General features: G+C 39.7%; 2 protein-coding genes and 1 long non-coding RNA gene across 8 annotated transcripts; 1 reads left to right on the top strand and 2 right to left on the bottom strand.

The window, feature by feature from the left end:
- Positions 1-34,920: 34,920 nt before the first annotated feature.
- LOC106008132 (uncharacterized) lies at positions 34,921-53,815 on the bottom strand. The gene is made up of 4 exons (XR_001182644.3): positions 53,763-53,815; positions 53,080-53,108; positions 44,212-44,331; positions 34,921-43,844 (listed from the first exon to the last, which is right to left on the bottom strand). It is a non-coding gene; the product is annotated as an uncharacterized LOC106008132 (long non-coding RNA).
- A 70-nt stretch (positions 53,816-53,885) lies between these two features.
- Prkaa2 (protein kinase AMP-activated catalytic subunit alpha 2) lies at positions 53,886-106,318 on the top strand. Of its 5 annotated transcripts, none has more exons than XM_004869629.3 (9): positions 53,886-54,158; positions 74,838-74,979; positions 82,268-82,361; positions 82,908-83,052; positions 85,335-85,422; positions 87,464-87,688; positions 95,981-96,485; positions 98,104-98,230; positions 98,827-106,318. In XM_004869629.3, the coding sequence occupies exons 1-9, from the start codon at positions 54,065-54,067 to the stop codon at positions 99,063-99,065; spliced, it is 1,659 nt and encodes a 552-aa protein (XP_004869686.1). In that variant the 5' UTR covers positions 53,886-54,064; the 3' UTR covers positions 99,066-106,318. The 5 variants fall into 5 exon arrangements, with proteins under 5 accessions (XP_004869686.1, XP_021103886.1, XP_087070608.1 ...); XM_021248227.2 differs by having other exon boundaries at positions 53,983-54,158; positions 98,104-98,315; XM_087214482.1 differs by lacking the exon at positions 53,886-54,158 and adding an exon at positions 57,247-61,079.
- Positions 86,213-226,747, bottom strand: Fyb2 (FYN binding protein 2). 2 transcript variants are annotated; one of them, XM_087214481.1, is made up of 20 exons: positions 226,307-226,747; positions 194,421-195,165; positions 190,387-190,548; positions 188,806-188,836; positions 163,386-163,486; positions 150,490-150,524; positions 148,243-148,274; positions 147,276-147,378; positions 144,199-144,358; positions 133,642-133,750; positions 133,514-133,554; positions 131,570-131,639; positions 130,425-130,523; positions 129,889-129,917; positions 127,999-128,059; positions 118,008-118,094; positions 114,559-114,652; positions 111,456-111,612; positions 111,312-111,345; positions 86,213-110,888 (listed from the first exon to the last, which is right to left on the bottom strand). In XM_087214481.1, exons 1-20 carry the CDS (start codon positions 226,313-226,315, stop codon positions 110,867-110,869), a joined length of 2,181 nt encoding a protein of 726 aa, XP_087070607.1. In that variant the 5' UTR covers positions 226,316-226,747; the 3' UTR covers positions 86,213-110,866. The 2 variants fall into 2 exon arrangements, with proteins under 2 accessions (XP_087070607.1, XP_087070606.1); XM_087214480.1 differs by having other exon boundaries at positions 188,806-188,839; positions 226,307-226,746.
- Between the last annotated feature and the right edge of the window lie 6,147 nt (positions 226,748-232,894).

The raw sequence follows: 232,894 nt of genomic DNA, 5'->3' as shown, positions 1-232,894 counted from the left end.
CAGCTGAGAGATGTTAGCTGTTGCTCCCGAATACGGTACTGCAGAGATTTAATTAGCTGACCCATGTGAGCTTCTAGCACTGCACCTGGCACATAGAAAGTGCTCTGTTAGACTTAGCTGTGACCTTTATTTCCAATGCTGGATGCAGGAATCCCAAGCCCACCCTCCAAGCCCTCTGCTATCCCAGCTGACCTCCAGGGGTATGTGCACCCTGGCTGGTTGTTTTGGGCCTGGAGGTTCAAGCCACTGAATGCTCTTCTTTGGAAACTGTCATATTGTTTTTAATTGTGAGGGGTTTTTTTTTCCTTCCAGATAGGGAATGAGCACTTCTAGGACAAGGGCCTTCCATTGTCCCTAGCATGGAGCTGGGCATACAGTGGACAGTAACTGGACACTTCTTCCAAATGTCTTTCAGAAAAATGTAGTTTGTTGAAGCATGGTATGGATCGCATATTTTCTTACAGTGACTTGTTCCGGGTTCAGTAACCTTATATATCCAGCCCTCGGTTAACTGCTTACCCTTTCCTGAACAGTCTTCTCACACCCTACACTGCTGCTCTCCTACCCTGTGCCTAGTGCACACCCTTCCCGCCCCTCCCCTAGCTAGCAAAATGCTATTCCTGCTCCAGCATCCTCTGAAAGGTCACCTCCTGTCTGCCCTTTCTTGACCCCTGCACAGAATTAACTTCGGCCTCAACACTTTGTTTATAACACTCTCCTAATGCTTATCTCGGTCTGATTTGGTGTTCTAGTTAGCAAAAACTAGTCATCTGGGACTGGTTAACAAGAAGCAGGACCAGCAAACAAAGGCAACACTGCTGTCTCCTGGAAGCAAGGGTCACTTCATCTCCAGGCAGTTTTGGAGCATAAGCGTCCAGCTGCCAATCACACATAGCACCCTCCTTTTAGCTGGAGCAGGTACAAGGAACCAGATTTCTTAGATCACTTTCCATATTAACATAGCAGAAACAATGCAAGACTGATCTTGTAACTAATGATGCTAAAAGGAATCCAGGGTTCCAGTGACTTTTCCTTGGCCATGCAACCCTCTTTGTAATTATAATCATCCTTGAAGTTTCTAACCAAGTCTTTGGAATTCCAGCCAAGGTAACTGCAACCTTTTTGATCTTTTCTCTCCTTGGGCTCCAAAAGTCCTGAGCAACAATGTCTCTCACAGAGCCCTGCATGTTGCTCATCTATCACTATTGTAGACAGCTAAGTTAGTTGGATATGTTATAGGCATTTAGAAAGGGAGTCAATACAGAAGACAATTGAGGCCCATTTATTACAGGCCGGGATGCAAAAAGAGGAACTACTACACTCACATACTTCCCCTAGGGATGAATAGTACTGATTAATGTTCTAAATAGGCATCAAACACCTTGAGTGAGGACCAAAACCTCCCCAGCCCATTCCTTCCAGGAAGTCCTTGTTCGTTCCATTTGATCCCCATTTAATCAATATTACCTAAGTGACTAATGTTGTGATCTTATTGGCTGACCATTGAATGGTTACCTAAGCGACTATACTTTTCATCTTATTAGTTGACTACAGTTTTGTCCCACCTTGAACTCACCTCACCTGGTGGCTTTGCTCAATAAAACACCCTTGAGAAGCGGGGTTGGCAGGCCACCCACTTTCCAGAACCCCTTATGTCATTCTTAGACAGAAGCTATCTTTCTCTCAAATTTTTCCTACTCCTAACCTCTGTTGTTCCTAGAATTCATTCTTTCATTTTAGATAACACAAACTTGGTGTTTCGGACATCTAGGAAGTTGGGAGTTATAATATTTCCCTTACATTATTTGGAGGTCCTATATCATATGCCCTATATCATCGCCATGTCTTATTTTACTTTTTACAAGTGACCATAATTTGTCTCTCAAAGACTGTTAACTCTTGCAAGGACCCGAGTTTGAACTCCGGTACCAAAAAGAAAAAAGAAAAAAAAAGATTGTTAACTCTTGTTTGCAGGGGAAGCTTGACTTTGATACCTCAAGAAAGAATGTGAAATCCAAACCCAAAGAAACAGTAGCTAATGAATTTTAGACATGTCCCTCTGCTTCCTATCAGCTTTTCCTTACCTATGAGATGACTTTTTGTGTGTGTGTGTGCCAGGGATCGAACTCGGGTCCTTGTGCTTACGCAGCAGGCGGTGAAACCACTGAGCTAAATCCCCGGCCCTCTATGAGATGACTTTTAAAATAGTATCATAACTCACCCACGATTGTTGAGTTCTCTCAAAGTTGCTGGGGAAGATTAGCCAATATTTAGATTAGATACTAGAAACCTATTTTCCTTTAAATTTCTCCAGTTAAAACCAACTACTTCTTAAGAAAGATAAAAATCTATTATTCTCAAAGTAGATTGGGGGGTGGTGGTGGTAATGCATGTTTAAGGAAGAGTTCTATATTTCCATTTACAAGCTCCGAGGGCTATTTTTTCATAAATAAGATAGTGTTAATTGTTACATATAGATCTGTGCTAACAAATATTTTATTTGAATATATCTTCAAGGAACAGACTACTACAAATACTCTTACAGCTGGGTTGAATAAGTCAGAAAGTATGTGTCAGTATCACACTTAGATAATCAGAAATAAACAGCCTGACAAGATACATAAATTTGAAGGCCTCTTGGCATTAATTTTCTTTTTTCTTTTTCTTTTTTCATTCTTCTTTTCTTCTCCTGCTTGACTTAAAACCTTAAAGTTGAACACTCTTACCAACAAGTAAAACGCAATGAAACAGACTCAATAGTTTAGGATGGTGTCATTTCAAAGTAATGAAGTAATTAAAATTCCTGGTAAACACAGCTTACCAAAATTCATACATGAAAATGACATCCAGTTCACTGAGCTAGTCCAAGTAAAAACTTTTACATCAGCGGGGATAAATGCCTTTTAAGATTAACTTATTATGTGTAGCAACAACAGAACATCATTCTCAAATAACTGATACCTCCCAAGAGATTTAAATGGCCTTTATTTCTAAGAACTCTTCTTACTTAGTATTTTTTTTCTAACTCCTAACATCTAATAATTAATCATTTTTATTTTTTTAAAGGTGTGAGTTGACCCTGGAAATATTCAAGGAAAAATTAGTTGAATCTCTGCATAAAATTGTATACTGAAAAAGTCAGTGCCCAAATTTTTTAAGCTCTTGCAGTTAATTTAAGAAGACAAATGACATTTTGGCTAAGAAGCACCTGTTTATCCAGGTTCTTCAGAATGGTTACATTCCACCTGTGGTATTTACTAACTAAAGCTTGCTGGGTTGCTACTTTAAGATTATGAGTTAATCCTACCACCAAATGGAGAAGCCCACAGTAACCCTCCCTAGAAAAAGCCAGAAGGAGCAGGAATTTGGGGGTCGGAAAACCCTGGATCTGCTATTAGACCTGAGACAAGCTGAGTAACCTCTCTGAGTAACCTCAATTTCCTCAATCTTTAAATGGGGCTCACATTTTTCCTCGGTTCTGGAGAAGACTAAAAAATTGTAAAATAAAATAATATACCTAAAATACCTAGTATACGATAGGTTAGCTGAATGTTTAACATTTTAAGTGATCATTGAAGAGCTTCACTGTAGCACAGGGATGGAGCACTTGGTACCCTACATGTATGAGGCCCTGGTCAGTCCCCAGCACTGCAAAGCCAAAAAAAATAACCAAAGCATCAAACGAACACTATTTCTACAATATACCTAACTGAAATACAGGTATTCAAAAAGCATTGAAGAAGTATCAACTTCAAATAAATCATTTAATTTTATTTATCCTTTCCTAAATGCAATATCATCTTTAGTATCTCTATCCTTTCTATTTTTAAATTTCTTTTTAATGTATTTGTGGTGCTGGGATTGAGCCCAGGGCCTCTCACATGCTAGGTAAATGCTTTACCACTGAGCTACAGCCCCCATCCTATTCCTGTTTCTTTTAAATATTTAATTTCGTGAAGTTTCTGCAAGCAGTAAATCAAAGATGCTGACTTTGAAGATAATTTAGTTATAATTGTTTTTCTCAGGATTGTTTGTGAAGTCAAGAAAACTCACCTGCTTAAACTAACAATCTTGTACAAGTGAGAGAGTACCTTCATTTAAAAAGTACTTTCGCATCTTTTTTTTTTTTGTCTCAGCTCACTGAAATAGATGGAGTTGCTATCATTATTCCCATTTACAGATGAGAGAATGGAGGCAAGCCCATTTAAACTGGATGGAACTGGTTTTTCCTCTGCAGATAAAACAGCAATGATTCTAACATTAGCTCATGCACTGTAGAGTGTAGAAATGCTTCAGTTTACAAACAGCGTATACCCTTTACAGTTTATAACGTCACTTCCAGTCACTGGTCTCGTCTCCAACCAGGTAGCGCAGAGATTATTACACTCATTTTAGAAATATAGGGACTGAGTCTGGAAGACATGAGACGTGCGGGGGTGTCAGCTAGGAGCAGCCTTGTTCATTCTAAAGCAAGGTCCCTTTTCATGCCTCACCTCCCTCCACTACCACGGAGCTGCTCACAAGGTGCGCGTCCAGTGGCTTCGCAGAGCTGCTCAGAGGGACTCCAGAATCACCCTCACTGCACTACCAACCCCAGAGGGTTTTTTTTGTTTTGTCCTTTCTTGGAGATTGGAAGGGAGCAACATTGTTGCACCTTGTGTCTCTGAAACAACTTTGGGTTGCCAAGCACTTTGTTGCAAAGAGCTGTAAGAACACTAAACGAGAGCTAAATACAAAAGGAGGGCTGTAATACAAAACAGCAGTGTTACTAGGCACCTAGAAGCTGTGTAGTCAGGTCATCTTTACACCTTCCTACTGGAAGGCTGCAAAGCAGGCCGGCCAAGAGCTGATCTTATGATAACTCAAGTTTGTGTTGTGCATTAAAACGAAAAACCAGAATCTACAGTTGCTGGAGAAATTTCCAAGATGCTGCAGAGAATTTTTCTCTCTAGTGAAACTTCAACTCATAAGGAGACTGATACTGCCACCTAGTGTCACTGTAGAAAAGTCCTCTTGCTCCCAGAGTGAGGATTGTGATTGGGGGACAGGGATGTTGGAATGAGAATCAAAATTCTTATATCATGCATAAAATAATACCCAACACTTACTAGATTTTGGTGCTCTACATATTGGATATTCACTCAATAGGTCTTTATTGAGCTTCTACTACGTTTCAAATATTCTAGGAGCTAAGGGTAAAGCAGTAAGCAAAACATTTAAAAACAGTCCTCGTGGAGCCTTTAGGATTTAATATTCTGAACAGCCTGATGAGGAAAGTTTCCCCTTCTATGGCTGAGGTTACTGGAGCCTGGGAAGTTAAGTAACTGGCTGAAGATTACCCAGCTGCTAAGTTATGGGGCCTGGATTTGAACCCAGGTAATCTGATTCAGGACTTCAAGATTTTAATCATTAATCTATGCTGACAAACTTTGTCCTCTGTCTAAAGTACACAGGAGTAAGATTACTGATTTCAAAAGTGTATTTTTTTAGTTTTGTGTCTCTATACACACATTTATGTGTATTTATTCATTGAATTCATATGTATACACATACTAAATACATTTTCATTGCATTCATAGGTGTATATTTTATTCATTATATATGTGTGTGTGCATTTATTCCTCATTTAATCATTCGTCAACTTTTCATAGCACCTTTTCTATGCTAAGATTCATGCTAGGTACTAGAGATAATTAAGTAAAACTTATGATCTCTTTTTTCAATAACTCATTTTTGGTTTCTTTGTATTGTTTTGTTTTGTTTTGTTTTGTGTACTGGGGATCGAACTCAGGACCTTGCACTTGTGAGGCAGAAACAGTGCCACTGAGCTAAATCCCTGGCTCAGTTACTCATTTTTAGTAAGGGGAAAAATATATAAGCAAAAACCTGTAGTATTTTCATAGCACTTATTATATTTTCTCATAAAAGTTTAATTGTTTTCTTTAAAAGGACTATAATTTTCTTCAGATACAAACCAAAACATATGCTTAGTGTGGTACATCGTAAGGTTTCACAAAGTAGTGGTTGAGTACATGACTGGAAGAGATTTGTGAGTTTAATACAGGGTTTCAGGTGGAGCAGATAAATCAGAGTTGCATAATGAAGCTCAAAAAGGAGAAGGATATAGTGGTGCACACCTGTAATCTCAGCTACTTGGAAGTCTGAGACAGCAGAATTACAAGTTCAAGGCCAACCTGGGTAACTTAGTGAGACACTGTCTCAAAATAAAATAGGATGAGGAGAAATCACTCAGTGGTACACCACATGCTTAGCATGTGCCAGGACCTGGGTTCTCTCCCCAGTAACACACACACATACACATGCAAAATTGAGTACACAGAAACAAAAGTATAAAACCTCTACTTCACATCATACACAAACCTTAATTCCAGATGGATCATAGACAAACATGAGTGATAAAATAAACTTACTAGAATAAAGCAAAGGGAGAATATATTCATGACCTTGCAATAGGTAGAGATTTCTTATATAGGAACAAAAAGCACTGATGACAAGAAGAGATTAATAAATTGGAATTCATTAAAATTAATAACATAAAAATATACCAGAGAATCGCTTCTTAGCCCTTCGGCTAAGATCAAATGTAAAAATAGGCTAGAGCTTGCCAATATATGGTCTGTGAACCAAATGCAGTCTATGTCTTTGTATAGCCTGTAAGCTAAGAAAAGTTTTTACATTTCTATATGGTTGAAAAAACTAAAAGAAGACTATTTCATGATATGTGAAATGTATGTGACATTCAAATTGCAATGTCCATAAATAAAGGTAATTGGGCCATAGCTAAACTTACTCACTTAACAACTTAACAATGCTTTTCTCGCTGCCTTTGTGCCACAATGGCATAGTTGAGTAGTTGGAAGAGACCATCTGACCTAGAAGGAAGGCCTAAAATATTTACTCTTTGGCTCTTTATAGAAAAATGTCGCTAACCTGTAAAATGTATAATTAAGAAAATAAAAAGACAAGTTACAGATTGGGACAATATTACTCTACAGGGAAAACTTGTGTTTAGAATCTATAAAGAGCCCCTGTAAATCAAAAGGAAAAAGACAACCCCCAAACAGGCACTTGACAAAAGAGGATACCTAAATAGAATATGTTTTTGACACAGTGCTCATCATTAGTCTTAGGGAAATACCACTTACCACCAGAGTGAAAAGCCAGGCTTGGTAGCACACACCAATAACCCCAGCACTTAGAGGCTGAGGCAGGAGGACCATGACTTCAAGGTCAATTTAGGCTACACAGTGAATTTATTTTAATTAGTATTTGTTTGTGATATACAATGAATACATTCATTGTGGGGAGCTGGTACATATACATATCATATCTTAGCCCTTTTTACTTCCCCTTTCTTCTCCCTTCCTCCTTTCCCTCTCCCTGCATTCCTAGATCCCCTTCCCATCTGCAAAAGTCTACCTCCTGTTTCCTATAACCTATCTTTTAACTTTTTAAATTATTTATATTTTGGGTTTCTCTTATGTGATAAACCATGCAATATTTAAATTTCTCTGATTTATTTTGCTTAGATTATCATCTCGAAATATGCATCTATTTTCCTACAAAAGACTAAAATTTTTCCTTTTTATTGCTGTACTTCATAGTATGGATATGTACATATATCATAATAGTACTCCATTATGTATATATACCACATTTCTTTATTCATTTGTTAATGAGTAAATAGACTGCTTCCAAGATTTAGCTATTATGAGTTCTGCTATATGCATGTTATCACTTTTAACTGTTTAACTCTTTGAGAAAGATACCCAGAAAGAGTATAAGTGGGTTGACTGGAACACTCCCCAGTCAAAAGATATGTAGTGATTTTATGGCCAGCCTGATCTACATAACAATGCCCTGCCTCAAAACAAACAAATCACAATGAAATACTACTATATACCCACCAGAATAGTTCAGATTTAAAAGCTTGATGGTCTTGAAGTAGTAAGAACATGGACCAGATATAGTGAAAACTGGAAAAGCTACTTAGGAAGACTCTGGAGCAGTGTATACTAGAAACAAACATACCAGTGGCCCAACAGTGCCTCTCCCAGAATACACAAGTTCACTGAAAGACATATGCAAGAAGGCTCAGAGCACCTTTCTTCATGGTAGCTCATAAATGGAAACCACACAAACTACAATGACTGGATAAATCATGGTATATCATATAGTAGAATAATATACAGGAGTGAAAAGACTGAAGTACAGCTTCCCAGAAGAGGCTGGATAAATCACCCAGACATAATATTGAAAAAAAAAGTATTGAAACTTAAAAAAAAATGTATATATATTAGTCAGCTATCTGGCATTATGACAGAATTCCTGAGGTAAACAACTAAAAAGGCAGAAAGGTTTAATTTGGTTCTTCACAGTGTCAGAGATTTTGGTGCATGGCTGCTGGGTTCTGCTGCTTTCCGCTCTGCAGCAAAGCAGAACATCATAGCAGAGTATGGATGGCGAGGAGGCCTGCCCACCTCACAGAGACTGGGAACCAAAAAGAGAGAACAAGGGGCCAGAGCTCCAGGAGCCTCCTCAGGGGGCCCAGAGACCTATTTTTTTTCCACTGAGCCCCGCCTCACCTCCTAAAAATTCCACTGTCTTTCTAAAGTGTCACAGGCTGGCAACTAAACCTTCATCTCATGGTCATTTGTGTGATTTTTTGATACTCATAACAGCATACTATATTGTTTTATAAGAAGTTTAAAAATAAGCACTTAGTCTATAGTGATGTAGCTCAGAAGAGTAGTTGGTTTGGAGAAGGAAGCTACTAAATGGGAAGAAGTGTGAGGAGCCTTTTAGGTACTTGATGTCCATGGTGGTTACCTGGGTGCACACATATGTAAAGATTAATAGTGTATGACTAATATCTAAACTTAAAGCTTTTGCACCTATTGCATGTATGTTATACCACAGTAAAGACTTAAACTACAAAAAGAACAAAAAGTGTGAGTGAAAGTATGAATAAGGAAGGCAACTTAGCTATGTACAGTAAGGATAGGAAAGGGAACAAATAAAAGACTATTTCAATTTTCCAGATTATTAATATTGTTTACATTAATCTATTTGACATTTGGCCAACATAATGTTAATAATTATTCCAGAAATTTAATCTATTTAGTCATTACAACAGCAGCATAGATGTCAGCGTCCACTTGTTCTCAGGCCACCATCATGACTATGGCCATGTGAACCTCTCTACCTCAGATAATTCTGTCATCTGCCTCGCTGAATTCTGTGCATATACTGCCTCCAAAAAGCAACAACAAGAGTGACAACACACACGTATGCACACACACACACACACACACACTTCTAAAAGACAACACTTCAACTTACAGAACAAATAGATGAGGAATGTGGGAAAGTCCATAACAAAGACAAAAGAAAACTAAAGAGACTTTCTTGGGTATAATGTACTGAATGGTAACCCCCTACCCCAAAAAAGATATGTTTATGTCCTAATGGCCAGAGTCTTTGCCCATATATTTAAATTAAAGGTAAGGCCATCCTGGATTACCCAGTAGGGCCCCAAATCCAATGACAAGTGGCCTTATAAGAGACAGAAGAAGAGAAGACAGTGGCAAGGATTGAGGTAAGAAGGTCAGAAATGCAGAGGCAGCCACCTGTGGAAGAGGCAAGTAACAGGCTCTCCCCATTAGACATCAAAGGAATGTGGCCCTGCAGGTATTGGACTTTTGCCTCTGGAAGTATAAGAATATACTTCTGTTGCCCTAAAGCACCCCATTTGTTTCAGTTAAATTGTTACAGTAGCCCTAGGAAATAATACATTGAGTTAGTAAATATATGATCTTCCTAGGTCCAATAGAAACTTTTCCTTCTTATTTCCTTAAACTGTGAAGGATGGGAAAGTGAGGCACAGAATGACAGGGGCCAAGGCTCTCCCTGAATCCTGCTCTTTGGGAGCACTCCCTCCCCGGGCCTTGTGCACCTATGTCCACAATTGCTGAGGCCCTTGCTTCCTTTTGACCCACAGAATCTGACCCCATATATTTGACTAGTTTTTCCTGCCCCTACCTCCACATCAAACTCTACTACATACTAAGTCCGTCCCTTTACTGGCTTCTGTGTCCCTACTGCCTGGCACTCAGTGAATACTTGTTGAATAAATTAGAAAATGAATGAGTGCACGGGTGAATGAAGGACTAGAGGGTATGGCACCCACAAAGAGCTCATGGTACTTTTATATGGACTCAAACTCATGTCCCCATTTCTTGGTTGTTCCTTAGAGTAAGACAATATCAGTGGGGTTTTGTACCTTAGAGTAAAATAACGTCAGTGGGGTTTTGTCCCTAGCATCCAATGTCACTGCTCCACTATGCAGTCTGCTGCGCTGTCTGCCCTGAATGTCAAACTGCTGATTACATTCTGTTTCTCTAGCATGGATTGTGCCTCTCCCTTAGATGTTCTTTCTCCCTCTTCCTTTCCTCCAGCAATGTTCACTGGCCTTTATCACCCATCTCTAACTTCTGGGCAGTTTAGTGGGCTTTCCCATACTGAAAAAGTACCCAGGTTAATCTAATCCATATAAAAGTGAAAAGTTAAATCAACATCTTGTTTATTAGAACAACAAGGACACTTTCTTTAGTAATATTCTTTGAGCATTTAATACTATCTAGTACTTATTTGCATTATCTCATCTCTTTATGTCAACACTGCAAAATGAGAGTATTAGTTACCACTTATAACTGCTGTTATGCTTGTGTCTAGATGTCCTCCCCAAAGCCTCATGAAGACATAGGTGGGGCTTTTTCAGAGGTGGCTGGATCTAGAGTGTGTGATGCTGGGATTGATTCATGGTGCAATGCTAGGCTCAAGGGCACTAGGATTAAGGGTGTGAGTGCTACCTGCCCTAAGTAGCCTGGATAAGATATAAGGGACAGAAAGAACTGTGGTCTTCCCTTGCTTGCTTTGCTACCTTCTGCAGTGAGCTGTTTCTCCCCTGTCGTGCCTGTCTGCTGTGCTGCCCCACCTTGGAGCCAGCTGATTATGGACTGAAACCTCTACAAACTGTGAGCCAAATAAACCTTTCCTCCTTTAACTTTGAATATTGGGTATTTTGTCTTAGCAACAAGAAAGAAACTAAGATGTCTGCTTTTTATGTGCTAGCCCTGAGTATTGTGTATTTATTGTCTAATGCACACATTAGTTAATGATTCTATGACTTCACTGTGAGATACGTGCTATTATTATCCCTACCTGGGGATTAACAAAATAAAACTCAAAGAGATTAAGTAACTTTCTTGAGGTCATATAACTCTATCCATGGGTGGAGCAGGCCCCAAACACAGACAATTAGAGGTCCCAAGTCTGTACTTCCAACCAATAAGATGTAATAAGCCAGTAGACTATTATGCAGCCATTACAGGTTATGTTAACTCTGTTTTACAGTTGAAAGAATCAAGGAAAAATAAGCAACTTTATTCAGTGTCATATACCATACAGTGTATAGTACAGCCAATATTTGAGCCCAATTTAAACCACATATCTAAATACATATAGAATATATATAAATATAAATATTATATCTATATATATCTACTTGGTTGTTTTTAAACACATCTCAAATTTAGCTATCCAGAACTGCACCACTCCAAACTACTCTTTCCTGGGGAACTCCACCCAAGTTCTGTACCAACCATATCTCATGCCCTTCGTTGGAGGTACTCACCAGCTTCCACTGATTCCATCTCCAGTGGATCCAGAAGACCACCTCCACCTCCGACTTGACCTCAGTTAGCCTTCCTCCTAGTCCACTGCAATGCTTTCATTATTCTATATCTACACTTGACCAGTTTAGTTCTCCATACCCCAGCCAGATAAAGCAATTTTTTAAAATGGAAATTTGATTACATCACTTGCTTAAAACCCCTTCAAATCTTACTTTGGGACACTTGATAAGTCTGAAATCCTGATCACTTCCAAGAAGATGCAGAGCATTGAGCAGCGGCAAACCAGCCTCTCTGAGATTGGGAGATCAGACAATGGCATATAGCAATTTGGGGAAGAGAAGGAGGAAGGAGGTGGATCCCTGAGACCCAGGAAAGTTCTGAGGGGAGAACTGGAGCCCACAGGGAGAGTGAGGTGATAGACCTCAAGGCAGAGAAGAGGGAGATGGCAAACTGTGCATTCTCCCTGACTCCTTGCTCTCTGTGTAAAAGAAGAGCCTCAAGCCTAGAGGTGCAGTGATGGCAGGGGACCCTGGAAGGCTCCATGGAGAAATGCACCAGTGGAGTGGAGCAGTGGATGCTGTAAGTTGCAGCGGCAGGCTGGTGAGTGATCCAAGTTCAAGTGTCCCCAGGAGGGAGTGATTGGCTGCCATTTTGGTCTGGGCCCACCTGAACCTGGGACTCAAAGCAGCATTGAGTTGGTTTCATCTCAGGGTTCCCAGTGTTCAGGTAAAGTGCAGCCCTGGGAGATGCCCAGAATCATGGAACTGAGCTCAAACTGGCAAGAAACTCCCATAGTATTGTGGGCTGAACAACTCAAGTCACAGACCCACAAACAGAGACCAGGATTAGCCTGAGCTTCTGCAGAGCTGAATCAGCTCCCCACACTAATCATACTGCAGGCTTACTGGGATCATACAAAATGGATCTGGGCTCTGTCTGCCTCCTTTATCTACCAGCAAAAGCAGAGACATGCCCTGAAGTGGACACTACCACAGAACTGTAGACCCCAGAAGATAACCACAGGCTTGAAATCACACTTTAAAAAATTTCTTTCTTTTTTTAAATTGTATATTCTTGTCTTTTCAAGACACTAAATTGTATAAAAAATTAACAGACATGAAAAATCAAATAAGCACTAATACAACTGTAATGGGGGAAACTCAGTACCCCCCTGTTACAAACAGACAGGTCAACTAGACAAAAAATGAACAAAGAAATATTAGAACTGAAGCAAACCTTTGAACAAATAAACTTAGTAGATGTTTATAGAGTGTTCCATGCCATAACATCAAAATACAAATTTTTATCACTTCTTGGCCTTTTGGCTAAGATCAAGTGTAAAATACAAATTATTCTCAGTGGGATGTGGGATGTGCTTAAGTAAGTGCAAAGGAATTGAAATTATTCCATGCATATTATCAGAGCATAGTGCAATGAAATTGGAAATCAATAGCAAAAGAAACCACAAAAAACTGCATAAACACATGGAAATTTAATAATATCCTCCTCAACAACCAGTGGAGTCACAGATGAAATTAAAGAAGAAATTAGTTTCTACATTAAAATGATAATGCCAAGATGTACTGCATGTTATGGGACACAATGGAAGCAGTCCTAAAAGGGAAATTTATAGTGTTGAATTCCCATATTAGAAAAGCAAAGTGAGCTCAAATAAATAGCCTGATGTTGAATCCCAAGCTTCCAGAAAAGAAGGACAAGTCAAGCCCAAAGCGCAAATGAGGGAGGAATTATAAAGATCAGAGCAGAAATTAATGCAATTGAGACTAAGAAAATAATACAAAGAATTGATGAATCAAAGATTTGGTTCTTTGAAAAATTAAATAAAATTGACAAACCCTTAGCCACCTTTATATCAAAAAAGAAAAAGAAAAGAAAGAGAAGACTCAAATCCATTCAATTAGGAATGAAAAGGGTGAAATCACAACAGACTCTGCAGAAATCCAGAAGATCACAATACCTACTTTGAGAACCTGTATTCTAATAAGATGGAAAACACAGAAGAACTGGACAGATTCTTAGATGCATATGAATTACTAAAGCTGAATCATGAAGAGATAAAAATTCTAAATAAACCAATATCAGTCAATGAAATCGAAGATGTAATTAAAGTCCTATGGAAAAAGCTCAGGCCCTGGCCAATTCACCACTGATTTTAGAGAAGAACTAATGCCACTACTCCTCAGTCTCTTTAATGAAATGGAAAGGAAGGCAATACTCCCAAACTTATTCCTGGAAGCAAGCATTACCCTGATACCAAATCAGAGAGGAATCCAACCAAAAAAGAGAACTAGAAGCCAAAGTCCCTCATGAACATAGATGCAAAAATCCTCAATAAGATACTGGCAAACAGAATTAAGCAACTCATCAAGAAGATTTATACACCATGAGGAGGTAGGATTCATCCCAGGGATGCAGGGATAGTTCAACATATGCAAATCAATGAATGTAATACATCATATTAATATAGCTAAGGACAAAAACCATGTGATCCTCTCAGTAGATGCAGAAAATGCATTTGACAAAGTCCAACCTCCATTCATGATTAAAAACTCTACAGAAAATTGGAATAGATTGTCTTTCAGTCTGATAAAAGCCATCTATGACAAACCAACAGCTAACATCACACTAAAGGGACAAAAACTTAAAGCTTTCACTCTAAAATCAAGAACAAGATAAGGATGTCCACTGTCACCACTCTTACTCAATATAGTTCTGGAAACATTAGCCAGAGCAATTAGACAAGAGAAGGAAATGAAAGGAATAAGAGTAGGAAAGGAAGAAATTAAAGTATTATTTGTGGATGACATGATACTCTACATAGAAGACCTCAAAAACTCCACCAAAAGACTTCTCGATGTAATAGCCCGGTTCAGTAGGTTAGCTGAATAAAAAATCAGCACTCAAAAATCAATAGCATCGAGGCCGGGGATGTAGCTCAGTGGTTTCGCTGCCTGCTGTGCAAGCACAAGGACCAGAGTTTGATCCCTGATACCAAAAAAAAAAAAAAAAAAAAAAAAAATCAATAGCATTTCTGCACACAAAAACAAACTCACTGAGAGAGTAATTAGGGAAACAACACCTTTCACAATAGCATCCAAAAAAAGAAAAGAAAAAAAAAAAAAGAAAAACCTAGGAATCAATCTAATGAAGGAAGAAAAAAGTCCTTTACATTGAAAACTACAGTACTTTGAAAAAGGGGGTTGAAGAGGATATCAGAAAATTGAAAGATATCCCTTATTCTTAAGTAGGAAGAACCAATATAGTGAAAATGGCCATACTTCCAAAATTTTTATACAGATTTAATGCAATCCTGATCAAAATACCATAGTATATCTCACAGAATTAAAGAAAACATTCCTAAAATTCATTTGGAAACGGAAGAAACCTAGAATAGCAAAAACAAGGCAGGGGCATCACAATCCCTGACTTTAAATTATACTACAAAGCTACTGGGATTAAAAAAAAAAAAAAAAGCATGGTACTGGCATAAAACAGACCTGAGGATCAGTGGAATAGATTAGAAGATGCAGAAACAACTGCAGACATACTCAGCCACCTTATCTTTGATAAAGGAGCCAAATACCTTCACTGGAAGAAAGATAGCCTCTTTAATAAATGGTGCTGGAAAAACTGGCTTTCCACATGCCAAACATTTAAACTAGACCCATATCTTTCACTATGAACTAAAATCAAAATGGATCAAAGATCTAAATATTAAAACAGAAACACTAAATCTGCTGGAAGATAGAAGAGGTAGAATTCTTGAAGACATCAGTGTAGACAAAGACTTCATGATCAAAACCCCAATCACAGGGCCGGGGATTTGGCTGAGTGGCACAGCACCTGCCTCGAAAACCCAACATCCTGAGTTCGATCCCTGTTACAAAAAAAAAAAAAAAATCACACAGGAAATATCATGAATAATCAACAACTGGGATCTCATTGTATTAAAAAGCTTTTGCACAGTAAAAGAAACCACCAGCAGAGTGAAGAGACAACCCACAGTGTGGGAAAAAATTTCTGCCAACTATTCCTCAGAATATATAAAGAACTCAGTAAAGTCAGACCTCCCTCCCCAAATTTGGAGACCCAATTCAAAATTGGCATCTGAAATGAATAGACACTTCTCAGGTGAAGAAGTAAAATAAGCAAATAAATATATGAAATAATGTTCAACATCACTGGAGAGATGCAAATTAAAACAATGCTGAGATTCTATCTCACTCCAGAATGAATGGCCGTTATCAAGAAATCAACCAACAACAAATGCTAGTGGGGCTGTGGGGAAAAAGAAATCCTTCTCCACTGTTGGTAGGAGTAGTCTGGTGCAACTGATATAGGGCATGTGATGTAGGGATGATATAGGACCTCCAAATAATCCAAATAATATGAAGGAAATATTATAATTCTCAACCTGTTAGGTGACCGATATGGTGAGTTCGTGTTCTCTAAAACTAAAGAATGAATTCTAGGAACAACAGAGGTTAAGAGAAGGAATATTTTTTTGAAAGGGAGAGGTACAGCACCTGCCTGAGAGAGACAAGAGGGGACACCTGCAAAGTGGGTTCCCTGTGGACTCCACTTCTCAAGGAAGTTTTATAGCACAAAACCATTAGGCAAGGGAGGTTTAAGGTGGTACAAAACTATAGTCAACCAATAAGATTAGGAGTATAGTCACAGGTAATATTGATTAAATAGAGTTAAATGGGGAAGCAAGTCACAGTAACAGGGTACATGGAAGAAACAAATACTTTCTGGGAAGGAATGGGCTAGGGAGGTTTTGGTCCCCACCCAAGGTGATTGATGGTTATTTAGAACATCAATCACTGCTGTTAATCCCTAGCAGAAGTATGGGAGTGTTGTCATTTCTCTTGGTCTCAAGTCTGACCTTCAGCAAATGCACCTCCAACCACAGTTGTAATACCTTCTTATCTTCTGCACTGACTCCCTGTCTGACCACCTATAATATGTTTATTTATTTATTTATTTATTTATTTATTTTGGTACCAGGGATAGAACTTGGGTCCTTGCGCTTGTGAGGCAGGTGGCAGAACCACTGAGCTAAATCCCTAGCCCAATGTTAACTAATTTAGATGTTTCCAATACAACCACTGTGGAAACAAGTGTGGAGATTTCTCAAAAAACTAAAACTAGAGTTCCATTTGACCCAGTATTCCCCTTCTGGGTTTCCCCCTGAAAGAATTAATAGCATCATACCACAGTGATATATGCATATTCATGTTTATAGCAGCACGATTTGTAATAGCCAAATTTGGAAACAGCCCAAACTCTCATCAACAGATGAATGGATAAAGAAAAAATTTTTAATACAATGGAATACTATTTTGGCATAAAGAAGGATAAACTTGAGACATTTCTAGGCAAACGGATGTACCTTGAGACCATATTCTTAAGTGAAATAGATCAGAAACACATATTTAAATATCACGTTGTTTCTCTGGTGTGAGAAACTGAAAGTGTGAATAAGGATCAAAATGTATAATAGATATTGGGAAATATGAAGAAAATGTTCAAATGGCAAAGGGAACAAGGGAGGGGAGAGGAGGAAAGAAAGGAAAGGAAAAGCAAAAAAAAAAAGAATAGAAGGAAAAAATGGAAACAAAGCTTTGGCAAATAATGAGGGGAAGAGGAGTTGAAAGGAAAGGAGGGGATTGGGGAAAAAAGAATCAAGATACATTATGTAGGCCGGGGATTTAGCTCAGTGGCACTGTGCCTGCCTTGCAAGCACAAGGTCCTGAGTTCGATCCTCGGTACCAAAAAAAAAAAAAAAATTATGTAGAAGTACAAATTCCCTATGATGAATCAATTGAAAAAAATTTGAAATCCCTCATACAGTGGTGATTATCTAACACTGCAGCATATTTTCCGTCTTGGTTAGGCACTCAAAGTGTATTGGCCTTCTTTGTGTTCCTCACACACACTAAATTTCTTCCCAGTTTGAGGCCTTCCTATATGCTCCTTTTCTTACATTCCTCTCCCCCCCCATCTCCTATTACTCAACTTTCTCTTTCTTAAAAACAGATTTGTAATTCACAGAAGTGTAATCATAGACCACAAAATAGACTCATTTACAACATTTAATTCTGTGGATTTAGTAAACTCCCAGAGATGTGCTCCATCATTGCAATCAAGTTTAGAACATTTTCATCCTCCATAATCCATACGCTGTATGCATTAGGAGTCGTCACTCCCTATTTTCTTCTACCCTTCTAGTCCTAGGTAATCAATAATATACTTTCTCTCTCCATGGATTTGCCTATTCTGGACATTTCCTATAAATGGAGTCATATGTATGTGGCCTTTTGTGACTGCCTTTGTTATTTTGGATAATGTTTTTTCAGGTTCATCCAAGATATAGCACCTATCAGTACTCCAGTCCTTTTTTGCTATGTTATTCCTTTGAATGAATACAACATACATTTGCACATTCATATGATAACATTCAGGCTGTTTCTATTTCTTGGCTATTATGAATAATGCCACTATAAACATCTGTGCCACCAAAGGTACTTTCAGCCCCTACTCTGAGCACATTAAGAGTCCATTTTAGATCGAGGGTCAGTGGAATGCTGATCTGACTTAAGTTACATTTGAATGGTTTTAAAACTGAACTGGATGCCTCGCAAGCACAAGGTCCTAAGTTTGATCCCTGGTACAGGAAAAAATAAAATTAAAAAAATAAATAAACTGGAGGCAAAGGCTGAAGTAGACCCAGCTGTACTTTAGAGTTGACTGCAGTCATGCAAAAGAAAGGTGGCTGAGCGCTGAATTAAGGTGGCAGTGGTAGAGGCAGAGAAGGCAATGAGGGTGGTCAGTTATGGGTATATCTTGAATGTAGAGCCAATGGGATATGGTGACAAAATTGATGTGTGGTAGAAGAAAGAGAGAGACCTCAAAGGTGACTCCAAGTTCGCAGCCCGAAGAACCAGAAGGATAGAGGCACTGCCATCGCAGCAAAGGGAAAGATGAGAGAGAAGCAGGGCTGGGGCCGTGCCATTAGGAGCTCGGTTTTGGACCTGTTCCCATTGCTGGCAGTCAGTGAAAGCAGCATGGGGTCTGGAGACATGAAAATTATTTTTATCATTGTTTCACCTGAGTATATGACAACACCTCCATTTATCTATGCTTCAGCTTTCTCAACTTTACAGTGCGGGGTTGTGCAACATGGTAAATCCATAGCCCTAAAAGCCTTTAGGTTGCTTATCGGAATTGAAAACTGGCTTTCTCAGTTGACATAATTTCCTTGGAACTTTGCTGGGTTCCAGCAGTTCTTTTTCTTCTCCTGATATTCCATTGGAAAAGAAAAATAACTTGGTCTATGCATGCCTGACTCTCCATGGCCACTTTCGTACATTGTTTCTCTACCATGAATTTAACAATCTCTTTCAAACAGCAAGCAAAGAAATCTTACTATTGCTACATAATAATACTCAATATGCACAAAAGTGTAAATCATGTGGCCTCTTCTTGTCCCCTGCTCATTTCTCATACCACTGTGATCACATCTCTGGCACATGGCTTGGTAGCATTCTGTCACTATTGGCATCATTTCTGAGCTTGGAGATTGCATATTTTATGAAGATAGTGATTGTGTCATGTTTATTTTTGTAGTTCTCTAAGGATTTGACTCAGGGCCTTGTCAATAACAGACACCCAAAAATGTACAGGGAATCAATGATTGAGTCTATATGTCATCTACAATAAAATATACTTCCTAAAATCTAAAATACAATAAAATAAAATTTTCCAAAGGACCCTTCTGATACCCATGGGTAGGTTTTTCAGTCTTCTGAGTTTTTATATAATGTTCATTAAAGTCTTTTTAATTTTTTTTCCAGTACTGGGAACTGAACCCAGGGCCTTAGCACTGAGTTACCCCCCACCCCTTTTAATTTTAAAATTTTGAGTCAGGGTCTCCCTAAGTTGATAAATTACACTAGGCTGGGCTTGAACTTACAATTCTCCTGCCTCAGACTCCCAGAACGCTGGGATTACAGGTGTGCACTGTGGTACCCAGGCTTCTTTGATTTTATACACATCTTTAGAGTCATTAGAATTCCTTCTGGCACAGAGAAGGTAATTCTTATTTTTTTTAAAACAGTAGTAGAATGGAAAGACTATTGCAGTTAGAATCAGCAATTTAAATTCCAGGTTTGTCACTGAGCAGCTGTTTGATTTTGGGTAAGCTGCTACCTCTATCTGAGCCTCCACTCACAATTTGATAAGATGAGAATTATAAGCTTTATATACACTGTGTTGATGTGGGAATTCAATGAGATAATAAATGTGGAGACTGTAGACTGACATGATTAGTAAAAACACTTGTAAAAGTAGTGTCTGGGAAAACATACTATGATTACATTATTCTACTGTTAAAATAATGATCAAACTATAATAATGATCAAACCATATAATGGAATAATTTAGCAGATTCTTATTTTACTATTATGATTTGATAAGTATTTGACCTAAAGGTCATGCTCTTTAATTCCTTTTTATTTTATTTTTTTTTTTGGTACCGAGGATCGAACTTGGGACCTTGCACTTGCGAGGCTAGCTCTCTTTAATTCTTAAATAAGGAAACAGAAAAATATGTCCATAAAATGTCTGGCAATTTATGTAATCTTAGGAATGCTGCATGTAGATGCATAACTCTGATATCTCCAACATGGGGGCTGCAACAGAGCCCCCAGAGATGGGTCCTGGTGGTCATCCATACAGTTAATACCAAGAAGAACATCTAAATTGTTTGTGTGTTTTGGGATTTACATTTATAATGTATTCTTAAGATGCATATTGCCTCTTTATCATAATTAGTACTAAAAACATGAAGTATTGAGACAAATATCCAAAAAGATTAAGTTGAGAGAGTGTAGCAAATAGATTTATGTAGATGTAGATATAGATTCATTCCTCTATGGTCCAAGATGCTCTACATCATTTTATTAATGTAGGTCAAGATCTATTATTAAGAAGTGTTTCAAAACAAAGATAGGGTTACAATTTGTTTAAAAACTACAAATTATTATAGATAGCCAAATTAGGTAGAAATATTATAGGCAGTCAGACAGGGATAGGCCCTCAAGAGAATCAATACAAAAGATAAAAACTCATTACATCTGTGACCAGAGGTACATCTGTTAAAGGCCAGGCCTCAAGACAAAGATGGAATAACCAGGCTTACATACCTCCCCAAGGGATAAGTGGTATCACCTGGTCCAATAAAGTCTAGACAGACATCAGTCATCCTGGTGGGTGACCAAGACCCCTGGACCCATCCCTCCCTTAAAAAGTTCTTTGTCCTTTTGATGTACACTTGCTACATGACCTTCTTCCTCATTGGATCAGTATTACCTAAGCGGCTATATTTGTAATGTTATTGGTTGATCATAGTTTTGACCCACGTTGTACCCACCTTGTGATTTTGCTCTACAAAACTTCCTTTGAGGAGTGGGCTCATTGGCAACCCACTTTCGGGTCCCCTCCTACCTCTCAGGAGCTCTCTCTCCCAATAAACTTTTCCTACTCTTAACTCTCTTTTTCCTTAGAATTCATTCTTCAATTTTTGGGAAACACAAGCTCATGGTATCTAACATCTAGCAGGCTGGGAGTTACATCATTTCCCCCATATCATTAGGACTGATTATGATCTCTTCCCTTCTTTCTGCTTTAGACTTAAATACCTATATGCTGTACTTCACATAATCAAATTTAATGTTTATTTCCTGATTGTTTCAGAAGCAGTAGGACCCACAATGAACATTTTTCAGGACAATCTTTTCTTCCTAGGACTTATCACGGAACAAAGGTCCAATTAATATTCATTTGAATGGAAAAATCAATGAAACATAATTGTTAAGTAAATATAATAGTTATACTACATAAAAAAAGATGTGTAGAGAAGCATTTATGTACTTAAGTATACCTATGTACAATATTTATAAGTAGTTTTTAGATATTATTATTTATTTATTGGGATCTTGATATAGGCTCTCCATATGATGTAGGGGAAATAAATGTAACTCCCAATCTGCTAAATGTCAGATGTGGCAAGTTCATGTTTCCCAAAAATCAAAGAATGAAACATTAAATTTTTTATGTGAAGTACAGAATTGAATTCAAGTCTTGTGCTTGCAAGGAGGTGCGGAGCCACTGAGCTACATCCCCAGCTCTCTAATGAATCTAAGGGAAATAAGGTTAAGTAGGAAAGCCTGCTAGATTTAGCTCAGTGGTTCTGCTGCCTGCCTCCCAAGCTCAAGGATCAGAGTTCGATCCCCGGTACCAAAAAAAAAAAAAAGAGTGGGAAAGCATTATTAAGAGAGATAGCTCCTAAGAGACAGAGGGAACCTGAAAGTGGGTTGCCAATGAGCCCACTCCTCAAAGGAAGTTTTATAGAGTGAAATCACAAGGTGGGTACAACGTGGGTCAAAACTATGATCAACCAATAACATTACAAGTATAGCCACTTAGGTAATATTGATCCCCCGGGGAGGTATGTAGCCCTGGCCATCTTTATCATTCCACCTTTATCTTGAGGCCTGTCCTTCAACAGATGCACCTCCAGACACAATTGTAATGTGTTCTCATCCTTTGCACTGATTCTGAGGGCCTAGCCCTGTCTGACTGCCTATAATATTTCGATCCAACTTAGCTATCTATAATACTAATTCCTAAGGTTAAAATCATCCTGAGACGCAGGAGTTAGCTTGGTGCTCAAGTCGATCATTTGATTAAAGGAATTGTTTCAAATAGGACATTGAATAACTATTGCATGTGTTTCATCCCAGTCTTGGGCAACAAAGTTTAAAGCTCCTTGTGAGACATGTATGACACCAGGAATGCCAGAAGGAGAAGACTCTTCTCTTCTCAGCTGTGGCTGATGATAACAGTAAGAACAGCAAGCAGCAGCTTTGTCTTGAACTCAGAGGCAAGCGCATAGCCTCAGAAAAGGAAGAAAACTCCCAGGAACCCCTGGAAACAGGGACTTTTGTATTAAGGGCAGGCCCATAGTAACAAGAGCTACTCAAAGGCACTTAACTGTCCCCCAGCCTCTTACAAGAATGATAAACCTATGTATCCTTAAAAAATAATAAAAGATTTTTTTCTCCTTCACAATATTATTTAAATTCCATTTGTTCCTCTATTTACTCAGTTTGTTATTTTTAATAAACAAGGATATTAGCTGGGCATGATGGCACACACCTGTAATCCCAGCAGTCAGGAAGGTTGAAGCAGGAGGACTGCCTTGAGTTCCAGGCCAGCCTGGGCTACATTAGTGAGTTCACAGCCAGCCTGAACTAGAAAGTGAGACCTTGTCTCAAAAAACCCCCCCGAAAAACAAAAAACAAGAGTATTGTTTTATAGTTGAAGCTAAAACTATTTCATTTTATGCCATAGTCTGTGAATTGGGAGTGGAGGTGAAGGTAAATATTCCACGGTAATCACAGAAAAGTTCATATCTTCCTTTGATCATTTGTTCCAGGTCATTCTGCTAGGATAATCAGAGGTAATTGAAGTTCCAGGATTTGGTACACATACTTTCACATGGGTCAGGAAAAACATTAGGGTTAAAGTTCGAGGACATTTTTTTCATAGACATGTTTCTGAATTTTCAAGATGCCCTTCTTTCATTGTCTAAGTGATTCATTTGATTAATCTCAATATGGTTATAGTTAAGAGTTGGAGGCTTTCTGCTTCTAACAGGTGTGATCATGGGGAAGTTACTCTAGCTTCCTCTTCCTGAGTTTCCTGATGTCTGAAATGAGAACTGTATCTGCTTTGCAGTGTTACTGAGCACATTAAACAAAGTAGGTACACAAAGTGTTAATTAAAATGACTGATTTCTGTTAAGTATTTTACATTTCTGCGATATAATGGAGTACTCTGTAGAAATTACATTCTGTACTGGGGGATTAACTTTTCATGTTTGATAACTGATTGCAATGAAATGAAGGAGAAATTATAGTAGCATTCCAGACTGGGCAAACAGCTTCATCCAAACAGAAAGGGCTAAAGAAGAAAACAAGACTGAGAGCTCCTGTAGACCAATGAAAATCTGCACTTGAAAAGCTCAGGAAACTGTTGGAATTCGTCCTGACCTCTGGGTTAGGTGATTGTATCTATTTAGGAGGAAGGAGGAAGGGAGATAGAATCTACACTCCTCCCCTTCCTCATTCACCAGCTGCAAAACTGGTCTGAGTGCTCACCTTTGCCACAGACAGAAGACATGCCAGCAAAATTCCTTTAATGCAAAGAGCTGGAGAGACACCCCCCGACACACACCCGGTGCTGGGCATAGAACCCACAGTCTTGCTTGTTTGCACTTGTCAGGCAAGCGCTCTACCACCCAGCTAAACCCAAGCTGACACTCCCAGTCCTGTGCACTTTCCACTACACCACACTGTTTTGTTTTGCATGTGAAGGATTGTTTCACAAAAGAATTAGAGCCAAGAAAGAACGTATGACTACATACATCTACTCCTGTACGTCTTAATCTATAACTCTTTCACACGTAGTTTTCACCAAAAATATTTGGAAATATATGATGATAGTTTTTCATCATCACAATGGCTGAGAGTTGCTACATACCACCATGATTAGGACCCAGGAATGCTGCATAATGTAACATAATAAATTATCATGAATGTATGCAACAATGGTCCTGTAAGGGAAAAATACACACTGACCACGGTCAGTCCTGGGGTTTTACTGCTAAAGGCTTAAGTACATTATATCTTGTTATTCTCACAGTAAATAAGATAGTAAAATTTCCATTTTACAGAGTGAAAAATGAGGTCACTGAGGGGGAGGATTAGTATGTATATAAAATGTGTAAATCACCATTTTCTTTAAAACCATTTTAATTAATGCACAGAATATCTGGAACATAAAAAGGGAGAGAGGCTGGAGGTGTAACTCAGTGATACAAGTGTTAAAAGCTTGGTCCTCAATGTAAAAAGAATTAGGATGTGTCATGTACATGTACAAAGTACCCACCCTGAAAGTAGTTACTATGTTTTGCAAACATATACTAATTAAAAAAAAAAAGGCCAAACCTTGGTCCCAAACCCACAGCTACAGTGGGAGAAGTGAAAACTTCAAGAGATGGGACCTAGTGAGAGGTTTTAAGTCACTGGGATGATGGCTTTCAAGAGAACTGTGGGACCCCAATATCTTTGCTATGAGGTGAATAGCTCTTCCGCTCCATGCTGTCCCACCATGATGTTCTGCTTTGCCACAGGCCAAAAAGCAATAGACCAACCACATATGGACTGGAACTTCCAAAGCTGTGAGCCGAAACAAACATTTTCTCCTTGTAGGTTGATTATCTCAGGTATTTGTTATAGGAATGGAAAGCTGACTAACACAGTACAACATTGCTGGGCTCATGCTGAACCTGGAGGAGGAGGACAGGGTCTGTATTTCACATCAGCTCTTCCAGATGGAACCCAGGGAGTACCTGTGGGGCTAGAACATTATGACCGAATACAGAAGAATTTATTGACTTGAGAGAACACTTACAAAATACTAGATTTAATACTCTTCTAAGAAACCCAGGAGACAGTGAAAACTCACAGGTAGGGTGGCCAAAAAAGCCATGGCTTATGCTGAGCTGAGTTTCAATACTTTATTTTTTGTAGTGGATAGCAGAGGGGGAAAACAAAAAGAAGTAGACATATGTGAAGTTCCAAGGCCCACCAGAGGATTTTTATCCCAAAGATCACACAGTTTACCAACGACATCAGGAAAATGCCAGTGAAAGTGCCACCAGCATCACAAAAGGCTTAGCTGTGGCTCTTCTCTAAAAGGCCAGGGAAGCAGTGGGGAAAGGCAGGAGACATGGGCTCATGGACAGTAAGGCAGATGAGTCTCAAGATGGCGCTTGGCCAACAGAAACCAGGGGTTCACAATTATCACAATGATGGGCAAGGTTGGTGTGGTGTCCAGGAAGCCTTGACCCTCAGAGAAGCTGAAAGGCTCATTAGCACATTAAGCAAAATAGGTGGGCAGTCCAAGAAAGAACCACCTTCTATCTTTAATCAGAAGGAAGCAGGAAAGGATCAACCAGGGGCAAGAACAGTTGCCTCAATGCAAATTTATAATTCCTTGATCAGTTTCTGGCCCTGTTCCAGAGGCAGATTTGTGGTTTGTTTGTTTCACTGTGGGTCCATTTAGGGCTCAGAAACCACAGAGGGGCTGTGGTTCAATAATCTGTTCAGTAATCTGTTCAATATAAGGTATATGAAGTTGTTATGTAAGAGTTTTATGAGATACAAATACACTTAGGCTAAGGGAGAGTATTCAAGGAAGGACAAACAAGTGTAGGGCTTCGGACCTCATTGCTGAAGGGATTGCAGCCCAGTTGTGAGGAAAAACTCTCAGATTTTCCAGGTCAGAGCTGGTCCACTGTCACTGGGCAAGCAGGAAGCAACCCTCTGGGACCCAGGCAAGCCGCAGCAGTGGCTAAGCATGTGTGCGTGCACAGGGTGTGAGAGAAAGCTACTTTTCACAGGTCAGAGAGTGGAAAGTTAATGGGTCTGAGCTTGTCATTTTCTCTCTGTAAGGGCCAGAGTGCTCTCAGAAGAATCTGCCCCATACCATGATCTTACACTTATTCTGCCACACTGGTCAAGCACAAGCCACCTGACTTTCCAAGGTGTTTCTTCATCTGACTCTGCAACACAGCCAATCACAACTTGATGAATGGTGATGCCATGGTACTCGCATCCCATTTCCCATTAGCAATATGCTCACCATAGCACACAAGCACAGGGCCTGTTCAAACTATCACTAAATCATTACCTTCTGGGCATATATTCTGGGACCTTTCCTATTCCATATCAGTTTGGGTCTACTGAAAATATAGAAACCACACAGTAATATGAAGAATAAAGGATAATGAAGCTATAGTAGAAGAGTAAGTACAAGATATAAGGTACTCTAGGGATGGGGGAGAGTGCCCAAGACAGAGTTGTGAAGGATGTGAAGGGCCGGTCCTCTCCCAAAGGCTGGAGCTCAGATCTTGCTGGAGAAGACACAGTGGTATCCAGTGAATGCAGACATAATTACTGCTGTTGCCAGATGACAGCTGGTCCACTGTTTTTGAGCAAACAGAGATAAATTAAGGGGAAAGCAGACCTGCAGAGAGAGTTCAGATGCATGCAGGTGTGATGGCTGGAGAGCACAGTGTATTGCGAAGATCACACCACTGGCAAGAATGTAGCAGGCAATCCTCTGGCAGGGGGTAGGGACAAGCAGTGGAAGTAGGGTGCTGGTGTGGACAAGAGGCTTCAAAAGCACAAGGTCTGCATTGAAAGGGCTTTGGGATGATGACCAGTTTAGTTGGGGTCATGCATTCTGGGAACATGGCTCAAGAGAACACCATGGACCATACTGCTGACCAACACCACAATCACCAGAAGGAGTAGAAGACCTTGTGTCCTGCAATGTTCTCCTAGCACCCTCTACTGAGGGAACTTACCATGTTACTCACTGTAGAAGACAAACACTTAACTACTTCAGCTATTGTCATAGAGTAAGTAACGAAGTATGCATTTGGAGTTGAGAGGTGATAAATCCACGATTAGATAGATCTTTTGCAAATGTAAAGGGGCCAAGAGACAGAGGGGGAGGGAAAAGAGGAGATGGGAAAATAAAAAGAAGCATTAAGATGCATTATATACATGTACCAACTTCCCATGATGAATGTAATCATTATATACTGCAAACATGTACTAATAAACATTTAAAGATTAATAAAATACAAATCGATGACTAGCACAGGATCGAAAGAAGAGATGGTTTGTCACCAGGGAAAAAAACCCTAAAATACTTCAGAAAATATATTCAATTCCCAAGTTATTTCCAAAGAGACCTATGGCCACTGACTTGGGTGGCAGTACACTTGGGAAAGAGAAGTACCATTTTGAAAACCATTGGAACAAGGTCTGATATTTGACATTCATACTGTGACAGTTAATTTTATATGGCAACTTGGCCAGGCTATGGTGTGCGGGTATTTAGTTAAATATCAGCTTTTTTTTAACATGTGAATATAATTTAAATTAGTAGATTTTGAAGAGAGCACATTACCCTCCCTAATGTCAGTAGGTCTCATCCAATCATTTGAAGGATTTGAGAGAAAAAGATCCTTCAGAGGAAAAAGGAATACTACCTACTACCTCCAGAATGCCTTTGGGTGTCAGGTTCAATATCAACTTTTCCCTGGGTTATAGCCCAGTTTTCTTTGCAGAGTTTGGAAGTGGCAATTTCTACCATCACATGGGACAATCCCTTAAAAATTTCTCTCTCTCTCTCTCTCTCTCTCCCTCTCTCTCCCTCTTTGTATCTATTGGTATTGTTTCTCTGGAGAACCAAATACAGACATACAGACACCAAGAAACCCAGTAGTGGGCTATGATAATGCTCTGTAGAGCAAATGATAAAGTGGGCCAGGCAATAAGTAGATTCCTGGTCAAAGTCTGGCTTAAACATCAGTGTAGGGTTCTGTGCAACCACTCTGCGACTGTTTCCCTGAGCCTTGAATGTAGAATTGAGATTGATACATTTGGTATTTGGAGTAACCCTGGCCAGTGAGGGAAGAAATGTGACAATAAGCAAGGCAAAGTAGAAGCTTCAGAAACTGCCCCACCCCCAGCATCAGTATCAATACTAACAACATTATATCCCAAGAAGGATGGACCTTAAAAATGCAGGGAAGGTGGTCCCTGTCATGTTTCCACGTGCCCAGGCAGTCTGGCCTCTGCAGAAACCAGATGATGGAGCCTGGAGAATGACAACAGACCACTGCGAACTCAACCAAGTGATAGCTTCAACTGCAGCTTCCAAAACTTTCCTCCAAAAACAAAAGGCAAACGCATCTTGCAGCTTTCCGTAAGATGGAAGCAAATACCTGGTAGATCCCCTTGGACTCTGGAGACAACATATTCCACACCTAGGGATATTGCTCCTATACTGGGAGTCATGAAAGGGTGTCTGCTTTGTGTGAGACCTCGAAGAGGAATGGGCTCTGCCCCAGATTCATCCTGTGGTGCCAGCCTTTCTGCCAAGGAGGCCATATAGACTTGTAGAACCATGTTGTTGGAACACTCAGTGGAAAAGAAAAAAAAAACTCTGGTGTAGGGTTTGAGGCACACTATGGGGGAATCACAAGTACACAGGAAAGTCCACATACAGATGAAGTAGGTCAGAGACAGCCTTCACTGGGAACTGGACCCTGCTAAGCCTTGCTCTTGAACCTTCCAACCATCAAGACTGTGGGAGAGTAAATTTCAGTCCATAGCGTCTTGTTAGGGCAAGGTGAACGGACAAGTACAGCATGCTACGTTTTGGCCATCTGTATCCAATCAGGACATTTCATCTTTGCTCAGAGCTCCTAGGCTGGTTAAGACTTCATCAGACCTAGATTGTAGCTCATGCCCTTCCTTTGTTAGTAACTACAGCTATTCCTCACTTGACAAGGTATCTGGTTAATGATTGTTCAGATTTATGACCCCTCTTTTTTACAATTATGTACATCTTGTTTATGGATCCTCAATGTCTTTTTTGTACAGTACACTTTGTTTATATAGTACTGTAATTTTTGCTGTACTGTACAGTGGTTTTATGTTGTTATACATTACAGTACTACACCTAAGAGTTATGTAAATAAAAGCAAAGTCATCAAATTGGAGCTTCCTCTGACCATCTTTTTGTTCTGAATATTGCAGCATACATACTGTAGCGACCAGTCCATTTATCGACCTAGCTACAGGAACAGAACTCAGTCACTAAATAAAGAATGTATGTATGTGAAATATCCATGGTTTGTCCTTTTGTGTTTGTTTTGGGGATTTTTATGGTGTGTTTTTTTTCAGTTCCTTGACTGGGAAGCACACTCACTCACTATATATGTGTGTGTGTGTGTGTGTGTGTGTGTGTGTGTGTGTGTGTGTGTGTGTGTGTGTGTGTGTTCTAGGCCAGGCATGGTGGCACATGTCTGAAATCCCAGCACTTGGGAGGCTGAGGGAGGAGAACTGGCTTGAGTTCAAGGCCAGCCTGGGCTACATAGTGAGTTTAAGGCCAACCTAAACTACATAGGGAGATCTTGTCTCAAAAAAATATATATACATATGGTAATAAATATCCAAACCCTCCTTTCGCTTTCTTTGATAAATGGCAGCATCCTATATACACATTCTCCACTTTGCTTTTTATACACACTTAGCAGTATATTCTGAAGGTAACTTCATAGTAAAATATAGAAATCTTTATTCTTTTGTTTTAATCTGCTTGATGCTCTACTATATAAATGTGCCACATGTTGGTCTCACCCTTTACCGACAACATTGGTCTGTTTTCAGTGTTTTGCCATTAGCTTATTTATTTTAGTAAAGAATCATAAAAGTATAATTGCTAAGTCAAAGAGCAAATAAATATGTAATCTTGCTAGATATTAACTGTATTCATGCTTGTAAACCCATTTCCACTTTGTCATCTTCCTTCATGGAACCTCTATCCAGTGAAACAAGACAGACATTTGGAAATCCCCTCCAACTTTGTTGTTACTTCCTGCCACTACTTATAGAGACATAAAATAAAAATAATTTTATCTCTTAGGTATGTTTCAAATTGGGTTTGACTTTTAATCCTTAAAGTTACTGTTTAAATTCAAAACTTTGTGAGCTATTCTTAGACATGATCTCTAACACTTACTATTGGTATTTTGGTGCATAAGTGGGAGTGTGTAATAACACTTTGAATTGCTTGGAAAGCTGTGGAGTGCTTGCATTACTGAATAACTCCTAAACTTATAGCTAAAGACTGAAGAGGTACTTACTAGGTAAAGAGCATTCTAGGAAGAGGGAACAGCACATCCTAAGTTACTGTGACATGAATATGTATGTGGAATAGAAGAAACTGAAAAACAAAAAGCCAATGAATTGAAAGCACAAAGAGCAAAAGAAAAACTGGACTAGGAAGAAGCTAAATCATGCATGGTTTATAGGCAAGGTTAAAGATATTTTATTCTAAAATACATAGGATCCATTTAAAGATTTTAAGCAACAGGGTAACACAAGCAGATCTGAGAATAGGAAACATTATCCTGGTCATTGGGTGAACAAAAATTGGAGTAGTTCAGGCAGGAGATACTGATACAGATGGTCTCTGGCAGCAGTAGTGTGGCCAAGTAGAGAGATTGAAGGAGTATTTAAAAACAGATTTTATATTACATTAAATCAATTACAATAGTTAAACAACATCTAAAATAGGTAATAGTGATGAATAAATTAAAGAGGTGTTTGTCTTTACTGTGTTGCTGCTTGTGACTGCTGGACATCGGTTCCAGTCACTGAAATAGGGAACATGGAAAGAAGCTCAGGCTGGGCAGAGTGAGTCATGGTGTGGAAATAGTGAGTTGGTCTTTGGGGCATGCTAAGACTGAGCTGCATTTGAGATTACGAGATAAGTTAGCGAGCACCAAATGGAAATAAAAGTTAGAGGAGAGGTCTTGTTGATGATCTACATTTGTGAGTCACCCGTAAGTGGTGTGATTTGAATTCATCAGTGGAGACAGAAATGCCTAAGTGTGCAATAGTGAGAGTAGAGGCTTAGATCAAGGCTTTCAGACTCACAACATGAACAGCTAAGAAGAGGAGGAGCAGCGGGAAATAGGGAAATCGGAGCATGCAAGAGGAGTTAAAGGAAACCCGTGTAGAAAGGAAAAGATGCTCAGTTGTGTTGACTGCTACATGAGGTTGCATTAAAATGAAACCATGAAAAATGATCATTAGAGTGAGCAACAGAGAAGTCATTAGAAACTTCAATAAGGGCAGTTTCTGGGAAGTAATAGAGGTAGAAGTGAAATTAAAGTGAGTTAAGGACTGGGTAGAGAAGAGAATGTTGAGATAGCTTTCTCTTTAGAGAAAGTGGACTGGAAATACAGTACAGAGGTTTAGAAATTGGGAGGACATTGTGAGGTTAAGGGAGGTCTCTTATTTTTGTTTGCTTATTTGTTTATTTGTGGGTACTGAGAATTGAACCCAAGACATTTGCACTAAGCTACGTCCCCAGTCCTTTTCTTATTTTTAATTTTGAAACACCATCTCACTAAGTTGTCCTGGTTGGGCTCAAACTTTAACCCTTCTGCCTCACCATCCTGGAGTGCTGGGATTACATGTATGTTGCTATTGCAACTGGCAAGAGAAGTCTTTGAAAGGTGGGAGGATATTTTGAATGCAGATGGGAATAACTCAATAAAATGAGAGTGATGGTAGCCAAAAGGGGGAGGAAATAACAAGGAACCATGTCTCTGAGGTCAGCGGGAATTAGATCTATATGGAAGAGCTGGCTGCAATAAGAGAAATGACACCTCAGCAGAGGAAACAGGAGAGAAGATGAGGGTGGGTACAGATAAGTTTGTTGATCTAGTGATAAGATGATGAGGGAAACTGCCCAGCTGACAGATTATACTTTCTTAATTAAATTTGTCGAGAGACTGTCATTTGAATTTGACAGGGTGGGGATAAGGAAGTGTGGGCATAGAGATTCTGTGAAGCTGATACCTCAAATAGAAAGTAAGCTTATATGGGAAGCAGACTATGACGGCTGGGCAGTGTTGACAGCTCATTTTACTTGTCAACTTGGCAGCACAGTTGTTCTTAACATCCCGTGTTGTAAATTAATCCAAATTGTTCTCTGCTAGAGATTGGTCTGAATTAACCAGATAATGGTTTCAGTTCTCTACTTCACTCCTATCTTAGCCTGGATCTCCTACAGCAGAACCTGAAGCAGAGAGCTATGTGTTTTTATTTTATTAGGGAGTACACTCCCAGAGAAGAAGAATCCAGGACAAGCACGGTGAAGCAAGGAAAGAGGGAGGGCCAAAGCAACCATGTGTACATAAATTGCAGCAAAGTATGACTGATTGCTGGAATCACAAGACATCATTCCTGCTCAGCACAGTGCTCATGTCTGTAAGTTTGAGAGGACAGCCTGGACAACATAGTGAAACTCTCTCGAAAATAAAAGATAAAAAAGGGCCAGGGGGTTAGCTCAGTGCAAGGTTGTGGGTTCAGTTCCTCAGGATTGGAACTTGGTCTTTGGCTCCATGCTTTTGGAAGGTGGTAGAGACTTTGAAGATGGTGAACCTATGGCACGCGTGCTGCAGTGGGCTGCTTATATCACTGAAAGCTCTAAAAGGTTCGCCATCACTGCTCCTGGTTTTAAGTCACTGGGGCTGTGCCCTCACAAGGGATTGTGGGATGCTGATTACTGTTCTCTCTTTCCACTTCTCTGCCTCCATGAGATGAATGTGTACCCTCTGTTACATGCTCCTGCCACGAAGTACTGCACTGCCGCAGGCCCATAGCAATGGGCCCAATCAGTCATGGGTTGAAACTTCTGAAATTGAGTCAAAATGAGCCCTTCCTCTTTAAAAGTTGACTCATCCTCAGTATTTATTACAGTAAGTAACTAACTGAATAACACAAATAACACAAATACATCCAAAGAAGCATCTGATAGCATTTACAATTGGGAATATGGCTGACTTGACTTAACTAAAGTCAAGTAATACTTTAGAACTGCAGACAAAAATAAAACCAGCTAGTTTGTTTCTAAAGTCATTAACAGAAGCCTTCTAAATCAGAGACTTTAACATCAGAGATTTTAAGATGTCTTCTATCCTACAACAGGTAAATTTCTATAATTTAGCAGGAAAATTTCAGATTTGATTTGGGCAAACTTATGCAGGAAACAATTTAAAGATTATTATTATAATGAGGAAGAAGAGTCATATAAATTCTGAGTGCCGGCTTTTAAAAAAAATTAAAAATAAAAAAACTCACAAAGTACTCCTGTCCTGCCACCTAGTGCTGTCTAGTTTATCCAGGGAGATTTGGAAGGAGCTGCTTTGCCTGTTCCTTGATGGTGGCGCTACCATCATCCTACAACAGGACAACTCTAGTTCTGAAGGGTGGCCCCAGGCCTCACGGGATATGTATGTCTCTCCTTCCACTCCCCTACCCCAGCCATTGCCTTCACTAAATAACAATAACTAGCTCAGCTATTGTGAGGACTGATAACTCTCCCACACATTTTCCAATGTACCCCTTCACCCACTGCAAGAGCTGACTGACTCCCACAAGGAGTCAGGGCTTAGAGAAGCTAAAGTAACAAGGTCATGTTGCAGATAAGGAGTGTAATCCATAGATATTGATAGGGAAAAGTTTTAGATAACTTAGTAGATTGAATATTAAGGTAGTTGTAGAAGCAAAATAAGTAATGTGTTCCATTAAGATTTGCTTTTCCCTGTAACTTTTGTTGTTTAAGGTGATGGTTATCTGACTCTTTAACCAGTAACTTCATTAACCTAACAAAGTTGCAATGCCTGGGTGAATTTACAATGTATGTGTGCTTATCTTGTGTCTGTGACTTGTAAATAGGAACTGGAATTGTATTTACACATCAAAGGCCACTAGGGATGAGATAATGGCTAAAAAGAATATAAAAAGGAAATGCTGAACAAAGGGGCCCAGGAATACTGACCAGATCAGCTTCTGGTGGTCCCGCCTGCTTGAAAGAAGAACTTTTATTATTTTACCCGAATTCTGCATCTACGTGCTTTTCTTTCTGAGATTTCTGGAACAATATAAATCTTTTTCTAAAGCACCTTTTCTCTCTATTGTCTTTAAGTCACTTAATGTAGTTGTAATATAACATTTGTTGCTTTGCATACACAAAATCTATTTGCACATAGAAAATATTGTATTTCATAAAGTTCACTTTAAAGATCATTATGTCAACAAAGACAAGCAAGATGACAGATCAGAGAAAAGTCACACAATATAAAGATCACTAGGAGACTGAGAGAGAGACAGTATGAGGAAACTGACCAGGCTTACTCAGCCCAGAAATGAGAGTGGGGATTTGATGATGGGCTCCTAATCTATGAAGGGCTTTCACATAGAATGCTATGCATACAGTCCATAATGTACAGTACTAGTCTGGGATAATTGCATGGGATAATGTAATGTATAGTGCTTCAAAGTTTAGCAAGAACTTCATCCACATCATTTTATTTAAATAATCTTACAGCATTGAGTTGAATTAAAAATGTAAATGTCAGATGAATTTTGGTATATACATATATACAAGACTAGCAAAAACACAAATATCATTGATAAAAATCAAAGGATTACTGAAGACAAACATTTCTGATGAGTCATTTTAATTACATGGGAGAATGAGAATTCATATGGTCTGTGTTCTACCACCTAAAATCTAAGTAATTTAGGGAGTTGTTTAATTTGACTGAATGTATATGTAGGCATTATAAGACCTCAACAGTTGAACAAGCTAACAAAACATCAAAGTTCAAAGAGAAAGTATGTATGTATGAAAGCTACAGACTATCAATGAAAACAAATTTGTAGAAAACAGTGAAGTTAGGAACAGAGGATTATAGGGAATGCATGAAGCAATGGGGATAAGCAAGATGATATGAAAGACCGGAAATGAGATTTTTGGTAACTTATGAGAACAAAAGAATATGTAAGATATGACCCTCTAATTCATTACTCTTGAGGTCTTGTCCATCCCATTACTTATATATGTAGGCCTACATAACTAGAAATGGGTACTTGATATAACAGGCAAGAATGGCCATATAAATATGCATGAATATGTATTGTTATCTTATCTAATGAATTCTTAGATTAAGGTATCATCTCCTGAGATAGTGCTACTATATCTTCATCTTTAAAATTATTCATTCAACAAATAGAATATTTGATAGAGGGCTTATTATGCCCTGAGGATGCAATAGAGAATAAAAGAAATAGATTCTTGCCCTCATGGAGATTATAGTCTTGTATGAGTATTGTGGAAATGGGAGAGGAAGATGGGTAAACAACAAAGGAGTAAAAAAACCTGCAGTCTGCAAATGCTAATAAGTGTTATTAAACATTAAATATTAAATACTAAATATTAGACGGTAAAGTAGGGAAGAGAGGTGGGGACTGTTAGAGCATTAATGAAAAAATAACATTTGTTGCTCAGGATAAAAATGAAGTGAAAGAAGCAGAATTGAAATTGTGTTTAAATACATTGCCAATTTTTATGTAATAAATATATTTAATGGAATATTTACATAAAAGAGAATTAGAGAAAACACATCTAAATATTAAGGTGATTAACTTTTATTTGAGATGGGGGTCTCACTACATACCAAGCTGGCCTCAAATTCATTATAGCCCAGGCTGGGCTCGAATTTGCCATTTTCCTGCCTCAGCCTCCCAGAGTGATGGGATTACAGATGTGCACCTCCATTTCCAGCTACTAATTAACTTTTCTAAATGATGAAATTATAAATGATTTTTAAAACTGTTGCTTTATGCTTTGCTATTTTATTAGTTTTTCTACAATCAGCGTGTATTACTTCTAAAAATCAGAGACAACCACAATTTTTAAGTTATTTTTCTAAATATAAGCATACCTCAGAGACATTGGGGGTTTGATTCAAGACAAGAGCTGATGTGGGTTAGATCTAGAATATCCTCCAAGAGGCCCATGTGTTCAGAGACGGGGCTTGTGGAAGGTGGTTGGATCACGGGGCCACTATAGACATTCGTGGATTCATCCACTAATGAGTTCAGTGGCTGAATGTGCTGTTAGGAAGTGGGTCAGAAGGGTGGGCCACCAGGGGCATGACCTGGGGGATCTCACCCTCCCATCTCCTCCCCTCCCTCTCTGCTTACTAGTGACCATGACAGGAGCAGCTTCACCACTAAACCCTTTCACCATGCCCTTCCTGCCTTGGAGTCAGCAAACTGTGACTGAGTCCTCTGTAGATTGTGAGCCAAAATAAACCCGTTCTCCTTTAAGTTGTGGGTGTTGGGTATTTGTCCCAGCAATGAGAGTGTGACTAAGGCAATACTGACAAACAAGTCAAGTGATTTGTTTTTGGTTTCTATTAAGTCTTTCTCTTTTTGTTTTTTTGGTACCGAAGATTGAACTCGGGTCCTTGCGCTTGCTAGGCAGGCCGCAGAACCACGGAGCTAAATCTCTGGCATGTTTTTGGTTTCTCAATGCATATAAAAGTTATGATTACACTATGCTGTAGTCTATTAAGTGTGCAATAACATTATGTCTAAAAAACAATGTCCATACCTTAATTTAAAAATATTTTATTGCCAAGTGTGGTGGCACAAGCCTGTAATCCCAGCGACTTGAGAGGCTGAGGCAAGAGGATTGAAAATGCAGGGTCAGCCTGGATAATTTAGGGAGACCTCGTCTCAAAAGAAAAATTTTTAAAAGGACTTGGGTTGTAGCTCAGTGGCAGAGTACTTGCCTAATAGCTTTCTTTATCATTCTATTCCTTTATATAGTTTTGAAGCTCTGGAGCAAATTCCCTTGATTTCCCATCCCTCATCCACTTACTGTTTGGACCTCTCACAAAACAATTATCCTCTCTCTTTTTGTATTTAGTAGCTTCCCCTGTAGCAGATTAGTGCAGTGATTAAAAACTCAGGATCCAGAGCTATCAGCCTAGATTTGATCCTTGATACTCAGTATTTGTTGTGACTTTGGCAGTTTCCTAATCTTTCTGTACCTACTTTCTCATCCAGTTAAAAGGATGAGCATGTTAACCTCGTGTTGCTGTGACAAAATACTTGACCAAATCAATTTAAAGGAGGAAAGATTTATTTAGGTTAATGGTTTCAGGGGTTTTAGTCCATGGTCACTTGATTTCATTGCTTCTAGGCTTGTGCGAGGTAGAAACATAATGGAAGTATGTGGGAAAACAAAGCTGCTCACCTCATGGCAGCCAGGAAGCAGAGAGAAAGGGAAAGAGCCAGAGAGGTAGGGACCAGTGACCAGATACGGTGTCCAAGGTCACACTCCCATGACCCACTCCCCTCAACAAGACCCCACCTCCTGTTTCCATCACCTGACAACAATGTCATCAAAGTATGATCTCATCAATGGATTAATCTACTTGATCTAGTTGAAGCCCTCAGGATTTAATCACTTCCAAAAGCTGTACCTCGAAACACACGAGACTCCGAAAGACATTTTATGTCTGAACAATAATAAATGGGTATAATTCTCATCTCATAAATTATTGGGAAGACAAGTTCATGCATTTAGAGCAATCAGAACAATGCTTGGTATAGATTAGAGACCAGGTATTATACCTGTAAATTTAATTTTCCAAAAGACAAGAATGACATTTTCTGTTTCTCTGTATTATTAGTACAACTAAACACAGTGCTAGAAAATGTATCCTGCTCCTTTTAGGCCCTAATATGTGTGGAAAGTGGTGAGATTAGACATGAGAAGGGAGGAAAAAAAATGATTTTTGTGATCCACTCTATCATTCTTTGTGAGAGACAGGAGATAGAAAAGCTGAGGCTCTGAAAATCTAAACTGGCTCAAGATCTCCCAGCTGTTAACTAAAAACTAAATCCATGTCTGTTTGGCTCTCTTCATTGTACTTTGTGTTGGAAATAAACATGAATAAATGGATGAGTGAATTTGAGAAGGGCCTGGATTTGTCTTTGGAGCTTCTCCTGAGTTTATTTATTTATCACTGTATTCCCAGAACTTAAGACAGTGCCTACTTCACAAGAACAGCTTAATACATATTTATTGTTAAATGAATGAAGAAACACAGGAAGAAAAGGGCAAAGGAACAAATCAAGGAATGGATGGGTGAAATGACCTCTCAAAAGGGCATTTTTAGCCTTCATATTCAGTCTCATATACTCAGTATATGATGGAGTCACAATAAATGCTTCTATTCAGTACCTAGAGAGAGTGGAGGAAGTAATTCATTACCTATTTTCTGTAAGTGCAAATTCAAACCAACTGTTTCACAATCACCTGTGATTTTATTTTTATAAAAGGAAGAAGCAATAGGTTTCCAGCTGTGCAACCATAAGCTTCATTTGTTTGGCTACGGGTTCACTTGGAACAGGCAAAGGAATTCAAACATTTTTTTTCTTTTTTACTCAGGGAAGTTTAGGAAAATATTTTCATTCATATTTTAAGTGATTGTTACCCTTCCCTCAAACATTGAGACTCAAGCACTCCTAGAGGGACCATTACATATGCTTCCTTTGATTGAAATTAGTCCCCAACTTCCTTTTAATATAAGCACTGGAGAAGCACGATAAGTTTAATATAAAATGGATTTATTATTGGATATTAAAATGATAAAAACATATTAACACCTCTGGAGGGTACAGTGAAAAACTTTTGCAAAAATCAGCTGTAAAAATAATTTTCATTTAGCTGACAAATAGTAGGTGGTTGAGGAATGAGCCAATGTGTGTCTTTGTAAAAGGAAGTTTATGTCCCACAGGTGCTTATAAAGCATTTCTCACTTTGTAAAACTATGCTTGTTTCTAGTGCATATAAAAATACATTGGAAATGACATAACATCCTTTGGATTTCTGTAGTTATATTCTCTCCACTCACGTATACAAATCTTCAACATTATAATTAATTCTGGGACAGAGAGTTTGCTTTGAAATAGTCATATATCAAGAACGTTGCAAATACTGCATGAGGAGAACAGCAGATGAGTGTTAGTCTTTGATGGTTCTAAAATGCTAGGGATGGTGTTGAAACAGGAATCCCTCTCAGTGTTAGAACCAGAACCTTGCTATCAATGAGGAAATTACTATTGTCTGATACCATTATTCTTTTTGTTACCATATGTATCTGTGATGTGTAACCATACAACATTGGAGTCTTACAACATGGTTTCTTTCCCCTTTGTTTTCTGTAGTCATTGGTACATAGAAAAATCTGTCTAAAGCATTCAGTAAGCCTTAAATTCTATTTCATGAGGGTAAAACCCTTTTTTTCTCATGACATTTTTTGCATTGAATAAGAATAATGGCAAAAGATGTCATTGAAAAAAATGACTCATTGTACTTTGAAGCTTTATAGCATGAGGGGAATCATGACAGGTATATAGCTACACATTACACTGATGCATAGACCTATAGACATACTTGTAGGCTATTGCAAGACTCCAAACTGTTTCCCCTCATGCGTACACTTTGTTGCTAAATGATGACAGGGCAGTCATGTTAAGGACAGTATAAATAGAGCATGTTCCACAATCTATACATAATGCTAGATTCTTTCTGTTTTGAAAATTGATTTAAATATCCTGCTTTTTGTTTGTAATATTATGGCCTTTTATACAAGTGTACTTATAAAGTTGACTTTGATATTAGTCAATTTTTGTTACAGTGACAAACAACTTATATTATTATATATTATACTGTATATTATATTATTATGGCTTATATTATTAAAGATGGATATGCCAATTGCCCTGCCCCATCCTTATACATTTTATACATATACTGTATTGAAAGATCACACTGTACCCTATAAATATAAACATTATTATGTGTCAATTCAAAATAAAGAAATTTAAGCACTGTTATTTATTTATTTATTTTTAAAAAATTTTTGGTACTGGGGATCGAACTTGGGTCCTTGTGCTTGCGCAGCAGGCAGCAAAACTACTGAGCTAAATCCCAAGGCCCAGCACTGTCACATTTTTTAAAAGGTTTCTTTCCTGTTCATAGTGCTGTGAATGGACTGCAGCCTTGGTGAGCTCTGGGTGCTTTTTCATTCGAGAACTATCTGAGGAAAGCTCTTCCTTTGGCAGAGGTCAAAAGATCAAGAGGCCAAGCCAAATCATGCAAGCAATCAGAACCTCAGGAAGGGTTTAGGGTATGGCACATCTATTCACATTCCATCAACCAAAGAAAGGCACATGCCCAAGCCATTGTCAAGGTGGTAAAGAATTCCTAGGGGTGGGAAGGGGGTATGAGAATAAATACTAGCTGAATAATACTCATTTACATCCATAATGACTATAGGTTAAAAAGCTAATACACATCTGTGAATTACAAAAATAATTAAATACTAAAATATCAATGCAAATTTAAGTACAATTTTAATATTTTTTTGACAAGTACATACAAAGGGTGTGATTGGTTGGGAACCAGAGTGGAAGATTAGAAAAAGAAATCTAACACATAAATTACATTTAAGAAAGTATAGAACCAAAGCATATTCCTTTCTCTTGGAGAGTTCCTTCATACCTCATGCTGGCCTCTATCATTTTATTTGTCAGTATACTTTCTGATTATTTATGTCAGAAAAAAGAGCACTATTTTTTTATCATTGCATACCTGAGGCCTAGTAAAATTCCTGGCCTCAATGAATGTTAGTTGAATGACTATAAATGCATGCATAAATAATCCAGAATATGTTGCTCTTATTTTTTCGTTTCAGTGCTATAATTATTTATATTTTATAGAAATAAAACTACCTTATTTACTTTTCTCCTCTGTGTCTTCTTCCTTTTCTGTTTTTATTTTTTTATTCTATTTTATTTTATTTTGAGACAAGGTCTCACTTTAATTCAGGCTGGCCTTGAATTCACTATATAGCCCAGGCTGGCACTGAACTCACAGCAATCCTCCTGCCTCAGCCTCCCAGCAGCTGGGATTACAGGCATGTGCCACCTGCCCGGCATCTTGTCCCTTTTCTGAGAGTTTTCACTTTTTTGCTTCCCTTACTGAAGTTATTTTATTTTAAATAAATAAAGTCAAATACTCTTGTTTGATATATATTATTTTCCTGCAGAGAAGCTTTGAGTGCATGTGAGAAAGACAGGAAGGGAGGGAAGGAAGGAGGGAGGGAGGGAAAGATATGTAAAAAGACATGAGAAGAGAGATGAAAAGAAGGAAAGACAGATCTATACATTTAGGAAGCATAACTGGAGTGTTCACTACTGTAACTGGTGAAAATCAGTTCTTGAATAAGGTTCTTCCTGCATTTCTTTTGTGATTTACTTACTGGGAAAAGCTTCAAAGATGACATTCTGTATTGATGAGCCTGTCAGGAGAACAGTTACCTGAATAGCACTGTTAAAAAAAATTTCAAATAAGTTGTACAATGTGGTTCCTTCATAGGCAATAGCAAACAACAATTTAAAGGAATGAGAAAGCTGATGACAATCCAGAAAGAAAGAAGGAAAGAGAGAAAGAAAGAAAGAAAGAGAGAAAGAAAGAAAGAAGTAGAGTAGGATGTTAACTGGTTTCTATTACCCTTAAGCATATTTAATAAATACATCAATTTCTATAAAATTATTACTCAACTAACTTGGCTCCCTTGTGTATTTTTCATGATTTAAGCTTCACACTAAATAAGTACTTTACAATGAAGTTTATTCAAAACTGCATCTTGGGGGCCAGGGATGTAGCTCAGTGGCACCATGCCTGCCCGGCAAGCGCAAGGTCCTGAGTTCAATCCCCGGTACCACAAAAAAAACCAAAACCAAAAAACCAAAACAAACCAAAAACAAAACTGCACCTTAGCAAGTCATCCAAAATAATATGGAGATATCATCTCTACAATTCCCCTTGCTTCCTCCAACCACAGCTTTCCAACTCTGTAGGTGCTTCTAGATAGATTAAGTAGAAAATATTACCTTAATGTAGCTGCACAAAAAAAACCAGAAGTTGCTCCTTCCTTTTACATGTGCATATCATATTACTACAGGAGATGTAATTGTGCATGATTAAACTTTTGAGGACTCAAATGGATATGATTTCTTAGTCAAGTATTTGTTCAAGTGACCTTAGCTCTTTTTTCTTTTAGGCTAGAACATGATAACAATGTAGAGACTAAGTGAGTTATCCAAAAACTACATAGAAAAGCCAGGTTGTTTCATAAAATGTCAGATTTGTGATGAATACTTGGAAGATTTTAGGACGATAGACATATCATGGCAGAAACTGTAAAGTGATTACAAATAGTTAACATTTCAAAACTTCAAATTCTTCATTTAAAGCTGAAATTTATTTACAATACAAAAAGATCAAGTTATTTTTGTTTGAAAAATGACTCTATTTATAAGATTTCATCTGATACAAACTCAGCTAAGACTCACAATAAAAAGCTATAAAATTGAACTCCCAACAGCAGAGTGAGAACATACAATTTTTGTAGAGATTTACTTTTAATTTATATTTGACAAATGTTCCTAACAGATGGAAAAAGTAAGAGACTTTTCATAAAACCTTTGGCTTATTTCCATGAAAATGCTCCACTTATTGAACAGGAAATAAGGTGTAGAATATGCTTTTAACCAAACTAAGAATTCATTTCTCCAATTCATAAAAGCTATTCATTCTCTCTACTTCCAATCTAAATAGGTCCTCATCTGATACCTCTCAATAGACTTTATTTTTTAATGCAAGCCCAAGAAGAAATGTTCATGTCAGTCTCTTCCATTAAAGACAAGCAAAGAGCAATCTCTTCTTAAAGTTGTTGAATGCTAGGCAGTGACTAGGTTGGCAGTTACGTTGGTATAAAAAGAACCTGGCATGTTCTAGGTTTATCTGACACTATGACAACGTTTTCAGGGGAAACAATAGAGTTTGCTAGGATGAGGTTAAATTTTGTAGAATGAATTTTAGATGTGTGGTGCTAAGCAAGAGATTGTTGAATTATTCAGACTTTGAGCAGAGCAGGAAGGAAAATGGGTAAGTACAGTATCACAAATTGCAGGCTAGATTTAATTGGAAAGCTAACAGGCAAAGGAAGCGGCAAGTAGTCAATGGTACTATGGGTGTCTGTACAAGCAAGGCAGACAGCCTTTCTAGTAGTTCAGTACTTGAATTACTCTTGAACTCCAGTAATTCAGAGTTCAAGATGAGTTTGCATTCCAAGAACATAGTCCAATATTGCGACTTAGAGAGAGAACCATAGCTGGGCGCGGTGTTGCACAAATGTAATCCCACCACTCCACGAGGCTGAGGCAGAAGTGTTAACAAATTCAAGTCCAACATGGGCAGTTCAGCAACTCAGTGAAAGCCTGTCTCAAAATTTAAAAATCTAAAAAGAAGTGGGGTCCTAGGTTCAATAGAAAAAAAAAAGACACTTTACTGAAGACAGATGATGAATTCTACTAAAAAAAAACCAACTTGCTTATCTTCTAGCTTGTTTTCATTGAGCAATTACCACATGATTCAGCTTTTGCCCTGTGGGGATTATAAAGTTATCATTAGATTTTATAATTGGAGAGTAAAGAAAAGAACAGAAGTAAGTCTATAATCACACTCTGTTTTATGTCTATTTCCAAGAGAATTCCTGTCATATTCAGTGAAAAGAGACAGCAAAAATCAAGTAACTTCTTTCCTATATAAGTAGGTTGGTGAAAGAAATATAACAAGGTGCAATTTTATTCTACAACTGAAAAATAAGTAATTTGTTTTTAAATTACTCACGGTACAAGTCTTCTTGAGAAGGTAAAAGCTTTGAGGGCATCACTCATGGGATAATTCTTTTGGAGCCAGCATTAAAAAAATCTTGAGGCTTGAATTGTGTCCTGAAAAAATTAGCACTAACCTGGGCTACTCCATCACGCTTTGGTTGGATAGCTGCTTCTGCCAGCTTGCGGATTGTGTGCCTCCCTGCCACTGTGCCCATTTCCTGACAAACATGCTTCAGGTTCCACACTGGAAGGAGCTATAAAATAAAGGAACACACTCAGCTCTTCTCACTGTGATGATGATGAGCAGAAAACAAAATCCCTCCCTCCTCCTGGATTTGGAGGTTCCTGGTGACAGCAAAGGATGCAAGATGGATACATAGCCCTGAGGAAGACTGGGCAAAGGGAATGGGTGTGGGTCTTGGCTCCTCTAGAGAACAGAGAGTGTTCAACAATGTAAACCTCAAGGGAATCTCCATTCCTATAACATTTCCATTTGTGTCCAAAGCCAGCTTGGACTGAGGAAAGAGGAGTAAATCTTTAAAGTTATTTTATATTGAATTTAGTTTATGAAGGACAATATTGTCTTTCTCTACTTCATGTGAGTAAATTATTTCTGGATATAAACAATGATAGATTAAATAAGGGGACTACTTTTGTATAAAAGGTATGCTCTGTCTTCCCCCTGAACTTGACAGTGAAAATACTATTTTTCTTTTCCCTTATTCATTAATCAAACATTTAAAGAATGACGACAATGTATAGTCATTCTTAGTGGGCTAAGAGGTTGCTCTAAACAGTTACCAACAATAGTATAAATGCAGTAGCTTACTAATTATTTAACAAAATAAATCATATCAGATTCAAAGGTATCACTTTATGGCTCTTTCAGGTAGAAATATGCCAAGTATGTGGGAATATGATGAAAAGTAAAAGTATTCTTGTCTTTAGGCTTTCATAGTCACTCTAAATTAAGAAATGCCCCACAAAGGGATGGTGACACGGATGAGATACAGCAATAGTTCAGCATGCCATAGTGAAATATTAATTCCAATCAGGAATAGTTAGGAAATTCCTTCTGAAGGTGGACAAAGATAGACAAGATTACATGACATATGACTTTAAAAGATAAGGTTACTCCTTAAGTATTAAATAATACATTTTAAAAAACTTGTATTGAGTTCCTAAGTACTAGAAACCTGATCATAAAATGGTAAAAGCCATTCCCTTGAATATTTCAAGGAGGGGATGAATACACCAAAAATGGAAGACAAAAACAACACCAAAGAACAAATATAATGTCACAGCACCATACACACAGAGCTAGAACAGAAGTGGTATATAATTCTAGAGGAGAAAAAGGAAGAAGCTTTTGGCACTTGTCTGGGCCACGGTAGGTAAAGTAAGGTGAAGTTATGATCCCTGAACTGAGATTTCATTCATTTGTTCCTCATTCTTCTGATTCACCTGAGTTAGTGCCTGCCATGTTCACATTGCTAGGCCTTCAGGGACTGGCAGCAAAATGGTGGACCAGACAGGTAACAGTGAGCCAGTGGTAGATTTAATGAAATACAATGTGGACAATGTTACTGAAAACAGGAGCTCAACATATAAGGGAAGTTAAGGAAAGTCTTCATAGAAGGTGGCTTTTAAAAGATGTGGAGGTGTTTGCTAGGTGGATTTTGATTAGGAGTACCTTAGATGAAGGGAATTCAAGACAATGACAACATCAGGAGTAAAGGTACGGGCTTGACGTATACATAGAACTGAAAGAAGCTGGATGTGATCAGAGCTTTGGGCAAGAAAGGAGAAGCAAAAGATCAGGCTGGCAGGGACCAGATTGTAGAAGGCCTATAACCCAGGCTCAAGGAGTTTGTATATGTGCTGCTGAAGTGAACACTCACAGAGTTTAAATTTATTTGGTAGACTAATAACTTTTCAGCTGAATTCCATTACGTTTTTGAGTTCCAAGGATGTACCATAGAATGGTATGGAGCACAACAAAAGGGCAAATTTTAGGGCTCATGAATGCCAGGCTATCAAGCTTTAAACATTAATATTTAGGCAATGTAAAGTCTTTGAACACTTTTAGAGGAGGAAGTCATAGGCTAATAATTGTATTTTTGTATCATCGATTCATCCATGATGCCATGCGATAAATTTGCCCAAATTGCTCAATTTTTCTCTTAATTCATAACTAATACATATTACTCTTCATTCTTTCTCTTAAACATCTCTCAAATTCATCTTTTTCCCTCTTTCCCTCCTGGGAGCCGGTGGATCTGATCCTTGTCATCTTACCTTTGATGAAGTCCAAGAGCCTCTAACTTCTTGTTCTATACTCTGCAGTTAACCCTATTCATTTGTTCTTTCTGAGATAGCATCTCCCTGTATAGTCCAGGCTGGTCTTGAGCTCACTGTGTAGACCAGACTGGCTTCAAACTTGCTATCTGCCTGCCCCCTGCCTATTCAATGCATTCTTTTGGATTTCTCAAATGAATCTTAAACTTACCATGGTTAAAACAGAATTTTGTCTCTTATCTAGCCCCCAGCCCTACCTCAACTTATTTCTCAAAAAATCTTTTACATTTCAGACCATGGCACCCTTGTAAAAATCCTATAGTTGTAGGGGCCAAAATGTAAGTCTTTGATTCCTTTTTTCACTCTTCTTGCATCTTGCATCCAACTATTAACAATTCCTCTTGGGGCCAACTTCAAAATGTTTATGTCAAATCTTAATGTCTCTTGCTATTTTCACTGCTACCACTCTATGATAAGCTACTACTAGCACTCCTGTGGTCTAGTAAAAGTGTCTCCAAAGTAGTTTTTGTTTTTTTGTTTCCAACCTCCTATTTTTTGCCATATAGCTGTCTAGAAAGACCTTTAAGTCTAGGACTCAGATCAGAACATTGTCCTGTTAAAAAGAATCTCCAAAAGGATTTGATTACTTTTTTAAAAATCCAAAGTTTTATACAGAGCCAAATATGATCTTACTATAATTGCACTCTAATTACAACCCTCTCCAATCTGCTCCTGTACACACCACTCTGGACATACTGACTTTCTTGCTATTCCTATGATGTGCCATCTGTACTGTTTCAGGGCCTTTGCACTTGTTCTTCCTTCTGTCAAAAGTGTCCTTATCCCCAATATTTCAATTGCTTCTTCCTTCATATAATTCTTCCTTCACACAATTTACAAATGCTACATTTTCAGAGATTTTCTGATAACCTATATAAAATGCCTATCCAATCTTCCCCTTCCCATATCTGTATTCATTGACTCTGCCTTATTTTTCCTCATAGCACTCATCATTAACATTATATTACGGTATATACTTATCTGCCTGTTTATTGTTTGGCTCTTGCACTAGAATGTGACAAAGATTCTTTCTTTTACCACACTCTGCTCAGGTTCCTCTGAGTCTACCTAGGTCAATTTTTGGGCATGTCCTCAAGAGCCCAATTTTAGCACGAGTTCTGCTCAGTTCAGCCGGAATTCTCCACTCTTGGTATCTAACCAAATTCTTTACTCACCTACTTCCATCTTCCAGTTAGTGTCTGATCACTCTGGTCTGCCTTCAGCAAGACTTGCTAAGTCAGTTTAGCAGGCAATTTCTCTACCCTCTTACTTAGTAATCTTCTCTCCATCATCATATCCTACCTATCACCTTGGTTATAAATTCCTACTTTTCTTTGCTGTATTTGGAGCTGAATCCCCTCCCCACACCTGCCTCTCTGGAAAACTCTTTTGCAGTGCCCCCCATAGCTGTTACAATAGTCTTGAGGAAAGTCTGTCTTGCTGTATTTAATAAGTGTCATGAATAATTTTTCTTTAACAAATGCTAACATTATGAGTGGCAAACAAGACGGGCTGCAATCTGTCTAGTTCTATACTATACCCCCAGTGCCTACAGTAGTACCATGCACTCAGTAGTCATTCAGTGAATGTATCTTTGTTCAATGAAGGAATCTATTTAGATCAAAAGAACAACATACTCAGAGAATCTGGGAACCTTTAGTTGAAATAACTACCTTCATAGCACTTTAAAATTATTACAATATTTTTAAACTAAGTATGAATTTTGTCAATAAATACTTTAAAAATTATTAACACAACTTAATTTCATAGAAGTAAAATCTCAGAATTAAGAGGCCTCAAAGGGCACCTAGTCCAAGGCCACATTCCAATTCAAAAAGAGAATTGAATTCTTCAGCTCTTTTTTAAAAAGTCTTTATTCTTGGAGGGAGAATTATTTGGTTATTTCTAGAGCATTTGGAACTTTTGAAATTACCTAATTTATCTTCTTTGCATCAATTAATCATGTCAAAGCTTTGCAGTTATTGTTAACAGGATTGAGCCAAACACCAAAGCATTAACACCCACTTGAGGTCATTAGAAGTGTTTATGAAAGAATTCAAATAATACATACACTGTTAGTTTTGTCAAAGGTTGTTAGGGTTGTTTTAATTACAGAAGACAGCCATAGCAGAGATAATCAATTCAAGGTGACATTGGTATCTCCTTACTCAAGCTTTACCAGTGTATAAGGATTTAGCACAGATAGTTACCGAATCCATGTCGGGGTGGGGGGGAATAATTAATTTAACTGATCTAAAAGTGTGTTTGAGCTTTCTTTTCAGACAGGCTGTCAACATACACATGAAAGCAAGATTCTAAAAAAGCTGTCAGTTCCAGTGTTTGTACAGCAAAGCAAACGACTTTTGTTATTGCAATTAATGCATCTGCTCACAAAGGAAGTCTGAATCAAAATGTTCTATTTTTCTTAGCTACACTAAAAATTATAATGTTGATTCATATTGAAGTAATTTAGAAATGTACTCAACCAGAAAATGAAAATGGATTATGTTAAGTATGACATTTGTTACTAGGGTACCTGCTAAAAATAACATCTAGAAGTTATATAATACATTTCCTTCCAGGGATTTTAGGGATTGTCACATGCACTACTAATCTGTTTAAAGGACGTTGGGTCAGGCAATATTCTCTCAACCTTAAAAATCAATGATAATAAATGTCACTCTTGACATTTCAAGAGCCAGCTGAGGCTGGAAGATTGTGAGGTTGAGGCCAGATTGGGTTACATAGTGAGACCCTGTCTCAAAAAACCAACAAAATATAAATATAGATAAATAAATAAATATCAAAAGGTGAAATGTATATAGGGAAAATACTGTGCCAAGATCAAGCAGTTTGTAAAGATACACTAGATTGCGGTTTTAATACTTTATAATAATTCCTCTATCTTTCCTTTAGTAGATTCGTTCTAAAATAAGGAGTGGGATTTGGGAGTGAAATGCATTAACAACTGAAAAGTACTTTTAATATCATCTAGTCTGATACCAGTGAGAAATGACATGATATATTTAAGAACATAAGTGGCCACTCTAAGAAATAAACTCAGAGTTTTAAAATTCTGAACATTGTGCTTTCTCTACTAACTCATGATCACAAATAATTATTGAGCTAAAGCCAATGTGGGCTTGGAATGTTCAACAGGTAAAAATCACCCAATTTTCAACAAATAAATGACACTTTTTAAAGGGAGGAAGGGAAACCATTATAGATTGAAAGAAACACAGGAGGCTCAAAATGTTAAGCATGACTTTTTTGATCCTGGTTAGAATAAACTGAATGTAAAAGTTTATCCTCAAAATAATCAAGGAAAATTGAAAATAGGAGGGTATCCCATAATAGGAATTAATGTTAGATTTGTCAGATATTATATTAGTAGTATGATTCTTTTAAAAAGAACTCCTTACTTTTTAGAGCTATATTCAGAAGTATTTACCAGTGGAATTATATCACTGGTTATTTGCTTCAAAAATATTCCAGGAAGCAAACCAGTTCGAATACATTCAGGGTGATATGGCTGTAGCCCAGGAAGCAAACAAAAAGAAGAGACAAGTTGGTAAATGTTGATAATATTGATACTCAGAGATGCTTCTGTCACTCATACTATTCAACTTTTATGGATGCTTGAAATTTCTTTAAAAAAATTTTTAAATTATTGAGCTTATGCTTCAGAGAAGACACTATCAGCATCACTAATCATTGGATACCCAACTTTCTTTTTCTTTTTATATTGTATTGGAGAACAATAAAAAAAATACCCTACCCTATCATTAATCTATAAGGTTCTATAGGTTCTGATTTATGCCTACTGTCTTGGTTACTTTTCTTGTTGCTGGGACCTGACACCCAAAGTTAAGGGAGGAAAGGGTTTTTTGGCTCATAATTTATAGAGATTTCAGTCCCTAATTGTCTGGCTCCAAGGTAGGGTGCCATGGTAGACAGGCATCACAAAGAAACAGTTCATGGCTTGGAGAAGAGAGCAACACAAGCAAGCAATTACTACCAACAAGCCCCAATCACAGCTCTTTCTGTCCCTTACGTCTTACCCAGGCTACCTTCCCTTAATCCTAGCATCGCACCATGAATCAATCCCAGCATCAGATCCCAGCAGCACAAACCCTAGACCCAGCCACCTCCCCAAAGCCCCACCTATGACTGAGGCTTTGGGGGGACATCTAGATACAGGCCATATCACCTAGTTTCGACATTACTGCTGACTGCCATACCGAAATGTAAAATTACATTTTTAGCACGTGTATCATTTTTACATGTTTAGCACGTGTATCATAAAATGAAACTGCACTTTGCTCTTCATTCTCTAGATTAGTAACCCTTTTTAAGAGTTCAATGAAAATATTTCTGGAATGATATACTAGGCTTCATTAGGAACATAACATGTTCATATGTAAACTATACACAATAAAATGATAAATGCTATATCACAAATATGAAAAATGTGGAATGGGATCCCTGTAATCAAAAATTTAACGATGTTAAAAGGTCAGAATTATCTTTCTCTCTTTTAAAGAATTACAAAGTATGAAAAGATAATCAATGAGTATACTGCCAAAAAAAGTAAATGACATGTATTACAGTATGGAGGCATGTTGGATAATTAATTTATGAAAATATTATTTTTCTGGATTTGGAGATATTTGTGGTATTTATCAGTTTCTTTTTAAATTCACAATTGGTTGTGTTTTTTATTTTAAATAAATACATTTACACCAAATTTTGTAGTTTTTTTTCTTGAAAGAGATCTCCCACATTGTATAAATGTCAAGTGTCACACAACCTGAATCCATTGGGATGCCTATAAATTGTTGGGCACTGTTTGGAAGCTAAGGACACAGCAGTGAACAACATGGAGGAAAACACTCCCTCTTATGTTCTAGTTGGAAGTGACAGATGAAACAACGTAAAATAATAATTAGTAGTTTGTTAGAAGATCAATGCCATGGCAAACAGTTGGGGAGGGTGGGGGGATAGAGTGTGTGTGTGGAGAGTACAAAGCAAAGTTGTACGTGAGATTGCAATTTTCAACAGGATGGTCACGGTAGGCTTCCCAGAGGTGACTTTGAAGGAATAGGTTGCTAACACCAGTGCAGTCTAGCATAATGTATTAGTTTAGCAGTACTCCATTCAGCTCCTATGCAGGCCTTTGCTTTAGAATATTTGAAGAAAAAAATACTAACAGTTCAATAGTAGGAGGTAAAGCACTGAACTGTTATCTAGGGCATCAATCTTAGAGATGCTAAACAACATAGAGACATTAAACATCATTGAAAGTAATAAAATGGAGACTATTGCATTTATCAATATGGTTGGGTGAGATCCCCAAGGGGCAATACTCTTGAGGAGATCTAGCCTGCTTAATAGTTGAGTTTTTCATTACTAAGGTGAGACAAACATGGTATCATACACAAAATGTTCAGGGCAATAGAAAGCTGAGTACTACTGCCCAGTCTGCTTTCCTTCTTCTCATCATATATTATTCAATCTTAGCTCTAAATAAAAGTTCGGAAAATAACAAAAAATATAAATTTAAAAGATACATTACTTGCCCTAGAAATACAAATGTGAGAATGGGACTGTGATTGTGAACACTCTGAGTTTTCTTACAGCACTGTGTGCTCTTTTGTGTAGGCAGATGAGGCAGAATGGAAAGAAAAAGCAAGTCAGAACTGCAAATGAGCCTGGCTCTGTCACTTAGCTTTTAAGCCTTGGGTGAATCATAAAGAAAAAAACTAAATTTTATCACTTATAAAATGGGAATAAGAAGTTTGTTTTATGACAATTAAATGAGATAACTGTGTTCTTTATCAACAAAGTATCATACAAGTTTGGCAATAAAAACAAAGCTCAAGGTAGTCCAGAGCAGCTCTGTAAGAATCACAGCTATGAAGTGTATAATAATTTAACTTTTAATTAGTAATTAACAGTGCAACATGCTTTAAAACCTCAGATTATAGCTTGTCTTCATTGTAGCTTCAAGAAATCATTCTAATTGCAAGTGGAGGCTCATCAGCGTCTTTTACTGGGATGTTACCAGAGGGGCATATATCTGCATCTCAAAAGCAGGGTTAGCACTTTGTATTCTTACTCACTTGAAGGCTCCCTCACTGAAGAAGAGAGCCTTTGCCAAATAAATGTTTAGCATCAAAAATAGCTGGCTATTTTCTCAAAACTTCCAGCTAGGTAGAGTGATTCTTAAATGACACTTCTTGTCAGCAAGAAAGATGATCCAACGAGTGAACAAAAATAGCTTCTGTTCGACAGCTGTTAATATTTATAATTAATAAGCAGTGACCATCTCTCATTAGCTGGTCCTGAGTGTAGCGAATGCATTTCTGTATACAGCACTTCTCAGAAAACAAAGTTTGTTACATTCTTTTCTTTCTACTACATTTCTCTTTACATAAAAACAGTGTGATCTGTGAGATTTCAAGTTTGAAGAACGTGACCTTGAAACTATTGGCACACACGTTGCTATAAATGTTTGACTAATCCTTAAGAACTATTATCCTTTAAGAGCAAATGATTCTTTTTTTTTAAACTGTTGTTGTTGTTGTTTTAAACTGTTCACTTGGGCTGGAGATGTAGCTCGGGGTAGAACACTTGTCTAGTACCTGCAAGGCCTTGGGTTCGTTCTCCAGCACTGCAAAAAAGAAAAAAAAAGTTATTTTTTCATTGACAAAACCTGTACGTATTTATTGTGTACATGTTTGGAATCATATGTGCTTTGAGGAACGGCTAAGTGGAGCTAGTTAACATATGCATTAGCTTACATGCTTATGATATTTTTGGTAGTGTAAAGCAAATACTTTTTAAGCACTGAAAGGACAACACTTTGAGAGAACATCAAGGGAAGGAAGGGAAGAAGGGAAGGAGGAAGGGATGAACGTTGCCAAAGTCCGCTGTCTTTCCTACTGTGCCTGGGTAGCAACGCTCCGGACGCTCTTCCTCCCCCGCGCTCCGCTTTCCTCTGCACCCCAGGCCCCTCTCCCCTCTCCCGGCTCCCAGGGCAGCGGGGCCGCGTACCCCGCACGTGGGCACAGAGCGCCGAGCCGCTGCGCGGTCCGGGTGGGTGAAAGCCAGGCGCTCAGAGGAGAGGCCCCTCCAGCCGCAGGGGGACCCCGATCCACCCGCGCGCCCGGCCCGTGGGTGTCGCTGCTTCAGCTTCGACTCCCACCCGTTCCAGCCCTCTGTACCAGGCACGGCCCTCAGTCCCGCGTCTCTCCCGCAATTCTCCTCAGGAAGAACTCGCCCCTCAGTCCTCTGCAGCCCGCGGCCGCTCCGCCGCACCTCTTACCTGTGTGGACCCGCGAACCTGCTCTCACTGACGAGCCCCTCGGCCAAAGCTCCGCCCACCCAGCTGCGCCCCGCCCAGACCCGCCCAGACCTGCCCACCGGTTCCGCCCCGCTCTCCCTCACCTCCAGGTTGGGCACCACACTTCTCTCGCTCGGGTCCCGCCCCACGCCCCCCCACCCCAGGGCTCCCGCGCCCCGCCCACCCACCGCGCCCCCGCCCATATCACCGCGCCCGGTGCACTGTGGGTAGGTGCCGGCCGTGCCTGTGCGCTGAGGTCTGCGGAGCGAGGCTGCGCGCCGAACATGGCTGAGAAGCAGAAGCACGACGGGCGGGTGAAGATTGGACACTATGTGCTGGGGGACACGCTGGGCGTCGGCACCTTCGGCAAAGTGAAGAGTTGAGTGCGCGGCGGTCTGGGCGTGCGGGGCGGTGGCAGGGTGGGCGGGGGCGGGCGCGGGCGCGGGATCAGGTGCAGTTGCACCGCCGCGTGCCCTCCGCTCCCTGCGAGGCGAGGGTCGGGCTGGGCAGCGGCGCGGGCACCTGACGCGGCCTTGCCTCACCTCGGAGGGTAGAGACGGGACCCTGGAGATTGCACGCCCAAGGTCAAGGAGGATGGCGGGTCCGGGCCGGGAAGTCCCCGCCTCCTCGCGGAGGCTGCGTGGGCTCCCCGGGCCCAGGGTGCGAGGCGCCCGAGCGCCTCCGACCGGGTCGGGGTAGGTGCAGTGGCAGGTGTGTGGCTTAGGAGGCTTCTCGGAGAAGGGAAGGATAAGCGTTCCCTGGGGTGAGAGGATTTGGGGCCGAGGATCCAGAACCACTAAGGCATGTTCTGGCGAAGTCTGCTTTCTTGGGAGATGGGATCCCATTTTGGATGCAGAAAACCAGACTGCTTTGGAAATTTTATAGAGTACTTAGTAGTTAAGTATTAAACTTTCCTTTGCTGTCTTATTTGTTAATGAGAGTCACACGGGGTTTAATTAACTTGTCCTCTCTCCACAGCTCGAGCTAGCTCATTAAAAATACTGTTGGAAATCTAGAATTGTAAGGGAAACATCCCCCTCCCCCGCTGAACACTGAGTAGACAGCCTGGAGATTTTATTCCAAGGTCTCTATTTTCTTGTAAAACTCGTGTTTTAACCTTCAGTGAAGACTTGAAGAGATGAGAATCGGGCTCCTGTGTTCTTCCACATGCCTAGCACTTAGTGAGCACTCACAACGTGCTAGGCAACATTAAAGGCAGCGTGCATATAGCAAAGACCAAACCAGATCTCTCACGGAGCTTGCTTTCTAGGGGAAGACAAACAATCAGAATTCATATGCAAAATTGATGTGTCAGGCTATTGAGAAAAGTGAATGAGGGATGGGAGGACACGGACTTTGTGAGGTCAGCAGGTTTTAACAAAGTAGTCGGACAAGGCCTCACAGACAAAGTGGTATTTGTGCAAAGACTTAAAAAGTTTGTAGAATTCTTTGAAGTCCTGTGAAGTTCTGAATTAGCTTTGAAAGATCTTATAAGAAGAATTGATAATTAGAATATGGTTAGAACAAATGTAGAACTAGGGATTGGACTAATGTTGGTAACATTGCCTGTCATTTCATATCACTACCGAGGACTCGTGTGTTACATATTCAGTTACTTCAGCAAACCATGTCTTTGCCATATGGAAATGTACTCTCTTCAAGTTACATAATTTAACCATATGTCCTTTCAAATTGTGTTAAACATTTTTTGGGGACTTAGAAGTTCTGTAGTCTGAATGCAGAATAGAATAGCCACCAGGCCAATTAGCCATTGTCAAAGGACAACTTAGAGGTGCTTCCAGGCACTGGTGTCTTCAAATATAAGCTAACAGAAGAAATTTATGAGAAGTCCATTTCTTGGAGAATCTCTGCCCAGTGGGCAGCCAGGTGGAGGAATTTAACACTACCTTAGATTTTCTTCAAAGAGAGACTGTGGTTTCCTGTCCAAGACAAGAATCAGTACAATTGATTTTTAATATATATTATATAAATTGTTATAATCTCAAGTTACTTAATTCAAGGAACCAGTGAAACAAAAGCATGTTCATTTTTAAAAACAGCATTATTGACAGCATTATGATATTTTACATATCATAAAATTTATCCATTCTAAGTATACAATTGAAAAGGTTTTAGTATCTACCAAATGCTGTGTCCATCGTTATGGATCGTTGTAGAACACCACAGTAAGATTGCTCATACACATTCAGAGTTCTTTCCGTTCCCATCCTTGGTCCCAGGAAACCGTTAATCTGTTGTTTGTCTTCAGAAGTTTGATTTTTCTAAACTGTTCGTATAATTGTGGTCATTCAGTATGGAATCTCTTATTTGTAACTTATTTAACAGTGCTTTGGGGTTCTTGGATGATACAGCGTGTGTCATTAGTTTGTTCTTTTATTATTGAATAATCCATTGTATGGATATGGCACATTTTGTCTGTATACTTACTAGTTGGACATTGTTTTAAGTTTTGGGCCATTACAAATAGCACCACTGTGAGTATTCACACGCAGATTTGTGTGGACACATTTTTCCTTTTTTTTCAGTTGTAAGTATTTTTAAATTTATTTTTATTAGTACATGTGACATGTTTTCCTGTATCTTGGGTAGATATTAGGAATATTAGGAGTAGAAATGCTAGGTCCTATCATAGCTTTATGTTTAACTTTTTGAGAAACTACCAAACTGTTTTCTAAAATGTTTGCATGCTTTTACTGTCCGTCCTGCAATTCATGAAAGTTCCTTCTTCTCCATTTTTTTTTAAACAACATTTGTTATTGTCTGTCTGATTTACTTTAGTTATTCTAGTGGGTAAGAAGTGCTCTCTCATGAGGCTTTAATTTTGTATTTCCCCAGGGACTAATGATGTTGAATCTTCTCATACTCATTAATCATCGCTACAGTATCTTTGGTGAAATGCCTGTGCATATCTTTGCTTGATGTTGATACTTAATTTTGCTTAATATTAATCCTGTGGCTTGAAAACTGTTTGTCCCTCCAGAACTGATGTTGATATTTGATTTCCATTGTAGCTGCACTGAGAATGATGGGGGCTTTGTGAGGTAGTTAGGTTTTGAAGAACGCTTAATGGTTTCCTCCTAAGGATAGATGGTTAGAAGTGAGTCTGCACTTTAGGTTTTGTCTCTTGGCATGCACGAGTTTGCCCTTCTGCTTTTCTGTCTTGGGATGAAGCACCTAAGCAGGTGCTCCATTGTACTCTTGGACTTCCCAGCCTTTAGGACCAGGGGCCAAAATAAATGTTTTTCTTTTATAAATTAACCCAGTCTCAGGTGTTCTGATCAAGGAACAGAAAATGGACTGAGAATATTATAAATTGAATTAAAAGATTTTCTTTTGTAAATACATACACGCTCTTTATTGGTTATGTTTTGTAAGTATTTTCTCCTGTTTTTCATTTTCTTATTGATATCTTTTGAAGTATAAAAGTGTTAAATTTTTGTGAGGTACAATTTATTACCTTTTTTTATGGACTACGCTTTTGGTGTTATAAACCCTTTACTAGCCCAAGTTCTCAAAGCTTTATGGTTTATTATGTTTTCTTATAAATGATATTTTACTGATTTAGCTGTTATATTTAAGTCTATGACCCATTTTGAGTTGTCTACGGTTAAGATGAACTTAAAGGCCATCTTTGTCCATGTGAAGATACATGCATTTTGTTAGATTTTGTATGATTTCTACTAAAAAGCTTATTAATAAATTATTTGATTTTACATGGCTATAACATGGAAATGGAGGTGAGAGGAGTATTTTGTGTGCTTTTTCCTCAACTCCTATGCCAATTGAAGATCTGATTTCAGTTTATTGAAAATAGCATAATTTTTGTTTAATAGCACTAGCTTTTTTAAAAAAGTTATATTGTTAAAAAAATACACCTATAGATGTTAAAAAGTAACTAAAGCATTAAGACGTTCTATGTTGAATTTTCTCCTTTGGTCTGTTGCATTGTTAAGGCTATAGAAGAATGCGGTGGAAACATTATATGGGCTGACAAAGTGTAAAAGTAATGCTTTTTATATACTTAAAAACTTTCCCTACACTGGATGTGGTGGTGTGCACCTATAATCCCAGCACTCTGGGAGGCTGAGGCAGGACGATCACAGGTTTGAGCCCAGCCTGGGCAACTCAGTGACTTTACAGAGATCCTGCATCAAAATGAAAAAATAAAAAGCCATGGGGACATCCCCAGTTTCAAATTATTTATTTTCTTTTTCCCTAAATTGATTAGTTTCTCACTCTCTTTGGGTAGAACTGCTCTTTCAAACTCTTACAGACTTTCTTCAATTCTTACTTAACTTACTACAGGGATAGAAAATCTAGACCAGAGTTGTTGTTTGTGTTATACAAAGACTGGTTGTAGAAAAAAATTGTATTGATGATATAAAGTCAATTCATTTAAAAGTTTTCATTTTCAAGGTGAGGACTGATTGATGTGATTTATGAAATAATTCTCTTCAGGATTTCTTCCCCAGGGGATACTTTACAGCCACAGTTGCCTCTTTCTAGCCAGCAGAGTTTCACCAGGGATATTAGATTTTCTGTTTTTCACATAGTTACACAAATGAAACAGATTTGGCTTTTAGGAAATTAAGTAAATATTTTACTAGTTCTCCACATATTTTTGAGATAGGAAAGATAAGCAAGTGGAAAACTTAAAACATTTGTTTTTTTGAACAAGCAACTTGCCCTTTTTGGAAATATCAAATCCTGAATGATAAATTAGAAGTTTTAGACTACTCTAGACAGTTGGTGGAAGTAAAAGTGGTGCCTATTGTTGCACTGTTCTTTGCTCTTGATTTGTTTTTGACCCTTGCTAGTGTGAAGGCCCTAACAATTTAAGCCCTCTCAGCCTCGTTGTCTTTCTGTCCTAAAGGTCAACCCTAGAATGCACAACTTGTAAGGTCCTTCACAACTTTATCATTATACTGATTTTGTTTCAAAGATTCAATTCCAAAAATTGGATGTATTTAATTGTTCATTCTGGTTTAGTGGAAATTTGAATTACCCGAGAGCTGAAATGTAGATGAGAGTGTGGAGTGGAAGAAAAGAGAAACACATTTGTAACAATTTAGTGATAAAAGCTACAGTTTAAGGTTTTAAGTTTTTACAGTTTAAGTTTTTAATCACTGCACTGTATGTGCACTTGATTTTAATTTAATATTATTTCCCAGAGTAATTCTCTGAGTTTAGCATTACCTCACTTAACAAATGAAGAAATTAATAATCAGATGTGTAACTTGCTCAAGATCACTGTGCTAGTAAGTGGCAAAGCTAGCAAGCAGTTTCAGGATATTTAGAAATGCTGTCAAATCTGACAAACATTGAGATAGCTGTAGTAATCTGCGCCTAATGTTTGGTTGCCTGATTGAAAGTAGTTCTTCACAACTGTGCTGTTTTATATTTATTAATGTTTTTATTAAAACACAATATCCTTTTTGGCTATCATTTCTTGGTATTTATGAGGGCTGGGTTACCTTACATAAAATGACATATTATTTACATATAAATTGTGTACATCTTCTTCTATGCTTTAAATCATCTCTAGATTGTTTATAGTACCTAGTACCAATGTCAATGCTTTTTGTAAATAGTTGTTTTACTATATTGTTTAGGAAATGATGACAAGGAAAACAAAATCTGTATGTGTTTAGTACAAATGTGATTTTTTTTCAAATATTTTTGATCACATGGTTGAATCTATGTGTACCGCAGTTCAAAGGTACCATATTAGCAAATGAGGAAAAATCAGTTGTGTCTCTCAAAATAATGAGGTAAATAAATGATGTGTTATTTAGTTTTGTCGTTGTTACTATTATTGCTAACTTACGTGTCATTTATATGATTGTGACCTAGGTAATTTTTAAAGTCCTTAATTTCTGAATGGATTTTGTTCATTTGTGTAATTAGTTGACTTTCGAAAGGTATTTTCCTCTAGAAATAACGTTGTAAATGGTAGGTGGGTTCTGGGTAGGTCCTCAAAGGCAGCATGAGATAGTATATATCGATACTTTCTATGATGTAGAGAACATTTGATTTGAAGACCTGATGTGGATAAGCCAGCTGTGTGGCCTTAACCCAAACTCTCTTGATCTATGAAGCATGTGTTTTCAGAGTATGAAGTATATGAGAAAATGTTATGTAAGTGAAAAGGTACTCAAAAGTACTTGTGTACTTAGGTCCTATTGTGTACGTAAACCCATAATTAACTGAACTATGAGAATAATCTGTAATCTAGTTCAGAGATCAGAATTTATTTGATGAGAAGGAAGAATATTTACTATCTCCTCTCCTATTTTCCAAAGTCTTTTTTGTGTGTGAATGAATGTCTTCAGAAGCCTGAAATTCTGTAGACACTGCTCACTTGTCACACTTGCCTATACATAACTTCCAAGGCAATATGCAAATGAGTAATATCCATAAACACTTAACATACACAGACACATGCTGTGCTGTGTTCTAGACCCAGTGGCAGCCGTCATAGAAACTTGGAGCAAAGAGGCAAAAGCTGTGAGCAAGAACTGTGAGCAGGAACTGTGAGCACCAGCTTTTAGAGCATGCACTCGGAGCTAAAAATGCATTTCTACCAGACTTTCCCTTAGTGTGTGGCTTGTACATTAGGAAGGCTTTTGTAGTTTCTCTATGTAAAGACTTGGTTAGACATTTTCCCTCCCCATGCTGACAGAGCACTACTCTTTTTCAGTTTTTGTTGTGTTTTACAGAAACATGCCAAACTCTTCACGTATATTGTGGTCTGTGCTAGTTTTTCTGAAAGCATTTGGTATTGCTTTGTACTCCAGTTTTTCTTTTGAGATTCCTGTGGTTTCCTTGATGATAGGGAAAGTATTTTGTACAGAAATTCATTTGTAAGCCAAGCAGATAATTTAATTTGATCTAGCAGGAAGATCTAATCCCAAATCCTTTAAGAGGGAACTAGTGAGTTGCATGAAACTCCTAAAATTTTGAATGCATTGTAGAACTTAGAGCAAATCAGTCTAGTGTATTAATTAGATGACAACATAGGAAAGTTTTAAAATCCAGTATTTTTATCTGTTATTTAAGGGACTAAAATGCATATGCAAAGCAATGTGTTTATTTTGAAACGTGATAAGTCATTTTATTTTTAGTGTAGTGTTATTAAGGAAAGAATTTCAGGCAGTTTTCATCTCTGCTAATAATAGAAACCTTTACTCCTTCAAGGGAGCAGTGTTCCTGCTCAAGTGGTGTCCTATGTTTGACAGTGTTTGCCTCTGATAAATTTTCTATGTAATTCTTTTGGCGGTGAGTTTATTTTTAAAGTATTAATTCTTTTTTAGTCTTTCTTTGGACTTTTAAATGATTAAAAACAATTTGGCAGTCTTGCTATGGTGCATCTCATTCTGAATGTTAATGTACTAATTTATTAAAATATTTTGCTTTTTCAGAATCTTTTTTATTTTATCTATTTTATATACCATTAAAATGGTGAACAGTATGTTCTCATTCTACATGTTTCTAAATTATAAATTATAAGGTAAATGTGGTTGTCATTTAAAATAATGGAATTTAGAAATTTAAATATATGAAATAATTTTTTTCTAAATTCTTACTTTACTTGGGGAATACCATAAGTATTCATTGTTTTCATTTTTCTTTTTCAGTATGTTTGATACTGTATGGCACTCTAGAATTGATTTTAATTCTCCCATGTTTAATCTCTCAAAATAGATTGTGCATTTGCTTTGTTTAGTCATATTAGATCTTAAGCACAAATATTTTTACTATTGTTAATAATGTGCCAGTAGCAACTACAATGGCTGAGGTACTGATTTAAAAATAAAGTGAGAGATGTTTGTCATAAAATTTACTTAAATAATTTGTATTTCACACTTGATACTTTAAGTATCATGATGAATCTCCCTTTTCTCACATTTGTACCAGTTTCCCTTTCAGTGCTCTGTAAATTCACAGTTAGATAATATAGCAGTTATAATACCTACAGTGAATGAATTTTAGCAAGAAATTTGATTTTGTTCTTTACTCACTTTAACACTTTAGATGAGATGAAATGTGCTCTGCATTGTTCATTGCTGTTGAGCAACTGTTCTCAAAGAAGTTCAGTGTCATCATGAAAGGAAAATCCTGCCATTAACTGTTTAAATATCCATGAATTACTTTGTTGTAGACTCAGCTCTAATAATTATACTAAAAAGAGTTCTTTTTGGGAGAGTACAAAGCTAGTTGAGATATTAATAGATAAATCACAGACAAAATTTAAAATTATATTGACTGGTTAGATTGCTAGGTGAAAACCAAAAAAAGCGAAATTTACTAGAGCCAACTATCAAATCTAGAACTTAGTGTAAAAACAAAACCAAACACAGGTGCATAAAGAATGGAACAGTTTGTACCAGTACATAATATATCTTGATTCTTCTTTTTTCCCCATGTCCTCCCTTTCAACCCTTCTTCTCCTCCCCATTTGCAAAAGTTTTGTTTCCTTCTATTCTTTTTTCTTTTCCCTTCCTTCCCCTTTTTCCCTTTTCTCTCCCCCTCCCTTATTCGCCTTGCCATTGGAACATTTTCTTCCTGCTTTCCAATATCATTCATTTTGGTCCTTTTTTATCCTTTCAGTTTCTCACACAAGAGAAGCAATGCAATATTTAAACGTGTGTCTGATTTATTTCACTTAAAATTATGTTCTTTTTTTTTTTTTTTGGTACCAGGGATTGAACTCAGGTCCTCGTGCTTGCGCAGCAGGCAGCGACACCACTGAGCTAAATCCCCGGCCCCTAAAATTATGTTCTTAAGGTGCATCCATTTACCTAAAAATGTTTCAAATTATTATAGCAGTGTAGTACTCCATTGTATATAAAAATTACATTTTCTTTACCCATTCATCCATTGATGGGCATGTGGGCTGTTTCCAAGATTTAGCTGTCACAAACTGTGCTGCTATAAACATGGGTTTGCATATATCGTTGTGGGTCAAATGGAACCTCTCGTTTTAGTTTCAAGGTGGTAAATTATAGTCCAGAATTAATGAGATTCTATCAAGGAGATTTGTGTAGTGGTGATACAACTAGTACCACTCACCAGTGAGATTTCTGGTTTTGACGCATTTCCTCAGATACCAGGTGCTTATCAAGTTTATTACAGAATTCTACTTTGTATGGAAAATTTGCATGAATAATCTATGATAATAGATAATAGATATAATCATGAATAATCTTTTTAACTTTAGTACTTGTTTATTGTATATTCATTTTTTTCTAGTGCCATTGGCACTTCCATGAAATCAATTTGGTACTCAAGAACAACTAGAAATGCTGGAGAAAATTTCAAAATCTTTTTGAAGTCAATTGTCAGTACCCAAGTGAAGAGACAAGTGCATTTCACTGAGTCTTAGATTTTGGATGCCTTTTCTTTTCTTCTTCTTTTTGGTACGAGGATTGAACTGAGGACCTTGTGCTTGCAATGCAAGTGGTGGCACCACTGAGCTAAATCTCTGGCCCTGGGATACCTTTTCTGTTCGAGTTACTTAGTAGTTAGTAAAGATGGTAAATGTAGGAAGCAAAGCAGACAGAAGTGGCTAAAAGAAGAGCTAAGCAGAGTTTGAGTCCCACAGAGTTAAAAATTTAATTTAGCAAGTAAATACTTGAGTTTTTGGTTGCAACACTGTTGAAGTCTTGCTTAGAGCCAGCTTACTCTAAGACTGTTAAGATGATCTACTTTCCATGTTTCTTCCCTGGAGGAAAATAAAATCAATTAGGGCCACTGCAGTTCTTCATACAGTGTTCAGCATTATAGGAGAAAGGGCTGTGATAATAGGAACAGTCATGTAGGTGATTCAGCTACTAAAATGATAGACATGGATTTTAACTGATAATGTCTAAGAGGACTGGGGTCTATAAAAATCTATGAAAATAAAGGAAAATCTAGGATTGAAAAATGCTGTCATCGAGTCAGATGGATTAATAGCAGATTAGATTCCATTGAAAAGAGCATTAGTGTGCTGGAAGATAAGTCTGAAGAAAATATCTAGATTGACACACAGAGGAACAAAAAGTTGGAAAGTATAAGACATATTGGAATACAGTGAGATGTCTACTGCATGTATTATTGGATCTTGTATAGAATATGTTAATTACAGGCTTATGCTAAGTTTACCTTTTAAAAAATAGCTTCTTTAAACATACACCACAATAAATGTGACTTTTCTGTTCTGCTACCAAACAACATTATTTATGAGAAAATGACCTGTGATTAATTGCATCTGGACTGAGAGGACTATGAATGGACTTATTATATTCCAAGGGCCTACACTATTCGTTGTTTCTACCAGCGTGAAACTTGTCGGTGAAACAGACCTCCAGCTTTCCTTTAAGGTGTCTCTTCAAACTCATCCCACCCTGGCAGGAGGCTCAGAAGCTATAGAAAGGGACTGCTGTATGATGCAGCTCCTGTTTGAGCTTGTGGATGCTAGAGTAGATGCTATCCGCTTATGTGGGTCTCACCACCTCACAGCCTAGTGTGCCCCTGTGTGATGATGTGGGTGGGAGGTAACAATTCTGTTTCAAGGATTCCCCGTCAAGATGTTTGATTATGCTGTACAGTCAGTTTCCAGCCCTGAATGCTTCTAAAAATCCAAGCAAAGCTAGTGTTAGGTTAGAACCTTTTGTGTCCTGTAAAAGTTATTTTGAATTCAGGACCACTTATGATCATAGAGTGGGCATTACAGTTTCACAAGAAGAGAATGGGGCAGAAACAATATTTGAAAATAAAATAGCAAAACGTTTTCCAGACCTTAAGCCAAAAAGCTGGAGTCCCAAGCAGAGCAAATGCAAGAAAACCATTTGTAGATACATGAAAAACTGCTAAGAACCAGTTCCCTTTGTTTGAGGCTTCTCTGTGCTGGTGCAGACTGCATTCATGCAGTTGAGGAAAATGTTAAGAAAAAAATCTTAAAAGCAGGCAGAGGAAAAATAGAAGCATATTATTTTCAGAGAAACAAACAATAACCTGACTTCTCAAAAAACAAACAACAGCAAGAACAAAATGCAAGCAGAGAGACAAGGGAATCACCTCTCCTCTCCTCCCCTCTCCCTATTCCTTTTTTCTTCATGCTAGGACTTGGACCCAGGGTTTCACTTGTGCTAGGCAGGCATCTACTTCTGACCTACATCCCTAGCTCTGGAATGATGTCTTTGTAGGGGTGAAAGCAACAAATTGCCAGCTTGTGCTGTTTGAACTTGGGCAAAAAACAAAACAAAATAGGAAAAAAACACTTCAAAATAAAGCAAAATACATTTTCATGCAAACACAGATTGAGGGAATTTGTCACCGGCATATATAGCCACAGTAAAGGCACCTCAGGGAGAAAGTGATCCCAGATGGAATGGAAAGGATAAACATGGGGATAACTAAATTGATACTGACTATAAAAATAGCATCTGCGAAACTTTAAATATATGTCGGTGTTAACTGCAACAGTAACAGAGTGTGAGAAGAAAGAGTTAAAGTGTTCTAAAGCCCTTGCATTTTCTGGGAAATGTGAAAATACAAATCTGTGCTAAGTTAAAGATGTGTGTTGTAATTTCTGAGGTGACCATTAAAATGAAACCTAAAGGCCCTAGAGATACAAAGCAGTTTGTTTCATGTGGAAGTCTAGGTCATTCTATAACTCTTCTTTTAAAAAATTTTATTGAGCTTAAAATTATATTCATTAAATATATTCAACAATAACCCCCTGCTATCTATACATTGTTCAGGTAGAAGAGATTAATAGGAGTGGAAAGGGAGATATTTGAAGACAGGCAAAGAGAGAGTGAACAAGGAGATGAAGTATGTGGCACAAGAGACCCAAAAAGACAGGAGAAAACAGATGCATAAGGATTGGGGTTGGGGAGATATGAGAGGGCATAATTTAGGAAGCACTAGGGTAAGTGTTTCTGGCAGAGTCTGCTGTTTATCTGAAGTGAGGACATCTAAACATATTTTTTCAGGTTTATTTATTTATTTGTTTGTTTTTTTGAGGCAGGGTCTTCCTTTGTAATTCAGTCTGTCCCTGAATTCACTATGTAGCCCAGGCTGGCCTCGAACTCGCAGCAATTCTCCTGCCTCAGCCTCCTGAGTGCTGGGATTACAGGTGTGCACCACCATGCCCAGCTCAGGTCTTTATTTATCCCTGACCAGCAATTTAAAATAATCTGTTTGGGCCGGGGATTTAGCTCAGTGGTTTCTCTGCCTGCTGCGCAAGCGCAAGGACCCGAGTTCGATCCCCAGTACCAAAAAAAAAATATAAAAAAATAAAATAAAATAATCTGTTCTATGCTGACAAACCGTTTTCCTGTCTTTTCATCTTAAAAAATTTTATAAAAATTAATTTGTTTTTTTCCATGGAATCCTAGATTGGATTAAGTTTTAAAGATAGAATTAAAACTTTAAAGTTAGAATCAAAAGCCAGTATAAACACTGCTTTTAAAACTAAAGCAGAATACAATGTTATGTGATCAAAGAAGTTAGGTGTAGAGCAAGTCTTTACTAAAAAAATTGTATTCTCAGGCCTTTCCTGATCTATTTTACAGTCCATTTTCCCCGTCACTTTTTCTCTTTCTTTTCTTCATTTAACACCATTCTATTATGTTTTGTTTATTTATATTCTTTACCAGATTCCAAATTCTACTTTCAGCATTTGAGGGAAATCCTTGTATATGTCAACCAATCAGAAAATATTTGCTGAATGAAAAAACAAACAGGAACACACAGACTCACATGGTGAAAACAACCCAGAGGAAAAGGTCTTCAGGGGTAGATTGACATTCTTTCAGTACTCCTTGAAGGCAGTTTGCATATGGTGTTTCAGGATTTAGAGATTACCAAAGCTGTTTTAGTCTTATGTTTTATTTTCTTGATTTTCAACAGCCCTTAATGAATAACAGTCTATCTTATACAGCCTTACTCTTTAACGGAATACAGTTCTTCATTACGTGATCATTCTCATCCATTGTCTTTCATTCCTTAGCTTCTTACTAGACTCTCTCCCTTCCCTGTGGTCTCGTTTCTCAGATCTAAAGCTGGGGATAAGTAGATAAGCTTGCAAGGGGGTGCTCTTGCTGTGTTATCAAAAGAGGTTGGGCACTGAGAGGTAAACGGTCTTAAGTTTTGAGCTTGGGCTTGGAAGACAGACTCCCCATCCTGTCGTGACTTATTCTTTAATTCCCGGTATCCTCAACTGTAAATGGGCATAATGATATGTACCTTATAGAGTTCTAGGAATTGAAAAGGATATCTACATATAGCTTAATATAACAAATCAGCGGTAAATCGAAAGTGAAAAAGTTTTTTGTTTCCTCCTTAGAACTATCCTTAAGAAAACTGTAAAGGACTTTCAGGAAAAGGAAAATGGAAAAAAGCAATGAGACTTTTGTTTCACCATGGGCAGAGAAGAAAGGAGCCTTGTGTTGTTTGACAGGAGTCTAGTGAAGGTAGGAGTGAGGCCATACATGGGTCAGATTGCACCTGACCCCCAAGGTTCAAGCTTCAGATCCAAGTGCATAAAGGTGTTGACTTCCAACCAGGCCACGCTTGCTGGTGCTCAGTATCCTTTGGCAACTCCTTATAGTAGCTTCCACTTTTTTTTTTTTAACAGTGCCTCCTGCATGCAACGGAAGCACTCACCATTGAGCTACATCCCCACCTTTAAAACATTTAATTAATTAATTAATTAATTAATTAATATGGCAGAGTCTTGCTAAGTTTCCCAGGCTGGCCTCAAACTAGGAGATCCTTACCTCAGCCTCCAGATATTCTTAGTTAAATTTTATTACACCCCATATACAAAAAGGCACGTGCATTAGAAGTGACTTTTATGTAAATTTTCAATATATACAGACTGAACAAACCCATGAAAACAGACATATAGAACATGACCAGATTCCAGAGATTCCCTGTGGAATATCTGGTACTGTTTCCATCTTCCACTCCCATCAAAGGTAGCCCCTGCCCACAGATAGTTTCAGGGATTTTTGAACTTTTAAAAACAGAATCATGTTTGTGTTTGTTTTCTTTTACCTGAGATTATGTTTGGGAAATTTATCCCTATTGTTGCCTAAGGTTGTAATTTGTTCATTCCCATTACCTTAAGGGTATACCATTATTTATTAGTTCTGTTATTAATGGACATTTGAGTAATTTTTTTTACTTTGAGTATTATGAATAATTCAGCTTTAAACATTCATGTATGTGTCTTCTAGTTCTTTTATTTTAAAAAAATCACACATTTAAAATTACACATACAAGTTTTTAGAAATACATTTTCTGCTCACATTTCAGATTTTGTCGTTATTTTTTATTTTTAATTAGCATGTATTCATGTACATATTAGTGGAGATCACTATGATAATTCGATAACACCCAAACAGTATGACTATCAGATCCAGTCTCCTTTTATTCACCCTCTAGTAGGCTTTCCCAAACTCTAGCAATCATGCTTCTACATTCAGGTCGCAGTTTTTTACTTCCACATATGAGAAAGAACATGTGGTACTTGTATTTCTGTGTCTGGCTTATTTCACTTAACATAATGTCATTCAGTTCCATCCATTTTACTTCAGATAGCAGGATTTCATTCTTTTTTATGACCAAGTAAAATTCAATTCTCTACATTCACTCTGTGTCTTTGTCTTTGTATATCCCCATGTCTTACCCCCCACCCCAAGGATTGGAGCTAGGGTCTTATCACTGAGCTCCTTTTTGTTATTTTTTATTTTGAAACAGGGTCTCACTGAGTCACTAAATTGCCCAGGCTGGGGTGGAACTTGAGATTTTCTTTAATCCATTGTGTCATCCATTGATGGACACCTAAGTTGATTCAACTTCTTAATTATTATAATTGGTCCTCAGTAAAATGGGTGTGCAGGGATCTCTTTGGTATGCTAATGTCATTTTCTTTGTATATATACCCAGAAGTGGGATAGCTGGATCATCTGGTAGATCTGTTTTTAGTTTTTTGAGGAACCTTCATACTGTTCTCTATAGTGGTTGTACAATGTGGTTATACATTGTACAAGATTTCACCGACAATGTATAAGATTTTCTTTTTCTCCACATTCTCCCTCTAACGAGAAAGCTGTGTCCCTAGACTCTAAACTTAGAATTCTGAATGTCTTTTTTCCACCCCCAAATTATTATTTGTGGTATTTAGATTCTATAATACTTTTATCATAATAGTATAATTTTAGACATTAGGAATTAAATCACTTGTTGAGTAACCATGGGGTGCAGTGTAGCATAATCATTAAGAACCTGTGCCTTAGAATTGTCTGAATAGAAGTACTGATTTTGTCTACTTGTAGTCATTTTCAGTTACTTTAAACCTGAGTTTCTTCATCTATAAAATTTCCTCACAAGGTTGTTTTATAAACCTAAAATGAAATATATGCAAGATGTTCAGCCTGTGTGCATACAGGTAGACATGACAGCTGCTCATTCTTCCCAGATTTGTGGAAAGTTACTCATTCATCTAGCATAATTTGTGCCCTTCACTACAAGTTATACTAGATATCACTATAGGAAAGGTGTGCATACTTCAGGAAAATACTTGGATTATAAAGTAAAGAGATGATCTTTTTGAAGTCTCTTTCGTGCATTCACTTGGAAGCCTTCCTAAAAGTTTTAATGTACATTTTTGTGGCCTAAATTTTGAGCCAGAACATCCCAGGTATGCCAGATTATCCCAGATATGAAGATTTAAAGAAATTTCTTTTGGCTGTGTTCAGTAAATCAGTGAGAGGCTTGATTTTACTATAAAGGAAAAATACGATGAGAGACTTGATTTTATAAAATTTCCTGGGAGAACAATACTGTGAATGCCACAATTTCAAAGAGAAAAAAATTTCAGGTACAAAAAAAAAATAGCTTAAGAATTTTTTTGTGTACAGATCAGAGACTATGGAGGTGTAGGAAATGGTCCATACAGCTACTAGGCCGGTAGAACAGTGAAATTAAGAAGATTACTATTGTGGGTTAAAGGTTTCCCTCCCTGGCACACTTCCAGAGGTGGTATTTTTGTATCCTTTACAGCAGAGGGACAGTTTGGCAGTTCTTAAGAGGGCTACAAATGAGGTCTAAATTAGTCAATACTTAATTTTTATCATTGCTTTTCTTTGTTTCATAGATACAGTATTTTATATGATATATTTGAGTGAGGAGGTATTTGGATTAATATGAAATATGTATAGATAGTACAGTGTTCTAAACTATGGTTCATAAAGTTAGGAATAATGTGACTGATAAATGCTGGATTTCATCTGCGAGTGATACTAGAAATTTGAAAACTTATCCTTTTATCATTGTGCAAAACAATTGTGTTTTTACACTTGGATTATACAGTTGTGTAAAGTTCTGCTCCTTGTGCATTAAGAAAAATGTGTAAGAACTAGAAAGCATCCAGCAAATGGCAAATGAAATCATCAAGAGGCGGTAATGGTTTAAAAGATTTATACCCGTCAGTGTGGAATGATCCTTGGGGATATAATTAGAGATCTTATAGTTGAAAGGGAAATCTGAGTCGATCTAATCCAACCTACTACATTGCAGAAATTTATCTTATGATAATCTTGATAAATGGCTGAGCTTCCTGATTGATTCCTGGGCTGTGTAGTTACTAGTAGGCATTCTGAAGACATGCTGCCTAGGTCTGCATCCCAGCTCTATCACATACTGGTGAAGTGACCCTGATCAAATTTTAGCCATTCTGTGCCCCATTTTTCTGGCCTACTATTCCCAGCAGTGGTGTCCCTGAAAATAGGCAAAGATGAGAAGGAACCTGACCTCTGACCCCCTCCCATCTAATATCAAGACATTAGTTGGAATAAAGTGAATGTTAGTGTTATACATCCCATGAAATAGTATGTACAGGGACTAGTAGTTACCTTTAAAAAAAAAGAAAAAGAAAATTTTTAGTATAGATTAGAGTGGTGAAGAGGGAGAGGCTTTATAGAACAGGTGACTGTTGAATGAATTTCAATTGGTTACTGCACTCCCTATTTTCTCTTCTGTAATGATATAAATCAGTTCTGTTCTTTTTGTGTGACAGTTCTCCACCTTACCAAATGTAAAATTATAAAAAGCATAGTTTAGGCGAAAGTAAACGTTTCCCCCTAAAGTTCCATAGTTTTACAGTGTTTTGTATATTTTCAATAAAATTTAGGAATATTAAAATGGACCACTAGTGAAGAGCTCTTTAATTCAAGGAATGATCTGAGTTTGGGAAATTCGAAGGGAGTTTTAAAGTATTCTGAATAGTGTATTAGATTCATTAGTGGTGACAGACATTCAGAATAAGAGGGCTTAAACAAGAAAGGAGCGTTTGGCTCTCCTGTAAAAGTTTGAGCAGGTAGTTGATAAGACTTGTCATGCCTAGCAGAGTCAAAAGTAAGGGTTCAGAATGGTGGCTTTGAAGTTTCAGGGTTTGGGATGGAGGAAGGGATGAAGAGGAAGCTGCCAGGGACATTTCTACTTACATGTTTTGGTTTGGATCTAAAATCTCCCCTAAATTCCTTGTGTTGAAGACTTGGTTGCTAGCTCATGTGCTTTGAGGAAGTGGTTGCATCAACAAGGGCTCTAACTTCATCAGTTGATGAGTTTATAGCTGAATAGGTGGTTAGGATGTGGGGCCCAGTTACAGGGCATTGGTCATAGGGGTGTGCCCTTGGGGACTTTCTTGCTGGCACATTCTGCTTCCTGGCTGCCATGAGGTGAGCAGCTTTCTCTGCCATACCATTACACCATTATGTTTCTGCCTCAGTACAGGTCTAAATACAATGGAGCCAGATTACCTTTGACTGAAACCTCTGAAATCCTGAGCCAAAATAATCCATTTCTCCTCTACACTGTTACTCTCAGGTATTTTGTCAAGGTGATCAAAAGCTGACTAATACATGTTATTGGCCAGAACATGGCCACATCCAGTTACAAGACATGCCAGGTTGCAGTGTGTATCTAAGTAGCTGTTTGCTCAGGTGTAATTTGGAGACATATGTGGGAATGAAAGGTGCAAGTGGATATTGGGGGACAAATACCAGTGTGACAGAACCACTTCATTTACCACTTATATCCCGAGTGTAATATAAGTATAATTAGTAGTTTTTACCATAGCTGGCATTCATTAAATCGCTGTTCACTGGGTGCATGTCCTTCATTGTCCCTTATAAAATGGCTGCTGATCAAGATGTTTACTTATATACATAATAAATTACGGCAAGTCTGTCCATCTTCATTACTTTCATAATGTTCTTTCTCATCTACCCTTTACAAACACAGTATTCCTGATAGTCTTTAGACAGATTAAATACCATACAAAATTTACTTCAGGTCTTTCATCACTGCTATTTTTTCCTCTACTAAAACTTGGAGGCCTATTAAAAATCTTTTCATGTGTCTAATCAACATATCCCTCACAGGTAGAACGTATTTAGCAAAGGTTTTTAGATTGAATAAATGAATAGGAATAAAACTGATGAATGTAAGCCCTTTAATTTACATAAAGTTCATGTCAGTATATATGAAGTTTTTATTCTTAAATCTGGTTTTCAGGTGGAGTGTGATTATGAAAAATATTTTTGACTTATGGTTAAGTACTGATTCACTTAGGGAATTACTAGGCAAAAGAGGCTAGTATAATTCAGTAAAAAGGGGGAACTCTTAATTTCATTTGACCCCTTGTCATCAGTTATGTAATTAGCTTATCAGTATGCTTTACCATTTTAAGGAAGACACCATTTCTTTTTCAGTGTTTCACAGAGAAAATTTTCTTTATGTATAAGGATAAACAAATCAGTTATTTCCTCAGATCTCATAGAAAAAGTAATATTTTACCATTATATCATTTTCTGAGTGAATTCATTTACTTTTTCATTTGCTTGTTTTCCAGCTTAACCACGTGACAGTAAAAACAAAACAAAGCAAAAGATCCACCTGCTTGGCTGTTAGTCTTTTCTCTTCTTTGATCTGGGAAGATCACAGTAGATAGTGATTTTACTTATCAAATAGGAAGAGTTGACTTCTTCCCTATTATATTGACAAGAGGATTACAGTGAGGTGACCTTCCTTGAAGCCATCAGGGATTTGTAGAGAGATGTCTTGTTAGGTCCTGCGTGTTAGACAATTGTTTAGGTATTATAAAATCCCAAAGGTGAGAAATAAACTACGCAGACATCAAGTAACTGTTTCAGTTATTTTCACTGAATAGCAGGTCCCTGAAATTTATCATTTTTTGGAGTCGTGTAAATGAATTTTAGTGAATTTGGGTCGCTTAAACTTGGTTTGTCTCAATTTGTGTATGTCCTGTGAAAGTAACTTTAAGATTCAGTAAAGTTTGGGAGATAATTTACTGCTTAAGAATGTTACTAAGATAAAAGTAACTTCGTGCGACAGGAAACTCAGTTCTTATTAAATTGGTCATTTCATGTTTGGATTACTCTGACTGGGCATTATTGTCTTGTGTGATTAAACATGTTGGTTCCAAAGTCAGACAGCTCTAGGTCACATGTGGTGCCACCATTTACCCATGTAATCTTGGACCAGCTGTTTACCTTCTCTGTGCTCAGGTTTCTCACGTACAGTGAAGGATAGTAATATTCATAGAGTTGTTGTATTGAGGGAGCAGAGCAACTAGCACTTAGAATAATGCTTAGTGTATATTGAACACTTGCTAAATATCATTAGTTGTTGGTTCTTTTCATTGTTATTACTATTTTGTCATAATGAGTGAAGTCTGACTTCAAGAAATACTTAGATGACATCAGCTGACTTTATTTCTAGCATAGATTATGTACCATGAAGTGAAATAGAGGACACAAGTTTGGCAGAGGAAGAGAAGATGAATGCTGAATTTAATTTTAAACATGTTGAATTTGAGGTGTTTGTGGGATATTAATCTGAGAACTGAAAAGTACCTATGGTTTGATACTGAAAGATCTTTTGTGACCCTTTATTTTCAGTAGGTGAATGGAGGCAGAGTCCTGATGACAATGAATTTCAGAATGGTAATGAGCGAGGAAGGGAAGAAAATAAGTATAGACTACTGTTTTGAGAAATTTTATGAGACAAATGTTGGAAACTAAAGGAGGATACTGGATACATGGAAGATTTTTGAGGGAAGTGTTGATAGGCTGAGGAAAAAAAGGTATTTGGGAAGAAAAATGTGAAATATGATGAAAAGTACCCCTTCTAGGGTTAGGTTCAAGGATACTAGTTGATGGGACTGGCCTTGAGCAGAAGGAGGAACACAAGTCTCTGCAGCTGGAGGAAAGAAAGGTGGCATAGAAGCCTTTAATACAGGAGAGCACTCTTAATAACTTCATTTTACCCAAAGAGAGAAAAAGGGAGTTTGTGTGCTGAAAGGAGTCAAGGTATGGATTTTGAGGAGAATAGGGAAGCTTTAGGAATTGAGGGAAATCAGAGAGATGGCCGACAAGTTTGTTTGCTAATTGAGGGATTCTTTTCATCTGAGCGGTATTCAAGGGTTATCTCCATAGTGTGGATAAAATGAATATATTATATGAAAAAAGCATATTGTTTAATTTAACATGGCTTTATGGAAAAAGCGAAAAAAGGGCCACGTGAATTTTCTGATGAGACTAATGAAACTAATTCTAGATTTTTAATTTGTTACAGCAATTTATTTTTCTATAATAAATAGATTTAAGCAGAAGAGGAGAAATAAGGAGAAAATATAGTAGCTTCTATTCTGTTTAAAAGTTGTTCTGAAGTTGATTATATTTTTATGTAGGAGAATAGCATTCCATAGATCTTTCCACGGATGTATAGTCCAATTCTCTGCAATACTGAGGAAGAGAGCTGACCAGGGTGTGGTGTCTAAACTGCTCTTGAGGAACACTGCTCACCTAGAAGCCACGGTGCCAGAGCTTCAGCTCTGTGCAGCAGATGATGCAGGCGTGGCTTAACTGTGCCAACAAGTCTAGGGCACAGAGGGAGGAGGCCTGAGTGATGACTATGCTGACATGACAGCACATTTCCGCTTTTTCTTTTCTTTAGTTGGAGAACATCAATTGACAGGTCATAAAGTGGCAGTTAAAATATTAAATAGACAGAAGATTCGCAGTTTAGATGTTGTTGGAAAAATAAAACGAGAAATTCAGAATCTGAAACTCTTTCGTCATCCTCATATTATCAAACTGTAAGTATTTTATACCTGATTATCAGAAAACTGTCTTGAAATATTTTAATAGAATTTTACAGATACTTATCTTGAGTTATCCTTACAGAAATATTACTTTTTCATATTTATTTAATTGATGAAATAATACTTCTTTGCACACTCTTGATTTAGAATTAAAGGTCATAGTTTCCAAATTGGTATTGCGTTCAGGTGATAAATGCAGCCTTGAAAGTTGACTCTTTAGTCTGTACTTTAGAGGTCACATAGACATTGGATATTCCTAAGTTGGTTCATTTTTATAATTTTTTTTAGTCACTTTCCACTAACATACCAGTATATTTTGTTTTTGGAAAGCAGAAAGTAATTGTTAAAGATTATCTACCATGGTATATAATTTGCAGAACTGCCAATAATTCTGTAATTGCCAGTAAGTACAATTTTTAGGAAAGCAAATGAATTATTTTGGGAATAATTATAAACTTTAAAGATAAGGAAATACTAAGAGAACTAAATAAGGTAACTAAATAAAAGATAAACACATAAAATATATGTTTAAACCCGTAAAAATTTATATAGTAAATATGCAGAATTATTCTTTTAAATTGTTTGAAGTTACAGTTTAATGTTCATTGAGAAAATGTAACATCTTTAGGCACTGAATTTTTTTGGGGGGGGGGTACCGGGGATTGAACTTGGGACCTTGTGCTTGCGAGGCAGGCGGCGAAACCACTGAGCTAAATCCCCAGCCCTGAAAATTATTTTTAATTGTAAAGTTTAGTACAGTTTTATAAATATTAATTGTAGTTACTGAGTACCTGATAGAGGCAAGAAACTGCTGAACATTATATCTATGTGGCCTCATGTTATCCTCATGATAACCCGATATAAGATAGTCATATTTTATGGACAAGGAGACTGAATAGCTAGTGAACATCTCAGCTTGTCCAAGGTGATATATAGCTAGTAAGTTGCACAGCTGGCAGTTTAGTTCCCTGGCTGGCACTTGAATACCCTGCTATCAATCTGTATTCTGGGAGTCTCAAAACTGAGTTCCATAAATCTCTTTCAAAGGAAAAGTAAATTTGTGCATCCTTGATTTTAACTTAATTAAAAAAAAATTTTCCATTACTACCCCCCCCAAATTTACCATTATTTAAATGTGTAGAAACAAAGAACTAGGTATAAACCCCATATGTGTGTAGTTTCAAAACAATTATGAAGCCAAAATAAGGTTAAAATTTAAATGCAAGTAAAACAAAATGACATTCAGTCCAGGCAGCGTGGCACATACTTGTCATCCCAGCTGCCCTGGAGGCTAAGGCATGAGGTTCTTCTAGTCCAACCTGGGCCACTGAGACCTTTTTTCAAAATAAAAAAATATTTTTATATACTATATAAAATATATTATTTATACTATATACTTTGGGCCACATTGCCTCTTTAATTGTAGATCTGAATTACAAAAATGGTACTGTGTATTCTTGCTACTGAACAAACATTAATATAACTTGTAATAGAGTGATTTAAACAGAGAAGGAGGCCTCATGCTTAGAGTGGCTTTGCTTGTTTTATGTAGTGTTGACTAGCTGCCAAAAATAGTTCTCTTGTTGCAAACTTGGCCTCTGAATCTTTACTTAGAAGTTCACTCAATCATAAATATTAAAAGTGAGGCTACTGACTTGAATGGCAGTATTTGATAGTATCTAGGACCTGTATGTTAGATGATTCCAGAATTTGTACGTAAAGATAGGAAGATAGGTAGGGGTGTGTAGGGTTGTGTGTGTGTGTGTGTGTGTGTGTGTGTGTGTGTGTGTGTGTGTGTGAGAGAGAGAGAGAGAGAGAGAGAAATGAATTAAATCCAGGCCCTCACTGTACCACTAAGCTACATCCCCAGCCCTTATTTTCTTTCTATTTTGAGGCAGTCTCACTAAATTGCCCAGACTGTATTTGAATTTGGCAGTCCTTCTGCCACAGCCTTCCAGGTAGCTAGTATTACCAGCATGTGTTGTCATAATTTTTAAAGATTATTGTAAAAATACCACCTATAAGCTTGGTGACCCACCTCTCCTGTTTTTTTTAACTTTAAAATGGTATGTTTCATTGTGTCATTTAAGTATTAAATGTGTTGACATTAGTAAAATACCTAGTATTTGATGAACATTGGCTCAAAAGCAGGAATTAGCAACCTGTGAGCTGATTCCAGTTTTCTTTCATGATTCTGGATGGTTTTCAGTGAACAGAAATTTCCTATCTGACTTGTCTCCATGTTGGTAATGTCTTAGTTACTGAGTGACTTCTAAGCTAAATCTCTTTGTTTTTCATTGAGTGACTATTTTTTGTGAAAGGAGAAAGCTGAAATGGCCAGACTCAAAGTAGCATATGCCCAAGTGGGCTTGCAGAAGGAAGAGGTACCTGTGTTTGCCTTATGCCTTGACCTTTTTGCTGTTCAAATGCTATCCCTGGAAGACTCCATTGAGAATATGTGTCCCAGTTCCTATTCTGTTCCTGAAAACAAAGGTTATAGGACAATAAGCAGTTGCAATTGTCATGGAGATTTAAATCTTATTTTTATGTCATATTTTTCATTGTTTCTTCATTTCTATAACTACTAATTTTTGTTTGACTCTCATTTTTATTTACACTTATTTGATTATTTGCTACTTATGTTTTCTGGAGGAGTTATAGAACATTCTCAGAGTTGGTCAGAAAGTAATTGGCAGAGGTGGATTTAGTGTTTAAAATAGTTCTGGCTTTAAGCCTTGAGCTTTAATTCCTTTAACCACATCACACCTTTTAAAATGTGGCTCTGAATTATAATTTTTTAAAAAAGGTGTTCATGTATTCTTGCTCCTGGACATGCTTATTGACATAGCCTCTAAAAGAGTTAGTGATTTAAACAAGGGGAGAAGCCTGATTCTTGGAGTGGCTTTGCTTCCTTTATGCAGTCTTAACTAACTGCCAAAAATAGTTCTCTTGTTGAAAATAGGTCTCTAGAATTAGCCATAGAGTTTGAATACCAAAGTAATGGATATTTACTGAATGATTTTTGTGTTAATTCAGATTGAAAAAAAATATATGTTTATTTCAGCCTAAAACTCATCAGTGAAATATTAAAAGGAGCAAATAGAATTTAAAGAAAAATGAAAACTTTGCCACAGACTAGAATTTGTTGAGTTGATTTTTGTCCCCGTCTCCCTGTCTCCCCCCCCCCCCCCCGCCCATAGTTCTTAGGAAAAATGATTTTAATTGGTCAGAAAATGAGTACTTTCCAGTTTGGATGAGATGTTTTTTGCCTGACTTCTTATTTTAGTCTTAGTCTTATTAACCTATAGACAGTTCTTTAGCAACTTTAGTGTTGTAGTTCCTAGGCTTCTATGACTCCAGTCTTCTGGTTTTCGTTTTTCATTTTGCCTCTTAAAACATTCTCTTGTTGCCCTGTAACAGTTAAGCTCAACTGTCAACTTGATTTGCTTGGGAGCTACCTGGGGGATTGGTAAAGCACAGTTCTGGGTATGTCTGGGTAAGTTATGGAGATGTGATTTTGGGGTCTATATCTCGTCCCTGGTCCTTTCTTCTGTGATGACATTATATTGCTGTGCTTACAGGCCGCCATGAACTGAGCAGCTTTGCTCTTCTACAGCCTTCTTGTGAAGCTATGGACTGAATCCTTTGAAAGGATAAGCCAAATTAAGCCCCTGCTTTAAGTGGTGGATATCAAGTGTTATGTTCCAGCAGTGGGAAAGCTGACTAATGCAGGGCCCCTCTCTATCTTCCTTTCCATTAAATACATTATTTTAGCATACTGAACTAGTGTAATTTTCTCAGTGAACCCTCTTTGGGTGATTTCATTACTATCATCATAATTAGTTGTCTTTATTCAAAAAGGAAGCACAAATCTGTATTTCTACTCCCCTTTATTTTCCTGAATTCTGAGACATTTATTGAAGTATTTATTGGATGTTTCTATTCTCAAGTACAGAATCATCTGAAATTTGGAACTAAATTGAACTTTTTTCGGATTTATTCTTTTTTTCTGTTCTTTTTTCTTTTCATGATTGAAAATATCAGTCATGCAATTTCCTAAACTCAACGTTTAAGCATAATCTTGTTGCTCCTTTTCCCTCATCCCTTACTATAATGAATTAAGTTCTGTGGCACTTTTTCCTAAGTGTCCTCCGAATCTATTCACTTTGCACTGACTGTCAGGTTAACATATTCTTTTGCTTGATGTACTTCTTTTATTACCTCTACATCTCCTTGGAAAACATTATCTACATCTCCCTCTGCTGCCAGTTCCATTGTCTCTTCGCTCTCTGCATTGTTTCCTTTGCTGTGCAGAAGCATTTTAATTGATAGATCCCATTTGTTGGTTCTTGGTATCAACTTCTTGTGTCATTGGGGTTCTGTTCGGAAAGTCCTTGTCTGTGCCTATGTCTTTAAGAGTTGTACATATTTTGTCTTCCAGCAGATTGTTTCTGTTTTAACATTTAGATCTTTGATCCATTCTGATTGTAGTTTAGTACATGGTGAGATATATGGGTCTAAAAATCTGCATATGTACAGATGTCCAATTTTTCTAGCACCATTTATTGATATAAAGAGGCTCTCTTTCCACCAGTGTGTTTTTGGCTCCTCTGTCAAAGATCAAATAGCTGAATGGACCTAAGGTTGTTTCTGCTTCCTCTGTTCTGTTCTGTTGATGCACATGCCTGTTTTTGTGCCAGTACCATGCTGTTTTCATCACTATAGCTTCACAGTATAACTTTAAGTCTGGGATTGTGATGCCACCTGCTTTGTTTTTGTTATTCAGGACTACTTTTGCTATTCGGGGTCTCTTCTAATTTGATATAAATCTTAGGATTGTTTTCTCTAGATCTGTGAGAAATGACATTGGTATTTTGATTGGGATTGCATTAAATCTGTACATCAGTTTTGGAAGTACAGCTGTTTTGATTATGTTAGTCCTGCCTATCTAGGAACGGGATATTTTTCTATTTTCTGATGTCCTCCTCCATTTCCTTTTTTCAGTTTGGTGTAATTTTCATTGTATAGATCTTTTGCTTCCTTACGTTAATAAGGATTCTGTTGTGAATGGCATTGTTTTCTTAATTTCTTTTTCAGTGAGTTCATTGTTTGTGTATAGGAATGCTGTTGATTTTTGTGTATTTATTTTGTATCCTGCTACACTGCTGAATTTGACTATCAATTTTAGGAGTCTTTTGGTGGAGTTTTTTGAGTCTTATAAGTGAAAGATCATGTCTTCTGCAAATACTTTGACTTAGTCCTTTCCTTATACATACCGCTTTTATTTGTCTTGTTTGATTGATCTGGCTAATGTTTGGAGGACCAGGTGGAACAGGAGTGGTGATAATGGGCATCTTTGTCTTCTTCCTGATTTTAGAGGGAAAGCTTTAAATGATGTTGGCAGTAGATGGTCGTGACTGGCTTTTATCATGTTGAGATAAAGACCTTCTATACCTATTTTCTTCAGAGTTTTAATGGATGTCGGATTTTGTTAAAAGGGTTTTCTGTATCTGTTGAAATGATCATGTGATTTTTGTCCTTTATTTGGTGAATTAATTTATTGATTTGCATGTGTTTAAATGGATGTTGGATTTTGTCAAAAGTGTTTTCGGCATCTATTGAAATGATCATGTGATTTTTGTCCTTTATTTGGTGAATTAATTTATTGATTTGCATGTGTAAGCCGTCCTTGCACCCCTGGGATGAAACCTATGTGGTCATGGTCCATGATATTTCTAATGATTTGTCACATTTGCCAGGATCTTTTTAAGGATTTTTGCATCTATGTTCATTAGAGAAATTGGCCTATAGTTCTCTTTTTTGGTTGAATCTTTGTTTTGTAATCAGGATGTTAGCTTCCAAGAATGATTTTTGGAAGTACACCTTCCCTCTCAATTTCATTAAAAAGTTTGAGGAATTTTGGTTGTTAGATCTTCCCTGAAGTTTGTGTAGAATTTGGCTGTGAATCCATCAGGTACTTTTCTTGATTGGTGTTTTAAAAAATTCTGCTTCAATTTTGTTCTTTGTTATTGGGTTCAAGAATTTTAAGTCTTCTCGGTTTAGTTTTGGCAGTTCGTATATATCTAGGAATCTCTCCATTTCTTCTGAGTTCTGCAATTGTTTGGCATATATGTTTTGGGCATATGTGGACAAAAGAATGTGTATACTATTATTGGGTGAAACATTCTGTATATGTTAGTATATTAATATGTAGCTGTTAGCATATTAGTGTGTATATATATATGTATAATAAAATATATATTAAAACTCCATTTGTTTGAAGATTTGATTCAACTCTGATATTTGTTGATTTTTTTGTTTAGTTGATCAGTCTTTTGTGATAGTGGGGTATTGAGATCCCCCAGTATAATTTTATTGATGTTTATTTGATCTTTTATGTCCATTAGAGTTTGTTTTGTAAAGTTGGGTGCACCATGGTTTGGTGCATATATGTTTATAATTGTTATCTTTTCCTATTGAATATGTAGTTCCATTAACCAATATGTAATGTCCTTTGCTTCTTTTGATCAGCTTTAGTTTAAAGTTCACTTCGTCTGATAGGATAGCTACTTCTGCTTATTTTTGGCTTACTGTTGGGTGGAATATTGTTTTCCATCCTTTGATTTTTATTCTATGAATTTCTTTTTGTGGTAAATGTGTTTCTGAGCATACAGCATGCCTTTGGGTTTTGTTTCTGGATCCATTCTGCTAATCTGTATCTTTTGATTAGCAAGTTGAGTCCATTTACATTGCTAGGTAGTTATAATTGATAGGTATTGACTTACTCCTGTCATTGTATTAATTTCCTGTTGCTGTTTGCCTGGCTTGGATTGCTTTTAACATATAGCTTCCCCTTTCCCTTTTTTCTTGGATTTCATTTCTTGAAGAAAGAGTCATTTGTCCACTTTCTGGATTTTGCTGATTGTGTGCTTCTCTCTGATATCTTTTACTTGTACAAGAATATTTCCTGTTTATATTTAAATAGATGATACCTTGTATCTATTGACTGTGAACAAATTTTTGTTTAAATGGAAAAATTAATGCTTAATTCTGTTGTTGAAGAATGAAGGATTTAAAAAATCTGAAGGAGGACAGTGAAGGGTAGTATGTGAACCTCATGAGTTAGAATACTTTTGTGTTATATTAGCATAAAATTTGTTGCCATCTTAAATATTGTAAATTACTAGAATACGCAGTTGTAGCAAGAATAGATATACTAGTTTGATTTGGTGGAAGTAACATTTATTATTAACCTTTATTTTATTTTATTTTTACAAAAAAGATACCAGGTAATCAGCACTCCAACAGACTTTTTTATGGTAATGGAGTATGTGTCTGGAGGTGAATTATTTGACTACATCTGTAAACATGGACGGGTGAGTGATGTATTATTTAGTCTACGTCAGAAAAGAGGCATATATTGGGAAATAGCCAACCACAAAGATATCTTCAAGTTTGAGTTGCTTTTATAATAAGGCCCAACTAAACATATAGAGTATTAGACAAATTTCCTTTCTTTAAAATAACCCTCAGCCAAAGTCAAAATTCTGATTTGGGGAAATATATTCCACTTAATTTCCAAATGATTCTTACACTTTTAAGTCTATAAAATTATGTTGACACTTGGAGTTATTTCCTTGGGACTTTCACATAACTTCTGATTTAGTTTGTCTTATAATTTACTAAAACATTGTGTACATTTATAATATTAATTGAAAATTAAACATTATTCCCTTGCAACAAAGCAAAACCTGTCCAGTGGCATAATAAGCTTTGACAAGGTTTTGGTTGGTTTGTTTTCTCTGATTTGTTGAGAATTCTAAGTAGCTTGCTTAGTTATATTTAGACTGATTATAAAACTAAAACTCTTGTTAAGTAGATCTCCCAGATGTTCCTAATCCAATTTCTTTTATACTTGATAGGTTGAAGAGATGGAAGCCAGGAGGCTGTTCCAGCAGATTTTATCTGCTGTGGATTATTGTCATAGGCATATGGTTGTTCATCGAGACCTAAAACCAGAGAATGTGCTATTGGATGCACAGATGAATGCCAAGATAGCTGATTTTGGTATGTCACTCTAGGGTTGTTCAGAGTTATATAGCTACCTTTTGAAGTCTGCCAGCAACAATTCTTATAGTGCTAAAAACTTTCAATTTCAACTTTGTAAATCCTATACCATGAAAAGGAGTTAGTTGTGGTTTCCACACCAGCTTGCTCTATTCCTTTATACTTGTAAAATGCAGATACTTCTAGAAAACTAGGTAGAGGCCTAGGACTAATATCTAGAATATATAAAGAACTCAAAAAAATTAGAACCCCCCTCCAAAATAAAAGACCCAGTTATAAAATGGACAACTGAAATGAATAGACACTTCTCAGAATAAATGCAGATGCCCAATAATACATGAAAAAATGTTCACCATCTCTGGTCATTAAAACACAAATTAAAACAACATTGAAATTTCATCTTATTCCAGAAATAAGGAAATCAGATAATAACAAATGCCAGGGAAGCTGAGGGGAAAAAGGAATCCTTCTACATTTTTGGTGAGAATGTAACTAACATAGCCATTACAGAAATCGGTATGGAAATTCATCAAAAAACAAAAACTAGGAATTCCATTCGACCCAGATGTTTCCCTTCTAGATATCTTCCGGAAAGAGGTACATCATCTCACAGTGATCCATGCATACCCATGTTTATAGCAGCATAAGTCATTATAGCTAAATTGAGAAGCAGTCTGTATGTCCACCAACAGCTGAATGGATAAGGAAAATGTGGTATTTACACACAATGGAGCACTATTCTGCTTTAAATAAGGTAGACTTGAGTCATTTGTAGGAAAATAGATGCACTTTGAGACCTTAATGTTAAGTGAAATAAATCAGACACAAGCTTAAATATCAAATTGTTTTTCTTATATAAGAAACCAAGAAATGGAGGGAGGGAGATGAAAAAAGAATTAAGATGTGCTATGTATGTGGACCAGCTTCCACAAGGAGTGTGATCATTATGATCTGAAACATGTACAGATAAAAAAAAAACAAAAAAAATCCATTTGATCTGCAATTCTTCCTGAGGAATGATACTTCACTTTGGTTTTTTTTTTTTTTTTTTTTGCCAAAGGTCAGTGTTAGAGGGTTGGGGAGGAGTCCCAAACTCTTTTGAAAATGTGAAGGTATTTTCCTAATGAGAGCATATAAACAGAGCTACATGAAAATTTGCATACATCTTTGAAAAGTTTTACAGTTCTTCTGTGATTGGTGGAGAGGTCCATGAGTCCTAGTGTAATATCTAACAACTTAATGAAAGAATGGGCGTTTCATCACGGTAAAGACAAGGTAAAATCTGTTTTTTATGCTCCAAAGACTTTCTATGATAAACATGCCCACATGTAACTGGAAAAGAGTAGAATGGGAGATCTTAAGGAAAAAGAGGTGTGAAGGTACCAGAGTTCAGCCTTGCTGATTTCAATGTTTTTCTATAGTTTGTCTTTAAACTAGGAAAACTAGTTTCACTATTTCTCTTTCTTCTCTAAATAATGAAACTCTTTTAGTACTGTAGTTCAGCTAGATTTTTGGATCAATAGATTTTTATTATGTTAAATCTTTCCAGATTAAAAACCTCAGAAAAGTAACCTGCTTATGAATTGGAGCTTTTGATTTACTGATTTTTTAGATTATTTATTTATTTATTTTGGTACTGAGGACGGAGGATTGAACTCGGGACCTTGTGCTTGTGAGGCAGGTGGTGGAACCACTGAGCTAAATCCCCGGCCCATATTGTTTGGTTTTTTGAGACAAGGCCTTGTTATGCAGTTCAGGCTGGCCTTGAACTCCTAGCAATCCTGCCTCAGCCTCCCAAGTGGTGGGATTACAGGCGTGTACTACCACACCCAGCTAGAAAGGCTTTTTTATTTTATTTTATTTTTTTTGGTACTGGGGATCGAACTCGGGACCTTGCACTTGGGAGGCAGGCAGTGGAACCACTGAGCTAAATCCCCAGCCAGGAAGGATTTTTTAAAGCATAGTAGCATCCATTTTATTCTTTGAATTGCAGAAGTAAATAATATTTTGATGATTTTATTTTTGGAAAAGTTAAAATAATTTAGAATAACCTCATTTGTAAAGTAAGCAGTTTATTTAGAAAGGTAATTTAACTCCAGTCATATACATGATGTTCTTTAGCTTTTGTATAAGCACTATGAAATGATCTCTTTTAAATCTAAGAAGTACTTTTCACTGCTTTACTAAAAAATATGATTTGTGGAGTGTTAAACACTTTTTTATCATGTTTTTATTTATATCTAAAATATCTAGCCGTAAGTAAACATTGTTTTTATTTTCAGGATTATCTAATATGATGTCAGATGGAGAGTTTCTACGAACTAGTTGTGGATCTCCAAATTATGCAGCACCTGAAGTCATCTCAGGCAGGTAATAAATTAACAGAGTAAGCTTTTTGTAATCTCATAACATTTACTTATAGAATGTTTTTGGAAAATAAGATTTTTAACACAGAAACAAATTGTTCACTTATTTTTCAGTTGTTGGAAGGAAAAAGGTTATATTAAATGCTTTTTTATTAAAAATTTTCTTTTAAAAATGTAACTGAGCTGGGCATGCTGGCACATACCTGTAATCCCAGCTACTTGGGAGCTGAGGCAGGAGGATTGTAAGTTTGAGGGTAGCCTGGCAGCTTAATTAGACCCTGACTCAAAAATTAAAGTAAAAAGGGCTTAGAATGTAGTTCAGTAGTAAAAGGCTTGCCTATCATGCTTGGGGCCTGGGGTTGAATCTGTAGTACTACAGGAATTCAAAAAAAAGGGAAACAGATCTTGATGTCATTTTAGAAGAGGACAGGTAAGAGAGTAAGCACTTGTTAATTTTAAGCTAGAGTCATTATTAGACATAGTGCTTTAGTAATAATTCACTTTTTTGTTTGTGGCAGTGAGATTGAACCCAAGGCCTTCACACTGAGCTACAGTATGTCCCCAGACCTTTTCCTTTTTTATTTTGAAACAGCGTCTTGCTAAGTCAATAAGGGCTTGAACTTTCAATCTTCCTGCCTCCCATTCCAGAGTAGGGGGATTATAGGAATACACCACCACACCTTGCTATTTTACATATTTTATAAAGTCTATGGAATCTTATGTTATATTTTGTCTTTGAAAGAATGAAATTTTGGAGCACAATATTTTTGTTTCATGAAATTAAACTATACAAGTGGAGGCTATTTGTGTAGTTTATTGATGGGTACAATATGATCACATTTATGCAGATTACAGTGATGAAGTCGTCTTTCTGCAATGGCCAATGGTGATTTAAAAAGTAATTCTCAGAAAATACTGAAAAGTGGCAGATAAAGGAAAGTAGTACAAGTAGCAGATATAGGAGTGTTGTAATCCACTTGGGACACTGTAACAGAATATCACAGACAGAGTGGCTTTTAAACAATGGAAATTTATTTCTCACTTTTCTAGAGGCTGAGAAATCTAAAAGCAAGGTGCTGGCAGAGTTGATGTCTGGTAGGACCGGTTCCCCGTAGTCCACTGTCTGCTTATTGTAACCTCATGTGGTGGAACGGGCAGCGATCTCTGTAAGGGCCCTAATCCCATCATGAGAGTTTCACCCTCATGACCTCATCTCCCCCTAGAGTCTCCACCTCCTAATGCCATCGCTTTGGGAGTTAAGATTTCAGCGTATGTATTTTCAGGGGACATGAACATGCAGTCCATCGCAAGGAGTTTGAGTCCTATAGCAAATGATACAAATGAAGAACAGCAATTTTTATAGAAATATTTTCTGTCCTTTGCATTGGAGTTGCACTTTTGTCACCTCAGCCCAGGTTTGAGTTTGTTAATTCACTGTTGGGAATTTTAATGCTGTAGGAAGGTGAGAGAAAAAATAGCTGAGAACTGTAGATACAGGTTACCCAGAGCAAAACTAATCTTAGTTCTGTGAGCTAACAAGTGATTAGTAGAATAAAAGTAGTAGGTACAAATTCTCTCTCCATAGTACTAGTTTGCTACTTTAATGTTTCAAATATTGTTTAAAACAGGTGTGCAAGGGATAAACATTCTGATACGTGCATTTTCTTTCTTGTAATAGTTCTATGGGAGAAGAGTGAGCCTATATACTATGCTAGTGTTTTTTAAAGTTTATAATTATCTATTTTGATATTTCCTTTAAAAATCACCCATAGAAAGTGTTATAATTTTTAGTTAGTAAATTACAATTAAATGAGTTGGTGACAAATATATATACCACATTCTCTTGGCAAACTTGCATGGTGACTGGTTAGCCCAATTATTCCTTATGGAGAACAACCATTGAGTATTAGGAGTGGCCATGACTTTATTTTAAAAACTTTGAAAATCATAATATGCTGATCTGTACTACATATGTATATAGAAGCAGGGTACAGAAAGATGAGGAAAAAGTGATACTTGCTTCTCAGGTTTGTAATCCTCTTTAGGTTATATGCAGGCCCTGAAGTTGATATCTGGAGCTGTGGTGTCATCTTGTATGCCCTTCTGTGTGGCACCCTCCCATTTGATGATGAGCACGTTCCTACACTGTTTAAGAAGATCCGCGGGGGTGTGTTTTATATCCCGGAATATCTCAATCGCTCAGTTGCCACTCTTCTGATGCATATGCTGCAGGTTGACCCTCTGAAACGAGCAACTATCAAAGACATAAGGTGATTATTCTTCTTGCTTTGACTTTGCATATTGTAGTAATAATAGTGACATTATCTGATCACATGCTTTATGCTAGTTGTTACAACACTTCATTTTGTAAGCATTTTACTGGCCTTATTGCACAAACTGAATCATGTTACTTATCTTTAAAATACTTGACATTGCTGCTGAAACTTTTTAGCTTAAATAGTAAAGCATACAAGACTTTTTCAGAAGGCTCTACTTCTGAAATCTCTTCTCTTGCCTTCACCACCACAGCCCTTGTACCACTGCTTCAGCCACATTGAACTTGTCCTTATTCCTCAAACATAACATAGATTTAATGGGTCTGTGTCCTTGTTTTTATTAGTGTCTGTCTTTATGCCTTTTCTGACCTGATAGTCTTCCATTCAACCTTGAAAGTTTTGCTCATATGCCACTTTCCCTTGTGAAATCGCCCTGATTCCACAGCAAGCTTAGGAGTTGCTTCTGCTATAATGTCAGCATTTTGTTTATATTTTATTCTTTCATTCTTACACTGTATCTAGTTATATCTCAGTGTATCCCTTTCCTAAGTTATGACTACATCAGGGTAGGGTGTCTTACTCATCTTTCTGTGTGCAGTGTTATGAAGCCTGGGAATATAGTATACATTCAGAAGGTATCTGAAGAAATTTCAAATGGAAAATCAAGGAGAGATTTGTACATAAACAAAGCACAAAAAGTGTTGCTAAGTTTTTGACTCTGGGAGCCAATGGTAGATTTGCTGTGTAGGATATTTTGTCAAGTGAAAAATTGTCAGGAATGTGGTTACTGGTCCTACTATGAATATAGCTTTTTTATAGTACACACAGCAAGATGATTCAGTGCTTTCTCATCTTACTATTCATGTTTTTAGAGGGGTTTTTGTTCTTACCTAATATTTCATCTATATTTGTTTACAAACACATTTTTTTGACATTTTTCCAGAACCCTCCCCCTTTTCTTCCTAAGTGAGAATGACTATTTTGAGAACTTGTGGCCCTTGGAATATTTAATGGATGGCTTAGGTAGTAGTTTATGTGACTGCTGTAGATCTCTTCTGCAAACAAGAAGTGATAATTCCTATTGCATTTATGTATCATCTTGTTTCCCTAGCATTTCTTCAGGATTCCAGGGATCATGCATAAAAATGTGAAAGTGTACAGTAGCCACTAGATTTAGTTATAAAAATGAACTTAGCAGGGAAACAAAAATAACCCTTTGTGTTCACAGTTCTTTAGAATAGTTTTCCTAATTGGGTTTTTCTCAGCAAATTAGGCATGTACATGTAGATATACTTACTTGTATAAGCATATAAATTTAGAATAGTAAAAGTAATTCTGTCTGCATATTTAGAAAGAAAAATGTAAATAAGTCTAAGATTTACTCATAAGCAGATGGTAGAATGTCATTCATTTTTGTACTTAATGAAACTTGAATTTATAGTTTTCATTATTTTAAATTTCATTACATTCAGTTTTTTAATGTTCTTGAGAGTTCTTGATTTGATAAAACAATGTTTAGCAGGCAAAAGAATTACAAATTACTGAAAAATTCCTATATAGCAAGCATTTTGCTATACAAACCTATTTTATTGTGTTGACTCCTACTAGGTAACTGTTATTATTCTCATTTCACAAACCATGAAACTGATGCTTAGATTATGTCATGATTCAGTTATGTATATCTTTGCCTCTACTAAAGTATAAGTTCCTTTAAATTAGGGACCTAGTATTAATTCATATCAAAATGCAGTATATGTCTGGCATATACTAAATGTTGAACCAGCATTTGTTGAAAATTACACAGTGAATAAAGGACAGAACTGGGGTTCAACTCAGAGTTTGTCTGAATTTTTAAAAACTATGGTGTTTCCACTATTCCAAATTGTTATGCCAGTTTTATGGCATTTTTTCTTACTCTAATTTGTCATAATACTTTGTATATTTCTTAGGCTCTGACAGTATTGTCATGATTACTTTTCTACTCTTTGCATATCCCTTATCTGAATGGTGAGGACCAGAAGTGTTTCAGATTTCAGCTTTTTTAGGACTTTGGAATATTTGTATCAATGTTGCCAATTAATCATCCTTTATCCAAAAACTCCAAAATCTGAAGCGCTCCAGATTCCGAAACTTTTCGACCACCAAAACTTCAAAAATTTTCAGACTTTGGAACATTTCACATTTTCAGATTAGGGATATGCAATTTGTATGTACATTATTTATTTTATAAGAAATCGAAGGTTAGAAAACACACCTCCATATTTCTTTGTTCATTTAATCACTTTTACTTTTATTCATTTAATAAATAACAACGGCTGGAAATACAGTGATAAACAAGACAGACGTTGTGTTTATGGAAATCAGATTATTGTATTCTCCCAGGTGTTTGTTTTTTGAGACAGGGTCTCTCTGTGTAGTTCAGACTGGATTTGAACTCACTGAGTAGCCCAGGCTGGCCTTAAACTCCTGGCGATTTTCTTGCCTCAGCCTCCGAAGTGCTGGGATTACAGGCGTGCATCACCATGCCTGACTCCCAGATTTTTTAAGCCTGTTAATAGTATTAATGCAATTGTGGTTAAAAGGAATGGATTTAACTAAGTAGGAATATTGATGCTTCTTTTTATAGCAGTGGAATTATTAACATCTTTGTTTTTTGTTATTTTTATAGTGAGATTGAGAGGAAAATCATAAACTATGGGAAATTGCCATTTATGTGGTTCTAAAAACAATTGAATATCATAAACTTCAAATATTTAACTTAATAATGATTGAAGCTTTTAGAACAATGTCTAACACATTAGCTATAATTATTTTATAAGTGAATGTATGAAAACCTTCGACTGAACCCAAAGAAATTTGGGTGTCTTGTAAGGTTTTGAAATTCGACTCTTTATATAATCTGTTTAATTTTATATCATCTATCAAAGTCAGGTGTTGGACAGTAATGATAGGTACAGATTTTGGTACCTGTGTAGTACCCATATACAGTGAATTGATTTTGTTTCAGGTGACCTCATAAACAACTAATTACTGCTCCCCTTGTTAGAGTTAATTCAGAAGTGGATTCCTAACAACAAACAAGCTACAAGTAGTCTTTTTAAATTGGCAATTACTTGTTGCAAAGAATGTGATTATTTGACAAAATTAATGAATTAGAAATAAAAACATTAGATTTTCCCTGTTTTTTATTTTGTTATAATTCATATTTTATAAACTTGTCTTTAAATTGTGTAATGTAGTAGTTTTAGTTTCATATTCAGAGATATACCTTGTTACCACTGTTACCTCTAGAATTTTTTACCCTTAGAAGAAGTGCTTTCACTCTCCATTTCTGCCTCCTGCCAGCCTCTAAATGGATTCATATAGTACATGGCTTTTTGTGTCTGGCTTTTTTCACTTAGCATATTTTCAAGGTATTTCCACACTATATAGCGTGTGTCAGTACTTCATTCTTTTTTTGCTTGAAAAATATTCCATTGTATGGATAGACTACATTTGGTTTATTCATCAGTTGATTGCCATGAGGGTGGTTTTTGTCTTTTTTTTGTTGTTGTTACCAGGGATCAGACTAGGGACCTTGAGCTTGCAAGGCAGGCAGCGGAACAACTGAGCTAAATTCCCGGCTGTCTTTTGGTTGTTATGAATAATGTTGCCTTAAACATGCACATACATATTTCATATGGTCATATGTTTTCATTTGTTGTGCATATATATGTAGAGTCTGTAGTTGTTATATTCCATTGTTGTTGATGCTCCTGTTTGTTTTGTGATTTTTCTAAACTAATTCCTTAAAGTCTGATTTCTTTGTCATGTTTGGCTACTAATGTCCTTCCTGTTTTAGCTAAATGGTCAACTAATAATTAGGTGGAGATTTCTTAAAATGGCATCATCTGAGCCAGGTGTGGTGGCATATGCCTGTGATCCCAGCTCCTTGGGAGACCGAGGCAGGAGGATCACTTGAGCCCAAGATTGAGACCAACCTTGGTAGTATAGTGAGCACCTTGGGCAACATAATGAGACCTCATCTCAAAGAATAAAAAGCTGTAATCTATTAAGTCTCCCAGCCTTCAGAGAGGCTCTGTGTGTTGGTGTGCAGCAGTGGTGCTCCAGTGGTCAGTTAATAACTCTGCCTTAGCCGTCGTCTCCTTCTTGTGCAAGCTTCAAAATCTGCCAATGGGGAGACATTAAGGCCCTCTCAGTTCTTTCTTGGGCATTGTGTTAGTTACCTCTCCCGTTGCAGGGGTGAAATACCTAACATGCACAACTTAAAGGAGAAAGGATTATTTGGGTTTATGATTTCAGAGATTTTAATCCATGGTTGCTGGCTCCAAGGCAAACATAGCCAAGCTATGAAAGCTGCTTGTAGGGTGGCATCCAAGAAGCAGAGAGAGCAAGGAAGGAACCTGAGAGCAAGGGGTGAGGGAACAGAGAGATCCTCCACAGACGCACCCCCATGACTAATCTCCTAGACATCCTCAGTTTGATGATCAAGATTAACAGCCCCAAGTCCACCCTTTGTCACCTTGATACTCAAACATATCTCCTTAAACTATGCCCAATCTCTAAATCTAGTAACAGGGTCAGAATTCTGCCCAATATAAGTATCCTGCGTACAGCTGAAAGCACACTAATTCCTTCCACAAAGTCTCAACAGTACCAACTCAAAATTGCAAGTCTCTTCTGGTACGCAAGACAACTCTTAACCTGTGATCTCTGTAAAATTTAAAACAAACAAACAAACATATATGTTGTCAAGATAAAATAACACAGGGTAAACATTCCCATTCCAGAAGAGAGAAGTATGGGTACAGAAAAGAATTAGACCAAAACAAGGCTAAAACTCAGCAAAGAAAAGATGAAGTCCTACGTAGTTCTGTATGTATATATGGCATCTGGTGTACACATGTGGTGGTATGTGAGCACCAAGACTTTGGTGACCTTGCCCCTATTGCTTGTCAATCACAGTTCATGTGGCCTTTCTCTCAGGCTGGCTGTGCACACTACCTGCAGTTTTCCTCAGCAGGTGTCCCACATTCTTGGTTGCTCCAGCTTCCTGGGGTCTTTATTGCAGCATTGGCTTCACCTGGGCAGTTTCATGCATTGCCCACTCAGGGACTCTTGTAGGTTTTCCGACCCTGTCATACATCGTGTAATCTTCCAGGCTGTCCTTGGGAATCTGAGTGGAAGCCTCCATAACCATAACTCTTGCATTCTTCATGTCTGTAAACCTAACATGATATCTGATGATACCTAAGTCTGTCACCACCTTGAGAAGTGCCTGGGCTCACTGAAATCATGGCTGTCATGGCATCTGAGTGCTTGGATGGCTGAGCACTGTGGAATGAATCCTGGGGAGTTAGTTCCCTGTGCGGCTCTTCCCACGCAGAGGCAGTTTAGGACATGGACAAAATGTATAGAAGTTCTTTTGCCATAGTGTAACATGAGCATAGTCTTTATTGTTTGCATTTTGATCAGCATTCTAGTTTTCTGACCCTTCATTAAAATTGTCCATTAAACTCTACTTCAAATGTTCTAGGACTTCTCTGGCCCACATCTCCCAACTTTTTCAAATTCCTACTAAAACCAGTCCTAAAGACTTCCAAAACATATGAGCGGGTATAGCCACAGCAGTCACCCCACCTCTCTGGTATGAGTTTTCTGAATTGATCAGCTTTCTGTCAGTGGGACAGAATACCTCACATACACAACTTAAAGGAGGTAGTGTTTCTTTTGGCTATTTTGAAGCTTTCAGTTCATGGTTGGTGGATCTGAGGAAGAAACATGGCAGAAGGGGACTGTAGAGGGAAGCTGCTAACCTCATTATAGCCCGGAATGAGGGCATGTTAAAAACCAGAGGGGAAGGGACCGGGGACCAGCTATAGTCTTCAAGGTTATGTATGCCCTCATGATCCACCCAAATATGCCCAGAGGTGTGCTTACCTAATCTCCAAGACGTCTGAGCAGTCAGGCTCACAGTCAAGATTAACCATCACAGGTGTGCACACAGCCCTGCAAATATGCTCCTGGCTGTTGTAAGCCCCAGGAGTATGTGAAAACCTCTCAAAGACCCCCTTGGAACTCCTGTTCCCTCACTTTTCCCTTTTAGATTTTTGAGTCAGCTTCTTGGGTACCCAGCTCTTACGCTGCTTCAGATACTTGGGATCTTAGTTGCCATTGATTGTTTTTGGCTTGGGAGAAGACTGTCTGCAGTGAGTGAGCTCTGAGTTGCATCAAATGAAGATGAGGCCTTTGAGTACAAGTTTTCAGGAAATGGCTAGGTAGGTTAAATAGTGGCGGTTCTTTTGAGGGGAGTGTTGGGGAGTCCAAGCCCATCCTCTTCTTTCCTCCCCGTTCCAGTGTTTGTTATCCTGTTGATTTTCTCAGCTATTTGATTTTGAGGCTGTTGGTTTTTAAAGCTAATTCATGTGTAGATGGAGAATAAAAGGGAATTTAAGCCATACCTCTCACTTTCCTTGCTGAGATTCATCCATTTTTCTTGAATACTCTTCAGATTGTTGCAAGGTATTTGGTTAATTTCTGGAGTTAATGAACAGGTTGATTTTGAAAAATCTTGCTAGAAGTCTCAGAAACACTTGATTCCTTTTACCACTCCTTTTCATAACTCATGCTTTCATGATTTTGGGCTAGTTCAGTTCTTAGAACATGGCAAAACTTTTTCTTGTCTTAAGGTCTTCGCACATATTGCTTCTTTTGCTGGAATATCTGTTTCCTCACTTGGCTTTGGTGACTTCTGATCATTTTGATATTTGCTTAAGTACAGTATTACTCAGGGGCTTTCCTAATCATCCACTTCCCATTCTGCATTCTGTGCTCTCCTTTATACCATACTTTTCCACTCACAATCTGTATGACAGGATTTGCATATCTATATGTTTGTAACTTTGTATTTAGTCTTACAAACGTTTGTCTAATCTATCTACCTAGTATGTAATTTCTGTGAGGAAGAGTGTGTCTTGTCCATAGTATGTCCTCAGTAAATATTCATAAATAAATTAGTGAAATAGAAGTCATTTGGTCAAAATGTATCAATGATCTGAGCTTAAGGAATGCCCAGTTCTATCACATAACAATGCTTAGTCATGAAGCACAGTGTTTGTTATAGGAAAAAAAGGTGAAAGGGGTGTGGTATGCTCAGGTGGCAACAGAGGGTCAAATACAAAGGCCCAAGGTATGAGAAAATAAGATTTAGGAGAGTAGCCCTCAGCTTTTTAGTGTTAATAGTGTTTATACTGTTTAAAATTATGGAGGACCTCAAAGAAGTTGTTTTTAAATGTAGGCTCTATCAATATTTAGCCTATTTAGCCTATTAGGATTATGAGACATTAAAAAAGATTTAATTCACCTAACAATAAATGTATTACATGTTAATTTAAATAATACATCTTTTATGAAAACTTATTTTCCAAAACAAAAAAAAGTTTGAGAAGAATGTTATTATTTTCCATTTGTACAAGTCTCTTTAATATCTGGTTAAATCAAAGACAGTTGTATTCTCACATCTGTATCTTCATTCACTCTTGTAATACTTAGTATTAGCCGAAATGTGTGAAGATCTGACCTTACTTAGGTAAGTGATTGGAAAAGAAAGGAGTATTTTAGTAGCCTTTCAGATAATTGTGATTTTTTTGGATATATTAAAACAAAGCTTAACATACTGGTCTACGATATAAAATGAGAAAACATTTATCAGCGAACTTTTGTACTTTATTACAGTATAATAAGCTAGTCTGTCTTTCATTTTGAGTGGATCTCTCATGCCTGTGTGGTTCTGTTACACTGTACATTGGCCATTGGAAAATCTTGCCTTGCTGATCTCTGTAGATTTCCTAAATGGTGACACATTTCATTATATCAAAAAGTTATATTTGTTATGATCAACACTAACCTCATCAGATAGTCTTTAGGTATTGAAAAGCTGTCAAATTCATGGAGCCATGTAGAAGTTACTCTACAAAATTCCAAAATTTTTTCTTGAAGTCCTGATTTTTATCATTGGTAATAAGTGTTGCTAGTTGTTTTCCTTGGAGTGACAGGCTCACTTAGCTCATTTTCAAGAAAATTGAGGCTAACACCCAAATCAGAATAATCATAGTTATTCAAGAGTAGAGATGAATTAACTTGCCCAGGGTCACGTAGCTGGTAAGTATAGAGCTGGGACTGGAGATCAAGTCTCTCTGAGTCCTTGTTATATTGGCCCATGTCTAAATCATGTGGGACTTACCAAAACATATTCTTACAATGATGTATTGTGGTGTTTTTTCCTAGAGAGCATGAATGGTTTAAACAAGATTTACCCAATTACTTATTTCCTGAAGACCCCTCTTATGATGCTAACGTCATTGATGATGAGGCTGTGAAAGAAGTGTGTGAAAAATTTGAGTGTACAGAATCAGAAGTAATGAACAGTTTATATAGTGGTGACCCTCAGGACCAGCTTGCGGTGGCTTATCATCTTATCATTGACAATCGGAGAATAATGAACCAAGCCAGTGAGTTCTACCTCGCCTCTAGTCCTCCAACTGGGTCTTTTATGGATGATAGTGCCATGCATATTCCCCCAGGCCTGAAACCTCATCCAGAAAGGATGCCACCCCTCATAGCAGACAGTCCCAAAGCACGATGCCCATTGGATGCACTGAATACAACTAAGCCCAAATCTTTAGCTGTGAAGAAGGCCAAGTGGCATCTTGGAATCCGAAGCCAGAGTAAACCATACGACATCATGGCTGAAGTTTACCGAGCTATGAAACAGCTGGATTTTGAATGGAAGGTAGGAAAATGTCGTGCATTAAGGTCATTTGGAGAAGCTATTTTCCTATATAATAAGCCTTCTGAGCATTGAGTTGTGTATTGAGATCAGTAAAAAGTTCTTTTTGATCTTGATATAAATATAGTATACTCAATACTTTTGGCTGGTAATCCCCTTCTTTCCAGTAATTAACATATCATTCAAAACAAAACAAAACAAAACAAATACACCTCTACAAGGACGAACAGCTGTTGATGTTGGAACCTGCATATTTTAAATTATAAAATAGCATTCTTGGCCAAGAAACAGAAGGTAATCAACTTGGAATTACGTGAGAAAATACTGTACCTGTTTCAGCATGCTTCATAACAAAAAGTCCCGACTCTTGAGACATAGTATGCTTTTACTTTCTTCTCTCTTTATAGGAATTTACTTATTCATTTATCTTGCTTCTCAATTGGATGGCGGAGGTGGGTGCTGTGGCAGTAGTGGCTATATAATTACATCATCAGGATGTACTTTCCAGCCAAGAAATACTTAGCTCCAGGTTGAGAGATTTTGTCACTTAGCTGGTGCTTTTAACCTTTAGTTGTGGTATGTTTTCCTTAGTATCACCCAGTTTTACTCTCTTCTAAAGTTAGTAGTTAATTTCATTGCAATTCTACCTGCATATATGTGGAGGGAAAAGCACTTTTTCATTTAGATATGCCTTTCACTTTTTTCTTTTCTTCACTGTGAAAATTCTTTTAAAGGAAGAAGAAAAACATTCAGACTTACTAGGTAAATATTTATTTGATGTGTTTAAGTAAATCACTTTCACTATTTGTACATGAGTAAATGAAAATATTTCCTCAACTCTAATACAGTGCTCCCTTTCTTGAAGCAGCTTTATTTAGTTAAAAAAAGATGTTTATATCTTTAAAATTTTTTGCTGAAAAATTTTTGAATTTACTTTGATAGATGTTTTGAAAATCCAGAATGTTCTTTTTCTGAGGTGAATTTTTCTTATTTTTGAGACAGATAGAGCCTGAGCATGGTGATGCATGCCTATAATCCCAGGACTCTGGGAGGCTGAGGGAGGAGAATCAAAAGTTTGAGCCCAGCCTGGGCAATTTAGCATCTTAGCAAGACCCTCAAAATTAAAAATAAAAAAGGCTAAAGTGGAATTCAGTGCAAAGGCCTTGGGTTAAATGCCCAGTGGTGGTGGGGCACTTAGTATTTTCCTTATAGGATCCTTGTGATGCCTGAGTTTTGTGAGAGAACCTCATGTAAGCCTGTGACATGTTAGTTCCTCTTTATTCCTGCTGCTTCCTACTCAGCAGTAAAAGAATAAAGGAAAGGCAGGGTTATCTCTTATTCTTGAGGCTTTAGGCTGGACACATCTGGAGCGAAGGTTGGGTGCTGTCCAGTGCTTGAGTTCTCTTTAAAGTGCAATTGCTGTTCACAAATGGTGCTGCTAGGGGAGATTAATTAAATATTAAACTAAACCACTGTAATATGTAAAAAGGGAATCAGTGACAAGTTCCTCCCCTACTCCAGTTGTTTGTTTCCATACATCAGTTATTTGTTTTTGACACCTTTTACAATACCAAGGGAGGCATTTTTTTAGTTTGTTATTTTTACTGGTTTCTTGTTTTAGGTAGTGAATGCATACCATCTTCGTGTAAGAAGGAAAAATCCAGTGACTGGCAATTATGTGAAAATGAGCTTACAACTTTACCTGGTTGACAATAGGAGCTATCTTTTGGATTTTAAGAGCATTGATGGTAAGGAAGCTATGCAGCCAAGAGCTCTGAGAAGATAAAACTTGGCACTAGTCGACCACGTAAAATCATCTCAAAGACATAGTGGGTATGTCTTCTGCACTGGTTATTAAGTGGTCTAGACTTAACCAAACTGTAAGTGAAATGATTTCAACTTTTGTTTGATGTGTAGGAGAAAACAAGTGGCCAAGATGTGCTTTTTTCACATGCAGGGATATCATTTTCATTTCAGTGTTAACACCACATATTCTGTTGAGCATTTGGGGACCCCATCTGACTGTATAGGGGTTTTGGGAGTGACTAGTAATACCCGTTAAAATTGTCTGAGAGGGCAGGGCCGGGGATTTGGCTCAGTGGCACCGCACCTGCCTCGCAAGCCCAAATTCCCGAGTTCGATCCCTGGTACCAAAAAAAAAAATTGTCAGAAGGTAGAGATACTGCCTCCTCTGCTCCTGAAACGCTGCAGTATGACATCCATACTCCATGACTCAGTTGTCCTTGCTCAGATGTCTTTACTTAATATTCTGACTGTGGCAACTTCAGAGGAAGGACTTGGGCAGATACACCTTGCACATAAATTGCTCTTTGGTCCATTCCAGATGAGGTGGTGGAGCAGAGGTCTGGTTCCTCAACACCTCAGCGTTCCTGTTCTGCTGCTGGTTTACACAGACCGAGATCAAGTTTTGATTCTACGACTGCGGAAAGCCATTCGCTCTCTGGCTCCCTCACTGGCTCCTTGACTGGAAGCACAGTGTCTTCAGCATCCCCTCGCCTGGGTAGTCACACCATGGATTTTTTTGAGATGTGTGCCAGTCTCATCACCACTTTAGCTCGTTGATGATCTGTTCCTGGTTTCTATCTTTCTGTTACTGCACTGTGAAAATAAGATATGTTCTTTAAATTATTACCTTCCAGATGTCACATACTCTGCAGTAGTAATTGAGAGATATAAATATTACCAGAGGAAATGCAATACCATTGAAACTACTGAAAACAAAAAGCCTGACATTTAATTTTCTTTTAGAACTCTCATTCTGTTGTGCCTCTCATAAGGTCACGTAGGCAGTGTTTTTATTGGGTGGACAATGATGAAGGTTGTTAATTTACAATTGTGAATTCACTAAAGATGATGAGTAGACCTCACTGGTGAGTAAGCTAATTTAGTGCTTCCTTGTTCCACTATTTAATGTAGGTAATTCCAGTTTATTTCCTAAATTTCAGCAGGTTGTAAGCCACGTTTTTGCTTCTAGTTTCATTGCACAAGAAGATTGAAAGACAAAATAGTTACTACTAAGATGTTTTTTAAATGGTGAAATCTTAAAAAGGTTACCCTCCTCCAAAATTCAGAAACTCAGTTCTTTAACAGTGTTGGCAGATACTGCCTACTGTTCACCAGAAGAGCTGTGGTCCTGTAACAGGTACCCATGATTTCCTTAAAAACAGTTTTATCTTGAGATTCCCAGACTAATGCTCTTTCTCTTAAGAACCTTAGAGGTTCTAGTTAGTATTGAAACATCTGAAATTGGAACACTTTCTGTCCTTTCCATAAGCTTACGTAATTTAAAAACATTTTCAAGACCTATCTTTTTCAAATTCTTTTCCTGTCTTTTTACTTTTGCACATTACCAGGAATGGTAAAATAGTAGACAGTTAAATGAAAGAACTTGAAACATCACCAGTCCCTTTTTGCCGGGGATGTAGCTCAGTGGTTTTGCCGCCTGCTGCGCAAGCGCAAGGACCTGAGTTCGATCTCCGGCACCAAAAAAACCCCAGAAAACCAAAAGAGAACTCTTTATCTTTGATTTTTTATTTTGTGTGTATGTGGTAAGGGGGAATAAGGAAGTTAGAGTCCTGTTGGATCTCACAATGCTAATTCTTCATTTGAAATTTAAGTTATACCTGCCCTTTCCTTCTCCCACCTTTGCCTCTGACCATTGTCTTTGTTCATTGCCCTTCAGTGGCTGATTACCTTAACTTTTGATTGTTTTTGGTTCCCTTTCTTGGTTGTTAGCCATTCAGTTTGAAAACATGGTACTGGCCCTAAGGGTTTTTATGCTTCCAAAGCTTGATAGGCTGTGACCTTCACTCTTGATCTTGATAGGGTGAGGAAGCCTTAAACATTTAAAAATATTGTCTCTTGAATAAATATGTGTTGTTTACATATATACATGTATGTATTCATACACCAGTGCTTTTAATCCAAAAACACATTTTTTTGTTTTGCTTTGTGCAAGGTTTTTTTTTTTAAAAAGATTTAAAAAACCCGAACTGTATGTAGCATGGTAGGTAATAGCTTATTGATTATATTTTGTTTTAGTAAAAGTATTTAATTTTTAAATTATATATAATTTATCTAATTTGTATTTATTCATTTATTGTATTTATGTTGTAATTAACAATCTCATTCACCCAACTTATCCTATGAAATATTAAGCTCTTGAAAACAAAAAAAAAAAGACATTGCCTTGACAGGTTTCTCTTTGCCAAAAATAATGTATTTTCTACAAAGAAACAAATGAAAATGCTGGACCACGTTTTTTTATGTTTCTAGAAGGTAAGTATGTTTATCTCTAAAGATCATTTGAGTCAGGAGTTTTCATTGTGTCACTTCAAATTGTTTTGTAGATCTTTTAAAATATGATTGATATTCTAAGTCCAGCTTCTTAATATCAATATAAAAAATTTTTTTTCTTGAATTTGGGGGATGGGGTTTGTGTGCTGAGATGGTAGTTTAAGGTTTAACTTTTGAAAGATTGCCATCTTGTGGCCCGAGAGGGTAATTTTTTTAGTAATTAATTTGGTAGGATAAATAGTCCTGCTAAGTCAGACGTGCATTGTCTGTATAGCATAATCTTGGCTTCTCCAGTGTGTGTGTATCTTTTTTGGGCAAGATCATTTCATAATATTTCCCCAGCTGAATGGGATAACTTCAGAAATAAGGAACGAATAAGATTCTTTGTAGGCAATGAAAAATCCAAAGCTACTTTGTAGGCCAAGAAATAGAAACATTTTAACTAATTTTATTAGTGTAGTAAATCAGATATTGGAAAGTTTTTTTTTTTTTTTGATATTAGAATGTTTTTTGAGTTAAAAAAATGTATTTGCTATTTTCTTTTCTTTTTTTAATCCTGGTACTGGGGATCGAACTCAGGACCTTGTGCTTACAAGGCAGGCATGGTGCCACTGAGCTAAATCCCCGGCCCCTGCTGTTTTCTTATTCTTGCCAGTATTTTTGAGCATCCACTCAGTTTGATAGTTACCTGTTGAATTTTAGGGGACCTGCGGGTCATAGTTTTGATTCTTTTCTGTGAATGTAGGTGGTATAAAACTTAATTTGCAGAAATTTCAGGAGACTCAGTCTAATATATTAAAGACTAGAAACATAATAAACAGGCTTTTTGTTCCTTGTGGGCACAGAAGGAAAGAATCTGCTGCTAATCACAGATTCCCACATTTTAGGCTTGTGAACTGGTTAACTGTGGATGTGGTGCGTAGGCCTGGGCTGAGAGAAATTTCTCCCAGTTGGATGACTGTTGTTGTGTTACAGATGTGTCTTATCTGTGCCATGCAAATGGACTTCTTTGGTTCTAGGACAGCATTTCCCAAGTAAACAGATTCTGTGCAGTAAGTTTGGAAAATATCCTACTTTTCCCCCTTAGGATGACAGTGAGAGAAATATTGAAGACTTTGACAAATCCTTTCACATAAAAAAGAAAACCATATAATTTTGTTTAACCCTGCTTTGCCCAAATTAATTTGCTATTTTAAAAAACTTATCCCGTGGAACAAAACAAAGCTTGGAAAATGCTTTGTTAGGAAAGCTTTTGGATCAGGTTATCATAATTAAGGTAGTTAAGAACAAAATTAAGACAGTACTGTTTTTTCCCTTATCAGTTATTGGGGAGAACCTGGTTCAGATTCACAATCTTCTATTTTAACTCCTAGACAGGTAGAGTGCAGGACTAAGAATTTTTTATCTGCAACTTGTTTTGTAAAACACTGCTTTTCTCAGTCAGGTTGTGGTGGTGTTTGGGAGCAACATTTATTTTTTGTATTAATGGATGACTGAAAACTCTTAAACAAGATTACTTGTGAAGAAAAGACTAAGGGACTACTAAACCATGAGCCAATATGACTGATGCTTTCAAAATGTGTAGTCAGTGAATATCTGAACACTTTTGTTTAGGATGCCGTATGTAAAGCTCATTGTCTTTCACTTTAGGAAGAGACACTCAAATATGCAGGGAGAGAGGGAGGTGAACTATTTACAAGTTATTTTTTGTTGTAATCAACAGAAGTTTTAAGAGACATTTCTGTAAATTCTAGTGCTTGCATTGATATTAGCCACCAGTAGACAGATTCCAGGAGTCTGGAATTATTCAAATTCCAGTAGTTTGAAATAAGTTTTTCTGTGTCAGGGAGCTGGTGATTTGTAACACAGACAGTTCTCCATTTTCCGCAGATACTTCAAAAAATAGTTACAAATGCTTTCTTTTATTCTCTAGCCAATTTGTACTTAGGGAACACAAATTAATTTTTAGGATTGAGGCATAATGTAGAAAATAATCATTCCAAATTTGGGGACTACTTTTATCTGTAACATCTACTGATGTGCAGTACACTGAATTAATATAGGCACTACTCCTCTTTATAAGGTGTAAAAGCCTGGGACATGCCTACCAAAGACACTGCATCTTTGTCTATTCACTGGCTAATAATTTAAATCCCAATAGTAGCAGCAAGATCTTTGTATCTAAGTGCTAGATATGTTCATAGTTTTGTCTGTTTTTGTTTTTAAACACCCAGATCTGTCATCACTTTTACCTTGTCCTCTTGTCACCCCTTGGCTTTTTAAGTGGGGAATGTGACTTAATGTAGTTCTCAGACTCGGTGACTAACTCTGCATGAGGGATATGTACAGTCTGCTGATAAGTCACATCCTGTGTTGCGCCTCATTTCTGTGACCCTAAAATGAGAGGGATAGAGTAAAAGACCTCTAAGGCACCTCTGAGCTTTAAAGATTTTGCATTTTCTACCTTTGCATGTGCTTTGTGTTAACGTTCACTTTCTGTATATTTAGAGTTTTTATACTAGCATGAATGTTCTATTTTGGTTCAGTGAGGCATTTTGATGATGTATACTTGAAAATTTTTCTAAATACAGCGGCCCCCTGGAATGCAAATGGCAGAAATCATCCAGAAACCAGACACGTTAAAATATCATCATGACTTGGCATAAGGCAAAAGGTAACTAATTGTAGCAATGGAAGTGCTCCACACATGTAGATTCAGGGAGCCACTTTGTTAACTATTACAGTAACCTTGGAGGTAACCAAAAAAGTACATTTTGCAACTTTCCAGATGAGGAAACAGCATCACAAAGTTGTTTATAAAGCTTTAATCCCATACAGTTATTCAGTGGCAATCAGTTGCTCTTCAGAGTGCACCACCTTCTAGGGCAGAGCACTCTGAATAAACATCTGAGTAGTCAAGTAATTAAAAAACATAGATGGATTGCTTTAAAATCTTTGACAAAATAGTCTTAACTAAATATTTCTTAGTTTAATTATATGAACCAGTTGATTGTACTAACTAGATGTAATTATCTGATTTATGATTAGCATGTTGATTTTTTAATAAGTATTTCTAAGTTATTGAGGGTGCTTAAAAAAACTAAAGAACTTTTAGGACATAATTCTTCCTGTAATTTTGTGTGATTCTTATAGCAGTCTCTTAAAAAAGAAAAATTAGTCTCAGTCCTTATCTAAATTATCATAGTTTTTGACTGTTATCTGAAAATTAGGCTTATCCAAATTTCGTAAACAGATTGGTAATTGTTTCTTTTGAATGCATATTAGATGATACAACACTTTTCAAGAGTATGTTTCTCTTTATGAAGTACCTAATTGTTATTGGGTTGATAAAGATTCTCCCAAACCTTAAAACTATGAATTGGAACTTAAGTTTGATGAGCTTTGAAATTTCTGTAAACCTTTAACAAGTTGTTGGCATCCTTACTGGCCCTTCCCACATGGAATTATGATGCATTTGATGTCGCGGAACTGTAATAGCATGAAAGACAGGACCCATCGTCTGGACAGGATTAGGTTTTAATTAAACTTCTTCAGCCATAGCCTGATAAGAATCAGGCTGAGTCTTGAAGTTCTCAGATTGTGGGCCTTTGTGACTGTTGTGAGCCAGTGTTAATGTTTACTACCATCCTTGCATAGTAGCAGTGCCAGTAAGCCTTTACTTTTGGTGACAGTGATTTATATTTAAAGCAGTTTGGATTTTATGGATGTAGCTCATGATTATTTGAACAAGTAGGCCAGGTAAATTTTATGTTTAAAGTGCAATTAAGGAACTCAGAGAATTCTTTCTAGGAAAAAGGGTTAAGTATTTGTAGAATATTCTGGCATGAAAACATTTTGAACATTCATAGAGTTTTGACAAGATTTATATAATGTGATTTTTTAAAATTCAAATTTACTGTGTATTTAAGTTTTTGAGGAACAGAAAATTCTAGGCAAGGAGAATTGGATAATTTTTTTTTTCTGCTAACCATACATTTGTCAGTTGAAAGTTCCTTTTAAGTTTTCTTTTTCAACCCCCTTCCCCCCCAAAAAAGCCATTTTTCTAGAGAGGTAGCATTTTCTTAAAATGGAAAAAGAGAAATAGATCTACTGCTCTAAAAAAGAAACAACTCCACTAAATTGTGCCTTCTCTTAAATTATAGGAAGAATAATAGTAAAATTGTTTTAACTTTTTTTACCCCATTCCTTCTCATTTTCCCTTCACAACTAATCCCGTTGCTTCTGCCTGTTTGGTTTCAAATTGCTTTGGCCAAACCTCGCACTGTCAACAGCTGAAAGATGTTCACTAAATGTATTTTCTGTTTATTATGTTGTTTCATATAAGTCACCTTGGTAAATATTTGGCTGCTTTTCCATGCTTTTAAAAGGAATGCAACGAATCTTTGTATTTTAAAAGTTTGGAAAGGTAAGAGTTAATGCAGAGCTAATCTAATTGGAATCTGATTCCTTTGACTGCTATAGCAGTACAAGTCATATCCTCATTCAGTTTTCTCTTGTACAAAATGTGGATAATAACCTACCTCACAGGTGTGTGTGAGAAATGGAAGACCCTTGTTTAAATACAAGGTTTATACCCCCCCCCATTTAATGTATATCCTTTTTAAAATAGATATCTTTGATACTGATAGATTGAGTATCTTGACTTTTCGGTGAGTTTTATGAGGTAAGAAAATAGTCCCAAGAACTATTAAGATCAGTTTCATAAATTCTGGTGTTTTGAGATACTTAAAATTTCTTGAAAACATCAATTAGAATATTAACTTGCCTTTTGTTCCACCAAATATTCTTATTCAAAACTTTTTAAAATGTTGGCTGAAGCTGCCTTAATGTACCAAAATAACAGTTGTCAAGACTGTTCAATCATATATGGTTGTACCCTGTTTTCAGTATTTAAATGTGAAGTTGTTATAGAGCTACAAACTCAAATGATAGTATCTTGATACTGCTTTAGGAAGAATGGTCATGTTCTTTATCATGTGTGCTCAAATACTATACAGTGGATTTCAAGTGTGACAAAACTGAAAGTTGACAACTATTAGGTTATGTCTATGACAATCAATATATGATTGGATAGTAATTACTCAGTTTTTTCCCCAAGACCATCATGCATTCATTCTGTTTTGGTCCATTTCTGAAAAAACAAAACTATAGGTTGATACATTATCCCATTGGAGCACTGGACTATATCTCAATTTTAAAATGTTTATTGAAATCAGGACCACTGATTTCAGAAAAAAAAAAAAAAGACTTCCAGTGCTTTGATAACTGTAGACTCAAATTTCAGTTTTGTTTGTTACATGTTTTTTTGTGACTGTTACATGATCAGTGAGAAGGACCATCTTCCAGTAACTATGTGAAAAATGTCTTCTTGAATTACACAGCATTTCGTAGTTATGGGTTCTGTCTGTGGAACTCATAGGAAGCCACACAAATGAGAAAGGCCTGATTGCTTATAAGCTTTTTTCACAAAATCAAATTAAAGTCTGGTTAATTTAAAATCTGTTTTTGTTTTTTGTTATTAAGCTAATATTCTGCACATCAGCTAATAGATTGCTTATGATTGACTGGAGATCTCATACCATCTTTGTTCATTTTTGTCATTATATAATGTACATTTTAACTTTAGCCATTGTGTGAGTTTTCTGTTATTGCTATAACACGATAATAGAAATTTAAGGACTTAACCCAAATTTATGATCTTCCAGTCAGAAGTCCTTTTTCTGCTTCAAGTTCAACAGGCTAGAAACTAAGGCACTGATTGGAGCTGGGCTCTGGGAGAGAATGTGCTTCCAGGTTTGTTCAGATTGTTGGCAGAATTTCATTCCATAGTGCAGTAGGACCCTGTTTCCTTTCTGGGTGTGGACTAGGAGCTACTTTGAGCTTCAAGAAGCCACTGGCATCCCATGACTCCCTTTATCTTCAAAGCTGGCAACAAGGGGTTCACAGTTGGCATCTTTCCTTCCTCTTGCACCACTTCTCTGGCTCTCCAGCCACCGCCTTCCAGTTTTAAGGCTCCATATGATAGTTTGGCGCACCTGGATGCTGTTGGCTATCTCCCTATTTCAAGGTCAACTGATTAACAACCTTAATTCCATATATAAAATCTCTTTTGCAGAATCACATCACATGTTCACAGATATAAAACACCAGGGAGTAAAGATCATAGGGATCCAACCTATTGATTAGGGAGCCAAAGACCCAGCCCACTTCAGGCTAATACTAATGTATACTAACAGCTGCTGAGAGTAGAAAGCAATGTAGGTGTGACCCTACATTAGGTACTTTAATTAGCCACTTTCCATATTTACATTCTCTAAAATTAACTTTTTGAAAAACACTTGCAGTAAAAAGAATAATATAAACTTCAAAGGATATATAAGCTTTCAATTTGCTTTTCCTAAACTTTCAAGGAGAAAAATTTATTGAAAATGTCTTCCTGAATTGCTTGGGTAATGAATGCTTATTGTAGGAAATTTGAAAAGTACAAAAAGTTTGAAGTTGTAAAAAACATCACTTGTAGCTCTGTAACCTAGAAGCAGCAGTTACTGAGAGGATTATTGTTTTATATTTGTTTTTCTCCCATCCTAGTCTTCCCCCTAGAATATACATTTTTAAAGTTCTGAAGATGTGCAGAAGAGGGCTTAGTCGAGAAGGGTGCTGTGTCATCTTGGAGGACATCTCAGAGTGCTTCACAGATCTATTCAGGAGTGGAAGACAAGGTTCTGCTGCTGCTTGTTGTAATCTTTTAGATCTTAACCCCCATGCCCCAGGGGTGCTATTGGGCATGGTAGCTCTTTTATCTGGTAGGGCCTAGTGAAAGGCACCAGTGAAAGGAAGTTAGGTCTCAGGGAGTGTGCTGTGGAGACCCTGTCTCTGCTTCCTGGCTTTTTCTCCCTCCTTACTGGCTGCCATGAGGTGAGCAGCTTCCTCTGCTCTGCACTTCCACTGGATATGCTGCCTCACTGTAGCCCCAGAAGCAACAGTGCCAAGCCACCATGGACTGAGACATCTGAAATGGTGAACCAACGCAAACCTTTCCTCCAAGTTGATTGTCTCAGGTATTTTATTACAGTGACAGAAAGCTTAACACACTATAAATGAATGTTTGAGTGGACCAGTGTTAGCCTGTGTAAGGGTCTAGAGCCTTTGTGTGCTATCTTTTAATATAAAGTTAAAGTAGAAAATCTCTTCATTGAATATTTATGCTAGATTGGTTTCTCAGACACACATTGGCTTGGGCATCACTGAAGTCTTACAGCGTTTACATTTGAAAACCTTGCCTATCAATAACAAATTTAATTTGAATTCTTTGATTTTGAGAATGTGGCTGTTATTAGTGAATTGGAAACATAACCACATTAAGTATGATATGTAGATAGAAGCAGTTTTTCTGAAAACCTATGCCATATCCATATCCATAATTAGGCAATAGTTTATATTAGGCCAAATGGTTTGTACTGTAAAAATGTCTGATTTTTAAAACTGAACATTTTTCTATGCCTTTGTAAAATAAATTCTATACCAACCATTCTTTTAAGATAATATAAAAAAATGTCCTTTTCATTTTCAGCATCTTCCAAACTTCAGAAAAGGCCAGGCACAACAAAAACACACGGTATTGTGTATTAAGTATTTTAGAACACTGTGAAGTAGACAAGTATTTTTAGCTCAGTTGGACTAATGGGGAAATTGAGACCCAAAAAACTGAGTCATTGAATTAGAACAGAAACCCTAGGATGAGATGAAAGGGCATGGATCAAATTTATCTCAGTTCAGTTTAGTCACAGTGCTACCTAGAATGTAAATACTTCACTGTTTGGTGAAGTGGTATTATGGTTTAGATCTAGAATACCTTCCGAAAGCCGCATGTCTTCAGACGGGGCCTTTGGGAAGGTGACTGGATCATGAGGCACTGTAGCTGGCTTGCTGTTAGGGGGACCTGGTTAGAGCCAGGTCACCTGGGAGGATGTATCTCCCTTCTCTGCTCCTTCATTTCCTGGCCACCATTCCTCCCCAGGCCCTTCTGTCATTCCCTTGCCCTGGTGCCAACCAGTTATGCACTGAATCCTCTAAAAAATGGGAGCCAAAATAAACCTCTCATTTAAGTTGTGGGTGTTGGCTATTTTTACCCCAGCTACAAGAAGAGAAAGTGACTAAGTGGCAAGAATGATATATAGTTTGATATTTCTTTTTGGACAGGATTATTGCATGAAAAGTTTCTGTTGAATATGGCCTTTCTGACTCATTTCCTTGCCCCTAGGCCTGTGATGGCAAAACTTTTAAGAGCTTTTGGTGGTAACAAACTGCCCACTGCCACATGGGTGCCTTAGGTTTGCTACCACTGCCCTAAACCATACTTCCATTAGTGCCAGCTGTAACAGGTCTTGACTTGAGGGATCCTGTCCTTGCCTGCTATGTGGCAAATTTAATTTAGGGCTTCCAAGCATAAATAAATTCCCAGTATTTGGTACTAGCTTTAGTATCATCTCCAAAAAAAATCTCAAAGCTGTTTCATTCCCTAATTCTGCTCCTTACTTAATCTCGGTACCTAACCAGGCATCAAGATGTGATGTTTCCTTTCCTCTACTGGTGCTCCTGATACTATGTATTTCTGTTGTTGCTATCTTCAGTTAAGGTCCTCTGTTGAGAATATTACAAAAATAATAGTCTTAATCCATTATCTGTATTGCCGTGATTGTCTCTCCACTTCGAAACATCTGGCATTTCCTTCCTGCTTAACACTTCAGTAGCCTTGCTTACAAGAAGAAAAAGTCCAAGTCATCCTAGCCTGATACCCATTTTCCACCAGACTTACTGCGTTCCATTTGCCATGAGTCTCTGCTGTCATTAGGCACAGCGTGGATTTTCCATCTCTGTGTCTTTGAAACCAAGCTTCAGTTTCTTCTTCGTAGCACCTTAGTTATCCTGCAGTCATTTCATTCATAACTTTTTAAATTCTGCTATTTGTAATAATCTCTTTACCTCTTTTCTATACTCTATAAATACCTTTAATTCCTGTCTTTTAGATTAACGTTGTCTTTATTGGCAAGTGCCAATTTTTGGAACGTACAAAAGAAAATACAAGAATGTGGAAGCTTTAAAAATAGTCTCAAATTATAAAGGACAAAGCTGTGGAAACAAATTCCATTATACAGTACCTTCAAAGGTTGGAATCACCCTGCTTAAAGAACATAGTGCAATTCTTCAATTTCAGTGCCAATAAAACTACAATTTAAAAAGTTGGATGCATATGTAGAATTTAACCCATTGACATGCAGTGTATATCATTTAAAATAGAATAAATGTTCAGCTCTGCTTTTTAATATGTTTACTTTTGTGAAAATACATATAAAGTATTTAAGCTTTTGAGCATACACAAAATAATTTTCCTTATTTTAGGCACCAAGATGCTTTAAAGTGATACCACACACACACATATATATATATATATTTTTTTTTTAGATTTTGTTAAATGTTTTTAGACATTTCTCAACACATTGATTGAATTTAGGAATAATTTTTTTTCAGCACACTATTTCCAAAGAAAACTAATTTTGAACAGCATTTACTCACTTTTGTGATAAAGCAAAGGGACACTTATACTTTGAGCCATAATTATTTTCAGATTGTACCTTAAAGTTGAGTATTTAAAAAGACCTTGGCTACATTTACTGTCCAGAATTATACCAGATTTAATCCTGGAACAACATCTAGAAATTATTACTGAAGCAGATCAGCCATCTGCACAGCTGAGTAGGTGCCATAGGCATGATTGCTAAGTTTGGATATGGCTCATTAGGCGAGTGCTCCAATATGAACACACACTGTTTCACATTCTCCTGAACCAGCAGTGAAATAGACATTGAAAGATAAACTTAGGGTAAAACCAACACTAAATGTTGAGGCTTTGCGTTCACTTTTCTCTTCTGCATTCCCAAAGTTTCCAGAGATTCCATCTCATTTTGACGTGTAAACTGCTGTGAGGCAAGACAGGTCCTAGAATCCCTTATCCCTCTCACAGGCCTTCCCATCTAATTGCGACCTTCCTAATGGGACCAGCCTTGGTGCCTGAGGAGAAAATGTATAAACATTGTGAGACAGGGCCGGGGATTTAGCTCAGTGGTTTCACTGCCTGCTGCGCAAGCTCAAGGACCCAAGTTCGAGCCCTGGTACCAAAAAACAAACAACAAAAAAATAAACATTGTGAGACAGAGCTGAGGGAACAGTGAGGAGAGCTCTGGAAAATGTCTTACCCAGTTTAATATTTTCATGCTCCTTTAAGGTGTTTAAAATATGCTCTCTATAGAGACTCAAGAGGCACAGGAAAGAAGCCTCTTCCAGTGTAACCCTTAAAGCGTAGACAGGGCATTTCATACTTAATTTACTCTTCCTGAATTTCAGTAAGTTCTGTAGTCTTTCTGTAAGACTAATGCACACAACACCTATTACATATTTAGAACTCATGATTTAACATAAAATCAAACCACTTACTTGAAGTCTAGATGTTCAATGAGGACATATCCATCTACAGAAGCAAAAAATAATTTAGTAATTTGAATTTTTTTTTTTAAAGAAAATGCTTTAAGATTTTCTAAAAATTGAAATTTCATGGTCACTATGTCAATATTTGCTTACATTTGCCTTTTGAGTTGCGACATATCACTAGATTTTGATCAGTGGTATCAATGACTTCCAGTTCTTCCCCAGGAGTTATTGGCAAATCAAATATTCCATTTCTTGAATTACTGGAACATACCACTGCTCTGTTGATGACTGTAATTTCCTTGTCGTACTGAAATGAGAAATTACTAATCAGACCATGCTTACATAATATTTTTTCACTATAACAAAAGTAAATAGCATAATAACCTAAAAAAACCCCTCAAGATAGTACATATTAACACCCAAGGGAACACAGGATAACAGGAAGATACACAAAGGAAAGTCATTTAAGAAAATAATAAGATCCTATAATCTATGTGTTTGGTATGATTATTATATTTTCAAATCCATTATCTAATTGTACTAGAGTGAATCTTGATGGATAAGAAAGCTGTAACATGGATAGAAATTAAATGGTGGATAGTATGTAGACTTTTACAGTAATAAACTTAGGGAAAGTTTATTAAGCCCTTATAATGTTCTTAGATATCTATCATTTGTAGAGGTCACTCTCTCATCACTTTCCCAGTGAGCTTGTATGATAGTCCTTTACAGGGAGAGAACTCTCCATTTATAGTCATAGATACATTTGTGGAAAAAAACTACAATTTCTGACTCTACAGAAGTGTTTTTTTTCTATAGGATAAATTAGCTGCTGTCTACGTCCATAGGTACCTTACCTTCTGATGTATTAGAATCTGTTGAGCAGGAAAAAAATTTCCAGAATATGTAGTTTACAGATGTCTATTTCACCAAATTAGGGTGACCAAATGTATTTGCCAGGCTAGTCTCTGTTTATAATAATGACGCCATTTACAAATATTTATGATTAAGAGTTCCTCCAGGGCTGGGGATGTAGCTTAGTGGGAGAGCACTTGCCTAGCATGCACAAGGTCCTGGGTTTAATCTATAGTATTGCTTAAAAAACAAAATTCTTCCATTCCCTGAAGTATTTTGATTTTGGATGATAAATGATAAGATCACTTATAATACCAAGCAGTATAATCTACAAGGTAGATTATTTTCTCTTGGCATCCCCTCCCCCCTGCCATAGCTTAATACCTGTTCTTCCTCTCTCAGGACATTGTTTACCATGAAACTACAGATATTTCTTCACATAAAAATTAGATTAGGTCACCTTTGTGTTTATAAAGTTATGAAAACTCCATTGCTTTTAGGATAAGAGCCACATTTTTTAGCTTGCTATTCAAAGTCCTTTGCATATTGTCATTCCCCACCTTTCCATCTCTTTCCCCTTATTGAAACATGAAACTATGATAATCCTCAAAATACACCATGCAATTTTATTATTGCCATGCCTTGGCTCATGCTGTTTTCCTGCTTAAGTATTCATCTGCTTAACCACCTTTTGTACTTTTACAACTGCCATGTATAATTTAAACTGTACTGTGTATATACTCCTATTTCAGCATTTAGTAAACATACTGTCTTATAGAAAGACAATTACTCATCTTTTACATATATAGAGAGAGGGAATCGAATTTGTGTCCCATATAAAACCATCAAAAATTCAGTGAGCATAAAAAGCAGTAGGTACAAGGTAGGGGTCTTTTCAACAAATAATTGCTACACTATTGTTTTTTACCTAATTAAGTAACATCGAAGTTTTCAAGGTGATTTCAGACCACAGTCTAGATGCAGTAACTGATCAGCTTTGCTCCAAGCAGGAATTATGGTGATTATGAGAAATTTATGGACATTGCTGTTTTAGTTCAGATCAAAAAGTTTTGGATGTTTACAAAGTGTTAGTCTTATTCTGCTCTGCTCATGAACATGAAGATAAATAAGACAACCCTTTTTATGACCTTACAGTTTAACATGGTGAACATATAATTGCAGTAAGCTAGAGGATGTTATGATATATAGGTACATTGAAGAAGAAGAATTTCTTTCATCAGGCAGTTGAGGCAAGTTTTCCTTGAAAGAGAAAATACCTCAGTTGGGTCTTAATAAATGAACAAATTGGAGAGAGAAGCAAGTGTGTACCAGATAGAGCAGACCGAGTACGCTTAGAAATGAAATAGCAAGACAAAGATAGAGATGGTAGTTTATTTTAGGCACAAAAGTATGAGCAGAGCTCATAGTTGCCAGAGCACAAGGTATAAAGATGGAGTGGTAGGAAGATAAAACTGGAAAGATAAGCAAAGACCATGACACAAACAGCTTCACATGCCATCTTAGGAAACCTACACTTTATCAGTTTGGCAGTGGGGAGCTTTTGAAAGATTTTAGGTTGACACTAGACAAATTTTATGAATAGGATGCATACTATCTCCAACCAGTGTTTGGCACATGGATAGTATTAAAATGTGCTGCTTAATCCTCACTTTGACAATACGTATGTGAAATCAGGAACAGTCACTTGAACTTTAATGGAAAAATGCTCCATGGACTTTTTTTTTTGTTTTGGTACCAGGGATCGAACTCGGGACCTTGTGGTTGTGAGGCAGGCACGGTGCCGCTGAGCTAAATCCCCAGACCCCCATGGACTCTTAATGACAGAGTAAGATGTCAGAGAATTTCAGATGCTGCTTCACTCATTTATCACTCATTTGTTTATAGTCACTCACTCACTGAATATTAAGTGTCCAGTTTTATGTTGGACACTGGGGAGTAAAGTTGTTCAGACAAGATCACTTTACAGAGACCCAAGATCAGTGTGCACACATGTGTTGTAATATAGCCGATTAGTATTTTATGTGTATAGTAGGTATATAAGGTGTGCTGAGGGAGTGACTACGTGGAAGAGCTAGGAAACGGCGGCTAACCTTTGTTTTTGGTTTTGATTTTTGATACCAGGGATGGAACTCAGGTCCTTGTGCTTGCAAGGCAGGTGCATTGTCACTGAGCTAAATCTCTGACCCTAACCTTTGAATAGAGCCGTAAAGAACTCTTAGGAGTTTTCCCAGGCAGAATAGCATGTAGAAAGGAGTGTCAGTATAGAACTGCATCAGGAAAAAAACCAAAGTATTGCCATGGCAAATTTAAAGATCCTTAAAAATGGAATTTGTCAGCTATTAATATTCCTAATTCATACTTTCAAAGGAGAACATACCTGAAATCGTTGTCTAAAAAGCTTTTCTTCTCTTACTCTATTCTTTTCTAAGGAGTTTTGCTTCTTGATTCTGAAGAAATTTCTAGGAAAAAAACTGGCAAGAAATATACATGTGGGGTTAAATGTACTATAATAAAATTCTTACATTTCCAAATACCCATTCTGTTTAAGGATAAACTCGGGTATAATTTTGTGTATAACTATAAAATCATACACACGCACATATATACACATTTATACATGTATATTTATATACATTAACACATGCATAATCCCTCCATTATAGCTGATTGTCAAAAAACTGGAAAAAAGGTGAGTAGTACCAATTAATTTCTCCTGCCAGTTAAAAAAAATGTATATATAGTATATATGTGTGTATGTGATGCTGGTGTGTGGCATGCTAGGTAAGCCCTTCACCACTGAGATACACTCCCAGTCTTATAATTGTGTGTGTGTGTGTGTGTGTGTGTGTGTGTGTGTGTGTGTGTGTGTACATGTCTGATCATCAAACCCAGGGCATCACACATTCTAAGCATGTATTCTACCACTGCACCCTAAAAATTTTTGATAGATAACTTGGAATAAATTCAGATTGGTAGATGACTAAGTATAGGAGTGCAGTTGGATAAGAATAGCTTTTAATCCTCTGTAGCACAGTCAGCATAGTTGATAATGACTAATCATATATCTCAAAATAGCTATTAGAAAGGATTTTTTAATGTTCCCAACACAAATGATGAATGTTTGAGGTGATGGATATGCCACTTGAACTGATGATTATAGTTTATATACATGTGTTGAAATGTCACACTGCCCCAAAAGTGTATACAATTATGTCAAACTAAAAATCAGATCTGTTAAACAAGAAACTTCTCTGGGACTTCTCTCAGACCTATTCTTTAAAAAAAGAAAAACTTAAGAAAATTTATAAATCTTCATGCACTCACTTTCATATTGTTTAGTGGGAATCAGAAACAGTGACAAGGCTTACATTTTGTGGCTTTCCTACTTGTCAAGTATAATCAGTGAATCACAGATCTACATGTTTCAGTCAAATAACTATCCTCTTTCCTGAATGATTCGGGAGATGGATAGAGTGAAGAAAACAAAGCTAGGTGCTACAAAACGTGCAAGAACAGTGGCACCTGAAAGCGGGTAAACTTGCAGCAGTAGCTGAATACCCTGTGCCGCCTCCTTTACCCTCCTTCCTGCTTTTCACATGGGGCTTATTGACAAAAGGAAAAATGTCAACTAAGTCCTATTGGTTTTATTTGGAAGTGACTTTTACATCTATTTTTTCCCAAAATTTTTCACTGCTACATTTCAGATTATCAGCACTTCTTGCCTGAAACTCTACCTTATTCTTGCTACCCTCCTTTTAAAAACCAACCTGCATACCTGCTTTCAGGGCCATCTTCCTGCAATTTAATTAATCATGCCACTGTCTTGCTTAAAACCTTTTAGTGTTTTTCTGCTGCCTACAGGAAAAGCCCAAATCTATTAGCATGGTACACGGGCATTTTATAATTTCCCCCAATCTACCTTTCCAGCTTTGCAAGATGCCCTTTTCCCTACACATACAATGTGTACATGGTCATCTGAGAAAGCGGGTTGTCCTTTTTACACCTTTCGATCTAGATAACCCTTCTCATATTCTCTTAAAACTTGACATCTTTCATTAATGACATAGTAAAAGAATTGTGATACATAAGGCACTTCTTATTGATAGAATCAAAGAACACATGGACATTGATACATCAATTTACAGGAATAACGATACCCTAGCTATTGCATTTTCAAATTTATTCAGTTGACAGCAAAAATTTACTATTATGTCAGTTTAAGGGAAAAAAAAAGCACTAGAAAACTTTCCTAAGAAGGCTTATTTGTGGCTTTCAACATACTGAAAAGCTTCATTAGGGGAAAGGTCAAAATTTTACTGATACTTCCCCTCTTGGAGTTTTATTTTGTTGTGTTATGTGAAGATATGTAAAAGTATGAAGTTCAAGGTAAAAGGTTGATTTTCTAGATTGTGTATATATTTTGGAAAAATTACATCAAGTCTACACACAAACTTAAGGGAAAAGCCGTCTTATGCCATCCCTCTGAGTTTAGATTTGGTACTGACTGATTTCTTTTGCTGTGTCCCAGTAAGACTTTTTCTACATAGATTTCCTAGAGCAGACAGACTGCAGTGTTCATAGCTGTTTACTAAAGATTTCTCCAAGACATTTGTTAAAAGTAAGCCCCACAGCTCCTGCCCCATACTCTAGCAACTGTGAAGATGGGCACAGAGCATAGGTAAACATCTGAGTCAGTAAAACATGCCCTGCCCAGAAGCCAACTGGGAACTTGGATCATATGAACAGAAGATCTTGAATTGAGAAAACATTTGTTCTAAATACTAATTATAACTGGAATTGTATTTTAGGGAAATCATTGTATGATACCAGTTTCTCTTTTTCTCAGAATTTCATATAAATTCCAATTGATGTTGTATTTAACTTTTCTATAGGAGAAAAGTTCTTATAGCCTAAAAGAGGAGTAGAAGTTTTTCATTTGATAAGTGCTACTTGAAAGTTTTTCTTACTCCCCATCTGCTAAGAGAAGGGAAATTTTGTATCATTGTCATTTTTAAAAACTTTTTATTGGTCAATGCTTGTGATACGTTTTCCATGGGGAGTCATGCATACATATATATACATACATATACCTACTATGTATCATATATACACACATATACATGCTATGTATCATATATATACACACTATGTACCATATATATACATGCATATACACACTATGTATCTTTTATATATACATACATATACATACTATGTATCTTACATATACATACATATACATACTATGTATCTTTTATATATACATACATATACATACTATGTACTATATATACATATACGTGCTATGTATCTTACATATACATACTATCTTACATATACATACATACACATACTATGTATCATATATACATACATATACATACTATATCTTATATATACATACTATGTATCATATATACATATACATACTATGTATCTTATGTATACATATACATACTATGTATCTTATATATACATGCATATACATACTATGTATCTTTTATATATACATACATATACTATATCATATATACACACTGTGTATCATATATATATATATGTGTGCATCTTGATCCTTTTTACTTCCCCTTCCCTCCCCACCTTCTTGTCTCCCTTTATTCCAAGATGCCCTTCCCATGTCCACAAAGTCTATCTTCCTCTATTTTTTATTCTCCTCTTAACTGCACTGTGATGTAGGTATTGTTGTTCACTTTGTGGATAAGGGACCCAAGAATCCAATTTTATGACTGGCCTAAGATTAGACAGTTAAGTACAGTTATAAATTACAACAGAGAAGCTGTAATGTAAATGCACCTGTGTTCCTACCTTTCTGATCCTTCAACACGGTTTTTCTCTTTTTTTCTTCTTGGTATAAGAAAATTGGGCCTCCAAGTTTTCATTTTATCTTCATGACTGAAGAGAAAAGTGTTTTGAGCAAGTATTTTAAAACTGAACTATTAAAACATTTATGGAATCAACTTTCTGGGCAGTTGTTTTACAAAAATTTAAAACATCTAGAAAAATAGTGCAATAGTCTATGGCAAGGCTGTAGAATATCTTAAACTTTGCAGACCGTATCTCTATAGCAAGTATTCAACTCTATTCTTTTGGCTTTATTTACAAAAAAAAGTGGCACAGTTTGCCCATGGGAGATAGTTTGCTGATTTCTGATCTGTAGTGATTCAGATTTCAACTAGAAGAAAGAGATTAGGTGATAGTCACATTTCATTTCTTTTCTGAGCTTTAGTCTCTCCTAAAATGTGAATACTTCTACTAAACTAACCAAGTTTTGCATTTGGGGGTCTAGGCAGAAGAGAATACAGGAAAAGACTAACCAAGTATTGCATTTGGGGGTCTAGGCAGAAGAGAATACAGGAAAAAGAATATTACAGAAGGAACTAATACTGTTTGAGCACCTATGTGTCAGGTTTCCTACACATTTTATAAAAGTTAACTTTTGTTTTTCATAGTAAGCACTGCATTAATCCTTTAATGTACAATGGTACCTTGGTTCACAAACTTAATTCTTTCCAAGATTCTGGGGAAGATGGCCCCATTTGTGTTCATTACCAGATGTGGAGTTCAGGAACAGAAACAAAATTTTGCTGAATGCTTCTGTTGCAAACCACATTGTTCACAAACAGAAGCATTCATGAACCAAGGTATTGCTGTATTCCTAAAGTTTAATAAAGAAGGTAATGAAACAGAGCTAGATAACATGGTTATAGAAAGTTAGTACTGATGGATGTAAGTATGTATGATTCCAAATTCTGTTCTCTTTCACTGTACCTATTCCAAAATATTTTTCCTAAGTCATTGATGGGCAAAAAAGGACCCCCCTTTATCACCTACCTGTATCTCTGTGGTACTGACACACCTGAACACTCAGTAATTCTTCATTGGGCAAATTATAAACAGAGACATTATGTCAGAGGAATTTGAGATTTTAAAGGGCATTATATCATGATTCCCTTCAGATTATGGTCACAAGCATCCAACAGGATGCTAATTAAGGACCTAGCACTTTCCAGCATTGAAGATGGAGCATAGGGAAGCCGTTCAGTAGCCCTCTAGGACTTGTTTAGAGAACTGTAGTCCCTTTCTTCCCAGCTTCTGTTACCTTTGGAGCCTATAAAAAGGAGCTCAGCCTCTATTATCTACCTGTTCCACATTCACTCATTTTCTCTCCACTTTAATAAGGCTCCCAGAAAGTGGTATATAGACATACCACATATCCAGAGATACTTATCCTAAGCTCAGCACCATGTCAGGTACACTGCAAGGATTCTGTATGTACTTGTGCATAAAATTGGTTGGAAAGAGCTATAATTATAAGAAGGAATAGGCATGGGAAAGCTCTGGTTTGGTTATTTTCACTGATTAGAAAGCCGAATCACTTGAGTAATTAAATACAGTAAAACTTTGGATTATGAATAACTGGTTCATTGAGTGTTCCACAAGATGAGCAAATACTTGTAAAAAGACAGACTCCCTCACTTTTTGGATCACTCTAGCAGTACTTTAATCAAGAGCAGTAACTTGCTATCAAGTAGTACATGATGCTGAATGTCACATGATCACACCTGAGCCAACGGTTCTTCTATCTGTCCCCCTTAACCACCCCCCTCATGGGATTGTGGGTGGTAAGTCTCCCAACAGCAAGAGGTTATGGAGATTGTGTCTACAGAGGAGGAGGAAGAGAAAAAGACTCCCTCATTTTAAATGACATTAGGGAGATGTGTAAAATGTGGAAAACGGTGCAGAATTGTATAGAAAAGCACCACCTGAATAAGGCTGTAGCAGTGAAAATGATGGGTCTGTTTAACAATGCAATGTCACATTTCCATGAAATCCTCAAAAGGAGGCAAAAGCAAGTCTCATTGGATAGGTCCTTGTGAAAGTTACATGGAAAGAAAAAGATCCCACTGAGCTAATAAATAGATAGCAGTGATTCTGTTAGCTGAGACCAGAACTACAAGCAAAGTGTGTGTTGAGGGGAATGCTAGTATCAGCTCCCAGTATTCCAAAAGATTGAACCTTGCATTCCAGGCAAAGTAGGAGTTAAGATAGTGTCACTGTGGCTCTTTTTTTAAAAGCCAAATTCAATTACTTGGTATTTATACAGAATGCAGTGAGAGTACAGAAAAGAATTAAAAATGTATATTAGAATTGTTATGTATTTGTATATTAAGATACATGTAAATTTAAAAATTCATGCTAAGAGAATACTAAAAGCAAGGACAGATGAGTATATTATGAGTATGTTATATAAGATGAACTATAAAGAGCATTACTAGAAGATACATAAATGGATCAGAAGCCTAATTACTTGTGTTCAAATTTTAGTTCTACCTGTTCTATGCTCTTGGGTGAGTAGCTTAACAACTGTTTTCTCAGTCTCTCTTCTGTAAGTATATAATATCAATCCCACAGAAATGTTGAGAAGATTTAATGAGTTTATACACATCAAATGTATAAAACACTGCCTGACCCATATAAAAGCCATTATTTTGTTATTAGTAGTATAAGGGATATAGATCACTATAACAGAAATACTTATCTCACTAGAAGATATTTACATTTTTATATGCAACTAATAAAAGAGCCCCAGAATAGAAGCAAAATAAAAATGGTAAAACCTCTGAAACTGATAAATCTACCATCCTTGTATGAGATTCCAATTTATTTCTCTGAATTATTGATAGATCACACACCTAAACATTCACAAATATATAGATTTGAACAAGAGAATTGACATGTTTTATTTAAAGGATAAACACTGCAATTAAATAAATCATTTTTCTAGAGCATGCATGGAATATTTATAAAAACAGACCATATACCAGGCATGAATTACATCTCAGCACAGGTATCAATTACTTTGTCAGACCACAGTACAGTTAAGATAGAAATGACCACTGGAATAGAATAGGGAACCTGGGAATGGACTTTCAGATATAACAACATAGTGTTAAAGATCAATGAGCAATATAAGAGAATATGCAGTAAATCATGCACAGACATTTTTTTACATGTGGAAGAAAATGTAACTGGATCTCAACTGTAGATATGAAAGTTTAGGTAGAACTGAGAATTAAGTGTAAAAGACAAAACTACAAAACTTTTGAAACAAAATAGGATATCATTGGTAGTTTTCTGTAAGAGATGTAAAAAGCAACTGTCAGAAAGGGAAAGTTGATAAGTTCAAATACTTTAAACTGAAGAAATTTTGTTATTCATTGGAAAACTAGAAAAGAAATTGAAAATACAAATCACAGTGTGAGAAAATAGTTCTGGTAAAATGCATAAAATTGGCAAATGAATTACATTTTGAATAATTAGGAGGAAGGGTGGGGATTTAGCTCAGTGGTTCCGCCGCCTGCCTTGCAAGCACAAGGACCCGAGTTTGATCCCCAGTACCAAAAAAATAATAATAATTAGAAGGAGATCCAAGGTGGCTGAATAGAGGAGGAGTCACATCTGAGAGACTCAGAGAAGATCAACTAAAAACCCATGTAACTGGAAGAGAGGGAAGGACATATAACCTGCTACAGAAAATCAATTTGAAAGAAGATACTTGTAGATCAAACAAAACAGCCAAACAGGAGTTAAAAAGAGAAGAAGCATCTGCCAGGGCCCACACCCTTGTCCACCCTAGAAACAGCTGTCTTGAGAACTTCCCAAATAGCCAGAGGGAACCAAAGAGCACTGCAGAGACTAGCCTCCCAGGATAGAGTCGGTATATGGGCCCCTTCACTCCATCATTCCCTCTCCAAATACTGAGGAAGCTGCAACCCTCCAGCATCCTTACTAGTGTCCACCAAGGATGGAAAGTTCCCTCCCTCCCTACCTGACCCCGGGCACCAAGGAGACCACTGAATGGCGACCACTGAGTCCACTCATGCCAAAGACACCACCAGGCACCTTAAGTTGGTCCCACAGCAACTAGGACTTCCAGCTAGCATACAGTTAATGCCAGTCCTATTTGTGCCTGGCACCTCCAGATGGCTTGAGTCCCCTCCCAGTAGCCACTGCCCCACAACCACCCCTAGACCTGCCAGAGACTCGGTCTGACATTCTGTACCAGTCCTGGGCTGCCTGGGTCTCCATGGGGAGTCCTAGTCCTGTGTAAGTCTTCACCTGGTGCCTCAGACCTGTTGGAGCCTCCACTCCACACCAATTCCCACCCCCCCTCCACTGTGCATTAGTCTCCATCCGGCACTTCATCATGGTCCTTGGCAGAGTGTGCACCCAGCACACTTGGCCAGTCCAATGCCCACTGGAGTCTGCCTGGCTCTCAACTGGTTAAGATCTGCTTGATGTTCCCAGTACCCTAGTTTGGAGTTTTATCACCCATTCTCTTGTACTCAAAATATTGGACTAGGACTTCCTTTTCTCTCTGTTGCAATTTGTTTTCTTAGTATTTTTTCTCTAATTTCTATTCTTCATGATTTTTCTAGTTGTTTTTCTGTTACTGTTATCTAAAATGACTAATTTTCTTTTACTCCTTAATGGGATCTTTTATTTCAATTTTACCACCTTACCATCTATTTCTTAATTTGTCAAATTCTGTATTTTTCATGCTCCCATTCCCATACCTCTGTCCTTGCTAGTATAATCATTAACCCTTTTGAATCAGTAGATAGTTAATTATGTCTTGCTACAGTTTAACACCGTTCTATTGTCAATGGAGGTAAAATTGCTCTATTGAGCATTTACTGTATATCAGTATCTGGTTTGTCTTAAGAGTTTGTACTTTAACTATAGATCTCACTTTTATGGTGAAATGTGGTACAGTGTTAGTTCTTAGGGTTTGTCATTATCCAGTTTGTATTTTATGCTATTGTTGTGGATGATATTACTACTTTAGCCAAGGTGATATAGGTGTTGCTATCAATTGGTTTTCTCTGTATGTCAAATATCTAGATTGCCTGGGGGTCATAAAAATATTGCAGTCTAGTCCCAAAGAACTGGATACTGGGCCAAATAGGCTACAAACTCTCCTTTTCAATAAACAGAGGTGGTTGAGTCCTGGGAGAGAGCCAAAGGTTGATAACTAGCTACACCCAGAGGACATCTCTGAAAAGTAGACATTGCTTAAAAAGGTCTCCATATTAGCAGTAAAGCTACCCACCATATGCAATCTGCAATCAGCACACACACACAAAAATAGAAAATGAGAAAGCAAGGAAGCAAAATGCCTCCAAAAGCTCCTAATTTCCCCAAAGCAAATCCAGGAAACACTAAGGGAAAAGAAAAGCCACACAGCTGATCTGAAATGGCAGCAGTGGAGTTAACAAAACAGATGCAGAGGCAAAATTCAAAGGCAAAACAGGCAGATTTCAAGCAGTGATAATTGAGGAAATAATGATCCTAATAAATGATCAGTGAGTCTAGAGAAGATATAAAAAACCTAGAAGAACTAAAGAAAGAGATCCAAGCCATGAATGCCCAGCATAGAAAAGAATTGGAATCTATAAAATGACATAGAACCGCACAAAGACATATCACAGTCAAGGTTCCAAAAATCGAACACAAGAATAGAATCTTGAAAGCTTTTAGAGAAAAGAAACACATCACCTATAAAGGAAACCCATCAGAATTACAGCACACATCTCAACACAAACCCTAAAGTCCAAGAAAGCCTGTAGTGAAGTGTTTCAAACCCTAAACCAACGTCCAGTCCAGATTGATGTATCTTTCAAAATTGATGGAGAAATAAGATACTTCCATGATAAAAAGCACCTGAAGAAATTCATGACCACTGAACCAGTATTCCAAAAAATTCTCAAGAATATCCTAGAATGAGACAATGAAAACAACCATGCCAAAAAGCCCAATAGAATGAACCCACCAGGAAAAGTGAACAATTAACCAGCAGGGAGAGAAAGGGAACCAAAGCCAGGAAAATAATGTAACGACAAGGATGTCAATACTTATCCGTTATAACCATCTATGTAAATGGTCTCCATTCACCAATCAAAAGACACACATTAGCAGAATGGATCAAAAAAACAAGATCCAACAATATGCTGCAAACAGAAACATTTAACCTAAAAAGAAACTTACAGACTGAAAGTCAAAGGATGGAAAACAATATTCCATGCAACAGAAACCCAGGAAAAAGCAAGAATAGCTATCCTAATTTCAGACAAAGTGGATTTCAAGCCAAGACTGAGCAGAAAACAAAGGTCATTACATCCTCATTAAGGGAACAATTCAACAGGAAGATATAACAATTGTAACTATATATGCATCAAATAGCACACCCAACTTCACAAAACAAACACTAATGGACATGAAAAATCAGATAAGCACTAATGCAGTTTTAATGAGGGACTTCAGTACTTCACTGTCACAAATGGGAAGATCAATTAGACAAAAAATCAAAAAAAGAAATTTCAGAGTTGAATCAAACCTTTGAAAAAAATGGACTTAATGGGTAACTACAGAGTGTTCCATCCAACAACAGAATGCACTACTCAGAATACACTACTCAGCAGCACATGGTACTTTCTGCAAAATACATCACACACCAGCCCATAGAACACACTAAAATAAATGCAAAGGAATAGAAATTTGCATGTTATCAGACAATAGCACAGTGAAACTAGAAATCAACAGCAAAAGACACCACAAAATTATGCAAAAACGTGGAAATTAAGTAATACCCTCTTGAATAATCAATGGTTCACAGATGAAATTAAAGAAGTTGGCAGTTCATTCAATCAAATGATAATGTCAGTACAATATATGGGAACCTAGGAGATACAAAGAAGTCCTAAAAGGAAGTTTACAGCAGTGAATTTCCATATCAGAAAAACAGAACAAGTTCAAATAAATAACCTAATGATGCCCTTCAGTGTTCTAGAAAAACAAGAACAATCCAAACCCAAAGCTAGTATGAGGAAAGAAATTGTAAAGATCAGAACAGAAATTAATACAATTGATATCAAAAGTAATACACAGGATCAATCAAGAATTGACTCTTTGAAAGATTAAATAAAATAGACAAATCCTTAGCCAACTTTATCAAAATAAGGAAAGACCCAAATCCATCCAATTAGAAATGGAAAGGGATAAATCACAATGGAGTCTGTAGAAATCGAGAAGATCATTGGTAATTACTTTGAGAAACTGTACTCTAATAAAATGGAAAATTCAGAAGAATGGACAGATTTGTAGATACCTATGAACTACCAAAGCTGAATCAAAAAGATACAAAAGTCCTGAATAATGCAATATCAGTCTATGAAATTAAAAAATAATAAAAACTACCAACTATGAAAGTTCCAGGTCCCAGTGGATTCACTGCCAAATTCTACAAGAATTTTAGAGACGATCTAATGTCAATACTCCTCAAACTATTTAATGAAATCGAAAGAGAATCATTACTCCCAAAGTCATTCCTGGAAGCAAGCATTACCCTGATATCAAAACCAGAAAAGGACCCAACCAAAAAAGAGAACTACAAGCCAATCTCCTTAATGAACATAGATGCAAAAATTGTCAGTAATGTATTGGCAAACAGAATATAGCAAATCATCAAGAAGATTATATACCATGAACAAGTAGGATTCATTCCAGGGATGTAGGGATGATTCAAGATACACAAATGAATAAATGTAATACACCGTGTTAACAGAAGCAAGAACCAAAACCACATGATCATTTCAATAGATGCTGAAAAAGCATTTGACAAATCCAACATCCATTCAAGATAAAAAAAAAAAAACCCTGAAGAAAATTGGAATAGAAAGTTTTTATCTTAATCTTATGTAAGCCATCTATGACAAACCAATGGGCAACATCATACTAACTGGAGAAAAACTGAAAGCTATCCTTCTAAAATCAACATCAAGACAAGGATGTTTACTATCACCATTCCTGTTCAATACAGCTCTTGAAACATTAGCCAGAGCAATTGGACAACTGAAAGAAACAAAAGGAATATGGATAGGAAAAAAAGAAGTTAAATCATCATTATTTGCTAATGACCTTCCACACAGAAGATCCCCAAAACTCCACCAAAAGATTCCTAGAATTATAACCAAATTCAGTGGTGTGGTGGGATACAAAGTCAATACTCAAAAATCAATGGCATTCCTGTACATCAATAACAAACTCAGCAAGAGAGAAGTTAGGGAAACAACACCTTTCACAATAGCATAAGAAACGTGAAATACTTAAGAATTAACCTAACCAAGGAAGTGAAAGACCTCTGCATGAAAACTATACAACTCAGAATAAGGAGATTGTAAAGGATATCAGAAAATGGAAAGATAACCCCTGTTCCTGGATAGGCAAAAACCAATATAGTAAAAACAGCCATACTTCCAAAACTGTTATATACATTTAATGTAATCTCGATCAAAATACCAATAGCATTCCTCACAGAAGAGAAAACAATTCTAAAATTTTTATGGAACCAGAAGAGACCTAGACTAGCAAAAGCAATTCTGGGCCGGTAGTATAGGTTAAGAAGTTGCCAGCGGCTGGATCCTAAATGAATCTCATGTCTTCCTAAGCATTGTGGACTTCATCCTTAGAGTGATAGATAGCCACTACAGAGTTTTAGGCTGGTGGGTCACGGGGTTTTTGGCATGCTCATAATTGCTCAGGAAAGTGAATGGAAATGGAGGTAAAATGGTCATTTGGGAAGTCGCTTCAGTAATTCAGCTGAGAAACAACAAAGGCCTAAACGGTGGCTGTGCAGTGGGGAAGGAGCAGTGGGAATGGCTTGAGTGTTACTGTGGGGAGCAGTGGGGTGTGCTCGGCAGAAGAGGAGGCCAATGCCTAGAGTTTTGACTTGGGCAACTGTGTTGACTGAAACACTAACAGAGAGATGAGAAGGGTTGAGATTTGAATGGGAAGGATTGACATCCTCCATTAAGATGGACATCTCAAGCTTCAGATAGTTATCCTGTAGGCTTAGTGAAGCTCTGACCTCAAAATGTAGATTTTTATATCATTGCCTTAATGATTATAATTGAGCCCTGGGTATAGATGAGAGAATTCAGGAAGCACATATAATGGACCAGAAGAGAATGAATGGTTAGAGGAAATCTCAGGAACACATAGTATTTAAGATATGAGTGGTAGAATTAGACTTTACACACACACTTAGGAAAAGCAAGCAAGAAGATGGATAAGAAGTGATAACATGGAAACCTAGGGAAAATATTTTTCCTTCAGAGGATGACAGAATCAAAATTTTAAGATGTTATAAAGAAGCCAAGTAAGATATTCAAAAGTAGCCACTGGATTTAACAGAGGAGTTATCAGTGACTACCAAAAACAAGTTTACTAACATAATGGGAACAGAAATCTAATTTCAGTGAGCAAAGAAAGATGAATTGAAGATAAGCTGGGGTGACCTTTACTTTTAGCCCTTTAGTTGAGAGGAAAAGGACAGAGTAGGTAGAAATGGGACAATGAGTCTAAGGATGGTTTCTCTTTTTTCTCTTAAGAGTTTATAGTTATTTCGTTCCTGAAAACAGAGCTTCTGTCAAATAGTCCTCACTTTCTTGCATGTTGCCTCCTCCCGCAAAGGAGATTATTAAAGAAATGTGCTGAAATGAGTTTCAAGTCTCTAGGTTCAAAGATAAACAACAACATGTTCCAAAGCTCCCTTGCCCTTCGGATCACTACCGCTGTTGATCATTGGTGTTATTCATCAAGTCCGTTTGTGCTGGATGAAGTATCCTCTTTTCATTCAGTCTTCAAGGGTCTGGAGAGAACCCTCTCCGACCATATTTAACAGAGCATCAGGAAATGGGTCAAATAGCAGCAAGGACAGTATGGTAAATTAACTTACTTAGATTTTCTCTCACTTGTGGTGACATCATCATAGATGATAACTTCCTGAGACCTAAGTTCTAGGATCAAGATGGGATCAAAACAATCCATTATTAGGTATGTTTTATACTATGGCTGGCTTTTCAAATTATACATTACTTAATTATTCAGATGAATCATCATGGCTGTTTTATCAAAATCATACTACACAGAGAGGCTGGAACAAAAAGGTTTTTTGGGGGAAGCAATTCAACTGATAGATTAAAAAAATTGATGCCCTAGTATGTTAAGCACATATGCGTGTTTATATCAATTTGATTTCATTGAGAGTTCAGAAAATATGAGTTGCTGAAAGAATCATTTTTAGACAAGTTCCCATCTTTCTGTAACTGGAAAAAAGATTTATACTGCTCGAATATGAAAAGGCTTTTCTTAATTCCCAGTAGGAAAGAAATTCATTAGGATAATAATGTTCAATTCCATGAGATCTTTTATTTTAAACCATTAGAAAACCCTTTATAATCATCTTGGATTAGATTCAATCTGCTTTAGTACATAATCATTTTTAGAGATTTTCAGTTTATAATATTCACCTGCCTTGACACTTCACATAGAACTTTGTGGTTTTTCAAGTGATTCACCATTTGAATGAATTTGAGACCTTTTGGCATAAGTATTCACAGTTCAGATTCAATTCATGATTATTCATGGCATCAATATTTTCTTCCATACCTTTAAATTTGGATGGAGGTACACACTGATATCCCTTATTTGAAATGCTCAGGAATAGAGGTTTCAGAATTCAGATCTTTTTGGGTTTTAGAATATTTGCATATATATAATGAGCTATCTTGGGAATGGGGCACAAATCTAAAGTAGAAATTTGTGTTTCATACACACCTCACACCGAGAGCCTAAAGGTAATTTTATACAATATTTGCACTGTGCCTGTGTTTTAACTACAACCTATCACATTTGGTCAGATGTGGAATCTTACACTTGTGACATCAGGTCAGGACTCAAAAAGTTTTGGATCTTAGAGCATTTTGAATTTTAGGATTTGGGATTAGGGTTGCTCAAACCCAAGTTTCTCTATGAAATAGAATAGGGGTGCATCCCTTAGAGTAAGAGGACATTCCTGTTTCAGTTAGTTGTTTGCTTTTTTTAATGCAGACCAAGGGTATGTTAAGAGTTTCAATTTTACCAGGTATATATAATCCTTGTCATTTACTTCTAAAAAGTCCTATTTGTGAAATATAATATACATTTGAATTGCTAAATCAGAATGAAATCAAAGTAGCTACATGACTAGAGCCCATAAAAACCAATGAATAACAACACTTGTTCCTCTTTTATGGACAAATTCAGCGTTCGCACATGTACTGAGAATATACTGTCAGACACTGGCTAATTTGTGCACTGTTGTTTTAATGGCAAAGCAAACAATATTTCAAAGACCTGTTCTTGGTTCAGTTACTGTGCAGGCTGCAACATGATCAGAATTCAATTTCGTATGTCTTAGTAAAGTGACCTGGCTATCCAATCCATGAAGAAGTATGTGGTATAATGCAAAATGTGTGAGTTTCATAGTCAAGAAGGTTGGATACAAATCCCAGATCACTTAAGTATGGATGTGGGTCCTAGAGCCTTTCTGAAAAGATATGACAGCATCTATTTCCCTGGGATTTTAAGAGGAAAGCAGCTCTTCCTGCATGTGGTAAGTGGTAGGATTTGAAAAAGCTTTCTTATCTTCCTCACAATAAAAGTACTCTTGTGTGAGAGATCCTTTTTGATTTTGATGGGCCTTTTTTTCAAATATGGAAACACGGGATTACCATTTCTTTTTCCCTGCCCCTCAATAGACTAATGTCCAAGTACCTTTAGTCACCAAGAAGTAAATGTCACTTACGTAAATCAGGCAGTGAAACTGAAAATGCCCTGTGGATTGACAAAAGACATGACAAGGTCAAGGACAAAGCCTCGTTCGGAAAAATTAGCTCCTACATTTCACATAACATAGTGATAGTTAGGTGTCCTAGTCCAGATGCTTCTATGCAAGGATGTTAAGCACACCTCCTTTAGCCTTGTTATGATCACATCCAACTTTCACCACTACCACCACCAAACCTATTCAAAATGTGCTTTGTTTATCCCCACTGACTGCCTGTACCCCATTTCCTAACAGCAAATCAGGATGTCCCCTAGCCTCAACCTTCTCCTTCCACAGAATCCTATTTCTGTCTGTTAACCTTCCAGAAGGCCAATTACATACATTCGATGTGTATACATATTGTGAGAGAGAATAACCCACTGGTGAATTGATGAAGACCCTCTGTAGACACTGCGCCTTGCCCATGTTGGTTCAGGCAAAGCGGGACTTTGTGTGTCTGTCAGCCTGGCCATATTACTGCCCTCCTGGACAGAGAGATAAAGAGAGACTTTTACCTTAAATTTTCTTTTGACTTGGTTGCCTTCATTTTAAATCTGTCCTTTTCTTTTTTGAAAAATTGCTGCAGTCTCTTGAGTGCTTCTTTTCCATCTAAACTAAAAGGAATCCGAGGATAAAATACATGGCATTTGAGATGGAAGCCTGTGGTATCAAAAAGGACCTGAGGCTTCATTCTCATTTTCAAAACATACCCCACTCAAGGAAGAGCAAGACAATGCCTTATCAACTACCATGCTTTTATTTAGATTTCAGAGCACACACTAATCAATCATGAAGGGAGAAATTACATTACACTACATTACATAGTTCATCTACTCTAACTAGTCTCAGCTTTTGCAGAATTTATGGAATAAATTCTTTCTTTCAGGGAAGATAATTTAGGAAAGCACAGATTACAATCTGTTAGTAATACATGGTAGGAATCACTGGCTCCTGAATTTCAAGTCACTGATTTTTAAATTCCCAAATACTAGGACAATGGTGGCACCTTGACTGCCCAGTTGATGATTAAAATTCTCCTAAATATCCTTTCCGGATATTGGGGTGGTAGGGAGGAGAGAAGAGAGTGATATACTCATCATCCCACCCAGTACATCTAGCTCAAGATTCCTTTTCTCTTCAACCCTTAAACGTCTCAGTTTTGATCATTGCTATACTTCCTTTCCAAAGTGTGTTCTGTAATTAAACTTAATGAATAATGTCCCCTTCAACAAAGATTGTTGACGTTACTAGATTATTAGATCACATTACCAGATTAACCAAACCTGAATCCCAGAGTTTGCTGTATTAACTTGTAAAGACAAAGATAAGTTATAATCACTGATTTGTTCATGGAAAGCAACCACAAATTGAAGCAAGTTTTTTTTTTTTTAATGTTACTTCTTATCTCCTAACACAATATCAAATGTCTCTATTCTGGGAAATTGACATTTTTTTCAAAAGAGAGAGCAATGTAATGTAAAATTTATCCTTTTAGTCACAATGTAGCAATTAGACTCAATTAGATTAGAATTGCTTATCACCACTTTCTCTATCAACCCTCCCAAAAGCACAGTGGTGTGTTAGGGGTTATTTCTTAAACCCTTGTCTTCTACAAACAGGAAACTTCATTAGCCAACAAAGCTAAGGAAGAAAAACTCACTCTATTGGGGAGGAATTGCTCTTTGTTTTGTAGACATCCTCATACATTTCTTCACTACTTTCTTCTGGAACTAAAGAGAAACCTATTTTATTCATTCAGATTAATAATTGACAAAAATGTTTGGATACCTACCAGATGCTAGGTACTTTGGTCTTTTTTTAGTTACATAGTTTTTATGGACACTTACACATGGTTTTATAGACATATGGCTAAAATCCTTAAACCTCTATACATAGAAACATAGAAATGAAAAGTAAGACTTGCTAGTACTTACTTTAAAATACTTAAACATCTATACATACATAGAAATGAAAAGTAAGACTTGCTAGTACTTGATTCTAAGTGTGCTCTGCTTTCACCAAACCTTTCACCCTCTCTCCTTTCCATGTTTAATATATAGCAATCAGAGTTTTCTAAGCAAGAGACATTGAGCTGAATGCTGGGAAAACAATGGAAAACGTGAAACACCTCGAATAATTTCTCCTTTCGTAGCACGACCTTATTCTAGCCCAACACATATGCTTAATAGTTACAGATATATGTTGATTCTGTCCTAGTAATGGACTCTAATGGAAAGAACATTGAATTAAAGGTCTAAATTTTAAGGTTTAAAACTTCATTTTGTTTGTTTTTTTGGTACCAGGGATTGAATTCAGGTGCTTGAGCTTGTGCAGCAGGTGGCGAAACCACTGAGCTAAATCCCTGGCCCCAAAACTTCACTTTTAAGTAAAACACATAATGAACATAAAGAGTCTATTTCTCTGTGCTTCAATATCCTTTTTATATGAGGAAGTTGGATTTAATGTTCTCTAAGATTGGTTCTCCATCTAAAATTCTGTGATTCTAAGGAGAAAATCAACTGGAATAACATTTCATTATTCTTCACTATTTTTTCTTTTGACAAATAAAAATTGTACATGTTCATGTATATACCGTGATGTTTTGATAATTGTATATATCGCAGAATGACAATCAAGCTAATATACCTATTACCTCATATGCTTCTATTTTTGTGGCAAGAACCTTTAACAATCTACTCCCAGCAGTTTCCAAGTATACAATATCTTGTTATTAAATGTAATGCGATTGTCATGATTACTGTATAGCAGATCTCTGGATATTATTCCTTCTGTCTAAAAGACATTTTGTATCATTTGATAAATACGTCCTCATTTTTAATTTGTTCATTCATTCTTTCATTCTCTGGATATATATTTAAAAGATTTTCACATGCACCTGGCATTATGCTAGGGGTGGGAGAAACAGTGAACATAAAGACGCTAATAATCTAGGAAGGAAGACAGTTATTAATCAAAGGGTCACATAAATGTAAACTTACAACTGTGGAAAGCACTAGGTAAGAGAGGCCTATTAGGTATGGTAAGATTGTATACCAAGGTGGGCTGACAGCTGAGATCCAAAAAGATGAGTCACGTAGGCAAGAGGGCCCAGAGAGGAAAGCATTCTCCAAAGACAGTGGCAACGCCAACACCCTCGGGGGAGCATGGCAATTATGGAAGCGGACAGAAGGTGGGCAGGATGAACGCCAAGGGGAAGACTGACTAGTCTGAGATGAGGCCTCATGGGCCAGCCACGTAAGGCCTCCGGGCTATGTTCATCCTAGACAGATTGGAAGCCTTGAAGGCGTTTTAAGTAGAAACATTCCTCTAATCAGACTCGCAGTGTAGAGATATGAAGAAGGAAGCAGTCTCACAGTTTCACTGCTTTTTACCACAAGAACGCACTTTAACAGAATCTTCACCTGCCCTGTTCTAACTGCATCGGATAGCACATATCCTGGGACCACTTCTCTTAGCTCACCATCACCTCACCTAATTGGTATTATTAAAAAAATTGATAAACAAAGGGTGCTTGATTACTAATTGGCCATAGAAGCACTCTGCAGCTCCTAGGGGCTTTTCAGAAACGTCTTCCTAGACTTACCACTGTCTGAGGTAAATGAGCTGGAGAAATCCGACTTGGATCTGTGGGAGCAAAGAAACAAGACAGTCAATCTGTGGTACCTTTAAAGTCTCATCACGTTCATCTCTGAAAGGCTGAAATGTACGTACATATCTGTCACGGGGCAATCCACATCGTCGTATGTGGCCTGCAACCCAGAACATGACTTAAAGGCCACCAGGTCCTGGGTGTGTGTCGTCAGCTCCAAACTCTCCACACCTGTAAGGAAGCAAGAGAACCCTCTGAGAACATCTTATCTTGTTAGCTACTGACATGAGTGTGTGCACACACATCACAAGAGCAAGGAGGGGCAGACTGAATGCACTAAACCTGGAATGGAACCTTGGGATGCATGCTCCTCTGACAATACTCTCCATCTTGCCAGTCTTCAGTTATGATTCTCTCTGAAGTTAAGGATAACAATAGCACTTACTCTTATGTGACCGTGGCAAGAATCAAATGCATATTTATGATGAATCCCAATCTCTAGTAAACCAATCATTACTATGGCTTTGATGGCTCTTTCTTCAATCTGCCCTCAAATGTTGAAGTCCTCTCCAGGATTTACCCTCAGAGCTTTTCTCTCAGTCTAAATGACTTACTCCAGTCTTGTGGCATCTTTTTCTGTGGCACAATTTCTCAGAGAAGTTGGTTGAACATGTCAATATATATTATTTGTTAATAGAATTAGCCAGAAGATAGTGTGGCAGGCTAAAGCATGTATTTGGATGTGTTTCCACAAGTAGCCGGTCTGCTAAATACAGGTGCTGGGTTATTTCTGAGAGCTATATATTTGTAACCGTAAAACTGCCACTTATCAGCAAGATTAATATTTAGAGCATGGGTGATTTGGAAACTTTAGTAACCAGAAATGAGAGATAATGTACCTTAAAAATAAGCAGTAGGCAAAGTGAGTTTATATATTAATTAAATGATCAGAACAATACAATTTTACCATCTGGCAAGAAGGAATTTAGTTTGCAAGCCCCAAACCATCTCAAAGAAGGCCAGCTCCCAAGACCAGAGGCTACTTCTCAAGGAGTTACCAGAATATTTCTCCAGCACAAAATAGATCCTAAACACATAGTTAAGATAGTTTTTTCTTCTTAATTCTTCTTTTTGGCATTTGAACTTTTGGAAAATGCAAAAGTTCATGACATTCTTTTAAAAACAGCTCTCAAGTTTATATCTTCAACTTGGGCATCTCTCATGAATTCCAGATACACCATCAACCTTCATACGCTTTCGATTTGGTTGTCTAAGCAGATGACATTCCAAACCAAACTCATGATTTCTCTTTAAGTTTTCTATAAAGTCTACCCCTTCTCAGAAAAAAAAGTCAATTCTATCCATTTTGTTGCTCAGGCTCCACACCTTGAAAACATCCCTGGTTCTTTTCTCTCTCACATCTCACCTCCAATCAATAGCCATCTGTCACCTCTACTTTCAAATTATACCTGAATCCAAACACTTCTCAACAAGTCCATCAGCTGGGCATGGTGGCACAAGACTGTAATCCCACCACTTGGGAGGCTGAAGCAGGAAGATTGCTGCAAGTTTGAGGCCAGCCTGGGCTACATAGTGTACTCAAGTCCAGCCTAAACTACACAGCAAGACCTTGTCTCAGAAAAAACCAAACAAAAACAAACAAACAAACAGAAAATCATAGTACCTTCCTTCAAACTACCATCAGCTCTCACCTCAGTCGCTGCAACACCTAACTGGTCTTCCTGGTTTATCCTGCATTCTCTTTTCAAGATAGCAGCTAGATGACCCTTTAAACAGCAAGTAGACCCCATCTTTCTTCCACTCAAAGCTTTCAGTGGTTTCAAAGATCTCGTTCAGAGTAAATGCCATAGTTCTTGCAGTGATCCTCAAGGCTCCCTGCTGTCTCTCTGGCCCCATCCTGTCAGGATCCCTTCTGCAGTCCTGCTGCTTAGTCCCCTGGGCCCCTCACTGCTTTGCCAACACACGCAGCACTCTCCTGGCTCACAGCACTTGCCCTTCTCTTCCTCTTTCCCAGGATAATCCTCTTCCCCCATTTTTGTTCATGTTGATATTATTACTCTTAGCTCATGTTTATGACATACAGTGTCTACATTCACTGAGGTTATTAGGTTCCGATACATGGCATATCTTTATTCTACTTATTTCTACTTCATCTGTCTCTTCTCTCCCTGGGTCTCCTGGACCTCTTCCCATTTGCAAGAGATCTATCCCATGTCCTTCTATCCTTCCTTTATTGTTCTCTTTGTTTATACTTTGGCTTACTCAAATGACAGATACCATATGGTATTCAAGTTTGTGTGACTGATTGATTTCACCTAACATTATATTTTCCAGAGGTATCTATTTTTGTACACGTCTCAAAAGTATCTTCCTTTATAGCTGAGTAGTATTGCATTAAGTATAGATGCTACATTTTCTTTATCTACTAGTCTATTAATTCCCAAGAATACATTTATATCTGTATTTCTCATCTACTTTAGGTCTTCAAGGTCATTCATGAACACTTGAAGGTTGCACCTTCACCAATTCCACATGCCTCCTTAATTCTCTTGCTTTATTTTTTTCACAACATTTACTACTATTCCACACCATAATATTTTATTATTTGTATATTTATGTCTCTTTTGATCAGCATGTAACCCCACAGGGGGCAGGAATTTTTGTCTTTCATTTGCTGCTAGAACAATGCTGGGCACATCAAAGAAACTCAAGTACTTTTTGACTATTGAACGATTTGAATTCACGTCCTTTCTAACTGAGTTTGGTGTCTTACAGGTAGAGTGTTTACTGGTACTTTTGAATTTGAGTATACTTATCATATCTTTTTATTTCATTCCATGTTTTCCCTTTTTCCCCACATTTTTAAACATTAGTGCATACTGGTCAGACAGATTAATGGATTTCATTTTGGTAGATTTGTGTAGAGCATAACTTTCGTTAATCATTCCCCCCACCACTCCTCTTGCCCCACTTTCCTCCCTCTTTTTACCTTTCTGGGGGTTTTGTTTCCAAAGTCAGCCTCGCCAGTGGTCCAGAGCGCCCCCTTGTGCTCTCTGTAAGCAATTATTCCCTCCTGCAGGGCAACCACCCTCCAGACTTTAAATACCAGAGGTAATTCATCTTTTAAACTTTTATTAATGCAGATATTCAGAATGTAATCTGTGGTGTTACCCACTTTCATTTGATATTACGTTTGTAAGATTCATCCATGGTGTCGCATTTAGTTGTAATTTATCCATTCCCAGGGCTCTGTCTTCTATTACTCGAACATAGCACAGTGTCTTTACACTGTGTGAACATTCTACTTTTGATGACATTTGGACAGTTTGCAGTTTGGGGCTATTACAAAATATTCTTCCATGAACATCTTGTGTGTGACTTAAAGTAAGCTTTTCTATTGGGTATATACACAGCATACAATGCCTAGGTTTAGGACTGTATGTGCGCATGCTTGATTTTAATACTGCCAGTTTTTCAAAATGCTTGTCCCAATTTCCAATCCCTGAAGACCGTCAGAGTTCCCGTTGGTGATATCTTCACTATCACTTGACAGTTTTTCTGTTTTTTAACGGATCTATTTTGATTGGCAGATAGGTTTCATTTGCATTTGAGAGTTAATAAGGTTGAGTTTCATATTGTATTTGCCTTTCAGTATGCTCTTTGGTGAAGTATCTATTCAAATATTTTCCCAATTTCATTATATTTCTTTTTTAGTACTGATTTCTATCTCATATTTTCTGAATTTAAGGATATTTATAGAAGAGTTATATATTCCCTACATGAGTCTTTGGTCAAATCTGTAACTTATGGAAGTATTTCTCCTATTTTGTGACTTGCCTTCTCACTCTTTCAGTTGACTCATTTAATAAATATTCCTAGCTCTTCTAACTCTCTTCAGGATAGAGCAAACTAATATTGTTACCTTCTTCACAATTAAAAATCTTAAAATGTTTTGACTTTGATCACTTTCTCAACATTTGTGCTATTTCTGTTCAATATTTTAATCTCCCCTCAATGGGACATTATTATTATTTTATTAATACTTTTGTTAAGCTTTATTCTTACACTCAAAACTTGCTATCTGGGGGGGCTGGGGATTTAGCTCAGTGGTGCCGCTGCCTACCTCGCAAGCGCAAGGACCCGAGTTCGATCCCCGGTACAAAAAACCACAAAAATAAAAACAAAAACAAAACTTGCTATCTGGGATTATTTTCCTTCTGCCTTTATCAAGTACATGCTTTGGACTTTTCTTCAATACATTTTAGTCAATGTAATGGTTAATGTGAATTGTTAACTTGATGGACTTGAGAGACTCCTAGGAGATCACAGCTCATTTCTGTGTCTCTAGGTGGGCCATGGGGATATGACCTTGGGGACTATATCCAGCCCCTGACCCCTTTTCTCTTCGATGCTTTTCTCTTGCTCTCTGCCTCCCGGATGAGATGAGTTGAGCAGCATTCCTCTGCCATGCCCTTCCACCACAGGATTTCTGCCTCAGAGCCAGCTAACCATGGACCGAAACCCCTGAATCCGTGAGCTAAAATATACCGTTCTTTAAGTTGTGTGTGTCAGCATTTTGTCCTTCCAACAGTCAGAAAACTGTACTGGAGAAGTGGCGTTGTTGCTGTGACTGTACCTGGACTCGTGGTCTGGAACTGACTTGTGGGAGGAGTTTGGAAGAGTTGGAAGATGAGGGCTAGAGAAGCCCGACGGTGCTGTAAGCAGATCCTGATGGGCAATTCTGGTGGGAGCTAGAAGCCCAGCATGCGGATAGGGAAGTCAACAGTGAAGACGGGGCACATGGAGTTTCAGCGGGGAGTCAGGACTCTGATGGGAATCAGACTAGGGACCCTGTACATCGTGTTTGAGCAACACATTTGTCTGCGTTTTGTTCACGTCCTAAAACTGTGGGCAGCTGAGTGTACAGGTGACAGACTGATCTGACAGTGGAAATCTCAAGGCAGCACAGTGTTTCAGCAGTGGTATCATTATTGCTGGCTGCTTTTAGCCAGAGTTACGAGAATTGGGAGAACAAAGCACAGCAGATAGGTTTGACAAACCATCTGGCCAGAAGAGAAGTGTGTGTAAAGATAGAGCCAAAGCCAGTTTCTGGCTGAACTGAAGAGATGAACACTGCATGCATGCACACCCATGTTTATAGCTGCACAGTTTATAATCACTACATTTTGGAAACAGCCCATCAATAGATGAATGGGTAAAGGAAATGTATTTCTATACACTGGAGTACTACTCTGCCATAAAGAAGGATAAACTTGAGACATTTTTAAGTAAATGAATGCACTTTGAGATGATAATCTTAAGTGAAATAAATCAGATACACAAGCTTAAATATCATTGTTTCTCTCGTGTGAGGAATTCACAAGGTAAATAAGGAGCAAAATGGAGGATAGATATTAGGAACTAAGAAGAACTTGTTCAACTGGAAAGGGGAATAAGAGGGAGGGGGAAGAGAAGGAAAGGAAAAGGGATTTTAAAAAGAGAATGGAAGATAAAAATGGGAACTGGGACAGGGATTGAGCTCAGTGGTTTCGCCGCCTGCTGCATAAGCTCACGGACCTGAGTTTGATCCCTGGTACCAAAACCCCTCCCTGCCCCCAAATGGAAACAATGCTTTGTAAATGTGGAGGAGAAGAAGGGTTGACCATAGTGGAGGAGAATGGGGAACAAAAGAAGATATGTTATGTACAGGTACAAATTCCCATGATGAATGTGATCATTATGCAAAATGAATACACTTCACAGAAGTAAAAATGACCAATAAATATGAAGAAACACTGAACATTCCTGGTCATTACAGAAATGCAAATTAAAACACTGAAATTCTATCTTATCCAGAAAGAATGGCTATCATCAAATGAAATAATGGCAAATGTTGGAGAGGCCGAGGGAGAAAAGGAACATTTCCATATTGCTGTTGGGAATATACAACCACTAGTACAACCACTATGGAAATCAGTATGGAGATTCCTCAAAAAATGAATATTAGAGATCTGGGGATTTAGCTCAGTGGTGCCGCTGCCTGCTTCGAAAGCACAAGGTCCTGAGTTCAATCCTTGGTACCAAAAAACCCACATTTTTTTTCCATAAAAAATGAATACTAGTAATGCTATTTGACTCACCTATTCCCCTTCTAGGTATCTTCCTGAAAGAGTTAAAGACATCATATTACAGTGATCCATGCACACTCATATACATGTTTGCTGTAAGCAGCAAAATTCATAATAGCTAAATCTTGAAAGCAGCTTATATGTCCATCAACAGATGAAAGGGTAAAGAAAATGAGGTATTTACTCACAGTGGAGTACCACACTACCATGAAGAAGAATAAAGTGGAATCATTTGGAGGAGGAAAATGAATGCATCTTGAAACCATAATCTTAAATTAAATCAGACACACAAGCTTAAATATCACATTGTTTCTCTGATATGAGAAACCAAGAGCAAAAATAAAGAGCAAAATAATCGATAATAGGAAGTAGGGAGGTAGATCATTCTCAGCAGAGAAGTGGATCCAGAGATGGAGGGAGGGGAGAGAGGGGAGGGGTAAAGGATGAAAAAAGGAATTGAGATGTGTTCTGTGCGTGCACCAACTCCACACAAGGAAAGTAAATATTATGTACTAATAAAGTAAAATAATAAAAAAGAAAAAAATATATACTTGTTTTATTTGTCTGAATTACATTGCATTTTTTCTTTTCTTTTTTGGTAGTACTAGGATTGAAGCCAGGACCTTAGGACTTGAGCTACACCCTCAGCCCTTTTTATTATTTTTTTAAATTTTGAGACAGAGTCTTGCTAAGTTACTAAGGGGCCCAATTGGGTTCAGATTTGCAATTCTCTGGCCTTAGCCTCCCGGAACACTGGGATACAGGTGTGCGACAGCACTCCTGGTTTTTCCTTCACTCTTGAAAGATATTACCTGGGGAGACGACAGTATCTTTCAGCAGAATTGTGTTCCGGTTAAACACTCTCACCAAGAACTGAGCCTACTTGGTATTTTGTAGATGATTGCTGTGTTTTGTTTCTCTGCTTTTAAGGTTTTGTGAGATACTCCTGTATTCACCAATGTTTGCAGTTTCTTTTAGAGTTAGGTGTGGATTTCTTCTATTTACACTGCCTGGAACTTTAGGATTCTTGGATTTGTGTATCTCTGAATAATTCTGGAATATTCTTCTTATGTACTATCTCCTCTTTCCCATTTTTTTCTAGTGTACTTTTACAAGACTCTGACTTAATGTTAAGACTCTTCACTACAGCCTCTGTGATTCTTATCCTGTCATTATTATCATTTCCTCTGTGGAGTGAATTCTGGACAACTTCTCTAGATTGATCTTTTAGTTCACTAGTTTCTTCTTCATATATGTCTAATCTTATGGATAATTTAGTATTCATTGTATTTTTATATCAACTTAAACTTTTTCAAATTTTTTCATGTTCTCTGTTCATATTTTTATGTCTTATGTTTTATGTCTGATAATTCAAATATTTGCAATATCTTATAGTTGGTTCTTCTGTCTATGCTCTGCTAGTTTTCACTATGAATTGTTTACTTGGGTATTTTTTCACTATAAACTTAATTTTCCAAAGAATATTGTGCAGGAATAATTTGAGATTTAGGTAGAAATAGGTTATATCAAGGTAAATCTATGTTTGCTTCTGCCAGCTGTTTGACAGCTCTATCAAGCCGATTCCATTGTAGATTAAATCGCCTTACTTTAGGATCGTACAGATAGTGTGGGTTTAAACTTCAGCTGTGCATCAGGATCAGCTCACGGGAGCAGATTTTCACAATTTTTCCAGTATCAGGGGAAAAAAAATCTCTCTGATCAGTGAAGGTAGTGTTCATTCTTCAAGTACAGGTGTGACTACTTGGGTTCTGTGGTAGCTTGGATATGTGTCTCCAACCCTTGGTTCCACTGGGAGTGGTGAAATTTTTAAGAGGTAGGGCCTTCTGGTTACTGGAGCTGTGTCCTTGAAGGGGAAAGTGGGACCCCAGCTTCTCTTCTTCTCTCTCCTTCCTTCTCAGCTACCATAGGATGAGTACATTTTCTCCATTATGATTGCTACCTCAACACAGGCCAAAGGCAATGAGGCCCATTGACCATGGACTGAAACCTCTGAAACTATAAGCCAGAATACCACCTCTTTTCCTTACAAGTTGATTATCCCAGGCTCTTGTTTACAGTAATGAAACACAAACTAACCCAGGCCCCAGCTTATCAGGAACCAGCTTTGGTAGCTCCTTCCTATCCTCTTCACATCCTGGAGGTAAGAAGGAGCCTAGGGATATGGTGCTCCATAAAATAGTCAGGAGAAACACTAGCTTCAGCATTTATCTCCCAGGTTCCCTGGTCCAGGGATGCTTTATTTTTATATCAATTTTGTAATACTTTTATAAACACTTAAATAATTTATTCCTCACTTGTTTTAATCAAGAGAATCATTCACATTGTCCAATCTACCATGCTGTCAGAAACTGAAGTTTGATCTATTCTTTCATTCCTTTACCCAACAAAATTTTGTTCAGTAGCTCCATTACGCTAACACTGCATCAAGGTTAGATACATAGAAAAAGACAGCAAATGGTTTCTGATGTTGAGGTGTGCGCATTATATCGGGAGACAACAGACCAATCATGAATTGTAATGTCAGATGTTATGGCTGATATCTAGATGTTCCCCAAAGCCTCATGTGGTTATAGGTGGGGCTTTTGGGAGGTGACTGGATCATGGGTGTGTGATACTGGATTAGTCCACTGGCTATGATGTTGTGGCTGGGTGTGATGTTGGGAGGTGAAGCTTGGTGGGAAGAGGTGGGTCACTGTGGGCATGGCATGGAGGGTATAATATCCCTCCTCCTCCCTTGGTCTTTCTCTGCTTCCTGCCTGCCACACCATGGACTGTTTCTCCTCTGCCAAGCCACCTTGCCTTGGATCTTACTATGGACTGAAACCTCTACAAAAGGTGAGCCAAATAAACTTCTCCTCCATTAACTTGAGGGTGTCAGGCATTGTGAAACTAAGACATAAGACATGATATAATTTTTCAAAAAGGAAAATAAATGAAGAGAACTAATGGGTATTTACCCTATGAACCAGATGCTTTATGTGTGCTGACAAGCTGCCCTAGGAAATAAGTATTACCTCCGCTTGCACATGAAATTAAGTAAATTTCCTAAGGTTACAGGATTAGAGTAGTGGCCCTGGGGCTCAGAAATGTTTCACTCTGCTTCCTTATTGTGGAGATATGGTCATTCTGTTGCTGGGTAAGTGTCATGGAAACAGGAGGAGAATTATGGTCCCTGCAGAGTGGGAAACAGGAACATGGACTGAAGATAAGGCAGGCCTCAGAGGAAGTGATGTTGGGATGGAATTGCAGGATGACCAGGAGACCAGCAGGCAGGGAATGGTCAGAGGCGTTCCAGATAGTGGAAAGAGATGGAGCAAAATGGTAGGGCCCATAAACATACGGCATGGCCAGCAAATGGAGACTAGAGCCAAGTATGCAGGAGGACAGGTGTGTGCAACAGATGAGGCCAATTATGCTGGAGGCAGATTTTCAGAGGCTTTGAGTTCATCTCATGATCACTGAAATTTATTCTTCCCATTCTGACGGTAATACATTCTGACTGTAACACATTATGAAATGTCAGTGGCTTGCCAAGGCTTATCGGGCTGGAATGGACATCTGTTTTCTTCATCTACCCAGCATGCGCTTTTTTTCCTAATAGGAGCTGCCTTGTTTTCCTTGGGGAATCCTCAATCTAATGCTATGTCACTATGATCGAGCTGATTCTACCCCTGGCTCCAGCAGGAGATGATACAGGCCAGGTCAATCAGAGCACTGTGTCCCTTATACTTTATAATTGCTTCAGGGGTGGCACATGCCCCAGTCCAAGCCAATAAGACTCTGATCTTCAGTTTTATTATAGCTGTTGGGAAGACAGAACTTTCTAGTTCCCGCTGGGGTTTACAAGAGCATGACTTGTAAGCTCAGCACTGCTGGATCCTTCTTCTTTCTCCAAGGGTAGAATCGGCCTGAAAATGGAGCCCACAAGAAAAGAGCAAAGCCAGGGAGAGAAGTGAACCTGAATCCTTGGGATTTTATTCATGTCCCTGGATCCTGCCATGCCTACACGTTCTACTAGGTAGATCTCCTTTAACTACTTGCTTCAACTGAGTATGATTTAATTACTGCTCTTTGCAGTCCAGAATCTTGAAGAAGGTAAAATACAACTAAGCAAAGTCACCAAATGCTAGTACATTACCAGAATGTTGATGGAATGATCCTGCAAAGATAACAGGCTAGTTGTAAACAGAAAAGAATAAACAGTTGCTGAGTACCCATCATATGACAACCATCAGAGCTGGGCCTTAGACAAACCCTGTGAGGCCCATGTTATGATCACTTTTATAAATGAAGAATTGAGCTGCAGGCATATAAAGTCACTTGCTACATAACTATGAAGTATTAGAGTGTAGATTTGAATTCAAGTCTTCCGTTCCTCATTCAGTGCTCTTTCTACTACTGAAGATACCTCACTAGGGCTAGTTACTTGGAACATAATAGATGTTCAGTAAATATTTGGAAAATAAAACCTTGGCAATGGTGAAAAAGACCAGGAACAAACACACTTACCCTGGCCTTGGGAGGGCCTGACCAGGTCCATATCCTCAGGACAGGCCTTTGCTTCTATTTCATCAGTCATGGTTTCCTGCTGTCTAGCCACCGTGCTCCATCTATCTCCGTGGCTGGTAGTCATCTGGATGTCTTCTGGTGTCACCTCATAAACGTCTACCTACATATGTAACAGGGAGGGTAACTATCCAATCTGTTCCTTATTTATGTGTGCTGTTCTTTATTCATTCATTCACTCCTTAAGGACAACAGTCACTTATTATTTATTGTTCATTATTTAAAGTTGTCTTACTAGGCTCCCGGTTTTACAAGGGCACATGCTGTGTCCTTCATTTGCCTCTGAATGGCCAGTCAGTGCCCGGGATTGAGTTAGGCCCAAAGGATACAACACAGCAGGGGCTATAAGGCTAGCTCTTTATATAACCAATCTCACTTAACCATCACAACACCACCCATCACCAGGGAGATATCATTAGATCATCAGTCCTCTTGATAAAGTTTAGACAGATTAAATGGCCAGTCTCAGGTCTCACGGTTAGTGATCCACAGAGGAGGGACTTGACCTCAAAACCCTGTGCTCCTGACTGCTCAAGGAAGCTGGGCATGCCTTCTCTTTTTCTTGTTTGCTTGACACTGTCTTTCCATCCACCACTCTTCTGTTCCTTCTTCCTTCTCTCTGTACTTCCTCCCTCCAGTGTTTGCCAAGCACACATGGAAACAGGACAGGGAGGGTGAATCTCTTGACTGCGAGATGGAGCTGGGGAAGACTTCAAAAAGCAGGATTTACTAAAGTGTGCTGTGAAAAATGTAGGTCAGAGATTGATGGAGGGGACAAAGGAAGACCTGCAGATGAATCAGCATGAGCGCATGCATGGGGTACTTGGAAAAGCATTAGTGGCCTCACCAGGTAGTGTGGAGGCTGCTGCTGAGGGAAGCAGTGAAAGAAATCAGGGAGAAGACAGGAGAAAGAGGGGAGAGAAGGCTAAAAGACAAAACATAGGGCTGAGTTACAAAGGGTCTTACGTGCCAGGCAGAGAGTCTGGTCTTTATTCCTTAGTTATGGAAGCCAAGCAGGGAAAAACCTGATTAGATTTCTATCTCAGAAAGACCTAGCTAGATTGGCTGGAAGAGATAGTGGAGAGAGAAAAATGAGACCATGTTTTGCCACCTAAGTGTGTTCTAATTGCCAAATGAAAATGAGAGAGACATTACTGTCTTACTCACCATACGAAAGGAGGCGTGAGGGTAGACCATGATGTCATATTTGAAAGTATTTGGAAAAAGCTAATGGAATTAACCAATATAAAGCATGAATTATCCTGAGTTTTTGGTGGGATCGTGGGCAAACTGGGTGGAGAATAAGAGGAAGGCCATTCTTTTAAATCACAGAGCCAAAACTGAAATTTTTTAAATGGGGGAAAAGTGACAATGAAGTGATGAAGACAGTGTTTTACACAGTGACCAGCTTCCTTCAGTGTGAGCCCTTAGAGAAGCAGGGCACTATTGCCTTAGGGCTGCCCTTGGGAATCTTCTGCAGAGATAGCTTGAATCACACCGGATTGTGTGTTTTAACCCACAGACCACTAGCCGGCTACACTTTCCACTCCATCCACCTAACATACTTCTAACAAAAGAATAACTCTTAGGAATTTCTAAACTTCAACCCACTCCATAAAGGAAAAACTTTTTAGTGGTAGCCTGACCCCATACCTGGCTCTTCCATTTAGCCAGCAATGAAAAAGAGCCTACCCCTGCTTTTTTATGGTCTATATCCTTAGGTTTCTTTACTTCCTTCTCATATGCTCTGGATCTGCCCCCTCCTGGACTCCACTATCAATACTCATACGTGGCATCACATTCCCCCCACCCCCACCTTGATACCCAGTGCTGCTCCCTGGCTCTGGATCCCGTTTTTCTTAATCACTGACTTTTCTACCCTCTGAATTACACTGCTCTGTGATAGTCTCTCTACACCTAACCTCGTCCACCCTGGTCCCTGGGCCTAAACACTAGTTCTGGCCTAAACCACCACTATGCTGTTCAATTTACCCCAGCCCTGCAGGTAGCATTGGGACCATCTTATACTAAAAGAGAAACCATTTCGAGACAGCATCTCCAATGCTTCAGCACTGACAGTAACTCTGGCAGTTTCCAGTTAAGCTTCCTACCGCTACACTGAAGGGGAAAGTGTCAGTTGGAGACGCTGTCGCACACACATCTACATATCTCACATGGATAATGGAACAGTACATCTCACCTTTAGGGTGTGTTATGTCTTACAAAGTGCTTACACACACATTATTTCTGTATCATTGGGAACAAGGTAGAACTGGGATGTGAGTGGAGATGGCAGTTGAGTGAGGGTCACGCATTCTCAGTTTCCTGCTAAGATGATCACACTCAGGAACAGACTCTTCTAAGTAGGACCTTAGAACGCAAAGTTTAAGGCTCTCCTGACTCCAAGGTGGGCAAGTGCAGGGTTTGGATGTGTCCCCCAACTTAGTCCCCAGACGTGTATGTTAATGGTATTTGGAGGTGGGGCCTCTGGGGGGGGCGTCTATCTCACCTCAGTGGGAACCAGGGAGTGACTGCTGTACCAGGCCCTCTGGCTTGCTTGCTGTCTCTCCATGGGATACCCTCTGCCATGCTACACAGCAGCCAGAAGGTCCTCACTAGATGCCGGTACCATACTTGTACTTCCTCTTGGACTTCCCAGCCAGAGGAACTTCTATCCTTTTTAACATGCCCAGGCAGGACAGAAAATGGACTAAGATAGATGGTCCCTAAGAGTGACTGTCTTTGTTCCTTGCACTCTAGGTAGGTGCTTTGCTTAACCTGCTCTAGCTCCAACTCTGCTTCCAAGGCCCCTTGCTGGGAAATAAGTGGAAAGCTTGCAGCTATAGCTCAGCGATTTTGCACATTCGTGCCCTTGATAATGCACCCAACACCTACTGCATCCTCTGACTCTGTCTCCCTGGAGAGCTGCTTGTCTTAGTCTTGCAAATGTCACCCCCTGCCCAGACCCTGTCACACATCTGAACCATACCATGTGCCCAGGAACCCTGGAACCCAGGTACCTTGAAAGGATGCTTTGAATGTGGATCCTGTTCTGAATTTTGATGTTCCAATCCACATGGGTCTTTTTCCTTCATGTGTTTATCTTCATCTTCACGTTTAGGGCTACAATGTATGGAGATGCCAAGGAAAAAGTAAAAATTCGCGTGTTTAGATAATAGTGCACTGCTCGGCAACTAAGGCATAGCTCAGTGGTCGAGCCTGTGCTTAGCATGCCTGAAGCCGTGGCCTCCCCAGCACCAAATACTGCCCTACTCAGTCCTAAGTGAAATGAATGAGAAGAATGACCTTTAATAGATATGGATCTTTTCCTTTTCCTTTTTTAAGATAAGAGATCAGGATCAGATTAGCCACAAAGAAAGCTTACCTGCTCCAATCCATGCCAGAGTGTCAATTCCTGCTTAAACCCTTCTAAGTCACTATCTTTCTTTCCAACCCCATCTCTCTTTTCTCCTTCTTTCCACTTATACTTGAGTCTAAACTCTCACAGTCACCCAAACCCACTGACCTCTTTGAGCAACTCTCCTTTTTTATTAGATAATTATTTTTGGATCTACCTTCTCAATCGGAAATTGCTGACAAATAAGACACTTCTTGTCTAGAGTATCCTACCTCTGAGAATCCCTCCCTGATCGTCCCAAGCTGTCATACACGGGGTCCCTTCTCCTCTAACACCTTGTCCTTCTGTGTTCTATTAGAACTGTCTTTTTAGGAGCTTTCTTTGCTCCCCTTTGCCTTGCCAGCCAGCCTTTGCTAAGTGAGCACAGCAGGGCCAGGTTGGGGTCAGAGAGGAAGGCGGAACGGGATCGCCGAGCATGCAGTCTGCATCACACGGCTGCAGGGTGCAGAGGAAACTGGACCAGCTGGGAACTGGCACTGGGAGCATGACTGATGCACAGGGGAAGACCGCCCCAGCCGTGAGAGGGTCCTGGCCAGACTAACACTTTCCTTCTTGAAGATAAAACTCACCGAAGTTCTTGATGGAGAAAACTCTTCCAAGGCTGAAAGTAAAGAGGAAAAGTGTCATTGTCATAATCTCCCCAGATCAGGCTCTGTTCAGTTACAGATCATCAGGAGACTAGACCAGCAGGCAAGGGGTGAGGTCTGGGCACAAAACCGAGGCAGAAAGTTCTGAGAACTGTCACCATTGTCATGGGGCTGGAGACCAATGATAAAAGAAACAAGCATTCCTGAAGTTACACCCTGTGCTTGAGGAGATGCATGCCTGCACTTAGAAACAAACTGCTCTCTGCACACCTTTCTCTGCATGCTCTTTGCATGTGTAGAATAAAGAACTTCTAAGTCATATGCGGAAATATGCAGTTGTGGTGTCCTAGCAATGTTTCAGCAGGCAAATTGGTGGGATTTCTTCCTTCCTGAATATGTGCCCTGTGACTCAAACTGAGCTCTCACACTGTCTAGATTTGGTTCCACTGAAACTACACCCCAGTGGACACAGCAGAGACCCCGACCTGTCTGGTGGTCACATATCTAATGCCACTGTTTATTTGGAATCTAGCCAAACACTGAAGAAAACACAAAATAAACATCAAAAATAATGCTGTAAAATCTAGGAATTAGAGCTCATCTACTCACTGGCCCTGGAGGAGAGCACTGCAGGCCTTCATTCAGAGACCACTAGCTCTTATTTGACACATGATTCTAGCAAGTGAGAGGCAGCCCTGGTAGAGAGACAAGTCTGATGGACCTGTCTGCCAAGTTCCCTTCAGGATACTTCATGTCTCTGAGTCCCCGTGTTCTCCCCTACAACATGGAAGCAGCAATACCAGCTCCCAGGCTGCCTGTGAGGATTATGTGCTCCCTGTGGATACAAGTGCCCCGCACACAGCAAGGCAGGTGCTTGCTTGACCAGATGATAAGCATCGCTGCACACAAAGATGGACACAGTAGCTAGATGTGATCACTGTCAGAAAGAAAATCACAGAAGCCAGAGTTGTGAGTGGTGTGAAGGCAACTAGCTGTCTGTAAGGGCCCAAGAGCATCTGTTAAGAGCTGTCTACTTAGTGAGATACTCAAGAATACTCCAAGTCATCCAGAAAGGATAAAATCAGATCCCACTTACCCTGCTGCAAAATGCAGAGATGAATATAAAAAATGATTGGCGGTTAAAAGATTTAAAAATCAAAAATACTCATATGCCTTTTTTATTTGAAAGGGATAAGTAAGGTCCAGTCATCTGGAGGATTCACTCGAGCAGACCAGTGTATTGTTTGTTGATTTGCCAGGTAAGTGAAGCATTTTAGCAGATTGTTTCTACTCCCGTTAATAAAAACAGTAAACTTTTTTTCCTGCTACAAAGTGTATGTACAAGTGAACGATCCTTAGCAGCAAGCAGAAGAAAACTGAAGCAGAGATAAAGGATCTAGACTAAATGTACCCAGCGAGCAGAGTAGAGACTTAACTGACCCCGTGAAAACACTAGTTAAGTGCCTATTGTGAACCAGGTACTGTACTAAGTGCTTACACTTTGATGTAGTTCTGTCAGCAATTCTGTGAAGTCAGTACTGGCCCCTTTATTTATTAAGCATCTGCTGCTGCAGATAGAGTAACAAGACTGATGTTTCTTTTCCCCATGCAGAATACTCCACTGTACAGAGAGGCGAGATGCTCTGTCCCAGGCTCTGACTAGCAGAACATTTACCTGTGTCCACCTTATATTTACCTTTCCTTTAACCTTACAAGGGCCCTGGATGCTTTCTCTTTTCTAAGTGAGGAAATGAGGATCTGAGATCATGCAGTCAGGCACTGTGATCAAGGCCAGCAGTGATTCCACTTGGGCCCTAAGCGAAATGCTACACTGCCTCCCAGGTAACACCTGGGCCTGCACTCAGCAGTAGCCCAGAAAATATCCCTTCAAGGGTCTGGTCATTTTCCTATAAGCACAAGATCCACAAATGTGGATTATGCCATGGGACTTTGCCCTGTGGAAGGGAGAATTATTAAAGGTTGGTTGGCACTGGCTGCCACAGGTAAGGTGACAGGAGTAGTCAGATTATCTACTATTTTATTATACATTTTCTGAATCTGACATTATAGGACTCAGGATCCGGAATCATAGCCTGGGAGTCTGGAAAACCCTGATGAATGGGGGGAAAACCAAAACTAGACTATTCCTTTCTCACAAAAAAAGTACTCTTCATCAAAGCTGTACACTTGTTTTAGTGACAACCTTGGTATGGGAAAAAGACACAATACCTTTTGGAGTTCTTCAATTCCAACATCATAAGTTGCTGAAATAAACAAAAACATTATTTCAAGACAGTTTCCATCCATTCCTCACAGCACAGCACGGTATTGATACAAGATGCATAGTTCAGCGTCCTCACCTTCAAAGCACCAGTCTAGGGGAGCTCTGTGTGTGGTTTGGGAAATCCTGGGGTCACTGGTCATGGTTTAAACCTCCACGGGGATTTCCAGCATGGAATTTATAGTCAGTGAAAGCAGACAAAACCATTTGAAGTTTCCCTGGTTTAGTAATAGATAACATATTCCATACTTAAAGGACTGACATTTAGTGATAAAACTTAGAAGACAAACTTGAAAGGATAAAGGGTTGACAAAAGTCAAAATCCGACTTCACAAAATGAACTCACATCACACCCTAAAGTGTTTCATTTCCCCAACCACAGCTTGAAAAGAGGAGCCCACCGACCTCGGCCCAGTAGCTCCTGATTTTTCTAATAGTTCTGTGGGTTTTATTTAGTGACATGATCGCTACCTTAATTATTAACAAATGAAAGGGTGGCAAGAATTTGGGTTCAAATCTCAGCTCTGCTACTTCCTTCCTGGGGATTTCAGATGAATTACTTGGTTCCTTTGAGCCTCAGTTTGCTCATCTGTGAAACTGGGCCACTTAGTACCTGCTTTTCAGAGTTAATGGGGGAAATTAAAGGGTATGATGTTAGAAATATACTTAGAAAAGCATCAGATATTGTTTTCCCATAAAACTGCTTACTTGGATCTTTTTTTTTCTTTAAAGTTTACTGTTAAAGATTTCTCCCTACTGTTACTGAATTTGTGTACTTAACAAGCAGGACTATTTTTTTTTTTCTGTTTTGCTGATAGTGTCCTCAAAGTTTTGCTCAGAAAACTGACAAAGCAACTCATTGCATTTCTAAGTTTTTATTGTAAACATACAATAAATTGATAACATTAGTGAAATCCTAGATTTTTCTTAGGGGCTGTTAATACATGATTATCAGCATACAAACCTAAAATTCTGCATGGGTGATTAATATATACTTCTTGTTGGGTAACTGTACACTTTACCTTTACTGATTTTCTCTTTTTTCTCTCTCTCTTCTTCTCCTTTTACTTGTGAAACTGGGGATAGTAAAATCTCTACCACTGAGCTATAGCCCCTACCTTTTCATTGACTTTTAATTAAAACATTTTATTCTGCTACTCTTTGCTTTGAAAGCTTTGTGTAGCTGTTAATACTTTCAAAGATATTTATGATATAATTTGTCCCATATTCATTCCTAGTATGGATTTTTCTAATTTTTAAAAAGGATACCCCCCCCCAATTTATTTACCTTTCTGTGCTTTTTAAATATCAAACAAATTATACTTTCATTTGTTTTCCCTGGTCACTTGGGCAGAAATACTAACTTTTGTATAAGCCATGAGAATTAGGTCAAACTTTATTTTTCTAAGCTTTCATTATCTTATTTCTCGAAAATCATAGTTAAAAGGCTATCTTTCCTCTATTGATTTGTGTCTTTGTAAAGAAAAAATCAGTTTGGCTTATTTGGACGGGTCTATTTCTGGGTTCTCAGTCCTGTCCTACTGTTCTCCGTGTCTCCACCACTACCACATACAGTCGGATTACTGTAGATGTAAGTGTTGAAACTGGGGAGACTGATACTTCTCATTCTTTCTTTTGCAAAATTGTTTTTAACTATTTTGGTTCCTTTGCTTTTCCATATTCACTTTAGAATAATCTCGTCCATAACTACAAAACATCTTGCTGGGATTACCTTGAACCTGTATATCACTTGGGAAGAATTGATGTTCTTACTGTTAATTTTACTGTATTCAGTGTTTTACTCCATATAGACGGTAATTCTCTCTACCCATTTCGATTTTGATTTAATCTGAATTTTATAGTTTTCAGCATGTAAGTCTTATACATGCTGTTAGATTTCAGTCTAAATATTTATTTTTGAGACTCCAAAAGATATTTTTCATTTTAGTGTCCATTGCTAGTACATAAAAGTACAATTGTATCCTGTAACCTTGGTGAACTCATTAGCTCTAGGAGAGTTTGGGGGATTTTAGATTTGTTTGCAAATTCCTTAGCAATTGCTACTTGGACAATCATGTCACTGCAAATAAAGTTTGTTTCATTTCCTTTGTTTTGATCCGTATGTCTTTTATTTCCTTGTTTGCTGATTTTGCTGGCTAACCTCTCAGCACTATATTGAATGGGAATGGTAAAAGGCATTCTTACCTAATTCCCAGTTTGGGGAGGGGTAATCAGTATTTATCCATAAGCATCATGTTTAGCATAGGCTTTTTGTAAATGTGTTTATCAATGTGCAGAAGTTAACCTCCCTTCTAATTTTTCCAAGAATTTTTGTATTATGGATGGGTGCAGTATTTTGTCCAATTCCTTTTCTGCATATATTGTGTGATTCTTTGGTCTATCCATTCAGTTGATTTCACTGATTGCTTTTGAATACTGAACCAGATTTGCATCTCCTGCATAAGCTGCATTTTATAATGGTGCATAATTCTTTTTACTTCCTGATGAATTCTATTGGCTGATACTCTGTTAAGGATTTGTATGACTATTGGAGGAAGAATATTCGTCAGAAGTTTTCTTTGTAGTGTTTTTTTCTGCCTTGAGGAGCAGGGTAATACTAACTTTATAGAATGAATCAAGCAGTATTTCCTCTTCTTTTATTTTTCTGGAAGAAATTGTGTATAATTCTTCTTGGTGTTAATTCTTTAAATGTTTGGTAGCATTTTCCAGTGAGATAAATTGGACTTAAAAATTATTTGGGGGGACTTTTAAAATTATGCATTCAATTTTTCTTAAAAGTTACAGAGTTACTGTGCTTTTTTTTTTTTTTGGTACCAGGGATCGAACTTGGGACCTTGTGCTTGCAAGGCAGGCAGTGGAACCACTAAGGTAAATCTCCAGCCCGTCATTCTTGATATTATTAATTTGAATCTTTTCTGGCCTTCTTGATAGAGGTTTGTTAATTTTAATAATCTTTTCTAAGAACAAACTTTGGGTTTCATTAATTTTTTCTACTCTTCTGTTCTCAATTTCACTTATTTCTGTATGTTTGTATCTTTCCTGCTATCTGCTTTGGGTGTATTTTGTTCTTTTTCTATGTTCTAGATGTAATATCTTAGATTGGTAATTTGAGACTTATTTTCTTGAAAAAAACTTTTCAGTTGACAAGTAAAAATGTATATATTTATGGTGTACAAGATGATATTTTGATATATGTGTATTTTGTGGAATTGCTTATCAAGCTATGTAATGTATGTATTACATCCCATACTTGTATTTTACAGTGTGAACACTTGAAATCCACTCTCTTAACACTTTTAAAGCATACAATGTAATGTTATTATAGTCACTATGTTGTACATTAGGACTTCTGAACTCATTTCTCTTAATGGCAATTTTGTTCCCACTGAACTTCTCCCCAGCCTGCCTATCCCTCAGCTGTTGGTAATCACCATTTTAGTTTCTGTTTCCAGGAAACTGACTTTAGATCCCACACATAAATGAGAACAACGTGGTACTTATCTTTTTATGCCTGGCTTCATTTACTGAAAACAGTATCCTTCAGGTTCATGCACATTGTTGTGAATGATAGAATTTCCTCCTTTTTAGGGCTAAATAGTATTTCATCATGAATCCATGCCACACTGACTTTATCTGTTCATCAGTCTAGAGATACTTAGGTTGATCCAGATCTTAGACACTGCAAATAGTGCTGCAATGAACACGGGAGCACAAATATCTCATCCACACACAGATTTAATTTTTTATACCCATATGTGGGGTAACTGGAGCACATAGTTAATTATTTTACATTTTTTGAGGGATTTCCATATCATTTTATGTGACTGATGATAAAAAACTTACATTAACATTTCTACATTTTGGGCTGGGGATTTAGCTCAGTGGTTCTGCCTCCTGCCTCGCAAGCATAAGGTCCCGAGTTTGATCCTCAGTATCAGAAAATAAATAAATAAATAAAAACGTTTCTACATTTTGAATTTTTGTCACAGTTTACATCTTTTTATATTGCATACCCTTTTATCAAATTATGATAGCTATTGTTATTTTTCATAATAGTTTTGCCTTTTTATTATAGACATCCTTTAAAGTTCATTCTTCAATTTCAGAGGACACAAACTTGACACATCTGACATCTAACATGTTGAGAGTTGTATTTTCTCCTATGTCATTTTAACCTACATACTAAAGATAACCTACACACTAAAGATTTATACCCCATTGTTACAGTATTAGTGGATTCTAATTAGCTGTGCTTACTTTTACCAGTGAATTTCACACTTTGCTGTTTTCATGGTACTAATTAGTACCCTTTTCTTTTAGCTTGAAGAACTCCCATTAGTGTTTCTTATAAGACAGGTCTACTGGCAATTAAGCCCCTTCAAGATTTTGTTCCTGTAGAATAAGTGAGGGTTAAACAGCCTGTGTCCTTTATTTTCCTGGAGGGAGCTACAGCATGGCTCTTTAGAGAAAGGCAGGGAAAGGGATGGGAACACATCCCAGAATCCTGCTGACCACAGGCTGCAGCTGCTCTGTTTCTCAGTCCTCAAAGGTCAGTTCCTATCCCCCACCTGAGACGTCCTTCTGGAGGAGAACCCCTTCCCACCTTCACCACCCACCATTAGCAGAATTCTGCTGTGTTGCCTCTTGATTGGATCACTACCTTACTTTTGGACCTTTTTCTTTCCAGTCACAAACCCTCACCTTTTCTGCAGCACTGTCTTTATTTTTTTTAATTTTTTTTGTTAAATTCTATTATTGGTACCTTTTAGGTATACAGCACAATTACATTTCTCATTGGGAATTGTACCTTTACATAATGCATCTTGGTTCTTATTTTTTCCCTATTCCTAGCCCTCCCTTCAGGCCCTCTACCCTTCCCTATTTACAAAGACCTCATTTCCATTTTTTTCATTTCTCAGCATTTTTCCTTTCCCTTCTTTCCTTTCCCCTGCCCCTCCCACTACCCCTACCCCTTTGGACCTTTTCTTCCTATTTTGCATTATTGATTATTCATTCTAATCATTGGTACATTTTAGGTATACAGTATAATGACATTCATCATTGGAAATTTGCACCTTTACATAAACTCTCGTGGTTCTTGTTTTTCACCCTTGCCCAGCCCTCCCTTCCTCCATTCCTATTTACAAAGATTTTGTTCCTATTTTTCCATTTTCTCATATTAATCCCATTCCCTTCTATCGTTTCCCCTAGCCCTCCCACTTCCTTCCCCTTTGCCCCTTTTCTTCCTATTTCACATGACCTATTATACATTTAGTCCTTATTTACACTTTCAGTTTCTCACACCAGAGACACTATTCGGTATTTACACATGTGTGTCCTATTTATTTCACTTAAGAGTATCACCTCAATGTGCATCCACTTAGCTATAAATGTCTCTAATTTCTCATTTTTTATGGCTGAGTAGTACTCCATTTTATAAAAAAACCACATTTTCTTGATCCAGTCTCCAGTTGATGGGCATTTGGTCTGTTTCCAAGTTATAGCTGTTACAAACTGTGCTGCTATGAACATGGGGGCACATATATCACTGTGGTATGATTCTTTTAATTCTTTGGGGAAGATCCCCAGCAGTGGAATAGTGAGGTCAAATGGGACTTCCAGTCCTAGTCCTTGGAGGTATCTCCATAATGATTTACACAGTGCTTGCACCAGTCTACACTCCCACCAGCAGTGGAGCAGGGTTCCTCTTTCCCCACAGCCCTACCAGCATTTGTTATTGGTTGATTTCATGATAGCAGCCATTCTTTCTGGGGTGAGGTGGAATCTCAGCGTTGTTTTCATTTGCATCTCTCGAATGACGAGTGATGTTGAACATTTTTTCATGTATTTATTTGCTATTTCCACTTCTTTGCCTGAGAAATGTCTGCTCATTTCAGATGCCCATTTTCGGATTGGGTCTTTAAATTTGGGAGGTCTGATCTTTTTAAGTTCTTTATAGATTTGAGATAGTAGACCTTTGTCTGAGGAAGAGCAGGTGAAGATTTTTTCCCACATTGTGGGTTGTCTCTTCACATTGCTGGTGGTTGCTCTTGCTGTTCAGAAGCCTTTTAATAAGAAGAGATCCCACTTGTTGATTGTTTGTGCTAGTTCATGGGCAACTGAGGTTTTGTTTATAAAATCTTTTCCTACACCAATATCTTCAAGAGTTCTACCTAACCTCTGTTCCAACTGGTTCAGAGTTTCTATGTTAATATTTAGATCTTTAATCCATTTTGATGTTAGTTTAGTGCAAGGTGAGAGATATAGGTCTAGTTTTAATCTTTGGCAAGTTGAAGCCCAATTTTTCCAGCACCATTTATTAAAGAGGCTATCTTTCCTCCAGTGAGGGTGTTTGGGTCCTTTATCAAAGATAAGATGGATGAGTGTGTCTGGCATTGTTTCTGCATCTTCTGATCTGTTCTACTGGTCCTCAAGTCTGTTTCTTTTTCAGTACCATGCTGTTTTCATCACAGTAGCTTTGTAGTATAGTTGCAGGTTGGGGATTGTGATACCCCCTGCCATGTCTCTGTTACCTAGAATTGCTTTTGCTATTCTGAGTCTCTTCTTGTTCCAAATGAATTTTTGGATTGTTTTCTCAAGGTCCATGAAGTATGCTGCTGGGATCTCAATTGGAATTGCATTGAATCTATATACCAGTTTTGGAAATATGGCCATTTTCACTATATGAATCCTTCCTACCCAGGAGCAGGGGATGTCTGTCCATTTTCTGATATCATCTTCAATCTCTTTTTTCAGTGTGCCATAGTTTTCAGAGAAGAGGTCTTTGATTTCTTTCATTAGGTTGATTCCTAGGTATTTCAGTTTTTTGGATGCTATTGTGAAAGGAATTATTTGCCCTATTTCTCTCTCAGTGAGTCTGTCATTGGTGTACAGGAAAGCTATTGATGTTTGTGTGTTGACCTTGTATCCAGCTACTTGACTGAATTTGGTTATTAAGTCTAGAAGACTTTTGGTGGAGTTCTTGGGGTCTTCTGTGTAGAGTATCATGTCATCTGGAAATAGTGACAATTTGACTTCTTCATTTCCTATCTTTATTCCTTTTTCTTTCTCTTGTCTAATTGCTGTGGATGTTTCCAGAACTATATTGAACAAGAGTGGTGATAGTGGACATCCTTGTCTTCTTCCTGATTTTACTGTGAAGGATTTCAGTTTTTGACCATTTAGTATGATATTGGCTGTTGGTTTTTCATAGATGGCTTCTATCAGTTTGAGGTAGAGACCGTCTATTCCAATTTTTTGTAGGGTTTTTATCATAAATGCATGTTGGATTTTGTCAAATGCTTTTTCTGTGTCTATGGAGATAATCATATGGTTTTTGTCCTTGGCTCTATTGGTATAGTGTATTACACTGATTGATTTGCATATCTTGAACCATCCCTGCATCCCTGGGATGAATCCCACTTGATCAGGGTGTATGATCTTCTTGATGATCTTCTGCATTCTATTTGCCAGGATCTTATTAAGGATTTTTGCATCTATGTTCATTAGTGAGATTGGCCTATAGTTCTCCTTTTCAGTTGGGTCTTTCTCTGCTTTGGGGATCAAGGTGATGCTTGCTTCCAGGAATGAATTTGGGAGTATTGCTTCCCTTTCAATTTCATTGAAGAGTTTAAACAGCAGTGGCAGCAGTTCCTCTCTAAATGTCTTGTAGAATTCAGCAGTGAAGCCATCAGGGCCCGGGCTTTTCTTAGTTGGTAAGTTTTTAATTACATTTTCAATTTCATTGGTTGATATTGGGTTGTTCAGAATTTTTAGGTCTTCTTCGTTCAACTTTGGTAATTCATATGTATCTAGGACTCTGTCCACCATTTCTTCTGTGTTGTCCATCTTATTGGGGTATAGGCTCTGGAAGTAGGTATTGATGATCCTCTGGATTTCTGCTGGGTCTGTTGTAATTTCACCCTTTCCATTCCTAATTGCATGGATTTGGGCCTTTTCTTTCCTTTTTCTGATAAGGTTGGCTAAGGGTTTGTCAATTTTGTTGATTCTTTTGAAGAACCAACTTTTGGCTTCATTGATTTTTTTGTATTGTTCTCTTAGTCTCCATTGCATTGATTTCTGCTCTGATCTTTATAATTTCCTGCCTTGTATGAGCTCTGAGGTTGTCCTGTTCTTCTTTTTCTAGAAATTTGAGTTGCAGCATCAGGTTGTTTAATTGGGCTCGTTCTGTTTTCCTAATATGCATATTCACTGCTATGAATTTCCCTCATAAGACTGCTTTCATTGTGTCCCATAGATTCTGATATGTTGTATTGTCATTGTCATTTAATTGAAGGAACTGATTTCTTCTTTAATTTCCTCTGTGAGCCATTGGTTATTCAGAAGTGTGTTGTTCAATTTCCACATGTTTATGAAATTTTTCCAGTTTCTTTTCCTATGGATCTCCAATTTCATTGCACTATGGTCTGATAACATAGAGGCAATAACTTCAATTCCTTTCCACTTACTTAAACATGTTCTATTTGTGAGTATGTGGTCTATTCTGGAGAATGACCCATGTGCAGCTGAGAAGAATGTGTATTCTGATTTTGTGGGGTGGAAGACTCTGTAAACATCTGTTAAGTTCATTTGTTCAAGAGTTCAATTGAGTTCTAGTATTTCATTACTTATTTTTAGTCTAGTTGATCTATCTATTTGTGACAGTGGGGTGTTGCGGTCCCCCACTACAATTGTATTAGTGCATATATGACTTTTCATGTCCGTATTTGTTTTATATAGTTGGGTGCACTAGTGTTTGGTGCATAGATATTTATGATTGTCATCCCTTCCTCTTGGATTGTTCCCTTTACAAGGATGTAGTGTCCTTCTTTGTCTGCCTTAATCAGTGTTGATTTGAAATCTACTTGATCTGCAAAGACGATAGCTACTCCTGCTTTTTTGGGGGTTCCTGTCGCATGGAATATTGTTTGCCACTCCTTAACTTTCAGTCTATGAGTTTCCTTTTGAATTAAGTGTGTTTCTTATATGCAGCATATTGTTGGATTTTGCTTCTTGACCCATTGTGCCAGTCTATTTCTTTTGATTGGTGAATTGAGATCATTAACGTTGATGGGTATAACTGAAACATATTGACTTGTCATTGCCATGACTTTTTCTTTTTGTTGGGTTCTCCCCCTTTACATTTAATTTCTTGTCATGCCAGATGGGTTCATTCTGCTTTCCTTCCTGGGGTCGTGATCCTCAATGTCTGTTCCTAGGATATTGTGTAAAATTTTTTGGAGTGCTGGTTTGGTATTCACGAAGTTCCTAAGGTGCTCTTTGTCATGAAAGTATCTTATTTTGCCATCCATTTTGAAAGACAGTTTTGCAGGGTACATCAATCTGGGTTGGAGGCTGTTTCTTTTAGGGCTTGGAATATGTCACTCCAAGCTCTTCTTGCCTTGATGGTTTGTGTTGAGAAGTCTGCTGTGGTTCTGATGGGCTTTCCTTTGTATGTGATTTGTTTCTTTTCTCTAACTGCTTGTAGAACTTTGTTCTTCTGTTGGATTTCTGGAATCCTAACTATTATATGCCTATGTGCAGATTTTTTTTGATCAAGGCTATTTGGAGTCCCATATGCCTCACTTATCTGTATGTCAAGTTCTTTTCCCCTCCTTGGGAAGTTTTCTGGCATCACTTCTGTGAAGAGTTTTTTATGTCATCTGCATTCTCTCCTGTTTCTTCATTGACTCCTGTCAGTCTTATGTTATTCTTCTTTGCATCGTCTAGCAGCTGCTGGATTGATTTCTCATGTTCTCTTATAATTTTGAAGCAATTTTTCTTTTCCTGGTCATTAATTGCAATCTTATCTTCTATATGTGAAATTCTGTCCTCACATTGGCTCATTCTGCTGTGTAGACTTTCAATGGAGTTTTTCATGTCCTGGAAATCTATTTGCATCTGTTTTATGGATTCCATTTGTTTCCTATGTTGGGATTCCATCATGTTCCTCAGCTCCTCTCTAGATTTATTAATCATGTCTTGCACTAGGAGTACAATTTCTCCTGTTATCTGAGAAATTATTTCTGATTTCATTTTTTCCAGATCCCCTTTTGTTGCCAGTTCAATGGGTCCAGGTGGTTGAGTATCAGAGTGTTCCATGTCATTTCCCTTTGGGGTTGCTGTAGGTGATCTGGAAGTCTGGTTTTGAGACTTATTTACATGTTTTCTCGTTTCAACTCGGGGGGGGGCACTCTTGGCGCTTGCACGGATTACCTCCTCTGAGCTGGGAGAGATGGGACAGGGGACGCGAGCAGCGGTAAGGATGGTGACCCAAAAGCCCTTTCCTCTGGGCTGGGAGCAGCGGGAGGGATGGTGACCGGGAAGCCCCTTCCTCTGGTCCAGGAGCAGTAGGACGGTGGCTCAGAAGCCCCTACCTCTGTGCCGGGAGCAGCGGGACTCAGTACCTCGGTCTGGTGTCCTCTGCGTCTTTGTAGTGTGGAACCAGGTGGCTGTACAGAGGAGTGGGGCGGGGGGCGGGGTGGGGTGTCCAGTGGATTGTTGCTGGGGCGCGGGCTGATTTGGCGTGTTCGACGCGACTCGTGACCTCGGTAGGGCATGCGCAGGCCTGCCTCAGCACTGTCCTTTAAAATACAAGAATTCCTCAAGGAAAGACGGAGGAGTGGCCTGGCCTAGCAATTCCTTCTTTGGTCATCTAAAATGGCACCCCCAGAAGGCTCACTTGTTAGAATTTGTGGCCTGGAGAGAATAATGCAGGTCTCTGGTCCAGCTTCCTACATCTGACCCTCAGTTTCCCCTTATTCCCTGAGAAGCCTGCATGTATGCAAAACTCCTCCTCCTCACCACCCTAATCATGCAAAGAGCTTTCCCTGAAGCCCAGTCTGGCATGAGGAAGAACTTAGGGAGATCTTGAAGAGTGCTTTGCAGGGCTGTGGGGTTAGGGAGTCTCATGCAGCCCAGAGAGAGAAGGTACAGGCTGTGACTGAGCAGCCTTGGCCCCGGGAGCTTTTAGCCTTGAAGAAAGGCAGTAGTTGGAATCTGGCTCAAATGCAGCACAAAGCCTTTCTATCCAGTGAGTTCTGTAGACCAACAGCATCTGCATCACCATGGCCTCGCTGGAAGTTCAGACTCCCCTGCCGTATGCCAAAGCCAGTGAACCACAGTCCATATTTTGACAAGATCACCAGGAGATTTATGTGAATGCTAAAGTGTAAAAAGCCCTGTTCAAAAGTGTGTGTGTTTGTGTGTGTAGCATCATTGCCCTGTTAAGGGCAGGAATCACTTTACTTATAGCTTGTATTTTATAAGAATCTGGTCTTTACCAAGTCCAGCACAGAGGAAATTTTCTAGCCTTTTATTTCTTGGGCTAGGGGCTAGAAATTTCAATAGACCCTCTTTTAAAATTTACCATATACATTTATTTGTCCCTTCACATTGTCAGGAGAAAAGAAAGATCAGAGAGGCATAAACTACCTGATATTTCTGAATAACCCCTAAATGCATTAATAATTAATCTATAATCTTACAGCCAAGGTGAGCCCTCATTCTGAATTGATGAACTTCCTAAGTGTGTACTCCTAGGAAGAGAACTTCCTTTCCCAGAACACTGAGCTTCCTCTGTGTATGACAGACTAGATGCCCTCCCTTTAACCTTCCTTCCAGGGGAACCACTTCCTTGGGTGAAAAGCAGCACATGTTAGTGCTGTACCACATATTACAGAATTCTTTGTTTAACCACCCACCTGCTTAAGGACTCTTCAGACTTATGACCTGTGTTTCGACTTACAGTGCAGGAACATGAGTGGCAGTGAGGCTTTATGATGGCTTCTTCTATAGTACAGTACAATAATTTTTGCTGATTGTACTGTAGTTTTATGTTGTTATACATTGTAGTACTGCATGTACGAGTTATGCAAATAAAAGCAGTCAGCAAGTTGGAGTTCCCTTTGACCATTTCTTTGCTCTGAATATTGTAATGCGTATACTACATACAGTTCCTCATTTAGCACCAAATTCATTTAACAACCCAGTTGCAGGAATGGGATTTGGTCATTAAATGAGAAATATCTGTACTTGTATGACTTCCTGCAGCTCAACCTCTCTGATCCTCAGGTTCCTGCCTGTAGCAGCAGGGTGATAAAACCTCTCTCCCAGCAGGCAAGTACACAGAACCTAACTCGGACCCACAGTCCAGAGTCCAGAGTCCAGTCTCAACAAATACTTGTGTTTATTACAGCTCTAATATTTATGGATTTTGCAGAGAACTGGGTGATTCTACAGGGAGAACAAAGACCCTGAAACTGGCACAAATGTTAGGAGTCTCTCATTCATCTTTTTACCTTTTTTATAAAAAGGTCTGAGCGCTGTCATCAGTACCAGAGGCCGGAAGGGTTAACTCTGAGCCAGTGGTCAGAGCCATTAAACTCCCTTCTCCTATCCGGTTTGGACACGGAAGTCTAATTCTCATGGTTTGTCATCTCCCCCTCCACACACTGAGGAACCAGGGACTTTGAGAAAGATACCAGAAGAAGAGAGATGGGTTTCTATAGGAGGAGAAGGGAGAAAAATGAATCACCATATCTTGATTTTTCCTCCCACATACCTACAAAAGGAAAAGCAGCTGAATCGATTGGTGAAGAGAAAGTAAATAGTGGAAATGGCAAGAACAGGAGTTATGAATAGCAGTGATGCCCACCTTATTTAAATTTTTAAGATACCAGACATAGGAAAAAATAGAAATGAGATGGTAGAACAGAATGACTGTGACTTTCTTAAAGTTACAGTTAGCTAGAGGGAAAATATGAGTTTTGACACATTTTTATTCCACACAGGGTTACAATATTAATTGGCCTGGCAGACTTACAGTCAGCAATTTCTTCTGCAGTGCACAGGTTAATGGAGTTGCCCAAGTGTCTCAGATATGAAATTGTTGCCTCATAATTATGTGGTTCTTCAAATTCAGCACTGAGAATCATGGAGAGAAAAAAAGGTTACTTAAAGTAAAACATTTCTTTAAGCACATTTTAGAGGTCTTTGTATTCTTTTTCCTCCTTAGAGAAGTAATGTATGCCTGGCCAATATAGCACCCTAAGCAGATATGGAAGGCGCCGCCCCCCCCCCCCCGCCCAACACATGGGCATTCTAGGTGAAACAGAACAGTGTGAAATATTGTGTGACGATCACATAGCTCACATAGAAATCAATACAGTAAAACGCTCAGGTGCCAGACATTATGAGGAAACCCATAATAAAGAGATGCAAGTGGGGATTGCTAAGGGTCTCCAGGGGAAACTGAGGTCAACTATGGAGAAGATGGAATGACTGGGCAGACAGGGACTTCATGTCAGAGTCAGAAAGTAAGTCCGAGCCCGGGCCTCACCTGAAAGCAAGGCTGTATCTGAGAGATCAGGGGGAGTCCAGAGTCATACAGTGCTGCTCCAGCTGTACAGCAAGTTCAGGAAATACTGTCTGTACTCCCAGGGAATGCACAAGAAAGCCTGTTCTCTGACTGTGGCCATCAGAACTGCAGGCATCAGCCATGAGAAATCTATCTCAAAGCCCAGCACCAAGTGTAAATGTGGGGTCTAAGTTCATTCAATCTGTGTATCTCAGAGACATAAAGCTCACACTGGCACTTGAAATTCAAACTTTCCTTGTTAATGCAAATCTGAAATAATTCCAAAAAGATGCCTCTACAATCCAGGGTTCCTAGGCTTCTAAAGGAAACAGTCCCCTCTTCAAACAAGCTTAGAGTTAAGACCTGAAACCACACAAAAAGACGAGGCATCATGGCAAGGTCAGAGGGTGCAACTCATGGGGGAAAGGAATGACAGAATAACATGAAAGAAATTTAAAATAAGTGTGTTTCAAGTGTTCGGTGAAATACAGTGAGTAATACATACTATTAGGTAAAAACAAGAGGCTGTCAAAGAACTTACAGATTTAGGGACAGGAAAAAAAGTCTTGAAAAACACAAATGTGGTTCTTTTCAAGAAATCACTGCAGAGGCTGAAATGCAGCAGAATAAAGAAGTGGTAAATTTACTTAATCTGAGGAAATCACCCAGAGTTGTAGCACAGATAAATTAAAAGGTAGGCAATATGGAAAGAGAAGTGAAGAGACTAGCGGCTGGACCGTGAAGGCCCAGCATCCCGATGCCAGGGTGCTGAGAGAAAAGAAGGGATGATGAGGGGTCAGGATTCAAATGATCACAGCCAAAACTTTTTGAAAATTGAAAAGGACAAGAAGTCCCCTATTGAGGCAGCTTCCATAGTGAGAAACAGTAAATCTACACATATAGTTTGCAATAAATTAATACAACTCAAATAAAATGTGAAAGCTATGTGGGAGAAACTTTATCTATTAAGGACAGAATTCAGACTGGCAGTGGACTGACTATTCATTAGTAAGTACTTGTGGGAGATTATAGATAAAATCTCAACACACTGGGTAAAGGAAGCTATTGATCTGGAATTCTGTTCCAGCTGAATTACCATCCTAGAGTGAGGAAGAAGCAAAGATGTGTCTGGAATGCAATTTATTATGCATTTATTACCTGCACGTCTTTGCTGAAATGGACCAGTATGATGTAGTTTGGGCAAAAGAAACTGAACGAGTAATGAAATAGAAAGAACAATGATGCACAGAGAAACTTATAAAGCTATTGGTAAATCTAAATAAATGTTGACTGTAAAAATTAATAATTTGGAGAAGTTTGCAAATAAGATGGAATAAAAGTATTAAATAATCACATGGAAGGAAGTGGGAGAAGGCTATGGAAATCATTCTCAGAATTTTGGATTTGGCAGTAGGACAGAGATTTTGACTCTCAGGCTTTGTTAATTATAGATGTCAACATTTAGCTGTAAGCACTAAAAAGAATGGAAATAGAATATCTGACTTCTCAACTGTGGAATATTCAATGAAAAGCTTAAATGTTTTCAAAGGGTAGAAAAGGAAGAAAAATACATGTACAGAAACTGCATGAATTTTAATGGCAAAAAAGTCCAAAATAGATAAAAAATTATAATAAATGCACATAGAACTAACCTACTTCAAGTAAAATAAACTATATCTGAATGGATGGCTTAAAAATCCAGCTTATGATGCTAAAAACATAAATGAATGGAAAAAGAGACCCAAACCAAATACAACCTAAAAAAACTAAAGTAGGTATATTAATGTTAGATTGGACACTGGCAGGACTGATGGAGAAAATAAGTGAACATGAGTGCAAACACACACACAGCAAATATAAGAAGGGAGACAAAAGAGTCAGTTTTAGGGTTTCAAAAATCTAAGAAAATGTTATGATCAGTTCTCTGCCAATAAATTTGAAAATTTAGAGAAAACTAGCAAATCTGTATAGAAATATAAATTTACCACATTGATGGAGGAAGAAACAAAAATCCTAGTTTACCAATAAATCATCAAAGGGCTTGGATCAATAACACGCACACCCTCACTCTTCTCTCTGCCAGCCTTCACCCTCATAGCACCTTTCCTTTTGCTCTCTAACAAATCATTTCATAGGCAAGCTTTATTTAAACATTTTCTGAGAACAAAAAAAGAGGAAAAACATACTCCTTTAAAGAGAATAATATAATTTTGTTAAGCAACCACAAAATGATTAAACAATATAAGAAAAATGTAGCTCACTCTCAAGACACTTGAGCCCAAATCCACTTAATAAAATCCAGGAAACATGAATTAATTGGTATTAAAAATAATCCAAGTGGGTCGGGGATGTAGCTCAGTGGACAGGGCCTGCCTGCCAAGCTTGAGGTCCTGAGTTTGATGCCTGGTACAAACGCCACCCCACCCCCCACCCCCCGCAAATACAAAAACAAAAACGCCTTAAGAATTGGAATTTATTCCAAATCTTCAAGGACAGTTCAACATCAGAAGATGTATCACTATAATTAATCATGCTTTTGACAGCAGAAGAAAAACAAACTATTTTAATAGACACAAAACATTCCATGGAGTTAGACTTTAACTAGATTAACCTTCAGTGAATTTCATACTTAATGGTGAAGTGTAACAAAGGGTTAATATCCACATAAACTCAGTTGAAGCCTATAGGAAAGGAAAAAGACAAACCCATGAAAAACTGGACAAAAGTACATGACAGATATTACACAAGAGTAAACTTGAATACCTAAATTCACAGTAAACAAGAAAATGGATAGCAAGACAATGAAAATTTAGTCTACACCTATCAGATTAGCAAGGTTATACTCGGAAAGTAATACCTCATTTGTCAAGGAAATAGAGAAACGGGAAATCTTTACACCGCTTTGTAAGACTTGGCACACCGTTTCAGTGGATAATTTTTTAGTACCTAGTAAGATCAAAGTTGCTTACTTATTATTTAGCAATTCTACTTCTAAGTAAATAGCCTTGAGAAACTTGCTTATATTCACCTAGAAACCTAGGAGGATGATTGCTGTCGTATTACATGAAATGGTGAATGTTTGAAACAATCTAAGTGCCCCTCAGTAAGGGGATAAACTGTTGTGGGTTCATTTGAGGAAACACAACACAGCAATTATCATGAATGAACTAGACTTACACACACCAACATGGTATGCGAAAACTGCTTCGTGGAAAAAAGTGGCAGAAGAAAAATTGAGATGTCACATACACAAACATTTAAAATACTATGTCTTTAACAATTTATAGTTCAAGGATAATGAATCACTAAAAAGATACACTCCTAATTTCATGATAGGAGTTGGCTCTGAGTAGGAGAAACAGAACTATGGGGGCAACAAAGGGAAGCTTCAGCTGAACACTCAACATCATCCCAAATGCGGCTAGTGCAGAGGAGAAGCAATTATCCATCATCCTATCTCCTACACACAAAAGAGGCATTGCATTTTGGGGTTCTTCCTCATTTTTTACTATTTATATGCATGTTCACATAGATGCTGCCATAAAAATGAAAGGATAGGACACTCTCCTTTGTTTTGCTTCCCCATTTATTACATAAGCATGCTCTACCCACATATTTCCCCCCTTTGCCTCTGTTCCTTCTACATATTCTTTGTAATATTTTCAAAGATATAGAAACAGTTCATTTTTCTGGAAAAGAAAAATTGTGAATTCTAATGCTTCAATAGCTTCTCCCTTCACATTTTTGTTCTTCTCTCCCTGCATGAAGTAATTGAGAGAAACTTTCTTAAATGATAGGCTATGCCATATATCTCATGCTCTAATGGCCTAACCACCTCATCGCATCTATGGTAAATTAACTTTATTAATAAGAAACAGTTTGTGGAAGAATTGAAAGAAGATGTCTAATCAATTTCTTGTTCAGCTTTTGTCAGAAATGACTAAATATCTGCCTTCACATGATTATAAAGAAAGAATCCAACCCAATGTTTTTCTTATAAAATGGCAACTTTCAGATCAATTGTCTTTACAGAGAGGCAGGCCCAAGACTAATATTAGCAGGGAAAAAAGATATTGCATGTGTATTTAAACTTTCTTCTTTGCTGCCTGAGAATGTTTTTTATCTTTTTTCTAGTGCATTAAAGCTAAGTCTGAGATTCACTTTGATTTTATACAGTGTGGATCAATATAAAGAACTTGGGTTTCTCAGAAGAAATAACTGTGATTTAAATTTATCCATGCTTCAATTTCTTTATTTCCACATTTTGAAAAATATCTGTCTCCAGGACTATAGAGTTATAGGGAGAGCACACAGAATAGAAGCCAAGCTGGGAGTATGGAGTATCCGAGCTCTCTTCCAACTGATAAAGTACCAGATAAATACTTTAACTCTCCACTTCCCACTCTATAAAACAGTAATAATAAAACCTATTTTCAAGGTATATTGTGGGTATTGAGTGAAGGATTTGCCCGCTGTATATAGCATTCCACAAAGGTATGATATGGTATCATTCTACTGGAGACATTATTGTGTTTTTTAAAGGTAAGTTTCAAAGCTTCGTTTTGTAAAGTTCTTTTACTACTGACACAGCCTCCAGGTGGTGCCTTTTCACACTTCCTTATCAAAAACCTCTAGTCATTTATGTAGTGCTTCCTAAAATTTTAATGGTTCTTACTATCTTCAACATTCTTTTTGCTCAGGAAGCAACAATAGCTTCACAACAGCAATGTGAGTGTTAAAGATGGTTTACAAAACCAGAAATCTCCTAATTTTGTTTGGACCCTTGAAATCCTATCTTCCAAATAAATGTCCAAACAAGTGAGATCTCGCTGCTGAAGTGTGCACAAGTGCCTTCCTCTCCTGGTCATTCCTCTCACTGGATCTGCCTCTGGGCATAGCCGGAAGAGGCCTCTGCAACATTCCTACTATCTTGGCAGGGTGATCTGCCAGCTTGTCAGCTGCACATTCTGGGGAAGTGGGTCAATTTATCTGTTTATTTACTTAAACAGTCAAATAATTAGTCGCAGGAACAGCTGCTCTTTGAGGGTTTGCAGTGTGCCTGACCCTGCATATAGGTTCGTGCTATGCATTCCACTGGATGTATGTTCTTTAGTAGTCATTCGGGCTCTTAAACTTTAATTTTCTCAGAGGGTCACCGTGAGGACTGAGTTATTTCACGGACAATGCCTGACAGGTGAAGTATGGCTTTCTTCTAGAATGCAGGCAAGGAGATGAGTCAGTCCCACTGCTCGGAAGTTCTGGAAAGGAAAGGAGGAGCTTGGAGTCCACCGAGAGAGAGGCTGAGCCTTGCTCAGCAAACCTTTCAGTGTACTTTCGTGTTTACTCATCAGGAAGGTGGAGCCAGGCTGCAAACCACTTTCTTGCACTTGTGATTTCAACAGGCCATGCATTTTGGAGACAGGAGGAACAGGAGCAGCTTAGCTCTTTGAGACTTTCTACAAGTCTCGATGACAAAGGAATCTGAGACTGATTTCTCAATTAGGCCAAGTTTCAAACTGGGTAAATTCTTATTTCTAATAGATACTTCCTGCAGGACCACTTTCCTCAAACACCTCCATCCTCCAAGCCTGAGAAATAAAATATATTGTGCTCAGTGCAGGGCACAACATGAAGTATTTACCACTTCTTTTTTGTATGTATGTATGTATGTATGTATGTATGTATGTATGTATGTATGTATTTATTTATTTGCAGTACCAGGGATCAAACTCAGGACCTTGCACTTGTGAGGCAGGTGCAGCACCACTGAGAAAAATCACAAGCCCATATTTACCACTTCTCATCCCACTACTACTACATCCCACTTCTACTCACTCCTATATCACTTGTACCTCAACTTCTACCACCACCTCTCCACCAACTCTATTGTTACAGAACACACATACACACAAGTGTGTGCATATGCATTTTATAGACACACACGTAACTTACCCCCACCTGTACTGTAACCTTAGTAATTCTACTAGGACTTTATAGTAGCAAACAACAGATAAAACATTTTCAATCTCTCTCACCCTTGGCACTAAAGATTTCTCTTTTATTCATGTATTTATAATCCAGTTCTTTCCAAAAAGGATCATAAGACAAGTACATTTCACTAAAATGCTGGATAGCCTTGCAAAATATACCATCTCCCCTGGTCAAAACTTCAAGATTGATGTAATTAAGCCCGAAGCTATGTTGTCACATAGAGCAGGACTACCTTGCTGCAGTGTAAGCCATTGAAGAAGGGTGTCATCAAGGCCTACAGTGAAGAGAACCCCAGAGGACTGGCCAGATCATAACCCAGGGACATAATGAGAGAGCACTATGTCAGCACCAGATGCAAAAGTAGAAAACCTCCGAGTCTTCTCACTCAATGAAGTCATACACTCTTATTCACTTTTTTTTTGTTTGAAACAGGATCTCACTGCATTGCCCAGAGTGGCCTCAAATTTCTGATCCCAAGTCATCCTCCTGCTTCAACCTCCTGAGCAGCTGGAACTGCAGGGTGTGTCACTGTGCCCAGCTCTGACTCTTTGAATACACTATACTCGTGTTAATTTTTTATATGTTATCTAACTTCATCTTCTCAGTGGCACAAGAAGAACCCGAGGTTTGGAGACAGCTCTGCTGTGAACTGGCAGGGGTAGGTCTGGAAACAAGGCCCCTGGATTCCTGTCCACTGTCATTTCCTTTGTACTACAAGTTACTCTGGAAGGAAGAGAAAACTGCAAAATGAAAATAATGAAGCATTGGAGGATAGTGGTCAAGGAACTTATGAAAGGGTTTTGGATATTTTTTCAAAACCTTTGGAAACTGATCTGACATTTTCACAGATCTGTTTTCCTTTACATTAGTCATTTGTATAGGAAACATGTTGGGGGGGGTTCATTATTCTCTTCTATGCCTGACATTATCACCTGTATGCAAAAGCATAATTTAACCTGTAATGTGCAGTTCAAATAGAACCAATAGACCCAGTGGGAATCTGTAAGGACTTTCAAAGAGGATGCTGCCTTCTTCTTATGCAATGTGGAAATAAAATCACTGCAAGTGCTCATTTTGGTCAGTAGGACCAAACTTTAAAATAGCTGCCTTTCAAATTTCAGAATATATACTTCAAGGTATGCCATGGTTCCTCACCCATGTGCCTTATGAGGAGCGAAGTGAGGATGCTATCTGAGCTGATGCCAGGTTTCAGTGAAGTGCTGGGCTCCTGCCTGCCCATCTGCTACCCAGAGCATGGGACCTCGATAGAGACAAACTTTGTCTCTGCTGTCACAAACCAACGTCAGGGCTCTGCCACTTCTCAAGTGTTTGTAACACTGATTCCACTTTGTAGACTTATAGATGGTTATCTCAGTCCTCATAGATATTTAGCTCAATCCTGTCAATAACACCTTGTCTGTCTGGAGTGTTTTCTGTATACTTAATAGGATTTGATTTCAGCAATCTGTTTCTATTTCCTGTATGAAGAAATGCAAGGTTCAGTGATACTAAATAATTTTTCCAATATCACACAGCTAGTGTGTGGAACTTAAAGCATGAGTGAAAGGCTTTCTGACCCCAAAATCTATAATCTTATTCCCTTAAAACACATACCCAGGACAATTGAATTTTCAAGTGTCACCTTCCTTCCACTTAAACTTTAATTGTGCAATTGTTTAGAAATATCAGACCCTTTCCATGCTGATAAAGAATGTATAGATAGTGGTGAAATACATCCAAAAAAGTGGAAAATAGCAAAAATGGACTGGATATGATTCTCATCTGAATACCTATTCTTCATCTTACATTTATTGATGCACTATCATAGGCTGGATGCTCTTCTATACACACCCTGCCCAACGCATTCTGTTTATGTTGAAATACCTGCAGTTCTGATGACCAGAAAGGTGCCTGCCGCTATGCTTTTGTACTTGCGACTCCTCTGCTTACAGTGTCCTTATCACTGATGTCCTCTTCACAAACTCCTGGATTTTTTTCTTTAAAGTCCTTATTAGATGCTATTCTCTCTGGCCTTTCCATAAACTCTTCTCCACATAGCAGCCAGGATAACCTAAAAATAAACCTTTAGACCTTGTCAGGATCCTACCCAAAACTCAGAGGCTGCCTACAGATTCTAATAACAATAAAGCAGCAGTACACTCTTCAACCCTATGATCTCATTCCTATGAATGCTTTCTCCCATCCTGAGGACTCTGCAAGCTCACTTCCTGCTGCCCGGAAAGCTTTCTGCATGCTCTGCTCCTTCTCAATGACCACGTTTCACTTTTGTCTCCTTTAACCAAGTCCTCCAGCCACCTTTTCCAAATAGCCCTCCTCCCTCCTGTTTTGATATAGCATGAGACTCTGCTTTATGCCTGTTAGTCATGGCATAGTTCTGGAATTATTTTATTACTTTTAAAATTCATTTAATTTTATCTCTGTTGTTCTGCCATCTTGCTCCTGGGTCCCCAATGCCTACTGCAATATTGGCAAGCTGTAGACTCCCACTTAACAACTGGTTTTCTTACTTGGATCCTTCTCCCCTGATGTGCATAAAAATACAGAGTGAGCATCACTTATCCAAGATGCCTGGGATCAGATGTTTCAGATTTGAGTTTTTGGATTTTGGAATATTTGCATAGAAATTACTTGTTGAACATTCTTAATCTGATCATTCAAATCAGAAATGCTCCACCATCTGAAACATTTAAAGCATCACATCAATGCTCAAGAAGTTTCTGATTTGGGGCCACTGCAGATTAGAGATGCCCAAGGTGAACTGGAAAAACATAGATGAACAAGTAGATGATTTCACATCATTAGATTTTTTTCACTGAGCTCGTCCTTATTGCCAGGCACTGTTCTAAAATAAAAAAGCAAATGTAGGAGGAGCCATGAGATGTTTGGGACAGGCTGGTGGCACTAGGTGTAGCAGGGTTGTATCGCTGGGCAGGAGGCAAGAAAGCAGAATGGATCCTTCATGCTTATGTAAAATTGGGCATACAACTACAACATCTGAGATCCCAGCAAGAGTCCTAACATCTCACATCTCCACCACCAGGAGAAGCCTCATAAAACATCCCCACAAGCACATCTAAAGTGTTCTTATCACAGGTGAAGGCTATCTTTCTAGATAGTGCTATTGCAGATAGCTAAATTAGTTAGAAATGATTATAAGGCAGGAGAGCTGCATCCAGCGCTGAGGAGCAGAACTGCCCCCAGGACCAAGAAGGAGCCTTCCGGGCCGCCATACCACTGCCCCCAGAGTCGAGGAACAGAGCTCCCCCCTCCCCCAGTGCAGAGGACGTGAACCTCGTGGGTGCAAGCAGCACATCCCCCCACTGAAACAAGAAGACACGTAAACAAGTCTCAAAACCAAACTTCCAGGTCACCTAAAGGAACCCCAAAGGGAAACAAGATGGAACAATCTGATACTCAATCACCTGGACTCCCTAAACTGGCAAGAAAAGAGGATCTGGAAAAAATGAAATTAGAAATAATTTTTCAGATAACAGCAGAGATTGTGCCCATAGTGCAAGACATGATTAATAAATCTAGAGAGGACACAGATAGAAAAAATAGAGAAGCTGAGGAACATGATGGAATCCCAACATAGGAAACAAATGGAATCCATAAAACAGATGCAAACAGATTTCCAGGAGATTAAAAACTCCATTGAAAGTTTAGGCAGCAGAATGAGCCAGAATGAGGACAGAATTTGAGGTATAGAAGATAAGATTGCGATTAGTGACCAGGAAAAGAAAAATTTCTTTAAAATAGTAAGGGATCATGAGAAATCAATCCAGCAGCCGCTAGACGATGCAAAGAAGAATAACATAAGACTGGAGGTCCTGAGTGGCACGGAACACGCCGAATCACCCCGCTGCAGACAGGCAGGTCTGTGCACACCCTACTGAGGTCCCGAGTCACGCAGAAGACACCGAATCACCCTGCTGCAGATAGGCAGGTCTGTGCACACCCTACCGAGGTCCCAAGTCGCTCGGAAGATGCCAAATCACCCCACTGCAGACAGGCAGCCACCTGGTTCCACACTACAAAGACGCAGAGGACACCAGACCACCAGACCAAGGTACTGAGTCCCGCTGCTCCCGGCACAGAGATAGGGGCTTCTAAGCCACTGTCCCATTGCTCCTGGACCAGAGGAAGGGGCTTCCCGGTCACCATCCCTCCCGCTGCTCCCAGCCCAGAGGAAAGGGCTTTTGGGCCACCATCCCTACCGCTGCTCACGTCCCCTGTCCCATCTCTCCCAGCTCAGAGGAGGTAATCCGTGCAGGCACCAAGAGTGCCCCCCGCCAAGTTGAAATGAGAAAACATGTAAATAAGTCTCAAAACCAGACTTCCAGATCACCTACAGCAACCCCAAAGGGAAATGACATGGAACACTCTGATGCTCAACCACCTGGACCCATTGAACTGGCAACAAAAGAGGACCTGGAAAAAAAGAAATCAGAAATAATTTCTCAGATAACAGGAGAAATTGTACTCCTAGTGCAAGACATGATTAATAAATCTAGAGAGGAGCTGAGGAACATGATGGAATCCCAACATAGGAAACAAATGGAATCCATAAAACAGATGCAAATAGATTTCCAGGACATGAAAAACTCCATTGAAAGTCTACACAGCAGAATGAGCCAATGTGAGGACAGAATTTCACATATAGAAGATAAGATTGCAATTAATGACCAGGAAAAGAAAAATTGCTTCAAAATTATAAGAGAACATGAGAAATCAATCCAGCAGCTGCTAGACGATGCAAAGAAGAATAACATAAGACTGACAGGAGTCAATGAAGAAACAGGAGAGAATGCAGATGACATAAAAAACTCTTCACAGAAGTGATGCCAGGAAACTTCCCAAGGAGGGGAAAAGAACTTGACATACAGATAAGTGAGGCATATGGGACTCCAAATAGCCTTGATCAAAAAAAATCTATACATAGGCATATAATAGTTAGGATTCCAGAAATCCAATAGAAGAACAAAGTTCTACAAGCAGTTAGAGAAAAGAAACAAATCACATACAAAGGAAAGCCCATCAGAATCACAGCAGACTTCTCAACACAAACCATCAAGGCAAGAAGAGCTTGGAGTGACATATTCCAAGCCCTAAAAGAAACAGCCTCCAACCCAGATTGATGTACCCTGCAAAACTATCTTTCAAAATGGATGGCGAAATAAGATACTTTCATGACAAAGAGCACCTTAGGAACTTCGTGAATACCAAACCAGCACTCCAAAAAATTTTACACAATATCCTAGGAACAGACATTGAGGATCACGACCCCAGGAAGGAAAGCAGAATGAACCCACCTGGCACGACAAGAAATTAAATGTAAAGGGGGAGAACCCAACAAAAAGAAAAAGTCATGGCAATGACAAGTCAATATGTTTCAGTTATACCCATCAACGTTAATGGTCTCAATTCACCAATCAAAAGAAATAGACTGGCACAATGGGTCAAGAAGCAAAATCCAACAATATGCTGCATACAAGAAACACAATTCAAAAGGAAACTCATAGACTGAAAGTTAAAGGGTGGAAAACAATACTCCATGCGACAGGAACCCCCAAAAAAGCAGGAGTAGCTATCGTCTTTGCAGATCAAGTAGATTTCAAACCAACACTGATTAAGGCAGACAAAGAAGGACACTACATCCTTGTAAAGGGAACAATCCAAGAGGAAGAGATGACAATCATAAATATCTATGCACCAAACACTAGTGCACCCAACTGTATAAAACAAATACTAACGGACATGAAAAGTCATATATGCACTAATACAATTGTAGTGGGGGACCGCAACACCCCACTGTCACAAATAGATAGATCAAATAGACTAAGAATAAGTAATGAAATACTAGAACTCAATTGAACTCTTGAACAAATGAACTTAACAGATGTTTACAGAGTCTTCCACCCCACAAAATCAGAATACACATTCTTCTCAGCTGCACATGGGTCATTCTCCAGAATAGACCACATACTCACAAATAGAACATGTTTAAGTAAGTGCAAAGGAATTGAAGTTGTTGCCTCTATGTTATCAGACCATAGTGCAATGAGATTGGAGATCCATAGGAAAAGAAACTGGAAAAATTTCATAAACATGTGGAAATTGAACAACACACTTCTGAATAACCAATGGCTCACAGAGGAAATTAAAGAAGAAATCAGACAGTTCCTTCAATTAAATGACAATGACAACACAACATATCAGAATCTATGGGACACAATGAAAGCAGTCTTATGAGGGAAATTCATAGCAGTGAATATGCATATTAGGAAAACAGAACTGAGCCCAATTAAACAACCTGATGCTGAACCTCAAGCTTCTAGAAAAAGAAGACCAGGACAACCCCAAAGCTCATACAAGGGAGGAAATTATAAAGATCAGAGCAGAAATCAATGCAATAGAGACTAAGAGAACGATACAAAAAAATCAATGAAGCCAAGAGTTGGTTCTTCAAAAGAATCAACAAAATTGACAAATCTTTAGCCAATCTTGTCAGAAAAAGGAAAGAAAAGGCCCAAATCCATTCAATTAGGAATGAAAAAGGTGAAATTGCAACAGACCCAGCAGAAATCCAGAGGATCATCAATACCTACTTCCAGAACCTATACCCCAATAAGATGGACAACACAGCAGAAATGGACAGATTCCTAGATACATATGAATTACCAATGTTGAACAAAGAAGACCTAAAAATTCTGAACAACCCAATATCAACCAATGAAATTGAAAATGTAATTAAAAACTTACCAACTAAGAAAAGCCCGGGCCCTGATGGCTTCACTGCTGAATTCTACAAGACATTTAGAGAGGAACTGCTGCCACTGCTGTTTAAACTCTTCAATGAAATTGAAAGGGAAGCAATACTCCCAAATTCATTCCTGGAAGCAAGCATCACCTTGATCCCCAAAGCAGAGAAAGACCCAACTGAAAAGGAGAACTATAGGCCAATCTCACTAATGAACATAGATGCAAAAATCCTTAATAAGATCCTGGCAAATAGAATGCAGAAGATCATCAAGAAGATCATATACCCTGATCAAGTGGGATTCATCCCAGGGATGCAGGGATGGTTCAAGATATGCAAATCAATCAGTGTAATACACTATACCAATAGAGCCAAGGACAAAAACCATATGATTATCTCCATAGACACAGAAAAAGCATTTGACAAAATCCAACATGCATTTATGATAAAAACCCTACAAAAAATTGGAATAGATGGTCTCTACCTCAAACTGATAGAAGCCATCTATGAAAAACCAACAGCCAATATCATACTAAATGGTCAAAAACTGAAATCCTTCACAGTAAAATCAGGAACAAGACAAGGATGTCCACTATCACCACTCTTGTTCAATATAGTTCTGGAAACATTATCCACAGCAATTAGACAAGAGAAAGAAAAAGGAATAAAGATAGGAAATGAAGAAGTCAAATTGTCACTATTTCCAGATGACATGATACTCTACACAGAAGACCCCAAGAACTCCACCAAAAGTCTTCTAGACTTAATAACCAAATTCAGTCAAGTAGCTGGATACAAGGTCAACACACAAAAATCAATAGCTTTCCTCTACACCAATGACAGACTCACTGAGAGAGAAATAGGGCAAAGAAATCCTTTCACAATAGCATCCAAAAAACTGAAATACCTAGGAATCAACCTAATGAAAGAAATCAAAGACCTCTTCTCTGAAAACTATAGCACTCTGAAAAGAGAGATTGAAGATGATATCAGAAAATGGAAAGACATCCCTTGCTCCTGGTAGGAAGAATCAACATAGTGAAAATGGCCACACTTCCAAAACTGGTATATAGATTCAATGCAATCCCAATTGAAATTCCAGCAGCATACTTCATGGGCCTTGAGAAAACAATCCAAAAATTCAATTGGAACAAGAGACCTAGAATAGCAAAAGCAACTGTAGGCAACAGACATGACAGGGAGTATCACAACCCCCAACTTGAAACTACACTACAAGGGCACATAGGTAATGGGGGAAAAAAAAAGAACTAAGATATATCATGTTCAGGTACAAACACCCAATGATAAATGTAAGTGTATTGTATGCCTAAAATGTACCAATTAATATATAAATAAAAATAATAATAAAAAACAGCATGGTACTGGCAAAGAAACAGACCCGAAGACCAGTGGAACAGATTAGAAGATGCAGCTACAACTCCAGATACACTCAGCCACTGCATCTTCGACAAAGGCGCCAAACACTCACGGGAGGAAAGATACCCTCTTTCATAAATGGTGCTGCTGGGCTGGGGATTTAGTTCAGTAGTTTGCCGCCTGTTGCGCAAGCGCAAGGACCTGAGTTCAATCCCCAGTACCAAAACAACAAACAAACAAAGAAACAAAAACCAAATAAATGGTGCTGGAAAAATTGGGTTTCAACTTGTCAAAGATTAAAACTAGACCTATATCTCTCACCATGCAATAAACTAAAATCGAAATGGATTAAAGATTTAAATATTAAAACAGAAACACTGAACCAGCTGGAACAGAGGTTAGGTAGAACTCTTGAAGACACTGGTGTAGGAAAAGATTTTATGAACAAAACCTCAGTTGCCCGTGAACTAGCAGAAACAATCAATAAGTGGGATCTCTTCTTGCCTCAAAGCTTGTGCACAGCAAGAGAAACCACCAACAGTGTGAAGAGATAACCCACAATGTGGGAAAAAATTTTCACCTGCTGCTCCTCAGACAAAGGTCTACTGTCTAGTATAAAGAACTTAAAAAAAATCAGACCTACCAAATTTAAAGACCCATTCCAACAATGGGCATCTGAAATGAACAGACATTTCTCAGACAAAGAAGTAGAAATAGCAAATAAACATATGAAAAAATGTTCAATATCACTGGTCATTCAAGAGATGCAAATGAAAACACCACTGAGATTCCACCTCACCCCAGAAAGAATGGCTGCTATCATGAAATCAACCAATAACAAATGCTGGTGGGGCTGTGGGGAAAGAGGAACACTGTTCCACTGCTGGTGGGAGTGTGGACTGGTGCAAGCACTGTGGAAATCAGTATGGAGATTCCTCAAAGAACTAGGACTGGAAGTCCCATTTGACCCAGCCATTCCCCTGTTTGGTTTTTACCCCAAAGAATAAAAAGAATCATACCACAGTGATATATGTGGACCCATGTTCATAGCAGCGTAATTTGTAATAGCTAAATTTGGAAGCAGCCCAATTGCCCATCAGCTGGAGACTGGATAAAGAAAAATGTGGCTTTAAAAAAATAAAATGGAGTACTACTCAGCCATAAAAATGAGAAATTTGAGACATTTATAGCTAAATGGATGTACATTGAGGTGATACTCTTAAATGAAATAAATAGGACACACATATGTAAATACCGAATAGTTTCTCTAGTGTGAGAAACTGAAAGTGTAAATAAGGACTAAAAGGTATAATAGATACTGTGAAATAGGAAGAAAAGGGGTAAAGGGGAAGGGGAAAGAAAAGAAGGGAATGGAATTAATATGAGAAAATGAAAAAATGGAAATAAAGTCTTTGTAAATAGGGAGGGATAGAGGGGTTTAAAGGAGGGCAGGGGAAGGGGAAAAAATAAGAATCAAGACAGATTGTGTAGAGGTGCAAATTTCCAATGATGAATGTCAGTATATTTTATCCCTTAAATGTACCAATAAAATTTTAAAAAATGTAAATATGGACTCAGGACCCTTAAGGCCTAGAATAATACAGAACATAAGTAAGTTGAATATTGTCATTTGAAGCATTAATGAATGGTAGAAAAACAAAGCAGGATTGTGTGTGGAAGAGATAGTGTCTTGGGTGAGAGAACCACAGGCAGGAAGCTGACATTTGAGCATACATTGCATGTGATCACTATTTGGTTGGCTTTCTAGCCAGCTGAAATGCCTATCCCATTATAGCAGAGCCTTTGTTTGCTTGTCTGTTGGAAAATGGCCAGCACAGAGTTGGGGCTCAATAATGACTGACCGTCCATAGTGAGGAGGAGCAGCAGGTGGGAGTGTGGCAAAAGGCCACTCAGTACACAAGAAGGGGTTGACATTTCTGGGGTCCTGAAAGCCAGCTGTATTGGAGTAGCAGCTGAAGTATCAGTCGGTGGCTGAACACAGTGAAGGACAAAGCAGGGGTTAGGAGAGAAGTCTGGAGGGTTAACACTGGCCAGATATGCAGAAGGACCTTCTCGGCCCTGGTAGTGTTCAGGATTTTAAAAATTTTATTCTAAAATTCAAAATAGATGCTAAGTTCTTGATAATTCATTTAATGGACATATTTAACTTGAAAAGTGATGTGTTCACAGTTGAGGAGTGGAGAGTTCCTTCTACAAAAACTAAAACAAGAAGGGCAAGTTTCTTGTTGGCAGTCACTTGGAGCTGGACTCTAAGGGGCAGAGGAAAGAGAAGGGTTCCTGTGAGTCCTATTTGCACATGGCAGGGCCCCTTACATGACATACAAGGGCACATGAAAAGCTCAGACTCTGACCATTACTTAGCTTTAATATTAGGATGTGGGATATGCAAGTCAATGTACAGCAGAGAACCAAGTCTTCATTTGTATTTACAGCTACTCCCTATGACTTGCATTCCTGCTTGACCTCTGCCTCCTGTCAGATCAGCAGGGCATTAGATACCCATAGGAGCTCGAACCCTACAATGAACTGCACATAAGAGGGGTCTAGACTATGAGCTCCTCATGAAGATTTGGTGCACACCCCTATTACACCATCCATTCAAAAATTACCTTGCATGAAACCCTCCATGGTGCCCAACAGGTTGGGGACCACTGTTTTTATAGGAAGAAAGAAAGAGGAGAGGGAACACAGTAGACAGTAGACAACTGTGGATTTTGTTCCATCCATCCTAGCCTTTTTCTCTCTCTCCCTTCTCTGGGGAAAGGAAATGGGACCCAAGCTCCTGGAGCCAGTGTTGGCATATTCTGTCCATTAGTCTGGCTGAAAGAGGAGGTGGGGGTAACACGTTAGGCCCAAGGAACTTTAGAGAAGCCTCTTGTCTCTAAAGGAAAACAATCCACCTTTTAATGTTCCAATTCGCCCTACCAGTTACAGCCATACTTAAATATTAGCTTCCAGTAACAACAACCGACTGTTCTTATGTAGAAAAGTAGACTCCATGCCTGTAACTTGTGATTGTCTGATTTTTTTTCCCTCAGTCATTAAATTTTCCAGCTTATCATCTAAATGCCACTGAAGAGAAAAGGCAAGGCCTGGCTGCACAGCCTCTCGTATTTTAGCTCCATGCTGGCCAGCTCACTCATGTGGATCTCCCTGCACACGGAGAATGAAATGCTAAGGCAGACATTCGTGATCACCTGCTGGAGGATGTCCAAGTTCAATCTGCAGAATGACCTGAGTCAGGTAAGCCTTGCCCTCCTGGGTCTCAAGTGAAGGACCCATGGGATCCTGGTACAGCATCCTGGTGTGGGTGAGAGAATCCCATACAGCTGCGTCACCCTGGGTTACTCCACCTGACTCCCCAAGGTTGGAGAGTCCATGGACCACCACCTTCCCAGTGTTTGTGGCTGGGAGATTAAAAATGAGAGTGGAGGGCCGGGGATTTAGCTCAGTGGTGCCGCCACCTGGCTCGCAAGTGCAAGGTCCTGAGTTCAATCCCTGGTACCAAAAACCAAAACAAAACAAAAATGAGAGTGGATATACCTTTATGGCATAAAGATTTGTCTGTGGAAAGTGCTCGAGGAATAGAAGCTAAGGGTGAATTGTTTCCAAAGGGGGAATTTTGAAAACATGAACAAAGAGAAACACTTAGGAAACCCACTGCTCCTGCCACCACTGTCCTTGTGAAAGGCAGGCCAAGTTGTGGCCATACTGTGTCCTCTGAAGTCCATCGAAAAAGTGAGAAGTAGTAGTTACTGAAGTAGCCCAGATGGAAGGCACCTGAATGTTCTTGGTTTAAAGTCCCTAGGGTACAGGCGTCACAAAAATGCTTCTCTTCTTCCTTCCCCAAGAGCAATTCAATTGAGCAGGCTGAGACGTCCAGCCGTGCACACCTCCCGAACAGCACTCCAGCTGTTGGTCACCCACAACAGGCTAAAATGTTGTAGGTTCCCACAATTGCCTATTCAGGGAAGATCACTTTGAGCAATTAAAGCACTAGCCTTGCAACATCCTCCTTCCATGCACAAAGACACACTGCCAGGCTCTTTGCTGCTGTGGCTGTGAAGTAGGGGACAACCCCAAATGGCTTCAGGAAGAGTCATTCTTGTTTTGTGCTCATCCTTGATTGTGTTACTATCAAGAATGAAGGAAATGTCAAATATCAAAGCTGTCCCAGCTTCTTCTTCTCCTTGTGTCGTCTCCTCCAAAATAGATCTTGAATCCATTAATCTGTCTCATTTCTTCCCACCTATTTATGTCAAATTACTTAATCCTCATCTATGAAATGGGATATCATCTATTTCTTAGGATTCCCATAAATGGATTCATACCTGGAAAGCACTTACAATAGACGCTAAAGGTGTTGCTATGTTTATTGTCATTGCGATGGCTTCCTAGGTGGTCTCCCTGTTTCCACCTGTTTCTCCTCTAAATTTGTTGTTTCTACAGTACTCAGAATCATCTTTACAAGACAAATGGCAGCTCACATCACTTTCAGCTCTCCAGTGGCTTCCCAAGGCAGTTAAGCAAACTCCAAGTTCATCCCATGACTTGGAAGCATCTCCTCGCATCCCTAGCTCACAAGGTCTTAGCTACAGTCTCCTTTCTGGTTCCCTCACCATGCTGAGGCTGGGTCTCCCTGTGAGACTGCTCCACCTCTTCCCTCTTTTACAATGTTCTTCTCTGAGGCCTTCCAATGACTGCATCCAGTTCTTATTGCACAAGTCTCAAGCCAAATGTTAGCATCCCAGAGAGGCCTTTCTTGATCTTCTGAACTTTCTTTTGTTACTCTCAATCTCAAGTTATTATGCTAATACTTCTAATTTTTTTCTCTATAGCATTTACCACTATTAAGTAAGGACTGCAAATGTATTTGTCCAGCCACCGTGCTGCTGTTACTGTTATCTTTCTGTTTGAAGGCCACAGATGAGGCACCTGGCACCTGCTTCCCCAGGCCCAAGGTCCCCCTGCTGTCTAACCCAGCTGAGACCCAGCCGCATGACCCACCAACCCTGGAGAAGGCTTCTGAGCTCCCACTCAGGCAGACATATCAAAATCACATATGGAAAAGTATGTCCTAGAGTGCTGTGAAAGAGGCCATCCCTAGGACTCAAAACAGGCTGAGACTAGGTTTAAAAACTTTCAGCAAAAACAGACATAAAACTCACAAGTGCAAGTGAGACTCCTGAAAACCCATGGCCAAGCCCTTTCTGAGAGTTTGCACTTCTGAGTCTTCTCTACTCCTGCCAGAAACAGTCCTTCCCTCCCCTTTGGTCCTGAGCCGGAGATTCCTTGAGCCAAGACTGCCCTCTACCCCTTCTTAACAGGGCAACAGGCATATTGAGAGCTAAGGAATGAAATATCAGCCAATTCCTCAGTCCTGGGAGAGGCCCAGTGCTGAGTGACTAACCTGTGTTGCCCACACGAACACCAGCTGCTTGTTGGGCAGGGATGTTGGCCAGTGTGGGTTACGCAGGGTGACGACAGAATAAACGGTTAGGAGCTAAGGAGATATTCATCTTTCAGAGATAACAGGGATAGAGAGGCCAAGGTTGAGGAAACCCAAGTCCCACTGAGTTCTTCTGTGTATTCCATGTTTTATACCATTTATCTCGTGGTTTTCATGACACAAAAGAGAAGGAAAGAGTCTCCTTGTGGGTATGTGTCACAGATGGGAGCTGTAAATGACTCAGCTAGGGAGTGAAGCCGGGGCTTGAACCTGTAGGAACTGAGCTCCAGCACCTGTCCTTGTTCCATCGGATAATGTGGCTTCTCAGACTCAGACTTCACACCCCTGGGGGAAGCCCAGAAATGAAAGATGCCTGCTGGGGGCACACTGCGCTCCTCACAAGGTGATGAACGTGTATGCAAGAAACACAGCTAAACATAGAGGCTCCCATCCCATGAATAATGGGGAACACAACGGGAGTTTCAAGAGTGTAGTCTTTTTTTTTTTTTGTATTAAATTCTTTTATTGGTACATTGTAGGTACACAACACAATTACAATTCTCATTGGGAATTGTACCTTTATATAATGCATCTTGGTTCTTACTTTTTCCCCCTTCCTAGCCCTCCCTTCACGCCCTCCACCTTCCCTATTTACAAAGACTTTGTTTCCATTTTTTCCATTTCTCATCAATTTTCCTTTCCCTTCTTGCCTTTCCCCTGGCCATCCCACTTCCTTCCCCTTTGCCCCTTTTCTTCCTATTTCACATTACCTATTATACATTTAGTCCTTATTTACACTTTCAGTTTCTCACACCAGAGAAACTATTCGGTATTTACACATGTGTGTCCTATTTATTTCACTTAAAAGTATCACCTCAATGTGCATCCACTTACCTATAAATGTCTCTAATTTCTCATTTTTTATGGCTGAGTAGTACTCTATTCTATAAAAAAAACACATTTTTCTTTATCCAGTCTCCAGTTGATGGGCATTTGGGCTGTTTCCAAGTTTTAGCTATTAAAAACTGCGCTGCTATGAACATGGGTGGACACAAGAGTGTAGTCTTTAGATGCTTCAAGAAGGTGTGTTGCTGTACTGAAGAGTCGAGCTTGGATAGGTGGTTGGGAGTTTGCAGGACAGACATCAAACATTATTTTTCCCAGCTCAACTTAAAGGACTTTGAAATAAACATACAAAAGTGTGTATGTGCACAGATGCATGTTAAATACAAAGGGTGATCAAAATATATGGCAAACAGGGCCGGGGATTTAGCTCAGTGGTTCTGCAACCTGCCTCACAAGCACAAGGTCCTGAGTTTGATCCCCGGTACCAAAAAAAAAAAAAAGAAAAAAAATATATATGGCAAACATTTAAATTTTAAAAATTACAGTAAAAGACACATTATCATTAATCCTCCTCAAAATACTTCTGCTCACTTTGAACACACTGAACCCATTGTTCTTCTTTCTGAAGCGATTCTGGAAGTTCTCTTTGTGAGTGTCTTTACGAGGTGTGATGAAAAATTTCTATATACATACAGTGAGTGCTTCTGCCAAGTGCCAACCAATGGAAAGGCAGACTCATAAAAACATTACGGGAGCCCTCATCAACCTGATTCACTGGATTTGGGGCCATGCAACTTCTGGCTGTTTTTCAAAGTAAATGTTTTCAGGTCATTTAGTCTACCATAACAGAGCAACTAAAGAGCCCCATGAAAGAAGACATTCAGAACTGCTTCAGAAAGTGGCAAGAATGATGGGACAAGTGTAAGTGTATTCAAAGTGAGGGGAAGTATTTTTGAAGAGATTAATGCAATGCATCTTATTTTACCGTAATAATTTTTTTTAAATTTAAATATTCATTGCATTTTTCTATCACACCTCATAGTTTTGTCTACTTTGTGCATTAATTACTGTATTCTTAATGCATAAAAATGCCTAGTGTATGATTCAATATAAATATGTATTGAATTAATGGAATTTCCCCAAAGAACAATATTGGACATACCAGGTACTGAATTCCTCATCGGCAGATTTTTGGAGCCCAGAGTTATGAGCATGAATTGTTACCCTTGGGAGGAAGGTATACAATAGCTAAGTAAGCCAATCTCTGGGTACTAGGCACCACGGTAAACACTTTACAATCATTTATCCCTCACCAGAATGGTATCCATTAAGCACTATCGATATTGGCATTTCACAAAAGTAGAAAATGAGGTTTGCAGGGGGAAGGCCATGCGTGAGCTTACAGGTATTAAGTGGTAGTGCTTGGATTTAAAACCCAAGCTTTCATTAACTTTAAGCTATGTGACCGGCTACACCAGATAATCACCAAGTTCCTTTCCCATGATATTACATACTCTGTTTCTAAATCTAATACCTACACTGAAGACTAATGCCCTGAATATGGGAAAGGTTCTTCCCAAACAAGCACCAGTTTCCATGGAAAGTGTAAGCAAGGCTATTGGGCCTCAAGGCATTTTTGGGTTCTAACATCACTGTTGAGATAAAGTCCAGAATCCTTCGCATGACATTTAATACCCAGTGGCCTTCAGTATCTGTGGGAATGGCGTGCAGGACCCCTTGCTGGCACCACATTCTGCAGACACCCAAGTCTCTTAGGGTTCACCTGCAACCTGCGCACCTCTCCCATATACTTAAACTATCTTTAGATTACTCATGGCACCGAATACAATGTAAATGCCATGGAGATACCTGTTCTACTGCATTAGGATAATAAAGACAAAACAGTCTCTACATGTTCAGTAAAGGCACAACATTTTCCAAACATTTACAATCCAACCTCATATTTTTGCATACTGAGATACTTTTGTCTGTTTATTTCTCCCTATTTTCAATCATGTTCTATGTCCATCCCGATTGTTCATTGGTCAGTCCCTGCATGTATCCATCCACTAGGTACATATCAGGAATGTGGTGATTTCCCTAACTCTCCCACGTATATGTACGTTACAGTATCACAGATGGAAACAAATGAGTGAACCTATCTAATTCCTAGTCATCGTGTAGGATAGAGATGAAATGATTCCATCTTCTATGAAGCAACCGTAAGTATTACGATCTCTTGTTGTCTAACTTGTCTTTCCTTCTTAGAGTAGTATGGGCTATTCCTGTGATGGCGAACCTTTTAGAGACCGAGTGCCCAAACTCGGTGCGGTGTCAATACTGCAATTAAGCCTGAATCCTGAGGTTTTAGTTTCGAGAAAAACAAATATTATCTGATGCTTGGCTGCTGGGGTGACTTGGCCTGGCTGCTGACAGAGGCCTCTATGTGCCCACTGTGGCACGCATGCCATAGGTTCGCCACCCCTGGCCTGTACCATAATCAATACACAACAAAAATCTCACTTCAGTTCTGAGTTGTGTTCTAAAGTCAGCATGAAAGGGAATAGTCAAAATCGACCTTACAAATCCCCTAGGAAGACAGTGCCATGTTGGAGACTGATCACTGTCCCCAGGTGGAGAGGGCTTGCTGTTTCCTTGTTTAAAGTACCAAAGAAGTTGTCTTAGAGTAAAGAGGTGGGGAAAGTGTACATCTAGTTAAACCTACAATCAGAGTGTACTCACGCTGAGATGTTCGCAGTGTGACAAGAGATGACCTAGATTACACCTCAGCAGAGTACACCATCCTCTCACAGGGTCACGTGGGGACCTCCGTTCACTAGGAAGTCGTGCAGGCCATTGCTGAGCAACTCATGTTATCTTCTGTCTTTCACGTAAATGCACACAGGATGCTGCCCTGCTTGCTCACCTCCTTCTGTTACTCAGTTCTTTCAAATAGATAATTAAACTAGGATTCCTGGAGCGCATGATTTCTAGCACTACACAGTCAGACCCTTGTTGAACAAGATCATTTTATCAATCCCTTGGTGTACAAGATTCTCCATGAAGTGGTGCCTGTCTATTCTCCAACCCCACTTCCATACTTGCTGTATTCGAATTCTGCTGAACCCTTTCTCCCTCCACAAATAACACAGGAAACTTCACACTCCCTGCCTCTACTTCTCGTGACCTTTCCTGTGCCACCCAGCACAATGTCCTCAATATCCATTCCAAGCATTTCTCTCTCAGTAGCAGGGTGAATGGCTTCGTGCCTCAATTTTCACCCCTTCGAGCTCTTTGTCCTTGGCCATGCCTGCCTTCAGTGCCCTCTCACTTGGCCACGTGAGCACTTTGAGCAATAGGATGTTAGTGGTTGTGACCCAGAAAAGGGCTTCAATAGCACACGAGCACTTACGCTGCTAGGCTTGTCCTGGTGTTGTGTTGCCCCTGCTACAACTCTCCTGGGCTAGTCCTCTGGAGGACAAGATAGATGGTACCAAGTTACGATGTCCAGTCAGCCCAGCCCCAAAGCAATCCTAGATCAGCCAAATGCAAACTCTCCTCTAGACATGTGGCATCGCAGCCAGTGCCGGCAAAGCTGCCTGGAAAGCCTGTGGCTGACTGCAAATCCAGCTGCCCCTGGCCCAACTCAGTCGCACCCTTGACTCACATCATATAGGCTGCTGGACTTGGTAATCACGAAGGAATATGGCTGTAGCAACAGATAACTTATACTGCTCTAAAGACTTCCCCGACCTTCTCAAGGAAATGTGACCCCTCCCTCATTGCTACAAACCTATAATCTTGTGTTTCTTCTATTACAAATGCAACACGCTGGACTGTTATAAACATCAGACAGATGGAACAGTAATATGACCATTTGTTTTTTAGTTTAGTTCTCCTCCTAAGACTTGCCTTCTTGCAAATAAGAACATCATTCTGAGGGAGGTGAAGTTTAGAGTCAACACTCTGAGCACCTATGGGTTGGACTCCTGCACAGCAAATGGCAAACTTTCAGAAGCCAAGGGTCAGGAGCTGTAAGGTGAGCGTGGGAGCAGTACTGATGCAGTCATCTGGAGACAAGCCCAGAGGACATCTGTGAAAAGGATGACACCCCAAATGGTCGAACAGACATTATGTGGGTGAAGGATTCTTGACCTGCCCTTTCCTGGCAAAGTTCCTAGGTGGAGTGCACCAGAAACATGTCCTTCTTCCCATCGCCAATTCCAACAGCACAGCTGCCTGGAGCATTCTTTAAACCCTCACTGGGTTTATGACTAGGGAAGCTGATGTTTCAATTTACTGACCCCCTCTGTATTTGCAAATACACTCTTCCCGCAACCTTCTGAGCAACACAGACACTTGGCTTGTGGTTAGTGCCTGCTAGGGGCAGGATCCGAAGCAGTGCCGGAGCATGTACTCACCTCTCCAGAGGACAGAGGGATTCTTTCATGTCTGCTGCAAAGGCAAGAGGCAGAGTGAGAAAGAGGCACTGGCTGCAGCCTGCTGAAGTGAGTGGTATTCACGACGCGACCTACCCCGAGACCTGGTGGGCAGGGGCAACTCATCTGTGACCCCGGGGGGCTCCCTGTGCCTGCACCTCAGCTGTCACCCGCACTTTAGGGCGTTCGCGCAGGGGTGCAGTCTCCTGCATGAGACTTTGGCCGCCTGGAGGGTAGGGACCTCTGAGGGTCCTTTCTTTACCTGTCTGCTACAGAGCAGGGCACTGCTCTTCCTATCGCTCACTGTTCTCACCCTGGTCCTGTGAGACTGGAAATATCATCATTTCCACTTTACTGACAAAGAAAAAGGCTCAGTGAGGACAAGGCCCAGACTTAAATAGCTAGGGGTGGGGAGCTGGGATCTATGAGGCCATTTCATTTCAAATACTTGGTGCTTTCGCTCACTGCTCTCAGACAACCGTCTTCCCCTTCAGAGAAGCAGCCTCATGCTTGAGTTATTAACATTTATAAAACCCACTCTTAGCCTTCTTTGATGTGCAGAGAGCCATGATACTAAAGTAAACTTAGGAGAACTCTGTCCTTCTACGTAGGATTTTCTTCCCCAGTGAGACATAAGATGGATTGTAGCACTGGTTCCCCCAGTGTGGTTCCCAGGCCCAGCAACAGCAGCATGTTTTGACTCATTGAAAGGCAAATTATCAGGTTCCAACCCAGGCCAGCTGAGTATGAAATGCCGGAAATAGAGTCCAGTGATCTGAGTCTTAACAAGTCTTCTTGGTGATTCTGAGGCATGCTTGAGAACCACCGAGTTAGAGAAACTCAACAGGAAGTTGCCCGAAGCAGTCAAGTGAGCCGTCAGAGACTGCACTAGCACTCTCTCTATACCATCTGTGGGTGGCAATGGCTGCATCCCCACACAGGGCCCCCAAGGTGTGTTCTCCTGTCACTGAACTCAAGCCAGGTGTTCAAAGTATCAACAAGGCCAGAGAGTAGTGGGAGGTGTGGATGAGAACTGTTCCTTTCAATAGCAGAGCAAGACTCAAAGTGGGGCAGAACAATGGGTTCCAGAGATGTGGCACTACCTCCAAGGGACCCAGGAGGGCAGGAGCCATCACTTAAGACCCTGATGGCCTCTGGAAGGACCTCGGGTCAAGTCTGCACTGGCTCGTTCCCTCTAGCTCCCACCTCCCTTGTCCTGCATGATTGTGTTGACAACACAGGCTTTGCAGGGAGCACCAAGGCCCACTGGCTCCGTGCTCAGTGACTTTGTGTTCTCTTCCTCTTGGATGGATTCCCAGTCGATCCAGTGCAGCACTCTCAGGGGAAGCAGGTGGCCTGGGAGTGACGGGCCAAGTCCCGCAGCTTTGTTATTCAGCAGGTAAACTGCTGGGGCTGTGTGAGAGCTCAACAGTGATGAACATCCGGCCCAGGAAGGGGAAGAGTGGCAGTGCCACATTACCTGGGAGTTGATGCCAAGGGAGGGACACCAGGGCCTAGGCCTGCAGAGCACAGGCCATGCAAGGGCCCCATGCATCTCCTTACCTTTGTATTGGGCCTTGGAGAGAGCAGCTGGCTGCCTCTGGAAGGCCTGGAGGTCTACAGCTGGCGGCTTCAGGGGCTTTGGGGGAGCCGGACCCAGAGACCCCACAGGGGGCAGTGGCTTTGTTCTGGGGAGCTGGCGATGCTGCGTGTCTGGCGGGTTTGCTGAGCACAGACAGGAAAGTGCAGGTTATGGTTTCCATTGCATGATGGGTTCTCTGGCCTGGGTCTCGCTCCCGGCCCATCTGCATGCCAGTCAGCAACCGGGGTACCCAGGTCCCTGCAGCTCACCCGCCTCACCTGACCTGCTGTCCTGACCCCCTCACCAAGACCCTTTGCTCCAGCACTCAGCCCCTCCTGCCATATGGCATCATCTTTCCCCAGCCTGAACGGAGCCCAGACGGCCTTCACCTCATCCCTGAGCTCCTCTTCCCTTGGAGACCATTCATGCCATTCCTGGTTCTGGGACGCTATTCTCTCTCTTGCAAGCTTCAACTCTTTTGGGGATTGAAGTGTGGGCCTTTGCACTGAGCTAACCCCCCCCCCCCCCATTTTGTCCTTTTCAATTTTGAAACAGGGTTGGTCTCACTAAGTTCTCAGTTGCCCAACTTGGGATCAAACTTGCGATCCTCCTGCCTCAGCCCCCCAGAGTGTTGCGATTACAGGCTTGTGTCCTCTTGACCTGCCTTCAATTCATTCTATTAAAGCTCTGCTCCAGTGACATTTCCTCTGGATAACTTTTCTTGATTTCTCTGGAAATCAAGGCCAGAATTACCCACTCTCTGATTTGTACCCCATAGCCATTGCTAATACCCCTATGTCAGTGCTAGCAGGGAGACTGGTCTCTCTTCCCTGTGACCAGAGGGTCCCACAGGCAGGGAGTGTGTCCTGTTTAATCTCCCAGGGTCTGCTCAGAGGGGACAGAATGACTATCCCCCGGGACAATTCTACAAGCACCTAGGATGTGTGAATAACACAGGAGCTACAACAAGGAAGAAAATTTGATCTGATTTCCAGGGCTCATAGCCTAGAACCAGCTTCAAAGTTGCCTTTGTGATTCTTGGCCTTGGTGAGTTTTATGTCCTAGAATTTTCTTTTAAAGTCAAAATTGTATAGTTTGTCCTTCTGCACTCGAAATCCAATTTCAACAGCAATTCCAATATTACACGTGAAAAATCATATCTGCTCCTTACACTGAAAAATAACACAAAAAGTTCTCATATAATCCAAGGGCCTTGATATTTGGTTTGCAGAATATCGTAATTGACCCTAGGGACCATCCATACTAAAACTCAGTAAGCAGGTCAGGTCCTTGAATTATGGCTCTGACTCTCCTCTCCTGTCCTTTTCAAAGTGGCAGTAGGAGGACAGCTTCCTTCCTGCTCTACTCACAGCTCCAGATGCTCAGGGTAAAATTCTTCCCTTCCGAGGCTTTAACTCTAAGTCCAATTATCAGTTTTTATCAAATTAGGAGAAGACGATGAAAATGACCTATCACTTACTAACTGGGCTTCTAATTTTTACCAGGCATTATGCTAAGCAATTTACAGTTATTTCACTTAACTCTCTCAATAATTCCATTTTGTTTGCATCCATCTTTCCTTCCTTCCCATCCCTTCCTCAGTAACTGTTTCTTTATTGTATTCTTGGTATTGTTCTAGGACCTGGGGATAGGATAAATGCACTCCTACCCTCAGGAATTTCTATTCTAATAGGAGGAGACTGATGGTCAACAAAGAACAAATAAGCAAGATAACTCAAGGGAGATGTCTGGTTCTCTTGCCTCAGTTGACTATGGCTAGTGGGCTAGGGAAAGAGAAGTAGAAGAAGGTCTGAGACTTAGCAAAGTCCAGAATCATGGCCATAAAAACTTCAGTAAGTAGTTTAGCCTCTAATTTAAGTACATAGAGAAATCAAGGAGGATTGTAAGCAGGAAATCCATCCAATCATTCAGTAGATCTTTTTTTGAGGAAATGCTCAACCTGGGCTTGTACCTTGTTCTTCTGGGGATAGGGTGGCAAGGAAGACAATCTTTGATCTCTTTTAATTTACTGAGGCAACTGAAAAAGTGCATAATTTTATATCAGGTATAGGGATAAGTGATATGAAGAAAACCAAAACAATTTGGTAGCTACTTCACATAGAGTAACCAAAAGATCCACTGGGCAGGTGACACTTGAGCCAAGGCTTTGATGAAGGGAAGGAGAGAGACATCAAAGACCTGGTAGAAGAGTCTCCAAGGCCGAGGAACTGACGGGAGCAAAGACCTGGGTGGAACCTGCTTGGTGTATATAAGGACTAGCACAGCGCTTGGCGAGAGAGTGGAAAAGTAGGGTACAGACCAGATCTCACTCTTAGATGGCTGGAGTTTACCTTGAACAGGAGAGGGACATGCTCTGTTTCATGTAGAGCAGACCTGTCCAACCAATAGGCCTGCAGGTCACACATGGCCCTGGGCAGCTAGGAATGCAGCCCTACAAGATGGTAGGCATCAGTTTTTAACATTATGATGTTGATTTTTTAGTGATTTTTTTTTTTAATGACTCAGTTGCACAGCATGGATGGCATAGGAACAGAATGGCAGATAGGGGAGGGCACAGTGCAGTGTCAGCTCCGCCTCCTGTGCCTGCCACACACAACCAGCCCAGTGGAAACGCATGTGTATCAGACATCACATGCAAGTGAAAGAGTGATATCTTTGTTGCTATTGTTGTTGCTTTGAGACAGAGTCTCGCTTTGTAGTGCAGGCTGGCCTTGAGCTCACTATGTAGCCAAGGCTGGCCTCAAACTCATGGCAATCCTCCTGCCTCAGCCTCCTGAGTCCTGGGATTACAGGTGTGTGCCATCACACTCAGAGAAAGAGTGATTTCAACCTACCTATACTTGTGTGCTCTGTGAAGACAGGCATTTATTGTTATTAAGCAAACATGTAAGTTTTCTTATTTAATAGAACTCAGGCTGGCTGTGTTATTTTGTAAAATAACTTAGTAACTTCAAATAGTTTTTTTTTTTTAGCAGCTGTGGTACAGAAGTATGAAAAGGTATCAAATAGATTTTGGTCATGATAAATTGTTATAATTACATCTATAACACTAATACTAGAAATGTTAATACTAGCAGTGTTATAACACTAGAAACGTTACTCTGCAATACCAGAAATGTTATAATAAAAATATGAAAAATAAAGGACGTTTCATTATTTACATGTACTGACTATTCAAGTATGTCCAAACTACAGGTTGGACACACTTCTATTAGTAAAAAATATATATATATTTTGGTACTGGGGATTGAACTTGGGACTCTGCGCTTGCGAGGCAGGCAGCAGAACCACTGAGCTAAATCCCGGGCCCACTAAAAATATTTTTTAAAGGCTGCCTTATTTATATATGTTTACTACATTGCATATTTTATACACGGCCCAACACAATTCCTCGTCATTCAGTGCAGCCCAGGCAAGCAGAAAGGTTGGCACCTGTACCTCAGAGGCCACTTTCCCTAGAGATGGAGGACAGAACACACACGGGCAAGAGCAGACAGGTGGGGAGACCCAAGGGCGACTGCAATAGCCCAGGTAAGAGACAGAGGCGCTGTGGACAGGAGTAGGAGCAGAGGTAGAGAGAAGTCAGAGAGCTCCAAACATACGGGACTCTCATGGTGGGACCCAGAACTTGCTAGTGGATTTGGTGCACAGAGTGAGGGCAGGGAGGATGACAGCATCAGAGGGGACTGTTGTGCTGCAGACAGAATTCTGGTGACACGTCTGATGTGTAGGCGAGTAGACTAGGCTCTAAGAAGTTTGCCAATTGCCCAAGCTCATGCAGCTCGTAAGAAATAAAACTAGGAGTTAAGTTCAATCTTGCCCGAACAGTTTTGCAATGTAATTCTGGGAGATGAAGCACTTTATACAGACTTGAATCTAAGATTTATCAGGTAGGCCCACAATTCCCGGGCTGCATTGCCCAGGTCACACACAAGACCATTCCACTTCAACCCAATGAGCCCTCCGCCTGGTCCACAGGGATTCCTTTCCTTACCTGGGGCTGGGATGGCCAGCTCACATTCATAAACAGGCTGGCAGGGACCACCTGCTGAGTTCCCTTCAACACTGGGTTTTTCTTGGTTCTTCTCGCCAGCTTGAGAACATGGAGAGGGGGGTTGTTCACAGGTGGCGAGTGCTTTTCTTTGGGCCAACTCCTTCTTGGAAGGGAGTGTCAGGGCCCATTTTGTTTGAATCTTTTCCCTTGGTCTATGTGGAAGAAGCTTTGTGCTTTTCTCCTCTTCTGGATGGAAGGCTTTACCCCCACCGTTGGTAAGGAGAAGAGCTGAGAACGTCACACTCTTCTGAGATGAAACTTTCTCCCACTTCCTGAGCTTGTCTTGAAAGCTGTTGGCCACTGTTCCTTTTTCCTCACTGGTCATCTCAGTATTGGATCGATTCACATCTAAGAGCAGAGAAGCTTCCTGGGAATTTCTTGGAGAACACACAGCAGGGTTTTCCAAAAGTCCTGGGAAACTTGGGCTCTTCTGAATTTTACTCCTCTGGGTCAACTTCATTTGCTGGGTTTTAGGAGTCTGGGACTCACCAATGGAGCCATGTGATGGTGGCCAATTGTGGTTGGATGGGAGGGGTTTCCCATGGGCCAAAATCTGGGGGGGTCTTGTGCATCCGAAGTCACCCTTTTGAGAAACACTTGCTGGTAATTTAATAGGTCCTAGAAGAGGCAGAGCATCACAGTTTTGAAATTTGGCTCGAAGTTCCTTGAAGTTTCTTACCCCTTCCTAAAGCATAAGAGAAAACAAAAGTGAGTCATTATTCTAGGAAAAGATCCAGCCTGACCAGCTGACATCACAGGACACACAGATGGGCTCAGATGGCTGACAACACTGCCATTGCTGACCTGGAGTACAATGTTAGCCAGTAATGCTCCTGTCTGTGTGAGAGCAAAGCAGTATTCTCCTCTTTGATATGTTTCAGTTGTATTTAATTTTTTCGCAATTTCCAGAATGAAGAATACTGATAGACAGTACTAACTATTGCTGGCAAACCCCTTGATACAAACTGTTGATGGCTTGTCATTGCCTACAAAAATAAATTACAAACTGCTGCGTACAGCAAGGTTCTTCATAATGTGGTCCCAAGGAACTCAGAAGACAGTGGAATTGTGATCGCCAACCACAGCAAAACACAACTGCCCTTATATCAATCAGGCTGTTTATAATTTCCCAAGCAACCATGCACTATCCACCACCCTAGCTTTGCTTATATGTTCTTGCATCACAAGTCACTGCCCATGTACTTGGCAACGGCTTTCTTGAGTTTCAACGTCCCTTTCCATCAAGCATTTCTCCAGGGAAGACACAGAAGAGCCAGCAGCTTCCTGCCTCTTTGGTTCTGTTGAACTTAACATGGTAGAGTGGAGAAAATCACAAACTTTGGAGCTAAATAGGCCTAGGTTCAAATTCTGAACCTGCCCTGGACCATCTAGACAAATACTCTGGGAAACACGGTCCTACCTGGAAGTGTAGTTGCATCCCAAGTAATGGAAAGATTGGGCTTAAACCTGTCAAGGATCAGCACAATGCCTGATGATGCATAGCAGGCCTGTGGTGAATAAAGCTATGAAAAATATGTAATGATGAATGGCTAGATGATCATGCTGTTTTTTAGCTGCCCATGGGAAGCCTGATCTTCTAAGTTCAGCTCAAGTTCAGGATATGGAAACGGTGGCGGTTATGGCAGCCTAGTCCTGAGCGCCCAGGCCATATGGGAAGTGGTGGGTGCTCCAGGCAGTGGGAGCTCCTTCTTGGTGCTCTTCCCACTGTCTCCTTTCTCCTATTAGATCTCCTTTATTGTTGTAAGTGCCTCTGGTCATCTTTTGCCTTCACAGGAGGAGGTTGGAGAACAACTAATGGAGCCCTTTCAAAAAGCAAGAGCCACTATCCTCTCCTGATCACATGGCAGGTTTTAAATTTCATGTACACAGCCCATCTCTGTGGCAGTGGCTTCTAATCTGCCAGCTGAGGGAATGTGGGGTGACCTTTCCTCACTGTGTTTACAGGTGACTCACACCTGCCCTGGGAGGATTTAGGAAGGGGAGGGGTTTAAACGCGAAGCATAAGCAGGTGTCTGGGAGCGAGCTTGCAAGTTCTAGCTCTATTTTTCTTCCTTTGTCTCTTTCCCTCTTTTACTCACACACTCACCCATGCACACATTTATAGCTCTCTCCACAAATTGCCAATTTCTGGTTCCTTATACTTCTGGCAGCAGACAAGTTAGTTCAGCTACAGCACCTCTCCCGGATGTGGCAGAAGCCTGCACCAGGCTGGAGCCGGGGTGCCTGAATGTAAAGCTCAGCTCTGCTTTTTTCTAGTTATGTGGTGTGGGGAATTCACCTCACTTCTCAGTCTTACTGTCCGCACTATGAAATGGAACTTACATTTCTAACAAAAATTCAGGGTGTAAGGGTCAAATAAGATAGCAGCTGTGTCACCTCAAGAAGTACATATTTCTTAAACTGTGGGAAAATACACATAAAATATACCACCTTAGCCATTCTTAACTGTACAGTTTAGTAGTGTTAAGTAGACTCACATTATTGTCTACAGAACTCCTTCCATGTTGCAATGCTAAAACACAACAACAGCTCTACTTTCCACCCTCCAGCTCTACTTTCTGACTCTCTGAATTTGACTATTTTAGGTACCTCACATAAGTGGAATCATACAATATTTGTCTTTTTGGGACTCATTTTATTTAGCACAACAGCCTCAAGGGTTATCCATGTTGTAGCATGTGTTAGAATTTCCATCCTTCCAAGGGGGAATAATACTCATTGCATACATACACAGCACATTCTGTTTTTCATCTATTCCTCTGTCAATGGACACTGGGATTGCTTTTACATTTTAGCAATTGCAAATGAGGCTGCTATCAACCCGGTTGCACAAAGCTCTTTGAGACTCTGCTTTGAATTATTTTGAGTATGCTCCCAGAAGTGGAATTGTTAGATCATATGGTAGTTCTATTTTTACACTTTTGGGAACACCCCATACCATTTTCCATAGCAACTGCACCATTTTACATTTATACCAACAGTGTACCAGGGTTTCAGTTTATCCATACCCTCACCACCACTTTTTAAATAATACATCCTAAAGGGTATGAGTCTGTCAGTGGTTAACATTTTCGAAGTAATGTAACGGTTATTTTTAGCTCACTGAAGCCTTGTGAACTACAGGGGTATTGCTTGGGAGATTTGAACCTCTGTAGTACTGATTAGGTGAGGCCCCCATAGGAAATAGAATTACGGATGTGATAACCTCCAAACCAATGTCCTGTGCAAAGATTACTGGTTCAGGGAAAGCAAACCTGACTGTGCCCCACTCGTCCTCTTTCAGCAAATGTTCACTAAGTGTCCACTCTACAGACCAAATACAACTTTAGACAGCCAAGTGGCCTCAAAGATTGCTTTTGTATGTGCAGTGCTGGGGATTCAGCCAGAGTTTCATGCAGGTCCGGCAAATGCTCTACGATTGAGCCATACCCTAACCGTTTTAATTTCATTTTTTGAGATAGGTTCTCCCTAAATTTCCCAGACTGGCTCAAACTCATGCTCCTGCCTCAGCCTCCAGAGTAACTAGGACTACAGGTGTGTGTCACTGTATCTGGTTTAAATAGTGCATTCTAATATCAGAGAGAGAGAGACAGAGGAAGAGAGATGGAGGGGGAGGGGAGGGGAGAGAGAGGGAAGAGTAGGGGGAGGGGAGAGCTAGGAAGGAAAAAACATACAAGAAAATATTTGAGACAAATGCAGCAGACAAATTAAACAGGCGATGGAAGAGTGATGAGTGCCTGCTCCCGACTTGCAGAGCTGTGAACCAAATTTGGGGTTGGACTGGGCGATCTCTAAAGCCTCTTCCGGTATTAACATTGAGAATTTCTTCTGCTTGCTATAGCTGGAAAGTAGATGTGATGCATTTGGGTTTTTTCTTTATCACCCACAGGTGGGAGTTCGGGTGGAGAACATAAGCCAAGTTGTGGGAAAAGGCGGTGATATGAGGCCAAGGGGCCTTCAGGTTAAATCCGTGTTCCATTCTTCCGGTCCCACTGTCAGTTAATCCCCAAATGAGACCATGAGTCTCAAGGACTCACAGTCTTCTTCATGCTGTTGCCACTGCCCTCCAGTTGTCCCCACGTTCAGCTTGGAATGACTTCTTTGTGGTCTCTCTGCTTCTGCTCTGAGCCCCGCTAATCCTCCATTTACTCAGCTGTTAGACAAATCTGTTTAAAAACACAAATCTGATCATGCAAGTCCCTTATATGTTCAAAATCCTTCAATTTGGCTCCCCTAAAGCTTTCAAATAAGCTCCAACTCTTTGGCTTAGCACCTCAGACCCATCCTAATCTCACCCCTACGGATTTTTGGAATCTCCAGCTGACTTCCATCCTCCTAGGGTCATTGAAATGTTTACATTTCCCCACACCTGTGCTGCCCTTCGGTGTCCTGGACCTCTGAAGGTGCTGTTTCTCTGGCAAGGAATGCCTGTCTTTCTCCCAACTTTGTGAACTAGCAAATTCCTGCTTATTTACAATTTAACTTGTGGCACTTTGGAATCTGTATTGGTTGCCTGCTAGGTGCTAGCTACTAAGGTTACAAAGAGGATTGAGTACTCCTTGATCTTCTGGAGCTCCTGGATGAGGGAGACAGATGGAAATGGATCATCCTAATGTAATGCAGGAAATAATTAAGTACATAGCACATGTCTGCTGCAGGGACATAGAAAGGCGTTCATGATGCAATTGGGAGTGCAGAGAAAGCTCCACAGAGATGGCTTCTCAGCTAAAAGCCAGCCAAGAAAAGAAGGGTGGAAAAAGACAGTTCAGAGAGAGAACAGCATGAACTGCAGTCACAGTGAGGGTAAACGGCATGGTGTGTATAGAAAGAACCAGCAAGTCCACACCACTGAGGCCCTGGTGTTCAGAGACTGGAGTTGAAGAAGAAGATAGAGGCCAAGTCTTCTGGGAGGCCTTGGGCTCCATCTTCAGGTGGGCACGAACTGCTGCTGAGTTTACCGTTGAGCAGCTAAATGCAACTTTTAACTGATGCATCTTTCAAGGGCCCTCTGCAAAACAGCAATTCCCCTTCACTCTGCCTATGTTTGGCTGTGTGTGGCCAGGCTTATGCAGCCCGGTGCAGCGAGCCTTCCCCAGTGCAGCGCCTTGGAGGCTTGGAGCCACATCTCCCGGTGCTTTCTTGGCTGGAGTTCTTCCAGCAGAGGTGTCCATGGGAGGCAAAGGAAATGGGCACAGGGCATGTCCCTTGGGGAGCAGCCCTGGCCAAGGATGCTGTGCTATGCTGGGTTCCTGATGGAGTGATCCTATGTGGATCCTAGACTTTTTCCTTACCTGTAGCATACAAGCTCCTCCCTCATCTTCCTGGTAAATCTCAAAATAATCTAATAAATCCCTTCCTGGCAACAATGGATTCAGTCATCTGCAACAAATGAAAACCACTGGTTTGCCTGTCTTGACAGCACTGATAAGCACCCAGCATACTTTCCACTTCCTGGATCAGTATGCAAACCTCTTGAGGACAGGCACTTGGTCAGGATGCTCTACTTTTTGCTGCTGTAACACCAGTACCTACAAACACACTTGCCCACGGGGGGGCGCTCCATAAAAACGTGGTGACTCAGTAAAGATTTACAAGTCTTCCAGAATCCATTTGAGACAGGAACCATATCTTATTCCTCTTGATAACCCAACACTAGCCCTGTGGTTTACAAAATCTTTGGTGAGTAAATGAATTAGCAAATGAATGCTTGGAAGGGTGAGCAGGTTCGTATAATACATGAACTGTAACTGTGCAGAATTCAAAATGTTTTCTTGAATCATTTTTGTAAGAACAGTTTAGAATGATGCCCACAGAAACAGATTATCCAATCTCTGTGATGTCAGAAGATGGTGTGAAAATAGCCCTAGAAAAGAGGCTGCGTACTTCTCTTCTGCCCTGGATGGGTGACCCTTGAATAGCTCATCTAGAAGCACAGGACAAAATAATCCCAGAGATATTATGGAAACAGCCTAAGATAGAAGACAGCGCGTCCTCTAAACAGAAGAAATGTCTCTCTTTGATACAGAAAGGGAGTAAAAAGCAGCCAAGGAGCACAAAGAAATCACTACAACATTTCAGAAGAATGAGCAGACCAGTGTGAACAGCCCGAATCCCAGGTCTCTAGGTGTGGTTATTATATTTAGCCAAATATATTCAGTCAAACCAGGGGACTAAAACTCCATAAAACAGATGTCTCTCACTCAATTTCTACTTTACCGGAGCGAAAAAGAATAATAATGACAATAACAACAGTACAGGCAAACACTGATTACCAGATGCCAGGTACTATTCTAAGTGCTTTGACTACATTCTCTGGTTTATACCCATGTTCCCAGGGTACCCACAAGGACATCAAGGGTTGGCAGGCTTGGGGCAAGGAAGGACTGAAGCTAGGATTCAGCTCATGCAATCCAGTTTCAGACCTCATGGTATATCCTGGTCTCCTTAAACCCAAGAATTCATTTGCCGTGTCTAGAATGTTATTTTTGGTTGATTTTCTTTTGAAACAAGCTAATACCTGATCATATGAGCATGAATGCTATATTAGATTCTTGAGAAGAAATGTGCCTCTTTGCCAGTTTTAGACACTTAATATATTTATACTGTCCTTGTGGTCCTTATGATCAATCCATATACAAGCTATCTTAATTTCCACAATAACCCTACAAAGCAGGAACTGTTACTGCCCCATGTTGCAGACAAGCACACAGGTAGAGAGAGGTTAAGTAACTTCCACATTTTACATAGAAAATGACACCGGAATTTGAATTCAAGTCTGCATAATTCCAGGACTGCTTTAACTATTCTTCTACTATAACTTATTTATAAATTTAGCTCCAATTTATAATTCTTTTGCTAATCTCACCAAAATTTCATAACCAATTGTGCCCATGTCATACTTACTGATAATACTTTTTATAATGTTATTTTTCAATAACAATCACTTTATTCCAACAAACAAATTAAAATCCCAAGAAACCAATCTGCATTTGCTTTTGAAACATTCTCTCAGACTGTTCATTACTTATACTGAGATGAGCAAAGCATTGTACTTAATCTAATTGGCATATTTTCAAAAGTGTATAATAAATTACATGGCTTTTGTGACCATATATTCTTGGATTTTCAAGGTAGTTCTGATTTAATGTAATTTAAAAGATATGAGAATGCAGAACTAAACAGCAATAAAATTCAGTGTTCTTTCAAAATAAATCTGAAGATGAGAAATATTGTGTGTCAAATCTCATGTCCCTGTCCGTGGCTTACAAAGCCTGGTACAGACAGGTCTTATCCCCTCTTTCAAGTTTGTCCTGCTGAGGCAGACTGCATGGTACCCACCTTTTGCATCATGGCTCTCTGGGATTAAACAACTAACTACCTGTGGCATGTCACGTGACTCCAATATGGTGGCATATGTCATGTGACCTCATTGGCTGACAAGGAAAAGAACTTCAGGTGCTCAATAAATCAGAAGTGACTAGGTCTGTGAAAGCTGTAAGAACAGCATTATGTAAATTAACTTCCAGAAGGAGATATTATTTCAATGCACATTTCTTGATTTACAAAGAAAATTTAACTAATTTCTGAATTTCTGCAAATTGCTGGCTATTATCTTCCAAGGCAGAAAACAAAGGCAACACCAAATTATCACAAAACTGGACATCATTCTCCAGCTAAATGAGTGCAAGAGCCTTAAGGAATTTGCAAACTCATACTCCAAGGCATGTAAAAGCAGCAGAAACCAAAAGATTATGCACGAAGAGAAGGCAGCAATAGTTGTCAAAGCCTACCTAAGATGGAAAGAAAGAAAAGCCTTAAAAATAGCATCTGAGTCACCCCTCATGAATAAAAGGGGCTTTAATTCAAGCTTCACCATTTTCAAGAGCTATAATAACAGAGAAACTGCCTGTGTTCCTAGTACCAGTGATTAATTGGGGTAGGAACAAGGGAGCACAGGGCACCATTTGTAGCCCTCTCACTGCCTTCAGAACAGGGGCAGAAAGGTTAGAAGCTGCCATCTTGTAAGAAGGTATAAGGTCCAATCTTTGGTCTCTCTCTGCTCTGGTGAGTGTAAGCCGCTGGCCAGTACTCTTGATAAGACTGTCCCACCCCTCCTCAGGAGTCACATGTTACCAAGGAGGCACCCAGAGCTCCCAGTATTACCAGTAAAATATCCCCTCCTCAGCCATGACACTGCTTACCTCGGGACAGAGGATCCTACAGGGTTTTGTGCCTCTGGGCACTTGTCTGAATCAGGAACCAGGGCTGGCTCTGCTTATTTGGTGCTTATTGCCGCTAACCTAGAGGGCTGTTCTCTGGTCTTCCCTGACCTCGGCACTCCAGGCACCATCCCTGAGGGTGCTTAAGCTCCAGTCCTCAAGAGTAGGCAATAGTGACTCTCCTTCCCCTAAGGCCACCATGCCTTACATTCTTGCTTGCCTGGATCAATGTCAGAAAGCCAGGTTAGTCTTCTACCATTGCCTTTATACCCAAGACTCTACAACAACCCAGTTTTCACTCTGCCCTCCCCAGTCCTTCCACTGAGCTCGGTGAAGCTTGGTCAGTGGTCAGCAGAATCCCTGGAGTCCTCACTTCCTTTGTGAATGCGCCTTCTACTCTTTTGTTCCAACTCACACCAGTATCTCCCCTGAGGACACACTCTCCTGAGGCTTTCACAACTGTGGCTTTTTTCTTCAACACTTGTTTACTCTTCGGCCAGATCTGCTGCTTGCCGATTATTTCTTCCTCCTCAGAGAGACCATCTCCAGTGAAGACCATTCCAGAGAAACACACTATTCCCTATTGAGGTCTCTGTCATTATCCTTCATCGTTCTTTTTATTTACTGAAGGCTTTTTGTCATTCCACTCCCTCCATTACTGCTTCTATGACAATAAGCAAATTCCAGATTCATGTGGATGGTTGCTCCAACACCGCTTCCTTGTTCCTTGTAATCCTGCCTGCCACTCTGCTTCAGTCACTAATTTCCAGAGGTCTATCTTAGCCATCGTCATGCCTGATAAAGGGACCATCTCAAACACAAGTTTCAAGTCTCTTACCCTTGGGCACTGCCACTTATCTACCCACTTGCCTATTGTAACACCAGCAGGGGCTTGCTCTGTCTACTATCCCTTCTTGTGTTCCTTCCCTTGTGTACTCAGATGAGTTTCCATGGATGTCACTACTTTCCGGAATGTCTATCCACCCCTTTGGCTCCCTCCCACTTCATGTTTACTCAGGTCTCAATAAAAGGCGGTTAATGGGTCTTGAACTCTAGCGGTGCGTTTCAACTCTTTATTTGGACCTGAGGCAGGATTTAACCCAGGTAGCTCCTAATTCTCTTGCAAGATTGTAGGAGCCATGATGACCAACTGGAGGGGGAGCATGCAGCAATCAGGAGTCCGACCTAAGGAATCTGGGTTTTATTCAATAGGCATCGGGAGCCCCTCTTGGTTGTGAGTAGGAGAAAGACACCCTGAGGACCCCATTCCCATTCCAGTCTCATTTAAGGCTTTGCTTCCCCAGCCTCCTAGCCTCCTCCCATGAGTATCTGGAGCAACACCCAGGTCTGCTCTGCCTATGTGTGTGCTGGTGCTCTTCACACACTACCTTGTCATGACTGTTCACTGTGCTGTCCCCTCTTTTTCCTTTTCCATGCAGGGTTTCCATCACTGTCTCTTCAGCCAGTAGCTAAACAGAGCAATGCAAAACATTTACCTCGCATGCACATAGTGAAGGCAGAGATGCAAACAACTACCTCACCATAGCACTGTGGGTGGTGTCAATAAAGATTACGTGAAGTGAAGAAGTCAGGCAAGGTCCTTCCGGGAAATCCCTCCCAAAGCAAGTGTGACATTCTGGGCTGAGGGGCAGCACAGGGGCAGGACCAAGGTAGGTGGTTCCAAACCCTGTCCCTGGGAGTAGCACAGGTGGGACAGGAGGGAGGAAGCCAGTCCTCTTCTCAGAAGCCTTTCTCATTTAGGGCCTTCATGGTCTTCTCTCAGGAAGCAACAAGGAATCGCAGTTGCGTTTGTGGAGCGATAAGAGAAGATGCTTTGAAGCAGGGATGCTTTTGTGGATTTAGCCCCTTACCACTTTGCTATTCTCTGGTCTGTATTCACCTACACACTTCCCTCCGATGTCCTGGCCATCCATCAGCACTTCTAGAGCACTCAGAACTTTCATCCAAGGGTCCTAATATCATCCCCCATGCCAACAAAGCAACTCTGATTTAGATCTATCATCTTTATACAAAACTCTGGGCCAGATATACCTTGGAATTCAGAAGTTTTATGATCGAAGAAAGGTAATATGTTACAAACTCTGTATATGCAAGTCCTTGAGTGGTCTGAAACAGCATGATGGGCTGAAACCAGTTACTTCTGCAGTAAAGCACACTAATGCTCATCTGATGTAGGACAAAGGTCATATGTTGTCTCATGTTGGTTCAGGTAGGTGTTTGGTACCAAAATGGTTATGATGAATTGGTGGTTTTCAGAGCTTATTGGACTTTTGAATTGTGGACAAGGGATCATGGACTTTCCCCCATCCATTTCCTAGGGCTTTTTCAAGGCTTTAAGAGGAGGGAAAAAGCAAAACAAGTATCTGAGCCCAGGCATCATAAATGGTAGCCATAACTAGATATTGCTTAGTCCAGTGGGTCATTTTTTCATGGTTAGCAGATGCTAACACCTTCACCTCCTGGCTTGATCTCTCTCTCTCTCCCTCCTTCCCTCCCCCCATGCTAGGGTTAGAATCTGGGGCCTCCCCCATGCTGGGCAAGTGCTCTACCACGGAGCTACACTGAGTCACACTGGACTCCATTCCACCCTCAAGTGGCACTAACACAGAACATGTTTTCCTTCATCACACCATAGCCTGTTCTCCACCTGTCATCAAAAGTGTCACAGTGCCAAGCCAGACACCTACAGTCCCGATTCTACTCATCCTTCTGGGCATAGCTCAAAGCTCCCATGACCTTTAGCACTAGTCTCTTTAAAACTCTACCTCTCCCTCCTCACAGCCCTTCTGCCAATGGTTCTCAGCTATGGCTGTGTACTGGACTATCCGAGGGATGCCCAAACTTTTCCTGCTCACAGAATCTCTGCAGAGCCCACTTCTCATGAATCATGTTGAGTGCTTATTGTGTAGCCAGCTCAGTATCTGGTCCACAAGGAGATTTGGAAACATTTCACAGCTTTTCATCTGCAAATCTCTTGTGGTTTTATGGCTCTTATCACTTTCCATGTCCAACTACAATCATACACCTGGATACCTCGTCTTCCTCATATTCTATGCACACCCTAAGTGCAGGTGGGAACAATCTCTATAGTGCCCACAAGTTCAACCATGACTGACTTCTAGCAAGTGCTCAGTAAACATTCACCAAAGTAACACTGAATAAAATGAACCAATAGATTTCTGGCAATGGCCTGGAGGGGATTCTCTTTTAAAGGGTTTAGAGAATTACCAATTAATTTCATGCCAACACAGTCTCTAAATTGTAGTTCTACTCAAGCTACTTCTGCTTTTAAAATCTCTCACTGGCTCCCTTGACCCTATTGATAAAGTAAACATTGCTTAGACACAAGATGTCCTTGGTGGCTTGTCCTGCCTACATCTCCAGGTTTATTTCCCACCACAGCCTGCCTCTGATTCAGCCCCCCAGGTAAATGGAGCTACCTTTGCATTTGATCATGCTGCTCCCTTGTGGGAATGCCCTTGATGTATTTATTTGCTGGCTAAACTTACTCATCTTTAGACATCTAGCTGTGTTATCAGTCCCTCCCAGGTGCCTCTGTCAGCTCTTGGGTTAGGCAAAATGCACTTTCTCCATGAATTTACAGCAGCCTCTGTGTAGTGCTTGCAGTAGATTATCTGGTTTTATTACAGTGATCATATATATGTCTGCTTTGCCCACCCTCCCCTTCATCCACTGAGGTCCTCAGGGATATGGACCGGATTGTGTTTTACTCATGCCTCTGCCACTGTGTCTAGACATAAATTGTACAGGTACAGTATGTGTCTTTTTAAATTAAACTTTTGTATTTCATGTTTCATATATGGGAACTGAGGAAATATTGGAAGTAACTCTAGAACAAAGAAAATGAAAGGTGCATTGAATGCTCACTGTGTGATGCCTTTTTAGTGTACCGCATTTCCAGGTGCTATACACAGCAACACATGTATGTTGTTAATTGCTATAATCCCCACAGGGGGCTTCTGCACTCAGCCCCAAAGAGGAGGACAAAACTGAGGATCCAAGTTTTCTGAGGTTCCTTAGGTCACAAAACAAGTGACTGCTGGAGCTTAGATCGGAACTTGGCCAGTTTGGAACTTGCCAGTTTGGAAATGAATTCCGTACTCAGCACACCTTCTCTGTAAGGACACAGGCACTCTCTTCCTTTCCCAGATCCATACCACACTCACCTGTGGCCTGCCACCTGGGGAAAACAAGACAGACACAGGCCTTGCCCTGCTGGAGTTCAGGCTTGTGGGAAAGATCACAGAAGCAGGCAATGACCGCACCCAAGGTTGCTGTCATGAGGGAAAGCACTGGGGGCAGGACAGGGAAAACCTGAGTAGGTTTGAGGAGCGAGAGAGAAAGAGCCAGGGAAAGTGAGACAGGAAGAACAAAGAGCAGCACCACGGCCAAAGGTCATGGATCTTAGACATAAGCAGAAGACCTGAGAGCCTGCACAGCAGGGAGTTCCCAAGCCAGGTGTGTAGCTGGACTGAGACCCGAGAGCAAGATACAGGGCTGGGCTGCATCCTCAGCCTGCACCCATGAAAACAAACTCATCAACACATACTCAAAATATCTGCACAGACCACAGTGGGAGATGCTGTCTCCAGAAATGATATTTTGGGACTTCTAAATCCTTTCACTCAAGGTACAATCCTGTAGAGAAACTCCCAGCCAAAGTGAAAAACAACTTCTCATTGCAAACACAAGAGGATTTGATTGCTTTAAGAAAATCAGCCCCTGAAATGGGTTCAGAACTCCTCCAGAGACTGAGATGTCACCTGGCTACACTGCATGTTGGGGGTGAGGGTCTTCGATGCCAATTTCAAAGAGCAGTTCCCAGCTGAGGGGCTTGGGTTGAACTTTGTTAGCAGTCTGGCGATCAAGGCCTGAACTTGGAATTCATGATCTCTGCAAACTTTCTCCCACCACCCCATTACTGCTGTCCCCTGCACTCACTTGCCATTGCAACTTGGGACAAGAATGGGGGGGGGTGGCACTGGAAACTTCACCCCAGGGGGGAAGGGGAATTGACCACCAAGGGTGCTCATTTGCGAGGAGTTCCTTCTCTCTCCTGCCCCAGACAGAATAGTCTCTCAAGTGTCCTTCGGGCTGATGACAGCTTTACGTAGTAAAGTGCAATTTACTGAACACCAAAAAAAGAACTGAATAGCCTCTTTCAGTCACTTTATTGCTTTCAATCTATATCATATGACGTAAACGCCTTAGCCAATGTGGCCGTTTTAATTTCCTAGATTTGTTTTTTATATTAAAGACCCAGCAGCACGAAGAAACAGAAGAAATGAAAGACACCATTCTAAATGTAACTGGGCAGATGTGACAGGTGTCAGATGTTTATGTATTTTAAAGAGAAAAGAGCTCCTGTCTGGTTTTCTGTCTACTCAAAGCTTTCTTTCTGCAATAGCAGCAAGGAGAGTCATTTTCAAGGTCTGGAGTGCCAATCCTGCATCGTGGTCACCTCCTCCTCCTCCTCCTCTATTGCCACTTTGCCACCACTGCACACACCCAGGACCCCTGCGGGTGGTACTCTGCAGACCTAGCCTCAGATTTCCCCAGCAGCCTGGAGGTAGCTGCTGTTAGGCCCATCTTATAGATAAAGAATCAGAGGTTTGGAGAGAGAGCAGTTTAACTTAGGGGCTAAAACCTATGCTGTCAGCTTTGGAGTCAGATAAACTATTTAGATCCTGACCCATTCACTTACAACTGGATGACTTATTTTTGTTGCCTCAGTTACAGCAAAAATAAAAATATTTACTGTACAGCAATTAATTTAGATAATCCATGTATGTGTTCCTTACTGTGCTGCCTGACAGATAGGATTATTTCTAGAAAGGCTAGTTATTATTACCATTGGTGTTGTCAAAATTTGCACTGTTATTAAGAGATAAGTTTAGATTTAACAATAAAGACTCCTATGGTTTGCATGTGTCTCTCAAAAATTCATGGGTTGGAAAGTTAACCCCTAAATTGATAGGTGAATGACATTTAAAGATGGGGTATTGGAAAGGTAGCTGGGATTGGATGATGTCATGAGGGCGGAGCCACATGGTGGCATTAGTGACTTTGTAAGAGGAGCACAAACTAGCACAATGGCTCCACTGCCATCTTGCCATATGACGTCCTCTGCCATGTTATCATGGGGGTTCTCGCCAGATGCTGAGCAGAGGCTGAAGTCATGCTCTTGGACCTCCCAGCCTCCAGAACCGTACAAAATGCTTTCCTTTTCTTTATAAATTACCCACTCTCAGGTATTTTATTATAGCCACAGAAAATGGACTAAGACAAGGTCGGATTCCAGAACTCAAGCTCCTTTCGCTACACCACATTGGGCTAGGCTCTTTCAAGACAATATTTTGTTTTCTGTGATACTGTGTGATCAATTCCATTTCACAGATGAAGAAACTAAAGTTGAGGGGCAAGTACTTGCCTAAAATCAAAGAGCTATTAAGGGGCAGACCTGAACCTCCTGACCTCATTCCCCAGTTCAATCTAACACTTGACCACAGCCTCAGCTGTTGGCTGCAAGCAGTCAAGAAATGTAACCAAAGGGTATTTGAAAGGTCTTTATCTGGAACAAAATTTCTTTAGCCAATTGAGAATTGATCCTTGACATTCTTTGTGTTTTCTAAATACATACGCTGCTAATCCACACACTGAACCTTGTGATCCTCTTTACTCAAACTAGCAAAGCAAGAGCCCCCTGTGAGACAGGTTTACAGCAGCAATTAGTCACACACCAATCCCTGACAAAGACTGTGGGCACCAGCTCCCTTCATCTATGGAGGCTGCCAGCTGTGTGAGGCCAACAGCACCTTCTGCAGCCCAGCTGTTTCCTAGGGAAGGAACATCCTTGGCCCTTTGAAGGAAATCGTGCATGGACAGCTTCTAGAGGAACACTGTACTGTGTGGGAAAGCAGGAGCCAGCACAGCCTGGGCTCTGCTGTGGCTCCTCCCTGACCAGATGAGTGTGTGTGGTCACTTCCCGTCTCCTGCCTTCTGGGAAAGGGATGCCTGGTTCATTGCAGAGATTTCACTACCGTGTCCTGCACAAATAAGAGGCTAAAACGGCAGAATCCTCCACACATCAGTCCTTTCTGTCTTCAGCACACAGTAACCCACTACATCCAATGGAACCCATGGCCAAGCTGTACATCTCCAGGAACACTAGTCACACAGTGATCACAGCGCCCATTCACTAGACCACCATGGCAGTGTCCCTTGGAGTTGTGTGACTCAGTGGCGCCCCTGCAGGCAGAGATGGCGATAGTGGTGACCCTATGTGCTCTTCCTCTTGGACCTTTTAGGTGTGTGGGTTCCTAAAGGTGAACAGAGACCATTCACCCAGGCATTCATTCCATGACTAGTTGAGTGCCTACTATGTGCCAGATAGCATTCCAGACATGTAAGAATGAATCACAAACTGTAAAACATAGCAAGTGTACATGTTCAGCATGCCTTAGGCAAACGTTTAGGATCAGATTTCAGAGTTTTTCAGATTTTACAATATTTTTGTAGATCTTACCAGCTGAGCATGCCTAATCCAAACTCTAAAATGCTTTCATGTTGGCACTCAAAAAGTTTTAGATTTAGGAGCATTTCAGATTTCAGAGTGTTTTAGATTTCAGATGGGAGGTGTTCAAACTGAGTATCATTTTTCCTCGATGTTTCCAGTCTTACCTCTTCTAACCAACCCATCCACTGGAATGGATTCAGTTCCCTTTTTTCTTCACCCCTGGGTTACCCATCCCAGTGCCTAGAGCCAAGAATACACTCTGTGTTTGCTGAGGGAATGCGTGCCTCTCTGCTTCTTCCCCCATCTCCTCCTTTGCCTGCCATGTTATCTTCCCTGTAATTATCTGGAACCCATTTGTCTAGCTTGACCCTACTCTAGGGCAACTCAGAGACTGGCTTCCTTCCACGAAGACAGCAGGGAGAGGTGGCAGTGACGTCCCTGTGATGCCAGCTCCTGTACCTCCTTTAACTGCAGAGTTTACTATAATATTATTGTCTTCCAATTTCCACTTCCTCCCTAGACTAAGAGCAGCTTTAAGTACAGAGCAGGGCTCAGAAGATGGGCTGGGGGATTGAAAAGTCTTGGTGTGGAATCCTCCTACCTCTATAAATTCCGGGTCTGTCACTGTGACAATGCTATTCCAGTTCCCTGTTCCCGTTTCCTGGGGAGTAAAACGTGGATACAACGATTCTCATCTTAAGATTGTCATGGGCATTAACACTGGGCTGGTGCCGGGGACCAAAGAGGCCCATGGCACTGACACGGGAATGAAGATGCCTGGGCTGTGGACAGAAAGATGAGAAGGACAATGTTAATACACTCGTGATCATTGTGCTGGTGCTGTCCCTGAGGAAATGGTTATTGTGGCAAAGAGTACCTGTTTAGTAAATGTGCATAGACTTAATTAACGTAGTGATTTCAGATGGAAAGACTATGAGTTCTGATAGCTGGCATTCTGGTTTCCAGTAATGGCAATCCTTCCATATCATCTCCCTCTTCTGCATTCACTCACAGGAAGTATCTGAGTTTCACTGACACCTTCACACCAATCTGCACTCCCATTCTCTTCCCTTGCTCCCCTCTCTGCTCCTGGCCTCATGCCCAGGCAACTAACAGTACCCGTTGAGAACGACACGGGATCTGTACCGCAAGCATTCAGTTCTCCTCCACCCAAGGGAGACCTGGAAAACACCCGAGGAGACCCCGACAAGGAAAAAACTGGCAATGGCTGCACACAGAGATGGCACTGGTGGCCCAGATGCTGGGCTCCAGGCCAGCTTGACGTAAGTAAACAGCAGAACAATCAGAAAGCAGAATGCACAGGCTCTTCAGCCTGGAATGCAGGGGTCAACAGCATCAGCTGAGCGTTCTCTTTGTGCTAATGGATGAGAGGGAAGAATAGGACTTTAATGTCAGATGATGGCTGCAAAAAGAAAAACCACAGCCAATTGCTTTGCTTTGGGATGAAAAAGAGAGGAACGGCAGTGCAGCGATTTCGCTTTCTGATTCTACTGTGTATGGACTGTGGGTCCTTGAGAACCGTGCAAGCATTTGACTTGTTGAAGCCAAATTGAAAATACAAATAATACTGAAAGCACACAATTGCGGTCTGAGTATCTGCTGTGTCACTCTGTGACCTGGGGAATCCAGCTTCTCAGTGTGTTCTGCTGTACAGTGAGAGACTTCCCAGTTTGAGAGTTCATAGTAAGGATTAGCGATCCAGAGTCTCCCTTGATCCTGGCTGCAGTAATTCGTGCTGCTGAAATGAAGACGCCTATGGCAATCTGTTGACCACAGTCTTGTGCAACTGCCCAGAAATGAACTGTTTCTCACAGAACTCCCGGCCTAAGTAAGTTAGCTAAGTCACTTGTCGACTGTTTGAGGAAATACAAACTGGGTAATATTTAAAAGGCAAATAATGTTTGCATGGCTATCAAGTAATGTGAAATATGAAGACATTTGAACAGAATCAAACAACTCAGACGCGAGCCGTTATGTCTAAGTACAGTGTGAGCCAGCGAGGCGAGCCTGGCCCTCAGGGATGCTCCAGGTAGGAAGAGCAGCTGCCGCTGAGGATCGGCTTGGCAAGGAGACGCCACAGAGGGCTCAGATTCCTCTAGCAGAGCAGCCACCCCCTGGTGGCATGGCAAAATGACCTACAGAACTGCCAACCCTCAGGGGATCTGGAGAGAAGATTGGGGGATGGCTGCAGTCATTGCTGAGGGTCTATGAGAGTGTCTCACATTTGAAAGTAGCTCTAACCACGTGCCACGTCTCCTACACATCTGGAGGATGACAGGGAGGAGGGGCTTGGATCATTCAGGGGACACTGCGTCCTCCTCACCTGCACTCAGGCCCTTCCCCAGGGTGCCCTGTCCAGGCTGTGTGTGGGCCACAGGCTTCAGCAGGTGTGCAAGTCCACAGTTCTGTCTGGCTACTGTCCCCCTGTCCCATACATTATGAGTGGTCATAAGAGACAGACAGGGCCTTCCTCTAGGTACACGGTTCCTGCTCCAGGTCCTTTGCACCCGCTGTTACCTATGTCTGGCCTGCCTTTTCTCTCCCACCTTTTGCTGCATGCTGAATGCCTTGTAATCTTTTAAGACCTGAATCAGAAATATTCCCCCTGGGAAAATTTGCTCTAACTTACCCAAGTGAAGTGAAAACACTGTGCCTGTCTGTGTCCCCAGTCATTGGAGTATAATTTTACCGTTCACATTACAACTGTCATATTGCATTACAGCCGTATTGCTTTTGTGTATCTGTTAAACTGTGATCCATCTGAGAAAGACTTAAATTGTTTTCCATCTTGGATTCTTCGCATCTTGCCTGTTAATGATAGCTCTCTGGGGTCAGACAGGCTTGGGTTGAAAGCCTGGATCCATTCCTTGGAAGCTGTGTGGCCTTCAGGGTAAAATCACTAGGATATATTTTCTTCACCTCAGAACAGAAAAAGTAATGTTACTTATTCTGGTCAGATTGTGGGCAGATTCAGTTATTCATGAGAAGGACATAGTATTATAGACAGCTACGTTAGGTGGAAATATTCTAGGCAGATAGGACCAGACCCTCCATGGAGTCAGTGCAGAAGACGAAAACACATTACATCTGTGGATGGAGGCACATCTATCTAAGGCCAGGCCTGAAGATAAAGATGGAATGGCCAGTTCTACATGCCTCCCCAACAGAACAATACATTGAAGAGTACTATAATTGGTATCACCTGGTTCAATAAAGTCTAGCCAGACATCAGTCACCCCAGCAGGTGACCAGGACCTCCTGATCCATCTCTCCCTATAAAGGTCCTTGTTCTTTCCATGTACACTTGCTTTGTGACCTGCTTCCCCACTGGATCAGTATTACCTAAGCAGCTATACTTGTAATCTTATTAGTTGATCATAGTTGATCACCTTGTGATTTTGCTCTATAAAACTTCCTTTGAGGAGTGGGCTCATTGGCAACCCACTTTCGGGTCCCCTCCTGCCTCTCAGGAGCTCTCTCTCTCTCAATAAATGTTTCCCATTCTTGAACTCCATTGTTCCTTAGAAATCATTCTTTGATTTTGGAGAACACGAATTTGGTGTATCTGACACCTAGCAGGTTGGGAGCTACGTTATTTCTCCTGTATCAACAGCACCTACTCCCCAAAATATTATTGGCTGTCCTTGTAGTTTTTGCTCTTGCTATTTAGTCACTTAAGCTACCAGGAGAGAGAACAATGGATAGGGAACAGACACAGCTTTTTCCAAGTGGGATTTCTAGAGTATGAGATATTACAGATAATTACAGAATTTCTGTTACAATATGACACATATTCTGAAAAGAGCTTTTAAGTGAAGAATGGTCAGGAAATCTGAGCTCTGTGAGGCAAATAATTCCCTCCCCAGCCCCCAAAGATGCCCGTGCCCTAACCCTTGGGACCCATGAACCTGGTTTGTCACGTGGCTTCATGGCAAAGGACTCTGGAGATGGAGAGTGAACCTGGTCACCCAGGTGGGCTCAGTGAAATTCCAAGGGTCCCGCAAGAGAGAGGGTGGAAGAGGCCTTCACCCTAGAAGACACCAGGATGAAGCCGAGACCTCCGAGAAGATGCTGAGCTGCTGGCCTGGAAGCGGGAGGAAGAGGCCACAGAGCAATGAATGCACAGCTCAAAAGGCAAGGAAACCATTCTTTCTAGAGCCTCTGGGAGAGATTCAGGCCACAGACACATTCAGACTTCAGACTTCTAACCTCCTGTGCTATACCAATGTTGGGTGGTGCTTTAAGCCACAATGTTTATGGTAAGTTATTACAGCACTGTGGAAAGTCATGTGCACTCTCTGAAAGAAAACTGGGGATACAGAGGTCAGGGTAGATTAGGTTTTTTTTCTTTCTTTTTTTCAGTACTGGGGATTGAACTCAGGACCTTGCACCAGTGAAACAGGAGCAGTGCCATTGAGCTAAATGCCTAGCCCTAAACTAGGTTTAAAAAAAAATGTTTATTGGTACAATTCAGATAGACATCATGATCGCATTCATCATAGGGAATTTGTACCTGTACATGATGTATCTTGATTCCCTTTTTTCCCCCTTCTCCTCCCCTCCCTTCGACCCATCTTTACCTCCTTATTTACAAAAGCCGTTTCCGTTTTTGCTTCTTTTCTCATTTTTTTCTTTTTCCTTCCTTTCTCATTTTTTTCTTTTTCCTTCCTTCCCCTCTCCCTCCTCCCTAGTTTCCCCTTCTTTTTTTTTTTTCTTCTTTTACATTATCTAGTATACATTTTGGTCCCTATTTACACTTTCATTTTCCTACACCAGAGAGACAATGTGACACAGTTTGTATTAGATAAATCCTGGAAACAACACAATGCCCATCAACTGATGAATGTATTTAAAAAATGTGGTTTTCCTATACATGGTATATTACTCAGCCATAAAGGACAAGCTTGGGGCATTTATAGCTAAATGGATGTACCTTGAAGCTATCCTCTTAAGTGAAATAAATTGGACACACGTGTATAAATATCAGATTATTTATGTATTTATGTATGCATGAAATAAACCAGGTTTTGATGAGACCAAGAAGCCCCAAATCTCAGTGGCTTAACCAAAGGTCTCTCCTTCCCCACCCCCAGATGCCACCTGTCCCACCTGAGTCAGAGGTGGAGTCTGCTCCCCACACTCCCTCAGGGAGTTACCAGCTAGTGAAAGTCACCATGTCAACACCTGGCTCACTATTCTGGGGCAGAGGTGGCAATAGCACAGAAACTCACATCTGCTCACAGGTGCCTGGAGTTTCACCTCCACAGCAGACGGGGCTTGTCATATGACCCCAGTCTAACTACCAGAGAAGCTGGGAATTGTCAGAAGAGCAGAGAGAACATTTAGTGGGTACTAATCATCTTTGGTCATCATACTAAAAGGGGGGCTGAGGAAGGCTTCTAACAGGGACTGGAAGATAAAAGGAATTAGCCAGGGGAAGAGACTAGGAAACCGGAATTGGGCGAATGGGAAGGAGGGTGAAGATGGAAGTATATTCAATCTTGGCATCGTTTTTTCTAAGGCAAGATCTACATGACCATTCACAGCAAACTTAATGTCTATTTGGCCAAACAATCAGGCATGAAAACTGTACTTTTCCCATATCATATTCCTTTTGGATAAAACCTCATCTAGTCATTTGGTGGAAAGTTCACTTAATTGTATTTTTCTCATTTATTTGAAAGAAGTCTTGTGGGGTTTGGGGGCCAGTAGCTACTTTTATATTTGGTTCCTCTTTTAAGATTTTCGCCAACCTTGGGTCAGGTTGGATGGTGAAATGTCAAGCTTGTGGATTTCATCGTGATCCTCAGTGCTCCAAAGTAATGCACAGTTTAGTAAACACCTTTATGAGCCTAAAAGTGGCCAATCAAATCTGCACCAAAGGACAACTTGAAAAATTATTCAAAGATTGAAAGTAATAGAGCAGAAGTGAGTTGCAATTCAAATGTCACACATCCCTACACCAGGTATTTATTTCATATATATATATTACTTAATTATAATTTCTATATTTGTATATTGCTTTATAATCCACAAAACACCTGCCAGATGATCTCATTCGATCCTCATGACCATCCAAGAAGGCAGACTATGCAGTATTAATTCCATCTGACAGATGAGGATACTTAACCTTAATAATGTTAAGTCATTTTCACAGGGGGACATAGCTGGGATGGGAACCCATTCATGAGTCCAGCCATGCTCTTCTGTAACCAATTTCCTTCCCCATTCTCATTCATCCCTCCAGAGTGAAGTACACTACTGCCACATACTCCAAGACACTTCATGGCTATCATTAAGAAAGTTTAGGAAGTATAAACGTTTTATGATAGCAGCTGGTTTTGAATGCCAGCTATGTGCTGGGTGATATGCTAGCAGCTGAATATCTAAAACACATTTAACCAAGTTCTACTACTATTTTCATTTTGCAGATGAAGCAACCAAAGCAGAGATGCAGGGGATTTTTCCAACTGCACATAGTTAACATGAGATTTGTATCCACCCAGTCCATCCCCGGAGTTTGTATTTTTAACTATTCTTTTTGTTTTTTGCAGTGCTGGGCATTGAGCCCAGACCCTTGCACTTGCTAGGCAAGTGCCCTACCACTTGTCTGTTTCTAAATACTCGTAAGTGACACATCTGTTACAGCCAGGACATCCTTTGGCTGTATCTGGCTCTGTTCCACTCTCCCCCTCTAGATTTCAGCTTAAAGTCCTCTATCAATCTCTACTCCATCACTCTTCCCTGTGTGGGATACATTCTCCCTTTCCATGGTCCATAATAGTCCATGTTTTCTTTCCTCCACACCTGTATTTACCATATTTTATTATGAATATCTATTTTTCTGTTTCCTGTAGGCTGATTCCTTCAAGAAATTTCATCATCATCATCTTCACTGACAGCAACACGAGCTAACTCTTACTGAGCATGTCCAAGCCTCAGACCTGAGTCTGTGGCTTTACATTTTCCTTAGTATGTGTCTACAGCACACAATGATTACATTCTGTGTTCTGTAGACCTCAGTCATAGCAGCTCCAGGCACTGTCAATAGGCAGGTAAGGATTCCTATGAGAGACTCAGAGAGGTCAAATAACTTGCTAGAGGTCACACAGCCAGTAGGTGGTAGCGCTGGGATGCAAACCCAGAAGAGGAAGATTTTTAGCTTGTGTGGTGCTGGGGTTCAAACCCATGGTCTCACCCAGCACTCTACCATTGAGCTATATTGCAAGGCTGGAAGCTAAGGCTTAAAGGATATATGTGAAGAGTTTTTCTCTCCAAGAAACCTAGGTTATCCAAAGGACAGATGCAGCTGAAAAGAAAGAAGGATCTCAACACACCAACACCATGAAGCTTGTCTCTGCTTGGGAAAAAAAAAATCCATGTTGACCATATAAAATCCCAGGGAAAATGCACAGCAAAGCATTCTCACGGTCCTTCAAGTCTCTCTCTCAGAAAAGATGTTTCTTCATAGTCTGCATTCCTCATAGACTTCGATTAATCTCCCAGCAGAAAGCCAGAGCCTATCAACAACCCCCAGGTAAAAAAGGTGGTCCAAGTTACAGCTTCGACTCTTCGAGTAATTCCCAATTAAGTCCTTAAAATATCAGTGTGTGAAGACATTGTCCTTACCCTGTGGGGTATAGATCACCCCTATCTTTGTCAGCTGAAGAGATAGAGAAGTTGACTTGCAACTTCACAAGACCCTACTTAGGAGAGAACATTCAACCCCAAGAACCCCTGTGTTCTACGCCAACCCAGCAAAGCAGCGTGGAGCTGGGGGCTGTAAGACATCAGGAGGGACCCACTCTGCCTTTCCAGCTGCTAGGGCTGTGTGAGCAAGGGGCAAGTCCACCCAGAGGGCACTGTAGCATAGGTCAGGAGTGGGGCCAGAGTCCCCGAGTTCAAGGTTGAGCTCCATCCATTGGATATTCCTTAATCCCATGGCCTTAGTTTTCCCGTGTGAAAAGTCGAGATCATAACATCTGGGTATATCTTACAAACTGGTTCAAAAATACACACAAAATGCCTTTCTTTGGCCTCATTCTCCTACCCAGATAAGTAGCAAAAGCTTTATTTCAAAAAACAGTCTTGACCTGGCAGTAATAGTCCATGTGACTTTGGGCCAAGTCTTCAGAATTTCACCTGGGGAAGGCAGGTGGATTAGCGTCTTGCACTGCCGCTATGAAGCTGACATTCAAAGATTTTCATACCCAACCTCAAAGGAAAATTTCTGGCTTGTGGAGAAGTTAAGAAGATTAGCGATGGTTATTGTATTTCTTGGTAAACACACAATTTTACTCCAAATGGAATTGAAAACAAAAGCGCACAACTTAATATCTCCATGCTTATTTATATTTTTCTGGATAATGAATTCCAAAAGTAGTATGATAATCAATACTGAGCATCTTAAGAGTTTAGAGCCAAACATCTGGTTCAAATCCTTGCTCCCTGGTTCTCAAGCCAGGAGATAAAATCATGAAGAAACCTTTGTTTCTTCATCTGCAGAATGTAGATCTTGTTCTCAGAGTTTTTGTAAGGTTTGAATGAAATCATGTGTCTAATTGAACTGACACAAAATGAGTACTACACAAATATTACTTGTCATCCTTCCTGCGACAATAGTTAAGGAAATAGTAAGCAAGAAACTGTACTGGGTACTGAGGGAAATTAGGAGAACACAACTTGTTCACACAGCCACTGGTAATTCCTTTACTTCTGAGAATTATACTGCCAAGCTTTGGGGCCTCTTGTATGTGACACAGAGATCAGACAAGGCAGAAGAATACATACAGGTTGAATATCCTTGCATTAAAATGCCTGGGATGCAGAGCTTCAGGGTTTTGATTTCCTTGGAGTTTTGAATATTTAAATATGCTTACTGTGCTATTTCGGGGTTGGGACTCGGATCTAAACACAAAATTCCTTATGTTTCCTGTACAACTCAGACACATAGCATAAAAGGAGTTTTACTAATTCCTTAAATAATGTTGTACATGAAACAAAGTTTCATGGTGTGAAATTTTGGGTTGTCCCACCAGCACTCAAAAAGTTTCAGATTTCAGAGCATCCCAAATTCTTAATTTTCAGATGAGGGATGCTTGCCCTACATCAAATTTTTCCTGAAGTGTCTACCACCCAGCTCAAATGTGACTAGCATGTTAGGCTAAGACTGCGGGATATTTTGATGCTAGGTGGTATTCATTTCATTTAAATTCTTGTTAATTAGTGAGTAAACAGAGTCCTACAGAGGAGAAATAATTTGCCCCTAAGGGCACACAGGCAGAAGTGACAGAGTCCAAGTTAGGCAGAAGTCCTGAGGCTCCAGCCCAGGGCTCTGTCCTCATCCCACTAATTGGAGAAAAGCTCTTGCCTACACACTCAAAACAGCTGTTGGAAAGGCCAAGGCACAGCCGACTTTTGGACGAGTCCTTCGAAGGGTGTGGAAGGTGCCTGGCTTCTTAACAGCTCAATGCTCCTCTGTTTCTGTACATAAGCCTTCAGGTTCTTGAAAACCTTTCCCAATTTTTCTTTTCTTAAGGTCACATGCTGACCTTTGAGATAAACTGCTAGCTGGCTCATGATGGTGGGGCTGGAGCGCTTGGAAAATGGTTTGAATTCTAATGTCAGCCCTGCTGCAAGTTGTAGGTTGGGGAATTTTGATTATATCAACCCTAATGAATGTTAGTGTAGGATTTTATTATTTCTACACCACATTCAAAAATACTATCCAATGTAATCCTTATAGACAAATTGACAAATAAGTATTATTAGATACACACAGAGATAAGAAAAATTAACAGAGGGTAAATGGCTTGTTCAAGGTCACATAGCCAGTGGGTGACAGATGACACAAATTATGGTCTCCCGAGTTTTTGAAAACTTGTAAAGACCTCTGTGCAATGTACCATTCACTATTACCACGATAAGAAGGGGCCAAACCAATGCTTAAGAAGCCAGGGTGGTGGTGTGCGCCTGTAATCGCAGCATTCTGGGAGGCTGAGGCAGGAGGAACACAAGTTTCTGCCCAACCTTGGCAACTCAGCAACTTAGTGAGACCTTGTCTCAAAATAAATTTCTTTTGAAAGGGCTGAGGACATAATACAGGGGTGAAGACCCTGGGTTTAACCCCAAGTCGTGAAAAAAAAAAAAAAAAAAAAGAACGGAGACTTAAGTTCAACATGCCTGAATTTGTACCTGATTCTGCATTTTGTAAAGTACAGAAGATGGTAACAGTAAAAATAATGGAGAAGAATAAGAAATAAAACATCAGCTCTTTCCAGGATGATGTTACAAATGGCTTAATTATTATTTCTGAAGCACATTATTTGTAACTTGGCTGTATGTAATATGTTGAACAACACGAGGCATTATTTTGATTAATTTTTAAGACTCCTTCCAAGGGTATGTTCGTTTCAGCTTTATAGCTGTGAAAACCAAATCCAAGAAGTCAGCGATGGGCAGAAACACAGAGCGTGACCCCAAGATCAGTTCTGTACCTTTCCCAGGCCAAGTGGCAGCTCACACTTCTGATCTTGTCCCTGAAGAGCCACGCTCAGCTGTGGCTTTTGGAGACCTCAGAACAACAACAGGACAAGGGACACCTCCCAGGTTGGTTGGGGAAGGCCCTGAGCTGAATATTTACAATAGTATTTACATTAATTCCTTAATTACTTTTTCATAAGGCCTGAGTATTAGTTTACTAGGCCACCACAGAGTGTTCCATGCACCTTTGTCTTGCAGTTCCAGAGGCCGGAAGTCTGGGATCAAAGTGCGGGCAGTGTGGTCTCACCAGGGTGGCTGGGCGGGAAGGGTCTGCTCCAGGACTCTGGAGGGGGGGGTGTAGGGCTTCAACCTGGGCATTTTGGAGGACAGGGGAAGATAGAATTCAAACCAAAACCACCCACCTACATTACTATAACTTCCCGAATTTTTGATTGGTAGAGATCACTGCCCTATGAGCACATTGAGTGTTTTCAGCTCTTTCTGTGTGTTAAGGTAGTTAAGCCTCAGGTGAAGGCTAAGAAGTGGATATGATTTTCTCCCTTTTGCAAACAAGGTAAAGAGAAACTCAGTAACTACCCAAAGCCAAACAGCTAGTGCATAGTCCAGCTGGAAATGGAAGCTGGTCAGGATGCCTCAGGAACCCTGCTCTTCACCAGTAAAGGGCCGGGGATTTAGCTCAGTGGTTCAGCTGCCTGGCTCACAAATACAAGGTCCCAAGTCGATCCCCAGTACCAAAAAAAAAAAAAAGCAGTAAGCTTTGCTGCCTCTCTGAGTACACATAATCCTGCTCTCCAGGGTCTCACAGTCCAGACCTGGGTCTGTTCACAGGGCCTGAGTCCTGGCAAGGTGGGGAAAGACCGTTCTGGCCAGGGAGCTGGGGGAGCCTTCGAGGAAGGTGGGGCCTTAGTTGAGCCCTACATGAAGCCTCTGCCAGCCTGGGTGAGCACAGAAGCCGTGCTGCGGCCAGGAGGAACCCGGGGACTGGGGCTCAGAGGCTGGGGTCGAGGGTGTGGGGGAGCCTGGACAGCCAGGCTCAGGGATTGGGAACAGCAGAAGGGGATCTGCAGATCTGCCTGTGAGGACCATTTCTCCCAGGAGGGTGGTTTTGAGAGGGGCAGCTTGACTCAGTGGGATGCTCAGTGGGACGCTCAGTGGGGTCAGCGTGGAGAGAGGCTGGCTAGCATGACATCAGCCTGCAGTGCAGGTCTAGGCTGTTTGATGTCTCACTGTTCAGGGCTGAGAACCCAATCCAGGGATGCAGTACAGCCCCTCAGCGAAGACAAACAGGGCATGGCCACCTGTGCATGACCTTTCCCTTCTCCGGGACTCTCCCAGAGCACTCAGAAGCCATACCTTTGGTGGGCTGATCTCAAGCCCCAGCACCCTCCACTCCTGGAAATGACCTTGTTAGCAACAGTGAAGCCATAGGCAGCAGGGCCACTTCCTTAGCTGCTCCTCTGGCCTGTGAATTATTCCTTAAATATCTGATTACTCAAGAAAAGGAATCTCTAAAAATTGCTCTGAAAGTCTTGCTAAGTAGTACTGCAGACATTCAGACCTGGGCCCTGTCCCCCATAAGCCACAGGAACGTCCTAAAGCCAGAGGACATCAGAGCAGGATGACAACTCCAGATATTTTGTGGCAGCTCTCATTTTAGAGGTGAAGTCCCTCAGCACTCTCCGCTTGCAGGATACAGTTCATACAGCTGTGAGGGCCTCTTAACCTCTGTCCCCTTTCACTTCTTAGGATTCCATTTTGGCAACTCTGTTCTTTTAGCTTTCTACTCCAGGACACCTACTTGCAGGAGCGTCCATCTCCTCACTCACGTAGCTCTTCTCATCTCTGCTCCTCTGCCCTCATGCTGCCCTGGTCTTTTCCTCCCTCCTTCCCCCTTTCCTGAGGTAACACTACTCGGTCTCACATCTCCCACTCAGACACCAGTTTCCCTGAGGAATCCCCATGCTGGGTTGGGCCCCCAATCTCAGTGACCCCATTTTAGCTCTGACTTTCTGCATCACTCTACTTTTCATGTCATCCTGAAGAAATCTCCTTTCCTAATGCTCCCCTCGGAAGCTGAGCACTGAGGTGGCTTCTCAGATGGGCATCACATGTAGAAGATGCCTGCTACACACCTACAGGAGGATGGGCTCGACCTATTGATTGGCTCCTCCAATTTAGACTTGATTCTGAGAATGAACAAGAACATTCACTGAGAGTCCAGTGTACCTGGGGCCCTGGGTAAGAGCTCAGGAGATGTGTTGCATTTTTTCCAGCTCTCCCAACTCAAAGTGCTGCCATTCCAAGACTGCAGCTCAGAGAAAACTTACATGGCTGAGGGCATGCACTGGCCTATAACTTCACTCTGAGAAAAAAGAAAAACAACCTCTCTGTCTGGGGGTCTAAACTATGTAGTAAAATATATTTCTATAGAATTTCCTTGAGTCTTTCATGTAGGGAAAGGAAAGCTTTCTTTTATAGCTGGAAAGAATGAAGGTTATCTAGTCATTCCAATATCTACTGAGGCAAAACAAATCACCAGAAAAACAGAGCAGCCTAAAATCACCATGTGTCCTCACCTCACAATCTTGGGGGGGTGAGGAATTTGGGCAAGGCTCAGCTGGGTGACTGTTCGGTTCACAGGAATGGGCTGGTGTGGAGGCTCCAGCATTTAGCAGGAAAGGCTGGTGAGAGGTGTGGCTGGAACTGGTGCCCAAGTGAGGCATGAATCTGTGACTTGTAGACAGCTGACTTGGAGCCTCAGCACCTAGGGGCTCAGTGCTGTCCTCACACAGCCTCCGAAGTCGCACAGTGCCACATGGGCCATGCTGTGTTGGCCAAAGCAATCACAATTCTGCAGACTCCACTTCTTAATGGGAAGAATGTGAAGCTCGAACACCCGCGTGCCCAGCAGCATCCTACTGCAGGTGTATTACCTCCCCTCTACCTCCAACCTGGCCTTGGACTCCCATCCTGAGTAGCCACCTGTTTATTCAGCCCCTCGATCTGACTCCTGGTCTCCTTCCACACCTGCTCTGTGTTAGAGTCATCTTAGAACACATCGACTCCAGTCTTCCAGATGTTCAGGTTTCTCACCTGGAGTCTGACCATCCCTCATTTCTTTCCTCAGTTTTTAGAAGGAATCCAATCCATCACTAACTCCTGTTGACACTACCCTTAATATACAGATGCTCCTCAGCAGACAATGGTGCTACGTTCCAATAAGCCCATGGCACGTTGGAAATATCATCAGCCAAAAACGCATTTTATACACTCAGCCTGCCAAACTCACGGTGCAGCAATACAGTGCAATGCAGAGTACCGTCGATTACCCTGTGACCACATGGCTGCCTGGGACAGTGGCTCACTGTACTCCCAGGCATTGTGTGAGGACTGCACCACATAGCACTAGCACATAGCACCATTTGGAAAAGATCTGAATTCAAGACACAGTGTTTACTGAATGCATCCTGCTTTTCTACCATCACAAAGTTGAATCACTAGATAATCCCAAGTCAGGGACTGTGATCTAGAACATGACCACCGGCAGCCCCTGTCGCTGCTAAGGCGGGTATGAACCTGAATCCCCTTCATTTGGATTTCTGCAACACCCTCCCAACTGGCCAGCCACCTTCTGCTCTCACCTTCCTCACCATCTAGGTTCAGAACCGGAGCTGGGTGATTCTTATCAAGTATAAGTTGGATTGTACCACTGAGCTGCTCAAAATACTTAGGTGGTTCTCTGCCTTACTCAGAAGAAAATCCGGTTTCAACAATAGGATCTAGAGCCTATTGATAGACCCCCCTCTACCTTTGACCATTTTCTCCCTCCTTCCCTCCCTCCCTCTGTGCTATCCATTCTAGGCATTTTGCTCTTTCTTGATCATAGAGACAAGTTTCTGCCTCAAAGCCTTTGCACATGCTATTTTCGTCCTATAGAATTTCCTTCTGCTCCAAGGCCACCTGGCAGTGATGCCTTCCTTGAGACTATCTCACTTAAATAGCACCCTCTGCATGCTGCCCCAGCATCCTTAAATCTTTTCTGGCTTTGTATAACCACATTGCATTTACTGCCATCTGACCTATGTATTCTATTTATTGATCTTCTCCCACTACAATATATTTCATAAAAACAAATAGCTTAGACTGGTTTCTTCTTACACCCACAGCATCAAGAATGAGACCTGCCCACAGAGAGCAGGTGTTTAAAATAAGTGCATTTTCTAAAAAAATAAAACAAAATCCTTTTAAAATGAGAAACCAACAACATTTTTCTTTCGATCACTTTTACCCCTCTGAGCAGTGAAAATTATGCAATCATTTGTTTATTCCATAAAAATGCCACTGGCTAACATTTTTTTCCCCCAAATTGCCTAACACTTTGCGGCTTGTACTATGCACTGGGTGGCTGTTATTGACGAGCCAAGCCCGCAGCCAGCGGTAACATTCTGACCCATTTCCCTCCCAGACACGGATGGGCAAAGGCATCGACCCCTGTCCTTGTGTAGATAAGCTGAAAGAGCGGGCCTCCGCGCAGATCCTGGTTCATCAGAGAGGGAAAAATAGAAATCACTTTCCTTTCTTGTACCCGGATGAAATCTGTTCAGCCCGGCGCTTTTCCCCCAGGGAGGAACTTCTCAAAAGCTGCTAAGGAGCGAAGTATGGGTGGGGTCGGCCGGGAGGATCCCTGAGGCCTGTCTCGCCTTTTCCCCAAACTCCCCTTTCCGGACTCTGGACTGCCAGAAAGACCGCTGGCCCGGGACAGAGGGGAGTGTTTCCAGGCCAGCCAAGGCTGCAATGAGTCCCCTGTCCTGATTTAAAAGCAAACATCTGGGTGGGAAGCCACACGATTCACAGGAGAAAATGATTCGATTCCAAATGTGTAATAAAGGAGATATGGAAGCAAAGCACACACGCGCACATTCGAAAGAAACTGATTTCGGAGGGGAAAAAGGAGCGCGGAGCAGGAAAAGGGAAGACCGGTGAGTGAGGCGCAGCAAGCCCAGCTCGCAGAGAGCGCCAGCCCCGCGGGAGGGCAGGGTCCTCCTCGGCACGGGACAGCCCCCGTCAGCTGTTTGAACACGCACCTCCACTAATCTCGAGAAGTGCTTTCTCTGGGATAACCCTATTTTACGATGGGAACTAAGGGCTCAGAGCACACATACGCTGGCCCCCGACCGCACTGTTACTAGGAGCGGAGCCCGGTCTGAAGTCCCAGGCCGCCGGACTGCAGAGCGCGCGCGGCCGCCTCTGTCCTGGGGCCGGGGAACCCACGAAGCCCCGGGGAAGCCGGATCCGTTCAGGAGGGCACCGGGGCTGGCTCGCTGGAGCGGGTGCCCTGCTCCCCTCCCACCTGCCGGGCAGAGGCCGGGGACACCGAACTGCGCAGTGTCCGACCCGTCTCCGCCGAGCAGGAGGCGGGACGCGGGCAGCCGTCCCGGCCTCTGCGGGGGGAGAACCAGCCCAGACCCGGGAAGCCCACGTCCCGAGCGAGCGGCGCCCTTTACCTCTTCCATCGCCCTTCTGCGAGGCAGGGTCGCGGGGAGCAGCCCCGCTTCCCAGAGCTGGATCCTGGGACCCACAGCGCGACCTTCTCCGCCTCTGCGGGCCTGGGGCGCACCTGAGCCCCGCTCGCCACCTGCTCCACCAGCTCCACCTGGGCCTCGGCTCCGCCCTCGCCCTGGCCCGGGGCTGGGCGCCCAGGGCAGGGGGCGGGACGGTCCGAACACCAGACGACCCGGGCCTCTCCTCAGGCGGCAATTCCCGCTGCTCCCCAGGCTGGCTGGTGTGACGGTCGGTCACTCCCTTTCCAGGGGACTTCATTTGGTGCCCGTGCCCCGGGGAGTTGCTCAGACTGGACGCTGAGGCCGTATCTACCCCCTCTGCCGAGGGCTACTCAGTTTCACAAAAGGCTTCCTCCTGGCCGGGGAAACCAGAGCCGAAGGGGACAGAGAGTGGCTAAGCTCCAGGGGTATTTAATGGACACGTGAAAAGGAGCGAGGATAACAGAGCACCTGATTTAGGGCAGGTGTTTATTATGCAGGTATCTGCGTGCCTGATTGCACTTAACTCTTCCAATAGCCCTGGGAAGCGCTACTGTCCCATCATTAACAGGTGAGGTTCAGAGAGATTGTATAACCTGGCCATAGTCACATAGGCAGGTGGGAGACTCAACAGTCGAACCCAGATCTGATTGACTCTTAGGCGACTTTGTTTTCTGGCAGAAGCTGTGTAGGAACTCAGAGCTCAGGTCAGCCGGCAGAGCAGGCGGCCTGTGCCCTGCTGTGTGTGCAGCCAGAGTGACTTTTCTTGCTCTGTTTGGGCCAAATTCTTGAATAAAAAGCCTGTGCTCTCCAGGTCAGGGGAGGAGGTGGAGGTGGGAGAGGAAGCCCCACCTCCAGGCCAGTCTATCAAAAATACAAGCAGAAAGGCCCCAGTGAGACACTGGTCTAGGGGCTGGGTGTCTGGATACTACATAAGCTTTGGGTCAGTATATTTTAAACTTAATTACTTGCAGTAAGATAAACCTTCACAGCATGACTGAGACAGGTACATGTAAGATAAAACAGAAACTCCTTGAAGCAAAAATCGCTTTTACTTTGTGTAATCACTCTATTTCCTACTTTTTTTTTTTTTTTGTATCAGGGATTGAACTCTGGTCCTTGCGCTTGTGAAACCACTGAGCTAAATCCCCAGTCCTTATTTCCTGTTCTTGTCTGAGCCATGACTTGCCCTTTACTTACTAAATGGTCGGCGCACCTCCCCATGCTCACTGGCTTCCATTTTGATTTTGATCGACCCTGGGTAGACGCTGCTCACAGATTGAGCCCCGTTTCTCAAGGCTTGATGGAGGCCCACTACAAAGCTAAGTGACCTCTGTGAGCCCCTCGGCTGGCCCTCCCTTCTCACTCCTATCTCTGTGCCTTTGTAAAACAGAGGAGGAAGTTCCCAGGCCCCAGCTTGGGGGTAACTGGGCTGATCCTTTCCCCTTGCGCCTAACGCAAAGGCGCCTCCTGGTGGCTGCAGGCCAGGCGTGGGAGGGCAGCCGGGCTCTCACTTTCTGGGCCCTTCATGTATGCTCAACTGTTTTCTCAATAGCGGTTTCTCTGAAGTAAGTTGGCAAATCCCTCTGAGATGCATGCCCTTCATCCTTCAAGCTAAGTAAGGGGGCCACCAGGGTTGGTGTAGGACTAATGGCTGTGTGGGAACCTGGTAGGATGCTTGGCACCGTGTGGACACCCAGTGTGTGAGCTCCTCTCTTCCTTTCCCCACTGGAAGTTGTGTCAGTGACAAAGGTGCGGGCTACTTTTAGATGTTCAGGTGAAGCAGAGTTGCTTTATTTCCCTACTCAGATCCCAGTGTGCTCAGGCACCCAGCCCATGTGTAGCAGGCCCTTGCATCTGGCTCTGTGGAAAGGGAACTAAGGCACCCTTCCATGGAGGAGGAAGATGAGGTGGCTCCCAAGTGCAGACATGGTAGGAAGAGCTCTGAATGTGAAGTTTGGAGTTTGACCTGAAATCAACCAGAGTAAGTTTAGAATAAATATTTTAATTCAATCAAGAATGGTGAGGTCCTATTACATACAAGTTGCTTTGGGGGCCCTCCAGGCCAGGGTGACCCTAAGAACTCCATTTAAGGGCTAGGGATTTAGCTCAGTGGCACTGTGCCTGCCTCACAAGTGCAAGGTCCTGAGTTCAATCCCCAGTACTGCAAAAAAAAAAAAAAAAAAAAAAGAACTCCATTTAATTTGGACAAAGAAATGGCTGCAAGCATTTCTGTCTGTTTCCTGCCAGAGCAGTGCCCCACACCTCTTAAATGTCACCTTAGCTTGTCCTTTTTAGGACTCTCATTTTCTCTTTGAGAGGATTGAGGCACATAAAAGTTAAGTCACCTACAGTGTTCAGGGGAACACAGCAAGTGGAAGAGCAGAAATCTCCATCCAGGCAGCCTGGCTCTAGGAGCCACATTCACAGCTGCTTTGTTTGAATCTTCAAGAAATACTGAATAATAAACTGACAGGATTCGAGAGTTTGAAGGGTTCTTTGAAGCAGTTTTTCCCCCAAATTCGGTCTTGAAAGTAGGCTGTGAGAAAGCATAGCAGATACTTAGGCTATATCTGGCCTTACAATCTTCTAGCTATGTCTGGTCTTTCTAGCCCCTGGCTTCTGCTTGCTCCTCCTGGTAGAGGCAATACTCTATCCCTGCCCCCCCCCCCCAGGGTCCCATCCATTCTTGGGGCACTGAGCAGAAATTAGTATTTCTGGTACATGCCTTGCATTTCCAAACCTTACTTTCAGTCGCAGGTAATGGCGTGAAGCCTTTCTGTGTTCCCTGCCCTACCCTAGTCTTTCATTTCTTGGCGGACACACTGCAGACACTTTCCACAGTCAGGAGTGGTTTGTAGCAGTCTCCTCATGTGAAAAAGCCACATTCAAAAAACCTGGGAATGGAGACTCCTGTGCATCCTCATCTTCCTGGGTAAACTTTGAGCATCTGTGTCACACGATGACAAAGCCAGGGTTTGCAGATTGATTGTCAGAGCGAGGATGCTGCTGCTGGAGTAACCTATTATTAATATTAAAATTATTATTGGTTACATTCATCATGTCTGAGGGTTTCCAGCATAATGTGTAATTTATTTATGTATAATTTATATCCTGACTACTTTCAAAAGGGAGAGAGAGAAAGAGAAAAGGAAGCTAAATTTATTGAGAGTCTAGAGTATAACAAGCTGCAAACTGGCATATATTTTTCCTCTCTTCCTCATATTGTGAGAGAAGCGATGTTGTCCACGGCTGGCAATCAGGAAAGTGGGGCTCAGGAAGGCCAAGGCACGTGTCCCAACTGTGTGCAGCACATGGGGCTGGTTCTCCGTAGGACTTCGTACTCTCGAGTCCGTGGCTCTTCCTCCATCCTATGCTGACCTCTGAAAGGCTTGAGGGAGTGGTCAATAATCAGCTAGGTAAAATAGGATAGCTACAAACAAGGGTAATAGTCAGAGAGGGGAGAAAGGCAGATGAGCCGTTAGAATGGGACAGATAATCAATGCAGAAATGTGGGATAAATCCCTCCAAGGAATATAATTACGTAAAGATAAAATATTTAAGGATGAAAATGCCTGCAAGTATCTTAGAGGTCTGTGGGCTCCAGAAAGGTCTTGCTTCCTTTGTACCGGTTTGGGAAAACTAGGTGATCCAGCTGGCTTCTCTTTTGTCTTAAAGAAAGCTCGAACCTCAATTCTGTGCTTATCTAAGTAAACATCTTAACATGATGTAATAAGATTTTAGCAAGAGTGTTTTTGAAGATACCAAGCAAACATGGCCAAGGCAAGTTGCTTCCCTTTTATTAGTCTTTTAATAAGAATCTCAGCACTTGCTTTGTGGCAGATGCCCCGCTTGAAGCCAGGGACACAGCTGCCCTTTAGGTAAGGGAACTGCCTTCCTCCACTATCACCAGTTAATTATGTATGCGTCACTCAGATGAATTATTAAGATGTTTGCTGATATGCCTGTCTTGTTGTGATCAAAGGAAGATTGGTCCCCTGTGGCAAGGAGGTGGGACTTGTCTGGAAGTAGGAAATCATTACCAATATCAATCACTCCCATGTTCCATCATCCAGAAAAATGAATCGTTAGCTGGAAAGCTGGGGCAGGAACTCCCCTTCTCTCCTCGGTCCGTGTTTATTTGCATCTGGATTTGAAAGCGAAGTCATCCTTCATGACTGCAGCACTCAGAATGCCGAGGGGTAGGCAGGGTAGGTCTTTCCAAAAAATCCACAGGTCAGTTGGTGAATGAGTCCTTTGTGCAGCTATAACGAAATATATTAGGTCTGGTAATTTATAAATGACATACATTTGTTGCTCACAGTTATGGCGGTTGGGAAATCCAAGATCAAGACAGCTGCAAGGGTCTGGTGAGGACCCAGTCCCTGCTTCCAAGATGGTGTCTCACACACGGCATCCTCTGGAGAGATGAGCACTGTATAGAAGAAGAAGGGCCAGTGGGCCTCGCTAGTTCCCGCTGGCCCTTTTATAAGGCACTAGTCTCTGCCGTGAGGGCAGAAGCTCTACTCTTAGTGCTATTGCCTTGGGGATTACATTTCAACATGGACTTTGGTGTGGATACAAACATTCAAACCATAGCAATTGACTTATAAATTTCAATTTAGGTGGCTGGTTTCTTATGTATTAAAAAACTCTAAGCAAGCCTATGCATTAGCATGGTTTTTCCCTGTGAGGAGAGGAGAGGTATGATTTTTCTCCACCAAACACCCATGGACAGCTTCCTTTCTCTCTAGCTGCCCTCTACCTCAGAAAATTGTGCTTATGTTCTGTGGGTATACGACGTACGTGCAGGACTTTGCAGGGAGCAGGGGGCCAGGTGGCCTCCGGACCGTAGCTGCAGGACAGGGGACTCATACTACTAAAGACTTAGAAACTTCATTTAGCAAACTGTAAATTAAGAAGTTGTAGCATTCACTGTTCCCGCTTTACCCTGCAATCGAGTTGGTGCAATCTGCTATGGACATTTCTCCTTAACTTCAACTCTGCCACTGCGAAAAAGAAACCTCCCTTGGTCCCCATTTAGGATGAAATGTTAAGTAGCAGGGGAGCAATGTCTTCAGAGGTTGCATGGCTGTCAGACTGGTTCAGTGAGCAACTCCACAGTCTGGAGGAAAGGGTGCTGGACACGACACAGCCACCCCAGCTCAGATGATCGGGCTCTGGAGCTTATTCTATGGAGGGAGGCAAGAGGGGCAGAGAAAATACTTCATTTTCACCGTCTCATTTCAAATTACTTTTCTTGGGCATGTGAGAAGAAAGTATTTCTAAACTTCCTTGCAATCAGATTTAAGCAGTGAGTAGGTTCCGGACAGCAGGGTGAGTGAGAGGTATCCACTATGCCTGTGAGAGTGGCCATTGCCCCCTTGCTGTCCTCTACTGAAACCTCAAAGGTGTCAGAGTCACACAACAGAAGGGACCTGGAGCCTGAGTTCAGGAAGAGAGGTAGGAAGGTATCTGCCCCACAGTTACCAGGCTATGATGTAAATTCATTTTCATTGCATGGAGTCACCAAGAATTGGGGGTTCTTTGTGACTGTGGCAGAGCCTATCTTATTCTGACTAATACAACTTTATTACAGAATGTTATTGAGACATAGCAAAACTCTGATGGGGCGTTAGTAGGAAAACCAGAGGCAGTTAGAAGGGTTGAGTCAGGAAATAAGGAAAATAATTCAGATGTGGGTTTGCCAACTCCTTGAGGAGTGAATTGAAGATCAGACTGTAATCCCTAATCGAGATAACAGCAGGCAAATGGTCCTGACTTCAGACGTGTCATCTCATCCCGTTTCTCAATGACCTTAGGAGGTGGGTACGATGACCCTCATTTTATAAATGAAGAACTTGTGGCACAGAGAAACTCGTGGCCACCCACTCCCCTCCCAGGGTCTCGTAGCTCATAAGAAGCAGAACTGAGCTTCAGATGCAGGTCTGTCCAACTGATGTAGTGTCCGGTGCTTTCAGCCACATGGTGCAGCCAGCTGGGGACTACACAGACGCTCACAGGGTTGGTGTCTCTGTGAGTTCAGGGGTGGGATGGTGTCAGTTAGAGAAGAATCACTGGCAGTGTCCATGAACAGGAGAGGCGTGCAGTGCCCAGAAAAGGCATCAGACAATAAGAGTGGGGCTTAAAGCCCTCCTGGGAAGGCACGGTGACAAAGATGAGCAGATGTGGATGCTTAGTGGATGGAACCAGGAACACACAATGAAGACTGGGAGACAGGTGAGGCACAGTGACACTGAGGTGACAGGAGATTCGGAGGATACTGAACATCAGAGCAGGTTACGAAGGTTCAGACCATCTCTGTCTGCTGGTTAGGAGGAGTGGGACCAGAGCAGACCTGGGCTTCATGGCCAGAGGCCCTAGACCTGCATGGTACGTGGCTAAAACAGGCAGAGGGATGGATCCGGGACAACCCTTGCCCTGGAGGATGGCTTGTGAGCTGGTAAACTAAAACCCACACAATTAGTGCTCTGCTAGCAACCTGGAGGAAGTGCTATGGAATTGCCAGGTATTTGATTTTTGACCAGTCCT

This window comes from Heterocephalus glaber, unplaced genomic scaffold (assembly GCF_053883595.1).
Source record: "Heterocephalus glaber isolate CG9 unplaced genomic scaffold, H.glaber_assembly_v1.0 deba00001447, whole genome shotgun sequence".
In the NCBI taxonomy this organism is placed as follows: Eukaryota; Metazoa; Chordata; class Mammalia; order Rodentia; family Bathyergidae; genus Heterocephalus; species Heterocephalus glaber.
The sequence above is the reverse complement of the archived record's forward strand: the minus strand, read 5'-3'. Positions and strand labels throughout refer to the sequence as shown.

Coding starts and splice junctions, on each gene's coding strand:
- Prkaa2 (XM_004869629.3), top strand. CDS start 54,065: ATGGCTGAGAAGCAGAAGCACGACGGGCGGGTGAAGATTGGACACTAT. Junction 74,980..82,267: donor CATCCTCATATTATCAAACT/GTAAGTATTTTA, acceptor TTTACAAAAAAG/ATACCAGGTAATCAGCACTC. Junction 98,231..98,826: donor GGATTTTAAGAGCATTGATG/GTAAGGAAGCTA, acceptor GGTCCATTCCAG/ATGAGGTGGTGGAGCAGAGG.
- Fyb2 (XM_087214480.1), bottom strand. Junction 131,640..133,513: donor CTCATTTACCTCAGACAGTG/GTAAGTCTAGGA, acceptor GTTTCTCTTTAG/TTCCAGAAGAAAGTAGTGAA. Junction 128,060..129,888: donor AGTTTCACTGCCTGATTTAC/GTAAGTGACATT, acceptor TCTTGATCCTAG/AACTTAGGTCTCAGGAAGTT.